This window comes from Botryllus schlosseri, chromosome 1 (assembly GCF_051294905.1).
Source record: "Botryllus schlosseri isolate E-star chromosome 1, Bs_hap1, whole genome shotgun sequence".
NCBI lineage: Eukaryota > Metazoa > Chordata > Ascidiacea > Stolidobranchia > Styelidae > Botryllus > Botryllus schlosseri.
This window is the reverse complement of record NC_137236.1, coordinates 27,278,091-27,566,448: the sequence shown is the minus strand read 5'-3', so window position 1 is coordinate 27,566,448 and position 288,358 is coordinate 27,278,091. Positions and strand designations below refer to the sequence as shown.

The 288,358-nt window shown below is 40.3% G+C and overlaps 7 protein-coding genes and 2 long non-coding RNA genes across 17 annotated transcripts; 7 read left to right on the top strand and 2 right to left on the bottom strand.

Annotated features, from left to right (window-relative positions):
* The first annotated feature begins 32,252 nt into the window (after positions 1-32,252).
* On the top strand, positions 32,253-35,523 carry LOC145446568 (uncharacterized). 4 transcript variants are annotated; one of them, XM_080324936.1, is made up of 4 exons: positions 32,253-32,474; positions 33,781-33,877; positions 33,941-34,062; positions 35,056-35,523. In XM_080324936.1, the coding sequence occupies exons 1-4, from the start codon at positions 32,357-32,359 to the stop codon at positions 35,280-35,282; spliced, it is 564 nt and encodes a 187-aa protein (XP_080181062.1). In that variant the 5' UTR covers positions 32,253-32,356; the 3' UTR covers positions 35,283-35,523. The 4 variants fall into 4 exon arrangements, with proteins under 4 accessions (XP_080181062.1, XP_080181053.1, XP_080181056.1 ...); XM_080324927.1 differs by having other exon boundaries at positions 35,047-35,523; XM_080324930.1 differs by having other exon boundaries at positions 33,781-33,889; positions 33,950-34,062.
* Positions 35,524-61,511: 25,988 nt separating this feature from the next.
* On the top strand, positions 61,512-253,330 carry LOC145441434 (uncharacterized). The gene is made up of 34 exons (XM_080319297.1): positions 61,512-61,717; positions 63,306-63,578; positions 63,689-63,877; positions 67,094-67,183; positions 68,943-69,131; positions 72,392-72,661; positions 76,933-77,052; positions 82,111-82,257; positions 83,772-83,855; positions 84,683-84,778; positions 86,135-86,275; positions 90,345-90,428; positions 93,157-93,285; positions 96,504-96,647; positions 97,085-97,198; positions 98,983-99,051; positions 100,329-100,430; positions 103,968-104,057; positions 104,991-105,086; positions 106,413-106,526; positions 108,142-108,300; positions 109,008-109,076; positions 110,362-110,463; positions 115,540-115,629; positions 235,845-235,961; positions 237,384-237,497; positions 239,671-239,829; positions 240,533-240,601; positions 241,667-241,768; positions 244,661-244,750; positions 245,935-246,036; positions 250,289-250,378; positions 251,765-251,971; positions 253,037-253,330. Exons 1-34 carry the CDS (start codon positions 61,708-61,710, stop codon positions 253,219-253,221), a joined length of 4,206 nt encoding a protein of 1,401 aa, XP_080175423.1. The 5' UTR covers positions 61,512-61,707; the 3' UTR covers positions 253,222-253,330.
* On the top strand, positions 124,871-193,938 carry LOC145446717 (uncharacterized). 5 transcript variants are annotated; one of them, XM_080325071.1, is made up of 6 exons: positions 124,871-125,438; positions 128,909-129,025; positions 191,401-191,589; positions 192,259-192,348; positions 193,337-193,603; positions 193,684-193,938. In XM_080325071.1, exons 1-6 carry the CDS (start codon positions 125,399-125,401, stop codon positions 193,911-193,913), a joined length of 933 nt encoding a protein of 310 aa, XP_080181197.1. In that variant the 5' UTR covers positions 124,871-125,398; the 3' UTR covers positions 193,914-193,938. The 5 variants fall into 5 exon arrangements, with proteins under 5 accessions (XP_080181197.1, XP_080181206.1, XP_080181215.1 ...); XM_080325080.1 differs by having other exon boundaries at positions 124,877-125,438; positions 193,729-193,937; XM_080325089.1 differs by having other exon boundaries at positions 124,880-125,438; positions 193,691-193,898.
* On the top strand, positions 137,080-150,277 carry LOC145446559 (serine/threonine-protein kinase N2-like). Its single transcript, XM_080324906.1, has 12 exons — positions 137,080-137,186; positions 138,201-138,347; positions 138,409-138,554; positions 138,620-138,796; positions 142,189-142,347; positions 142,413-142,589; positions 143,867-144,006; positions 144,074-144,216; positions 145,763-145,951; positions 147,657-147,716; positions 148,419-149,206; positions 149,242-150,277. Exons 1-11 carry the CDS (start codon positions 137,085-137,087, stop codon positions 148,569-148,571), a joined length of 1,593 nt encoding a protein of 530 aa, XP_080181032.1. The 5' UTR covers positions 137,080-137,084; the 3' UTR covers positions 148,572-149,206; positions 149,242-150,277.
* Positions 161,523-165,248, top strand: LOC145446554 (uncharacterized). Its single transcript, XR_013917305.1, has 3 exons — positions 161,523-161,709; positions 162,093-162,223; positions 165,033-165,248. It is a non-coding gene; the product is annotated as an uncharacterized LOC145446554 (long non-coding RNA).
* LOC145446548 (uncharacterized) lies at positions 221,553-223,258 on the bottom strand. The gene is made up of 2 exons (XR_013917304.1): positions 221,884-223,258; positions 221,553-221,794 (listed from the first exon to the last, which is right to left on the bottom strand). It is a non-coding gene; the product is annotated as an uncharacterized LOC145446548 (long non-coding RNA).
* On the bottom strand, positions 224,297-228,499 carry LOC145446541 (uncharacterized). The gene is made up of 2 exons (XM_080324878.1): positions 226,697-228,499; positions 224,297-226,626 (listed from the first exon to the last, which is right to left on the bottom strand). Exon 1 carries the CDS (start codon positions 228,025-228,027, stop codon positions 227,140-227,142), a length of 888 nt encoding a protein of 295 aa, XP_080181004.1. The 5' UTR covers positions 228,028-228,499; the 3' UTR covers positions 224,297-226,626; positions 226,697-227,139.
* A 5,079-nt stretch (positions 253,331-258,409) lies between the features above and the next one.
* LOC145446530 (uncharacterized) lies at positions 258,410-261,675 on the top strand. Its single transcript, XM_080324870.1, has 4 exons — positions 258,410-258,608; positions 258,851-259,048; positions 259,711-260,151; positions 261,085-261,675. Exons 1-4 carry the CDS (start codon positions 258,524-258,526, stop codon positions 261,333-261,335), a joined length of 975 nt encoding a protein of 324 aa, XP_080180996.1. The 5' UTR covers positions 258,410-258,523; the 3' UTR covers positions 261,336-261,675.
* Positions 261,676-267,653: 5,978 nt separating this feature from the next.
* Positions 267,654-280,799, top strand: LOC145446520 (uncharacterized). 2 transcript variants are annotated; one of them, XM_080324858.1, is made up of 8 exons: positions 267,654-267,837; positions 268,064-268,198; positions 269,006-269,092; positions 271,587-271,958; positions 272,576-273,031; positions 274,187-274,540; positions 274,829-275,149; positions 280,513-280,799. In XM_080324858.1, exons 1-8 carry the CDS (start codon positions 267,765-267,767, stop codon positions 280,701-280,703), a joined length of 1,989 nt encoding a protein of 662 aa, XP_080180984.1. In that variant the 5' UTR covers positions 267,654-267,764; the 3' UTR covers positions 280,704-280,799. The 2 variants fall into 2 exon arrangements, with proteins under 2 accessions (XP_080180984.1, XP_080180974.1); XM_080324848.1 differs by having other exon boundaries at positions 268,034-268,198.
* The last annotated feature ends 7,559 nt before the right edge of the window (positions 280,800-288,358 follow it).

The window sequence follows — 288,358 nt, the reverse complement described above, 5'->3', positions numbered from 1 at the left end:
TGGTGTTACATATGAATGGCTCGCTTTTTGCGTTCAATCAAGTGATTTCACGCCGAACGTTGGTAGGTGCTAACGTTATGTATGAAACACGGCAAGGTCGTGAGCCAATTTTGGCTTCTCGAGCTAATTGGCATTAGCCATGACGGTTCACCGCAGACTGAGGTGGCGTAACGTAGGCGTTGCCACTATTAGATAACAAATATGAACGAACAAAGTCCACTGCTAACCACAGATACAAACATTGCCAATCAATTGGTAAGTGTCAGAAAAAATATTATCATATCGTCTACTTGAAGACAACGCAGCGACCTGAAAACACAGAGTGCACCATATTGCTTTAGCGATTTAGTTAGGACCGAATGATTGTTGGCTGAACTGGCTTACAAAGGCTACATTGTACATGTTTCTGACATTTGTCGAATTGACTTCACGCCCACGCGGCTGCAAACGCATCGGATATGCACGCTGGAAATCATTACTTTTAAACTTCTTATTTTGTAAATTAGAATTCGGTTTTGTGATCTAACAGATCTTTTATGTGTGAACCTTTATAACAAGTTGGCGAAACAGCCCCGGGGCCTACAATATAATGCCGTAGGCCCCGCAGCCCCTATATGATGGGAATTAAAGATATTTTTTTCTAAAGTTGCACTGATTTGCAGTAGTCCTTTTGCGTTTCTCGTTAAGATATATCCTGTAAGTAGCCACTTGCCATCTACTATTAAAAGCACGTGACCTGACGTCTAGATCAAATCTACGTTTCGAAACTACTTGAGTACCGTTTTAGAACTGCACTGTCCTATTCCACATCAAGTAGTTTCACCTGTCTTTGAAATCGCCAATTCGTCATGTAGTGGTACAGAGTTACGTACGTTAGTGGAATTGCGGAAATTACATATCTGTGAAGTCGTTACCAAACCGCATACTTGTCGCCAAGTGCAATGAGATTGGCCTATTGTCGAAAAAGCACAAAATAATCTTTAATGTGACATAGAAATAGTAAAATATGCTTAGTGGTCGCATAAAAGGGGAATATTTGAATTTTACACATCATTCATACTGCTGTGAATAATCGATTCTATTCCAAGCCGTTTCAGAATCGAATATTTCACCAACGCGGTTTTGCACAGCCCTTGCTAATAGAACCAGAAGAAGCTTGGTGCACAAGCACATCAATATACCGCGTAAAGTTGTCATTTCTTGGAAAGATCAATCTGCAAAGCTTCAATGCTTTGTTAAACGATTTGGACCCGTCACAACTTTCACGGACAGTCACACATCTCCAACGCCCATTGACCTTGTGTTATCCGTGTCTGTCAATGTGATACATTCACCGCTGCATGCCAATATTATGGCGAGTAACTCATCGATCACAAACGGTTTCTTTGTAACCTTGATTTTAGCGGGACAACTTGAATACTTAACAACACATGGAATCAAGTGTTTTTCTGTGCTTGATCGCGTATACATTAGCGGGGGTATTGATCTAGTTAGCAGCTTTAACACATAGATATATCTCAAAATAATGGGTTCGATCCAGCGTATATACAGGGAGTAAAAGAATCGTACTCAAGAAGGAGAAAATCACGCACTCTTAAGGAATATCTATAGGATAGGGTGAGGATCAGGTGGAGCGCGATATCTGGTACGCAATTTCCTTTCCCATGCATTCAAATTCCTAAAAACGTATCAAACACATTATACTTTCTACGATGGAAAAGAAGTCGGTTCTGGTGTCATGAATAGCGCCCCAATTGGCGCGAAAACATGGTTCATGTGAACACGACCGCGGTTTCATTTCATACATCTGACCTGTTTGCCAAAAAGTTTGTACACTCTGAACACGCCTATAATAAACTTATGGGAGACAAATAAGCTCGCCATGATACAGATTTCGACACTATCGCGATATATATATATGATTCCCTCGTCCGTGAAAACCAAAATCATATTAAGTATGCAATTATTACTACACTAAATCAGTAAGGAAACAGGGAAGCCTCTGAAAATCGAGGGTCGACTCAACTTCTTCATTTTTGTAATGGATATAGTTATCTATATAGTCTACGCCAGTGATTCTCTACCAGGGGTCTGCGAGACCTCAAAATTTACAAAATGGTTGCAAACCTAATTTGTATTTATTTAAATTAGGGAAATCGCGAGGCAGTTTCTCTCATTACTGGTAAAACTCCAGGACTCACATCAACAGACTGGAGGTCAGAGGTGAAATATCCTACCGTGCAAATTCATTTGAATTGTTAAATTGCCAATAGCCTACTGACACAAACATTGCTATTCAGAGATGTTTTGTTGACGATTGTGGATAAGTAAGAAGTTAAAGTAGTAAAGTCAATCGCAATGACATCAAATGTTGACAGAAATTCATTTTCTCTTGTGATGTCTACACACCCATTATTCAATAATAAATGAGCTGCTAGATCAAAATGACCAGGCTGGACGTTATATGTTCAATAGAAAGTGTGTTTCTCGCTTTCGCTGCCATGTTTGTTGCGATCACTCAAATGTGTCGTCGTAAGAGGTAGAAGATATTATCACATTCACCACCACCTGTCTTTGTGGAAATGGATTTAAGGAGCTTGTTCATATCAAATCGAAGATGCGGATATTCAAGACACGGCCACGCAGTGGCGAGATAGCGTAGTGGTATAATCCGCAGCTACAACACCAATGGGTTGTGAGTTCGAGTCCGACCGAGGTCGACTCCAGAATGCCTATACCTAAGTCTTGGAGGTTTATCTAGGCTGCTCCTCGAAATCTCATCCGCGTAAGCTGTGTATTACAAAAGCCTAGACGTGGGGCCGTGCTGCAGGTCGGCAGTTACGGAATCAAAAATAAGGAATATCGGCCTGGTGTATATGACCAGTGTAGTCGACAAACACCATGAATACCTCAAACAAGAACAACAACACGACCACGTATGTTTGAAGAAATGCAGTTTCAGTGTTAATTCTAAAATATAGCCTACAAAGTCTACCCAATTTTTACATAATGACTACGATGTTATTTCCAAGAAAAGCATAATTTTGTTAGTGTTTATCGCTAGCCTCCAGTTAATATTTACAAAAGACAGATGACGATTGCACGATAATTGAGCTAAATTTGAACTAAAAGGCGAGGGGGTCCGCGGGGTCCGCGACGGTCTAAAAACGGGTCAGCGAAATCAAAAAGGTTGAGAGCCACTGGTCGACATGCTGTCATGATGCGTATATACCTGCTGTATGAATCCATTTTAGCGGTTGATTGAGAACGATTTTCGTCGTAAATATATTACTTATTAGTAGTGCCGTTTCCATATAAATCAATATAGTCGATTTTATTATTTTTACTTCATCTCCATCCACCATCACTTGCGGCATCGACAATAAAACGCAAATCACATTTTCGAAATAAAATGCGCTCCCGCGATTTCTACACCATCAAAGGAAACGATTTGTTTGTTATTGACCTCGACACGGCAGGATCAGCAATTGCAACAAAAATATCTCGAAGTACTTTCCATCAAAACTTTCAGCAATACACATACAAGTATCAATACATCTTTATTGCGGCATGGGAAATGCACCTTATATTACTTCTGGCGATACCGTTTTCTCGGTTTTTCGAACATAAACGGTGTGGTTGGAGCATGGAAAAATTTTGCATGATTCACAAGTCCGAATAGGAGCATTCTATAATAAACTTCGTATCACAATCACTGTGGCCTGAAATCGGTTTGAGTCAGCGATGTATCAAAGGCAGCTGAAACCGAAGCATTGATGTTAGTGACGCCGCTGACATTTAGCGAAAATATTAGCAACTATACGAGCCCGCAACGTAAAGTCCGATTGACTCTTTCGTATATAAAATACTGTTTCTATGCAAGGAACGCAATTGCATCATTGAATACTAAAACACTGTCAGCTGAACACTAGTGTTTTAGGCGTAATTGAGTTTCGGTCCAAATCGGTCGCTTTTGCTGCATTGTGCAAAGTGCTTATTTGCAGGATGGAATAACGAGTTCGTATTGAAAAGACGAATGTCGCCAGTTTCGTGACTCGTGACTGACACAGATTATGAACTCAGTGTATCCACTTTATTTTCGAGTTCTTTGTGCTCTGTTACTCGCGCAAAGAGTCCGAATGACTGTAGATGAAGATAATCGTTGTTAGTCGAACTAGTCAACGTTATTCAACGCTGACAAAATACATTGGTAATCTAAAGAAGATCAGCTGTTCTTATCTCGGACAATTTTAGCGCATTGAAAGCCGCGTACAAGCAATCTACCGTCTCTAGTGTATGATTTCATATCCAGAATAAACAGAAATATGTTTCAAAGTCTTGGACACATTAACATTGTTTCAACATCAATGTTTTAAAGGTTGCATACGCCATCTCTCAATCATGCTACTTCAAAGGGCAGTAGTGCGCAGTGGCATATAGTGATCATCATACGTTCCAACATTTTTTATCGCAGGGGCTCTTAAACTGGGGTGCACGGATCCCATAGGGATCGGTGAACTATTTTAGGGGATCCGCGAAAGACCACAACGTCATCAAGAAACTACAAAAACGTATTATCCTTTGATAATGATGTCGTGAGTGAGACTGTATTTACCTTATCTAGTCAATAGCTATCTTATGTTAGGCATAAAATAGCGTAGATATGGTCGAGCTTGATGTGATGACCTTCCGTTCATCGGCTTCTGAAATTTTGGGATACGCGCAACCGCTTATAAAACTTGAAGGTGTCCGTGATCAAAAAAGTTTGATAAATACTGGTTTATTGGCAAACGTGGACAAACTAGTTATTAAGGTTATCTGCAAATACTATCCGTGGCTGCTGAAACAGTACCACTTAAGGAAATAAACGGAAACGATTTCTAAAACTGTTTTGACCCGATAACATATTATTACGAGGAAAATAGCCTAGTTTGGCTTCAAAAATTAATCTGATATGATCTAAGGAACCCAACAACGGTTGATTTATTGAAATCTAAAACCTATTCTTCATTACCATGGAAAAGTAAAGAGTACACGAAAAATAGTAGTCAGCATCAGCAACTAAGTACTTATACCTTTTGGAGAAATCAAGTGGTCCAGGCTACTTACACTACTTACTCAAAGGGGTGTATTTTGAGAATACTTTCCATTCTATTGAACAGTGTATTTCGAAAAAACTGCTTTAAACGATTTGTAGTGTGCAAAGAGCAAAGTTATTTGGGGGATGTGCGCATCACTTTCACGGGTGAAATTATCATAAGAACTTGGCGAAAGGGCCCCTGTATCACTGTAACCGGATCTATTTTCGCAGATTGCACCAATTCGTAGTGTCGTTTGTAGTCATTGTGCGTCAATAACCAAGATCTATCTCACAATTACGAAAGCAGCCTATTGCACTTAACTGCTAAAATTATGCAACCCCCGGAAATCGTTCTGGAATACCTTGGGAATCTTTTTTTCCATTTATAAATGAGTGGAAATATACGGCGTTACTTCTAATTTTACTTGAGTGCCAAGTTTCAGCGCTGACTACTTCGACCATCTCGGCGTACCGACCATTGCTGCGCAAACTGCCCCATGCTATAAATCAGACGAATTTACCGTTACACTAACAATATTTTGAATAGGGATATCAACATTCGTTTTTTCACATTAGTAAACAACAAGGGGAAGCTGAAGCCTGGATGTGAACAGCACGAATCAATCTATTTTTATTTTATTTATGCGTCCCACGCTCGTTTCCAATTGATACGACAATGCTGTACCGTGAGCAGACATGCAACCAGTTGTTAGAAATGCAATCTATTCTTGTTGTACTGACTGCAATTTCAATTTCATATCCTTACCTTGCGTATGCAACTGACGTATACGAACAAAATGGAGGACAACGATAATGCTGTTCCCTATCGTTACGTTATAACCTACATTAAGCTATGTCGACATTGTGGACATGGTGACGGAGTTGAATATTACTTCGCATTCATAGCATCAGTTACGATAAGCACCCCTGAAATGATTTTATTCATATAGGCAAGCGACAGTGTATCGTCCTATATTATCAGAGTGTGAATTCAGTCTGACTTGTACATATACATAACGTACTATACATTTCTAATTATTTGGCGGTCAACTAGCTATTGTTTTTTGCATAGTTCTATGCTCGGCTAAACTAGAAAATCGATCCAAATCATATAAGATAAAAATTAATGAGTCACTTTGAAATTGAATCTCGCCTGCTGTGTTTTCATTAGTTTGTTAATTGCGGGATCCTAAATGTCGTTAATTGTAGACTTGTAGTTATAGATCCAGGCGTACCTTCAAAATCCAGGGATTTGTACAAAGTCTGGATTTTCATGAGTAAAGAAGTATTTGATGATTTTCCATGGATACCTACAGGTATCTACGATATTAATATGAAACCTGATAAAGATGTGATATCTAAAATTTGGAATTTTGTCGAATTTTACAGCAAACAAGGCTGAAGTCGCTATACGAGACACGGAGCTGTATTCAAAATAAGCATGTAACTAATATGTAGATTAGATAAACAATAAATCATTTTCTGCTGGTTTACCTGTAATTTTTTTCTGGGGTTTAATAATGTTATTAATAATTGTGAAGTGTCATCACCGGAACCATAAATTATTCGATCCCCATCGCATTCGAATAATACCGATGTAGCCTACTCTGGCGAAATAAGTGATTTCCATGGCGCCCCATTGTTGACATAAGAATGAGGCTACATCGGAACAGGTTTGCATATCAATAGCGATATCCAGACGTAATTCACGTTGAACAATACCGATCAAAGGATTTGTGACTTTCTCGACCGCGGGAGAAAGGGAAGTCAATTTATCACGCAGTTTCCCTAAAATTTAATCGTGGGTAATCATTGCCGATTTTTTCTCCGACAGCGCGAGATACCGGAAACCATTTCAAAATTGACAACCTCTGTGGTGACATAGAAAAGTGGTCGTGAAATAGCCACATGACGCTGTCAAAGTAGTCGGTGTTGCTATTCAAGTAGATGTATATATAAATCCTTGAATCGATACTCAAATACTGGTGGCGGTTATTGTTTTTTTTGTGGTATTCATGGTGTTTGTCGACTACAATGGTCATTTACAGCAAGCCGAAATGTTTATTTTTGATTCCGCAATTGCCGACCGTAGGGCCCACTTCTATGGTTTTTTGAGACACCGCTTGCGTTGATGAGATGCCGAGGAGGAACCTAGATTAACCTCCAATACTTATGTAGGAATTCTGGAGTCGACCTCGGCCGGAATCGAACCCACAACTCATTGACGTTGAAGCTCTGGATTATAACACTATATATACGCTATCTCGCCCCTTACCAATTTCAAATGTCAAAACTACATTAAGCGATGGAAGTATTAAATGAAAGCACCCAAAAGTACTCAAGTATATAGTTTCAAAAAGTATATTTGTTGGCTGAGGTGGTTAGTGACGAAGTACTTTTACCTTTCGACGTACTTCAAGAATATTTTGCCCACTCAAACTACCACCTAAAGTGATTACTTCTACTTCTACTTACTTCCACTTCTACTTGTCTATTAGTTGACTGAAATGGTAAAACCTACTTCAATACCCATTCAAGTACAAGTAATTCAGGCACAGATATATTCATCCACCAATATACAACAATGAAAGGTCTTGTAAATTGCCACTGTGTGATCTGCAGTGATATTCAAACTGATGCGTTACGGTATACTGGTCGTCAATGGAACAGGATGGCGAGATGAATCGAAAATCTGTTTCGAGAATTGACTTAATCCACTCGTAATCAGTGTATTATATGTAGTTTCGCAAAACGAATACAGTGCGCTAACTTTTATCACAATGTTGATAATCCGAGCTTTCGCTTGCGGGATGCATTAGATTTACCGTGATATCTATATTTAGCACACGTTATGCACTGGCATTATGCTGGTAAATTGAACTTGATGCATTATACTCTTGATTTAATGCGATTCATGCTGTCTGGTCGCTTGAAATAAGTACCTATAATTGAAACTATTGGCTTGCATCTATAACAAACAATTGAAGTTGGATGGTATTGTTGCGAATTCCATTAATCACAGTTATTTCAGATTAGAACACAATCCAATTCTTCGTAGCATTATCACAAAACATTGTCTCACGATTGACTGTCCCCTAAATATAGATGTGCTATCATGTTTACATATCCCTGGTTCTTTCCCTAATCGGAAAGAGAGATCTCCTTTTCCGGTTATGGTTCCTGTTTATGGGTGGCCCCAATATACATGTATTTAGCATATCGATTTCGACCAGAGAGTATATGACGACACGTGTCCGTGGACGGTAGCAAAAGGAACTTTTGACGCGGCAAACACCTTTCAACAATGACATGACATCACAGATTCACTTTGAGGTTCCAAAGGCGAAGACCATCACAATGTTCAAAACTCAAAGCTTGAGGGATGGGGTTGCCTTTCCCCCTGGCCATTTGCCACTGGGCATGTTTATTATATCACAAATACATGTTCGATGGACTATTAACCCCACTCGAATTTTTAGACGTCATTCTGAATAATCACTATTGTGTTTCGCGAAGTATGTTCGATCGATCTATTACACTCAATCCATTTAATCTGCTTCCCGTCCATTCGTTGCGTCGCACGCGTGCGACATTTAAAAACGGTCATTTATCAAACATATAACCGAGGACGAAGTAGCGCACATATCACTTTTATGTTGCTCATACAGTAGGGTCACGGAATGAAACCACAATTTATTTTCATGGCGTGATCGACTACGAAACGAATAACCCTTGGATATTGCTAACGTTAAGGCCTTTTATACACACGAATAGGGTTAGTTTGTTCAAGCGCACCTTGCTACCTTATATTTACAATAAATTCATTCTAAGGTTTCAGTGCTCGTGAAATTGAACAAATTTGTTTTCGTATTAACTCGAGGAATGAAACATTACAAATTTGAATGTATGCGAGGTAACCTTGTTGAAATAAGCAAATGATACTTTGACGATATCAACATGTGTTAGCCTACTGCATTCGTTGTAATTTATGTCTGTTGCGATACATCGTAGCCATGTTTTGAAATTGAACAATCATGTACACTTACGCATTTCGTGAATTTCGGGAGTTACACGGTGGGATGTAGCGTTGGATAATACTGGTCACAATTCCTATCCAACGAAATATTGCTTTGAGTATACGGGTACGATATCAAGTCCGCTGAAGCATTGACACGAAGAAAAAGTATGCATCAAAACACAAATCACTATGCAAATGTTCTGGCTCTCATCCGGGAGGACATTGGCGAGTACGGTATTTGGCTGCACAGTACACATATTATCACGAAAATCATACTGATTCAGCGTGAAGAGATTTATCATTGTTATTAAGTCTGTCTTGCAAAACAGAACTGCAAATAAAAACATTGGCGACTTGGCGCCAGTTGTGTAATCGATATTATAACATGCAGACTGATATCTCAAATTCCCAGACCTTCACTGCAAATCAAAATAATGTGAGTCAGCAGTCGTTACGGATGCATTCTAATCTCGCGCCTCCCATTGTAACAAATAGAACGGATGCTATTTTGGTGCAAAAACGGCGGGGCGTAGGCCGGGCATGGGCGGTAATCAATGTCGATAAAGTAGCGTACCACAAAAAGAAACCAAAATATATAATGTCCATTGATAAAGAAAATTCATAGGTATATGATTATGGATTTCGCTCGAATTAAAATAAAATCCAGAATTAGGGCGTGTTCATTGAGTAAAATTGATCTTAATGGCGAAAGGCGCATTGGAACGGCTATACTATAGCGAACTTCACTGGCTTCTACAACGTTGTATTGAAACTGGTTTGCCAAATAAGAGACCGCCACTACGCGTATACCCTACACTTCAAAACATGGGTGCAAAATAGGTGTGTTTGGCGATTTCCACCATTGCGTAGGGTACAGATCCCACCATAGGTACTTTATGGTAGCAAATTTCGCTTTTATGTCAATTCCGATGAGTTTTAACAAGCTAAATACCGTAATTCGTATGGAGCGAGATACCTCTCAGGAATGTGGTTGGTTGTGGTGGTTGTGGATCGCCATTCCTGTTATTCTTGGGATGATACAAGATACCAGAACCTACTGCACTCGCGGTATATATATGCATCGAGATATGGAGTATATGTCGCTCGTCTTCACCCATTGAATAGGTTTGAAAGGTGTGTTCATACCAGAGTGACGATAACCTGGATTGCACCTTACTACATGTCAGAAATCGGCGAAACGCACCATCTTTGATTGCAGTGTTAGCATTACACTTTTGTCAATTGTGACATCGCTTTATGTCTACGAACTGCGATCTGATACGTGCAAGGTCAGTTAACGAGAGCAGACTACGTCAATATATAATAAATGGTTGTAAACCGTTTCTGCATAATAAACCACTATTTGTGCAAAAGTGCAACTGCACTCTCGTTCACGCAATATCAACACCGCTTTACAACATCTTCAATTTCTATACCCTGTTCTTAATACCTCTTTTGATGTACAATCTTTACTATGCGACACATCAATAGTGCAATGCGTTGTTATCTTTACAATGTTGTCTGTTCGTCTTTCAGGATTTCTTAAATCCGTATTATACTCACGATATTGTTACTATGTCAACAGTATAGTTCGATGGTAAGAGATGCGATTATTAGGCAATCTGCTAAGCAGCTAATCTGCTACTTTAAGACTAGGTCCGTCGTATCGCTTTCGAGATCGGTACATTTCGCATTAGCAGTAATTTGTTTCTTCATTGAAGTCATCTTTCAGATTAAGTCGGATGCAATCGTAGTTTCAATCCAGTGTGTACCCATACAACATTAAACGCCGCAGCAACCAAACTATTATTTCGGCAATGGCCTGACTTTGCAATGATAGCTCATGTAAAGGATTCTTCTTGCAAGAGTGGATAGGATACAGTTGTATATTGTATATCGTTGATTTGACACGTTATCTTGAGTATCAGTTCGATCACACTGTAGAATCTGAGGTGAACTCGGAGTGTTAGCATGTTGATGCGAAAATCAATGGTATTGGTGCCAATGTGATCACTCCCAAATTGCAAGAATTGGTCTCTCTCTTGTATTTTTCCTTACAGTGTCATGGAATGTAGATCGGTTTCCACAATTTGTGGCAATGTTACTGCAGGGCATTTAAGTGTACGTCAACGTTCTAGACGTGTTATCATCTGGAGTATTATGTCTCGCTCAATAAACGCGTAGGTGGGAGATTTTTATCTGTTCTGCGTGGGCGTGATTTGCCATTGCTGCATAATAAACCGCAAACCAGTTTAACGTCGTTATAAACAAGTAATATAGATTGAATCCGTGAAACGACGTTGCGACCTTTGGTCGGAATTGCAATGCAATCTTAAGTATACACGCCGCAAGCGACTGAAAAGTTTGTTTCAGTGATTGTAACTCCTACGAGCATGTATCTCTCATTATCCAATACTATCCGATTTGCAAGCTGATGCTAAGCTTCGAACAGAAGCAACATTGTAATTAAAGTTATAAAATTTTGGTACACAAAATTCTGGACTTGTTGCGTATATATTATGATTCCTACATATAAATAAAAAGATCATTAAACTACAAAACACGCCACGCTACTGTTAGAACAATGAGTATAGTGGTTATACATCGGATTCTTTTGCACCGAAATATTTGAAATACACCATGGCCTATACGAAATAGTAGGCCATGATTACACCAAGGCCTATAGCCTATAGCGGTACATTATCGACCAAGCCTCACCAACCAAGACTTGGACTTTGTCGGCCAATGAAGAATCGGTGACATAGGCGTATATGATCCCACAGGCAACCACAGTAGTTACAATGTAAGCGAGAAAGAGATCACAAAAGACTAGACTATGACTTCAAAATAGACAACGTTTTAACTATACACGATACCAGGATGGCCAACCTGCGGCCGTAGGAGAAGATTTCTGCGACCGTCTAACGCAGGGGTGGGCAAACTACGGCCCGCGGGCCGCATGCGGCCCGCAGCACCGTTATGTGCGGCCCGCGAGAGTCTAAAGAAACTTATTAGAAATATAGTTAAAATGCGAACTAAATATCAAATTAATGCAGGGACTAATTAAACTTTTTTCTTAGTATATATTTCACCATGATAATTCTAAGGCAGTGGTTCTCAAACTGGGCGGCGCGTCTACCTTGAGGGCTTGAAATCGTCTGAAGGGGGCCGAAGCTGAGCTCGAATGAAAAAAAATTGCGGTCCGCGCAATTTACACTAAATTCCTAATTGTTGATCTGTATTTAGTCTGAATTTAATATATTAAAATCTCTCATCCACAATCGCAACCTTTCATGCCATCAAACTACCCGTTAGGTTTGCTAGCATCCTGGTTACGTTTTGTGATATGACGATAAGGGGGGCGCGAAATCTTTCACCATCACAAGGGGGCGAGTCTTAAAAAGTTTGAGATCCACAACTCTAAGGTAAATACTTCCTATATTATTTTATGTTTAATTTCTGGCGCGACCATCTCAAGGCCCACGCATTTTGAAATGTTTCAACTGCTAAAAATGACAGAATTCCTAAACGAGATTGACATAATTTGGATCACGAGTGTGATTTCAGATTGGCCACTCCAGTTTTACCTATTTTAGTGATGTGCTTATATATTCGTTCTGTGCGTAGACTTGGGGTAGTTATATTTTATCTACAAATAGTAGAATCGTGTTTAAATCTAACATGGTCATGGTGCTGTCAGCATTGTGTGTCCTGGAACTGAACCAAAAGTGGAATTAGTAAATCTATGAACAGATCGCTGCTCACAGATTTAAATTTCAATTCTGTTCTAAGAATCGGGACAACCGACTTTCACCTCTATAGCTTTGACAAATTGGTCATTGAGGTCGACCAGCCTATGAAATCTCGCCATTGTACGATATCGTCGTAGCAATGTTTGGTTTGTTTTAAATAAGCATATATATTATCTCCATGTCCTAACTATAATCAAATACCAATATTGCATTTTGGTTTATGATCCCAATTTGATATAGTGCGGCCCGCGAATGGATTCAGATGTTGAATGCGGCCCGCGAGCTCAAAAGTTTGCCCACCCCTGGTCTAACGTAATCCAATTCGCCTGTTGTATGTGTGTGCTGCCATCGACATGCAAATTGCATTTACGAATGGACTCCCAAATTGTCGAGAGATTTTATTCAATCTTGAAATTTTCTTCGCGCTACGCGCGATTCAATGCGGCTTCATTTTACGCTTTTAATATGGTAGCGCCCTTTCCAATGTGAGCCAATCGGTACAGATACGAACAGCGCAGAAAAATAAAATTCACCCCTTGTAGAATTGTGTGCTCCTTACGAAAGAAATTCGTTTCTGCTACATTTGAGCGATTCCGATATATTTCCACTATGCCGACAATCCTGATGGTAGGTCAAGAAATAACAGCATGCAACGACGTGACCAATAACATTCAGCCCACCCAAAGATGCATCATCATTTATAACTTGCCCTAAATATATTCGAAAACGCTCCCTCCATCAACTCTTACCGTTGAATCTGATCAGTTGGGATGAGAAGGGACAAACATTTGATAGCAATATGTGACACTGCGGCTGTAAGCCATGTAAGTAATCGAAATGGGGCGGTGAATAGCAAATTGGTTGGCAACCCCGGTAAGATACAAATGATAAAACGCCTATGCTTATACGGTAGATACACAGATGTGGTTAAAATTGTAAGCGTTCCTACTCAAGAATAAGTGTAGCACCGTGAATTCCTACTCAATAGCATGTAGAAGTACCAATCCCTACGACATGTCAGAGGTACTTGAAGTGGAAATAAAAATGGAAAGTATGTAAAGTACTTTCAAGTAAGTACTTTTAAAACATTGATTTGGTCGAAGGGTCGCATACTTTTGACTGTTGGTCAGACGTGGTTAATTCCTAAATGCAAACTGTACATTCTAGTTTTGAAAATCCGAATAGGAAAAAGTAAGCAGTTGTGCCTAAAACCTGTTCAAGCAAGACTTCGGTAGTGACCTATACTCTGGAGTAGTAACACACATATGTACTTGTATCATCGTGTATTTTGTCTTTAGCTTTGCCATTATGCTCGGTATAATCCATTGCGTCATTGTGTCAAACAGTGCGAACAGAAAGGTGACTTCAATTCAAACCGTGATTCTTATAGCTATTCAGTGTTCTTATATCTTATACCCGTGGTTCTCAAACTTTTCTCGACACGCCCCCCTTTATGACAGTGTTAAATTTCGCGCCCACTTATCGTGATATCAAAAAATATTGAAGAGAGCAATCAGTATGCTAGCAATCCCAGCGGATAGTCTGATGGCGTTGAAGGTCATGGCTGTTGATGAGAGAATTCTTAAAGACGAAATTAACAAATACAAAGCAATAGCCATAAAACGAGGGTAAATCGCGCGGTGCGCGAATTTTTCTTTAGTTAACAGCGGCTTAGCGCCCCTCTTCATTGCCTTCCAAGCCCCCAAGGCTGCATCGCGCCTTGAAACACTTTATGTATTACGACATTCTTTTGGAACACCAAACAAAACGATGTTTGACCAAATGAACAATTAAAACATAAACAATTCACACGCCCACAGTTGTATATCTCGATATCTCAATATCTCAACTTGTTTGATATGCAAGAGGGAGGGACTCAATGGGATCCGAGTTGAAAAATAAAATAGTTCAAGCTAGCATCTTTATTACTCATTCGGTGTTCGGGTTCGAAAAAAGATATTCTAGTTGTCAATTATGTCCAATTCTATTGGAACACCAACGTCCACCTTTGACTCTAATGCTGTTCGAAAATACTTTAGCTAGGACTAAATTCCACACAAGACTGTAACGATCCAATAATCTTTATTTTGCACTAATGCTGAATGGGATTTTCCACACAACTGCCAGACGAGTGCCTACTTCGTTACAAATACAGCTAGTGATTGTGTTGCTACAATTGTTAATTACTTTTGAAGTCATGAAATTGAATGCAGAGCTGTTGTTGACAAGGCCATGTCACAGGAAAAATTGCACATTGATATTTTGATGAAAGCTAGAGGGCCGGAGGTGACTTGTTGCCTTGCAAACATGCCCATCCAATCCATTACGGTCAGTAAGGCAAAATAATGTGGGCACGCTAACTTCATCTATATGTGTGCTTTTGTGGTCACGTGTCACCGCTCTTTGCCCCTTCTTGAATAGAACAGGGGTCACCAAGACACCAATACTCGAGCTGGTGTTTGTGATTATAACCATACCTCCACTGGTATTTTCGTTCGCTTACGCGGAACAGCGGTTGCAAAGCTCATGACATGCCACTTCATCACGGGGAAATCCCGCATATAATCGCTAAGAGACACTTGCAACTTGAATGCAAACATAATTCCAAACTATTATAACCCACTGAGTAAACTAGACCTATATTTGTCCTCATTCGTCCGAGGTCGAGTTGTAGACTTTACCAACGACCATATAGCAAATATGTTTGCTTGAATGTTGTTAATTATTTGCATTATATCAACGTGAAAACCCTGCTTCTTCGTCCCTACGCAGATTCCAGTGAATCTCTAAGCAAACCGCAAGCTTATTTCATATACAAGTACATTGGCAGGCATTATTTTGCGTGTATCCCCACGATGCTGTCAAGTCGGGAATGTATTTGGGAAATTATTCGCTGTGTATACAGCGTACAGACAGCAACCAGAAACTATCAGACCTTGTCTGATCAACATAAACATGACAACTATACTACAAGGTAGAGATTATCTACCGGTAATACGGCTAACCCCGGTGGAAAAAAATTGCATTTACGAGATTTCCACTATTACGTGGGTGCATATCAGGCCATTGGTGCTTTCTAGTGCAGCATTTTGCTTCCACACCTATTCTAACGAGAAGAAAGGCTCAAGTACACGAATTCTCACGGGGATATCTGTACCTGCAGGGTGTATTTTGCACTATTAGCAAATCAGTCTGTATTCAGACCCAAAAGGCGGCCACCAAAATGGAACCTGTTTGATAGCTCAGAAACGCCGTTCTCGGGTATCCATCGCATATTTCACTGGACCTATGGGTGACTGAACAGTGAACAGGGAACACCATTCCCTCATTCGCGTGTTTCAACCTAAATGAGGCGCATGGTTTAAGCCAATCATCGCGATCAATCCGCGACACTTTGTCCCCGAATATATTCGAACGCTGGTTTAATTCTTGTGGTTACTGCAGGGTTGTAATGACTCGAGTCATGACTCGACTCGAGTCAGACTCGAGTCACGATTTTCGGATGACTCGACTCGAGTCATTTTCTCAAAATACGGAAATGACTCGACTCGACTCGAGTCAATCTGTGTATTGACTCGACTTGGACTCGAGTCACTGCGCATGACTCGAAGCAAGTCATTGACTCGAGATTCAGACGACCAAGACCGACATTTCATTGTAATTTCGAAGCCAACACATTTTTGGGATTTCGTTTGTTGGTACTGGTGCTTGAAAATGCGACCAGAAACTGCTAAAAGTGAAGAAAATTGATATATTATAAATGCGAACCATTCAATATCACCAAACAGAGTTAAAAAGTGGGGTTAGGAAGACTCTAACTGGAAACTGGGCAATAAACACAATGACTTGGACTCGGACTCGAGTCATAATAACATGACTCGGACTCGATCCCCTGCTCGTTGACTTGGACTCGGACTTGACTCGGTGGGAATTGAAAATGACTCGACTTGACTCGAGTCAAAAATATAAAAGTGAGATTGACTTGTGACTAGGAGCCTTGTGACTTGGTTACAACCCTGGGTTACTGTATGAAGAAGGAGGAGAGAGAGAGGGGGAGAGAGAGAGAGAGAGAGAGAGAGAGAGAGAGAGAGAGAGAGAGAGAGAGAGAGAGAGAGAGAGAGAGAGAGAGAGAGAGAGAGAGAGAGAGAGAGAGAGAGAGAGAACACACTCCACATCTGGAACATCCATCCATAATATTAAGTGTTGTTGACCCGAATTAACAAGTTGGATTAGATATGAAAGCAAAATGTTGAACCAGGAAGTGCCGTTTACCTGATGACGCTATGCTACGGTACAATTCAGTCAATTCGTCACGTCATTCCCATTACAGTGCGCCTGTAGGAATGTTGATTGATGTTTCAGCTTTATGACTACCAAACAGAATATTTCTTCGGTATTATATCAAACTGCAGCTCGATGAAGTATTATGCTTATCTTCCGTGCACCCGCATTACCGGAACACATTCCGTTCATATTTCTTATATTCCCCTACTTTATGTTAGCATCAAAGTCACTTAACTACAAAATACGCCGATGAGACTTTCTTGTATACCGACTGGATGACGAAACCGTACAGTGTTATTACAATGCTCGAATGTTGGCTTATCAATTGACCTCGATCAAAAGGTGTATTGAGGAGACATTATCCGTGACTTCTGGCATGACGTAATTGTGATTGTAAGCATGTGTGCGCGCTTCTAAATCAAGCGTGAACGATACGTTGTTATCTCCGCGACTGATCTATAATTGATCTTCTGTGATATACGGACTAGTTTAAATCCTTTAATACCCTTTAACCCCTAATCCTTTAATATGATAAAATGTATTATTTCGACTAAATGATGATTTATATACGTATATGTGTATCACGTATCAGTGGTGGCCCTACGAAAGGGGGGGGGGGGGGGGGCTGGGCGAGACATACCAGGGGGCCCTATAAGTATCTGTCCACCCCCCAGGCCCCCCTTTCGCAGCGGTTATATTGTCTATCTTTCACCACCGCAAAGGGTTGCTCAGTTGCTGGATTCGGCCACGTCTATTCTACATGTGTGCAAGGATAGACTACGTCAAAACTTAGTAATTCTACCGCATGCAGAGACGTGATGATTATCGGGATATGGGACTATTCTAACAAATGCAGTGATTTGATGATGATTGACACATCTGTACGGAATCATATTCTTGCTTGGTACACGGATTTCCATGTTTATTCGTCATTATCCTTGAAAAAGCGCAAAATCCAAATAGGGGGGCCCTTCGACCAGGGGGGGCGGGCGACCACCCACCTCGCCCACCCCAAAAGCCACCACTGTATGTGATATTGAATGTAATCATATACACCTACAGATATTGTGGATTACCTCAACCACAGGTGCGCAAATCGTGGAAAACGGGATATCACGTGTGCTCATTGCCCATTGCTGATTAATCAATGATCATTGTTGGTGAAACAGTAGCATTTGCTCTAGTCGTGGGGTGTTGATTTTGTGGGACTTTTAGTAAGATTTTGATCGGAACAAAACACTATTTGCCGTAAATATGTTGATGGAGAATAGATGTATCCACTGAATCACAAGTTTGTGTCGTGTGCAATCAGGGTCTTGCTATTTTATGCTACCCAATGTTGCCTTCAAACCCAATCTAATCGGCGAAGACGAGTCTATGCAGTGAATCCAATAGGGATATATCCCAGGAAAAAAGCTTGCTATCATTTTGTGTACTACCACAAAAAGTAGTAAAAGTTGTTACCCGTAAAAGGAGAAAAGGAACCCACAACACCCCTATATCTCCATAAGGATTGGAGTATTTGACTCGTATTTATCCATTGGAGTGGGAGTGAAATCGACGACGATCTGATATGTATTTGCAGTTTGCACCCACGCTGTGGTAGAAATATGTAAAATAAGTATATTTTACAGATTTTCATGTTGAAGATGTACAATGGAACAATTCGGAGATGTCAGGGTTGAGGACACTTTTCAAAGCCCATGGAATATTAGACTAATGACACTTCATGCATAAATAAAGGTATCTTGGAGGTACTGATCTCCAATAAACAATCGAGTCAAATGTTGATATTGATGTAAAAACTCGACAGCTTCGGCTGACACCCGTCAGCTGACTATAACTCTCGACGAGAGTTAGCCGAACATATTCTGGTTTGTGTCAATATGACAATATTATTAGACTTTTCAAACACATATTTAATTGTATACATATACTGAAGAGTATTCATTGTTTATTTTCACCTTCTCCTTTAATTTGGGTGTGGGTTATTGTATCGCGTGGTATCTCAACCTCCAGTAACTCGAATAGAGATCGATGCGCTCGAACGATAGCAGCTGAAATTTCCCGATGAAATGGGCGGACCAAATATGGCGATAGAAGTTAATACAACTGACATACTCGTCCATAGTTGGGCGGAAACTAAATATCCGGATTCGATACAGTCGGGTAGCTCTGAACCTTATACAAAGCATTGTTATGGGTAGATTCGAACTCAAATCCGTACACTTACATCACCATAGTTTGTAACAAACTAAGAACTCCCTCGACATTGTGTTAGTTCACTTTAACTGATGCTGTCTGCAAGATATTTCTGATTATCACAAACCAATTTCTTTATCCCTCCCTGCCGACATTCGACGGACATATATTGTGGGTTTTTGTATTCATGGCTGATGTTGTTTCGGCATAGATTGTATTTCCAGTATACATTGATTATTCTACACCAGCCCCATCTGAGAATAACTAATTTCTGATTGCATACACATCACCGTTACACTATTTTGCATTCGTCAATGCTATGCGTATTGGCCCAGCATGATGTTGATGAGCATATAGCTTACTAACACCGAGTGTTCTACTTACGATGGTAGTGACAATGCCGATTCATAAATAATTCCGCGATATCCAGATTGTATTTATAAAAATGCACAGCCAGTTTAAACTATACGGGAAAAGTGAGTTCCATATAATTCTGCGCGCATGAGTTTGGCGGCGTTTGTAGTCCCACAATCAAATTTCGCATCCACACATTTGGTTAGACCCATTTTGCCGAAGTCAAATACATCTGCGTACATTGTCATATGCAGTGGTGCACGGAGAATTGATAGTGCTGACATGAAAATGACAATTTACTCTACTTTTAATTGTTATCATTCTGCATGCTTACTTTTTCACCTATATTTTGCAGACTCTCAATCAGGTTTATTTTTCTCCAAGTTGAATTTGAATTTGTAAGTTATTATCGGCTAGCAATGAATTCAAGTTACTATAGGGTTCGCTATTCCTCTTGAATCCACCTACTCAAGTACCTCAGTAACATGGAGTGAAGTAGGCTACTTTCGGCTTGTTTAGGAAATCTGTCGCTGCGTTACCTCGAATAGTATTTTACGAAATTGATGTTATTTCTGGATCCACAAGAATATGGTACTATACTATTACCGAGAAAAGCATTACCGAGAATGAACATTACCGAGAATGATCATTACCGAGAATGGACACCACCGAGAATGGACATTACCGAGAATGGCCAATGTCAAGAATATAGCTTACTGGGACTGACGAAGTCGAGAAATTTATACCTGAGCATCGATACCGAATGTGGCAACGCCGTGGTGCACACACACACACCTGTTCATAGTGTTCATGTGCATAACATGCCTGCATTGCATCTATTGCATTCTCGGTAATGTCCATTCTCGGTGGTGTCCATTCTCGGTAATGTCCATTCTCGGTGGTGTCCATTCTCGGTAATGTCCATTCTCGGTGGTGTCCATTCTCGGTAAAGGCATTCTCGGTAATGGTTTTCTCGGTATTGACCGGACACCCAAGAATATATGTGGCACTTAATCCTAATTTAATGAAGGTAAATACTGCGTCTACGCTACTACGCCTTTGTTGAGACGTACTTAGATTGGATCATCGTGACATATTGCCTTGCGGAACGAAGTCTGCACGGATCAATGAAGACTGTAGGTAGGTAGAGGCGTGCTGGTGGCGTGCCTTTGTCTAACTACATTAGCCTGACTAATGAGCAGATATCGCCACCAAGCGAAAGTCACACATGTCGCTTTGTAATGACTAGGCAAGTTTTTGCAACTTTGTAACGTATTTTTTTACAACCTCGCGCAGCATTCTAAATCCTCTAATTGTATGCAGTACGATGTTTTAGTATGTTTGTAGGAATTTTATATTGCGACTTTTTGCAACATTTACCTTTTTTTCATCCAAGTTATATTGCAACTTTTAGAAGGTATTGCTCGAAAGGTAACGTAGTAATTTAAATAAACATACCATAAAGCGATTATAACTACGGTTCTATTTCATTTAATTTGCACAAAAAAGAGATTTGTGATTGATTAGCAGTATCTTAATGTAATCACTTGATATCTGTAAATTGACAGTCTAGCGCGGGGATGTTAAGCCTGCTGCCCGCCTAAGATTTTTTTGCGGCCCGCTATTCATTTTCACTCCAAGTAATATTTTGAACTTGGAATCTTAACCTAATTAAAATGTACTAGTTTCCTTTTCAGGGTCGAGTATCAATATGGTATTGGAGTTGTTTGGTTATACAACAGAATATTTCTAGTATCTCATAGCCTAACTTGCACATAAATGCAATATTTTATGGCAACTTTTGTTAAAATTAAGTACAACGTTCCCACGATTTAGCACAACAAATACAAATACTACCTGATTTATTACATTGTCAATCTCCAGGCTGCAGACCTGGATGCAGACCAGAAGAACTATCCTGATGTGCCGATTGGACTGCTCAAATTATCCTCGAGAAAATTAGGCAGAGGATTGCCGTCGACATATAACTATAAGCATCTAAATTCTGAGTAGCATTTGGAATGCTATGAAATAATGTAATCGGTGTGGAAGCGGAAGTACCAATTCCCACGATGTGTCAGAGCTCCTTCAAGTGGAAGTAGAAAGGCAAAGTCTGTAAAGTACTCCAGTAACTACTTTGAAAACATTGATTTGATCGAGGGGTCGCATACTTACAAGTGTTGGTCGGACGTGGTTACTTTCGAAATGCAAACTCATTCCCAAACTATATATTCTGGTTTTGAAAATCCGAATAGGTAAAAGTAAGCAGTTTTGCCTAAAATCTGTTCAAGCAAGACGTCGTTAGTGACCTACACTCTTGAGTAGTAACACACATATATAGTTGTATCACCATGTAATTTATCTTTTGCTTTGTCACTACGCTGGGTAACATCCATTGTGTCATTGTGTCAAATAGTGCGAATAGAAAGGTTACTTCAATTCAAACCGTGATTCTTATCGCTAGTCAGTGTTCTTATACCTTATACCCGTGGTTCCCAAACTTTTTTCGACACGCCCCCCTTTATGACAGTCAAAGATTTCGCGCCCCCTCTTATCGTGATATCAAAAATAGTCAAGAGAGAAATCAATATGCTAGTAATCCCCACGGATAGTTTGATGGCGTTGAAGGTCATGGCTGTTGATGAGAAAATTCTGAAAGACGAAATTAAGACAATATACAAAGTAATAGCCATAAAACGAGGGTAAATCGCTCGGAACGCGAATTTTTATTTAGTTAACTGCGGCTTCGCGCCGCTCATCAGAGCCTTACACGCCCCCAAGGGGTGCACTTTGAGAACCACCGCCTTATATCGCGCCTTGATACACTTTATGCATTACGACATTCTTGTGGAACACCAAACAAAGCGAGGTTTGAATAAATAAACAATGAACACACAAACAATTTACACGCCCACAGTTGTATATCTCGATATCTCAATATTTCGACTTGTTTTATATGCAAGCGGGAGGGACTCTATTGGCTCCACTATAAAAAATGCTTCAAGCCATCATCTTATTACTCATACGGTGTTCGGGTTCGGGAAATATATTTCGACACAAGTCTTAGTTGTACAATTCTATTGAAACGCCCACGATCACGTTTGACTTTATTGCATTTCGAAAATACGTTAGCTAGTACTAAATTTCAAACGAGAATGTAACGATCCAATAATCATCACTTTGCACTAACGTTGCATGGGATTTTTCACACTACGGCCATACAGTCGAGTGGCCACTTCGTTACAATCCAGCTAGTGATTGGTATCACGCACAAGTGTTAATTACTTCGGAAGTCACGATGATGGACAGCTGTTGATGATTGAAATTTTGATGAAATGCTCTTTACATCTACGAAAGAAAACTATAGGACTGGAGGTGAGTTTTTGCCTTGCAAACATGCCTATCCAATCCATTACTGTCAGTGAAGCAAAATGTGGCCACGCCAACTCCATCTTTATGGGTGCCTTAGAGGCCACGTGTCACATATCGTTACCCCTTTTTGTCTAGAACAGGGCTCACCAACTCACTGATATTCCAGCCGGCGTTAGCAAATGTAACAACTCCTCTACAGATATTTAAGTTTGCTTCCTTGGAACACCAGTTGAAAAGATCATATAATGGCACGTGATCATGGGAAAATCCCTCATGTAATCGCTAACAGTCCCTTGCATCGGAATGCAAACATAATTCCGAACTACTACTCAACTAAGCAAACCGCATTTATGCATACGGTCAGTCGTTCGATGTCCACTTGTAAACTTTACCAACGACCTTATAGCGTAAATGTTTGTTTAATTTTCGTTAGCTGTTTACATGATATCAGCGTGTAAATCCAGCTTCGTCGTCCCTATTTATATTCCAGTTAATCATCAAGCAAACTTTCGTAATAGACGCACGCTTTTCGACTACGTTTTAGGACTCTTACGCTATTTACTCAATCAGCTTAAGCGAGATGGGGCGTTTCTTATACAAGCACATCGGCAGACTTTATTTGGCGTGTATCCCCGCGATGTTTCGAAGTCGAGTATTTATTTGGCAATCATCCGTTGTGTATACAGCGTATCGATAGCATCCAGGATCTATATCAGACCTTGTCTGACCAACATACATAAACATGATTACTGCACTATAGGATAGAGATATATCTAACGGTGCGGCAATGCGGCAAACCCTGGTGAAAAATAGGTGAATTTACGACATTTCCGCTATTACTTGGGCGCCCATCAGGTCAGAGGCACTTCCTAGTGCAACATTTTGCTTTCACACCTACTCCAATGAGAGGAAAGGCTCAAATACACCTATTCTCACGGAGATATATGTCCCAGGGGTGTGTATTGCACTATTAGTAGCAACAGTCCGTATTCACACGATCACACCCAAAAGGCGGCGCACTAAGATTCTGCTTGATAATGCAGAAACGCCGTTCTCGAGTATCCATCGCATATTTCACCAGACTTATGAGTGCCTGAATAGCATTTCATTATTTGTGTATTTCAACATGAACACTGCACGCGGCCACTCATCATGATCATTGATCAATCGTCGTTATTCCACCCGGTATATATTCAATCGCTGGCAGGGAAGGGCAACACACCGCAGAGAGTTTTTACCAGGGAAGTGAAATTCTATTCTGAAAGTATTGACGAATTTTATGCGTCACAGAATAAATCCATGTTTGCCAACCTGAGAAAGATGGAGATGTTCTGGTGTAGAAGTACATATATTTTCGACCATGAACAATGTTCATTGAACATTACCAAGACGAAGATGTGTTCCAATCTGACTGATGTTCGCGTGCAGTTTTTATTAAGGGTTTCTACATACGACAGAACAGCCAGAGTGCGAAGAACTTGTTAACAACTTTGACCGACTACAGATGTCTGTCTGATTGATTCCGATGACTACTGTCAATGAATTCATTCATTACTGTTTTTAATCTATATGCTTTAATCTTAAAGTTTAGATCAAGAACGATTTATTCCTTATATAGGTGGATAAATACGCGATTAGAGTATATATTCTGTAATCAGGCCCGCCAAGTACTTCATTTTCCCATATCCGGCTCGCCGACCGAAGGAGTTGCACCTCTCTGGTTTATGGTGTTAAGCACTGTCATAAATCTTACGTGCCTACGTTCATTTGCACTTAATTTCTACTCGTTGTTATTTGTCTAGCATCACCCGGATGAAAATGTTGTGTTTGATTTATATCCGTGTTGGTAGGTTCTATCTTCGTGGGTTTGAATACACAATCTTTCCGTTAAGACGGTGGTCTTCTTTTATTCGTCACACCTTTCTGCACCTTCTTGAAATCGCACTTGAAAAGAGATCCCGCTTCAATTCTGGCGCATATATCCATAAGACAATGGATAGTTGACCCGGTTTCACGAATCGGATTAGATATGAAGGCAAAATGTTGGACCAGAAAGTGCCGTTTACTTGATTTGCACCCTATGCTACGGTACAATTCAACCAAATACACCAATTCCGTTACAGTGGGCTTCTGGGATTGTCGATTGATGTGTTGACATTCGTGACTACTAAACAGAATATTTCTTCGGTATTACACCAAACTGGAGGTCGATGCAGAGTTTTGCATATCACATATCTCGTGCGCCCGCATTCGCAGAACACATTCCAGTCATATTTCTTATATTCCCCTACTCTATTTTCGCGTTGAAGACACTTGACTATAAAATACGCCAATGAGACTTTCTTGTATACCGACTGCATGACGAAACCGTAAAAATCCGGCTAAGAAAAGTGTTCACGGAGTCGGTTATAATGTTATTACAACACTCGCTTTTGAGCCTGTCTGTTGACCTGGATCAAAAGGTGTATCCAGGAGAAATGATCCGTGACTTCTGACATGACGTAATTGTGATTGTGTGCAGGTGTGTCCCCGTCTATGTCAAGCGTGACCGATAAGAGGTTAACTTTACGACTGATCTACATTTTTTCTTTTTTGATGTACCGACTCGCTTAATTCCGTAAATAACCTAAGAAAATGAAAATGATTCATATACCATTCGGATATTGAATGTAATCAATCATATACACCTGCATAGATTGTGGATTACCTCAACCATGGGTGCACAAATCGTAGGAACGGGATATCACATATGCTCAATTGCTAATTGTTCATTGCTGATTGATCATTGTTGCTGAAACAGTAGTTTTTGCTCTAGGTGCGGGGTGCTGATTTTGTTGCAATTTTATTAACATTTCGATCGATTCAAACAACCATATGCATTAAATATGTTCAATTCTTTTCTACTGGATTTATTGCTACAATTTTCATCATTTGAATACACCACAAGACCGCAATACAATGAAAGATAGCAAGGTGTCGAAACGACTTCGAGTAGTCTTCCAAATCAGACACCCACCTGGCCTAAGCGATGTAAAAAAGGAGGCATGCACATTGAATGAAAAGTAAACAAAGATAATGTAAAAGGACAGGTGACAAAAAGGTGGGATATGTCGGAAGACGAGATCGATATATCAGGTCGTTGTCCCGCGAACTAGATGATTAATTTGTATCTAATTAGTATGTGGGTGGACAATAGAGGAATTAACTGGACCAAGAGTGTTTAGTGTGCAAGTCAGATCCTTGCTATTTCCTGCTACCCAATGTTGCCTTCAAACACAATCTAATGGGTGGAAACGAGTATATGCACTGATTACAATGGGGATATATCACAGGAATAAAACTTGCTCTCTTTATGTCTACTACCACAAGAAGTAGTAAAAGTGAAAAGGAACCCACAACACCCCTATATCTTCATAAGGATTGGAGTATTTGACTCGTATTTACCCATTGGAGTGGGAGTGAAAGCGACGACGAACTGATTTGTATTTGCACCCACGCTACTGTAGAAATATGGAAAATAAGTAACTTTGCCACCCAGGTTTTTCCAGATTTTCATGTTGAAGATGTACAATGGAAGAATATGGAGATGCCATGGTGGAGGACACTTTTAAAAGCCCATGGAATATTAGACTAATAACACTTCATGCATAAATAAAATAATAAATGAAATTGATTTGTTTTCAAAGCGACAGATGCTATATTGACACCATCAAAATCAAATTACGCCATGACTTTTTATGAACATCTTGGAGGTTCAGAACTTCAATGTACAATTGAATAATATTTTCATCTTGATATAAACCCAATTAGTTTCGGCTGACGATCACCCCTAGCCCGTGTCAGCCGAAAATATCTTGGTTTATTTCAATACGAATATATTATTAGTTGTTCTAGGCATATATATAGAATTGTCGATATATGATAAAGAGTATTCATTGCTTCTTGTCACCTTCTCCTTTAATTTGGGTGTGGAGTATTGTATCGCGTGGTATCTCAACCTCCAGTAACTCGATTAGAGTTCGATACGCTCTAACGATACTAGCCAAAATTTCCCGATGAGATTAGCGGACCAAATATGGCGGTATAAGTTAATACAACTGACATACCCGTCCTTAGCTGGGCGGAAACTAAATATCTGGAAACGATACAGTCGGGCAGCTCTAAACCGTATACTTCACAAAGCATTGTTATAGGTAGATTTGACCTCAAATCCGCATACTTACATCACCGTAGTGTGTAACAAACCAAGAAGTTCATCAACATTGAGTTAGTTCACCGTAACTCATGCTGTATGCGAGATATTTCCGATTATTAGAAACCAATTTCTTTATCCCTTCGTACCGACATTCGACGGACATATATGGTAGGTTTTAGTATTCATGTTTTTTTTGTTGTTTCGGCATAGATTGTATTTCCAGTACATTGGTTATTTTACACCTGGCCGATCTGAAAATAACTAATTTTTAATTGCATACACATCACCGCTACACTATTTTGCATTAGGCAATGTTATGCGTATGGGTCCAGCATGATGATATTGTATGTAGCTTTCTAGGAGCGAGGGTACTACTTACGATGGTATTGACTATGCCGATTCACAAATAATTCCGCGATATCCAAATAGCATTTGTAGAAACGAACCGCTAGTTTAAACTATACGAAAACAATGAGTTCCATTTTTTTCTGAGCACATGAATTTGGCGGCGTTTGTAGTCCCACAATTAAATTTTGCATCCACAGATTAGGTTAGACCAGGGGCGGGCAACTTCTACAGTCGGCGGGCCGGATATAGGAAAATTAAGTACTTGGCGGGCCGGATTGCTGAATCGATGCATTATTCGCCCATATATCTACATATACAAGGAATAAATCGTACTTAATGTATTTTACCGAGAGCAATGTCACTGCTAGGGCTGGGCAAAGTCGAGTACCTGAGTGATTCGATTCTGAATCACGTGTAATGCTCCGAGTCGAGTCGAGTATTCGAGTATCACACATTATGACGTCATAACAGAATGTAATATGTCAAAGTTCAAATATGTACCTTATATGCCACAGCAAAGCATATAATGCCTGTTATCCATCACATCAAAGATGCTTTGATATTTTTTCGACCATACCGATTTCATTGCACTTCGTGACAAGGTTATGGGATGATTATGACTTCGAAAATGTGATATTTAACGTAAGCTTTGTAGTTTTGTACTATGTTTCGTATGCTTCAATGCAGCCAATTAGCGTTTTAAGCCTTCCACATTGGAAACTAGCATCAAAACTATAATTCTCGTTGATAAATTAACTTTCAGTAGCGAGGAGCTTGCAATTTCAGTACTCGAAAATATCGTCTTTTACTACTCGACTCGAATCAATAAAATTAATACTCGATTCAGATTCGAGTACTCGAATCATTGTGCCCAGCCCTAGTCACTGCAAAGCCGTATATCGCCGATAATGACGAAGACAATGTAGATTTGAGAACAGCATTGTTATGCAGGCGCCGTCTGTTTCTCTCTAATTAATTAACACAAGGTGCAATCCTTAAATAAGATTTCAATGCGTTCTATAAGCCCGGTACCCACAATTTACCGAGATATCAATTCATTAGGGTTGAGTACATGGTAAATGCCGATACTGCAAGTCTTCTCGCTTCGATAAACTTACGCGTGAGCTCTACTCTCGCACGGTGCGTACACAAGTATATAATAACATACAGTCACTATAATTTGACGCTTACGCAAGTAGTGGGGTATCTCGGCGGAGTGGCGCTGCGGGCCACATTATCATGTAAGACGGGAAACTGTCCGCGGGCCGGATCCGGCCCGCGGGCCGTATGTTGCCCACCCCTGGGTTAGACCCATTTTGCCGAAGTCAAATACATCCGCGTACGCCGTACATTGTCATATGCAGTGATGCGCGGAGAGTTGAAAGTGCCAACATGAAAATCTACTACGACAACAATTTACACTACTTTTAATTGTTATCATTCTGTATGTTTACTTTTTCACCTATATTTTCCAGACTGTCAATCAGGTTTATTTTTTCTCCAACTCATCACGTATTTGGTATTTGTGTACATATTCTTTGAATTGGTAAGTTATTATCGGCTTACAATGAATAAAAGTTACTATAGTGTTCGTTCTTCCTCTCGAAGCCACTTACTCAAGTACCTCGGTAATATCCAGTGAAGTAGGCTACTTTCGGCTTGTTTAGGAAATATGTTGCTGCGTTACCTCGAATAAGATTGTACGACATTGATTCTATTCCTGGATCCACAAGATTATTTGTTGCACTAAATCCTAATTGAATGAAGGTGAATACTTCGTCTACACTACCTCGCGTTTGTTGAGACGTACTTAGATTGGATCATCGGGACATGCTGCCTTGCGGAACGTAGTCAGCAGGGTTTCGTGCAGACTGTAAGTAGGTAGAGGCGTGCTGGAGGTATGCCTTTGTCTAACAACGTGAGCTAGAGTGATGTGCAGATATCGCCACCAAGCGAAAGTTGCACGTGTCAGTTTGTTATGATTAGGGCAAGTTTTTGCAACTTTGCAACGTTTTTTACAGCTTCGTGCAGCTTTCTAAATCTTCAAAATTCCTGTAGTACGATGTTTTAGTATGTTTGTAGGAATTTTATATTGCATTTTTTCACAACATGTTCCTATTTTTCATGCAAGTTATACCGCAACTTTTAGAAAGTATTGCTCGAAACATAACGTAGAAATTTACATAAACATACTATAAAGCTGTTGTTAATGCGGTTCTATTCCATTTAATTTGCATCAAAAGAGTTATGTGATTGATTAGCAGCATCTTAATGTCATCACTTAATATCTGTAAATTTACAGTCTAGGGCGGGAATGTTAAGCCTGCGGCCCGCCTAAAATTTTTGTGCGGCCCGCTATTCATTTTCACTCCAAGTAATATTTTGAACTTGGAATCTTAACCTAATTAAAATGCACCAGATATCTTTTTAGGGTGCAGTATTATTATAGTATTGGAGTTGTTTGGTTGAACAACGGAATCTTTCAAATATCGCATACCCTAACTTGTGCATAAATGCAATACTTTATGGCAACTGTTGTTAAAATTAAGTGCAACTTTCCCGCGATGTAGAGCAGCAAATACTTGCCCGAGTTATGACTTACTAAATAGTCAGGCTGTAGACCAGGCTGTAGACTAGTGGGGTTATCCTGATGAGCCGTTTGAACTGCTCAAGGATGCGTCAAGAAAATTAGACAAATAGGATTGCTGTCGACGTATAACTAAGCATCTAAATTCTGAGTTAGCATTTGGAATGTTCATAAATAATATATTCGGTATGATCGGCGATTCTACTATTTTTATCCACTCAAGACTACACTGTTGGCCTACAATGTGATATAAAGACACAATGGAATGCAATGAGCAGACAGGAAGATGCTGCAATGACCAAGAAAGGTATAATAAGCTAACATAGGGTTACTATGCGTCCGGAATTTCATTAAAATTGCGTCCAGGAGGAAATTCTAAAATTTGTCTAAATGTCCGGAATTTTGAAGGCTTCAAGTACGCTCAAAATTTTCCGTAAATCAACACTGACAATATCATATTAAAGCAGATTCATGCTACTTGAAGCTCTTCTTCGCGCTGCGCGGCATTTAGTGTAGCATATATTTATTTTATTATGGGGACTACCACCCTTGCAAAAATGCAATAAAAAAGAAAAAAATCATTTACTGAAATAACTCTGATTGTAATCGCAATGGCCGTTTGGGTGCTTTAATCGAAAACAGTGATTCTTAACCTGGGCGTCGTTTGCCCTTTTTTTTATGTGGATCGTAAATAGGCCGTGAGTAAGTGTGGGCAAGCTGAAATCTTTTAATAATCAGCTTATCAATTTAATTTTCGAGCTGGTCTGGGAACGTATTCAAATTAGAAATGCGGTCGCGACCATAAAAGGTTGGAAGCCAACGGAGATACATCCTTCTCATGCGTTTTATAGTAATATATGGTAACCAATATTAATAGCAGAATTCATTCACGAAATGCAACACCCAGACGCATATAGTAAGCCCCCAAGAAGTCGCATTAATTACCCTACGGTGGGCCCAAGAACAGTGTTTTTTTCGGGTGGACGGGGGCTGAAAATAAATGTCGTCTCGGACTTGGTTCCAACACAAAAGCAAATTACCGCACCGACCTAACAGTATAACAGAGCTGTCAAGCACGCGACTGGCGGTCCACCGAAGGATCTACCAAACGATGACATCCACCCGTGAAAAAATCTGTTGCAGACCATAGCAATCACCAGAGCTTCATTAAAGACAAACCTTCCAATCCCCTATTGTATACATTCGATAGGCAAAGCTTTGCTCGTATGATGACTTATTGACAGACAATGTGTTCACTGTTCAAACTTCATTGTAAAACCCGCTAGTAGGCACTAAAGAGTGTCCGGAATTAGAGCCTCAAAAATACGGCAACCCAATTAACATCCCCCCAGGTGTAATGCCCGACGTAGCAGTCTCCCTCTTGATATATTCGGTAGTATTTTGGCCACTTTTTCATTCGCCTGCCTTGTGTTCGTCATTAATTGGTGTTTTTCTTGTAAAGACACGGCAAGAACAGCGATATACAGTGAACCTACGACACTTTTACACTATATTGAACACGCTACTGCCGCAAACCAAGTCTTGAATTCGGATTTACCACTATGCCAAATCCCACTGCGGTGATGTGAAAAGGTGACTACCGGCGGTGAGGCAATGGTATTGAGTCATGGCATAAAATGATAACTTTTTTTACTCAACGCTATCATAATCTGGGGCTGAACTGATAACACGAATGTTGAAGTTGATGATCTTTTATAGTCATTGTCTTCCTAATTGTTGCACTCAGGGATACGAAGTGCTAGGGTACCAGAAAGTATCCTACAGTTTCGGAGGTCAGGAATTCCGAGAGCCACTGCTGCAGTCGGTCGTGCTTACAGCAAGGTAGATTTTACCCTGTTTCACTTTTCACTGTTTCGCATGACGCTATGTAGATTGGTAACACACACAGTCTGCAGAAGATACATAGATAAACGTCCCAGCTGTTAAGAGCAATCAGGTCTACATTAACAACCTAATCATTGCCCGAGATTATAGTAATCAGAGCAACAATACCTGTGCGGATGCATTTACCCCGTCAGTATAGGTATTCGATCTAAGTATTTCACATCACAACGCTCAGAGCGAGACGATCGTAAGATATTTGCTGATACTCATTTGATTTGTCAGCTTTGGGTCGTGCTGCCTTTTGAGTCGGCGTGTTGTGATGTCTCGGAGCGTGGTTAATGTCGAGGACGAGATCGTGCCGCTTGTTGAGATAGGGGCACGCAACGAATGTAGAACTATAGCGACTCGGGCGACTACCAGCTTCATCACCAGCAGAGGTAAGTGTATCGACTGGTCCTCTTTTGCTTGCGTACGAACTCAAACACAGTTGCTTCGTAAGTTGCCCATGTCGAATATCCGCTGTGAATGCAACGGCGGTATTTACCAGATTTCTACCGTATATAGGTATAGCGTTAGAGTGTAAGTCAGACTATCGGTGGTTTCTGAAACCAAAATCCATCGCGACCAAAGCAATGGGTGGAACGAGGCTATATAATACGCTAGTAAGCATGAAATTCATGCATATGTATGATTTTATTCCCTGCGCAATACGTGCGGAGATATGGGCTTTTTGAATGCGGTCACGTATATAGGTTCAAATATACTTCGAAAACATTCATGGGAATCGAATGTATGACGTGTATATGAAATACCGAATAGCATATTATGCCTAGGATGAGAGGTCGTCAGTAACGAAGTAATAACAAATTTTTCGGAGTAGTCAAGATGCTTATGCCTACTTTCATCACTAGCGCAATTGGTTACGGCTCAGAATACCCACACTTGTACTATAACAGTTTTAAATGAACAACTAATTCCATTGCAAACTCGAGCTTTTTGTAAGGTACAAAGTAGTCTTTGCATCGGTTTGTATCACCTTTGTGAGTGAAACTATCGTAATACACAAACGGAATGACTCCCGCATCATGGTAACGTAGGGTTATTCCTATTAAAAATGCCAACTCTCTCGCTCAGTGCCCAAAATACAGTTTTTCTCTATCAGTTGACTAAAAAAGGTTAACTTTCCGGCTCAGCTCCCGAAATAGCCACCGGAGCGTTACTTCAGTGCTGATTTACTGTATCTCAGTCTAATTTGCCCCACATTTAACAAAAATCTTCCAAAAAGAGGACAAAATCTCAAAGGAAGACATTTAGGCGTCCTCGGAACATATGTTCAAAAACCTGAAAAAGGACGACAAATCCCCTAATAGTAGGACATATGTTAACCCTATGGTAGCGGAATATACTTTCGAATATTAAACTCATAATGCAGTGCCGGCAGGAATTTCGCGTTCTTGCGAACAACCTAGTATTGTATTTCGGAAATGGCACCCTTCACATTTGCTACTGAACGTACGCGAGTGCACGAACATGACGCTTTCAATAACTATATAAGTGGGTACTTTTCATTCCCTTTAATTTACGCTACTACAGCAAGAGTAAGCGTTAGCATGGATTGGGTTCCTTACTTTTTCTTGTATTGTGTGCCATCACTTCTACTAATCGAGCATCAATGCTGACTATTTTACCAACCATCACGATGCGGCATAATGAATATCAATTCAATTCATGAACGCCTTCAAGATGACGAACTGGAAAACCCGATGGAGCGTGACTCGTCTCGTCTTACTGAACCTGTCCCAATCGATGACAATCCGATAATTCCAGTTGATGATGCAAGGTACGGTATTCTGTAGAAGGGTATAGACAACTGAAGACAGTAATAGGTAACTAATTTTCGCAGCACAGCAAGCGGTGACGTACGGGGTTGTGACAGCCCGAAGACCTACGACATCGAGGCTCTGGATTCCTCGACAGATTCTATTTCTGAACTACTGGACAGCACTGGGGTGCCTATGAGATGCGGTAAGGCATTGCTTAATGTTTGTATGGCGTTCAAACAAAATGCACCAAGTATCCGAATGAGTGATTGCAGTTGTGAATGCAGTTGCAGTTGTGGTAAGTCGGTCACGAAGGAGTATACTTCAGTAGGTTACACCTTCTTGTACTAATTTCGAGGTTTTGTTTTGGGACAACATCTGATTTTACTTTACTACCTTAATAGTTTTTAGGCAAGTTCAACTTTCGGTTTACCACTTTAGTGTTGATAGGTAGGAAGTAGTTATAAAATAACCTTACATCAGTTTTGCGAGTGTAATGGTCATAGGAATCGCGTGTAACAGACACCGTGTCAAGCCAATTCAATGCCTCCGCTCAACTATTACACGTATGCGACTGTGCGAACGAATAAAAACAATTAGGACTAACTCATTAGATGCTTTCAGGCCATTCATTTTATTCTTCCACTTTGAGTAGTTTTGACGCGCCTTGAACACTGCTACTTCTGTACTGTTTGTACTCGAAATAATATAAAAGAGTAACGGCGCAGAATGCTGCTACTCAAGTAGGGTACACGTACAAGCGGTGATTTCAAAGTACAAAAATATTGGTTTCGCCTGAAAACCTGATGACTGGGGTAAGAGGTAGTTAAAATCAATACCGTTTGAGGAACTAGTGCATGTATTGGTAAAACCTGGGAAATATTGACGACCTCAGTTTCTGAATCACGAAATCCACATTCCATCAAGTGGGTAGTTTTACCTATACACTGCTAGACTTCCTCACAGTTTCTTGTTCATGAAATCCTCACTGCATCGAGTAGGTACTTTTCGCCTAAAAACTGTTTTAGATGGAAGTGGAACTAGTTGGCCTAATAAGGAGCAGACAAAACGTATTTGCGTAATCGGAAAACGTAAAAGTATCTCTGTATACTGACCACACTTGATTTAAGGCGATTATGTGGTAAATGTCAAGTGTTGAATGATACTAGGCTACCGTATACACTTGCAGGACCCAAAGGACGGATCGCCGCACTTGTGGCGGGAAATATTTTGGGCATCTTAGTTGGTGGTTTCGGCTTGTTTCTGTCAACGCTTGAATTCGACCATTTACCAGCTGAAACTTGGCACGTAATGAGGACGAATCTGAAGCTTGTGGCGTGCCTCATTTTTGCTTTGTCTGAAGCTTGCCTCGCAGGATCGTTTCGGTTGGTGGTAGCTTGCTGTCGGAAGCGCGACCATCAGTGAATCTTTATGAAAGGAATGGTTCGTTTTACCCAGAAAGTTATGTGCGGCGATTTTATGTCTGTAAAATGATTGATTTGCTTTACTCCACAAAGTTATTTATGCAGATTTTATGTCTGTGAAATGATTCATGGAAAAGTTTTTATGCGTTTTTGTGTTGAAGAAAATAAGTGCGCGCATATCGAATATCACGAGCTTTTAAACCGGGTATATTTTATCAAATACAACATTACGGTCAACGCAAGTCTCGAGTCGTGTTAGTGTCTGGAATCGGTTAGTCCAGGAGTGTCATACGGCCCGCAAAGTAATCCTGAGTAGATCGAATGTGCTGGTGTTATCCAGCACGTCCTCAAGTGTCGAAACTTGTAGGAAGAGAAACTCACGTCAAATGAATCCCAAGACGATGGTTACCATATTTTGGAATTGGGAAAGGAGGACATTTTGAAATTTTAAGACTTGCAATACTGGAGTAAGATCCGGAGAAAATGGTAAATTTGTGAAATATGTGGTTGGTTGACTAGAAATCAAAGAAGGTCAACGTTCCGGTTCAGCTCTCGAAATACAGTATTTTTAACATTTTACGTTGGTCAAAAAAGGAAGAAAGGTCGTCGCTTACGTTCGTACCATGAATTCCCTATTTAGCGTTATTTATGCTCATTTTTGCTCGTATTTATTCATCTTAGCTCTAAAAGCTGTGGAGCAGTATAATTGCCGACATTTAGGCGTCTTTGGAGGGCATTTTCAAAAATCTCATAGGACGTATGGTAATGCTGTACAATACAGCAAGTGCGATCATGCCCATAGGCTACATTAGCTACCTGGAAGCCGAGTTCTGGTTTTACTCAAGTCACAATTAGGAACTAGTATAGCTTACAGCAGGGGTGGGCAAACTTTTGAGCTCGGGGGCCGCATTCAACATCTGAATCCATTCGCGGGCCGCACTATATAAAATTTGGATTATAAACCAAAACGCAATATTGGTATTTGATTACATAGTGAGGACATAGAGATAATATATGTGCTTATTGAAAACAAACCAAACATTGCGTTGATGATATCGTACACCCGTCAGAAACACAGTGGCGAGATTTCATAGGCTGGTCGACCTCAATAACCAATTAGTCAAAACTATAGGGATGAAAGTCGGTTGTCTCGATTTTTAGAACAGGATTGAAATTTAAATCTGTGAGCAGCGATCTGTTCATAGATTTAATAATTCCAGTTTGGGTTCAGTTCCATGACCCACGATGCTGTCAGCATCATAACCATGTTAGCTTCAAAAACGCTTGTACTATGTGTAGATATAATATATTATTACCCCAATTCTACGCATACAGAGAACGAATCTACCTAAAACACGCGCGAATCGTTTTTATAAGCACATCACTGAAATAATTAAACTGGAGTGGCCAATCTAAAATCACACTCGTGATCCGAATTATGTCAATCTCGTTTAGGATTTCTGTGATATTTAGCAGTTGAAACCTTTCAAACTGCGTGAGCCTTGAGATCGGGATGTCGCGCCAGAAATTAAACATAAAAACGAATATAGGGAGTATTTACCTTAGAACAGTGGTTCTCAATTTTTAAAGACACGCCTCCCCCCTTATGATTGTGAAAGATTTTGTGCTAGCAGACCTAACGGATAGTTTAATGACATGGAAGGTTACGACTGTGGATGAGATATTTTGAAATATGAAATCCCGGCTAAATACGGAGCAAGAATAATGAATCGGATGTAAATCGCGCGAAGCGCGAAAATTTTTTTCAGTTTAGCTCAGCTACGTGCCCCCCTTCAGATGCTTCCACGCCCCCCCCAGTTTGAGAACCACTGTCTTAGGATTATCATGGTGAAATATACTAAGGAAAAGTTTAATCAAGTCCCTGCATGATTTCGATTTTCAGTACGTATTTTATCAATATTTGAAAAAAGTTTCTTTTGACTCTCGCGGGCCGCACAGAACGGTGTTACGGGCCGCATGCGGCCCGCGGGCCGTAGTTTGCCCACCCCTGGCTTACAGTGATTCGCAAATCCGAGAAGCCACTCGAGTTTAAACTTCTATGGGAAAATGGACCGAGAAGTAGTCGTGCCGAGAAACGAAAACCCCATTTTATGCGATTTTTGTAGTACAACGTAAGATACTTTCCTACATTCTCTGGTATAGAAAGTGTCTGTCTTACTAAGTAGCTTGCCAAGAATGAAAAACAACGTTCAACGGCAAAAGTTGTTTGCTGACAACACTGAAGCTGTGCGTACCCTGCTGGTGACTAACCGTGCTGCTTCATTCTAGCAATAGTGTCTACATCACCATGTTTCATCATGTGCTTCTTGATATAAGAATTATCCAATCCCCACGCTGTCTTGCTTCAGTTGGGACATTGCGGTACATTGAGCGTAACACCATTCACTATCACAAGGAGGCGTGCCTAAAGAAAGTTTGAAAACCACTGTTATAGTGTCTTAATAGAAGGACGTTGATTGTGGTTTAAAGAGAGTAAAAATGCTTCATGTTTAACATTGTTTCGAATCATGACGGCAAATATATATATTGTTAATTAATCACCACTTTCCCATTACCTAAGATCAACGCATTCGCTAACCAGCTTTTATTATCAATTTAATTTAGAAATAAAATTAAAATACGGTGGAGAAGTAAGGTCAAATTTTTCATACGGCCCGCCAACGTATTTTCTACTTCTCATTTTCCCGGCGGAGGAGAATAATTGACAACCCCTGCTATACTGCATGCATATAATGTAAGCCTGCTACAGAAATCAATAGTGGGAATGGGCAGTTACGTAGGGCAGGTGTGTCTAACTCAAATTGCATCGCAGGCTGGATTCAAACCATCAAATCGCTCGCGGGCCGGACTGGTGAACTGGTTCCAAAATGTTACCATATGCTCTTTCTCTTCAATTGAATACTTAATTATCAAGAATTTGCACATATAGTTTATTACATTTATCACCATGTATAACGTATCGTAAGGATTTTATTCTAGCTAGTAGCAACATCTTCATTCGCGAATAATGGACTTTTACCAAAATACTATGATTGGCTAGTTGAATAAAGTTATAAACCACTCAAACGGTAGCGTTAACGATGATATAAGTTGGCATGTATGCTCCTTCAGTCGTAATCTGGTGTTTGCCCTGCGTATGTGTTGTGATTAATACAAGATGTTTAACTGTAAACGCGGACGTTGGAATTAGGTAGATTAATATTAAATCTCGATTCCGAGTTTTCTGGAAGCTGGTAACGTTTTGAGTCGGAAGTGACGGAGCAATGCAACCACAGATATTTGAATGGAAATTTTGTGTAACTGAGATATTCTCCATGTAAGCTGCATATAAAGGCTGTAGTCATCGTCATATTCGCTTCTGCGAATAACTACGTATTGTTCAATTTTTCATAAAACTCTGAACTCGGTGTACACTTTTTGCCTTCTCGAAATTGGGTGTCAATATCAACGTCTTGCTCCTATAGTGTTGACTAGAGTGAAACCACAACACCGCATTCAGCTAGTTATAATGTGGCCCAATAAAAATGCTCGACACTTGCTGTCTTGAGGGATTATTTGATAGTAATTCATACAAAAAGATCTCAACATTTAATACAAGTCTGCTTGATAATATAAGGATTTTTCAATCTACTTAGAATTGCTTCGCATGTCAAGTGAAATCGTTTTGCGAGCCGTATGTTTGACACCCCTGGCCGTATGTTTGACACCCCTGACTTAGGGTTACCATATTTTGGAAATCGGAAAAGAAGACCCTTTTTCGAAATTTTCGGACTTACAATACTGGAGTGAAATCCGGAAAAATGGTAAGTTTTGCCCGACTTTGTGGTCAACTCCCAAAATACCTGCCGGAACGTGATATTCTATATCTCAGTCGAATTTTAGCCTGCATCTAACCTAAATTTTAAAAAGGGAACTAATTCTCGAAAAAGAGGACATTCGGGCGTCCTCCGAGGAAACTTTCAAAAAATTCAAAAAAAAGAAGACAAATCCTCTTAAAAGAGGACGTATGGTAACTATAGGACTGGGCACAATGTTTCGAGTACTCGAATCTGAATCGAGTATTAATTTTCATGATTCGAGTCGAATAGTAAATGACGATTTTTTCGAGTACTGAAATTTTACGCTCCTCGCCACAGAGCGTTAATTTATCAACGTGGATTGAAGTTACGATACTATTTTCCACAGTCGTAGCCTTGACACGTTGACAGGCCGTATCGCAGCATACAAAACATAGTAAAAGCTAAGAACGCCACTAGAAATAACACATTTACTTAGTCTTGATCATTCCACAACACCGTCACACAGTGCTTTGAAATCGGTATGGTCGAAAATACCAAAGTATCTTTATTGTGACGGATCACAGGCATGGTATTTTTTGTGGTAATTAAGAAGTACATATTTGAACCTTGTCTCATTAAATTCTGTTATCGCGTCATAATGAGTGGTACTCAAATATTCGACTCGAATCGAAGCATAATATGTGATTCAGAATCGAATCACTCCGGTACTCGATTTTGCCAAGCCCTATGGTAAACCTACAGTTACGGATCATCCATCAACGTATTGGCTCAACTCCGAAATACCCTCCGGAACGTGATTTCCTATATCTCAGTCGAATTTCAACCTGTATACAACCGAATTTTCAAAAAAGAGGACGTATGGTAACCCTATATAGGTACGGATCAACCATCAAGCGTATGCAACATTCATCATATCACAACGAAAAGAGAATCGACATGAGATCACAGCCATACCTGCATCATCCGCGTACTAATGTGTTCGGTTCGAGCTGCTATTTATAATCAGGGGTGGCCAAAGTGATGAGTGTTCATACACATGTACGCACATAGTATACGTACAAGCAAATTTAGCAACTCTACTTCAACTATAACTATAAAATGAAGACAGGAGTTGTCCACTTTCGAAATTACAGGATGCGGCTTCGTGACTAATGCAAAAGGTCCCAATGACACTACATATAATTGCAATTTTGTAAAATATTTTCATAACGGAGATAAAGATTCTCTCTCGCCTTGCTGCCAATGCGATTTCGCTGATAAAAGCGATGCAGGCATATCCAGAACTGCTGTCTACTTAAACTAGGGTTGCCATACGTCCGGAATTTCCCGGACATGTCCGGAATTTCACTGTTCAAACTAGCGTCCGGGACGAATTTCTAAAATATGCTATATGTCCGGAATTTTGAAGACGTAACGTAAGCTCATAATTTTTTCGTAAATCAGCATAAAAACAATATTTTAAAGGAATATTTATGCTGATGCATGATGTTTTTCTTCGCGTAGCGCGCGATTCACTGTCACATTTATTGATTTTAATATGGAGACTACTAGCGATGGTGTGAACGTGAGGTTCACGTTCACGTTCTGTGTGTGAACCTCGGAAAATTTGAGGTTCGCGTTCACAACAGAACCTTGCTAGGTTCGGCACTGTGAAACTTTTTCATATATACTCTATTGCAATTTTCACTTCACTATAGCATCTTTGGTTCAAATTTATTGACTTTCAACTGCGGGCCACTCTATGCATGGAGCTGGCAGCATAAACATTCAACACTAAACGAGCATGCCCTTGACAATCTCAAATATTTACTTGTATTGTAACCAAAGTTTGCTCGAAATATCCAGCTTTCCGTTGGTGCATATTTAGTGTCTCTGTGCTGTGAGCTTGATCCGTAATCACATGATATCAGGAGCGAAATACACGGTATTTTGTCAGCAAATGGTCCTTATTCAACCAATCAATGAGATTGATATCGTCTTCTGATGTAAAAATCTAGCAGGCGTACGGGGTCAATCTTGACTACATATGCATACTGTATCATAAAAACCAAATCCGTGCGACTGGGGTGTTGGCTATACTGCTGTATAACTTGTTAATCGGTAGCAAGTATAGAAACCGATTTTACACTCTGCTCAATATCCATGTGGCAATACTCAGACGCCGAATACATTGTCCGATCAGGTCGAAATTGTTGGCAAAGCGACGCAAGATACTGATCTTATGGGATTATTATATCATTTGATTGCCCCAGTTGATACATTTGGCGATGTTTCAGATGCAATATGTACTTAAGTACTGAGCTATTATGTGGCCCCGAGTCGTCGCTCGGTGGTATCGTATACAGTAGATTAATATGGGCATTGGTCAATCACCTAATTGAAATATGGGGTTGAAATTAGCAATATGACGTGCCGTGACGTCATGAGGTTCACGTTCGTGTTCACACAGAACCTTTCAAAAAGGTTCACGTTCACACGAACCTGAACCTTTCAGAGGTTCACACCATCCCCAGAGACTACCACCCTCGCAAAAACTGCAATAAAATATAAATTAAAACAACCTTCATTTACTGGAATGAGCCTAATTGTAATCGCAGTTATAGGAGAACGGTATATCACTAGAGATCGTTAAGGCGGTGTAAATGCATCTTCCAAAGATAGTGGTTCCAAATGGGATTGGGGGGGGGGGGGGGTCGTTTGCCTTTATTCTGGAGTTTGCGAATATGTTGAACGTAATCAGCACCCAAATTAGCCCGTGAGTAAATCTCAGCAAAGGTGCTGACTTCTTTTAGTAATGAGCTCGTCAAATTTTGATCTGGGCCATGGAATATTTTCAAATTGGATATGGAGTCGCGACCATAAAAAGTTGGAAACCACCCGATGTGGGGTGTTTATAAAGCTCCGTGCTGCACACCGGCATAAGGCTGATAAACAATCTTATCGGTAGGACATGAACATGACTTAACGATGTGCAATTACGCTCCCTGTATTTTCGAACTCATTATCCTCCACCAGCTCTACCGCTAACTCTGATCATGTGGGCGGAGAGATGTATCTATATAGTAATATATGGAACGACCAATATTATTGACAGAATTCATTCAAATAGTTTAACGACCAGATGCTTATAGAAACCAAATTCATATAGCAAGCACCCCCCTTCCCCCAGAAGTGGCATCGATTACCCTGTAGCAGGGGTTCTCAACCCGCGGCCCGCAGAGGTTCATTTGGCGGCCCGTGGCCTCTTTCATTACGAACGCAATAACTATTGGCCCAGCATTGTTGCATAATAATTTAGCTACTTAGCTCTCTTATCGCACCGACGCTGTTTCGTTTGAATACCCATTATTTGACGTGTTCTGGTCTCTTGATATGTTCTCGAGTTTATATTGTTATCGTTCTGAATCAGTATTGGTATGGACCTTTAATTTTTCAATAGTTTGCGCGGACTCACCAACTCATCGCGTGCTCCCTTGGACAACGGTGCTTAACGACTAAAAGAAAGGTCATCACATCGGCTTTTTTTGTGTGCGGCACAGATTTTCTCTGCGTGGCGACTTTGTCAGCAGTGTGCGGCTGCATATAATTGTCATATTTGTCAAAGAACAGTTGTCGTAACGAAGCGTAGAAGCTTAAAACGATACCACTAAAGTTTATTCTAGGTTACCTATCACCTGATCTTAGAAAAAACGTAACTACCCATGCGTCAAGCCCAGTAATCCATAGTTCGAGGAATTAATAAAATTGCCGACGACGTTACAGACGCTTTGTAATATCGCTAAACCCAAGAAATCTGCTAGAGATAGTGTGATTTCACTAATACTTTAACATACTGTGCTGTACTAATACTTTAACATACTGAGTATTCGCTGTTTCCAGGACTTAGCAGCAATGTGTCCTCCAAGCTGGGCACGTGCGCAAATGCGCAGTGCTGACACGATCCGTGCGCACAGAAAATCTTAACCTGAAATGATGTCCTTTTTCATAGTCTTTACGCACGGTTGTCCAAGGGTCTGCGCAGTAATTTGGCGAGTGTGCGCAGACTCGTCAAAAATTAGAGGGAAAACTGCTTAGCAGCAAGGACAACATTGCCTGACAAATTTTGCAGCTAAAGTTGTCCGATTCAACCGTGACCAGAAGAGTAGCCAGTCGACATTTTATCGCATGTTCTCAAACACGTTGCTGCATATACTACCTTAGCCTAGCATTGGACGAATCCACCGACTTCACAGGCATTGCAAAGCTAATTTTCTTGGTGCATTTTATCAGAGTGGACATATTTGCAGAAGAAATGCTGGCATGGCAAACGAGGGGAGGTGGCCAGCGAAAAACATCAACTTGACAAAGCTGACTTCTGTAACTATCGGTGGAGGGTTCCAGCCATGGAAGGAAAAGACATGGGTTAATTGGTTTGCTCTGAAATGACCCCGAAACGCCAGACTTCTTCTCATCTCACCGAAAGCTCAAAGTGATAGTGGCCTCTGTTGTAGCAAAAAAAGTGCATGTGTTGTGACGCACAAGGCCTAAACGGCGATAAGCGTCACAGCAATACCGTGTGTAATAATAATAATAAGGTACATATACCGACTTGGAAATGAATGCAGTGCACGCTCCATGTAGTGATTTACTTGCAACGCCGGAAGATACATATTCTCACAAAAAACAGCGATTGAAAACTTACGAACGCTGTCCATTAATGATTTGAAATGCATAAAAATGGACTAGACGCCCGTATACGACTAATAAATAGGCTCCCGTACCCTAAATTTGATAGAAGCTCACAAATACTTGATAATAATGTTTTGCGGCCCGCAGCGTCTTTTGCGGGTAAAATGCGGCCCGTTGTACATGCGAAGTTGAGAACCCCTGCCCTATAGTGTGGGCTCAAAATCATTGCTTATTTGGGTGGGAGGAGGCTGAAAACATGAGCTTTCGGTCCCGATTATAAAACACACACAGCCACATACTCCTGAACCGGATCGTGACCACCTCTGGTCTATGAGCAAAGCTTTGCTAGTGTGACGTCATAACTCATTTTGAAATCCACCAGTGGGCGCTAAAGAGTGTCCGGAATTTGGGTTGCTGAATTATGGTAACCCTAACTTAAACAAATTCCAAAGTGTAAAAAGTATATAGTTTGTTTAGAAATATTAGACGTTAGTAAGAAGTATTCTAAAAACGGAAACACGCAGTAGATAGTATATGTAGGCGAAATATAACTCGTAAAAATCAGATCTACTCCGTTATGGAAAACCTTCACTCAGGGAAAGAGAGAGAGAGAGAGAGAGATTTATTTCTTCGTCAACCGGAATAAACAATACTCATAACAAAACAACAACAAAAAAACACACAGTAATAGCAGCAACACATACACAGTGATAATAGTGTGTAACTGGCACTATAACGGTATAGACGGGTGCCGGCGATATGATCCTCACGATCTTCATGTCAAGCCGGAACCTAGGAGATTAGAAACAAGTTTATAGAATAGATAGATACATACACCCATGCTTACTAGTTATGGTGGTGTGTAAAAAAAAATGAAAATAGAAAAGCAACAACGAAGTACACAGTGGATGCCTTAATGCAATAGTACATGGGGAATACATCCGATGGCGATTAGTACTTACTGAGAAGTAAGTCAAGGAATTCCGCCTTGAATGACGGAAAACTCATACTTTTCAGTCGCGGGGGCAATTTATTCCACACATCGATTCCAGCACGCTTCAAGGGAGGAAAAGCATTGTCAGAACCAGACATAAATAGGTTGGAAGAGCTCTTAGATCGAGTACCGTAGTTGTGTATATGCATGCAGTATTCAAAGTAGTTTACAAGGGAATTTGGAACTTCTTGTTTGTTAAACTTATACATGAACTTGCTAATTCAAAAATATATATGTCTTCAACAGGGGTGTTAAACATACAGCCCACCGAGCAATTCTGAGTAGATTGGAGTGTCGTGTATAATTCAGTACATTTTTACCAAATTTTGAAATATTATAGTAAGAAATACTTCCCACAAAGCAGCAAATTTCAAGATCATAGGCCACGTTATATTTATTCGACAAAGGTGTTATGGTTTCACTCTAGTCTCCATCAGGAACAAGTTGGTGACACTGACGTCCAATTCCTAAAACTCAAAGACACACACACTGAGTTCAGTAACAATGCGCACAAAAGTAGTTATTCGCGAGGCAAAAAAAATAGAACGAAACTGTTATACGCAGGTCTCTTGAAGAACATACTAGTTACAAAATAGTGTAATTCAAATCTATTTAGTCACACTGCTGTATCAATTTCTAATTCAAAAGGTCCCATAGTTAGACAGAGAAATCCGAATCACGATGAATGATAATGGGCCAAATTCTAAAGTCCTCGTTTACAGTTAAATCTCTTGTATTATTCACAACGCTTACCCAGAGTTAAAACCAGATTAACACTAAAACAAAGGGAGCATATATGTCTGCTAACTTATTCCGTCGTTATAGTCAGTGTTTTAGGGGTTAAATTCAAATTACGAATCTTCGAATTTCTGCCAAAAACTTCCGTTGTTTGCTAATAAAATTGTTGCTAGAATACGTAATGTAATTAAATATATTATTAGCCTATGTATACAGGAGTGATAATAAAGTAATCAAGCGAAAAGCTGGGGCGTGCATTTTTAAGAAACATATTGGAACCATTTGATTGGTGCGGCCATCGAGCGGTTTGAAGGTTTGAATCAGGCCCGCGACGCAAGTTGAGTTTGACACCCCTGCTTAACTGATAATAAGGTTAACGTTGACGATCCACAATTCCGAATACATTCTTAAGATTGTAGGCAGCTTGGATTTCAATGAAAGAAACGTCAAGCAGACAAATCAGGCGTAAGAAAAGTTATTTCTTTGTCATCCCCGCGAGTATAGGTTAATTTAGATATCGAACCGTTTGGTCATTTACATCCCGGTTAACATATGCGGAGCATACTCGACAGTCGCATTGAGATATGCAATAAGATACACACTGCAAACGAAGATCCTTTTATATCGTCGATTTCCGCCATAGCTTAGAGTGCAAATCAGACAGACGCTGCTTTGTGTTACGCAGTCTTGCCTTTACGCTCACCCCAGTGGGTGAACAAGAGTAAGGTACACCCATTGTTATTGAGATATGCCTCCGGGGTAGAATGGATACCGTTTTCGCGGTACAGCTCATGAAAATGCGAAAAATTAGTGGACATAAGTATAGCCGACTTCACGCCCTGGGATATATCTCCACAAGATTTGGTTTATTTTACTCGTTTTCATATATTGAAGTAGATGCGAAAGCAATCGTTGGTACCATTTGGTAGTCTACCTATGGTGGAGATTTGGTAAATCACCCTGTCTCCCGCCCACGTATTAACAGTGCATGACCCTCTTGCTCACACAAGACTGCGGTTGACAGGATCTGACTTCGTATCTTATACCTTCGTCCATTCCTTGACCTAATGCCCCGTTCATTCACGATCGCTAAAGGTGTTAAATACCGTGTAGCTGTGTCATCACTCGCAGACGGCATTGGCTAATTATTATTTTCCGTTTATAGCATCACTGATCGTGTGCCTGCCGTTTTGTCCAGACAAGCCGATCGGTGCACCTCAACGTGCGTTGTTATTCTATGCAGGTGGCTTGATACTAATATGTTGCTACATAAATGAGGCTTAGTTTACCTTCGTGACAGAGGGAAAATTTCTAAATTATCGTTAGTTGAGTGAGGACAATTCCATGGAAGGATCACAACTAGACACTAGACAGACATCAGGTATACACAAACATTTGTATAACTGACGAAGGAAGTTATCGACTGTCGAACTCACAGACCAACTCTCTATCGATGTTTTTATGTCCCCTGAACTATGTGAGATGTCACGGAGTTGAGAGTTGACGGTTATTCTTTTGCTGAAAGAGGCATTAACTTATTTTATTTAACGTACTGCGTGCTTTCGTGAGAATTTGTGGGGGCATTGACGACGCCATGGCAGAATATCCAATGTCTGACGATACTTACTCGTCAGGTAAGTACACGTATTCTATTTGAAGCGAATATCCCTGTCCCTTTCTCAATATCCATGTATATGTATGCACAGAGCAATATTTTATGTCATTCACTGCGGGTTTTTCCGCGGCGGAAGACCCGTTATCATCAATAATCCGTTGTGATATCAACTTTCATGAGGTATATCAAGCTTATATTGCGTGTACCGCACGTTTCAGTTTGCTATGATGGTAGCCGTTGACGCGGTTATGTATACGGTGGATATGTGTCAGATGTCGTCACCCGTTGAAAACGTTCAAACTTTCGCAAGAAGTCCCAATGGCAAAGAGTCTGCGGCTATGGGTTTCTCATGTAGCTAGATTGGTTATGTTACGAGCCCATACGGCACTAACTTCACACGAATTAACATATGGCGAATTTCCACATGAACCTTTTGCTAAAATATATTCGATGACTTGGAATTATTTTCGCGCTACCCGGTATTTGCTATTGCTTTGGCGATTCCGATATCGCATTCGAATGAATTGAGTTTCGCCATCGCCATTTCCAATGCGATTGTAGGGTTTCGACTACTAGAATGTCTAGTGGACCCTCCACCAACTATACAGAAAGCCGTAGTTTCATGGCATTTGTGATATATCTGTCCCCATTGTAGAAAGGTTTGCGCACCCCTGTGCTAAGATATGACATCGTTGCACATCATACACGAGATATAACATAGCACAGTGGTTCACAACGATTTTGAGAAACTGGATGGCAAACATAATGAAGGATGGGGGGTGCAATAGGCGAAAAAGTGTACGAAGGGGATGAAGGGATGTTACCATTTACCAGATTTATATATAACTAATCGGCACGTTAAACAGATTGTTCTGGATCTGCCTCAAAAGCTGACTAAAAAGGGCAAACTTCCACCGATTATACGTGGAGACAGATCTTTTGGAAGCCATGCCGAAACAATGACTTTTTTAGTCAATTCACCAGCGATCAAAGTTTAGTTGTAGAAAATTTCATGTTTATATGTCCTCATATCATCAAGTCACTGCAGTGCATACGTTAGAGGTAGGCCTACTTGATTTTGATGTGTTCTATCTTTGCAATCATGCAATAATAGATATGGCTCAATCCAGCGCTTCGGTTCAAACCTTGACGTGGTGTACTGGTTTGTTACTAATGTGTTACTAATATGAGCCGATATAGCGTTTCCAACTAATGTGGTCTATTTAGCATGCAGTAGTTGTATCGCTATATTATTTTTTCATGCTGCATGCCATATGAGAACATGAGCTATAGATAACTAGGTAACTTCTTTAATAATTTGATAATGTAGGATAAGAGAAGGCTCAGGAGCTAAAAAAATCAACATTAAAGCATGCTTCAAAGCCGTGTTAGTGTCATATATACACATCACGTAATTCCATTGCATATGGCCCACTGCTATTAAATTGGAAATAATAGATGTGAGAGGGGGTGGGGGAAGCCCCCATAAGCTATTACATACCTATAGGGCCCCCAATCGTGGTATCGACTGATTCTATTCCGAAGTTAGTCAATTATGGTCTAGTAGTACCACTCGTTATCACTTCATAAGAGTAAGGTGTCCTGTACAGGGAGGTACTTTTAACGCGGCATCGAGGTCAACAATGCCAGTTACAGACGGTCTGCATACAAATGATGTCAAATTATAGAGTATGTCATTGCGATTTGAGATAATACTGTAGGTCGGTAACTGTCTGACCGAGATGTCGCTGTGGTGATGGATATAGCCCAGGGTTGTAACCAAGTCATAACGCTCAGAGTAACAAGTAAAACTCACTTTTATAGTTTTCACTGGAGTCGAGTCGAGTCATTTTCAATTCAGCATCGATCCAAGTCCAAGTCACCGAGTAAAAGGTCGAGTCCGAGTCTTGGTATTATGACTTAAGTCCGAGTCCCAGTCATTGTGGTCACTGCTCAGTTTCAACTCTTGAAGTCTTGTTAAAATCATATTTTCTAACTGTGTTGGGTGTAATCGAATGGTTCTCATTTAAAATATACTAATTTTTCTCGTATCCAACAGTGTCTGGTCGCCTTTTCGAGTACCAGTACCGATGGGCGAAATACCAACATGGCGGTTACAGTGAAATGTCGGTCTTGACCGCCTGAGACGCGAGCCATCATATGAGTTGTTCCGAGTCATCGGCAATGACTCGAGTCCAAGTCTAGTCCATACACAGATTGACTCGAGTCGAGTCATTACGACCCTGGTACAGCCTTGTTCTGCATTTATCGAATTATATGCTACCTTATTGAGATTCAAACCAACTGCACTGGCTACACAGCATAGCAACATTGGTTTACGTTATAAAATAATAAAGAGCGTACTGGAACACATCGGCTCTCACTATGGACGAATAGAAACATCAGAAATCGACACTCCATTAGGGTTCGACTCAACTCTAATCGTGATGCCCACCTCTACCCACCAATGATTCCGGAAATATACATTTTAATTGTACAGATGAATTCATCTATTACCGCCCAAGAACAAGATCGCTGCCACCTACGCGTGATATGCTCCCATACTTACCTCCTTGTTTTGAATTGATTGGTGACGAAACTGCAATAAATGCTGCTGCAAGTAAGTTGTGATGCGAGTATATTTTGAGATAGGCCTAGCCAGTGTGTTTTAAGGTTTCAATCCCCCAGAATTCTTCCGCGGTTTTCGAAAATGTGGACTTGAAATGCAGTACAAAAGTAATTATTGTGTCTCGCTATGTCTAATCGGTAATAAGAATATCGCCAACGATCAATAGTTCACATCCGGAAAAAAGAAAAAGTGGAGGTACAGCTAACAGCTGAATCAAAGAGTTATTCAGAAAAAAATGCACCTTCAATACTTGTCCATATTTATTTCCGATTTATGGTGCATACTGACCAGTTTTAACGTGTAGAAACATAAGAAGCAGAAGCTGGCGGATGGGACGGGATTTTGAATATGTTTTGTTGCGTGAGATATAGACCCTGGAAAATTTGTTCTGTGATTGTGCACTCCCAGTAACCTAATAAATAATTTGTTTCAGCAAATATGGCTATTTTGGTATTTAAATGAAACACTAACACTATTCAGCGGTCATCCAAACCAAACCTTAAAAAACCCTGGGTCTACCTGAATCGGGTAGCATATGTGCCTTGACAACGACTGTCACTTTAACAAGTCTTGCCAGTCTTGTTCAGAGCTGGTTCGAGTTGTCATCGTTGATTCTCTAGTAGAATTTTTGAGTGAAAGTACTAACAAAAATATTTTGTAAAGTAGCAATGACCCGGGAAAAACATACCGTTAGCAGTTGACCGTGGGGACTTCCTTTGAAACGATAGGGGGCATCTTCGCCGATAACGCGAATTGATTGATTCCAGACGGGTAATAATTTGGAGATTTAATTCCGTCATCTTGTCATAGGGGTTATGTTTCCCCGGTGGTGTGATGATTTCACTCATCCTGTGGATATAAAATAGGGTCTGGCAACTTCTCCAATTCTCGATAGTACTTCATGAATCAATGTATTAATCGCGGATTTATCGACCTATACAAAGAATGAATCGTATTTACATTCCACTTTAAGTTTTAAAGGATAGAGTCCATAAACGGTGTTAAATTAATTTATTAACGTACTGTATAGCTTACTTCAATAGATTTTGCATTTAAGCCTGCTTCAAAGCCGTGTTAGTGTCCTTAACGCATCACGTAATTCCGTTGCATATGGCCCACTGATATTAAATTGGAAATAATAGATGTGAGAGGGGGTGGGGGAAGGCCCCATAAGCTATTACATACCTGTAGGGCCCCAAATGGTGTTATCGACTGATTTTATTCCGAAGTTAGTCAACTATAGTCTAGTACAGAGGTCTCAAACTCAAATGTGCTCGCGGGCCATTTTCAGGTTTTTGATGACGCCGCGGGCTGCAGCATCAATAATAGGGATATTCAATGTATAATTTCCAAGTAGGTCTTATTTGACGGGACCTTGCAGACAGGCATTCCACAAACAAATCGTGGAAATTTAATTTACGATTGCATTATTCATGCTTGACACGGAAAAAATCACAGTTTCAAATATTTGAATAAAATTGCTTCTGTGCCGGGCATAATTTTTTAATTAATGAGTTATATAGACATCATACGAGAGTTCGCATCATGACATCGTAAAACTGTCGGGTTATAAATTGTAATTAGTGAACCTTTGACGTGCCACAATTTTATGTAGAATATTTTAAAATCTACTGAAGAATGATCTGATATCAGACATTTGAGCGGTGTAGCCTAATCCTGGTTTTGATAAAGTTGTGATAAGTATAGGCTATTGGTATTGTCATTGCCAACTTCAAATTAAATCAGCGTTAGATTTTGCCTTCGATTATTATTGGAACATATCAATAACAACTTAAATATAATCATTATTGAGCATTGTTTCTTAATTTTATTAGTAGGGCAAGTTTTTGTTGCACTAAAAACCGGAGAAAGTTGCATTTATTTTTTAAATTTTAACAAAAGTTGCAGACGTTGCATTTATAAAATTTTTTGAAATCATGAGGGTATGAGATACTCGAAAGGTTCCAGCATTTTAAAATTTGCATGGTGTCTGCTTGTTCCGTTTCTTCCTTCGCTATTCAATCGATCATGGTTACATTTTTATTTACACAGGGTTCACACAATATGCCAGTTAGTTCAGGGAGTTTCATGACTAACGGAATAGTAGGTATGCCGCATACCCGAAATAATTGCTAGGTAAACACGGCATACCCAGTATACCTGCGTCCGGCGTCTATGGTGGGCCGCACTGTCACTTGAAATCCATTAATTTAATCTTTATTATAGTTTTATAGCATATTTTGCGCAATACTTGATAAAAGTTGCAGAAAAAAGTTGCATGAAAAATATAGACAAAAGTTGCAAAAAGTTGCAACATTAAACTCCTCCAAACAGATTAAAACACCATACTACATACATTATGAGTATTTACGAAGCTTCCAGAAGCTGTAAAAAAAGTTGCAAAATCTGCAAAAACTTGCCCTACTTATTAGCGATCGTACCCCTTGTACTTATAATGAAATTTATCGTAGCCCCTGTCCATTTTCAACACAATTTCTGATGGTAACTATATTAAAATCAGAAAGCGCATTGACATAAAATCGCGCGTAGAGCGAATACTATTTTCAAGTTGAATTAATTTACCAAGAACATATTGCGCAGCATATAGGCCTAATTCCACAATTCATCTCGCACACCCTGATGTGGTGCTTCGTACCCTGATGGGGTCTACGAACTCTGGTTAAGAACCCCTGGAATAGAAATGTCCAATCGGCGAATACTTCATTGGTTTTTACAGCTGTAGAGCGTACTACTAGACCTACCCTACTCGCCACCGATAATAAAATCGATAAAGAGAAAAAACAACACCCAGCATGTAATCAACTATACGTCACGGGGGCCATAGAATACCAATGGTTGGTTGCCATACCGACCTGATTAGATAGCTATATATACCCTACGCAACGCAAGCTACGACCTTTTGATATATTAATATTCTCATGGCAGTTTCATAGATTGTTGCGTCCGTAGGATTACCAAGTCACCGTTCCGAGTCGAAAGTCCTCTGATTTTAACGTTTGACCCGACTCAACTATAGAGTCAATTACCCAATCAATCCGAAATCGAGTAATTTTACAAGAAGGTCGCTCCAAACTAAATCAAAATTCAGTCACGAATCATCAACCGGTCATGTTTTATCGTCATGAACTATAGTTATGTGACGTAATAGCTGATCTTCTACCACATGGTAGCATTTAAAAGTGATGTGATATAGTAAAGTTTGTGAGATGTCAGTGATTTTCATAATAGTTTTAGGGTGAAATGTAAGTTCTCCTACTTACAAAAGATATATCGCACTTGAATATATTGTTGAATACTTGAAATTCCAAAATGTCGTCACGGGCCGCACATAATGCTCTGGCGGGCCGCATGCGGCCCGCGGGCCGCGTGTTTGAGACCTCTGGTCTAGTACCACTCGTTATAACTCAATAAGAGTCAACTGTAGTCTAGTACCACTCGCTATAACTCAATAACAGTAAACTATAGTCTAGTAGGGGAGATGTGGTACCGATGGATCACTGGGACCGAAAATACTTTGAGAATTCTCTATGATAATTCCATGATTGCACTCCGTGAACTTGTCTACAATTGCATGCTGGCAAAATCTTTCCTCACATACAAAAAAATTCGACGTGCGCGAGCAATGGGGTCTCTCACAGATGATTTTTGTTTTAGGGGGTGTAAACTAAATTTAGATCGACATATACATTTTTCTTTGTAACCTTCAACACGAACAAACCAGCAATCATTTTTATTGTGAAGTGTAGGGCTTGTATCAGGCTATATAATGGCACCTATTATTTTTTCCAGTACTTTCCTTGAGTGGACTTTTTTCGATTTATGTGTAAAATTCGTAGCGTGGGGACCGATGATACAATAGCCAAATCAAGCAAATTAATCAAGCATACTAGTCACGAAATAAATGAAACATACCTACGTATAGAAAATCTTTATGTAATAATTGCATATGATGTTTTATCGCTATAACGAGGTATTTGGAAGTCACACTCTCAATTTTCAGGCAATATGTATGCACCCTCAAATTTATAAGTCCGAGCCTAAATGGAAACGTGATTTTATGACAACATTTGAGTTAATATTTATTCTATTTTTTGACAGTTGCGACCAAACATTCTTCTTTGGCTTGCTGTAGCTTAGATTATAATACTGAGAAAGAAAAGCAGTCCCGTTTGAGTTTTTTAGGGTATATGTGTCATAGGTCCCCGGGTCGTGTGTCATTGGACCCACCGGGTGGGGACCGATGACACGTTCGAGCAACAAATTTTGAACGTCCATTAATATTTTTTGAGAAGACGGATATTCATGTATATGTGCGCGATAGGTAGAGCTTGTATCAAAGTGCTGAGCCAGCAAAAGATCTGCTGTTTTCGGCTGAACATTTTAGGGTCAGCGATCATTTTCCGATTTTTGATCCATCGGTACCACATCTCCCCTACCACTCGTTATTACTTCATAAGAGTAGGGTGTCCAGGAACGCACTTTTAATGCGGCATCGAGATCAATAATGCCCGTTACAGACAGTGCGCATACAAATGATATCAAATTAGAGAGTATGTCATTGCGATTTGAGATAATAATGTAGGTCGTTAACTGTTTTACCGAGATGTAGCTGCCGTGGTGGTGGATATAGCCCAGGGTTGTAACCAAGTCATAACGCTCAGAGTAACAAGTAAATCTCAATTTTATAGTTTTGACTGGAGTCGAGTCGAGTCATTTTCAATTCAGCATCGATTCAAGTCCAAGTCACCGAGCAAAATGTCGAGTCCGAGTCTTGGTGTTATGGCTTGAGTTCGAGTCCAAGTCATTGTGGTCACTGCTCAGTTTCGACATGAAGTCTTGTTGAAATCGTATTTTCTAACTGTGTTGGGTGTAATCGAATGGTTCGCATTTAAAATATACAAATTTTCCTCGCTTCCAACAGTGTCTGGTCGTCTTTTCGAGTACCAGTACCGATAGGCGAAATACCAACATGGTGGTTACAGCGAAATGCCGGTCTTGACGGTCTGAGACGCGGGCTATATGAGTTGTTCAAAGTCATCAAGTCTAGTCCATACACAGATTGACTCGAGTCGAGTCATTACGACCCTGGTACAGCCTTGTTCTGCATTTATCGAGTTATATGCTATCTTATTGAGATTTCAAACTAACTGCACTGGCTACACAGCCTATCAACATTGGTTTTCATTATAAAATACAAAGAGCGTACCTACTGGGTCTCACTATGGACGAATCAAACCATCAGAAATCGACTCTCCATTAGGGTTCGGCTCAACTCTAATCGTGATGCCCACCTCTACCCACCAGTAATTCCGGAAATATACATTTTAATTTTACAGATGAATTCATCTCTTACTCCCCAAGAACGAGATCGCTGCCACCTACGCGTGATATGCCCCCATACTTGCGTTCCAATTTTGAATTGATTGGCGACGAAACTGCAATAGATTCTGCTGCAAGTAAGTTGTGAAGCGAGTATATTTTGAGATAGGCCTAGCCAGTGTGTTTTAGGGTTTCAATCCCCCAGAATTCTTCAGCGGTTTTTAAAAATTTGGAGTTGAACTACAGTACAAAAGTAATCATGAACTACAGTACAAAAGTAATCATTGCGCCTCGCTATGTCTTGTCGACAATAAGAATATAGCCGACGAGCAATAGTTCACGTCCGGCAAAAAGAATAGGTGGAGGTACAGCTAAAAGCTGAATCAAAGAGTTATTCAGAATAAAATGCACCTTCGATACTTGTCGATGTTTATTTCCGATTTATGGCGCATAATGACCAGTTTTAATGTGTAGAAATATAAAAAGCAGAAGCTGGCGGATGGGACGGGATTTTGAACCTGTTTTGTCGCGTGAGATAGACCCTGGAAAATTTGTTCTGTGATTGTGCACTTCCAGTAACCTAATAAATAATTCTTTTGAGCAAATATCGCTATTTCGGTATTTAAATGAAACACTTGCGGTCCCTTAACACTATTTAGCGGTCATCCAAACCAAACCTTAAAAAACCCTCGGCCTACCTGAATCGGATATCGTATGTGCCTTGACGACGACTGTCACTGTAACCAGTCTTGCCACTCTTGTTCAGAGCTGGTCCGAGTTGTCATCGTTGATTCTCTAATAGAATTTTTTAGTGAAAGTACTTACAAAAATATTTTCAAAAGTAGCAATGACCCGGGGCAAGCGTACCGTTAGCAGCTAACCGAGGGGGACTTCCTTTGAAACGATAGGGAGTATCTTCGCCGATACCGCGAATTGATTGATTCCAAACGGATGCAAATTTGGAGATTTAATTACGTCATCTTGTCATAGGGGTTATGTTTCCCCGGTGGTGTGATGATTTCACTCAACATGTGGATATAAAATAGGGGCTGGCAACTTCTCCAGTTCGCGATTGTACTTCATGAATCGATATATTAATCGCGGATTTATCCACCTATACAATGAATGAATCGTATTTCCATTCCACTTTAAGTTTAAAGGATAGAGTCCAAAAACCGTGTTAAATTAATTTAATAACCTACTGTATAGCTTACTTCAACAGATTTTGCATTTAAGCCTGCTTCAAAGCCGAGTTAGTGTCATATACACATCACGTAATTCCGTTGCATATGGCCCACTGATATAAGATTGGAAATAATCTATGTGAGAGGGGTTGGGGGGAAGCTCCCATAAGCTATACATAGCTGTGGGTCCCAAATCGTGGTATCGACTGATTCTATTCCGAAGTTGACCAACTATAGTCTATAGTACCACTCGTTATCACTTCATAAGAGTAAGGTGTCCTGTCCAGGGACGTACTTTTAACGCGGCATCGAGATCAATAATGCCAGTTACAGACAGTGTGCATACAAATGATGTCAAATTAGAGAGTATGTCAAGTCGATTTGAGATAATACTGTAGGTCGGTAACTGTTTGACTGAGATGTCGCTGCCGTGGTGGTGGATAGTTAGCCCATGGTTGTAACCAAATCATAACGCTCAGAGTAACAAGTAAATCTCAATTTTATAGTTTTGACCGGAGTCGAGTCGAGTCATTTTCAATTCAGCATCGATTCAAGTCCAAGTCACCGAGCAAAATGTCTAGTCCGAGTCTTGGTGTTATGACTTGAGTCCGAGTCCAAGTCATTGTGGTCACTGCTCAGTTTCGACTTGAAGTCTTGTTGAAATCATATTTTCCAACTGTGTTGGGTGTAATCGATGTTTCGCATTCAAAATATACAAATTTTCCTCGCTTCCAACAGTGTCTGGTCGTCTTTTCGAGTACCAGTACCGATAAGCGAAATAGCAACATGGTGGTTACAGCGAAATGCCGGTCTTGGCCGCCTGAGACGCGAGCCATATGAGTTGCTCCGAGTCATCCGCAATGACTAGAGTTCAGATCAAGTCCATACACAGATTGACTCGAGTCGAGTCATTACGACCCTGGTACAGCCTTGTTCTGCATTTATCGAATTATATGCTACCTTGAGATTTCAAACCAACTGCACTGGCTACACAGCATAGCAACATTGGTTTTCGTTATAAAATAACAAAGAGCGTACTGGAACACATCGGCTCTCACTATGGACGAATCGAACCATCAGTAACCGACACTCAATTAGGGTTCGGCTCAACTCTAATCGTGATGCCCACCTCTACCCACCAGTAATTCCGGAAATATACATTTTAATTTTACAGATGAATTCATCTCTTACTCCCCAAGAACGAGATCGCTGCCAGCTACGCGTGATATGCCCTCATACTTGCCTTCCAGTTTTGAATTGATTCGCGACGAAACTGCAATAAATGCTGCTGCAAGTAAGTTGTGGAGCGAGTATATTTTGAAATAGTACTAGCCAGTGTGTTTTAGGGTTTCAATCCCCCAGAATTCTTCACCGGTTTTTGAAAATTTGGAGTTGAACTACAGTACAAAAGTAATCATTGCGCCTCGCTATGTCTTGTCAATAATAAGAATATAACCGACGATCAATAGTTCACGTCCGGCAAAAAGAATAAGTTGAGGTACAGCTAACAGCTGAATCAAAGAGTTATTCAGAAAAAAATGCACCTTCGATACTTGTCAATGTTTATTTCCGATTTATGGCGCATACTGGCCAGTTTTAACATGTAGAAACATAAGAAGCAGAAGCTCACGGATGGGACGGGATTTTGAATCTGTTTTGTTGCGTGAGATAGACCCTGTAAAATTTGTTCTGTGATTGTGCACTCCCAGTAACCTAATAAATAATTATTTTAAGCAAATATCGCTATTTTGGTATTTAAATGAAACACTTGCGGTCCCTTAACACTATTCAGCGGTCATCCAAACCAAACTTCGAAAAACCCTGGGCCTACCTGAATCGGGAAGCGTATGTGCCTTGACGACGACTGTCACTGTAACCAGTCTTGCCAGTCTTGTTCAGAGCTGGTCCTAGTTGTCATCGTAGAAGTTTGGAGTGAAAGTACTCACAAAAATATTTTGAAAAGTAGAAATGACCCAGGGCAAACATGCCGTTAGCAGTTGACCGTGGGGACTTCCGTGGGGACTTCCGTGGGGGCATCTTCGCCGATAACGCGAATTGATTGATTCCAGACGGGTGCAAATTTCGAGATTTAATTACGTCATCTTGTCATAGGGGTTATGTTTCTCCGGTGGTGTGAGGATTTCCCTCATGTAGATATAAAATAGGGGCTGGCAACTTCTGCAGTTCGCGATAGTACTTTATGAATCGATATATTAATCGCGGATTTATCCACCTGTATACAAAGAATGAATCGTATTTGCATTCCACTTTAAGTTTAATCGATAGAGTCCAAAAACTGTCTTAAATTAATTTATTAACGTAGCTTACTTCAATAGATTTTGAATTATTGAGACATCCGTGGTCGACATTGTCAACAAGTTTATTGAACAATGGCTCCATGTCCAACAGAAACCCTTAGTAAAGACTACTGCACGTGAACATAAGTTAGATTGGAACGCAGCTTTGTCTTGTTAATGCACATGATCGTAGACGTTTCCTCGCAGAGCTATGTAGACCCGCGGCCCACATTAAGTAAGACAGGAAAGTATAAGCGGGCCGCAGGAAATCCTTCTGGCGCTATGTTGCCCACCCTGATATGAACGCACTCCCAAATTAGTCTATACATCACAGCATCTAAAGTCTAAAGCAGATTTGCCTACAAAACTACCAAGTAGAAGTAGAAGTAGGATCTAGTCTGAAACTATATTCCTACCAGTATAGAACGAGTACGTAGTACGAGGAATATTGGTACTCTTCGAGTCGGGTATAACTTTAGGTCCAGTAACGGATAAATAAACTGGCTTAATATGATGCTCCATTGCGCGAGCGGTTCGACGTGGCACAATTATAACTGCTAGAAATGTTGGGTAGGAAGGCCTCGTTTTGTTAGACAAAATGGTTGAGGGGATACTTTCCTGATTGAAGCTGCACTATCGGCACTGAATGTCGCGCAATACTTTGCCGAATTCTGTCGGTAACATGAAAGAATGGTACCGATGCATGTGTAATGACCTTGCCAATTCAACAGAACTGGCAACACTAACCTTAGAAGCCGGGAATCATGAGGCAGCCAATCGAAATATCAATACGGGTCGAACTGATCAAAAGGCCGATAAGGACAGCCTGGATTCGATCCCATCGACTGTTCACGACGTGCCTCATCATGTTCTGTCCGAAAGACGGGACTCAAGAAATATACAGTCGGGTAAGCACTGTTTACGAGTTGCACGATGTGTTCCATCAGCATAGAGACGAGGAAAGTAGTCAGAATTGATACTGCAATAGCCGTCTATTCAACGATACACATTTCTACTTCATAACACGTAGGAACAGTTTCTAACACATGTCAGAACTTCAAGAGGGGGTACAAGAAGAATCCGTCCGATTGACCAAAAATGATTAATGACAATGCAAAGAAGTAGCATATTTATTATTTCTTCAGTTACCGCGAGAGGACGATTTACCGGCCATCATTTGCCGGAACTACTTGATATGGGTCGGAAATGAAAGGTTGTAAAGTACTGGAGTAGTAGGGGAGACGTGGTCCCGATAGATCAAAAATTGGAATATGATCTCTGGCCCCAAAATGTTGAGCCTATAGTAGCTGATCTTTGGCTGGCTCAACACTTTGATACATGCTCTACCTATCGCTCGTCAAGCACAAATCACTGACGATACTGCAGATAAGTGCATTTGTACTCACGGAATAATTAGATATTACACCCATAAAAGGGATTCGAACCAAACGTATCTCTCAAATACAGTTTCTATTTCACAGGATCCAAAGTGTGACGCAATAGTTCTATTGCCTTAAAAAGGAGTGAAAATAGTTCGGAGCGTAACCGCGTAAGGTGTAAGTAGACAAAGTGGTGACTTTCGGCGATGAAATTACTCTTTTGTGACGGCGCATTCATAACATCGGTATCAGTCGAATAACAATAATATCCACTTTCGTATGACATCGCGCTCGCTGTGAGAAATATAGAAACACGTGTTCAATACTGTCATATTTTGAGAAATAGGGAAGATGTCGTAACTATGGATAAATAATTGGAATATGATCACTGGCCATAAAATCTTCAGCCGATAACAGCAGATCTTTTCTGGCTTAACACTTTCATACAAGCTCTATCTATGGCGCATATGCATGGATATCGGCACTTTTAAACAATATTTATGCACGTTCAAAATTTGTTGCTCGAACGTAATATCGGTCCCCACCCGGTGGGTCCAAAGGCATACGACCCGGGGACCTACGAGACATACTCTAAACAACCGAGAGATGTGGCAACTTTTCTTGCGGTGTAATATAATCTAGGCTACAGCAAGACAAAGGAGTATGTTTGGTCGCAACCGTCAAAAAACAGTTAATATTAACTCAATTATTGCCATAAAATTGCGTTTCGATTTAGGCTCGATCTTATAAATTTGAGGGTACATGCATATTGCCCGTAAATCGGCATTGTGACTTCCAAATACCTCGTTATGGCGATAAAACATGAAACACGAAATTATTACAAAGGGTTTTGGTGTGTAGGCATGTTTCAATTGTTGCATGATTAGTATGCTTGATTATTTTGCTTCATTGGGGTATTGTATCATCGGTCCCCAGCCTATGAATTTTTTACATGAATCGAAAAAAATTCAACTCAAGGAAGGTATTGAATAAAATAATATGTGCCATTATAAAGCCTGATGCGAGACCTACACTTGACAATAAAAAGGATTGCGGGTTTGTTCGTGTTGAAGAAGGTTCAAGGAAAAATGTATGCGTCGATCGCAATTTAGTGTTGACCCCCCCAAAAACAAAACATCTGTCAGAGACCCCATAACTCCCACAGGTAGTATGCGTGGAAAGAATTTGAGATCATGCAACTGTAGACAAGTTCACGGACTGTAAGCATGGAATTATCATGGATAATTTTACAAGTATTTTCGGTCCCAGTGATCCATCGGTACCACATCTCCCCTACTTAACAGTAGTCAAAACGTTGAATACTCTGAGCAGTTGATTGAAGGCGTTTTTCTTACGGAATTGTAGAATGATTTCATACGATTGCGCTAAATAACTAATGATCCTATATAGCATTTTTCAACGAGCCGATTAGTCCCGTTGATAACACAATTTCAAACATGCCAAATATCCCAAGACTACCTTCTACTTTACAGTATTAACAGTATTAAAAGTAGACAGTTTCTCCTGATAAACTATTGTGTGTGGAGGTGGGGTAATTGAAATTATATCCTATTGAGTAAGGAGAGCAAGTGGGCAAAGCATAATTAAGTATGAAAAGAAGGCATAAGTACTTCGTTACTGATCGCCTATGACGTGTTGTGAATACGAATATCTTACACAGGGCGCGCAGATCATCGCGGGAACTGGAATAGAAGCGATGACAATACGCCGGTACCGGGAGCTGGTACCCGGCGGAAGACGATGCGTTTAGGTAAGAACCATTTTATCGCTATAGCCAGAATATAAATTGCACGAATCACGTCGTCACCTTATCACACGCGATTGTAGTAATTGAAATATTCTATACATATAGTACATGGATACTTCAGTGTTCAAAACAAGCGAGTAGGGAGCGTATAAAACAAAAATAAATTTGAATCAAACATGTTTAAAACGAGGCCCTGGTTTGAAACATGTGTTTTTATTTTATTTTAAGCCATGACGTCACGAATACTCAATTGTGACGTCATAGTGGATTGACATTGACAATTGAAAATAACGGGTGAATAAAACTATTTGACGAAATATCTACATACTATAGCTTTTAAACCTGTTAATTCGTGGGTTCTATCCATCCCATATGGTATACGTAGGCTATATCGGGTGGCAATCGTCCGTAGGCTCATACAGGTTTTTTTAAAGTATTTACACAATTATGGCATATTTATGCAACTTGAAAAAAACACAATTTTTTAAGGTTTTGTTTAAACCATGTTTTAAGCAAAGCGTTTTGAACAACGATTTGGTTTGGATGCAGCCCTAGCTGTGAGCATGTATGTCATCATGCTACATGAGAAGTAATTTATCCATCCCGTCCCTATCGTACCCGTTATCGGACTACCGTAACCACAGAACAGATCATCTCTAGCAAAGTTGAGACATGTTTTTCTAACATTTACATATTCTTTCGAACCATTAAAATTTCGCAATGGATTTTGAAAGCCGTCTATCTGTTTCGAAAAGAACAACATTCAGCGATTTCAGCGACCTTCTATTCGGGAAGCCGTGAACCAGCAATAGGCATTCTGAGCCATGTCTTTACAGCAAAGTAATACCAAACGGTAGCCTGTGACATAGCCTACTATAAGTAGGGCCATTTTTTTACATGTCAAAATGAGTCAAACTTGTAACGTTAGGTCTAAAATTGTCAATTGTGTACAAAGTAAATTTTGATCCCTGCATTTCGTATGTGTCGTAGATTTTGCACTGTCCGAGGACTTATTTATCATTTAATATTTTACAGCTTGTAGCCGACATTATATGCCTACCGTTGTAGACGGTCAAATTAAATAAATATGTTGACATGGTGTTATGGTCAAGAGGTCAGCGTACCGCAATGACTATCCTAACTGAAACCAGACTACTTGGGCATTGAATGGTATTGTAGACAACATTGTCAGAACAAAGGAACACGGTGTGTCACAAGCAGTGTACACTGTACACACGACTTCAGTGTAGCCAGCCAATATTTACTGCTGTTGAACGTTCTTTCCCTATTCTCGGCAATATACTTAGCGAGGACAGACACTTTTTACCCGAGAATGTACTTTCAGGACAGACACTTTCTACCCGAGAACGTACGAAAGTATCTTTTGTTGTACCAAAACAAATTACGTATATAGGTACGCCGTTTGTACGGTGATATACGAACAATCGGTTTACCTGCTTACTGCCTTATTCTGATAAATTAACGTTTAATTACAATGAAGTACAGGACCACCATTAGAATTATTACTCGAATCATTGGGACCAGCCTTAATAACGATACACTGTAAAGATTAGTAAACCGCTATTTCTAGACCGTGACACTGGCCAATGGGTTCCCACTGTCCTGGTGCCACCATCACCATCACCTATGGTGGCTAATCCGGTAGAGACGCACAGCAGCAGAAATGATACACCGGCAGGCGCGCATGGCCACCCGGAAGCACGGATGGTTCAGTATCCGTCGATAGATTTAGAGCTGGGATTGCCAAGGCCGAGAAGCGAAGATACGGCCGCCGAGAACTTCTCACCGGAACTTAAACCTGATTTACCTGATTTGTTGGACGGCTCAACGTGCAGTGAAATAGGTATGTTCGAAAAATAGGTAGGTATTGTCATGCAACGCATAACTGGCATGGATTTCTTATCGTCGCACGCTAGTACACAAGTTCTAGTGAGGGCCTTGCCAATTCAACAGAACCAACAACCACAGCCTGCGACGACCGAAATGATGAGGACGCCAATCGAAACAACAATAGTAGTCGAGCTGATCAAAATAACAATGCAAACAGACCTACAAGTCTTCTGGTATTTTCGTCGTTTGGTCCCGACGTTCCTCGCTACCACACCCCGTACGAAGTCCATGACTCCGAAAATAGAGAGCAAAGTAAGTAATCAATGTGAGTTGCTGCATACGATCAATCATAAGAGGTACTAAAAAATTTAGAAATAGCGCCGTCAATTTCTCGGTCAAATAAATGTCAGTTATATTTCATTACATATCAAAACATATTACAAGTGGAGGGAAATATTAACACCCGAAGGTAGTCAAGTATTGGATAGGTTCACTCAGTAAATACCTTTAGCAGATGTTCGAAGTTGGCTACTAGAGACTTTGCAATTTATATATGCTAGGGTTATCACATTTCGGAAATCCGAAAATAGCTTTTTAAAACTTTTCAGACTTGCGATACCGAAGGGCAATCTTGAAAAAATATGGTGAATTGTCGGCACTTTGTGGTCGGTTGACTAGAAAAAACGTCAACTTTCCGGCTCAGCTCCCAAAAGACAGCTTTTCTTTCACATTATTAGTTGGTTGACTATAAAACTTTCCGGCTCTGCTCCCGAAATAGCCGTCGGAGCGTTACTTCAGTGCTGATTTACTGCATGTCAGTCTAATTTTCCCTATATTTAACCAAAATTCTCAAAAAGAGGACATTTGGCCATCCTCCAAAGACACTTTGTAAAAATTCGAAAAGCGGACAAATCCTCTTGAAGAGGACGCATGGTAGCCCTAGAACAGTGGATCCCAAACGGTGGGGAATTCCCCACTGGTGGGGAATTTCGAGATTTCTGGTGGGGAATAGACTCACTTTTGAAAAAGATCTTTATAGTTCTCCTTTAATAAAGTTCGTTTAGAAATGCCGAGCGATATCTCATTCACACTTCAGCAATTCATGTTATCAGTGCCTCCGATTCGCAAGAATCACGTGGATAGCAACACGTGACGTCCAGCAACTGTTTTTATTCATTTGTACACCATCGATCACGAAACGTAGTAATAGAAAATATCCTGATTTGTTGCAATAAGAGCTCGTATTCCTGAACATGTACTCGAGGGAAATCATGGACTCGCTAATTAATAGCACATCCAGGCTCGTTACAAATGAAATTAGATATTTATTTAGTTTCAAGTTCTTTTAATAGCATAGGCCAGTGGTTCCCAACCGGGGAGGAATTCCCCCCTTGTGGGGGAATTTTGCAATTTTTAGGGAGGAATACCACTTTATAATTGTAACGGATTTCTCAAATTGCTCATGTCCGAACTGTCATGTAGTCAACCAGTTATATCCAAATGTATGCTCCTTATTTCTGTTTTTTACTGAAAGTATGTTCAAATGCTATTTGAAATCTCTTTCTCGCATACGAATTCCCCCTTGTTGTTTTTTAAACTAGTTCTGATGTGCTGCAGTTTGCAAGACAATTTTGTAGGACAGCGACGGACTCTCAATCAAACATGTTCTAAGCGAGTAAATGTCTTGCCGAATCTATCACAACAAAGCCTCTAATGAAAGTATTTATCTTATATTTTCAAGTCAACATTTTCAGACAGTGACTGAATATTCCAACGTCATCGATTCAAGTCAAAGAGATCGCTAGCCTTGCTTTATTTTTAGTGAGCAGCTACCCAACGGAAAAAATACATGGTAAACTTGGTGCAATGTTGCTGAAACGGAGTGGGTGTCCTAACTTTCAATGAGCTCCAGCAGGAAATATGATCACTTATATGTTATATATCAGGGCTGTAACCAAGTCACGAGGCTCCGGGTCACAAGTCAATCTCACTTTCATAGTTTTTACTCGAGTCAAGTCGAGTCATTTTCAATTCAACATTTAGTCAAGTCCAAGTCACCTAGCAGATGGTCAAGTCCGAGTCATTGTATTATGACCCGAGTCCGAGTCTAAGTCATTGTGTTGACTGCTCAGTTTCCAGTTGTAGTCTTGTTAAACCCACTTTTTATAACTCTTTTTGGTGATATTGAATGATTTTGATTCATACTATACTAATTTTCCTCACTTCGAGCAGTTTCTTGTCGCATTTTCAAGTACCATGACCAATATACGAAATTCCAACACGAAGGCCACTTTACTGTTCTTCGAAATTACAATGGAGTGTCGGTCTAGCTAGGCCGTCTTATAGTCTCGAGTCATATGGCTTGGTTCGAGTCATGCACAATGACTCGAGCACAAGTCGAGTCAATACACAGATTGTGTCTACTCGAGTCGAATCTTTTCCCTATTTTGAAAAAAATGACTCGAGTCAAGTCGATTGTTCAGAAAATGGTGACTCGAGTCTGGTCAATCCTGCTATGTATGAAAGCACCAATATTATTGTCCAAATGCATACGCAAACTTGAGAAAAAAATCGCGAGACCAGTAAATTTATGCATACTGATTTTTCACAGCAGTTATATTAGCGATTGGTGTATGGTAAGCCGAAACACACAAATGGAAGTGTGGGGGTCTGTTGAGTCAAGCCTTCCAGAATATGTTTGATTAGGACCAAGACCATTGTTTTTGGAGGTCTGCAAAGTGTTGTTACAGCCCTGCTAGAAACAAACACTCTGTACCGCCCGTCTTATTCTTCGGTCAACAAGTGTTTGAGCGGTAAAAATGACCTTTTTTAATCATTGGCAGATTTCTCCTGAGGGGGGAATTTTGGCTCAAATTTCGGCCAAGGGAGGCAGGAGATGAAAAAGGTTGGGAACCACTGAGCTAGTTGATGTCAATCGCGACAAAACTGGAATCATCTTCTATGCCACTGGTTCTTTAACTTTCCAGAGCGCTACCCAAATTCTAGTTTTTAGTGGCATTTCGCGACCCAAGCCTGACACATTCAAAAATAAAACTGTTTTAATATTAGTACCCGGCATTTTCTCGAGCATTCATGACATGGAAAACGCAGAGGTTATTCTGGGCTCCTGGTCCGTCGTGTCGCCGTCTACTAGATAATTCGCAAATTGAATATGCCCTATTAAGTTGAACTGAACAATGACAATACAACTAAGTATACCGCATTCAGATATATAATTACTAATTAGTCACCGTAGTATGGATACTGCTTTGATATGTAAACTACTTCGTGAGGGCTAGGAAGTGAATGGCTTGGAAGTTCTACAAATAAATGGCTTGACAGCATTCTGGGCTATATCGCCCGTTGTGACAAAATCACTCACGAACGTGATGCACAGATATCCCTAAACTACCGTCTACTTTCCAAATTACAAAATAAGGAAAGGTAAGCAGCTTTTACTAATAAGATGTTCTGAATGTAAGTCGAAGTATATTTTAAAAAGAGTTTCAACACATATATTTTGCACAGAAGTCGAGAATGAGCAATGGAGCTTCACTGGCAGCGAACTCGTTACGTGGGCACCAGGACACGCTGCCCGGTGGGGGACAATGAGTATGGGTGAGATCATTTTCTAGATGTAGCTACATTGTCAAAAATTGCTCCCCGCATGTGATTCCGAGAGAACACACACACATATATATATTTAGGCCTACCTATTAGGCTACTTTGGGAGACAATCGTACTTATTTTTGTAGCAGTTGGGGGACGAAAAGAAATTGGGAGACAATTTTGTGTCCCCCTAATTCTTGGCGACATTTTCCCCTCATTTGCTATCGTCTGTTAACCAAATCCGTTTGGGACCACGCTTATCAGTCCCTCATTTGTCCCTTACAAAAGAAATCAAGCCATGAAGTAGCAGGAATTTCGAGTTACAATTATTTCCGATCAGTCGGACGGCACAAAGTGCAACGAAATATGTAGCCTATTTACGAATAAATATCAAGTTCATGACAAGCGCACCAGAATTGGCATTGCTTTCTGTGTGGCCGCATAAAAGTACATACAGTCGATTTCCCCTAATTCGGATACATAGTAATCCGGGCAACTGCTTTATACCGCCAAAATGTTCCGGAGCGGAACAAAAGCTCCTGTCGATGCGGACACAGGTTCTCAATTCCAAAATGCTCGGGAGCGGAATATAAGCTCCCGTTCATTCGGATACAGGTTCACAATTCCCTGATAGTACGTTGAGTGTGGAATCTGGTGTTGACGAACTTGTGGAACCGTTAGTTATTTAACTTTGAGCCTACCTTCAGCCACAGCCGTATCACAAACGTAAGGTCACGGAAGCATTGTGCCTTGTGGATCCAGCCTTCTGTTGCAGTGGTTCCCAACCTTTTTCGACTCATCGTCCCCTTTTTACGCTAAGCTCAACGCTAATCATCGCTCCCCAAATTTTGTGAACCGAAAAATCGGTATACAAACTGTAATCACAAGCGGGTTGACTAAAAAAAGGTCAACTTTTCGCCTCGACGTCGAATTTTACACTTTTGCAACTGAATCTTCGTGGGTTGATTAAAAAAAAGGTCATTTCTCCGACTTGACTCCAAAATAGCCGTATTAACGCGTCATCGCCCCCTTCGCTATTTTCACCCCCCGTCGCCTCCTTTGTCCATTTTCGCCCCCCTATCGCCCCCTTCGTCATTTTCGCCCCCCTAGACCGACAAATCGCGCCCTGTGGGGCGATATCGCCCACGTTGGGAAGCACTGTGCTATAGAGCATTATTAGAATTCCGTATATTATTTTCCGTCGGGTTAAATTCTTTTTTCAGTAATTCCTAGTGCTTGGTGGTGTACTTATATTAGGTGAAAATCTCGTTTCTGCCGTTGCTGCATGCGTAAGTGTGTTGAGAATTATTGTACTATTTTAATCGCGTCTGTATTGCACCGTGATATTGTTTTTGCTAAAGCATCCGTTATCGAAATACGGTACAATGTAATGCAAGAAACCCAAATGTAGTAGTCTGGAGCGGTTTTTGCGATCCTTGCCACGGTAGCGCAGTTGAGGTTCATTTATAACCGCAACATTATGGTTTTGACTGCCTTTACGCATGGCCATGAAAGGAACAATTCATTTTCTGCCAATTCGAAAAAAGCGGTTTAATTCAGCAAAAAAGAGTGGAACCAACGTGTCCTTATTCACCGGCGTCAACTGTATGTGAACCTATCACATGTTCCAGTCTCTTATAACTTCAAAATAAGCCATACCCACATGCTCCATACCGAGCTCGAAGCCTAATACTCGATATTCGGAATAAAATCACCTATAGGCACTGGATGTTGTCGATCCCTACTAATCGCCGTTGCATTTCAACAGAACCAACAACTACCGCTTGTGACAACGTCGATAATGAGGCAGTCGGCCGAAAGATCAATCGGCGTCTAGCTCGTCAAAATGCCACGGTAGACAGACCGAAATCTCTGCCTCTACCCCCATCGATTAGTCACGACGAGCCTCGCCACCATGCAGAGTCCAAAAGACCGGTGTCCGAAAACATAGACCCAAGTAAGTAAACGTAATGAGTTGCACGATGTGATCTATCAAAATAGGTGGTCAAAGTAGTCAGGATTAGAACTCAAAGTAGATACGAAGCTGTAACTTTCTACTCCATTACATGTATAAGTTGCAATTTCCAGCACATATCAAGCCTTGACCAAGTCGAAGTAGAAAATGTAGGCATGAAAAGAACTCTGGTATATAGTTTCAAAAAGTCCGTGCTCCCCAGGGTCGCAAACACGGATAGGCTACTATCGAATTTGATAAATGAATATTGACAGGCGTCTCATAATGGCTATGGCACTACAGATAAGTAGAATCTTCAAATCCATATTCAGTCACTGTGATAACGCCAGCAGTATCTGCGAGCAGGGTTGTAATGACCGAGGCATACCTCGACTCGAGTGCGACGCGATTCGCGATTCTCTGGTGACTCGACTTGACTCGTCTCAATTTTTCAAATGCGTCAAATGAATGGACTGGATCCGATTCAATTTGTGTATAGATTCGACTTGGACTCGAGACATTGTGCATGACTCGAACAAGTCTTATGACTTGATACTATGGGGTGGCAAGACCAACATTTCATTGTAACTTCTAAGAATAGTAAAGTTACCATATGATTGGTATTTCGTCTGTCAGTCCTGCTGTGACAGGGTTTCATAAATTGAAAAATCAGCAGTTGATACCGTTTCCGGAATAGTCCATGAAATCACGAACATCGCAAATGATTCAGAGCAAACTCACTACAAATATCATACAACTCACTCAAACATGGGAATGAAAACGATGCATTGGGATAGTGATAACAAAATATCATTTAGTGTCTTAAATTTTCGTGACAGGGGCATGGAATCAAATTCATAGGCTACGTCCATTAGCAGAAAATATGATCAACGCAAATCATTACAACTTATGGAAAACTATCTGATTATGGTTTGTAAATTCCAAATTTTATTATTACCAAACAAAAGTGTATCGGTACCACTAAACCAGCCACAAGTATTTGTTAGCTCTTAATGAAATTGGTCCCACTATAACCAGGCATCAAAAATATTCTAGTGCTGCATTACAAGTATTTATATCAGGGTAATGCATCAGCAACTATACCGGCGAGCCGCTAATCCGGATCGAAAAAACACTTCGTCAGCCCACCCCAAATACGTTGGTCTTGGGCCCACACTGCGCCATAAGCCAAACTTCCGGGGGCTTCGCCCCTAGACCCTACAGTCGGATGGATGTTTTCACATGTACTTATGAGCATATTCATTCTACTCGATGGAAGCAGAGAGTTTATGTAGCTTAATCGCGCCAATAGCGAAAATTATCGATCATTCATGACTGAATCGGTTTTCTCGCTGCGGAATTTTTGGCACACCTTTCGGAGTCCCATGATAGCCAAAACTTCATTATGTGTTGGTGCGTCGTGTCGCGGTAATGGCTGACGCCGAAATGCCTATTTTATATAAGTAATGCGTATTTCAAGACATTTAGTGACACTAAATCGCGCCAAGCGCGAAAAGAAATTGAAAAATGTTGAAAATATATCAAATACGCTATGATTTATGCTCATTTGCAAAATCGAAAACGAATGATCGCGCAAACTGCGCTGTCTAGCGAAGAGTCAGCTCGTATCTGTTCTGTGTTTGTCGCTCACATGTCGTCAAATGACACGTCTTGAACTATAAGTCTAATCGAACACGTTTCCAGCCTTAATGTGACCTCACGAAGTTCTGAATCAGTTTGAAATTTGATTTTTCATTTTATCAATGGACGAAGCCTTCCACATTGCATATTGAAATTAAGGTATGAAATTGTAATATACGTGGTGGACTGGCAGGAACGACGTCACGGACCGGCGGTTGAGAACCACTGCTTTGAACTACATTAAATACGACGTATTCCCTGTGTAGTTGGATACATGGGTGCTTGATGTATGTATGGCCGCCCGCCAAGTACTTCATTCTCCAATATCAGGCCCATCGACCGGAGAAGTTTCCCGCCCCTGGCATAAGACCAAGATTAGCAACGATATCAGAAAATAAATGAGGTGAATTCTATAGAATGTGTTAATTTGATGAATAGATTATGCATCTCAAGTAATATAAGAACCGTTGTCAATATGGGTTCTGATTTTCATTATAAGAATTTACCTATGCTATTCCACAGTTAATTGAAAATCTGAGATTCTGTAGCTCCTTTGAATTTACCTTATGAAAATATATCAGACAAGTGGCACATTGATCTTCACAAGAACCTTGTGACATCCAATCGAATGTGTTGAGTACTTTTACTTCATTGCCGTAATAGTTAGGAACTGTTGCCAATCCTTCCTTTTCTGAATAAATTCAATGAACGCAGTCGATGCGAATTAGCAGGTTATGGAAAATGCTCCCAAGTTGATGTTCACCTCGTCCATTATAGTCCAGTAAGCATTAGTTTAAATACGAGTTGAACGTAAATACGTTCAACTACATCTCTGTTCTGTTCAGTGTACACTGGGGTGTTCTAAAATGACTTTTTTCATAAATTGTACTGGCTACTTTATAAAATTGGTAGATTACCTAATTTAAGCCTACAAACCAAATGTGGTTCAATTCCAGCCAGTAGCCGCATTGCTACAGGAGAACAAAGTTTCAATTTATTATATAAGAATTATTATAAAAAAATCAAAATATTTTGTTCACCCCATGAAAGTGATTTGAAGGCTTGAATTTGGCCCGCGACGCCATTTGAGTTTGAGTCCCCTGCTTTACGCCATTGGGTAGCAGAAAGCCGTGAAAGCTATATCTGCACTTCTCTTTCCCGCGGCATGTGAACATCATGCACTCGTGTGGTACGCATATGCTCAGATCGTGTGTATGTATATCAAGAGTCGGTGTATATGCCGCAAAAACATCCAGGACAAAAATAAACTACGTCCTTTGCTTTCCTTAACATGATTTTTGGAAAGTATTTACACAATTATGACATAATTCTACAACTTGAAAAAACATTTTTTTTAAAAAAGATCTTTGTTTGAAACATCAAACGAAGTGTTTCGAAACAGCGTTTGTTTTAAATGCAACCCCATAAGATACAAATGAAATGCAGGTTGCAAAAATGTTTCACTTTTATTGACTTGAACGCTACAATTTGTACAGCGTGTAGTGTAGACCTTGACCAAGCCTATTCAGCTCAGGTTATTCATAATCTCATTATGTATCACCGACGGAATGGATCCGTTCGACTGTAAAGACAATAACGAATAGTAAACCGCTATTTTCCAGACAGATGGGCTCATGTTGATCAACCGACACCAGCCTCCTGGCTTGAGGCGGTTCGCGATGTGAAGGAGCGAAGAGAGAGAAACCGCGCGCTGGGTGTCGCAGCGGGAGGCGCTCATCGCCGCCGAGAAGCACAGATAGCTGACGATATGGATTTGCCCGATGCAATGACGGAATTGCTCAGTCCGAATAGCGACGTTGCGACATTCGGGGATTCGTCACCGGAACCTATTCCAGATATGTTGGACTGCTCACAGAGGCGTTCGAGATGGGGTGAGCTAATGCTTGAATATAGGCTCGCCTATTTCGCCCCGTTCGTACGATAATCAATGAAGACCCCTGACACAAACTTGTAGTGATCACTATTCATGGTCGGTTGTCATCAACTGTAGCATTTCTTACGAACGCACTTGAGTGGTGTATTTTTGATGCTTCCACTTTTAATGATCAGTTATCTGAAGCCAAACTACTTACCTTAGAGACTTTGGATTTCGAAAATAGATATAGTTTTGAGATGTTGCCAGCACGTTTATGAATCAATTTGTCATAGTCAATAGATGACCCATCCATGCCCCAAGGATCACGGTAACTGCGTGTATTTTCTAAAATCGTATCAAATTGTAGTGGTATTATGGTCATCAGACATGGGGGGATTACTTTATGAATGTAATCGATTGCGATTACGATTACTTCGGAATCACGCGATTACGATTACGATTACAGCAAAATCAGGGAGTAGTCGATTACGATTACGATTACATTGAAAAAGTAATCACGATTACTCACGATTACATTTGTTTTGCTTAGGACTATAATCTTAAATGATATATGGGAAGACAATGCAAGGATTGCGATGAAAAGGCTTAATGAGATATCAACTTTCTTCATCATGCGTCATTTGCTTATTACGTCATAATATATCAATTGCCCAACTTTATAGTGGATGATTTATCGCATCCAACGATTTGCATTATTGCCAGGTCTTTACCTGCCGCGCCCCAAATTCCTTAATAGAGTGGGGAGCGTGCTCGAAGGGGACTCAAAAGTATTTCGTAAACCAACATATATTATAGAGCATTTTCGAGAATTTAATTAATTCTTGTAAATGTTTTTCGAGCTTTGCGATTCAAATATCTCTATTACAGGGGTCACCAACGCGGACCAAATAAGTCGCCCGCGGTTGCTGTAGTAGTGGTGGCTTTTGGGGTGGGCGAGGTGGTCGGTCACCAGGGGGGGCTGGCCGAAGGGCTCCCTTATTTGGATTATGCGCTTTTTTCAAGGATAATAACGAATAAACATGGAACTCCGTGTAAGGCAAGAATAGGATTCCGTACAGATGTGTCAATCATCATCAAATCTCTGCATTTGTTAGAAAAGTACCATATCCTGATAATCATCACGTCTCTGCATGCGGTAAAATTACTTAGTTTTAAAGTCGTGTATCTTTGCACACATGAAAAAATAGACATGGCCGAATCCAGCACCTGGCCAAACCTTGATAGATAGATAATAATAACAGATGCGAAAGAGGAGTCTGGGGGGCCAAGCCCCCCATAAGTTACGGATATATACTTATAGGGGGGCCCCCGGTAAGTCTCGCCCAGGCTCCCCCGTTCGTATTGCCACCACTGCGCTGTAGCAAATATCCAAATGAGAGATTTGATAGTTGAAGCTCGTTTCATATGAGCAGCAGTTGAACATGGGTCGGCCGACGCCAAGGAACATACGAACGCAGTCGCTCGGGGCATTGCTTGTCTTCGCCCACGCGGCGGCTCAACGGGAACCTATATAGTTAATATTCCCGAGTCTAGACGCGGAGATCGGCGCTTCTGCGCGCACTGCAGCAACGCAACTGAGCTTGGAGGAGCTGGTGTGAGTCCCTGCGAGTGAGCGTTTTATTTTCTTGGTAAGGGGCGGAAACCCGGCCCAGTGCTCTGATTGTCTTACTCTAAGTGAAGAAATCCAACTGAACATGGATAAACGACGGGAGTACGAGGTAACCCGTCGGTCGTCGCAATAATCAGTACACACTACACAAGAAGTAGCTTTTTGTTTCAAAACAGTTGGTGACCCCTGCTCCAGTAGATAGCTGGGTTTGAAATGCATACCTCTTCCCATCAAGAAAAAACATACATAGGCTATATTTTATGGGAACGGGCATTTCGTAGCCGGTCATTACCGCGCCACGATCCCACAACACACCAAAACACATATGCAGTTTCGGCCAACACGCAACTCCACGGGATGTGATACCAAAGAAATACCATGGCCGAAACTTAAGGTATTCGTCCATTGTCAATAGCCGCGCTGAGTGGGCGGGACTAATAACTCCTGTCCTTCCAATCTGGGCCCACAATGCAAATGTCACCCGGCGCATCCACAAAAGAATAAAGCCATGACAATTTGTGTGTGCGTCTCACAAAAGATATTCTTTTAGTCTGCTACGTTTGGGCGAGTACAATATCTTGTGATTATACAACGGACTGGAGGTCGCGAATTAACAACATACAGTAATTATAACAACATACCAGATGCTATGAATATGAATTACGTACCCCAGCTTTACAGGTAAATCTGACACTCGGGCTCAGAGAGGTTATAATAGTAATATAATGCAATTACCAATATTATTGACGAAATTCACTTTTGAAAATTGACGAACGGTTGGACAGGGGAATTGATGTTTTGGCCGAATTGCTGATTCTAGCTACAACCCACGCTAACATGGCAGGCTATATAAGCGGATGGTTATGGCGGCAGGTCCAAATGCTAAGTAACGAACTGTGAAATAACGATTTACGCCCGTTTCAAGTAGTTATATGAGAATAAGATATGGTTAACATAAAAATTCTGCCTTCAACTTAATACATATACAGCGAGCTGCTATTACGAGAAACGGCTAAGCACGGCTCGGTTATGATATATATCAGCAGCTGTTTATTTGTAATGCTTCGTTGTGGAAACTGCAATGTCTTATTCCACGAGTACAAAATTCCGAATCTTCGTCAGGTGCACGTGCGTACGTAGGCCTCATGCTCGCCAAGCAGAAATTGTAAACTGCGTTTAACTAAGCACAACCAAACATTAATACATAAGTTACTATTTGAAACTATAGGCAGAGTGGTGATCAATATCCTGCTGCGAGGTAGCGGCTTCTGTAGTTTATTGATAACCTGATATACACCACGGGAGGTGTTCTTACAATCACATTACAATGTCCATCGCATGTCTCTTTACTATGTGTGGATACTTGTTACGCAATGACGAGCGGAGCTAATACTTCTGCCGTAATAATGAGTCAGTGGCGTTTGAAAACAGACGTTTGGGCTAACGCTAACGTGGTATATTCTCTCATTCTTGTTCACGAATATTCAGTTTATGTCATAGTCCTTGTACAAACAAAAAGTAATAGTTTTTTTACAAACAAATCGATTAGATATGAGAAGCAGTAGATTACGATTACGATTACTTCGGATTTTTATCGAATGTAATCGATTGCGATTACGATTACTTCAAAATGCTGTAATCGCCGTAATCGATTACGATTACTAATCGCGATTACCCCATGTCTGATGGTCATATTCGTAAATGGAGACCTCGGGTCGGCTATGGAACGTACGTCAATCCAGACCGAATCAAAATTCTAAAACTAAACAATTTCAGTAATTTTCAATTTCTCATTTTTACTTCTACTTGAAGTAGTTTTGACACATTTCTGGGAATCGTTACTTCTTGAAATAGAGTCGAAATATACTGCATGACTTTTACTTACTTCATTTATATACCAACGCCGACTATGTTGAGGTCACCTCTGGTTAGTAGCACTTGATCAGTACTTCTTACTTAGACCAACATGGGTATGTCAATTTATGCGGTTGTATACGCCTCTCCATGGAAATGTGTTTTTTGATATTTTATCGAGCGCGGACCCCTAAATGTTTGGGCGCTTCCGTTCATCTCATATCCGCGAATTGCATGAAGCTGATGACTATAAAGGTATCAGCACTTTCGCGCAGTCCTAATCAGGTTGCCATCCGATCTATTTGTGTCCTGAAAATCCACTCGAGGACTAGGTAACGACCTACGGTGAGATCTGTAAATAAGTCTAAATAAACGACGTATGTCAAAATAAAACGTAGGTTTTCTAGTATTATTTGGTTTAATAGTTGTGGTTTCAATAATCACCTTTCGTATACCCTGTAAACTAGTCTACTCTGCGGACTTAACTTTAAGAGCGCCTGCTCTAAAGCTTTGTTTTGACAATGCATGTATACTCGTGAACAATCCGGTGGTTTGTATTAAAAATTATTTCTACACAAGAAGTTATCAGATTCACACTCTCTTTTTCTTTATTTTGGGTTTTTGTCAAGTAGAAAGTGACGTCCCATTATTTCAACAACAGATTTTATAAAAGATGTAAGATGTTAATAACTGTGTCACGGCGGCAGAGATTTCAAATTTGAGTAGATGGATTTCTCTTGGAAATCTCGGCATTGATGAGCGATTGAATTGATCCAGCATTGACTGTTTACACATGAATACAGGTTTTCGGGGGATATCAAGGATTATGAAGAATCTGCACCGTGCAAGCAAGTCGCCGCTGAAAGTAGATGATTCACGGAAACCGAAAGACGTTGTTTGTAGGGCGTCTCGAGATGTTGCAAGTGAGTGCTCCTACGTTACATTGTATTTGTTTCCGAACGCGGAGTCATGAATGGAGGTCGATATAACTTCCACTGCTGGAAGACCGAAGTCGCGCGCTATATCTGGGGTTCTTCAACATTTTTTGTTCGCGGAGGCCTTTCTTTGAGCGATTGCTTGTGCACCCCACCCCCTGCCGAACATTCCAAAAGCCGATAACTAAAATAATGGGGAAAAGTCATCCCATCAAGCTCAACTCCATCAGTATTTTCTGGATGCAATTCAACATTTTCCATTCGTGGGCCCCTAAAACGAGTTCACGGACCCCTATAGGGATCATGGCCCAAGTCTCAGAACCCTTCATACAAGACCAACAAATGCGAGTCCGATAATGAGGTTTAGATGAATGTGACATTGGGGGATTGATTCTAAACTTGTACTCGAATTTTGCACATCCAAATTACCAAGGTTGTAACCAAGTCACATGGTTCAGAGTCACGAGTCGATCTGACTTTTTTGGTTTTGACTCGAGTCAAGTCGAGTCATTTTCAATTCATCACCGAGTCGAGTCCGAGTCCAAGTCACCGTTTACCGGGTCAAGTCCGAGTCATAGTGTTATGACTCGAGTCCGAGTCCAAGTCACAGTATTGAAGTCATGTTCATCCAATGTTTTCAATCCTGCTTGGGTGATATCGAATTCCTTGCTTGCCAAACATGCATATTTTGTCCCTACCAGAGTCTTGGCACATGTATATTTAGGTAGATTACGGACAGTTCCTGGCCTCGTTTACCGATGCTACAGATAGACGAGACAGGCCGCCAATATGATAACTTTACTAATCTTAGAACTTAAAATCAAATATATGTCTTGTCAGTCTGATACATCACAAATACAAGCATTCAGTTTCTATTACGACCACATCGACGACAGCTCACAAATAGCTGATTGAGAACCAACGAATTAAAGTCTACATACTATCTGATAGAGAACCTACGAATGCACGTCGACAAATAAGGTGATAGAGAATCAACAGATGCATGTTTATGTAGGGGTATTTTCACCAGACCAGCATGCTGTAGAAGCGTGCATGCAGCGTGCACGTGCAGTGACAAAAAACAGATACCTTTTGATATTACCAAAGGTTTTCCTAATTGATTTAAGACTTCATCGCAGTTACGGCATTTGGAAAAATAATTGGGGCTGTTAAAAGACATTTTTTCCAATTTTCCGGCTACTTCTTAGAATTGTTGGATTGCCTAAAAAAAAACTCAAATTTGGCTCAATTCCGACCGGTAGAAAGTAATGCTCTGGGTGAAAATTTTGGATTAATTACGATAGAGATTTTCGAATTTTACTGGCTACCTCACGATATTGTTAGATTGTGTAAAAATATGATTCATAGCAAATTTGGCTCAATTCCAACAAGAACAAGCGAAGTTATCAGAGTAGGATATTTTGGATATGAAAAAATTGTCGGCTTACACTAGTATGTAATATATACGAAATTTCTACTAAATTCTCAATAATCGGATTCAGTGTGTGTTTCTTCTCATATCATTGATTCTGCTTTCTTTAAAATTAACCAGATTCAGTGTTCTTTTAATGAACAACTAACAATTTTATCAAGTAGCCATCAAGTAAAAATAAAAAAAAAAAGTTATTTTTGAACAGCCCTACTGTACAAACATCACACAACATTAGCCATTCATTATTACTCAAGTGCACAATGCACATACCTAATAAAACGTCAAATGGACGGAGGGTATTGTGTGTTTTCACAGACTGCAGATCAAATCAATGATGAGTTACACTTCAAAAATACAAGATCCTCAGATATATTAAAGCGGCATGGCCTTAGAATACATCCACATTTACTGAATACACTTTCCACTGGTGCGCTGGATGCAGGAATTGACAAGCATTTTTCAACCTCACAGAAGAGCGTTGGATACTCATTCTTTCTAGTCGCCCAAAAATGCAAATAATCATCGCCTTCAAATCTACACATGAGTTTATCAGTCTCTTCCAAGTAAGTGATCATCTGAGTCATTGCATTGACTCTAATTTGAACTTTGGACTTGCGTCTTTGCTTGTATAATTGAAAAGTCTTGAGTACGGTACTTTGATTGCGGGGGATTTATTACCTCTTCATCACTGGGATGTAATGCATTGCTATAGGGTCTGGGGGTTTTGGGTATCAGTGTCTGTTGTTTTTACGGCCTATTGTATCAGACTAAGTGCAACGAAGGTGAGCAGTGGTGACAAATAGCGATGTCGGCAGAATTCGTCAGATGCGTTGATCTAGCCATTACGATTCGCGATTTTTATTCGTCTTCGAGTCATATAAAATAAGCCAAGACAATGACTTGGGTCGAGTCATGCGTAATGACTCGAGTGCAAGTCGAGTCAATCCAAATATTGACTCGAGTCGAGTCAATCCAAATATTGACTCGTGTCGAGTCGAGTCATTTTCCCATTTCAAGAAAATGACTCGAGTCAAGTCGAGTCACAAAAAAATCGCGACTCGAGTCGAGTCATGACTCGAGTCATTACAACTCTGCGAATTACTATGTCTCTGATCCTATATCTGATGCATGGATAGGTGTGACTGATTCCATTTTGTGGTTTGCGTGTTTTAAACATTCACGTATATGTTATGGCCACCTTGGTGATACTACGCCGACTGATGATACGACTTTCAACCTCTATACCAGAGGTCTCAAACACGCGGCCCGCGAGAGCATTTCGTGCAGCCCGCGACGGCATTTGGGAATTTCAAGTATTCAACAATATATTCAAGTGCCATATTTCTTTTTAGATATAAGAACTCAAAGTTCACGATAAAACTAGTATAAAAATCACAGGAAACTGAACAAACTCAACTATCACATCATTTTCAAAAGCTACCATGCGGTCGAAGATCAGCTAGTACGTCACAATTCTAGTTCATGATGATAAAACATGTTGAGGATTCGTGATTGAAAATTGTGATTTGGTTAGTTTCGACCTTCTCGTAAAATTACTTGATTTCGGGTTGACTGGATGATTAAATGAAAATGACTCGAGTTGAGTCGGGTCAAACTTTAAAATCAGAAGACTTGCGACTCGGAACGGCGACTTGGTAATCCTACAGACGCAACAATCTCTGAAACTGTCATAGGGAATAGTAGTATATCAAAATGCCGTAGCTTACGTTACCCAGGGTATATAGCGATCTAATCAGCATGTCAACCATTGGTATTCTTTGACCGTGTGACGATGGTTGGTTACATGCTGGGTGTTGTTTGTTCTCTTTATCCATGTTACTATCGGTGGCGAGTAACGTTGTAGTACGCTCTACAGCTGTAACACCTATGAATTCCTCGCCGATTGGACATTTCTATTACGGGGCCTCTTAACCAGGGTCCGTAGACCCCATCGGGGTACGAAGCACCACATCCGGGTGTACGAGATGTCTTGTGGAACTAGGCCTATGTGCCGTGGAATATTTTCTTGGTCAATTTATTCAACTAGAAAATTCGCGCTAGCCGCAATTTTGTGTTAATGGGATTTCTGATTTTAATATAGGTACAATAAGGAATCGTGTTGAAAACTGACAGGGGCTACGAGAAATCTTATTGAAAGCACAAAGGGTACGATCGCTAAAAAGGTTGAGAAGCAATGCTGGCTCAACAATGATTATATTTAAGTTGTTATTGATATGTTCCAATAATATTCGAAGGCAAACTCTAACGCTGATTTAATTTGACTTTGGCAATGACAGCAAAAATAGCCTCTACTTATCACAACTAAATGTCAACACCAGGATAAGGCTACACCGCTCAAATGCTCTGATATCAGACCAATCTTCAGTAGATTTTAAAATATTCGACATGAAATTGTGGCACGTCAAAGGTCCACGAGCTGCAATATTATAACCTCACAATGTTATAACTCCACTAGCAATATTATAACTCCACTAGCTGCAATATTATAACTCGCATGATGTCTATAACTCATTAATTAAAAAAATTATGCTCGACACAAAAGCAATTTTCTTCAAATACTTGAAAATTGGATTTCATTCCGTGTCAAGCGTGAATAGTACAATAGTAAATTACATTCCCACGATGTTTGTGGAATGCATGCCTGCAAGGTCCCGTGAAATAAGGCCTACAGGTAAATTATACACTGAATATCCCTATTATTGATGCTGTGGCCCGCGGCGTCATTAAACCTAGGAAATTGGCCCGCGAGCACATTTGAGTTTGAGACCTCTACTCTATACGCTCTACAGTCGATATAAATATGATTCCCATAAGCAGACCTATATTAGAAAACACAGTAACTGTTATATGTCGGTATGCGTATCCGATGCTTGGAACCCTGTAGACTCCTTACACTACACCGCATCGTTTCAAGAACAAAAGTAATGATCCAAATCCTTAACTGGCTTTAAGAATATTGTGAAAACATTTTGGTGCTATCGGCTAAACTTATCTTTCGGCATATGCAACATTGCGGAGACGCCTACTAAAGTCCGCGAGGATCTCGTTACTGGTCCGCTAAACGTTCGTACAGTTTTTGCACAGTGTTCAAGATCATTGATAAAAATTTATAGATGATCAAGTTAATCTTCTTAATCGCCACATGTGTATTTCTGCTCTGCTGTGAACCCCTTGATGACCTTATATTGTATGAGGTGTGATCAATTTTCAACGTAGAATATTTGTGGTTTTTGAACACCGGTGCGTTTCATTTTGAAACGGTCCTTAGATCAAAAATCGTTGCTGACTCCTACCTTTGATAATACGTATGTTCAAACTAATTGCTACAAATGTATTATACATATCCTACAAATCATCCTACAGTCTACCGAGTGAACAACTTTTTAGATTGAGGAATTTATCAAGTAATTGTGTTCGAATAGGTCCCTTCTAACCATCATCAAAGCCATTGGATGTAGCGCCTGCGTCACCGTAACTACTTATATTTTAGTAAATGGCGCCTTTATGCGACGTCATTAGTAATTTCGCGTTAGTCCCGAAGATGCGTGTGAAGTAGACCCCTTCATCATACTGAAGAATGTTGCTACATTAAGGGAATCGCGAAAAAATATTGATTTGCGAATCAATGTCATCTCGGCCTTCTACCCGGGAACGTGGTGACGGCACAGTATCGCAATCCAGCTATTCTTGCAACGTGACGTCATCCAACGAAGAGCAGAGAGTGTTGGAGAGGAACTACGGTCAGTGATCTAGAATTCAAAGCTCTAGACATAGACATCCTTGGCACTTCGCTATGCTTATAAAGCTTGAATGCAAGTGACCCTAGGCAATTAATCTATGTCGGTGTTCGACATGTTTATCTGAACTGTGGAATCGTTAACATGCCTATCTCACTGTCAGAGGTGGTTAAACTCGTAAATGCTGATACTCAAGTAAATGTAGGAGTAACGTCGTCGTAAAATACTCACGTTTTAAGAGAGGTAACGACTTTTAAGACATGTCGGAACTACTTGAAACGACAAGTTCTAACACGGGTGTCTGAGAATTGCTCACGCTAGTAATCAGAAGAAGTAGATATTGTCGAGGACTCGCATACTTCCAGCAGTTAATTGGACGTGACGACTTTTGAACCTGCAATGTGCGTCTTCGTCACTGGCGTAAAATGATTAACTGCACTACCTGTATATCTGCAATTTTCGAAAATAAATTTAGTTTCCCGTGGTGAAGCTTCCCAGATGGTGTCACCCATCACGATGATGTAACGATACTCCTGAACTACTGTATTGAGTTTAAAAAGGGAGGTGGAAAACTGCGGTAGCAGTGACCAGTTGAGTGAGTAGTACTTATAGGCAGCACCTACTTTGGGTAATGCGAATGATCAAAATAATTTCTTAACTGCTCGAGCCTGTCAAGATAGAATGGACAAAATATGATGAATTATATACGTTTCTTTGATTTGGAATATGTACGAAGGCTAGACATTTAAAATCCCATTGTAGCTGGCGTCGACGCAGAGCCTGATGTTTTTGGTAACATCACCCAAACGGCCTCGTCATCATGTCAAAATAGCAATTTAAAGTGCCTGGTGCCAACTATCGATAATGTAAATTCTTCTTGGCAAAGCGTCTCAATTTATTTCCTTTTTCTGTTCTCGAGTTGAGGTACTCGCATGTTTACGATTCGTTAAGAAAAGCATTCATTTATCACGTGAAAGTCGCACAATACCTTGCCCCATTTTTGTCGACAGTGTTACGTCTCGTCTTCTTCAATTTATAATTTTGAATGTCTCTCAAGAGTTAGCGATACCGATTGTTCGTTATAATGATTCTTGTTCTCCCGCTAAGTCAACCGATGAGAATGTATATCTCTGACTGAGAAATGTGTCGCATTTTAGGTAGAATTATCACAATTAAGTTCAGATGTTCCAGACTGGCAATACATTTCCCTTCTAATTCAAAGGTTTGACTTCCAATGATGACTGAGTCGGATTGAATTAAGTGTGCGAGACAAGAGGGCGGATTTGAAATGCATTAACCTCCATATCTACATTCAAGTTTACCCGATAAAAAGTCACATCTTATTCACTAATCGCTTCTTTTGTGCCACGAGCAAAATCCGAATTACTGGATATTAGTTCCACGTTCCTGCTATGGGATGTTTAAATAGGCTTTACGCCGCCGAATAGGTAGCAGAGTCTGGTTATCGGGAAGAGGTGATTTAGCCTATTCGGTTGACAACAGTAATCTTGATTTAGAACGGAAGAGAAAGCCTCCTGCGTTACCCGTTGCCTGCCATGACGAGACTCTTGAAAATCAAAGATCAGCGCGCAGAGAGCTCGGTAAGTGATAATAGACTATTTACGGCGTTGACAATTCACACACCTGTCCTTCCCATATCGCAGAACTAGAACAAACACTTTGTGAATTTCAAATTTCGTTTCCTCTTTGACATGAAAAATCTCACTACCTGTATGCCTGTCGTGTTCATGTGTCTGTCATGAAGAAGAGGTTCACATCTGTTTTAGCTGTAGCTTCAACATAGATTGTGAATCGATACACCGTCAGAAATCAAATCAAGTCGACAACGCCGGTAGCGAGAGAACTATGGAACTCGAAAGTATATAGAAACTTCAATATAATATTTTATATCACACATAATATATGAAATTATATTGAAGTTTCCGCATTGCGAAATTTAATCAAATAAATAACTTGGTAATGATTGTAGATTTTCATTGGGAAGAAATGATTTTTCTGTTTCATAGACATACTTGATCATTCAGTATCATTCAATCAAATGTCGAATTGCGTTGATATTAACAACGGCCTTCGTAGCTGTCCAGTCTCCATAATACTGTTTGTATGTCGATTCTAAACAGTTCTGTACAACATTTACAGTAATAACGTGAGATGAGGCCGCCAAAGCAGAGAATAAATATCACAGGACGGTAAATTACGTTCTAAAATTTTACATCAGTCGCAAATTTGACGTTTTGTGTCTTAAATGTACAAGTCTTTAGTTCCTCGCATTTCCCAAAAGAGGTTTATAATTGATATATATTTGGCAGCCAGTCAGAAGTTGACAAGGATCACTAGTTAAAAACCACCATAGTAGAAGATATAGTGTCCGCTTCAACACTACAAAACTCTTTCAAATATCTTACAGAGTGCGTTGGGGCCCGCTTGGCTGGTGCTGACTGGTGTCCAGGAGATAATTTGGCGTTCACTCCAGTGCACGTTTCACGGGAAGTGTCATGTGAGGGTGAGTTGGAGTTTTTCGCTATTTCCAAGGTTAGATGGTTGGATAAGTTGCGGAAAAGACGTGCTAAACTAGTCACGTTTACTGAGTTGCATAGTCATCAGGCGTCACCAACTCAAAATGGGCGAAGGGCCACTTTACGAACCTGATTGTCGCCGCGATCCATATTTATGCAATATCGAAACATAGCTGAGTTATTACGCGTTAAATTTATTTTTTGAGTTCGTTGAGGTGCTTGAAAGTTGACTTTGTATGATCAAATGCTTGTAATAAAACTTCACATCCCTTTTTGTTTCCCAAAGAAGCACTGTATTTCCTCATTTCTTCAAGTCTGGTCCGATCAGCTTCCATGTTTAAGAAAATGACTGGAATCAAGACACATCCACCAAGATTTCAAGACACGATTCGAGTCATTACAGCCTTGGCGTTGCTACTAAAGCTAGAGCAGGGGTATTGCTATGGATATAAAGTCAAAGACCTGTTGTATTTGCTCTTTCCAATCGATGTCGAGATGCTACTAACGTGTAAATCGCTACTGAGAGTTATGAAAAGTATTTCGTTTCAAAATGAAGATTATGTCGATGCGTCACATACTGTATAGTGTTTGGGTCGCATAGTGTTAGGAGTTGAGGGAGTGATTCACTCGTGAAATAGCAAGTAGCAAGATGCACATTTGCGAGTAATGAACACTGAATGTCAACTATTAAAAGATGCTATGCAAACTTGCTATGCAAAACTGCTATCCACTTCACTAAATCTTTATGCAGAAAGTCTTTGGATTAGGCAAAAATGCAAATAAAAATTGGATGTAGACTAAAGTATAACCACCAGAGTAAGTGCTACTAGTTAGCACAACCTACTGTGATATCCTGAAAATGTAGAATTCATTCCTTACCGACCGCATTGGTAAGTTAGCGGGCTAGATACAAGCACTCACATGTTAATTTGTAATCTTCTAATCTAGTTAATCTTCTTAATCGTAACATATGTATTTCTGCTCTACTGTGAACCCTTCAATGACCTTATATTGTATGAGTGTAATCAATTTTCATCGTGGAATATATTTTTTAACACCATCGTGTTCCATCTAATTGTCACAAATGCATTATACAGATCCTACAAATTCTCCTGAAGTTTACCAAGTGAATAACTTTTTATATTGCAGAATTTATCAAGTAAATGTGTTCAAATGGATCACGGTACTTCTAACTATCATATTAGCCGGTGGATGCAGCTCCTGCGCCACCGTAACCGCTATATATGCTCGGAAGTTGCGCCTCTATGCAACGCCATTAGCAGTCCCGAGGATGCGTTTGAAGTAGACGCGTATATCATCCTGAAGAATGTTGTTACATTAAGGCAATGGCGAGGAAGTATGGATTAAAATGTCATCTCTACCTTCTACCCGGGAACGTGGTGATAGCACAGTATCGCAATCCAGCTATTCTTGGAACGTGACGCCGTCCGAAGAAGAGCAGAACTTGTTCGACAGTAACTACGGTCAGTGATCTATAATTCAAAACACTAGCCCAGTTGTTCTTAACCTTGTCTCCGGCACCCTCCCCCCGGGGGCCGATTTGGTATTTGATGGGGGGAAAACGCTCAGGGGGCGACATGGGGGGCGCTTGGCTTAGAGGAGCGGTAATGGGGGGGGGTGATGAAAAATGGCCTCGCAGTAGATGGTGTATAAGGACATAGGATTATCATAGTAGAATAACAGCTGTACATATCCCGGAGTTCGCATGGTAAACTAACATTCGAAAAAATCTGCCAAATCTTAACGTTTTTCGATGCGCTCATCGCGAAATAATCAGCGACCACGTTTCCATGAATGCAGTGGGTTTATTTTAACTAATGTAAAATGAATTTGGCGTACTTTTGGATTGCCAATTCCCCGCTATAACACTCCCATCACGGCATCCACTCCAGGACGTTTCGACATCTTCCTATCTTTTCATCGTATCGCAGTTTTGTGCTGTTTTTAAATGATGAAAATAATAATAAACTGATACTGACACTGATAGCTTGGGTTATTTTCCACAAAATATTTTGAACTAGGTATTTTGTCCTTCAGCGGACTGCGTGTCGAAATCGAAAAGGCACTGTAGGCTACTGTACAACCTTTGAGAGTGATGCCCTTTGTACATGTTTCGAAGGTTTTTGGCCCAAATAATTAACTAAATATACTTGTATTTGAAAGCTACAAAATTAAATCGTCAGAATATTTCTTCATCGTATCATAAAGGATGATAATGCTTAGTGTTGTTATATCCCCATTCATGTTGGAGTTGAGAGCTTGGTGCAGGACTAAATTTAATGTGAGCAAATCTCTACCACATTCTCAGTAGATTTAGTAGTCACACAAAGCAATAAAACAAAACCGAATACAATTAACCTCCCCGTATTGCCAATCGCAGAGTGGAATTCGGGATTTGTATATCAATCTCGAACCAAATGCATGAGCCCGTAGGCGTTACCCGATGGTTGTTATAACAACCTGGATTTGATCCCGAGAATAGCACATACAATTATACCGTTAATTAGTCGAGTGGTATAATAGTAAAGCCCCAACCCGAAAGTGGACTTCGACCACTTGCCCATTGTTTTTACTAGAGTCCTTAAAATAGAGGGGGGCGCCAGACTCGGGCAATTTTTGAAAGGGGGTGCCACTACTCTTTACATAGCCATCCTTGGCACTTTGCTATGCTTATAAAGTTAAATGAAAGGTACAATAGGCACATAATCTAAGTCATCGACATGTATATCTGAACAAAGTAATCGATCCCGCGCCTATCTCACTGTCAGAGGGGGTTAAACTACTGAACGCTTCCACTCCAGTAAATGTAGAAGTGATGTCGGTATATTAATATATTATACTCAAGTTTTGAGAGAGGGAGCGACTTTTAAGACATGTCGAAACTACTTTAACCGACAGGTTAAAACACGAATGTCTGGAAATTGCTCAAGCTAGTAATTTGATGTAGATATTGTCGAGGACTCGCATAATTCTAGTACGTAATTTCACGTGACGGCTTTGGAAACCACAATGTGCGTCTTCGCCATCGGCGTAAAATGATGACCGACATTACCTAGATATCTGTAATTTTCGAAAGTAAAATCAGTTGCCGTGGGTTAAGTTGCCCAGTTGGCAAGACGATGTAACGATACCCCTAATCTACTTTATACCTGTTTTGAATCAAAAAAGCAAGTGGAAGGTTGCGGTAGCAGTGGACATGTCCTAACAACGTAACCAGTTAAGTAATAGGCGTCACCTACTTCGAGTAATGCCAAAGATTAAAAGGATTCCGTAAATGATAACCTCAGCTTGATCCTATAAAGATAGCATGGAACAAATATGATGAATCATGTAGGTGTAAAAGCTCTTGTCACATACGTTTTGGTGACTTGGGCATATTTACTAATGCTAGATATTTAAAATCCCGTTGTAGTTGGCGTTAATGCAAAGCCAGATGTTTTTGGTAAAATCCCACAAATGGCATCGTCATCATGTCAAAATAGCAATTTAAATTGCCTTGTACCAACTATCCATAGAGGTAAGTTCTCTCAACTGGTCAGAGGGTCTCAATTTGTTTCATTTTTCTGTTCTCGAGTTGAGAGACTTGCATGTTCGCGATTCGTCATTTCAGTCTATGTCAACAAAAGCAGTCATTTGTCACAAGAAGGTCGCGCATTAAATTCATCATTTGTGTCAACAGTGTATCCCTCTCGTATAAGTAAAGTTATAATTTTAAACGTCACGTAATAGTAAGTTATACCTGATTGTTATTTGCAATGATTTTTCTCGTTTTAAGTCCAACCATGACAATGTGTTTTATTTGTTGTCATACGTGTCGCATTATAAGTAGAATTATCACAACTAAGTTCAATTGTTCCAGCCTCATTATATATTAGCAATAAAATTCCACGTGACTTTTAATGTAGACGATGAATCTGATTAGATCCGTGGTTCCCAACCTGTGGTACGCGTACCACTAGTGGTACGCGAAGGTCTTCCAGGTGGTACGCGAGTAGATGCTGTTTTGTTTCGACCGAAGGGTGGTATTAGTCCAGGTGGGGTTGACTTTAAGTTTTTTTAAGCCGTCATCGTCGTGCGTAGGGACAATCTCACCAATGACGGCCTACGGCAGGAGTGGATACAGCTCTGCGGCCACATGCGGCCATAGAAGGTAATTTGTGCGGCTTTGGACACGTAATTTAATTAGCATGTGTTGGCGGCCGTCGACATGCAATTTGAATTTACGAATTGACTCCCGATTTCTTGATAGATTTTAATTAATCTTGAAATTTTCTTCACGCTGCGCGCGATTCAATGTGTCTTTATTTTTCGATTTTAATATAGTAGAGGGCTCTTCGGAATTAGAGCCCCACATTTCAGATTCGAAGAGTAGAGAAAAATGATGTGCTCCGTATAGAAATACCAACTCGGAATCGTGTACACCTCACTATACCAACAATCCCGATGGGAGGTCAAGGAATAACAGCATGCAGCAAAGTGCTAATAACAATTGGCCCACCCGAAGATGCATCATCATTTATAACTTGCCCTAAATTTTCGAAAACACCCCCTCCATCAACTCTACCGGTGAATCTGACCACATCCATGGGCTGAGAAAGGTTAAATGTTTGATAGTAATATGTAAGGCTAATAATATTAATCACGAAATTCAATAGTAAATCTGAAAAAAATTTCGCGCTTGGCGCAGCGACGCCTGCCGTCCCATAACATCACCAGTGACCAGGTGACCACGTGACCACTCGCGATTTCGGTGCGTATAACAAGTCTATATGATTATGTAGATCAGTCCGGAATTCATAAGAAATGGACATAGACACTCTAACGTAGGCATTTGGCGTCCGCCAATAGCTAATTACGACTATGCCCTGGAATGCGGCCGTGGGCTGTATGAGTATAGTTGAAATGCGGCCGCGAATGGCAAAAAGGTTGGCCACCCCTGGCCTACGGGGAAGAGATCTAGTCGCAAAACATTGGGATTCTTACCTAACCAAATTCCGTTTTAATGTAATTGAACACAAGAATTCCAAATGGATCCACTACAGAAATCATATACTGCACCTTAAATCGGCAGTTTATTTTCTGTTTCGCTGCCTTCGGCAGCTCAATCCGGTGGAAACGTTTTTGAACGCCTTCGGCGCGCGTAATTTCGCTAGGTGGTACACGAGCACTGCATAAAACCTCGAAATGGTACGCAGGAGGAAAAAGGTTGGGAACCACTGGATTAGATCAATCGTAAGGGACAAGACGGCACATTTGAAATTTAGTAACTTTTTCTGGAAATTTACATTCAAGTTTACCTGATGAAAAGTCACATCTTAATCACTAATTGCGTCTATGTCTTGTTTTATTGTTATATGACGGAGCCTCTGCTGGGCTTCCTTCATGCCGCGAATGAATTTCTGAATATTGGTTCCACATTCTTGATATGGGATGGTTAAAAACGCTTGTTACGGCGCCAAATATGTAGTAGAGTCTGGTTATCGGGCAGATGGGATTTAACATTTTCAGTTGATAATAGCAGTCTCGGTTCAGGACGGAGGAGAAAGCTTCCTGCGTTACCCGTTACCTGTCATGACAAGACTTTTCAAAATCTAAGATCAGCGTGCAGAAAGCTCGGTAAGTGATGATAGACCATTTCCAGCTTTGACAAATCAGACACCTGTCGTTCCCACGTAGCCGAACTAGAACAAATTCTTTGTGCATTTCATATTTCGTTTCTCTCTTTATCGTTAGGACATGGAAAATCTAACTACCCGTATGCCTGTCCTCTTCATCTGTCTGTCATGAAGAGGAGGTTCACATCTGTTTTAGCTGTAGCTTCAAAATAGTTTGTGGAACGATACACCTTCAGAAATCAAATCAACTCGACAACGCCGGTAGCGACAGAACCATGGAACTCAAAAGTATATGCAAACTTTAATATAATATTTTATATACCGCATATTATATGCAAATCTATTGAAGTTTTCGCAAGGCATAGTCTTAATTAAACCAATAACTTAATAATGACTGCAGACTTTTATTAGGAAGAAATAATGAATATTCTGTTTCATAGACACACTTGATTATTCTATCAAATGTCGAATTGCATTGATATTGTTCAATGGCCTTCGTAGCTCTTCCAGTGTCCATGATACTGTTTGTATGTACATTGTAACCAGTGCAACAGTTACAGTAATGACGTAAGATGAACATTGATATCACAGGACGGTAAATTACGTTCTAAAACACCAGGCCTGGGCCAAATGCGTCCCGCGGAGCTATTCTGTGCGGCCCGCGAAAGATTGCTTGAAATTGAAGATACTTTTTAATGTTTTTGCGTGGACTAAAACCATAGGATGTATAAACTGAATCGGAAATTCGTTTACTATCAAGCCTGTTCATTAACATGCCGCGATTACGCAGCCTATACGTACCTCACGTGCCCGATCGAGATTCAAAAGTAAAGTTAATGTAGCAAATTATGCCGTTACAATTAAAGTCACAACAAGTCATCAAACCTTCTTTGTTGCCATTGTCACATTACGAATTGCACGGTCTGTGTTCCCTTAACAAGTCGTTCACTGCCCGTGATTTCTCTTGAGTATATCACCACCCATAACGGATGTCGAAAAAGAAAGACCAAAGTTGAAATTCAAAGATGGTTCGGAGGACTAAATATTTACTACCAGTCTTTTTAAGTAGTTAATGCCAAGCAGGTCGCAGTGTTCAAAGAGTATTATTCAAGTCGGTTCCATGACAAAAACACGAATACATAGGTCCAACACTAGATCAAGGGACGGCCAATTTCGGAATAACTGCAAGCTTGGATTAATAACAAGGCCATTTCGGCAAGCTGCACACTTCTCGGAAACTAGTTACCAAGACAATAAGCTTTAAAGCATTCCCAAGACCTCCCAAGACCGTAACTGCCGCACCCCAAACCCGAGCTCGGTGGGCGAGCTTGGACGCCCAAAATTATTTAGTGAATGACCATAAATTATAGAGTATTTTTTAAAAATTTATGCAACTTCTTTCAAATTTTTCTTGCGGTATTGGGCTCGATTTCGAGATCAATGCTTATAGAATTTGTATTTTGGCGTCAGTCATTACCGCGCCACGACGTACCAAGATATATGAAGTTTAGGCCAAGACGGGATTCTGAGAAGGCAGTCCAATTTCAACTGTTGATCAAATTAACTAAATAAAAGCTCGACAGCGAGAAAGCCTTGGCCCAAAAGGACTGCTCCCATGTTGATCAAAAACCACGATGTCCAATTGTCCATAGGCAATATTTTCCAGTAAGGAAATATCCATTGGGAATCGTGTGGGTCTTTTAGTTTGGTACGCTTTGGTGATTTCAATATCTTTTCACATAGCAGACGGGAGGTCACGAAATACTAACATGCAACGTCAAAGTAATTATACCAAGAACCACTCTCGAATATTATTTCCATGACAGCACCTCACTCTGCTCTAGCGGTAAAACTTAGTACGAGGGCTGAAAGAGATTTGAAAAATATAGCTATATGTATGCAATTACCAATATTATCGACCGATTGAACCATGAAACATGGAAAAATTCCGCGCTTCGCGCGATTAGGCCGTACAACGTTGCCAATTAGTGTACATAAGAAATCTCGCTCAGGATTAGTGGTGAAAACATGCATCCTGATGGGTCTGGTCTGAGGGCAAAGCTTTCAATTAAAAAATAAAATCAATACGCTGGAGAATACAGCTAAAATTTCTCGACCCGCCAACATATTTTCTGCTTCTCATTTGGACGGCGGATGAAAATAATTGCCCACCCCTGCTGTACATGTACACAGTGTTTGGGTAGCATAGAGTCGAGGGAGCGATCTACTCGCGAAATTGCAGAAGTTGCTATGCAAACTTGTCGCAAAACTGCTTTCCACTTTACTGAATCTTGAATGTACGAAGTGTTTGGATTAGACAAAATCATATAAAAATGGGAGTAGACTAAAACATATTCACCAGAATAGGTGCTGCTAGTTAGCACAATCTACTGTCTAGGCCTAGTGTCCTGAAAATATTGAATTCATTCCTTACTGACCGCATTGGTATAAGCTAACGGGATGGATACAAGCACTCGCTTGTAAATTTGTATTCACTGCTTCTTGTTAGATGCTCGACTCTCCGGGATAGCATGGCGAGCTATAGTGACACGACTTGGTCAAGTTTATGATCACTTCGCATCCAAACACAGGGAAGGAGCCGATGAAAATAGAACTATCTTCCATGACGCAATAGCGCGATCTCTCAACGGGCAACATATATGACTACATGGCGATTGAGATATCTGCGTTTCTGATTCATTTAATCGATTTAAAGTCATATATTTCAGATACCGATATTCGCGAAATGACTCGGGTTCACATGAACCTGGTAGCTGAATACGAACTGCGGCGTATGAAATCCCGGGAAGCTATTGATCCGAAAGGCGCTGACCACGACGCACCACGAGATTTAGCATGTGAGTTTCAACTGAATACGAAGATCTATTCTTTTCCCAACGTACCCAGGATTGAGACTGAGCATAAAGGTCTGGATACTGTTTATGTAATAGTGCTGTAAGCAAGAATAATGCTTCATCAAACAGTAATATTTCAAAGCGTCTTATGATATATTTTACACAAGAGTGGTGGTGAAGGTATAGTCCAGGGGCGGGCAACTTCTCCAGTCGGCGGGCCGGATATAGGAAAATTAGGTACTTGGCGGGCCGGATTGCTGAATCGATACATTCTACGCCCATTTATCCACATATACAAGCAATAAATCGTATTTAATGAATGTCTTTTGACGACAGCAGTGTCACTTCAAAGCCATTTCTCGCCGATAATGACGAAGACAATGCAGATTGCAGATTTGAGAACAGAATTGTCATGCCGACGCCGCCTTGTCTGCTTCTCTCTGATCGATTCACACACGGTGCAATCAAATTGTCCTATCTTGACCAGCTTGCCGAACGAGAAATTTAACAAAACGGGTATCAATCGAAAGCTACCGAGGTACGGATTGCGAAAATATAAATTGTATTCGGCTCGCGGTCCTGGAACTCCTCAAAATCAGCCTCGAATGTTGCATTGTAACGGAGTTTGGTATTGTGGCGCGACGATACCATCTGGGAGCAAGTGAGAGCAGTGCAAACCTCAAGGGTATTGGCCGTTGTTGCGCAACGGATTGAGCATTCACACTCTCACTCTCGTGCGCACTTGCTCCTGAGCTGCTCAGATGGCATAGTTACGTTATCGCTGCCAAATTGCCTTTAGCCAAATGGAAAGGCTGACGTCGACCAATTTCACTGTGCCGTGAGATATGCTTGTGTCCACAGCATATATGACACTATGGTGCAATCCTTAACTAAGATTTCAAGGAGTTCGATAAGCTCGATGCCCCAGATTTACCAATATATCAATTCTTTAGGGTTTAGTACATGATAAATGCCGAACTTACGCGTAAGCTATACTCTCGCACGTTGCGCAGTGAGCACACACGTATAAAATAACACACAGTCACTACAATTTCACGTTTAAGCAAGTACTGAGGAATCTCGGCAGACTGGGCCGCGGGCCACATTATCATGTTAGACGGGAAACCGTCCGCGGGCCGGACAAAATCCCGTCGCGGGCCGTATGTTGCCCGCCCCTGGTATAGTCGGATAGTACGCTAGTAGAAGTAAAATTACAACTAGAAGTACTTATTTCCGAAACATGTCAATATTATTCGAGTGGGAATAGACGATGAAAGACATGATAGTTCCAAAGTAGTTCGAGGAAATGGATTTGGCATATATGTCGCATACTTAGCAGTTGATTGAGGGATGAGTAGTCTACACTTCGAAACTGTAGATTGCCTCTTCCCGACATACGCACAATGGTCAATGGCACTGCAATTACCGTGCCATAAGCACGGTTTCGCCCATGTGTTATCACCAAAGTGATGCAAACACATGGAAAAACTAAACTTTCCGCTTCACCAAATCCAGAACGTAAAAAGTAAGTAGTTTGCGGAAACAAAAGTGGACAAGGTCTAAAAACATTACCAGGGTAAACCCATTCAAGTACTTTTTAAAAGAAAGACGCAGGTCGGTAATAATCACGTGTGATTCCCTGCGAATAACCTAATTTACCGCTAGAAGTATGGCACATCACGACCAATTCTTATATACCGTACCTCGTTTGAGAGGATTCTTCCCTTTTTTTCTGTAATACTAAACCGTTCCCCCGAGGACATCCACATGCTATCTTTATCCGCAACCAGTCCTTTTTTGCTTTGTTTCGTGTATTAGATTAACATACGGAAATAACTAAAAAGTCCCAACTAAAAAGGTAAATTCACTCCGAAGTACACGTGCAAATCGGCTTTTTCTGTAACTGCCGCGGGAGTAAAGAAGGTCAACTGAACGGAACCCGGTTCTAAGGTACCGGCGTAGGAAGTTGACCTGTTCTTATCCTAGCCAACCTACCCGGCGATGAGCATTATCTTTATAAACTTCCCCTATATATTTCTCCTATTGAAACTTCAAAAAAGTGTCCTATTTTCGGGTTCTAAAATATGGTTACCTCCCGTTACTACTTCTACTAACTACAACCGTGATAATTTTCAAGCCCTTCATTTGATTTATACATTTGTCGGATTTTACACGGGTCTTTGAAACCCTAATATCTAGTTTCAATATAGTTTCCAATTACAGCGTAAATGCTACTTCAATGTCTGTATCGAGCAGAGTTGGGATCAAGTCACTACCTTCGAGTCACGAGTCATTTCAAGTCATTGCCCATTTTGACTCGAGTCAAGTCAAGTCAATCGATTTTCAAAAGTGACTCGAGTCAAGTCACTCGATTTTTGGAGGTGGCTCGAGTCAAGTCGAGTCAAGTCAAGTCAAGTCACGAGTCAAGTAACAATTCAAGTCCAGTTGCCTTTTCGAAGCACGAGGCATGATAACGTCATTGCATTTTAAAAGCTGTCTGAAAAACAGATTGAGAGGTCATTGATTTTGAACCGATGAACGAATATAGAGTTTAATATTCACGCAAGAAGACGCTGTATCGCTCACAGATACGTAGAACCGCTAGACCACAGTTTATAGTTACCAGCCTAAATAGAGGATAGATATGAATTGATATGATGCAATACATTACCCATTTACAAATCGATATGATACAATCCGAGCCTGTGCCAATGGTTGAGGACTATATAAACTATATTCGAATTCAATTTCAATAAAACAAGAGGTTTGGTTAAGGTAAAAAAAACAGATTAAATACTTTACTATACTAGTTTACGACAACGTAAGCTGTAAGCTTCGATCACTTCGTTTGCTGTCAGTTGATTTGTGAGGAAACAATGGAGGCTCAGTAAAACGCACGATCATCAAATGATTGGTCGCGCTCACGGCTACACCAGCGTTTCGCGAACAATCCGAACATATGCAAGATTCAGTGATCTTTATCGACACCGATTATTAGATGACTCGAAATTGACTCGTGAATTTTGCTCGGAGTCGCGAGTCAATCCATATTTCTGATACGCCGAGTCAAGTCAAGTCAAGTCATTGTAGCAAAGTGACTCGAGTCAAGTCAAGTCATTCGAAAAAGGTGACTCGAGTCTGACTCGAGTGAAGTCATGACTCGAGTCATCCCAACACTGGTATCGAGCCTGTCTGCATTAACCGCATCTGGTTATCTTCAGGGTCCCGCGATAAAGTTCTGGCTTGCGAATCCAGTCCGACAAGTCACCGGTCTACTTCGGAACGGGAGCGCGCGACACCCCTTGAACGCTGTCCCGGATACGAGACGCTGACAAAAGAGGAGCTAGCTCCTCATAATAACCACGGTCGGTGCTCAATAATTCGAACTCTAACTTAACAGTTATCGGTAACATGTGCGCTTGTTTATCGTCTCACTCGCAAAAAATAGTCCTTCCATCTGCCGCACTAAAGCTGTCCAGTGTCCAGACTCGCGTGTTGATTCATTTTAAATATATTTTGACCGGGCGAGATGGCGTGGTTATGGAAAAGATGATCGAAGTAGTTAGCGTTTTCAACTCGAATAGAATCAACAAATCCTACTTCTGTGGTAGCAGTAAATCGAATAGTTTCAGAAGTAGATTTCGTCATTGGCGGGCAATCTCCGTGCGGTCAGTTGCGCATGTCTTCTGTAGAATCAAGAGGCCGAAAAAACTACTGTTCTGATTTGCTAATTTCCCCCATGTCCTCGTATAATTTGAATCCGTGCATTACCGTGCGAACACTGAAAACAATCTCAATCCAGGCCGGAAGAAGGTTGCAGTTCAGCCGCCTCTGAAATTCTTTCCCGCGGGTCTGCAACGTGAACTGCCGTCGCGTGTGCAAACGACAGACGACGATTCCAGGAATCGAATAGCTGGTAAGTGCATAGTTTGATTCAGTAAATGCAGCGTGAACGAGGCCAATAATGAGGACAGTTATCACTATGTTGGTTTAAAAGTTTGAAGATGTCTATTCCATGTTAAGTATAAAACCAGAGATTTTCAAGCTATGTCTACACTACAAGAAGGCAAGAAAATTACTCGGTCTACTAGTTGAAGAAGGTAGATTTACAGGTCCTCGTGAGAAGCTACATACAAAGTTGGAACACTCATTTTCACGTCAAACACAAATCACTAACGATACTGCAGATACGTACATTTGTACTCACGAAATAATTAGAGATTACACTCATAAAACGGATTCAAACGTATCTCTCAACTACAGTTTATATTTCACAGCATCTAAAGTGTGGACGCAATATTAGGATTCCTTTAATAAGGAGAGAAAATAATTCGGAGCGTAACCGCTTGAGGTGTAAGTAGATAAAGTGGTGGCTTTCGGCGATGAAATCACTCTTTTGTGACGGCGCATTCGTAACATTGGTATCAGTCGAATCAAAATAATATCCACTTTCATATCGCCTCGCGCTCACTGTGATAAATATAGAAACACGGGCTCAATACTGTCATATTTTGGTGAGAAATAGGGGAGATTTCATAACTATGGATCGAAAATTGGAATATGATCTCTGGCCATAAAATTTTTCACCGATAATAGCAGATCTTTTGCTGGCTCAACACTTTCCATACAAGCTCTACCTACGGCGCATATATGCATGGATATCGGCACTTTTAAACTATATAGTTATGGACTTTACCAATTTGTTTCTCGAACATATTATAGGCCTCCACCCGGTGGGTCCCAAAGGCACACGGCCCGGATCCAATGAGACATACTTTCAAAAAACTGTATTCAAACTTTTCTTGTTGTTTAATACAACTTAAGCTGCGGCCAGCCAAAGAAGAATGTTTGGTTGCAACCGTCAAAAATAATAGAATAAATAATAACTCAAATTTTGCCATAAAAACACGTTTCAATTTAGGCTCGAACTTACAAATTTGAGGGCACATACATATTGCCCGTTAATCGATGTCTTCACTTCCAAATAGCTCGTCATTGCGATAAAACATCACAGGCAATTTTTGCATGAAGAATCTCTGCATGTAGACATGTTTCAGTTGTTGCATGATTAGTTGGTGCAACAATTTTGCTTGATTTAGCTATTGTATCATCGGTAGCCATCCTATAAATTTTATGAATGAATCGAAAAAAAGGTCACTCGAGAAGGGTATGGAATATGGGCCATTATATATTCTGATTCCAGCTCTACACTTCCATTTAAAAAATGTTTACTGCTTTGGCCGCGTTGAAGGTTAAAAAGAAAAAGATATGCGTCGATTCAAATTTATTTTACGCCCCCATAAACTGAAAACCTCTCTCAGAGACCCTGTAACTCGCGCACGTCAAAAGTTTTTTCTACGCGAGGAAAGATTCAGCCAGCATGCCGAGTAACTGCAGATATCTGCTCTTTGAAATCTCTGATCTGTGTGCTTGTACAGCTTCTTTTGAACTGCCACTTGTAGCAGCGTTAAAGCATTTGGAAACCTTTGGTCGTAATGGGATATAACTTGGTGGCGTTGTCCTGCCTCTACCTGTGTACACTGTACAAACGCTTTTTAAATATTGGTAATCCGCGTGGATATATTTCAAGACGGGAATATTTACATATACATCTCACTTCATCTCATGCATGTATATATATCGAACTAGTGAGCGATGGCTATGCATGAAATCTCACACGTTGTGCGTTTTCTTTACCAGTTGACCGGCTGAATTGGCGAGATGCAATGCTGGGAACTACACGCACCAGGCGACCGTCCGAAATGGCGGGTAGGGATATAATCCTAACTATTTATTTGTTGCGCTTTTCAGTAAATGAATACTGCATAAAGCTACGACATTAACGGTGATACCATAGAGACCTAATTTTATCAATATTTTTAATCGTTCAGTGTAAACGAAAAGCCGGTGGATTTTCCGTTTTTTTCTTCATGAAGTATGATGTGAGAATACTGTTTACAGCACTTTTCGAATTCATATTCAAAATGTACACCAGTGCGACTCAGTATAAATGGTGGCACTGAACCTTTATCGACTGCGAGGCAATTAAAAGCTGAACCGTCAATGCGTATTGCGTACTGCCAAGTGCGGAAAGATAGAAAGGGTTGAATTCACACGCCGCGGAATAGGCCGTGCCCAAAACAACCAAATTAATTTACAATGCACGGTATATTCAGACCGGTCATAATGAAAGAGATGAAACCTCTAGGAAAATATTGTGTTAGGTAGAAAATCGATCCACCAAAATATATGATAATGTTGAATCTACAGTTGGAAATTACTACAAGGGTTCGAGAAACATCATTGCACAGGATAGACTTTAAGAAGCTATTACTCAAAATCGAATATGTTACTTCAAACCGCGCGACCTTAGTATTTGAATCCAGCGTATTCAATACAGAATAATCTCCTTCTATTGTAGAGGCAGTTGATTGCTAAAGAAGAAATCCCAATAATAACACTACGGGTATGTCTTCTTTTGTCCTTTGAAGGTGCAGTGCCGAGTTAATTGATTTAAATCATTGATGGGTTGACCAAGGACAATTCGCTGACTTGACTACATGTAGCGCGCTTCTTTCTTGTTATCATGTGATTACGGGCAAAGTTCACAAAAAGTCACTGAAGACTCACGAACGAAAAGCTGAATATTCCAAGCAAAGTTTCGAGCAAATAACTTTTGAAATTGGCACGGTACATGATCGTTTCGTGCTGAATCTCTTTTCACACTGCCAGCGCTATGCGCAGTTGAAATGCGAAGTTAAAATGTAGAGAATTTCAACCCAAAGAAGGTATAATGACATGTAAAAATGTAATACATAAAAAAGCTTCACAGTGTAGAACCTGTTTGTGAACATCTTCAGTTTCGCAGGTTCACACACAGAACGCGAACATGAACCTCACGTTCACACCACCCCTATAAAAATGTTTCGCAGCCTTACATTACTGAAGTTCACCATGCCTAAATAAGCTGAAAATCTAGTATTAGTTGAAATCTAGTATATATTGCTATTGTCAAACATTTTACGATAACGTATGATCTGATTCAGTTGGTGAAAGTAGCACTCTTCGACTGTCGCGTCACCCATCCGAAGATTCAGTCTCTGATGACCTACCAAGGCAGAGGCGGATCATTGCTGAGGAGAATCTCGGTCAGTTGCATTAACACTCGGTAGTCTCGCTGAACACTGGTATGCAGGGTTGTAATGACTCAAGTCATTGTGCAGAACTCGAACCAATTTATATGACTCGGAACTAGGACGACCAAGACATACATTTCAATGCACCGTTGAAGAATAGTATACAACATTAGTGGTACATCGTCTATCAGTCCTGATACTTGGACAATAGGGACCGAAACTGTTACAACCGAGTAAAAATACTATATTATGAATTCAAGCCATTATATATCACTAGGGCTGGTTTAAAAAAGTGGGTTGAACCGGATTGAACTGAAATCTGACCAGTGAGCATAATGACTTGGACTCGTATTCGAGTCAAAACAATAGGACTCTGACTAGGTGGTGAATTGGAAATGACTTGTCTTGACTCGAGTCTAAACTAGTAGGATTGACTTGTGACTCGGAACCTTGTGACCTGGTTACATCCCTGTTGGTATGCAATAAAAATGTCACGAATTTGTGTTACAATTACAATGTGCCTGTGAGGTAAATATTTGATGTGAGAAATATCTCATGGCATCATATGGTGGGGGACGCACTTGGTACCTTCGACATATTCACTCGTGAACTGGGCTTATATTTACTCGCTTTTATAATCGTCGCGACTTTGACGCTTTGAAACTTGATCGACAACTTTTACGTTTTTTCGGTTTTCAAGGTTGCTGATCACGAATATCACATTGGTTTTACCAGATTGGCTCTAGAAAAAAAATATTTATAACCCCAAAAAGGGTAAAATCACTGTATTTACCCTTGACTATTTCACTTGGTAGGAAGTATTTTTTAGATTTTCCTACTTATATACTGCACATAAATGGATAATTGACTGTGATGGACACTCATGTCGTTCTCAGTCATTCAATCAATATTAACATGACCTGGTGCGAGAACTTTGTTTGTTAAAACGCAGTTTGTTAAGCCTAAAAAATTTACTTTTGCACAATGGAAGTATATTTTCTCCTGTACCAATTGGTCATTTTACCAAGATGAAAGAGGAGTATAAAGCTATCAAGTTCGTCCCTGGAAAGCTTAATTAAAATACTAATATGCGTCTCATCTCTTTTCATTTGTAAAATGATGATTATCCTTGACGCCAACAAAGTGGGTATACCTAGTATCCACATCAAACGAGAAGCTTGAATCTGGAATATTTGATGGATATCAGATTCGAATACGGACAACGGATTACAATTTCATAATAAGAAAGGTGATCACTGCATGGCATCCTTTCTAGCATGCATTAATTAAAACTTTTTGGAAGATCACAAAGCACTCATCTACAAACAGTTAATCCGAGAAATGGTATTTTCATCTGGAAACCTTGGAGCAAGCATGAGCATTAAATCGCACTTCCCATTCAGTCATCTTGATATATTTTCTGAACCGAATTTTTATCCGAATTATCTCCAAAAATAGAGCCAATATGACAGACTAAGGTCATATTCGGAATCATTGCCCTTCAGAACCCCCAAAAACCACTCTTACTCTGTCGGCCTAAAAATAGGTGTTGACCAGTGATAATATTGTTATTTGTACTGATTCAAGCCGAATAGGTCGAGCCGATTTCGACTGCCGTTATTATGTACTTGTACATGATACGAAAAAGACACATGTATCACTTACTGAGGTCTCAAACACGCGGCCTCCGAGAGTATTTTGTTCCGCCGGCGACGGCATTTTGGAATTTCAAGTATTTAACGATATATTCAAGTGGAATCTCAACAAACTTGTTGTTTGTTTCTATATCCATGTCATTATCGGTGGCGAGTAAGGTAGTAGTACGCTCTACAGCTGCAACGCCAATGAATTCTTCGCCGATTGGACATTTCTATATTCCAGGGGTTGTTAACCTGGGTCCGTAGACCCCATCGGAGTACGAAGCACCACATCAGGGTTTACGAGATGCATATGGAATTAGGCCTATATGCTGCGGAATATTTTCTTGGCCAATTTATTCAACTGGAATATAGTATTCGCGCTACGCGCGATTTTTTTGAATGGGCTTTCTGATTTTCAATATAGGTGCCATCGGAAATTGTGATAAAAATGGACAAGGGCTACGAGAAATCTTATTGGAAACACAAGGGGTACGATCGCTAAAAAGGTTAAAAAGCAATGCCATTACTATGGCTCAATAATCATTATATTTAGGTTGTTCCAATAATATTCGAAAGCAAAATCTAACGCTGATTTAATATGCCTTCGGCAATTACAATAACATTAGCCCAATCTTATCACGACTATATCAAAACCAGGATTAGGCTACACCGCTTAAATGCTCTGATATCAGTTCAATCTTCAGTAGATTTTAAAATATTCTATATAAAATTGTGGCACGTCAAAGGCCCACTAGCTGCAATATTATGACCCGACAGTTTTATGATGTCATGATGCATCCTCTCACATGATGTCTATAACTCATTAAGTAAAAAATTATGCCCGGTACAAAAACAATTTTATTCAAATATTTGAAATTGTGATTTTTTTTCGTGTCAAGCGTGAATAGTACAATAGGAAATTACATTTGCACGATGTTTGTGGAATACCTGTCGGCAAGGTCTCGTGAAATAAGGCCTACTTGGAAATTATGCATTGCATATCCCTATTATTGATGCTGCGGCCCGCGGCGTCACCAAAAACTGGGAAATTGACCCGCGAGCACATTTGAGTTTGAGACCTCGGTCTTAGAATGAACGTTTCGATGCATTATTTTCAAAATAAATGAAGCTTCGCACCCTTTCATATCATAGGGTTACCCTACGTCCTCCTTTAGGATAATTTGTCCTCCTTTTTATGTTTTTCAAAATGTCCTGCGAGGACGCCGAAAATCTCCTGCTTTTTGGCGAGTCGTCCTACGTTACAGATTTCACAACTAGGATACTGAACAGGTTCGACTGAAAATCTACATAAATGACGAGCAATAGCTAATATTGGAGTTCGAACGGGAAATTCGTGGTTTGAACGGAAGTGACAAATTTTTTTTAGTCAACATCTCCAAATTTAAGTAAAAAGGGCGTAAAATGGAGCCGAGCGAAATGAATGAGCCTATTTACTCAACTCCGCGAAATACGCTGTTTTCATAGTTGATCAACCCAACTTTTGTGATTTGGTAAAAATTTCCACCTTTCCCGATTCCAAAATATGGTGACCCTATCATATCAGCATTACAGTACCCAAATCATATGTCGCGCATAGATATGCAGTAAGTATATTCACGAAAATGATATTTATGGGAAGTACTTATCGAACCATACCGCTGTCATAGAAACCCGTAATGTCCTAGGATAGATAGTGTAACTGATCTTTTCATTGCGGTCGCATAGAATGAAGATACTTAACATTGCAATGCATTTCTTGAGTTATTACGTATCACTTCATAGTGCTCGATTTTACACACTAACATTTGGAGTAAATAAAACGTCGGTATGGCTACATTCGACGTCGTCCGGATATGATCTGATATCACAATATTGATATGAGCATGTATTTTGGTATGTATTTTGGCAGAGGATGAAATGATACCATTGCGGACGACCACACGTTTGTCGCCAACAGGGATAGAATCCGGTTCGTATAGGCGACCGGAGGAGAGAGAAGGTATGGGGAGGACCTGAACCGTTTTAAAAGCTACTGCACTTGGCAATTAAGGCCACTCTGAAATGTTCCGCGTTCTCTATGATCGCGGTGCGCGTACAGCAAGATGTGTAGGGAAATGTTGTGGAAGTGCCATTCTATAATTCATGGAGCATGCGATATAACCCGTCAGCATGTGTCAAGATGGTGAAGTAGTAGGCGTTGTTTTTCCAGTAGAAATTGTAGATACGCTGTAAATATCCAATCGAAGACAAGTGGAAATAATGGTTTCTAACATACTTAAGAGCTAATTCAGCGAGCAACCGATCGCATACCGTTAGCGGTTAATCGCAGGTGACTGCTTTAGTGCAAAATGACTGATTTCACAACAGATATGGCTCGAATTTCGAGAATATATATTCGGTTACAGTCATTCAGGGGCTCTTTCACCCGGTGTTAGACAATTTTACCCCTATTAGTGGTGAAAACATATTCAGTAAATTATTATGTCCTTTTGTTTTTCACAAGTGTGAGAAGTATATAATTTTTCCGAACAAACAATGTCGAGTAGGATAGGAAGCAGGCTATAGACATAGCCACTTGAATAGGTATGCAAGTATGCGAATGAAGTGCTCAAGAATAATATAGTAGAAGTACTTCGTTGCTGACCATACCTGGTTACTCCTTTCCCTATACTGCAAGAAAAAATTGTGTAAAATAACACTTGGGCTACTTGCTGAATGGGCAAGCTGGGGTGATTTTTCATAATATATCATCATCCAATTCTACTCTTAATCATTTAATTGAGTGTCGGGTCTTCATTTATACGACTTCCATTTGAAGTACTTTTCACGTTTAAAATCGCTACTTTTAATGCATGTGTGTAGGACTTTGCGGCATTGCTTCTTCTTCTACTCATTATTATCAACGCTGACTATAGCTTTACCATATGTTAAGCTTGCGAAGATTGTCCACCAATGCACCGGATTCTTTCGAGAAGGGATTACGAGACACCGGTTTGGGACTATACTAAAGGCGGGTCGTCGACGGAAGGTGAGATAACGGTAACTCTTCGACTGTACCAGCTGAGAATAGCACGAAAGATGCCTTGGTATTTTGAATAGAAACAGGGCATCTCGAAATTGTGATGGGTAATAAATCGTGCACCACATTGCGCCCAGGGCTAGTGTAGACTAATCTAATACAGAGCTCATTTCTGTGAAACGTTCACCATTCCTACGCAATCACACATCTTGGTGGCCCACACCAAAGATCACCGCATACTAGATATCTCTTTGAAAGACATCAAACATCGTCCAGATCAAATATTAGAGAAGACCCAGCTGCCTTATCGCGTCAGCATCCCTGTTAGTCTGCTAAAGATATTTCAAGTTTATTCTAGATCTAATAATGTAACGAGACTGGAGACCCGTACCTTGAGCAACAGAATTTATACGGGAAATTTCGAAGTTGCTTGGAATTAATGAACGCAGTTACCGACAGTGCTCTTCAACGCGTCTTCCGAATGGTACACCCGTCAAACTTTTCCAACAACGCTATACATCCAGTGTACGCGTTTTGTTCACTGGTAGCCGAGGCCGGAAGCCAATGGTTAATAGAACTCAACACTCTCTTCCGGTTCTACTATTTCGGTCTCGCAAGCTGGTGATGGTGATGACTGAAAAAAGTCGACACTATCGCCAGGTCCTACTATATCGCCTCCGTCTTAAAAGTTGCTTATTTCATTGTGTGCTAGTAGCGGTAACTGATATACATCACCCACACAAGTGATACACCATTGAAAATTCCGGTACACCCTAGATTGTACGATACAGCCGATTGAAAAGCACATATATACGTACACGCTATGTGCTCTTCAATCAGCGCGTTTCAACCGGAATTCTACTTATGCGGTGCGTCGTGATGCTGAAAGCTCGTGTGAATACTACGAAGACTATCTGAACAAAATTTAACGAAGTCAAACTGCAATTTCGCGAAATTCGGCAGTATGACAGAATCAAACAAACACCAGAAGTCGATTCCTTTAACGAGAAATCCGCAACAATCAAGTTATTGGTGTGATCTAGGCTTCTACTTGTAGAAATCGCAATTGACTTATGCATAAAATGTGTCATATCAATATTGGTCAAGTATATCGCTAACTGAAAACTCAATACTTAGTTCTCATTTGCATACTCTTGCCGTAATTACATACTGGGTTAGTTCTGATGTCACCGGTCCGCGAAATTTACTTATGTGATCTACCAGCCCGCAAAAGGCCGAAAAAACATTGTTTTGATTTGCTAAGTTACCCCCATGTCATAGTATAATTTGAATCCGTGCATTGTCGTGCGAACACTGGAAACAATCTCAATCCAGGCCGGAAGAAGGTTGCAGTTCAGCCGCCTCTGAAGTTCGTTCCCGCGGGTCTGCATCGTGAAGTGCCGTCGCGTGTGCAAACGACAGACGACGAATCCAGGAATCGTATAACCGGTAAGTGCATAGTTTGATTCAGTAAATGCGGCGTGAACGAGGCGAATAATGTGGACAATCATCACTATGTTGGTTTAATAGTTGGAATAAGTCTATTCCATGTAAGTATAAAACCACAGATTTTCAAGTTATGTCAACACTACAAGAAGGCAAGAAAATTACTCGGTCTATTAGTTCAAGAAGGTAGATTTACAGCACGTCGTGAGAAGCTACATACAGAGTTGTAACACTCATTTTCACGTCAAACACAAATCACTAACGATACTGCAGATAAGCGCATTTGTACTCACAGAATAATTAAAGATTACACCCATAAAAGGGATTCAAACGTATTTCTCAACGACAGTTTTTTTTTCACAGCATCAAAAGTGTGGAGCGTAACCGCTTGAGGTGTAAGTAGACAAAGTGGTGACTTTCGGCGATGAAGTCACTCTTTTGTGACAGCGCATTCATAAGATTGGTATCAGTCGAATCAAAATAATATTCCCTTTCATATCACCTCGCGTTCACTGGGAAATATAGAAACACGTACTCAATACTGTCATATTTCGGTGAGAAATAGGGGAGATGACGTAACTATGGATCAAAAATTGGAATATGATCTCTGGCCATAAAATCTTCCGCCGATAACAGCAGGTCTTTTGCTGGCTCAACACTGTCATGCAAGCTTTACCTATGGCGGAAATATGCTTGGATATCGGCACTTTTAAACAATATTTATGGACGTTAAAAATTTGTTTCTCGAACATATTATCTATCCCCACCCGGTGGGTCCCAAAGGCACACGGCCCGGGTCCAATGAGACATACCCTCAAAAAAACTGTGTTCAAATTTTTCTTGTTGTTTGATATAACCTAAGCTACAGTAAGATAAAGAAGAATGTTTGGTTGCAACCGTCAAAAATAATAGAATAAATAATAACTCAAATTTTTGCCATAAAATCACGTTTCAATTTAGGCTCGAACTTACAAATTTGAGGTACATATTGCCCGTATATCGGTATCTTCACTTCCAAATAGCTCGTTATTGCGACAAAACATCACAGGCAATTTTTGCATGAATAGTCTATGCCTGTAGGCATGTTTCAGTTGTTGCATGATTAGTTGGTGCAGCAATTTTGCTTGATTTGGCTATTGTATCATCGGTCGCCATCCTATAAATTTTATGAATGAATCGAAAAAAAGGTCACTCAGGGAGGGTATGGCATATGTGCCTTAATATATTCTGATACAAGCTGTACACTTCCATTTAAAAAATGTTTACTTTTTTGGCCGCGTTGAAGGTTACAAGGAAAAATATATGCGTCGATCAAAATTCATTTTACACCCCCATAAACTGAAACCTCTGTCAGAGACCCCGTAACTTGCGCACGTTAAAAGTTTTTTCCACGCGAGGAAAGATACAGCCAGCATGCCATTGTAGACAAATTCACGGAGTGCAATCATAGAATTATCATTGATATTGGCTTCCGCATTGAAGTAACCATACAAAGTTTAAAGTGGGTTAGTGGTGTCCAGTTTTGATGGTGTGCTCACCAAGTGTATAGTGCAATGTATCATTATTGTAGTATGTTTCTTTTAGCTGATATTAGTTAGGACGACGTCAATTTATTCAGGCCGCTGTAGAAGAACACTGACACGAGAATCAACGGCGTCTCAGTGGTCAACCGCGAAACGTGGGGGTTGCTCGGCACCGCTGAAGAGTCAATCCATGCGACCTGGACGACCGACGTCATTCGTTGTAGTGGACAGTAGTTCGTCAGAAGAAAACTCCGGTCAGTAATCAGCAATTGTTATTTCTCACGGGGGGGATTCGAGACCAGTTGTTTCCAGCGTATGTGCCACAGTTCTCACTGCTCGGTAGTTATGGCCTTACAATAAAGGAGAAAAAATAATAAAGGAGAAAAAATATTATGAGAGAGAACGCATGAATGGTTACTAGTTCAAACTCCTTCCATTTCTACCTAACCTTTTGAAGTTGCGTTTTGTTCAGTAGAAAGCAGGATTTTGGATTACCTTTACAAGTAAAATTGTCATACACCAATTACACCATATCACGGTAATTAACTGAAAGTGTTTTAAGACAATTCAGATATTTGTGGTATTTATTTCCTTTGTTCTTGAATAAGCACACCGCAATCGCGAAACCAACCACTTCCGATTAACTGCAGATATCTGCTCTTTGAAACCACTGAATTGTGTACTTGTACTTCTACTTTTGAACTGCTACTTGAAGTAGCGTTAAAGCATTTGGAACCACTACCTCTGGTCATAATGGGATAGAACTTGGTGGCGTTGTCCTGCCTCTACCTGTGTACAAACGCTTCTCAATATTGGTAATCCGCATGGATATATTTCAAGACGGGAATATTTACATATACATCTCACTTCATCTCATGCGCATGTATAATTGTATATATATCGAACTAGTGAGCGCCTGGCTATGCATGAAATCTCACACGTTGTGCGTTTTCTTTACCAGATGACTGGCTGAAGCGTCGAGATGCAATGCTGGGAATTACACGCACCAGGCGACCGTCCGAAATGGCGGGTAGGATATAGTCCTAAGTATTTATTTAGTTGTGGCGCTTTTCAGTAATTGAATACTGCATAAAGTTACGATTTTAACGGTGATACCATAGAGACCTAACTATATCAATATTTTAATCGTTCAGTGTTAACGAAAAACCTGGTGGATTTTCCGTTTTTTTTTTCTTCGTGAAGTATGATATGAGAATACTGTTTTGCAGCACTTTTTGATTCCATATTCAACATGTACCCCAGTGCCACTCGGTATAAATGGTTGCACTGAACCTTTATCTACTGCGAGACAATTAAAAACTGAACTGTCATTGCGTATTGCGTACCGCCAAGTGCGGAAAGATAAAAAGGATTGAATTCACACGCCACGAAATATAGGTCATGCCGAAAACAACCAAATGAATTTACAGTGCACGGTGTATTTAGACTGGTCATAATGAAAGAGATGAAACATCTAGGAAAATTTTGTGTTAGGTAGAAAATCGATCCATCGAAATATATGATAATATTGAATCTACACTTTGAAATTACAATAGGGTTCGAGAAATATGATTGCACAGGATAAACATTAAGAAGATATTACTCAAAATCGAATATGTTACTTCAGACATCGCGACCTTACTATTGAATCCAGCGTATCCAATACAGAATAATCTCCTTCTAACGTAGAGGCAGTTGATTGCAAAAGAATCTACCACAATAATATCACTACGGGTATGTCTTCTTTTATCCTTTGAAGGTGCGGCGCCGAGTTAATTGATTTAAATCAATGATTGGTTGACCAAGCACAATTCGCTGACTTAACTACATGTAGTGCTTCTTTCTTGTTATCATGTGATTATGGGCAAAGCTCACAAAAAGTCACTGAAGACTCGCAAATGAAAAGCTGAATATTTCGAGCAAATAAGTTTTGAAATTGGCAGGGTACATGCTCGTTTGGTGCTGAATTTCTTTTGATACTGCCAGCGCAAGGCGCAGTTGAAATGCGAAGTTAAAATGTAAAGAATTTCAATTTCAAGAAGGGGTAATGACGTGTAAAATTGTAATACATAAAAAAGTTAAGTTTCACAGTGTAGAACCTATCAATGTTCTTTTGTGAACCTCTTCAGTTTCACAGGCTCACACACAGAAAACGAACACGAACCTCACGTTCACACCATCCCTATAAAAATGTTTCGCAGCTTTACAATACTGAACTTCACCATGCCTAAATATTCTGAAAATCTAGTATTAGTTGAAAGCTAGTATATATTGCTATTGTCAAACATTTTACGTCAACGTATGATCTGATTCAGTTGGTGAAAGTAGCACTCTTCGACTGTCGCGTCATCCATCCGAGGATTCAGTCTCTGATGACCTACCAAGGCAGAGGCGGATCATTGCTGAGGAGAATCTCGGTCAGTTGCACTAACACTCGGTAGTCGCGCTGAACACTGGTATGCAGGGTTGTAATGACTCGAGTCATTTTTTAAAATGTGTTGAATGATTTCACTCGACTCGAGTCAATTTTTTTATTGACTCCACTTGAACTCGAGTCATTGTGCAGACCTCAAACCAATTTATATGACCCGAAACTAGGACGGCCAAGACATACATCTCAATGTACCTTTGATGAATAGTAAACAACATTATTGGTACATCGTCTATCAGTCCTGATACTTGGACAATAGGGACCGAAACTGTTACAACCGAGTAAAATACTACATTATGAATTCGAGCCATTATATTTCACTAGAGCTGATTGAAACAAGTGGGTTGAACCGGATTGAACTGAAATCTGATCTATGAACATAATGACTTGGACTCGTATTCGATTCAAAACAATATGACTCCGACTCGGCCCTCTACTAGCTCATTTGGATTCGGATTTGACTAGATGGTGAATTGGAAATGACTCGTCTTGACTCGAGTCAAAACTATAAAAGTATGCGGTAAAATGTCACAAATTTGTGTTACAATTACAATGTGCCTGTGAGGTAAATATTTGATGTGAGTAATATCTCATGGCGTCATATGATGGGGGACGCACTTGGTACCTTCGACATATTCACTCGTGAACTGGGCTTATATTTACTCGCTTTTATAATCGTCGCTACTTTGACGCTTTGAAACTTGATCGACAACTTTTACGTTTTTTCGGTTTTCAACGTTGCTGATCACGAATATCACATTGGTTTTACCAGATTGGCTATAGAAAAAAAAAGATTTATACCCCTAAAAAGGGTAAAATCACTGTATTTACCCTTGACTATTTCACTTGGTGAAAAGTATTTTTTAGATTCTTCTACTCTTATACTGCGCATAAATGAACACTCATGTCGTTCTCAGTTATTCAATCAATATTAACATGACCTGATGCGAGAACTTTGTTTGTTAAAACGCAGTCTGTTAAGCCTAAAAAATTTACTTTTGCACAATGCAAGCATATTTTCTCCTGTACCAATTCGTCATCCTACCAAGATGAAAGAGGAGTATAAAGCTATCAAGTTTGTCCCTGGAAAGCTTAATTAAAATACTCATATGCGTCTCATCTCTTGATACATTTTCTGATAATATTGTTGATTAGAGGGAATGGAAAGGGGAAAGGTTCCACCAATACATCAAAACAACTTGAGAAAGATATCAGTGGAGATGCGACGAACATATTATAGCAGACTATTGCTGGAACCTTTCGAAAAAATCCCCTGAATTGCTCAAAACCGAAAAGAGTACAAGAACCAATTTTGTTTCAAGATAGGTCATCAATACTATATTCCAACTGATTATTTTAAATTTAAAATAGATGGTTGACATGAAACTGATTCTATTAATGCAACGTTATTTTGAGTATTTTAGGTAAATACTTATTTACACGATTGAAGTTTATTTATGCACATGATATCCGTGAAAGTCTCTAATTATGATAAATCTTATACCCCAAAATATAATTATGTTGTTGTATTTTAATTTAAAACCGTCTTAAGCGTGTCAAAACAAAAAGTAGATTGAATTTGTGAACTTTATAGTACGACTGAACCAAATTTTTATCCAAGTTATCTCCAAAAATCGAGCCAATATGAAAGACTAAGGTCATCTTCGGAATCAGTGCCCTTCAGAACCCCCAAAACCACTCTTACTCTGTCGGCCTAAAAATAGGTGTTGACCAGTGATAATATTGTTATTTGTACTGATTCAAGCCGAATAGGTCGAGCCGAGTTCGACTACCATTATTATGTACTTGTACATGGCACGAAAAAGACACATGTATCACTTAAAACAAAGGTCTCAAACACGCGGCTCGCGGGCCGCATGTGGCCCCCGAGAGTATTTTGTGTGGCCCGCGACGGCATTTTGGAATTTCAAGTATTTAACGATATAACCAAGTGAAATCTCAAGAAACTTGTTGTTTGTTTCTTTATCCGTGTTATTATCGGTGGCGAGTAAGGTAGTAGTACGCTCTACAGCAGGGGTCGCCAACTCAAAATGGGTCGCGGGCCATTTTTCAAAATTATTAGAGGCCGCGGGCCGCATGACTTCAATATCGAGATTAACATTTCCAACGCAGCTTAACAACCACGTATGATAACTCTACGTAAGTACAATGCTGTTCTCTTTTACATGGGCGATGGACATAGTAACCACAAAATGCATAATATTTTATTGAACAAACACAAATACAACAACAAATATAATTTTCATCAATTTCATTATATTTTGAACTATGAGCTGCGCACGATACCTGACAACACCCTGTAGCATCTAAAACAAGAGTGGCCAAACTTTTTGCTATCACGACCGCATTTCGATTACTCATGTAGATCGCGGCCGCATTCTGGTGCATGGTGGTAGTAAACAAACTGGGGCCAAATATCTACGTTAAACTCACCATGTCCATTGTTGGTACATTACGGACAAATGTATTTACTCATGTTGTGAAGAGCGACAGGGATGCGCACTGTAGTCGCGCGCAGCGCGAAAATTTTATCATGTTCATGAGTGAATTTAGTCATTTGATATCAATATAGGTTCACTTCTTACTATCAAATATTCATCCTTTCTCGGCCCATGCGATCAGATTCCCCGGAATAGTTTGTTCAGGGGGTATCTTCAAAAACCTGGAGAAGTTAATAATGCTGTGTTGCATCTTTGGGTGGGCCAATTCTCATTAGTCCCCTATATGTTGCATGCAGTTATTTCTTGACCTCCCATTAGAATTGTCGTTATAGTGGAAATATATTGGATTCGCCCAAACGCAGGCTTACCAGAAAAAATCAATCCGGGATGAGGAGAACACGATTAAAAATTGGTATTTCTCTGTGGAGCGCGTCATTTTTCTCTGCTGTTCGCATCTGTACTATGGGACTCAGATTACAAAGGACACTACTGTATTAAAATCCAAAGGCAGCTCACATTGCAGCGCGCATAGCGCGAAGGAAAGTTCAAGAATAATTCAAACCTTAGCGAGTCAATTCGTAAATTCAATTTGCATAATATTAACAGCCGCCAACACATCCTAATTGAATCGAGTGTCGACGGCTGCATAATTGTTATTCCTCCATAGAATGATATTACCATGCCGAGCCGAAGGAAAAGTGATATTGGGCACAGTAAAATGGCTTGCTTTGAACAACAACAATATGTTTAAACTGAAATCAATTTCGGCATTTCGAAATGGTTTACTGAGCGGTCTTCCAAAATTTCTCCAAATCGGGCCACGTGTTGGTGACCCCTGCTCTACAGCTACAAAACCAATGAATTCTTCGCCGATTATACATTTCTATATTCCAGGGGTTCTTAACCAGGGTCCGTAGACCTAATAGGGGTACGAAGCACCACATCAGGGTTTACGAGATGCATATGGATGGAATTAGGCCTATATGCTGTGGAATATTTTCTTTGCCAATTTATTCAACTGGATTATAGTATTCGCGCTACGCGCGATTTTTGTGAATGGGCTTTCTGATTTTTAATATAGGTGCCATCAGAAATTGTGATGAAAAGGGGCAGGGGCTACGAAAAATCTTATTGGAAGCACGAGGGGTACGATCGCTAAAAAGCAATGCCATTACCATGGCTCGATAATGATTATATTTAGGTTGTTCCAATAATATTCGAAGGCAAAATCTAACGCTGATTTAATTTGCCTTCGGCAATTAAAATTACATTAGCCCATACTTATCACGACTATCAAAACCAGGATTAGGCTACACCGCTGAGATGCTCTAATATCAGTTCAATCTTCAGTAGATGTTAAAATATTCTATATAAAATTTTGGCATGTCAAACGTCCACTAGCTGCAATATTATAACCCGACAGTTTTACGATGTCATGATGCATCCTCTCGCATGATGTCTATAACTCATAAAGTAAAAAATTATGCCCGGCACAAAAACAATTTTATTCAAATATTTGAAAATGCCTTTTTTTCTTTCGTGTCAAGCGTGCATAGTACAATAGCAAATTACATTTGCACGATGTTTGTGTAATGCCTGTCGGCAAGGTCCCGTGAAATAAGGCCTAGTTGGAAATTATACATTGCATATCCCTATTATTGATGCTGCGGCCCGCGGCGAAACCAAAAACTGGGAAAAACCCGCGAGCACATTTGAGTTTGAGACCGCGGTCTTAGAATGAACGTTTCGATGCATAATTTTCGAAATAAATGAAGCTTCGCACCCTTTCATATCATAGGGTTACCTTGCGTCCTCCTTTAGGATAATTTGTCCTCCTATTTATGTATTTCAAAATGTCCTGCGAGGACGCCGAAAATCTCCTGCTTTTTGGCGAGTCGTCCTCCTTCACAGATTCTACAACTAGGATACTGAACAGGTTCGACTGAAAATCGACATAAATGACAAGAAATAGCTAATATTGCAGTTCGAACGGGAAATTCGTGGTTTCAACGGAAGTGACGACTTTTTTTTAGTGAACATCTACACATTTAAGTAAAAAGAACGTAAAATGGAGCCGAGCGAAATGAATGACCTTTTTTACTCAACTCCGCAAAAGCCGTTGTTTTGAGATTTGATCAACCCAACTTTTGTGATTTTGTAAAACTTTCCTCCTTACCCGATTCCAAAATATGGCGACCCCCGATTCCAAAATATGGCGACCCTATCATATCAGCATCGCAGTACCCAAATCATATGTCGCGCTTAGATATGCAGTATGTTGTATATTCACGAAAGTCATATTTATGAGAAGTACTTATCGAACCACACCGCTGTCATAGAAACCCGCAATGTCCTAGTATAAAGTGATAAAGAATTGAAAAATATTCTTTGATAAAGTGTAACTGATCTTTTCATTGCGGTCGCATAGAAGGAAGATACTTGATATTGCAATGCATTTCTTGAGTTATTACGTGTCACTTCATAGTGCTCGATTTCACGCACCAACATTTGGAGTAAACAAAACGTCGGTATGGCTACATTCGACGTCGTCCGGGTATATTCTTGTATAACAATATTGATATAAGTATGTATTTTGGCAGAGGATGAAATGATACCATTGCGGACGACCACAAGTTTGTCGCCAACAGGGATAGAATCTGGTTCGTATTGGCGACCGGAGGAGAGAGAAGGTATGGGGAGGACCTGAACCGTTTTAAAAGCTACTGCACTTGGCAATTAAGATCATTCTAAAATGTTCGCGTTCTCCATGATCGCGGTGCGCGTACAGCGAGATGTATAGGGCGATGTTGTGGAAATGCCATTAATTATTGGAGCGTGCGATATAGTCCGCCAGCATTTGTCAAGATGGTGAAAGGGTAGGCGTTGTTTTTTGAGTAGAAGTTGAAGATGCGCCGTATATTTCCAATCGAGGACAAGTCGAAGTAATGGTTTCTAACAGACGTCAAAGCTAATTCTGCGGGCAACCGATCGCATACCGTTAGCGGTTAATCGCAGGTGACTACTTCAGTTAAAAATGACTAATATCACTACAGATATGGCGCGAACTTCGAGAATATATATTCGATCAGTCATTCAGGGGCTCTTTCACCCGGTGTTAGACAATTTTACCCCTATTAGTGGTGAAAACATATCCAGTAAATTGTTAAGTCCTCTAGTTAAACAGAAGTGTAACAAGTATATAATATTACCGAACAAACAAAGGAAGCAGGCTATAGACATAGCCACTCGAATAGGTAATTCAAGTATGCGAATGGAGTACTCAAGAATAATGTAGTACAGTGCTTTTCAACCTGTGTGACGGTTCGCACTAGCGCGAATGAAAAAAATTGCAGTGCGAATGACGAAGGTAGTGCGAACAGTGCGAATGAAAATCCGGATCAAGTGCGAATGAAAATCGTGATTAATTGTTAAATTTTCTGACTTGGAATAATTCAAATAAACCTAAACGGAAATTTAGGATCAGTGTAACTTTTGTAGTTGCGACGCAATTGTAAAAACTTTATACGACGTAGCTCTTACAAGCCGTAGTGAATTAATATTCTCACACTATAATTATTACGTAACCAAAAGCCTGGTTTGGAAGCTGGTGTAGTGGAAACAGAGATCTCTACAATCTCTATAGTGGCAGACATACAGTATATCAGCCCTTCAGAGCCTGTGACAGGATGGAAAAATGATGTCAGATTGACTGTCTGCTTTCTTTCGCTAAACAATCATCATATTTTCGTAATAACTGTTCGATTAGCGCGAGGTACGAGGATGGTAGTAAATACCATCATTACAGACTCACCTTTGCAAGTTTACTGTGACGTAAATTTTCACCCCTTGATGGGGTAAAGTATAATTTTCGGTCGACACGGTGCAAGAGCTATCTGTTAACAATATGTATCCAATATTTATTGAATTTATTGCAAAAAATCCTGTGATCGTTTTCATATATCCAAGGTCAATGTGTTGGGTGTAGCCAATAAGCGAGACGCACATTAAATGTGGCTTTATCATGAGAATTCATGGTCAGATTTGTCCGACTTTTTTTTCTTCTGGAAAACATGGTCGAAGAGCGTTGGGATGGACTTGTGTAGGGGTGTGCAACGAGCGAGTTCAGGCCTATCAGACTCATTCATTTCGAGGCCAACCCCTCTGCGTCGGGGCACATGAAGCCGTAAAGTTTTGGCGAACAAACCGCTGATAAAATGCGGTTCCAAAAACATATGCGGCGACAAAACCTCGGTCTAAAAATGACCGATACTGGATGGCCTAACCTTTCGAGATGGGTTGGATATGCTCCGTTTTCGGCACGGAATAGTCGCGTTCTTGCAATCTGAGTAGACAATAGTACAACTGCAAAACTCATAGGAATTTAATTCGTCCTAATTTGAAATCGCGTGCGTCAGACATGTGTTGTAAGCTGTGTTGGTTAGAATTGTGATGCGCGCGTTCTGTATGTCATACATGCCCGTAACATCGTAGCATACAACTGTGATATTAAAAATAAATTCCTTTTCATGGGTGAGGCTCGGGTCGCGAGATGCCACAAAAACTCGGATTTTGGTGGTAGTCTTAAAGCTGATTTACCGTTATTAAACTGTAATGAATCCTCAAGTTAGATTGGGTTAAAGAGTAGCCTAGAACACACAGTATCATCAAGTTTTTTTGTTTTTGGGGTATTCATGGTGTTTGTCGACTAGTCCTACTATGGTCATTTACACCAGGCACATATTCTGCTTATTTTCCGTAACTGCCGGCTTATAGCACGGCCCACCTCTAGGCTTTTCTAAGACACCGCTGACGCGGATGAGGTGGCGAGGAGGAGCCTAGGTAAACCTCTAACACTGAGGTATCGGAATTCGGAAGTCGACCTCGATCGGACTCGAACCCGCAGCCATTGGTGTGGCAGACACAGTATTGTGAGTTATTTGCTCTTCTCAAAAACTAACGAGACAGTAGTTGGACCAACGTATCATCAGGTAGCGAGCTCTAATATGCCTAGGCCTACTCTCCTTGATCATTTTGCACCTTATGCTCCAATGACATAAGGCAAAAGCCTCAACACAAACATGTAGGTTTTTAATCCTTTCGACAAACTGGAGCCTCGCGGGACCTTTAATTGTGTCAGCTCTCAAAAACGATTTCTGCCAGCAAGCATTTTCACTCGCGAAAAATACGCTGTATTTTGGATAGGAGTGCAGAACAGATCTTAAGACCTGGCCATCCAAGCACTAGTAAACGTTCTTGTACAATACCCAACAACTTGTTTTGCCAAGAAGGGTTTCAATGAAATAACTTGAAGCAAAACGAGCGAGAAAAGTTGCCTTTTTAATGATACATTGATAGCTTAAGCTACATAGCTATCCAATTTGTTGCACATCTGAACAAAATGTTGTTAAGTGAGCCTATCTTCATCTTCTTTTTGTATAAAAATTTTCGATTAGTTTGTGCGGATGAAATTTATTTTACAAAAAAAGTGCGAATGGAGATCAAAGAGGTTAAAAAGCACTGATGTAGTAGTACTTCGTTGCTGACCATATCCGGTGATTCCTTTCCCTATACTGCATGAAAAAAATTGATAAATAACACTTGCTCGACTTGCTGAATGGGCAAGCTGGGGTGAATTTTCGTAATATATCATCATCATCATCAGTTACAGCGGCCGTTTTGCCAAGGTTCATTACTGGATTTTTTCTATGAGATTTTCAACCATAAAAGCAATGAGAAGATATCCACATAAGTAGACTACTACATCCTACTACAACCTACATCTCAATCGAAAGTGTAATAAGGGAATGTTGACAGAAAACCTTCTCAGAGGTGAAAGTAGAATGTAAACTTAACCACTAGAGCATGCAGTGCAGGTAGGCAAAACCAGACTCGAGATCAGGCGTTTCCAGCGTATGTGCCACAGCTCCTACTGGATACTTCTGCCTTTACAATAAAGGAGCACAGATATTCGAAGAGAGGGCTGGAGTGGTTATGTACTCCTACTCCTTCCAATTCTATCTACGTTTTACAATTTGGATATTGTACAGTAGAACGAAGGGATTGGGAATACCATTACAAATGAAATGTCATACTGTTTTTTTACCAGTGACTACCCATTTAAATTGATATTTCCCTTATATTTACTGCAAGAATGATGACATAACCGATCACTTACTGACTTGTCCAGCATGTTGACTTGTTTTGGGCAATATAATCTATTCCAAAGGTACACCGTGTAGCTATATGACCGCGTGTGTACCTTGATATCTTGTCATAGCACGACGCATGATACCGTATACAATTTGCGACTTGCAGATGTTCCCGGAATCCGAACGCGTAAACACGAAATGTCACGGTCCGAACCAAGCGATTCGTCTGTGGAAACCGAGCTTTGCCGTATAGAAGAGGGACCAAATCCAGATAACTATGCTGCTAGTCCAGATTTCCACACAAGGCCAAAAAATACCATAGGTTCTACACCTGCTGGACTACGTAGCAAAAATAAAGAATCCGACGACATTGGTGAGGCAAATTGTTGTGCGTGCTGCCAGTCGAATATGACTTTCAATAATCGATTGAATTGCATTTTTGGATATTCGTCAGGGGTGATAAAATTATGACAGCAATTTTGCTGCTCAACTAAAATTAATATACTATTTCATGTTAAAGTTACAAGTTGAAGTAGAAGTAAATAGGTCTGATAACTATACTGCTGTAATTTCAAAATGTTGATTGCAGTGGTTCCGAGCCTTTTTGGATGTCGGAGCCGCGTTTCAAACTTGTAGAGTACTTGTGAAGCCGGATGAAAACACTGGAGTACTTATAATGACAATTTGAAGGCAGCAAGCTTACCACTAAATCCCATCATGCAGCTAATTAAAAAGCATGCTCATTGCACATAGACTGCTATAGATTTTAGCATTGATAGACGCACATTTGCGTGTGCTATGCATTGAGATGAACCGAAAATGCATATCGTTACTACGGCATACCATATTTGTCGTTATATCATAGCTCTCTTCAGGCATTAAAGCACTTAAATGCACAAGTTGGAGGGGGATAATGCGCTGAGCCTATTTATAATATTGCAATTTGAACTTGACTATGAGCCATGCGTTTGACGCTAGTCTACAAATAAGCTCTTCCTCCGTTTCAGATAATCCTTGAGCGCAATTATAATTTGGATTGGATTTATCTATTTTCTGGGAGATTGAAATGTCGTGTGGCGAATGGCGACAAACTTTATTCAGATCTGTCAGAATAATGTACTTATGGTTACTAAGTTATCTTGAATCAAGTGAATCGTTGGTTGTGAAAGAAAATTTTCGAATCACGCCATTGCATAAATTGGTATTTTTTCTGAATTTCCAGTTGGAATCGGATTAGGATTGGACATGGACTTGAATATGAAAAAGTTATGGTTTAGGATTTGGATTTGGATTTGAAGGTTCGGCTTTGGATTGGATTAGGACATAGAAATTTCAAATCCGCTCATCTCTGTGCCAAATGCAACTGTGAGAGACGCGGTAGGGAATCACTGATCATTAGCCATTTCCAAGACTTACCTGAAGTTGAAATGGAAATATGAAGGTATAAAAACCACTGGAGTGAAATAGCTTCAAAAAGTAAATTTCGCATGATTTTACCAGTTGATCAGAACTACTTGTCGAATTTACAGTTCGCATCGTGTCGATACACGCATAACTACTCAGAACTAAGGTTTTCAAACATACTTTTTCAGATTTCAACGAGAAGACGTCAGTCTGGATGATCTCCTGTGCTATCGTCGTTTGCAGCATAACAATTCTATTTTATTCCGTCCTGGAGGAAGACACTGACACGTTCGATATCTGGACGTCAGTTTTATTATCTTGTTTCGCAATATCAATATCCATTTTTACGTTATTATATTCGATTACGGAGTGAAAAAGTGCAGTGCAATGAAAATTCATACGTGCCTGTTGCAATTTTATTATGAAACTAATAGTATTTTATACAGTTTTCTTAGATCGAATAAAATTGAATGCATATTGAATCACCGGATGCTTGGGTGTAGTCGGTTACCGTAGTTTGTAGTAAGATATCTTACGAGTTATAGATGTGATGAGATACAGTAGTTGCAGTACCAGAGTAGCAAATGACACATATGCATAGAACTGACACATATGCATAGAACTAAGCGTAGAATCACCTGACGCACGGAAAACAATTATTGATACAGCAGGTATACCATCGCATATGGTACGCTAACGAAGTAGGCTACTTGCTGTACCGACTCGGATGTTGGTAAAAAAAACCCATAAAACAATAGATTTCTTGCTGCTTCACTAAATAACGCTGAACTACGTCGGAGCTCCCCCAGAAGAATTTACGAAGGTTTGAGGAGCTATAATCGTACGGATCCGGGCGTACTTAAAGTTGCATTTAAAACAAATATCAATTTAAAGCAAACATGTTTAAAACAAGTTTTCCATTGTTGTTTCAAGTCATGAGTACACGAATATCCTATTGTGACGTCATAGTTAATTGACAATGACAATTGAAAATATAAGGAAAATTCTGGAATCAATGAGGGGATAGCAGATGTTTTCAAATCTTGAGTTGATTATTAAAATTAAATGGTATTGACATCAACTCTGTCTTGCTAATACATGGGCCATCTCTGACAAAACACGAGGCAGTTCAGCGAATGGTAGTGTTTATGGTAAATGAATAGTTAGTTTGCGGATGTAGCAGTAACTCAGCCTCCTGCCACTATTGAACTGTGTCTCAAACATTTTACGATGGCGTAGCACTAATTTATTTTTACTATTTAGGCTACTGCGTACCGTCTGGTTTACAAGTAACTTATTTTACGCAACGACACTTGCACTTACCGCGTATTGACGTTAATACTGTACCATAACACCACGCAGCAAGAAAACACAATGTCATTTGATAGATGAAGCGTTTAGTAAGTACAAGCTTTTCAATCCGGGTAATAGCATTTATGAATAATCGCATATTATGTCCAGGCTCAATTAGAAGATTCCAGCTCCAGAACTCAACGGTCAAGGCCGAGAACCCTTGCTTACTATCCACTGTCAATGAAGGAGTCACGGCTAGTTTTTTTCTGCATGCTTCGAATCAATATGTCATTTTATGACGCTTAGGAATTAGTCTGTTAGCCCTAATGTAGCCTTCAATCTCGATTGTTTTTTTTTATGTAGTCCAGAGGTGTCAAACATGCGGCTCGCGAAGCAATTCTGAGTAGATTGAAAAAATGCGCATTTTATCAAGCACATCGGTAACAAATGTTGAGATGTTTGAAGAAATACTTCCATTCAATAATCCTCCAGGACTGCAAATGTCGAGCATGTTCGCAGGCCACAACCATTTCCGACTGCGGTGATATGGTTTCACTCTAGTTAGGCTACCACTAGGAACAAGTCGAAGACATTGGCACCCAATTTCGAGAAGGCATAAAAGTGCACATTGAGCCAAGTTTTACGGAAAATCAACCAAAAAGTTCTTATTCACAGAAGTGAAAACGCCAAAGCGAAAACTTTATATGCGGTTTCATGAAGAATATATTATAGTCACTCAAATCATATAATTCGAGTATGTGTGGTCGAACTGCTGTGTTGCTTCCGACTCAAAAGGTTCCCCAAATCCAGAGACAAATTAATCGTGATTTAAACCAAATTCCGACGTCCCCGCTTGAATGACCAAAGCTAAGGGAGGTAAGAAGTATGCCGACTCATATCGCCGTTACCGCCACCGTTTTAGCCACTGGTTTTCAAGCTTTTTTAGACACGCCCCCTTTATCGTGACAACGCAAGATATTAAAGAGAGAAATCAGACTGCTGGCAGTCCCACCAGATAGTCTAATGCAGGGGTGGACAATTATTTTCCTCCGCGACCCAAATGAGAAAAATAAATATGTTGGCGGGTAGAGTAAAATAATTTAGCTATATATTCTTCAGCGTATCAATGTTATTTCTAAATGACATTGTTAATAAATGCTGCTCAGTGAATGTGCTGATACTAGGTAATGAGAAAGTGACGGGTAATTAAAAAACAGTGTTAAACATGATACATTTTAGCTATACACGTTCTTCTATTGAAACTCTAAAACAGTGGTTCGCAAACTTCTTTAGGCACGCCTTCCTTTATGATAGTGAACAATTTCGCGCCTATTAGGCGAAATATAACTCGTAAAAATCAGATCTACTCCGTTATGGAAAACCTTCACTCAGGGGTGTTAAACATACAGCCCGCGGAGCAAGTCAGTAGATTGGAGTGTCGTGTATAATCCAGTACATTTTTACCAAATTTTGAAATATTATAGTAAGAAATACTTCCCACAAAGCAGCAAATTTCAAGATCCTAGGCCATGTTATATTCATTCGACAGCGGTGTTATGGTTTCGCTCTAGTCACCATCTGGAACAAGTTGGTGACACTGACGTCCAATTCCTAAAACTCAAAGACATACACACTGGTAACAATGCGCACAAAAGTAGTTATTCGCGAGACAAAAACAAAACAAAACCCAACTGTTATACGCAGGTCTCTTGAAGAATATAATAGTTACAAAATAGTGTAATTCAAATCTATTTGGTCGCACTGCTGTATCAATTCCAATTCAAAAGGTCCCTGTTAGACAGAGAAATCCTAATCACGATGAATGATAATGGGCCAAATTGTAAAGTTCTCGTTTACAGTTAAATCTCTTGTTTTATCCACAACGCTTATGCAGAGTTAGCACCAGATTACCACTAAAACAAAAGGAGCATAGATGTCTGCTAACTTATTCCGTCGTTATAGTCAGTGGTTTAGCGGTTGAATTCAAATTTCTAATCTTCGAATTTTTGCCAAAAACTTCCGTTGTTTGCTAATACAAGTGTTTCAAGAATACGTAATGTATTGAAATATATTATTAGCCTATGTATACAGGAGTGATAATAAAGTAATGAAGCGAAAAGCAGGGGCGTGCATTTTTAGGAAACATCTTGGAACCATTTGATTGGTGCGGTCAGCGATCGGTTTGAAGGTTTGAATCAGGCCCGCGACGCAAGTTGAGTTTGACACCCCTGCTTAACTGATAATAAGGTTTACGTTGACGATCCACAATTCCGAATACATTCTTAAGGTTGACGGCCGATTGGATTTCAATGAAAGGAACGTCAAGCAACAAATCAGGCGTAAGAGAAGTATTTCCTTGTCATCTCCGCGAGTATAGGTTAATTTAGATATCGAACCGTTTGGTCATTTACATCCCTGTTAACATATATGCGGAGCATACTCGACAGTCGCACTGAGATATGCAATAGAATACACACTGCAAACGAAGATCCTTTTATATCGTCGATTTCCGTCATAGCGTATGGTGCTAATCAGACAGACGCTGCTTTGTGTTACGCAGTCTTTCCTTTGCGTCCACCTTAGTGGGTGAACAAGAGTGAGGTACACCCATTGTTATTGAGATATGTCTCCGGGGTAGAATGGATTCCGTTATCGTGTTACAGCTCACTAAAATGCGAAAAATTAGTGGACGTAAGTATAGCTGACTTCACGCCCTGGGATATATCTCCACAAGATTTGGTTCATTTTACTCGTTTTCATATATTGAAGTAGATGCGAAAGCAAACGTTGTTACCATTTGGTACCCTACCTATGGTGGAGATCTGGTAAATGACCCTATCTCCCGCCCACGTATTAACAGTGCATATGACCCTCTTGCACACACAAGACTGGTTGGCAGGATCTGATTTCGTAGCTTATACCTTCGTCCATTCCTTGACCTAATGACCCGTTCATTCACGATCGCTAAAGGTGTTAACTACCGTGTAGCTGTGTCATCACTCGCAGATGGGATTGGCTAATTATTATTTTCCGTTTATAGCATCACTGATCGTGTGCCTGCCGTTTTGTCCAGACAAGCCGATCGGTGCACCTCAACGTGCGTTGTTATTCTATGCAGGTGGCTTGATACTAATATCTTGCTACATAAATGAGGCTTAGTTTACCTTGGTGACAGAGGGAAAATTTCTAAATTATCGTTAGTGGAGTGAGGACAATTCCGTGGAAGGATCACAACTAGACACTGGACAGACATCAGGTATACACAAGCATTTGTATAACTGACGAAGGAAGTAATCGACTGTCGAACTCATAGACCAACTCTCTATCGATTCAGGCCTTCTGAGCAACTAATCCTGTTAGTGCCGCATGTTAACCATCCGGTATATAACATAGAGTAATTTGGAACGTACACGCATCGATGGACAATGGTTGGTAATTACGTAATGTAGAGCTGAATATCCATTTGGCAGTATTTTTATGTCCCCTGAACTATGTGAGATGTCACAGAGTTGAGAGCTGACTGTTATTCTTTTGCTTGAAGAGGTATTAACTTATTTTATTTACCGTACTGCGTACTTTCGTGAGAATTTGTGGAGGCATTGACGTTAACGTCATGGCAGAAGATCCAATGTCTGACGAGACTTACTCGTCAGGTAAGTACACGTTTTCTATTTGAAATGAATGTCCCTATCCCTCTCTCGTATATATCGATGCACAGAGCAATATTTTGTTTTATCCATTGAGGGTTTTCTGCTGGGGAATACCCGTTATCGCCAATAATGTGTTGTGATTTCAATTTCATGAAATATCTCAAGCTTACATTGCGTGTGTATAGCGCACGTTTCAGTTTGCTATGATGGCAGTCGTTGGCGCGGTCGTGTGTACGGTGGATATGTGTCAGATGCCACCCGTTGAAAAAGTTCAGGCTGCCGCGAAAAAGTGCCCAATGTCAAATAGTCTGGGGGTAGGTTTTTTATGTAGCTAGATTGGTTACGTTTCGAGCCCATACGGCACTAACTACACACGAATGAACGTATGGCGAATTTCCACATAAATGTTTTGAAAAAATATCTTCGATAACTTATATTATTTTCGCGCTACCCGCAATTTGCCGTGTGGTATTTGCTATTGCTTTGTGAATTCCGATACCGCATTCGTATGAATTGAGTTTCGCCAACGCCATTTCTAATGTGAATGAAGGGTTTGCGACTACTATAAAGAGTAGTGGACCCTCCACCAACTATACAGAAACCCGTAGTGTTGGGGATATTAGAAGATCTATATTCAACTAATCGGCACGTGAAAACAGATTGTTCTGGATCTGCCTCCAAAGGTCAAACTTCCACCGACTATACGTGGAGACGGATCTTCTGGGAGCCATGTCGAAACATTGACCCGTTTTAGTGAATTCACCAGCGATCAGAGTTTAGTTGTAGAAAATTTCATGTTGATATGTCCTCTTTTTTCGGTTCCTAAAATATGGGGGTGTTAACCGGCGCTGAGCTGGAGAAGAGGGCGACGAGTCGAATAAGATTGGGAACCACTGACATAGCATGAGCTCTTGTATCAGAATCATTAAAATATTTCACTAAATTCAATTTCAATGTCAACTTCGTAGTCATGCCATGTGGTGGCTTTTGGAATGGGCGAGGTGGGCGGTCTCCCAGAACCCCTTTGGTTTAAGCGCATTTTCTTAGGTTTATAGCCAATAAATGTGGAAATCCGTGTACGAATCAAGAAGATGAGTCTGTACGGACGGGTCAATCATCAAATTCCTGCGTTTGTTAAAAAAGTACCACATCGCGATAATCACCAAGGCACTGCACACGGTAGAGCAGGGGTGTTTAACTCAAATTGCCTCGCGGGCCGGATTCAAACCTTCTTATTGCTCGCGGGCTGGATTATTCAAATGATTGAAATTCCATATCCTTGTTTTTTTCTCGATCCCTCAATTATCAGGCCTACACAATAAGATATTAAATTATAACGGATCATAGGGTTCTACTCTAGAAACAGCTTTTATTAGCGAACAATGGAATTAGCAAAATTAAGATTATAGCTGGTTAAATATGGCAATAAAAACAGCTATAAAAGTAGCTATAAGGACGATATAGGCCTACCGCATCAGTATGCGCTTTATGAGGAATACGAAGGATATATTGAAGCTGGTTCATTACTATTATTACTCGATTCGGGTTTCTCCGTATGCAGAGGTTCTGGTAAGACATAAGCGAAATTGGGAGTGCGTCCACAGATATTTGATATATGTTTTTGTGTAACAAATCTCCATGTAATCTGCATATACCGGTTTCTCACTATGGCGGTTTCACTTCTGTGAATAACTACTGTTTGGTCCATTTTCCCGTAAAACTCGTGATTGAGTGTGCATATTTGCCTTCTCGGAATTGAACGTAAATGAAGGCTCTTCCTTGCTGATGGAGACTAGAGTGAAACCACAACACCACTGTCGGATGGTTATGTGACCTATAAACAATTGAACATACTCGACATTTGCTATATTTAGGGATTATTTGATGATAAATCTCAACATTTAAAAGAAATGTGCTGAATAATACAGCCATTTTCCAAAATAGCTTCGCGGGCCGGATGAAATGGGCTGGCGGGTCGGATGCGACCCGCGGGCAGTATGTTTGACACCCCTGCGGTAGAGGTAGGCCTACTTGGTTTTGATGTAGTCTATCTTTGCAATCATGCAATAATAGATATGGCCCAATCCATAGTTTGGTTTAAACCTTGACGTGGTGTGCTGGCTTGTTACTAATGTCAGCCGATATAGCGTTTCCAACTGATGTGGTATATTTAGCCTGAAGTAGTTGTATCCCTATTTTATTATTTCGCGCTGCCTGCGATATGAAGACACGAGCTATAGTTAACTAGGTCACTTCTTTTATAATTTGACAAAGTAAGATAAAAGAAGACTCGGGAGCTCCAGAAATTTAACATTCAAGCCCGCTTTAAAGCCGTGTGAGAGTCATTTACACATCACGCAATTCTGTTACATATAACGCCCTAATATTAGGTTGGAAAGAATAGATGTTAGAAGGAAGTGGAGGCGGAGCCCCCAAAAGCTATGTTTACATACCTATAGGACCCCCAATCGTGGTATCGACGGATTCTATTCCGAAGTTAGTCAACTATTGTATAGTACCACTCGTTCGACTTCATAACGGTGATGTGTCCAAAGACATGCTTTTCAACGCGGCATCGAGGTCAATAATGCCAGTTACAAATAGTGTGCATATTAATGATGTCGAATTGGAGAGTATGTCATTGCGATTTGAGATAATACTGCAGGTCAGGAACTACTTGACCGAGATGTCGCTGGCGTGATGTTGGATACATCCCAGGGTTGTTACCAAGTCATAAGGCTCCAAGTAACAAGTAAATCCCCCTTCTATAGGTTTGACTGGAATCAGTCGAGTCATATTCAATTCACTACCGATTCAAGCCCAAGTCAGCGAGCAAAAGGTCGAGTCCGATTCACGGTAATATGACTCGAGTCCGAGTCCAAGTCATTGCGGTCTCTGCTCAGTTTCGAATTGAAGCTTTGTTAACACCACATTTTCTAAATGCGTTAGGTAAAATCGAAAGGTTCGGTAATAAAATGTACTAATTACCCCCGCTTTCAACAGTGTCTGGTCGCATTTTCAAGTACCAATACCAGTAGGAAAAATACCAACATGGCGGTTACAACGAAATATCGGTCTTGGCCGCCTGAGAATCGGGTCATGTGACTGGGTCCGAGTCATCCGCAATGACTCGAGTTCAAGTTGAGTCCATGCACAGATTGACTCGAGCTGAGTCATTTCCGCATTTTGAAAATATAGTCGAGTCATTACTATCCTGGTACAGCCTTGTTCTACATTTATCGAATTACATGCTACCTTATTGAGATTTCAAAGCAACTGCACTGGCTACAAAGCACATCAACATTGGTTTTCGTTTTAAAATAATAAAGGGCGTACTCGAACACACTGGCTCGAACCATAGTCGAGTTGAACCATCAGAAATCGACACTCCATTAGGGTTCGACTTTACTCTAATCGTGATACCCACTTCTACTCAGCAGCACTTCCGGAAAATAGACATTTTAATTTTACAGATGAAATCATCAATGACCCCCCAAGACGGAGATTGCTGCCACCTACGCCTGATGTGCCTCCATACGTGCCTTCCAATTTTAAATTAATTGGCGACGAAACCGTAAAAAATGCTGCAAGTAAGTTATTAAGCGAGTATAATCTGACATAGTCCTACCGAGTGATTTACAAGGTTTTGGTCCCCCAAATTTCTCCCGCAGTTTCTTGAAATTTGGACGTGCACCTACAGAACAAAAGTTATGATTGTTTCTCGCCGTGTCCTGCCGATTATACGGGAAAAAAGAATAAGTGGAGGTATAGCTAACAGCTAAATCGAAGAGTTGATCACAGAAGAAGCGCACCTCCTGTACTCGTCATTGTTTATTTCTGATTTATGGCGCATAATGATCACTTGTTACGTGTGAAAACATAAGCAGAAGCTGGCGGATAGAACGGGATTGCGAATCTGTTTTGTTGCATGAGATAGAACCTGAAAAACTTGTTGTGATTGTGCACTTCCAGCAGTCTGATAAATAATTCGTTTAAGCAAATATGGCTATTTTTGTATTTGAACGAAACACTTGTGGTCTCTTAACACTACTTAGCGGTCACCCAAACTAATCCTTGAAAAACCCTGGGCTTAACTGAATAAGGTAACGTATGTGCCTTGAAAACGACTTATGTCACTGTATTCAGTCTTGTTCAGAGCTGGTCCGAGTTGTCATCGTTGATTTTAGAGTAGAATTTTTGAGTGAAAGTACTCACCAAACTATTTTAAAAAGGAGCATTCATTGACCGAGGGCAGCATGCCGCTAGCAGTTAACCGTGGGGGACTTCCTTTGAAACGATAGGGGGCATCTTCGTCTATAACACGAATTGATAGATTTCAGACGGGTGCAAATTCCGAGATTCAAGTACGTCATCTTTTCATAGGTGTTATGTTTCCCCGGTGGTGTGACGATTTCACTCATCTTGTGGATACAAACCAGGGGCGGGCAACTTCTCCACTCGGCGAAAGTACTTCCTGAGTGGACACATTTTTCGCGAATTTATCCACCTATACAAGGAATGAATCGCATTTACTGTAAACTTCAAGTTCGAAGCATATAGAGACTAAAAACGGTGCCTGAATTCATTAACGTCATGTAGCTTACTTCAATAGCTGTTGAAGTCGTTGAGACATCCGTGGTCGATCAAAGTTTTCAATAAGTTTATTAAACTCTGTCTGTATGTCGGACGTAGAAACCCTCAGTATATACCGTCTATATACTATAAACGGTGCATGAACGAAAAATATGCGAACCAAGTGACGCATATGAAAGAAAATGCCAACAAAACATACTTCCATAAAGGAAGATCCCAAAGATCCCAAAAACACATGGAAAACCATTGGAGAAATTATCAACCTAACTAAAGGTAATGCTCCCAAGAGTGCTGCTGACATCGAGCTACTCGAGAATGGCAGCATGATCAAAGACCAGCTTGTAGTAGCAGAAAAGATCAATCAATATTTTTGCAACATTGGTCCGGATCTTGCAGCTTCAATACCAAACTCCTCCGATGACTTTCTCGAGTACTTGAGTCCTGGCCCTCAGAAATCCATTTTTCTTGAGCCGACAAGTGAAGGAGAAGTTGCGATCATATTATTTGAAATGAAAAATAACAAAGCAGTAGGACCCGATCTCATCCCAACTCACTTTCTGAAGCTAGTCTTTAATATTATTGGTGATGTTATATGCATTTTCTTTAATGAGTCGATACGTCTAGGCATTTTCCCAGATGCACTGAAAACTGCCAGAGTAATGCCAGTGCTTAAGAAAAGCTGTAAAAAGCTAATTTCCAACTACCGACCAATATCTGTTTTGCCAAATCTTGCCACGGTTTTTGAGAAACTGATTGACTGCCGACTCATGATTTTTTTGAATTGAATGCAGTACTGTCTCCGACTCGGCATGGATTCAGATGAAACCACAACACCAACCATGCAATACTATCAATTGTAACGGACTATTACAAAACCATCGAGCAGAAAAAAAGTGGCTGCAGCATTTTTATCGACCTCCGCAAAGCTTTCGACACAGTTAACCACAGAATCTTAAGATACAAGCTAGAACACTATGTAATCAGGGGTATTGCAGCAACTCTACTTGAAAGCTACTGGCAAACCGCAAACAATTTTGTTAAACTGGGGACATTATGAACGACTACCAGAGATATAACTTGTGGAGTGCCACAAGGCTCAGTCCTTGGACCGACTTTTTTCCTCGTTTATATTAACGACATTGTTAATGCATCTTTATTCCGCACAACCCTTTTTGGTGAGGATACTCACCTCTTCATAACCTCCAACACTGTCGATGATTTGCATGCATCTGTGAATAGGGAACTCCCAAAAGTGTCGAGATGGCTGCAAGCAATCAAACTAAGTTTAAATACAGATAACACCGAGATGCTCCTTTTAAGTAATGCCAATCATAGTTTCACTGTGAATATCAATCATAAACAAATCTACATATGTGACTCGGCAAAATATCTCGGCGTCGCCATTGATGCCAAAATGTCTTGGAAGCAGTATATTGAATGCACATCATCAAAACTAGCTCGGTGTGTTGGAATAATGACCCGTCTGCAATCTTTGGTTTCCAGATCAATACTACGAACCATCTATTTCTCTCTTTTCCACTCTCACCTGCAATATGGAATCGTAGTATGGGGAAGTGCATGCACAACATTTTTGTGCAGAATTCGAACCCTGCAAAACCGTGCGATACGGCTGATCTCACCTTTACCTTTACGTACCAAACTGTCGCCTTGCTACCGTAAGCACCGAATTTTGCAAGTTGACAAACCATATCGCTTCGAAGTATCAAAAGTCATTCACAAATATTTTTCCAATAGTTTGCCTCCTGTGTTTGATGACTTTTTCATGCCTGCCAAAAATGTCCACTCCCACTACACGAGATCCTCGTCTAGATGAAATATCTACTTACCCCAACCCAATAGCAACCTAACTAAGAGATCTATCGACTACTCGGGACCTATCATCTGGAATGCATTACCACCACATATCCGTGAATTGCCTTATAATAGATTCAAAAAGCCCTACTTGATCACCTCTTGTCGTGACACTAACACTGTTGCCCTACCTCGCCCAGACATTGCTTCATTGATCATTTGCTACCATCGTTTAATTTTCTTCTATTTTATTTTTTTAACTACTGCAACCTTTTTACAGCCAGACTGTTTAGAGTCAAGTGTACCTGTTTGATGCTGGTGTGATCAGACTAGATGACCTTCACGGTCTTATCGATCATTCCTATCTAATACCGAATACTGTGCAAGCATATTTTTTGTACCACCACCACTGCCGTGTGTTATGTATTTTGGTTGGATGAAAATGAAGACTCTCTCTCTCTCTCTCTCTCATCAGTTAGACTGGAACGCGGCATTGTCTTGTTAATGTCCATGATCGGTAATGTTTTCTTACAGATGTATCTAAACCCCCGAGCCACGGTAATGAGTAGGACAGGATAGTATCTGCGAGCCGGTGGAAATCTCGTCGCGGACCAGATCTGGCCCGCGGACGGTATGTTGCCCGCCCCTGATATAAACGCACTCCAAAATGAGTCTCAACACCACTGCGTCCAAAGTCTAAACAAGTAGAACTAGAATTAGTCTGATAACTTAACCACTATATTACTACCCCGCAGTTGGCAAATCACACTTGAGTGCGAGGAAGAGTGGGACTACGACAGTCAGGAATACCTTCACGTCCAGTTATACAGATAAATAAACTGGCTTATTACGATGCTCCATTGCTTCTATTACGCGAGCGGTGAGAGGTGGCGTCATTATAACTGCTAGAAATGCTCGCTTGGAAGGTCTAATTTCGTTGAAAAAAATCTTTGAAGAGATACTTTAGCTGGTTGCAGCTGCACGAGTCTCATTAGGTGTTGCACAATCGGGCCAAATCATTCGGTAAAATGAAAGGGTTTCAACCATCCCATATCGATAACGTCAGCTGTATCGCGTGACAGTTGCCCGTAGACTCATACGGGGGGGAAAGTATTTACACAATTATGGCATGATTTTATTATGGCATGATTTTGCAGCAGATTGCAGCCAAACTGTTGCTTATGACGTACTATACGCATTGTGGTGAAGCATCTGTCCGGAATAATAGCTACCAACTTATATAGATTGTAGATGTAGTGAAGTTTTCTTTTGCTGACTAAATGTATTGATTGTTTTTTTTTACGGGCGCTGTGGGTGCGTTGTTTGATGTGATGTGCGAACAGGTTTACAGATTTACAGCCTTCGACAATGGAGAATAGTACCAAACTATAATTGTAGTTGATAAATTACCTTTTACTTAACAAAGATGATTTAGCTTCATCATACTTGAGATAAAAAAAACGCTGTTGGTGGGTTGTTTGTAAAGTGGTATACGAACAGATTTACAGATTCCCATCCTTCTACAGTGGAAAATAGCGCCCAGACTATGAATTTTCGTTGATAAATAACTTTTACTTATGATGAAGATTTAGTTTCACTATACTTGAAATCAATCATTTCTTACCACAGGACTAGCACTACTAGAATTATTACTTGGATCAGTGCGACCAGCCCTAATAACGATACACGGTAACGAATAGTACACCTCTATTTCTAGACCGTGGCACTGGACAATGGATTCCTGTTGTCTTCACGCCACTATCCTCACGGCTTGAGGCGGCTAGTCCGGTAGAGGCTCACAGCAGCAGAAATGATATACCGGCAGGTGCGCATGGCCACCCAGAAGCACAGATTGCTGAGTATCCGGCGTTAAGCAATGTCGAGCTGAAATTGCTCCGATCAAGAAGCGACGATACGACCGCCGAGGACTTTTCACCGCTGCTTGACCCTAATTTGTTGGAGGGCTCAACGTGCAATGAAATAGGTATGTTCGAAAATAGCAAAGTATTGTCATGCGGGGCATAACTGGCATGGATTTCATTATCGTCGCATGATAGTACACGGGTTCTAGTAAGGACCATGCCAATTCAACAGAACCGACAACTACAGCATATGACGACGGGAATGATGGGGAAGCCAATTTAAACAACAGCAATAGTAGTCGAACTGATCAAAATAACAATGCAGACGGACCTGGAAGTCTGCCGTTGTTTTCATCGATTGGTCCCGGTGTGCCTCGCCACCGCACACTGTCCGAAATCCATGACTCCGAAAGTAGAGAGCAAGGCAAGTTATCATTGAGAGTGGCACCATAAGATCAATCGGAAGAGGTAAAAGTAGTCATTAGAACTAACGCCGTCTATTTCTAATCGGTTAAATGTCCGTTATATTTCATTACATATCGAAGCGTCTTTCAATTTGAGGTAAAAATTAACACCTGAAGGTAGTCAACTGAAGGACAGTTTTCAATTAGTAAATACCTTCAGCATATATTCTGAGTTGTCTACTAGAGACTTTTCGAATATACCCTATTATGTTTAAATGACATGCCCCAGGGACGGGCAACATATGGCCCGCGACGTGATTTTGAGCGGCCCGCATAGAGTTTCCGGTGGTACATGATGATGTGGCCCACAGCCAGTCTGCTGCAATCCCCCACAATTTGCTTATCCCGTCAAATGATAGTGACTGTAATTTATTCTTAAACGCGCGCGTGTGTGTGTGTGATTAGAGTACGAGAGTAGAGCCTACCCGTAAGTTGTGAGTTCGCAGGCTGTCGCAATTCTTCAAAACCTGCACACTACGTCAAATTATAGCGACGGTAGACCACGGGCGGGCCTTCTGCATTCCGCGGGCCGGAAATGGGAAAATGAAGGTCTTGGTGGGCCGGATCCCTAAATCGATACATCAAACGCGTATTAATCCACCTATGGCAGGGGTTCTCAACCTGGGGGGCGCGGGAGGCTCTCAGGGGGGCGCGAAAAATTGACGAAGTCAGTATAGGGGGGGCGCGAGAAATTGACAAAGTCAGTATAAATTGTACGTGTCTGAACATGTGTTTCACATCCATCATGAGAAGACGATTATTGAAGATGAAATTTATTCCATATTCAAGAAAGTTTGCAAAATACAAACTCTAGCAACCGCGCTCAACGGAGTATAGTCTGATTTCAACTTCATTTAAGCAAGTTTTTGAAATTCTTTGGAGATATAGAGAGCAATTCCCACGTGTAAGTCATTTATTGCTTCATAGCTTTGACAGTAGCCTAAAGCTTGTCGCGCCGGGCAGCTCTTGTTAGTAGCTTGCGAACTGCACTGCCTAAGAGAGACTTAGATGCAACATAGGTTGCCCGGTTTCGCCCTCAATTAGGCTACTCTAAATCGATACAATTTAATTAATTTTCAAAACTGATCAAATTTAGCCTGGCAGGACGGAACGACGCCTTGCTCTCTGTACTCACTACCAGCATCAGGATTAGTCTCGGGGTGACCTACCATGAAATTAATTGATGGATGTCTTGTTCAATGTTTTTTTGTTATTTTCAAACAAGTTTGGAGAAATTTGTCAGCAATGTAAAAGACTCAACAACTGGAATGCAGATTCAAAATTGGCGTAAGATAGACCTTATGTATACTATTAGATCAGGGGTGGGCAGCCTGCGGCCGTAGAAGGGAATTGGAGCGGCCGTCGGCGCCTATTTTAATTAGTATGTGTTGACGGCCGTAGACATGCAAATTGCAATTACGAATTGACTCCCGCATTTCCGAGAGATTTTAATTAATCTTGAAATTTTCTTCGCCCTCTGCGCAATTCAACAAGACTTCATTTTTCGATTTTAATGCAGTAGCGCCCTTCTTAATCTGAGCCGGAATGGGAACTGGCAAGAAATAACAATTCGTTCGCGGCCCTGAAAAATTTTCGCGCTCCGCGCGACAATATGCAGCTCCCGGCAACTATTCATAACATTGCCACTCGCGATTTCGGTGCGTACAATAGGCCATTGTGAAAAGTAGATGTCCGGAGTTCACCGGGAATGGATATGGACAGTTTACCATAGGTATTTTGGGTCCAGATCGTTCATTGCGGCTATGCCCTGGAATGCGGCCTTACGCTACATAAGCAATCGAAATGCAGCCATGATTATCAAAAACGTTGTCCACCTCTGTATTAGATGATGTGCTCTTTTTGACATGACGATAAATGCAAGGGGGTAAGGGGGGGCGCGAATTTTTTGACCATCTCCAAGGGGGGCGCGTGTCAAAAAAGGTTGAGAACCACTGTCCCAAATCGATGCAAATACACAATCCGTGTTATGCGAATAGTTCCACTCTGTGTGTCGGATGATCAAATACTTCTAATCAACAGCATCCATTTGGCTCATTGATTTTTTTGTTTGAATTATCGATTGTGAGTAATTTTGTTTCGTTTCATCACACGTTAGAATACTCAGAAGGCTTCTGCCATCTGGTATTGCTAATACTTTGTGATTGGTTGCAATATGTATGTATGACCGTATAAATGATTGAGATTGAGAGTGATTGTAAAATATGATGTAGCCTGCACACAAATGTTATTTTCCGAATTTATGACATCATTACAGCTTAACTACCGTTTAAGATATCCATCCAGCAGTACGTGATTTTTTTCCATAACTTTGTAGACTCACCAAAAAGCGATCTGTTCTGATAAACTGTCTGCGATATGACGAGACACAATATTGTGATATATAGTTTGTCAAGGTTACTGATTATATGTTGCGTATACGTATTTCACGATTTTATGGGATATAACGCACCTGGCTTCACCGATTTCACGATGACAATATCAAGTCATGGCCTTACGAAATAACACTTGCACAAAGACTTGTAGTCTTATATATTGTTCTTTATTCAATTGCAACACTGTCTGTCATGATATGCATCGGCCTTGTGCCACTACAGCCGCTAATATTGTGATTGATTTTATTTTTGTAATGCACCGCGGTTGTGTTGTGGATTATTCGCAGATATGAATACTCTTGTTATTTTTATTCCTACCGGTAAAGATTTTGAGCGTTTTACTGGGATTTTACGCATCCGTCATAATGCGATGATTGATAGCTAGGTATGAATGATTACTGATCACACTTCGAGACATTGTTCAGCCCCTACGTGAACTCATTGTGTAGTGACAATTTCGTTTCAGGCAATATTTGCTTTTGTCCATTGTTGGGAAACACTGGTTCTTTTCTTCCAGATGAAGTCATGGCAGTCCTGAAGCTGGACAATCAATTGTTTTGCGAAACCATGTACAGACCGATCAATCAGCAATGCTGGGACGCGCGTTTCGTTAAAGACCTGGACAGGGTGATTTACTTGTTATTCAACAAATTTCGTGATATGGTAGTCGCGGTTATGCCTTCAACCTTACTAGATTTTAGGTTGCCACAAATATCATCTTGTAGCCATACGTTGTCATGCCGGGCATCAATTGTCAGTGGCATGCATTTCGATAAATTGGCACTGGCATTCAAAGTGACTGAAGATAGCATCAGTTGCATTGCTGGCAAATGCTTGACCGGTATCATGTTGTATTTTCTAAATCTCATGCCGAAATATTGACGGGTATCTTGATATTTTACCTGATGTTTCTTGATGAAATTTCAAGTGCGTGATTAAAATGAAATGGGTTCAGTAGGCGACAAGACTGAATGTTTGCTTTCGAGTTTAAATATATACGGTCTGGTAGACTGCAAATAGACAACAGAAGCAGGCTTAGTCGCTGTCTGTGCCTATTGAGCATAATAAAGCAGAATAAGCTTGGTGTTGAGGACGCTTTTCTGACTGGGTCGGGTTACAGCCTCCAAATCGATTTTCAGCGTAGTCCAATTACATTAAACATGACTGAACTAATTCAAACTGAATTATGATACGGGTTGCACCTGCATAGCCTATGCGTTAAACACCGTAGATGAAGCCTGGCCCAAATTCTGGCACATTTGTGGGATCTCAGATACGGAATGCTATGCTTACTGAAATGTGTAAACACGCAAGAGCTCTACCTTGTTTACAAGCCAGGGGCTCTTAAACCTTTTTATCGTGGACCCCTTTTGGTTTATTACCATCCCATGTGTAATACGCTCTTTAATACTACTATGGTACTATCTTATGATTTTAACTCCACTTTGTAATATAATATTAGGGGCATGACCCCGAAATACAAAAATATCCATTGTGTTATTGTGATAGTATTGCAATTTCGAAAGCATGAGCTATGCACGTCCTGACAGTAACCGATAAGTATTATTGCTGGTTGTATGATGCCCTTTAACACATGATCATGCATTTCGCCCTTTCATCACTCTCGTCTCAACACCGCAGGCTAGAGAAATGGAGATCATCTGTGTCTACTGGAAGGATTGGAGAGCGATGGCCGCCGTCAAGTTCCTGAGGTTGGAAGACTTTCTGGACAACGAGCGGCACGGGATGGCCCTGCATCTCGAACCGCAAGGAATACTTTTCGCAGAGGTAACGTGTTTTGTTGCGCTCGATAGATTCGATAGGACATGCTACTTTCTGACAAAATCAGTTGTTGTATTACTTCCGGTCGATCGCGGTTTTGGGACGTGGACACTTCGGTAAAGTGCTGCTGACGCAACATCGGAAGTCAAACGAAATGTACGCCATCAAAGCGCTCAAGAAAGGCGACATCATCGCCAGAGACGAAATCGACTGGTCAGTCGGTTGTGTTTTTCAATGAGTCCTTCTTTTTTTCAAATGTGATGTATTGCCTGCTGCAGCTTGATGTGTGAAAGGCGTATATTCGAGTGCGCGTCCAAGGTGCGCCATCCGTTTCTCGTCAACCTGTTTGCCTGCTTTCAAACCGTGGAGCACGTCTGCTTTGTGATGGAGTACGCGAGTGGCGGCGATCTCATGTTACACATTCACACGGACGTCTTCTCGGAGAGTCGGACCGTGTAAGTAAAATCTATAATGGTATTAGTGTGGTGCTTTTGATGCGTGGGTCTTTATAGGATTTTACTCGTGTATTTTGTAGGGGTGGTCAGTAAAGAAGTACTTCTAATTTTGTGAGTGCTCGGTAGGTTTCGCATATTTGAGCTACTTACTAGCGTTGTAATGATTTTAGTATATTTATGCTTCAAGGTTTTTATTATTTAAGCAAAATTAGCTGTAGAATACTAGAAATTGCTACCTGATTAGTTTTAGTATGTCACTTTTTGTTTTCCAAAGTATCTGAGTATGATTAATCTCGTTACGTTTTGTCATTAGCGTTTGTGGTTTTCGTGCTCTGATTTCTCCATCAATGTTATCATTTTTTGTTAATATTCTCTGTTATTGTTATTTTTGAACGTCGTTATTAATATTTTTTGTTTGTTTTGTTATTATATGTTATACTATCGTATCTCTTTCTGCTGCGAAGCCTTTGCTATGAAGCATGATTGTTCCTTGTGCTGTTGGGATTAAGCCTAAGGTTATGTAAATAATCCCAGACTTTCATGCCCTTAACTCACCTAGCACGAACCAGACTGTGAGATCTTTATCAAGGCCATGTTAATCCCAGTTATTGAGATTATAATCACTTCTACCATGCTTCACTAAGTGCAATGTATCTGGTATCATTCATCAGACAATGGACTAATCGGAGATTAGATAAGGTGGATTGATCATTGACCAGGTTAACATAACTGGAGATGCGCCAAACACGTGCAATGTTAGCGGAGAGTTCGTGTGCGGGTATTGTTAAATTGCAGAGTTCAAAACTGTTTCTGATACGAATTCCGTATTGTTTCTTGAATTATGCATGCGAAGTGATCGATGTTTTGCGAATTTACTAATATAGCGTCAATTCATTAGGGTTAGTACATGTCGCCAACAATTAAATACCTGCGCTTATCAAAGCGTCGAGCAATTAAATATGCGCGCTCATCAACGCGTCTTACGCAGCCTCGTCGACTATTTGCACAAGTCGAAATGTCCGAGTTTTTAGGGAATATGTGCCATAATGACGCCGATTTCAGGTGCTTCAAACCTGTCCTCTTTTATAACTCAAACTGATACACATATTCTAATGGTTATGTTCAAGTATTAGCGGAAATATATTACGCACGCGACGCACATGTTTGCGGACATTCGATGTCTTTCAGTTTCGCGATGTCACTCTTTAATCACAATCGCTAATCAGCATACAATCAACGGCATGATCTCCAAGCCATTGAGGGATAGGAGCCAAACCATGCTAGGCCCGAGACGCGATGGTTAGGCTAGCGATGATCTATCGATATATCTTTCGTATTAGGCCTATTGCAGATGCGATTGTGTAGGCCAGGGCCGGCCAACCCGTGGCCCGCGAGAAGGTTTTGAGTGGCCCGTGAGGTAATTTCCGAAATATCTAATATCATCAACAAAAAATGGATTGCACAGATTTTGAGCTTGCAAGGCCAACCAAAAATTTGATTAGTCTGGCCCCAATACTTAAGATGTGATGACTAGACTATCAGTTCCAACGCATTGACAGATCCATCAGCCATTCACATATTGATACATCTTCGTACACTACAATAAAGCAGAATAATTTGCGATAGACTTATCAAAGGTAAAAACTTTCTACAAGCTTAGCGCAATAGGTTGTCACTCGATTTCTTGTTTTTAATATTGTTGCCAATTTGTGAAAATGGAAGAACACCTAATGTATCAGATTTAGTGTAACTATATTCGCGATTACGAGACAAAGTGTCGTTCAACATATGCGACCTTGCGTTTGCGCTCGCAGTAAGACCGTCCACCGTGAAACCTAGGCACGAAATGATTGACGCATGTTGGTCACAGCTTTCGATAGCGATATGTCCATGCGCCGAATAGCCCAGTCCTCGCAAACTTAGCCCAGCGCTATACAGCAGGCCCGCAATATAGTCAATAGACAATATTATTGACCTATGAACTTCAAAAAATTTTCGCGCTCCGCGCGGATAGTGGCCCGCGCATAATTTCGTCAATCGAATGTGGCCCTTTGGCCGAAAAGGTTGGCCAGCCCTGGTGTAGGCCAACAGATGATATCGTGCGCTTATCAATGCGTCGAACAATTTAATACGCGCGTTTAGCAATGCGTCTAACGTCTTAAATAGCCTCTGCGACTATTTGCGCTAGTCAAAATGTACGAGTTTTTATGGAATACGTGCTATAATGACGCCGATTTCAGGTGGTTCAAACCTTACCTCTTTTTAGCCTTGACACACAGCTTTTGATGGTTATGTTCAAGTATTAGCGGAAATCAATAACGTATGTACAATGTACATTGTACGTACGCACGTTGCATATGTTTGCGCACATTCGATGTAATTCAGTTTCGAGATGTCACTCTTTAATCACAATCGCTAATCAGCATATACTTGGCAACCATTTTATCCGAGCCATCGGGAAATAGGAGCCAAAGCATGGTAGGCCCGAGGCGCGGTAGTTAGGCTAGCGATATCTTTCGTATACTAGGCCGCTTGCAGATGCGATTGTGTAGGTCAGCGATGATATCGTGCACACCGGGCCTATTGCAGATGAGAATATTCAAGCCAGCGGAACTAGGCTTGTTAGAGACGCGATAAATCAGGCTAGCAACGATTGCCAAGCACGCGGCAATGAATGACCTAATTTCGCAAACATCTCAGCGGATGATCGTGTTTCGTTACACTGTGCAGTACATCGCGCACGGACGAATCTCGCTAATTGGCAACACGCCTTTCGTTAATTGGCCGCACGCAACACTGATAATACGACTTATTGAATTGCAACAGACCATTAGCGTCAGAACGGTCATTTCGAAAGAAAGGGGTTTCGCGTTTAGGAAGGGGGTTTCACGCTTCTAAAGGAGATGGTACCGACCCCCGAAACCCTCCCTGGCTACGCGCCTGCTGATTCCTAATAGTAGTGAAACTGCCTGCGCAGTATTCTATCAGACACATGTTTATAGAATATATCTTATATTTAAAGAACGGAGAAATTTTGTGCTGAATTATTAATGAAGCACTGGTATGACTATTCGAATCAATTTTAATCAACATAGTTTGTATTTCTAAGAAACCTGATTTCTTGTGCTGAATCTCCTTTTGCCTATAAGTGACAGTTAAACTAACCAGTATTGCTACCTGCCACCCCATGAAGTGGGGGAAAAGGTATTAAGAGAAATTATGCTTGCAAAAAGAAATTGGGTTTGTGAGGAACTACCCTACGTTACAAGCTTCTGTACCTGCAACGTCACTGTCTAGTAACATTTGGTATGGTTTTAGAATGGTTGGAGACGCATCATTTTACTGAACCACTGTTGTAAACACCCCCCCCCCCCCCTGTTACCGTTTTACAGTTCGACTCAAATCGGAATGAAAGACTTCCGGTCGATCGCGGTTTTGGGACGTGGAAGCTTCGGTAAAGTGCTGCTGACGCAACATCGGAAGTCAAACGAAATGTACGCCATCAAAGCGCTCAAGAAAGGCGACATCATCGCCAGAGACGAAATCGACTGGTCAGTCGGTTGTGTTTTTCAATGAGTCCTTCTTTTTTTCAAATGTGATGTATTGCCTGCTGCAGCTTGATGTGTGAAAGGCGTATATTCGAGTGCGCGTCCAAGGTGCGCCATCCGTTTCTCGTCAACCTGTTTGCCTGCTTTCAAACCGTGGAGCACGTTTGCTTTGTGATGGAGTTCGCGAGTGGCGGCGATCTCATGTCGCACATTCACACGGACGTCTTCTCGGAGAGTCGGACCGTGTAAGTAAAATCTATAATGGTATTAGTGCGGTGCTTTTGATGCGTGGGTCTTTATAGGATTTTACTAGTGTATTTTGTAGAGGTGGTCAGTAAAGAAGTACTTCTAATTTTGTGAGTGCTCGGTAGGTTTCGCATATTTGAGCTACTTACTAGCGTTGTAATGATTTTAGTATATTTATGCTTCAAGGTTTTTATTATTTAAGCAAAATTAGCTGTAGAATACTAGAAATTGCTACCTGATTGGTTTTAATATGTCACTTTTTGTTTTCCAAAGTATCTGAGTATGATTAATCTCGTTACGTTTTGTCATTAGCGTTTGTGGTTTTCGCGCTCTGATTTCTCCATTAATGTTATAATTTTTTGTTAATATTCTCTGTTATTGTTATTTTTGAACGTCGTTATTAATACTTTTTGTTTGTTTTGTTATGATATGTTATACTATCGTATCTCTTTCTGCTGCGAAGCCTTCGCTATGAAGCATGATTGCTCCTTGTGCTGTCGGGATTCAGCCTAAGGTTATGTAAATAATCCCAGACTTTCATGCCCTCAACCCACCTAGCACGAACCAGACTGTGAGATCTTTATCAAGGCCATGTTAATCCCAGTTATTGAGATTATAATCACTTCTACCATGCTGCACTAAGTGCAATGTATCTGGTATCATTCATCAGACAATTGACTAATCGGAGATTAGATAAGGTGGATTGATCATAGACCAGGTTAACATAACTGGAGATGCGCCAAACACGTGCAATGTTAGCGGAGGGTTCGTGTGCGGGTATTGTTAAATTGCAGAGTTCAAAACTGTTTCTGATACGAATTCCGTATTGTTTATTGAATTATGCATGCGAAGTGATCGATCCATGGTGTGAAATGTACATTAGGAATGACTTTTCAGTGGCATAATGCCGTAAACGCAACACACTTACCCGTGTTTTGTTGAAAATATCGAATTCGTGGACAGTTATGAGCATCACATGGTAGTCCCTGGTCCTATCTGGTATGAAATTAGATACCGAATGGCAGAGTAATACCAGAAATTCTACGAGTATTAAAGTGAAGCATACAAACATTTAACAAATTAGATTAGAAGTATATTACTTACATTTCACTCTGATTAGTGAAATTGGACAGTTAGAATAATGCTAGATTGTGCTGTCCAAGTATGCGATACTATGTATATATATCCTGGAATAAGACGCTTTTATATGTGTCTGGATCTTGTGGTGCCAAATATTTTTCTTCTTTCGGAAAGCTGAAAAATTTCGTCTGCGCAGATTTTACACGGGCTGCGTGGTGCTGGGTCTTCAGTACTTGCACGACAATAAGATCGTCTATCGGGATCTGAAGCTGGACAATCTGCTTCTGGACAAAGACGGATTTGTCAAAATCGCGGATTTCGGCCTCTGTAAAGAGGGTGAGTGAAACATTTCCGGCGGCTATTTCCGTTGCAATTGATTTGACCGTTTGATTTGCGTTTCGAGGAATGGGTCACGGTGACCGCACCGACACTTTCTGCGGTACTCCGGAATTTATTGCGCCCGAAGTGTTAACCGATACCTCGTACACTCGGGCCGTGGACTGGTGGGGTCTCGGCGTGCTCATCTTTAAGATGCTGGTCCGGAAGGTATGCCGTGAATTTGTATGTCTTGAGAATTTTTGTCTCACGTCCATACGCCGCAAAATTCCCGGTGTCTGCCGAAATCACCTCGGCCGTTTGTAAGTCCAGTTTTGTAGAGTCTGCATTGTTTCAAAGCAGAGGTGGCTTGTCACTTGTAAATTTCTAAATACTTTGAATTGAATGGCATATTCTCATTGAAATGAACCGTAATATTTTCGGCTGACACTCATCAGGGGTAATCGTCAGCAACTAGTAGAGAGTTGGAAAGAACATTGTATATCAACAATCGTATCACAAAATATGATGTCACCGGCGGAGAGATTATACAAAACTTAATTCCGGTGACGTCATATTTTGTGATACTATTGTTGATATGCAATGTCCTTTCCAACTCCCTGCTTGTTGCTGACATTTACCCCTGACGAATGTCAGCCGAAAATATTCGGGTTCATTTCAATATGAATATACTATACAATTGTATATTGAAGTTCTGTACCTGCAAGAAGCTCTTCAAAGTAGTAGAAATTGACATTTCTCATTAAGTAACAAAGTATTATATACCAATTTCTGCCGAATAACCATAAACTGTTAATTAGAAGTAGGAGAGATCTAAAATCATGACCACTTATCTCAAAACTTTGGCACTTTTAGAAATGAAAAACGGTGAGAAGTAAATAGTTTTGCCTAGGTACAAGTAGAAGTGGAAGGAGTCTTAGGGCGGATATAATAAAGTAGGGTTAGCATTGAAGTCGACGATCGCGGTCGTCAGGATTTACCAACCCAGGATTAACGAAACCGGTTGATTGCAGCGCATAAAGTTGGTTTGAATCTCATGATTTAACAAGCCGCAACAAACTATCGATAACTAAATATAAAAACTGTGTACCATTCCTACGCATTCCTACCATTGCTAGGTAATGGCTTCACTAAACAATCAACAAATTATGTACCCACCATTGTAGAGGGGTATCAATATTCTATAATCCATTTCTTAGCTGCACCGTACAAATTGGACACGACTTTCATTTCTAAATGATGATAATTCTACCTATTACAGTGACAGTATCGTTTTCAGCAGGCTGCTGTTTCATTCAACAAATTGACAATTGTCTGCCTATAACGTGTTTTCGCATTATGATGCAACAGATAACGCCGCTTGATTGAAAACTTGAGACACCTCGACTCGAGCGTAACTTTTCCAACTTTACTCGTCAAGATTAGCGGTATTTAATCAGAGATTTAGCGTTCTCCCGGTTCAGCTAACTTTATTATCTCCGCCCTAACCCCTGAATAAATAGTGCAAGTTAGGAAAACCTACACTAGCGAAAAGCACACACACTAGCGAAAAGCAGTGTGCAATTACCTTTTTACTGACCACATCTGATATCGCGTACGTGCGGATCACGAATTTGCAAATCTATATACAAAGTCGATGTTTGGATTTGGAATTCTGAAGTCCGCTTAGAGATAAGCGATTCAATTGAATTTCCGGTTTTTCACGTCCTAACTTGAATCGCCGCCCGTTTGCTAAAGGAAAATTTCTCCTTCCCAGTCGCCCTTCCCCGGGGACGACGAAGAAGAGGTTTTCGACTCTATCGTCAATGACGACGTACGATATCCGCGGTTTCTCTCCAGCGAAGCGATCGGCCTGATGCGACGGCTGCTGAGACTCAATCCCGAAAGAAGGCTGGGCGCCAGCGAACGGGACGCGGAAGACGTGAAGAAGCAGCCTTTCTTTAGGGTTAGTTTTTGTTATTGTGGTAGCGCCGGATGCTAAACTGAACTCTCATTTTTACAGTATGGTACAAAGTTCGAAATTTTAGAATTCAGTGGTTGTCAACCTTTTTGGCTTCGCGGACCCCTTTTGACCGTCACGTACTCCCGCGGACCCCCTCAAGTTTTAGTTGTGTGTTAGCTCTATTATGGTGCAAACTTCATCTGTCTTGTGCAAACATGATCTGTAGGTTTGTGATAAACAGCAAAATATTGATTTTCATGAAGATAACATCATACTATTTATGTAAAAATTGTCGGAATTTTATTATTTCAAAGCTAATTTTGCTGCTGTATTTCTTGAAGTAGGTTACATGGTATTGTCTTGAAAATCCGCGTCTTCGTTTTAATATGAACGACGAGTGCCGGAAACTATTTCCGCAAAGATAGATGGAGGCTAATGCAATATTAACGCATAACGCTTCCGACGATACTTTTGATGTGATCGCAACATTTATGACACCAAAATGAAGAAACACATATTTTATGAACATATCACGCCCAGCCTCTAGCGCAGTGACGGGCAACATACGGACCTCGGGCCGGATTCAGCCCGCAGAGAGTTTCTACCGTCAAAGTGAAATCCTAATCTAAAAGTATTGAAAAATTTTATGCTCCAAAAATGAATCCACGTTTTCCAACCAGAGAAAGACTGTCATGAAACGACTTGTTCTATTCGAGTTTACATATATATTTACGAGCAAATACTTTCGATCATGAACAATTGAACATTAACAAGACAAGGTTGCATACCAATTGCATGGTGATATGAACTTCAGGGTTGGATCGTAATGCTTTGATAGCAACGAAACACTCCTTGTTCATAAAAAATCAGCCTTGTCGATAGGGCATCCGGCCATCCGCAATAAGAATGCGCCAAATCTGATAGCCGAACTATAAGAGCAGGTATATCATTATCCGATTTATGACGAGTTTTAGCCGAAAATATTCTGGCTCATTTCAATATGAATATACTATTCAATTGTATATTAAAGTTCTGTACCTCCAAGAAGCTGTTCCTCGTATTGGGACAAATTATGGAAATACTTCGGAAATTTTATTTTCAAACAACTGTTCACTAATTTGATAAGACTGACAACTTCAAATCGAGGTTTCGCAGACATTACAAAGTCACCCTGATTGACGTTACTATCTCCATATTTTAATTTTTTCCCACAAACCCCAACAAAACGTCTCTAAACAGAACTTTGTTTGTATCAGCAGGTTGTTGGGAAATAGGCAATGAAAATGAGGTACCACACTACGATAGTCCATGTCAGACGATTATTATGATGATATTAGTCATGGGGATTTAGCAGTTGTGGTGCGAAACTGCCTCATGCTTTCTCAAAGTAAAAAAATAGAAAAATTAGGTGATAATCCATTTTAAAAATTTAAAGGTCTCGCTGACCCCCTGAAATTGTCTCGCGGACCCCCTGAAATTGCCTCGCGGACCCCCGGTTGAGAACGGCTGTTTTAGATAATTATACAGCGGAGGTTCCCAACCATGAGAATATTTATCATCTGAGTCCATTGTACTACCTCAATAAGTACTAACTAATCAATGTTATGTCATAATTATTGTGTGTTTTCTTTGTAATTATCGGTTACTGTACAGTGTACATAGTGTACAAACCAGATTGATTGATTGCTTACTAAATATTTTCTTGCAGAAGCTGGATTGGATGGCCCTTTTGGAAAAGAAAATCATTCCGCCGTTTGTTCCAACTATTGTGAGTTCTACTTTATTCTAGAATTGTTACGTATCAACGAGTGACTGGCAGGATCTCGCGGTAACCGTAACTAAGGCAGGAGGGTCTGTAATAGGTAGTTGATACATTTCTGGCACAACAATCTGAGTGTGGTATCGGGAATATATACTTTTCAGTACCGGTAAGGAAAATGTATGGTTTATGTCACCGTGAAATATTGTTTCAATAATTTTCACCACCGAGTCCGAGTCATTGTATTTTGACTCGAGTTCAAGTCCAAGTCATTCTGTTCATGGATGAGTTTTCAGTTCAATCCGGTCCGACCCACTTTTTCAACTCTGCTCGAGTGATAGAGAACGGCTCGCATTCATAATACCGTAATTTTTCTCAGTCAACAATTTCGGCCCTATTTTCCAAGTATTAGGACTGAAAGACGAAATGCAAATACAGTGGTGACTTTACTATTATTCGAATCACAAGGAAATGTCTGTCTTGGCCGTCCTAGTCTCGAGTCCTATGACTTGGTTCGAGTCGTACATTATGACTCAACTCCAAGTCGATTCGATACAAAAATTGACTCGAGTTGAGTTAAGTCATTTTACGCATTTGAAAAAATGACTCTTGTCAAGACGAGTCACAAAAAAATCGCGACTGGAGTCATTACAACCCTGCCTGTAATGCAGTATCGACATTGATGTCGCAATGGCTATTTTTTGTTTACAGCGTTCCGCGACCGATGTCAGTAACTTCGACGAGGAATTCACGAACGAAGACCCGGTCTTAACGCCCCCGCACGAAAACAACAAGACGCTGAGCCGGGCCGAGCAAGCGCAATTCCTGGAATTCGATTATGTCGCCGAATGCTCCACGAAATGAATCATGCCGACTCCGCAACGATAAGGCCACGATACGACCAACTGACGACCGACTTTGTGGACAATCGCAGTTACGTCTGAAACCAGGCCGCGTACGGAAACGGTGCGGTGTTTGACGCCCGTTTGGGCCGATTGTCGACAGATGCACAGTACGCTTGTAGGTTGTTTTTTAAGATTTTCGTACCTACTACCGATTTCACGGTTTGACGCAATACCTGTATTCTGTATCTGTTGTTTTCTATATAATGCTGTTTGCGGCGGGTGACACTGCGGTGACATTCTCGAAAAACTTTTAGTAGTATTTACTTGCAATCGGGCATTGCGATGATAATATATACGGGAATTAACGTTTTCTAGTGGAATTTGTAGAATCGTGCATTTTTGTATGCCGTCGTATTCTAAGCCTATACCGAGAATCTTAAGTAGATATGTGCTCAGGATGATATACCTTAACACGCTTTTTTCCAACGACTATAAATATTTTCAATATCGCAGGCTCTAATGTTACTTTTCGTGCTAACGCTTTTCGTAGCCGGCAGTCGGCTGGGATTTGACACTATGTTTTAGTAATGTGCTGCCTCCAAATTGGAAGGCGATAACCTAACCTTGCACTACGTACTGGAGGTGTTATGGAAAGTTCCAGAGTTTCAAAAAGTTTGGTATCTTGGCAGTTTCGGTCCGCTTGAGAAAATAAGCTTGTTATAATGAACCAATTTGAAGATTATTTGCCACAATATGCTCTACTTTTCACTGCCAGCATTGCGAACTTGTTTTCCGTATGCTCGTTTAATGGTAGGGTGGTTTGTGGCTCTGCCGTAGCGCGTCCTTGCATGAGACAGTACGGAATTGCTGGTTACTGCTGTCTGTGACAATGAGCTAATAGAACGTACGACTTTTTTCTTGAAATTAGGTAATCCTGATGCATACAACCCAGCATAGTACTGTTGTATTGTATACCAGGTACTATGATTTGTGGGTCTCATGATTCAAAATCAGTGCAGACTGCGGCAATCACAGCCAAGAACTGCACATTACCCTGCGTGCCGTGTTTTTGGCAATTTACATTATCATCAACTTGCTCTGTAGTACCTTATTTGTGAACTAGTCGTTAATACAGGGTTAATAATCTGGTGAAATTGTTTGTGGGCGTTTTTGTGCCTGTCGGCCTTCATGTCGGAATATCAGTGCTGATATCTGTAGAGCAATGCCTCTTTGTATTGCAAGCCATTTTGCATTCTGTCTTGCCCTTATAGTTGCTATGGAAAAAATGGAGCATTCCCCCTTGGATCTACTATGTAGCATTTGCTATGCCGGAGTAGACACATTATGTTTCATTGTGTAAGCTTAGTAACTACAGTATCATAATCATGAATCCTGTTTGCTATTTGAATCGGTGTGATATTGGGATCGGACTTTTTCGTTGTAATGTGAATTTTGCGTACTCGCATCTACTGAATTGTGTCGTTATGAAGTGATCGATTGAATTTCTGAAATGTGCCAAATTTGTGAGGCGTTGTAAGCATAGGAACAGACTCGTCTGCCCGCGAGTTGGCGACCAATTGCTCTGTTTTGGCTGGCGTAATATTCAAGTGTACAGTTTTTACTTCCAAGTACATCGCTACGTTCTGCTATTTGCGTGATGTCTATTGCAGGTTTCTTATGTTCGATGCATATGAAATATGATCTGCTACCGTTATAGATTACGAACTCATTTGCAATATTGCGTATTGGAAAGACGTTGACAGCGATGTTAAGTATAGAAAGTGTTTGAAAGGGGGTGGTGATGTCTGGAGCCTAATATATCATCAAGAGCTGTCAGCCTCAGAACTCATACCAGTAGTGTCGTATTAGTAGGAAAATCCTTGCTGCTGCCTAGTTAACCATCGTTGCTGTGATTGTAGGTTGTATTTTGAAAACGGATGGTAGTGTAAGGTGTTTCTGCAAGAAACAGAGATGAAGATTTAGCTAGTGTTGTGAGTTATCATTTGGCGGGTACGGCATTGGTTTGGTTTTATCCAAGAGCTCCCCTTGTGTCTTAATTTCAGGTTCTGTGACTTATCTGGATGTCTTTGATACTGCTTCAACAGGGTGACATTTCGAAAATGTTATCGCACACCCATCAGGCCCTCGCAACAAGTGAAATATTGTCAAGAACTCTCAAGTAAGGATCGGCAACGCAAAAATAAAAACAGTGAATGCACCAATTTATTTTCATTGGTGAAGTGGTTATGGTTGACAGCTGAAGATGCAAGAGAACGCATTGCTGTATCAAGCATGCCGGACCCCAATTGCGGAACAGCATCTGGCCGGCCATCCGACATGAAAAATACAAGCAATTTCTTATAAATGAATACTAGTCAGCCTTTATGATTACCGGACCACCACCTAACATATCGATCTCGCCTTCCACCACATGCCACCTAATTTTGTCGCTTGCCTTTTATATTATCTGCTTTACTTTTCATCAAGTGTGGATGCCTTCGATTTCACCAAGAGTTTCACTATAGATAACAGTAGGTTAGTTATCTATAGCTTCACATAGTGACTTGGACTCGACCTGTTGATCCGTGACTTGAGTTAGGTATGACAAGACTTGACCCGAGTCAAAACTAAAAAAGTCAAATTTTGTGAATTGGTTGCAAACTTTTTGTCGATGGCATGAACCTCCTTGTTGTCAGTTATCGGCATAGCAGTACGGTTTTCCAATATTTTCTGGTATGATTGATAAAGAAATTTGAATCCCGAGAGGAATCTAAATTGTATCGATGAGGCTCCTACTTCAACTGAAACTCGTAGATATTTATTGACAAAACACTGTAAATGATAGCGTGTAAGAAATGAACGAAATAAACACCGGGATTACGATACGTCCAGTTTTTTTAACTTCTTCTTCAAGCTCGGCTCTTGCAACATCGCGAGAAACGTTCTCTTCAAAATTATTCTCGTCTTCCGGCTCGTCATCCAGCTCATTTTCATATGGCGTTTCCACAATCGGCATATGGTCTGGGGTGTACGAAGCTGTGGCGCCCCTCGACAAACTCGGCCTCGTGCTCCTGACGCTGCTAACGACAGGCGTGGGCGTAGTCCCGATACAGAATAAGCTCCTTCTATTGTAGAGGCAGTTGAATGCAAAAGAATGTACCGCAATAATGACACTGCGTATGGGTCAGCGGTGTCTTACAAAAGCCTAGAGGTGGGCCGTGCTATAAGTCGGCAGCTACGGAAAATAAGAAGAATATCGGCCTGGTGTAAACGACCACAGTAGTCGACAAACACCATGAATACCCCAAAACAAACAAACAAACGGGCAAAGTTCACAAAAAGTCACCGAAGACTAACAAACGAAAAGCTGAATATTACGAGCAAAGTTTCGAGCAAATAAGTTTTGAAATTGGCACGGTACATGCTCGTTTCGTGATGAATTTCATTCCATGCTACCAGCCTCATGCGCAGTTAAAATGCAAGTTAAAATGTAAATAATTTCAACCCAAAGAAGGTATAATGACGTGTAAAATTGTAATACACAATAAAACTTCACATACCAAGGTTCGTTTGTGAACCTCGTCAGTTTCACAGGTTCACACACAGAATGCGAACATGAACCTCACGTTCACACCATCCCTATAAAAATGTTTCGCAGCTTTACACTACTGAACTTCGCCACGCTTAAATAAGCTGAAAATCCAGTATTTGTTGAAAGCTAGTATATATTGCTATTGTCAAACATTTAACGTCAACGTACGATCTGATTCAGCTGGTGAAAGTAACACTCTTCGACTGTCGCGTCACCCATCCGAAGTTTCGCTCTCTGATGACCTACCAAGGCGGAGGTGGATCAATGCTGAGGAGAATCTCGGTCAGATGCACTAAGACTCGGTAGTCGCGCTGAACACTGGTATGCACGGTTGTATTGACTCGGGTCATTTTTTAAAATGTGTTGAATGATTTGACTCGACTCGAGTCAATTTTTTTTATTGACTCTACCTGTACACGAGTCATTGTGCAGGACTCGAACCAAGTTATATGACTCGATACTAGGACGGCCAAGACGTACATTTCAATGTACCTTTCAAGAATAGTATACAACATTATTGGTACATCGCCTCTCAGTCCTGATACTTGTACAATAGGGACCGAAACTGTTACAAACGAGTATAAATGCTATATTATGAAGCCATTATATATATCACTAGAGCTGATTGAAAAAAGTGGGTTGAACCGGATTGAACTGAAATCCGATCAGTGAACATAATGTCTTGGACTGGTATTCGATTCAAAACAATATGACTCTGACTCAGCCCTCTACTAGCTGATTTGGATTCGGACTTGACTAGGTGGTGAATTAGAAATTACTCTTCTTGACTCGAGTCAAAACTATAAAAGTATGCGTTAAAAATGTCACAAATTTGTGTTAAAGTTATAATGTACCTGTGAGGTAAGTATTTGATGTGAGAAATATCTCGTGGTATCATATAATTGGTGACCCACGTGGTACATTTAACATATTCACTCGTGAACTGGGCTTATATTGACTCGCCTTCATAATCGTCGCGACTTTGACGCTTTGGAAGTTAATGGACTAGCTTTACGTTTTTGGGGTTTTCAAGGTTGCTGATCACGAATATCAAGTTATAGTTTTACGAGCTTGGTTTTAGAAAAGAAGAGCTTTATACTCCTAAAAGGGTAAAGTCACCGTATTTACCCATAACTTGGTAGAAAGTATTTTTGAGATTTTTCCACTTTTATACTGCGCATAAGTGGATAATTGACTGTGATGAGCACTCGTGTCGTTCTCAGTTATTCAATCAATATTAACATGACCTGATGGGAGAACTTTGTTTGTTAAAAGGCAGTCTGTCAAGCCTGAAAATTGTACCTTTTTCTCCTGTGTCAATTGGTCATCCTACCAAGATGAAAGAGGAGTATAAAACTATCAAGTTTGTCCCTGGAAAGCTCACTTAAAATACTCGTATGCGTCTCATCTCTTTTCATCTGTAAAATGATGATTTTCTGTGACGCTAACAAAGTGGGTATAGCTAGTATCCACTTCAAACGAGACGATTGAATCTGGAATCTTCGATGGATCTTAGATTCGAATACGGACAAAGGATTACGATTTCATAAGAAAGGTGCTTACTGCATTGCATTCTTTCTAGCATGTAGTAATTAAAACTTTTTTGGAATATAAAAAAGAACCCAACTACAAACAGTTGCTCCGAGAATTGGTATCTCCATATGGAGACCTTGGGATCGAGCATGAGCATTACATCGTATTCAGTCGTCTTGATATATTTTCTGATAATATTGTTGATTAGAGGGAATAGAAAGGGGATAGGTTCCACCAATACATCAAAACAACTTGACAAAGATATCAGTGGAGATGCGACGAACATATTATAGCACACTATTGCTAGAACCTTTAAAAAAACTCCCCTGAATTGCTCAAAACCAAAAATAGTGCAAGAACCAATTTTGTTTCAAGATAGTTCATCAATACCATATTCCAACTGGTTATTTTAAATTCAAAATAGGTGGTTGACATGAAACTGATTCTATTAATGCAAAGTTATTTTGAGTATTTGGGTAAATACTTATATACATGATTGAAGTTTATTTATGCACATGATATCCGTGAAAGTCTCCAATTATGATAAATTTTATACCCCAAAATATAATTATGTTGTTGTATTTTAATTTAAAACCGTCTTAAGCGTGTCAAAATAACAATTAGATTGAATTTGCGAACTTTATAGTACGACTGAACCAAATTTTTATCCGAATTATATCCAAAAATGGAGCCAATTTGAAAGACTTAAGGTCATATTCGGAATCAGTGCCCTTCAGAACCCCCAAAACCACTCTTACTCTGCCGGCCTAAAAATATGTGTTGACCAGTGGCAATATTGTTATTTGTACCGATCCAAGCCGAATAGTTCGAGCCGATTTCGGTCGTCGTTATTATGTACATCAGTGGTTCTTAACCTTGCCTCCAGCGCCCCCCTAATGGGCGCTGGCGATATTGAAGGGGGCGATATGGGGGCGCTGGGCTCATGGGGGCGGTATGGGGGGCACTGGAGAAAAATGGTTTCGCAGTAGATGATGTGGTGGTAGGACATATCCTTAATGAGTATTCAGAGCAAATTAACACCGAAAACTTGGTTTTATATAGCCTACAAAAGACATAGGTTTAATTGTCCATGGGCGCCTAAATGACTGGCACCGAATGTTGCTGTCTTGGCAATCTGAACCCCAGAAGACGAATTACATTTGGCGGGTAAAAATTTTTTGACAGTGAAGAAATACCAACTTGAAATCGTGTGCGTCTTGATTGGGCGACAGGAATATCTAAAGATTCCTGTTGGGCGACATCCCTGTTGAGCGATTCTATATTTTTTGATATAGCAGACAGGAGGTCACGAAATAACATTATGCAACGACGTCATACCAGCAGGTTCGCCCGCCCGAATATGTTTAATTTTTAGTTACGGAACCTACAGTTTTCAAGACACCACAGAATGTTCGCTCCACATTTTGATGAGTCTGCGCACACTCAACAAGAGTCTGCGCACACTCAACAAGAGTCTGCGCACACTCAAACAACTCGCTGCGCAGACCCTTGGACAACAGTGCGTAACGACTAAAAAAAGGTCGTAACTGCGGTTTTGTTGTGCGCAACGTAGATTTCAATTCCACCTCACTCAGCTCTACCGGTAAATCTGGTAACGTGAGCAGAGAGTACAAGAAATTGATAGCAATATATATGCAATTCCCTATCTTACTGACCGATTTTATCATGAATTATCGAAAGTTTTCGCGCTTCGCACTGGCTCGCTAAACAGTACAGCTGATTTCGTGGCAAAAGCGAACAACGTGATGGGGAGGCGGTCGGTTTATCACCCTATGGGAGCCCAACACCCAAGTTTTTTCGGCAGGCCTGACGAAGTGCCGTTTCGTTCCTGCCAACGGGTATACGCCCGAAGATGTATAATTATTATTGGTGGTCCTGCCTTTTCAATCACACATCACTCAGCTCTACCGGTAAATCTGTTCAAGTGAGCAGAGAGAGCATAAAAATTGATATCAATATACATGCAATTCCCGATTATATTGACCAATTCAATCATTTATTATTGAAACTTTTCACGCTTCGCACGTCTAGATGAGAATAGCTGGCTCAGTAAATGGACACCGATGTAGATGACTAGTATCAGCAAATAGCGGATAGCCGAAGGGGGGTGCCGGCGGGCAAATCCCCCCGGAAGTTTGGTTTATCACCCGATGGGGGGCCCAAGACCAACGGTTTTTTTAGGGGGGGCTGACGAAGTGCTGTTACGTCCCTGGTAACGAATTAATTGTACCTACGGGCACGCCCGAATTTAATTATTATCAATTACGTGCCCTTTATTTACCCATACAACAGCTCACTCAGCGCTACTGGTAATTCTGATTTCGTGGGCTGAGAGGATAAAAAGTTTTTAGCGACTTATATATGTAACTACCACCTATTCATTCATGCATTATAGAAAATTTTGGTACCTTGGGCGACCAGGCCACACAAACTTTGCTGACCATCGAAATCACGCTACGGGGTTCTTGGGGGCGAAGCCCTCAGAAGTTTGGTATATCAACGCTATGGGTACGCAAGGTAATCGTTGCTAGGAGGTTGACAAAGTGCTGTTACGGCCCTCCCTCTGACTCATTGTCTGTATTACATTCCTTACAATATGAGGTTGGGGGCGCTGGAGCACGATAATTTTTTAAAGGGGGCGCTGGGGGGAAAAGGTTAAGAACCACTGATGTACATGGTACGAAAAAGACACATGTATCACTTATAATGAATGTTTCGATGCATTATTTTCAATATAAATGAAGCTTCGCACCCTTCCATATCATAGGGTTACCCTACGTCCTCCTTTATGATAATTTGTCCTTCTTTTTAGTTATTTCAAAATGTCCTGCGAGGACGCCTTCAATCTCCTTCTTTTTGGCGAGTCGTCCTCCGTTACAGATTTTACAGCTAAGATAATGAACAGGTTCGATTGAAAATCGACATAAATGACGGGCAATAGCTAATATTGCAGTTCAAACGGGAAATTCGTGGTTTGAACGGAAGTGACGACTATCTTTTAGTCAACATCTCCAATTTTGAGGAAAAAAGTGCGTAAAATGGAGCCGCGCGAAATGGATGACCTTTTTTTACTTAACTGTACAAGAGCCGCTCTTTTCAGATTTGATGAACTAACTTTTGTGATTTGGTAAAAATTTCCTCCTTTCCCGATTCCAAAATATGGTGGCCCTACCATATCAGCATTACAGTACCCAAATATTATGTCGCGCATAGATATGAAGTAGGTATATTCACGAAAATGATATTTATGGGAAGTACTTATCGAACCACACCGCTGTCATAAAAACCCGTAATGTCCTAGTATAAAGTGATGAAGAATTGAAAAATATTCTTTGATAAAGTTTAACTGATCTTTTCATTGCGGTCGCATAAAATGAAGATACTTAATATTGCAATGCATTTCTTGAGTTATCACGTATCACTTCATAGTGCTCGATTTTACGCACCAACAGTTGGAGTAAACAAATCGTCGGTATGGCTACATTCGACGTCGTCCGGATATATTCTGATAAAACAATATTGATATAAGTATGTATTTTGGCAGAGGATGAAATGATACCATTGCGGACGACCACACGTTTGTCACCAACAGGGATAGAATTCGGTTCGTATAGGCGACCGGAGGAGAGAGAAGGTATGGGGAGGACCTGGACCGTTTTAAAAGCTACTGCACTTGGCAATTAAGATCACTCTGAAATTTTCCGCGTTCTCTATGATCGCGGTGCGCGTACAGCGAGATGTGTAGGGCAATGTTGTGGAAGTGTCATTCTATAATTCACGGAGCATGCGATATAGCCCGTCACCATGTGTCAAGATGGTGAAATAGTAGTCGTTGTTTTCGAGTAGAAATTGATGATACGCCGTAAATATCCAATTGAGGACAAGTGGAAGTAATGGTTCCTAACATACGTCAAAACTAATTCAGCGAGCAACCGATCGCCTACCGTTAGCGGTTAATCGCAGGTGACTACTTTAGTGCAAAGGAACTGATTTCACTACAGACATGGCTCGAAGTTCGAGAATACATATTCGATTACAGTCATTCAGGGGCTCTTTCACCCGATGTTAGACAATTTTACCCCTATTAGCTGTGAAAACATATCCAGTAAATTATTATGTCCTTTAGTTTATCAGAAGTGTAACAAGTATATAATTTTGCCGAACAAACAATGCCGAGTAGGTAGGATAGGAAGCAGGCTATAGACATAGCCACTTGAATACGTAATGCAAGTATGCGAATGGAGTGCTCAAGAATAATATAGTAGAAGTACTTCATTGCTGACCATACCTGGTGATTCTTTTCCATATACTGCAAGAAAAAATTGTGAAAAAGAACACTTGCGCAACTTGCTGAATGGACAAGTTTGAGGGGGATAATGCGCTGAGTCTATTTGCAATATTGCAATTTGCACTTGCCTATGAGACATGCGTTTGACGCTAGTCTACAAATAAGCTCTTCCTCCGTTTATGATACGGCCTTGAGCGTAATTAAACATAAAAATATCCCCTATTTTGACATTCATATACAGAAATTTACTACAACTATTCATAGAAACAAATAACAACTGTTTGATATATTTTTGTGGCATATTCCGAAGTCATTCAGAGCCGCAAGAAGTCTATAGCTTGGTGCCAAATGCAACTGTGCGAGACGCGGTAGGGAATCACTGATCATTAGCCATTTCCAAGACCTACCTGAAGTTGAAATGGAAATAGGAAGGTCTAAAAACCACTGGAGTGAAATAGCTTCGAAAAGTACATTTCGCATGATTTTATCAGTTAATCAGAACTACTTGTCAAATTTACAGGGCGCATCGTGGCGATAAACGCATAACTACTCAGAACTAAGGTTTTCAAACATACTTTTCAGATTTCAACGAGAAGACGTCAGTCTGGATGATCTCCTGTGCTATCGTCATTTGCAGCATAACAATTCTATTTTATTCCGTCCTGGAGGAAGACACTGACGCGTTCGATATCTGGACGTCAGTTTTATTATCTTGTTTCGCGATATCAATATCCATTTTTACGTTATTATATTCGATTACGGAGTGAAAAAGTGCAGTGCAATGAAAGTTTATATGTGCCTGTTGCAATTTTATTATGAAACTAATAGTATTTCATACAGTTTCCTTAGATCGAATAAAATTGAATGCATATTTGATCACCGGAGGCTTGGGTGTAGTCGGTTTCCGTAGTTTGTAGGAAGATATCTTACGAGTTATAGATGTGATGAGATACAGTAGTTGCAGTACCAGAGTAGCAAATGACACGTATGCATAGAACTGACACATATACATAGAACTAATCGTAGAATCACTTGACTCACGGGAAACAATCATTGATACAGCAGGTATACCATCGCATATCGTACGCTAACGAACTAGGCTACTTGCTGTACCTACTCAGATGTTGGTAAAAAAAACATGAAACAATAAATTTCTTGCTGCTTCACTAAATAACGCTGAACCGGAGCTCCCCCAGAAGAATTTATGAAGGTTTGAGGTGCTATAATCGTACGGATCCGGGCGTAGGGGAGATGTGGTTCCGATGGATCACTGGGACCGAAAATACTTTGAAAATTCTCTATGATAATTCCATGATTACACTCCGTGAACTTTTCTACAATTGCATGCTGGCAACATCTTTCCTCACATACAAAAAAATTCGACGTGCGCAAACTATGGGGTCTCTCACAGATGTTTTTTGTTTTGGGGTGTGTAAACTAAATTTAGATCGACATATACATTTTCCTTTGTAACCTTCAACACGAACAAACCAACAATCATTTTTATTGTGAAGTCTAGGGCTTGTATCAGGCTATATAATGGAACCTATTATTTTTTTCAGTTCTTTCCTTGAGTGGAATTTTTTCGATTCATGTACAAAATTAGTAGGGAGGATACAACACCCAAATCAAGCAAAATAATCAAGCATACTAATCATGAAACAAATGAAACTTGACTACGTACAGAAAATCTTTATGTAATAATTGAATATGATGTTTTATCGCTATAACGAGGTCTTTGGAAGTCACATTGTCGATTTTTGGGCAATATGTATGTACCCTCAAATTTATAAGTCCGAGCCTAAATCGAAACGTGATTTTATGACAACATTTGAGTCAATATTTAATCTATTTTTTGACGGTTGCGACCGAAAATTCTTCTTTCGCTTGCTGTAGCTTAGATTATAATATTGAGCAAGAAAAGTTGTCACATCTGAGTTTTTTAGGGTATATGTGTCATAGGTCAGTAGTTATGTAGATCGGTCGCATGACGCCATTGGTTCTTATGGGCGGGGTGGTGACTCGCCTGAAAACCGGGGGTGGTGACTCGCCTTTTTTGACCCCTCTCTCGGCGATGAGTCGCCATGTGTTCTTATGGGTGCGGCCGTGATTCGCCATTTCGGGTATAGGCTGCGTCGGTGATTCGCCGTGAAAACTCGGGGTCGTGATTCGCCTTTTTTGCTATAGGCGGTGGCGGTGATTCGCCTGTCATGTATTCTTACGGTATCTGTGGTGACTCGCCATGTGTTCTTATGGGTGCGGCCGTGAATCGCCGTTTCGGGTATAGTCAACTCTCTCGACCGATGTTGAAGAAGTATCAGGAATAGTAAATAGTCACGTGATTGATTCTTAGTTAATGTGTGTATTACAAATTATTAAATATGACCGATTCGAGTTAATCCCAACGTTTACGGTGAGTACGACAATGATATATCGTTATTCTTATGGCGGGGGTGGCATGCGGCTATTATGTCTTATGGCGGGGGTCGCAAGCGGCTGGGAAACCCGGGGTGGCAAGCGGCTTTTTTGTCTTATGGCGGGGGTGGCGAGCGGCTATTGCGTCTTATGGCGGGGGTGGCAAGCGGCTCTTATTTCTTATGGCGGGGGTCGCAAGCGGCTGGGAAACCCGGGATGGCAAGCGGCTCTTTTGTCTTATGGCGGGGGTGGCAAGCGGCTATTGTGTCTTGTGGTCGCACACTGTAAAAAATCTGGTAGATTTACTGGGAAATCTCCGTAAATTTTGCAACGAATTACCGGTAGCTGCCAATAACTGTGCGTAGCTTGAAATTTTACATTTTGATATGTAATATTACCTCAATTTAGCTCTAAAGTCAAGTTACCAGAATTTCTTCGCAAAATTACAGACAGTTAGGCTACTCGTTTCTGAAGTTTACCAGGATATTGGAAAAATTGATTAGCTTGAAAATCTCTGCAGCCAATGTATACGTGGAACTGAATGTTACTGATATCATTCTCGTGGTGATTTGACCTGATTCAACCTCGTTCGCGAGACTGGGGTCTGTCATAAGGAAATTGTTGGCCCTAGTACCAATTTCAGTATAGTACATAGTAGGGTAAAAGAAACAACTGGCAATCGTAGATATAGCCACTATATTATAAGGCTGTGGCTATCGGCCGGTCTCGCTGGTTACATTCGTTGTCACGGATAGGACTGATGAGTTGGAATATCAGTTTAGGATGTATAATATTGTTCGGGAAACTAGAAATATCAGCGCCGCATGCTAAGTTGACCACAATGACCAGTTGTTAATGGCGAACAAGGCGACCGCGACCTGTAATAGCTTACATTAGGTTACCGTTACGCGTTACTGATTTTTCTGAGATTCGTAGTAAACAACCAATGCATCACTGTGACATCACAAGCAGCGTCTGGTTACGTCAGTACGGTAAGTAGTGACATCACATGGAATAAATATCAATTTATACGCAATTAGATGGGAAAGAAAGGGACTGGATGTAATGATAAATGTTTCTGTAAAAAAAACGACCTAAATCAAACATTATAACGCATTGGCCAGTAAATATTATTGGTGGCATGTCAGCGGATGAATACCACTTATTTTGAAATCGTTAGAGTGGCGTATCGTCGTCTGGCCATTACAGAGATTTGAGCAAAGGGTGGAGCGAAGCTTGTGCTTGAAGAAAGTGGACACGATCGTTGAAGATTCCTAGGAATGCTGATTGGGATACGCATCGTAAAAGGTACAGTACTATACATAGTATTCGTTACCTTGAATATCTACGACTGTGCACACCACCGGGATGACTTTGATTTCATGATTGAAATATTTCATTCGCCGCATTCTCTGTTCTATTTTGGGATGTTAGTCGACCTATATACTGACCTGTGACACCACATACTCTGCCGCGGAGTAGTTGAAACTGTTGGTATGTTTATGTCATTTTGAGCCATAGCATAGACATGTTTCCATCCACTGCTAGATTTGTTTGGTACACATGCCACCTATAATGAGGAATCTTTTGCTTCAATACATAAGATCAGTGGTTCTCAACTTGGGGAACGCGAGAAATTGACAAAGTCTGTATGAATTCTGACTAAACATGTGTTTCACAACCATTTTCAGAAGACGATTGTTGAAGATGAAACTTATTTCGTATTCAAGAAAGCTCGCCAAATTCAAACTCCAGCAGTCGCGCTCAACTTCATTTAAGCAAATTTGTGATATTATTTGAAGATTTAGAGGAATTCCCACGTGTAAGTCATTCATTACTTCATAGCTTTGGCAGCAGCCTAAAGCTCTTTGCGCTGGATAGCTGTTGTTAATAGCTGGCGAACTGCACTGCGTAAGACAGACTTCGATGCAATATAGGTTGCTCGGTTTCGCCCTCAGTTAAGCTACCCTATATCAACACAATTTGATTCAATTCCAAAACTGATCAAATTGGGCATGGCAGTACAGAACGACGCCTTGTTCTCTGTAGACACTACCAGCATTAGGGTTAGTCTCAGTGCAACCTACCTTGAAACAAATTGATGTCCTGTCCAATGTTTTTTTGCTATTTTCAAACAAGTTTGGGGAAATTTGTCAAAAATGTTAAAGACTGGAATACGGATTCAATGGCATACATTTTAATAATATATTCATAGTGAAAATATATTAAAACCCGAAGCTTTTCGAGCTGACACTTTTCAAGGGCAATCGTCAGCAAATGTACGTAAATGTATGTACGGAATGTATGTAAATGTACGTAAATGTATGTACGGACTGCCGAAAACTCATAAAACCAACGTGTCCGTTCGACCAATTCTTTCTATGATTGGATCGGCGCAGCACAAGCTCGCGAAGTGGCTTATCGGTGTTTTGGAGCCAGTGCGCTCCATGTATGATTCGCATTGCGTCGCTGATTCGTTTACATTTGCGCACGAGATGAAAACAACCGACCTTCCAAACTCGAATATGTTTCTCGGTTCATATGATATCGTTAGCCTCTTCACGAACGTGCCGCTGAAGGAGACCATCGATATCTGTGCGGACGCGCTCTATGGCGGTGGTGATTTAGCACCACCTTCCTTCTCGCGTAAAGTGTTCGTTGAACTTCTTAATACGGCTACTTGCTCTGTTGAGTTTAGTTTTAACGATACCATCTACATGCAAACCGACGGTGTAGCTATGGGTAGCCCTCTTGGCCCGATTTTTGCCAATATATTTGTGGGATTCCATGAAAACAGACTTTTCGCGACAGATTAAACCAAGCCTCCATTCATGTACCGTCGCTATGTCGACGACACTTTCGTTATCTGTCAAAATGAGACGGAGTTCGATGACTTTTTTGATAACTTGAATTCTCTACACTCGTCTTTAAAATTCACATTTGAAAAAGAGCGTGCTAACTCGTTACCATTCTTAGACGTTCTAGTGGAAAAACGGGGTATTAGCTTTGTCACTTCGATTTACTGGAAGCCAACGTTTACAGGGCATTATATACGCTGGAATTCTTTTAGCCCGAATCGCCGTAAACTAAATTTGATTGGCACGTTGGTGCACAGAGCCTTGATGATTTGTTCGGAGGAAAAATTAAACGCGGAGCTAGAATATATCCGCAAAATTCTAATCGATAACGGGTACCCCGAACACATCATCAAGAGTTCTGTTGACAGAAAACTCAGGAATTTCAATCCCAACAAGTCACAAAACACGAACACACGGTCTGAGGAAAATGTATATATACATTTACCGTGGTTGGGCCCCATCTCTTCCCGGTTTGAAAAGCAATTGATTTCTGCTGTAAATCGTTGTTACGATAACGTAAAAACTAATGTTGTGTTTACCACCAAACAATTGCTTCCTGCAACGCACAAAGATGTTCTTCCTGCTTCTCAACAAAGCAATATAGTCTATGATTTCAAGTGCCACTGTGACTGTCGGTACGTGGGAAGAACAACTCAGCGCTTGCAGGAACGCATCAAACAACATGTTCCGAGCGTTATCAGATCATGCACACTGGACTCTCGCGAAGACGCAGCCGTAACTGATCTGCGATTACTAAAACGTAATCAGGCCATGGCTATGAACTCTGCCATCGGCAAGCATTTGGCTGAGAATGCAACTTGCGCTAAAAACTATTGCGATGAAAGATTTTCTATATTAGGCAGAGGCCGCACTAATTTCCATCTGTCTGCACTGGAATCGACTTATATTAAAATCCACCGACCGCGCTTGTGTCAGCAGAAGGAATTTTTAGTGAATCTGAAAATTGGCCACTAGCTGCGCTCGTGGTTTGCCTGTATTTCATGTTGTTTGTTTCTATGACGTCATAATTGGTTGTATGCAATGTAGCTAGATGCATGTTTTTGAAATTCTTCATTTGCTGACGATTGCCCTTGAAAAGTGTCAGCTCGAAAAGCTTCGGGTTTTAATATATTTTCACTATGAATATATTATTAAAATGTATATTAAAGTTCTGTACCCCAAAGAGTCTCTTCGGATTCAATGGCGTAAGACATAAGATCAGGGATGGGCAACCTGCTGCCGTAGATGGGAATTTGTGCGGCCGCCAACACCTAATTCAATTAGTATGTGTTAGCATCCGTTGACATGCAAATTGAAATTACTAATTCACTCCCAATTTTTTTAGAGATTTTGATTATTCTTGAAATTTTCTTCGCGCTCCACGCAATTCAACATAACTTAATTTTTCGATTTTAATATAGTAGCGCCCTTCTAAATCTGACCAGGAATTAGAATCGTGTGCTCCTCACGAAAGAATTTTTTTATGGTACATTTGGGCGATTTCAATATATTTCCACTACCGATACGCTGGACAATCCTGATCGGGGGTCAAGAAATACCAGCATGCAATAAAGTGCATGGTGAAGTAGGTCATGAATCTCTGCTATATCATGTAAAAGGCGGAGCCGTCACCACACAATGTATCAGTACCGGTACCGTACTTCAAAAATTGTTATATTTTTGTTACCCTCTTTGTCTTAGTAGTCTTTATAATGTCATGTCTAGGTTAGGAACTTTGCTTATTATAGCGACTTAAGCATGAATTCTTTTTAGGGGAGCTGCAAGATACTAGCTACACAGAAGGAATGAGGACGAGAAAAAGAAACAATTGGAAGTTTGGCCGATGGTGGGAGACCACTCGTGTTACTGCATGTCTCCTAAAGAAGAATTAGACCTCTAGCAGCAATACTTTTCCATCGATAATCTTATCATCGTGAATCATGAATGAATATACAGTTTGTTCCAATCTCGTTTTGGGGCTGTGAAGAAGCTTTTGCGATATTTTAGCATCAGGTTGTTTTGCGATAGGTATGGGATGTGCGTGAATTTACAAGCTGGTATGTAATCCTGATTTACACAGACAGCATGTATTGTATGTTGGTAGGCGGTAAAATTACAGTCTGAGTGGCAAATATACAGGATAAAATGTAGATTAGATATACCGGAGGTGACTGTAACATTACAGTCTGGCGTGTAAAGTGAGATTACCGGAAGAATGTTAGTTTCAATTTACATTGACTAACGGTAAGGTTAAATTACCACGAAATGTCTGGCTACCGTGCTTCCAAACATTTCGCGGTAAATCGAGGTTTTTATTTTTTACAGTGCACGGTAACCCTTTTCAGCATAGGGATCGGTCGCACGCGGCTTCGTTGTTGACATGTCGTACTTCGTGTTGAATATGTATCAAGTAAATAGTCATGTGATTGGTCCTTAGTTAATGTGTATATTCCAAATTACGGCGAGTACGACAATGATATATCGTTATTCTTATGGACGCGGTGATGATTCGTACTTTCGGGTATAGACTGCGGGCGGAATGTCGTACTTTCAAAAAAAAGGCGTGAAAATAGTTTGCAAAATCTAGGAATTACTCGCATGGTAATGTTTGAGTAATTAGATTACCCCAGAGCCGGCGTAGACGGCGATTCGAATATCAACAATAGCCGCATTCACAAACTAACACTTCAAATAGGTGTGAAATAGTTTGCAAAACCCCGCGATCGCTGACAAGATAATATCTCGGACATAACCATCTTTCGCGACTTGGTGCTACAGACATCGATCACTCACGCGGTGAAATTTTCGTAAGCAGTTTGGCACAGAGCTTGATTTCACTCGTAAGATTTAATAAGTAACGAACAACAGACCGCCAGCGTCGGTAACTTGAATAGCGACAAATTGTCACTTATTTCCGCTCTAACCCTAATCCTTTGTGAAGTGAACGCTTATTCAAAAGGGTGTGATATCATTTTAAAATCCAACGACCACTCGCCGGATAATGCTTCAGACATAGCAATCCCTGATACCCGCTCACAAGGTAATATTTTGGTAATTAGTTTGTCACAGAACCGGCGTAGACGGTGATTCGAAAACCAACAATTTGACGCTTTCTGGTGGTCGCTATATGTTTTGACACCTCGAACAGTGGCTGACTTTAGTTGCACGCTAAGAATTATGAGAATATTCAATCAATGTGTCAATTTGTCAACTTGAAATGAAACTCACTACACAAACCAAGTTGATTCGTATTTGAATGTGTTGATCCGGCACAACTCTAAGCCTTTGAGAAATCCATTTACCGCGATCAGTTGATTCGAACGTAACCTGAATATTGCTAACTCCAACTTCAGTCGCATCGAATTATTCACACATTCCATTCCGCTGTTTCACGCCTATAGAATCAATACCAAGTAACTAAACAAGAATCAAGCAATCGCAAGTATACACATACAATAATTGTATTTATTACTGAGAAATCAAACGCCTAACAAAAACACGCAACTTATCATTTGGCCAACTCTAGCATTACCAAAAAATCTAGGTATTGTTGATTGAAAACCCGTGAGTCCTTCATATCAAAAATGTTATAGTGTGGCGTCGGAATCCATTCGCGAGATGTTCTATGGGTCAATCGAGGTAATCCAAAATGAAATATCTCGACTTTGACATAGTCTAAATTGAAATAGATTGACAAACATGACTACCGACTTTCCCGCAGTCTCATTTCAATATTATACGCACATTGATTTGAAACAGGTAATGATCCGGCTTTTCGTTTGTCAAAGCGACATTTTAACATCTCACCATACTCAAAAGAATTATTCACAACATCACCAAGTGTTAAAAATCTAGTTTTCACTTACTTGATTATATCACTGCAACTCACAAATTTGAATTAATTCATCCTGGTTGTATTCATATGACCGATAATTTTTATTCAATTGTAAAGGTCGTTACTATTCTGAAGACAAAGTAAGCTATTTACTAATCGACACATATACGACTTGACATAAACATATTATATTTTGAGTATACGAGATTTGAATGTCTGAATAATAACCGAGAAATAATTTATCACAATAAAACCCGTACATTACAGCGTAAAAGATGTTGGAATGTCAGCAACTCTGTACGGTCAACCCGATCAACTCGTCATGATCATTCCTGAAATCGACACAAACATGACCACTGACTTGAGTTAACCACAAAACAGCATCAAGTTTTAAATCCACTTGTAGCTTACGGCTTATTCGAATGCTGGTTATGTTTTGTTGTAATTGAGTATACGAGGTTTGAAAGTTTGACCAACGTAGTTGAGAATTCATTTCTTACAATCGAACGCGGGCGTTATATTAAAAATTATAATGATGTAAACATAAGGTTCGACACATTGATTTGACATATGAGATTTTGTAATGCTCGACCACGACTTGATTATTAAATTATTTTGAATCGCCTGAAATAATTGTCGTCATCTAACCAGACTACTGAAAGTCGTTGCCATCACAAAAACAATTTGCATGACGTTTATTAAATGTGTCCTATAGTTAGAATTATTTGTAAAACACACACACAATCAGAGAAATTGAAAATCTTCCTAATGTCATTCGTCAAAGTAAATGTCATCACAATACTCAGTCACTAAAAGACCTTACTTGTACGGGATTGAAGCACCGATAATTAACTAGCTAAACCGAACTCCCAAGAAATTTTACTCACTCGACGGATATGAAACAACATCGCTTAATCGGTCTATATCGTTTTTCTAAATGCAAATCATATCCACCCAGCAGAAAACAATTTTCACTCGCTTGGTAATGAAACCGAAGTCTCCATTTGATATTTTATTTTTGGTCAAATACTATGCAATGAACACATTTGAGTGGCTGAGCTTTACATCATCAAGCTGCCATCTGTAAATCAAGATTACATCCAACTTGTAACTGTATCGTTTAACTACCGGGTTGCATCAGTTTGCTATTTTTTTCATTTAGTGACTGCTGAACATACCAAACGATGCACATTCACTTACGAAATACTGTGTTGATCGTAATTTCCACCTTCGTGATAATCGAATTACATTTGTTTCGAGTTCATAACAACCGACTACTTCTCTATGACATGGCGAATTTTTTTGAAAAGTTATGCTTAGAAGATTGGTGCATCTCGCGAAAAAATAATATACCAATCATATTGATACTGTTACTCCATTGACCGGTATTTTCAAACGAGTCGATTTTCAACCGAGCAAAATTTATTACTTGAGTTGTCCCGCTTACTATATTTAAATGTAAACTCACCCGTCTTTCAACAACAAACAATCATAAAAAAGTACACAAGCAAACACAACAAGTTTTACTTTTATAGGACACTAATTATTATTCCACGCATCTCATTTCATACTAAGCGTATATGAAAGATATTCATGATACACGAATATATTCGCTCATGCTACGAACATACGCAATGATTGGTGACGCTTTCACACTATTTCGATTTAGTGTAACAAAAACAACAACAACAATTTTCACTCTCTTGACTTATGAAAACAACAGACGAACCTTCATTCAATATTTTGTTTTTGTCAACTAGTTACTTTTTCATGAGACCCCCACTACTCTTACAAAAGTACGAAAGATATTTACATCACACAAAGTAATCAACTTTACTCGATATTCTCACATTACGAAACTAAAGAATGGTTGGTTTGACTCTACAAACTGTTTCGTTACCTCAAGACCTTTATTGTCTGAATGGTTGTTCATGTGTCTTAAGAACCGAATAGTTCAACACAGCACTAGTACCAACAGAAACATCGGAGTTGTTTACACAAAAGTTTGTATGTGTACAGTATGCGAATACCATGTGTAAGTCCAGCACAATTGCGGTATCCATCCGAGTTTAGTTAACACAAATTTATTACAACGGAACCACGTAAACTTTCGTGAAAGAAAAGCATACTCACTCCCAGAGGGTTATGTCAATGCCATAGCAGTACTCCAACAACAAAGTACATATGTTTTCTAGTCACGATCCTTACATCTTACACACAAATCAATCTACTTTGCTAACGAAAAGTGCTGAGTCACCACATGATTACCCTCACAACAAAACAGCTAGAAGATATTATCATACAAAAATATTCCTAACCCTTTGCGCGCCAGTGACAAATCATACAACAAACATTTTTGTGAGGTGAATTGTTGTTCAGTGTCAAGTCTACCTGTTGAAACGTACATTAAAACAACACAGTCACAATTCAATTAAAACCACGAATCTATTTTCATTTCGTCACATACAGAAAAATAAATTTTAATTTCCCAAAACATACTTGTAGTCAAGAAATATTTTTATTAATCAAAATCATCGACTTCTGTTTACGGTGTTAGTGTGTGCATGTCATACACGTGGGGCCCGTATTAAAATGGACACGACACGACTGAATGTAAGGAGATAGAAGTCTATCGCATAGATTTACATGTGGTCTTCGCTACGGTTTCAAAAAACGAATCATCTCTTTTGCATTGATCTAGACCGAGCAAGTTAGTTAATGGCCATGATTGAGTTTGTCATATGCGAATGATAGGGTTACTGTCAAATCTACATACAACAACCTTCTGGCACTCAAAATAGCAATTTCATTCTCTCCCTTCGTAGTCATATACCGCCAACTCGGCTTTTTTGTTCATCGACAGCGGCGTTTAACAAGACCAACGACACTGAACCCACGACGTTTACCTATGTAAAATTACCACTTTCACTTGACAGTCCGTCGTTTACCTGGCTAAACATATCATTTTCCTTTGGAGATCTGATGTTTACCCAGAGTAAGAAACCTTTTTCACTTGGAAATCTATTTTTTCCCTGGGTAACAAACCTTTTTCACTTGGAAATATATTTTTTTCTCTGGTTAACAAACCTTTTTCACTTGGAAATATATTTTTTCTCTGGGCAACAAACCTTTTTCCCCGGGTAACAAACCTTTTTCCCTGAGCAACAAGCCATTTTCACTTGGTGGTCCGTCGTTTACCTGAGTAAAAATATCATTTTCCTTTGGGGATCTGGCGTTTACCCAGTGTAACAATACATTTTCTCTTGGTCATCTAGCTTTTCCTAGAGTAACAAAACCATTTTCATTTTGAAATCTGACAAACACACCTGACAATTTGATATTTTTGTATATTGTTACAACGCTAGCGACAAAATATACACCAACAACAACTCCAATACATTTGTGTAATCGCATATTCACTTGTGCTGATGCAGCCCATCAAAATCATCGGTTATCCACATACAATGTGCTGTTGTACATCGACGTGTATGTTTTTGAAATTGGGCAATAGGCTTCGATAGTTCTGTGATGTCCGGGTTCGTGCTTTGGATTTTCCAGAGACAAAATGTCTGAATAAAACACCTCCTTGACGATGGTTGGTATGTGGATAACGGTGTTCGGAAAACGGTTGGATTTATGTCACCCATCGCGATAACAACTCCAGGTCGAGTTTTCCTCCCGCATGTTTACTATATTGTGTCTTTATTGGTCAATGTATGTCTCGACATTCAGTTTGAAATCGGAAACCCTGATAAAGTATGTAACCGGATCCGGATATCAACTGTGAATCGATAAACCAATGGACAATATTCAAAGTAAACATGTTACACCCTGTGTTTCCACGACAAAATACCATCCAGACATACGTCGCGCTTGTTTGCCCACACCAGTATACGCGTAAATGGAGGTGTGTGACATTGCATGCAATGTGTTGGTATACAAACATCGATCCACAGACATTATCATAGCCGGTAGTTTTGATGTAGATCGAATGTCACCCGATAACAATATCATACCAATAAGCCACATTGCAATGACTCTGAGTCCGCGCTATTACATCGATATTTCGACACCGTTTACTGATTTACTCGATGGTTTTATCGCGTTGTAACATTACAAGATAGTCATGACCCTATCTCCGGACAGACCACCCAGACCAATTGGAAACATCGGTCGATATCCATTGTGTTGTCGACACCGAAGTTTTCTGCTGCAGCGTTTGATCTAGGTGAACTATCGAATCACGGGTGCTCGAAATGATTGCGATCAGTCTTTCAGTCACGATGCATGGATGTCGCTACTCCCACATAACGACTCCAGATAAATATCGTGAACAACGATTCTGTAAATCTCGGACTGATACTGTGATCCAATAAGGTGTGTTTCTGTGGACTGAAGACTGCAATCATACACCACAATAGAACACTACCTCTCGTGATATCACATGCAATCATAAAACACACCATCGTAAGGGTTTGTCCAGTTTCGAAACGGTCATCACCGCAATAGATCGGGGTTGGTCTCGTCATATCGGTAGCATTTTGACACTGTCATCACCGCGAGATTATTGACATCGATTCAGTTGGTCATGTCAATCCGTCTCACAATCTGTCGTTTTTCAAGTCCCAGCACAATAGTGTTACGACACAGACAAGATGCGATGGTGGAAATGACAAAACACGGAAGGCGCACTTTGGTGTTATTTGACATGGATTTTACACCCGACGAACCTCACATTCGAGCGATGCATTGGAATGACGCTTGTATTATTGACACCGAAGGGAAAGAAATGTATCGATTTATCGGTTTCGTACATATCCAACAAAAACCAGGGTATATGATTGTGCACGGTTCGCATATTCGACTGTGATCACAATATTGGTATGTACTGTACAGTTCGCTTTCCCTGTCAAAAGTAGTCGTGCGAATACCCATGTTACGGTTTCTATGTTTGTGTGTCTGTATGTCATGCTTCAGATTGACTCAGAGTCATTGCAATGTGGCTTATTGGTATGACATTGTTATCGGGTGACATTCGATCTACATCAAAACTACCGGCTATGATAATGTCTGTGGATCGATGTTTGTATACCAACACATTGCATGCAATGTCACACACCTCCATTTACGCGTATGGCTAATTCCATTATAATTTAACAGGGGCTGTAATGCATACCCTCAGAATTGTCCAATATTTACAAATGTTATTCTTTTTTGAATTCCAAGTTTATTAAAAAAAAAAATTGAAAAATGTTCAGCGGTTCAAAAGATATTGCGATTTAAAATCCTCTCGTCACTAGGTGGCGCTACTTTCAAAAATCTTTGAAATCGATATTTTTCGCTCAAATGATGGTAGAGAACCAATTAAAATGTCCAATTAACCAATTCTGGGGCCAAGGAATTCAATAAAACCAACTGTTTCGCCCTAAACTCAATGAAAAAAAAGTTACGGATGAAAAAAAAAATGGGGGGGACGGGCTTGAAAATGTCTGTAGGATACGGCCTACACAAAAAAAATTCTTGTGAAATGTGCTTCTAAGGAGTATGGTTGATAAAAAGCTTGATTTTAAATTTCACATTTATTCCAACGTGAAATATGCATTACATAAAAATTTCATGGTCCCAACCCATATCCCTGCTCACCGTAAATACTATTATCACCAGTCAGATATATCAATAAATTTATTCGATTTAGTTTCCGAAATTTTTGAAGTAGAATCCGTGCGGAACCACCGCTTCAACAATAATAGAAGCAAGTAAGACATATTTACAATTGGCAAGTCGACGATCCATAATGCATGCCAAACACGAAACAAGAAAATCATTTTTCAATTTTTTTTTTTAATAAACTTGGAATTCAAAAAAGAACAACATATGTAAATATTGGACAATTCTGAGAGTATGCATTACAAATCTCAAAAAATTTGCTAAATTATAATGGAATTAGCCGTATACTGGTGTGGGCACACAAGCGCGACGTATGTCTGGATGGTATTTTGTCGTGGAAACACAGGGTGTAACATGTTTACTTTGAATATTGTCCATTGGTTTATCGATTCACAGTTGATATCCGGATCCGGTTACATACTTTATCAGGGTTTCCGATTTCAAACTGAATGTCGAGACATACATTGACCAATAAAGACACAATATAGTAAACATGCGGGAGGAAAACTCGACCTGGAGTTGTTATCGCGATGGGTGACATAAATCCAACCGTTTTCCGAACACCGTTATCCACATACCAACCATCGTCAAGGAGGTGTTTTATTCAGACATTTTGTCTCTGGAAAATCCAAAGCACGAACCCGGACATCACAGAACTATCGAAGCCTATTGCCCAATTTCAAAAACATACACGTCGATGTACAACAGCACATTGTATGTGGATAACCGATGATTTTGATGGGCTGCATCAGCACAAGTGAATATGCGATTACACAAATGTATTGGAGTTGTTGTTGGTGTATATTTTGTCGCTAGCGTTGTAACAATATACAAAAATATCAAATTGTCAGGTGTGTTTGTCAGATTTCAAAATGAAAATGGTTTTGTTACTCTAGGAAAAGCTAGATGACCAAGAGAAAATGTATTGTTACACTGGGTAAACGCCAGATCCCCAAAGGAAAATGATATTTTTACTCAGGTAAACGACGGACCACCAAGTGAAAATGGCTTGTTGCTCAGGGAAAAAGGTTTGTTACCCGGGGAAAAAATATATTTCCAAGTGAAAAAGGTTTGTTAACCAGAGAAAAAAATATATTTCCAAGTGAAAAAGGTTTGTTACCCAGGGAAAAAATAGATTTCCAAGTGAAAAAGGTTTCTTACTCTGGGTAAACATCAGATCTCCAAAGGAAAATGATATGTTTAGCCAGGTAAACGACGGACTGTCAAGTGAAAGTGGTAATTTTACATAGGTAAACGTCGTGGGTTCAGTGTCGTTGGTCTTGTTAAACGCCGTTGTCGATGAACAAAAAAGCCGAGTTGGCGGTATATGACTACGAAGGGAGAGAATGAAATTGCTATTTTGAGTGCCAGAAGATTGTTGTATGTAGATTTGACAGTAACCCTATCATTCGCATATGACAAACTCAATCATGGCCATTAACTAACTTGCTCGGTCTAGATCAATGCAAAAGAGATGATTCGTTTTTTGAAACCGTAGCGAAGACCATATGTAAATCTATGCGATAGACCTCTATCTCATTACATTCAGTCGTGTCGTGTCCATTTTAATACGGGCCCCACGTGTATGACATGCACACACTAACACCGTAAACAGAAGTCGATGATTTTGATTAATAAAAATATTTCTTGACTACAAGTATGTTTTGGGAAATTAAAATTTATTTTTCTGTATGTGACGAAATGAAAATAGATTCGTGGTTTTAATTGAATTGTGACTGTGTTGTTTTAATGTACGTTTCAACAGGTAGACTTGACACTGAACAACAATTCACCTCACAAAAATGTTTGTTGTATGATTTGTCACTGGCGCGCAAAGGGTTAGGAATATTTTTGTATGATAATATCTTCTAGCTGTTTTGTTGTGAGGGTAATCATGTGGTGACTCAGCACTTTTCGTTAGCAAAGTAGATTGATTTGTGTGTAAGATGTAAGGATCGTGACTAGAAAACATATGTACTTTGTTGTTGGAGTACTGCTATGGCATTGACATAACCCTCTGGGAGTGAGTATGCTTTTCTTTCACGAAAGTTTACGTGGTTCCGTTGTAATAAATTTGTGTTAACTAAACTCGGATGGATACCGCAATTGTGCTGGACTTACACATGGTATTCGCATACTGTACACATACAAACTTTTGTGTAAACAACTCCGATGTTTCTGTTGGTACTAGTGCTGTGTTGAACTATTCGGTTCTTAAGACACATGAACAACCATTCAGACAATAAAGGTCTTGAGGTAACGAAACAGTTTGTAGAGTCAAACCAACCATTCTTTAGTTTCGTAATGTGAGAATATCGAGTAAAGTTGATTACTTTGTGTGATGTAAATATCTTTCGTACTTTCGTAAGAGTAGTGGGGGTCTCATGAAAAAGTAACTAGTTGACAAAAACAAAATATTGAATGAAGGTTCGTCTGTTGTTTTCATAAGTCAAGAGAGTGAAAATTGTTGTTGTTGTTTTTGTTACACTAAATCGAAATAGTGTGAAAGCGTCACCAATCATTGCGTATGTTCGTAGCATGAGCGAATATATTCGTGTATCATGAATATCTTTCATATACGCTTAGTATGAAATGAGATGCGTGGAATAATAATTAGTGTCCTACAAAAGTAAAACTTGTTGTGTTTGCTTGTGTACTTTTTTATGATTGTTTGTTGTTGAAAGACGGGTGAGTTTACATTTAAATATAGTAAGCGGGACAACTCAAGTAATAAATTTTGCTCGGTTGAAAATCGACTCGTTTGAAAATACCGGTCAATGGAGTAACAGTATCAATATGAGTGGTATATTATTTTTTCGCGAGATGCACCAATCTTCTAAGCATAACTTTTCAAAAAAATTCGCCATGTCATAGAGAAGTAGTCGGTTGTTATGAACTCGAAACAAATGTAATTCGATTATCACGAAGGTGGAAATTACGATCAACACAGTATTTCGTAAGTGAATGTGCATCGTTTGGTATGTTCAGCAGTCACTAAATGAAAAAAATAGCAAACTGATGCAACCCGGTAGTTAAACGATACAGTTACAAGTTGGATGTAATCTTGATTTACAGATGGCAGCTTGATGATGTAAAGCTCAGCCACTCAAATGTGTTCATTGCATAGTATTTGACCAAAAATAAAATATCGAATGGAGACTTCGGTTTCATTACCAAGCGAGTGAAAATTGTTTTCTGCTGGGTGGATATGATTTGCATTTAGAAAAACGATATAGACCGATTAAGCGATGTTGTTTCATATCCGTCGAGTGAGTAAAATTTCTTTGGAGTTCGGTTTAGCTAGTTAATTATCGGTGCTTCAATCCCGTACAAGTAAGGTCTTTTAGTGACTGAGTATTGTGATGACATTTACTTTGACGAATGACATTAGGAAGATTTTCAATTTCTCTGATTGTGTGTGTGTTTTACAAATAATTCTAACTATAGGACACATTTAATAAACGTCATGCAAATTGTTTTTGTGATGGCAACGACTTTCAGTAGTCTGGTTAGATGACGACAATTATTTCAGGCGATTCAAAATAATTTAATAATCAAGTCGTGGTCGAGCATTACAAAATCTCATATGTCAAATCAATGTGTCGAACCTTATGTTTACATCATTATAATTTTTAATATAACGCCCGCGTTCGATTGTAAGAAATGAATTCTCAACTACGTTGGTCAAACTTTCAAACCTCGTATACTCAATTACAACAAAACATAACCAGCATTCGAATAAGCCGTAAGCTACAAGTGGATTTAAAACTTGATGCTGTTTTGTGGTTAACTCAAGTCAGTGGTCATGTTTGTGTCGATTTCAGGAATGATCATGACGAGTTGATCGGGTTGACCGTACAGAGTTGCTGACATTCCGACATCTTTTACGCTGTAATGTACGGATTTTATTGTGATAAATTATTTCTCGGTTATTATTCAGACATTCAAATCTCGTATACTCAAAATATAATATGTTTATGTCAAGTCGTATATGTGTCGATTAGTAAATAGCTTACTTTGTCTTCAGAATAGTAACGACCTTTACAATTGAATAAAAATTATCGGTCATATGAATACAACCAGGATGAATTAATTCAAATTTGTGAGTTGCAGTGATATAATCAAGTAAGTGAAAACTAGATTTTTAACACTTGGTGATGTTGTGAATAATTCTTTTGAGTATGGTGAGATGTTAAAATGTCGCTTTGACAAACGAAAAGCCGGATCATTACTTGTTTCAAATCAATGTGCGTATAATATTGAAATGAGACTGCGGGAAAGTTGGTAGTCATGTTTGTCAATCTATTTCAATTTAGACTATATCAAAGTCGAGATATTTCATTTTGGATTACCTCGATTGACCCATAGAACATCTCGCGAATGGATTCCGACGCCACACTATAACATTTTTGATATGAAGGACTCACGGGTTTTCAATCAACAATACCTAGATTTTTTGGTAATGCTAGAGTTGGCCAAATGATAAGTTGCGTGTTTTTGTTAGGCGTTTGATTTCTCAGTAATAAATACAATTATTGTATGTGTATACTTGCGATTGCTTGATTCTTGTTTAGTTACTTGGTATTGATTCTATAGGCGTGAAACAGCGGAATGGAATGTGTGAATAATTCGATGCGACTGAAGTTGGAGTTAGCAATATTCAGGTTACGTTCGAATCAACTGATCGCGGTAAATGGATTTCTCAAAGGCTTAGAGTTGTACCGGATCAACACATTCAAATACGAATCAACTTGGTTTGTGTAGTGAGTTTCATTTCAAGTTGACAAATAGACACATTGATTGAATATTCTCATAATTCTTAGCGTGCAACTAAAGTCAGCCACTGTTCGAGGTGTCAAAACATATAGCGACCACCAGAAAGCGTCAAATTGTTGGTTTTCGAACCACCGTCTACGCCGGTTCTGTGACAAACTAATTACCAAAATATTACCTTGTGAGCGGGTATCAGGGATTGCTATGTCTGAAGCATTATCCGGCGAGTGGTCGTTGGATTTTAAAATGATATCACACCCTTTTGAATAAGCGTTCACTTCACAAAGGATTAGGGTTAGAGCGGAAATAAGTGACAATTTGTCGCTATTCAAGTTACCGACGCTGGCGGTCTGTTGTTCGTTACTTATTAAATCTTACGAGTGAAATCAAGCTCTGTGCCAAACTGCTTACGAAAATTTCACCGCGTGAGTGATCGATGTCTGTAGCACCAAGTCGCGAAAGATGGTTATGTCCGAGATATTATCTTGTCAGCGATCGCGGGGTTTTGCAAACTATTTCACACCTATTTGAAGTGTTAGTTTGTGAATGCGGCTATTGTTGATATTCGAATCGCCGTCTACGCCGGCTCTGGGGTAATCTAATTACTCAAACATTACCATGCGAGTAATTCCTAGATTTTGCAAACTATTTTCACGCCTTTTTGTTGAAAGTGCGACATTCCGCCCGCAGTCTATACCCGAAAGTACGAATCATCACCGCGTCCATAAGAATAACGATATATCATTGTCGTACTCGCCGTAATTTGGAATATACACATTAACTAAGGACCAATCACATGACTATTTACTTGATACATATTCAACACGAAGTACGACATGTCAACAACGAAGCCGTGTGCGACCGATCCCTATACTGAAAAGGGTTACCGTGCGACCACAAGACGCAATAGCCGCTCGCCACCCCCGCCATAAGACAAAAAAGCCGCTTGCCACCCCGGGTTTCCCAGCCGCTTGCGACCCCCGCCATAAGACATAAGAGCCGCATGCCACCCCCGCCATAAGAATAACGATATATTATTGTCGTACTCACCGTAAACGTTGGGATTAACTCGAATCGGTCATATTTAATAATTTGTAATACACACATTAACTAAGAATCAATCACGTGACTATTTACTATTCCTGATACTTCTTCAACATCGGTCGAGAGAGTTGACTATACCCGAAACAGCGATTCACGGCCGCACCCATAAGAACACATGGCGAGTCACCACAGATCCCGTAAGAATACATGACAGGCGAATCACCGCCACCGCCTATAGCAAAAAAGGCGAGTCACGACCCCGAGTTTTCAGGGCGAATCACCGACGCAGCCTATACCCGAAATGGCGAATCACGGCCGCACCCATAAGAACACATGGCGACTCACCGCCGAGAGGGGGGTCTAAAAAGGCGAGTCACCACCCCCGGTTTTCAGGCGAGTCACCACCCCGCCCATAAGAACCAATGGCGTCATGCGACCGATCTACATAACTACTTAGGTCCCCGGGTCGTGTGCCATTGGACCCACCGGGTGGGGACCGATGACACGTTCGAGCAACAAATTTTAAACGTCCATAAATATTTTTGGAAAAGACGGATATTCATGTATATGTGCGCGATAGGTAGAGCTTGTATCAAAGTGCTGAGCCAGCAAAAGATCTGCTGTTTTCGGCTGAACATTTTGGGGCCAGCGAACATTTTCCAATTTTTGATCCATCGGTACCACATCTCCCCTACTTAAAGTTGCATTTAAAACAAAAATCAATTTAATGCGAACATGTTTAAAACAAGTTTTCCATTGGTTTTTCAAGTCATGAGTACACGAATATCCTATTGTGACGTCATAGTTAATTGACAATTGAATATATAAGGAAAATTCGGGAATCAATGAGGGGATAGCAGATGTTTTCAAATCTTGCGTTGATTATTAAAATTAAATGGTATTGACATCAACTCTGTCTTGCTAATACATGGGCCATCTCTGGCAAAACACGAGGCTGTTTAGCGAATGGTAGTGTTCATGGTAAATGAATAGTTAGTTTGCGGATGTAGCAGTAACTCAGCCTCGTGCCCCTATTGAACTGTGCCTCAAACATTTTACGATCGCGTAGCACTAATTTATTTTTACTATTTAGGCTACTGCGTACCGTCTGGTTTACAAGTGACATATTTTACGCAACGACACTTGGATTTACCTCGTATTGACGATAATACTGTACCATAACACCACGAAGCAAGAAGACACAATTTCATTAGATAGATGAAGCGTTTAGTAAGTACAAGCTTTTCCATCCGCGTGATAACATTACTCACAGTACATCGCATTTCATGTCCAGGCTCAATTAGAAGATTCCGGCTCCAGAACTTAACGAGAGAGAGAGAGAGAGATTTATTTCTTCGTCAACCGGAATAAACAGAATGAGTATGCAAACAAAAAACAATACTCAAAACAAAAGCAAAAAAACACATACACAATAATAATAGCGTGTAACTGGCTCTATAACGGTATAGACGGGTGCCGGCGATATGATCCTTACGATCTTCATGTCAAGGCCGAGAACCCTTGCTTACTATCCACTGTCAATGCAGGAATCACGATTACTTTTTTCTGCATGCTTCGATTCGTGATGTCATTTTATGAGGAATTATGAGGAATTTTATGAGGAATTAGTCTGTTAGCCCTAGAATAGCCTTCAATCGCAATTGTTTTTTCTTAGTCCAGAGGTGTCAAACATACGACCCGCGAAGCAATTCTGAGTAGATTGAAAAAATGCGCATTTTATCAAGCACATCGGTAACAAATGTTGAGATGTTTGAAGAAATACTTCCATTCAATAATCCTCCAGGACTGCAAATGTCGAGTATGTTAGCAGGCCACAACCACCCGACTGCGGTGATGTGGTTTCACTCTAGTTACCACTAGGAACAAGTCGAATGCATTGGCACCTAATTTGGAGAAGGCAAAAAAGTGCACATTGAGCGAAGTTTTATGGAAAATCAACCAAAAAGTTCTTATTCACAGAAGTGAAAACGCCCAAGCGAAAACTTTATATGCAGGTTTCATGAAGAATATATTATAGTCACTCAAATCATATAATTCGAGTATGTGTGGTCGAACTGCTGTGTCGCTTCCTACTCAAAAGGTTCCCGAAATCCAGAGACAAATTAATCATGATTTCAACCAAATTCCGACGTCCCCGCTTGAATGACCAAAGCTAAGGCAGCTAAGAAGTATGCCGACTCATATCGCCGTTACCGCCACTGTTTTAGCCAGTGGTTTTCAAGATTTTTTAGACACGCCCCCTTTATCGTGACAATACACGATAATAAAGAGAGAAATCAGGCTGCTGGCAGTCCCACCAGATAGTCTACTGCAGGGGTGGACAATTATTTTCCTCCGCGACCCAAATGAGAAAAAGAAATATGTTGGCGGGTCGAGTAAAATAATTTAGCTATATTCTTCAGCGTATTAATTGTATTTCTAAATGACATTGTTAATAAATGCTGCTCAGTGAATGTGCTGATACTAGGTAATGTGAAAGTGATGGTTAATTAAAAAAATATCTATTTGCTGTCATGATTCGAAACAGTGTTAAACATGTAACATTTTAGCTATCCACGTTCTTCTATTGAAACTATAAAACAGTGGTTCGCAAACTTCTTTAGGCGCGCCTTCGTTTATGATAGTGAACAATTTAGCGCCTATTAGGCGAAATATAACTTGTAAAAATCAGATCTACTCCGTTATGAAAAACCTTCACTCAGGGGTGTTAAACATACAGCCCACGGAGCAAGTCTGAGTAAATTGGAGTGTCGTGTATAATCCAGTACATTTTTAACAAATTTTGAAATATTATAGTAAGAAATACTTCCCACAAATCAGCAAATTTCAAGATCATAGGCCACGTTATATTCATTTGACAGCGGTGTGATGTTTTCACTTTAGTCTCCATCAGGGACAAGTTTGTGAAAGTGACATCCAATTCCGAAAACTCAAAAACATACACACTGACTTCTGGAACAATAAGTACAAAAGTAGTTATTCGCGAGGCTAAAAAACTAAAACGAAACTGTTATAGGCAGGTATCTTGGACAATATAATAGTTGCAAATAGTGTAATTCAAATCTATTGGGTCGCACTGCTGTATAACTTCTGACTGAAAAGTTCCGATAGTTAGACAGAGAAAACCCAATCACGATGAATGATAATGGGCCAAATTCTAAAGTCCTCGTTTACAGTTAAATCTCTTGTATTATTCACAACGCTTATGCAGAGTTAACACCAGATTACCACTCAAACAAAGGGAGCATAGATGTCTGCTAACTTATTCCGTCGTTATAGTCAGTGTTTTAGCGGTTGAATTCGAATTTTTGTCAAAAACTTCCGTTGTTTGCTAATACAAGTGTTTCTAGAATACGTAATGTAATGAAATATATTATTAGCCTATGTATACAGGAGTGATAATAAAGTAATCAAGCGAAAAGCAGGGGCGTTCATTTTTAGGAAACATATTGGAACCATTTGATTGGTGCGGCCAGCGAGCGGTTTGAAGGTTTGAATCAGGCCCGCGACGCAAGTTAAGTTTGACACCCCTGCTTAACTGATAATAAGGTTTACATTGACGATCCACAATTCCGAATACATTCTTGAGGTTGAAGGCTGCTTGGATTTCAACGAAAGAAACGTCACGCAGACAAATCAGGCGTAAGAAAAGTACTTTGTCATCCCCGCGAGTATAGGTTAATTTAGATATCGAGCCGTTCGGTCATTTACATCCCGGTTAACATATGCGGAGCATACTCGACGGTCGCACTGAGATATGCAATAAGATACACACTGCAAACGAAGATACTTTTATATCGTCGATTTTCGCCATAGCGTAGAGTGCAAATCAGACAGACGCTGCTTTGTGTTACGCAGTCTTGCCTTCACGCCCACCCGAGTGGGTGAACAAGAGTAAGGTACACTTTTTGTTTTTGAGATATGCCTTCGGGGTGGAATGGATTCCGTTATCGTGTTACAGCTCATGAAAATGCGAAAAATTAGCGGACGTAAGTATACCCGACTTCACGCGCTGGGCTATATCTCCACAAGATTTGGTTCATTTTACTCGTTTTCATATATTGAAGTAGAGGCGAAAGCAAACGTTGGTACCATTTGGTACTCTACCTATGGTGCAGATTTGGTAAATAACCCTATCTCCCGCCCACGTATTAACGGTGCATGACCCTCTTGCACACACAAGACTGGTTGACGGCATCTGATTTCGTATCTTATACCTTCTTCCATTCCTTGACCTAATGACCCGTTCATTCACGATCGCTAAAGGTGTTAACTACCGTGTAGCTGTGTCATCACTCGCAGACGGGATTGGCTAATTATTATTTTCCGTTTATAGCATCACTGATCGTGTGCCTGCCGTTTTGTCCAGACAAGCCGATCGGTGCACCTAAACGTGCGTTGTTATTCTATGCAGGTGGCTTGATACTAATATGTTGCTACATAAATGAGGCTTAGTTTACCTTGGTTTCAGAGGGAAAATTTCTAAATTATCGTTAGTGAAGTGAGGACAATTCCGTGGAAGGATCACAACTAGACACTGGACAGACATCAGGTATACACGAGCATTTGTATAACTGACGAAGGAAGTAGTCGACTGTCGAACTCATAGACCAACTCTCTATCGATTCACGCCTTCTGAGCAACTAATCCTGTTAGTGCCGCATGTTAACCATCCGGTTTATAATATAGAGTAATTTGGAACGTACACGCATCGATGGACAATGGTTGGTAGTTACGTAATGTAGAGCTGAATATCCACTTGCGGTGTTTTTATGTCCCCTGAACTATGTGAGATGTCACGGAGTTGAGAGCTGACGGTTATTCTTTTGCTTAAAGAGGAATATTAACTTATTTTATTTAACGTACTGCGTACTTTCGTGAGAATTTATTGAGGCATTGACGTTAACGTCATAGCAGAAGATCCAATGTCTGACGAGACTTACTCGTCAGGTAAGTACACGTTTTCTATTTGAAACGAATGTCCCTATACCTCTCTCATATATATGTATGCACAGAGCAATATTTTATTTTATCCATTAAGGTTTTTTCTGCTGCGGAATACCCGTTATCATCAATAATGCGTTGTGATTTCAATTTTCATGAAATATCTCAAGTTTACATTTCGTGTGTATAGCGCACGTTTCAGTTTGCGAAGATGGCGGTCGTTGGCGCGGTTGTGTATACGGTGGAAATGTGTCAGATGCCACCCGTTGATAAAGTTCGGGCTGCCGCAAAAAAGTGCCCAATGTGAAATAGTCTGGGGGTAGGTTTTTTATGCAGCTAGATTGGTTACGTTTCGAGCCCATACGGCACTAACTACACACGAATGAACATATGGCGAATTTCCACATTAATGTTTTGAAAAAATATATTCGATAACTTATATTATTTTCGCGCTACCCGCAATTTGCCGTGTGGTATTTGCTATTGCGTTGTGAATTCCGATACCGCATTCGAATGAAATGAGTTTCGCCAACGCCATTTCTAATGTGAATGTAGGGTTTGCGACTACTAGAAAGTCTAGTGGACCCTCCACCAACTATACAGACACCTGTAGTTTCATGACATTTGTGATATATCTGTCCCCATTGTAGAAAGGTTTGCGCACCCCGGTGCTAACAAATGACATCGTTGCACATGATGCACAGTGCACAGTAGTTCACAACGATTTTGATAACTGGATGGCTAAAATGATGAGAGGGGAGGGGGAGATAGGCGGAGAAGCGTACGGAGGGGCTGAGGGGAATATTAGAAGATCTATATTCAACTAATCGGCACGTGAAAACAGGTTGTTCTGGATCTGCCTCCAAAGGGCAAACTTCCACCGATTATACGTGGAGACGGATCTTTTGGGAGCCATGTCGAAACATTGACCCTTTTTAGTGAATTCACCAGCGGTCAGAGTTTAGTTGCAGAAAATCTCATGTTGATATGTCCTCTTTTTTCGGTTCTGAAAATATGGGAGTGTTAACCGGCGCTGAGCTGGAGTCGAAAAAGATTGGGAACCACTGACATAGCATGAGCTCTTGTATCAGAATCATTAAAATATTTCACTAAATTCAATTTCAATGTCAACTTCGTAGTCATGCCATGTGGTGGCTTTTGGAGTGGGCGAGGTGGGCGGTCGCCCAGAACCCCTTTGGTTTAAGCGCTTTTTCCAAGGATCATAGCTAATCAACGTGGAAATCCGTGTACGAATCAAGAAGACGAGTCTGTACGGACGGGTCAATCATCAAATTCCCGCGTTTGTTAAAAAAGTACCATATCGCGATAATCATCAAGTCACTGCACACGGTAGAGCAGGGGTGTTAAATTCAAATTGCCTCGCGGGCCGGATTCAAATCATCTTATCGCTCGCGGGCCGGATCATTCAAATGATTGAAATTCCATACCCTTTTTTTTCTCGAATACTCAATTATTAGGCCTACACAATAAGATATTACATTATAACGGATCATAGGGTTCTACTCAAGAAACAGCTTTTATTAGCGAACAATGGAATTAGCAAAATTAAGATTATGGCTGGGTAAATATGGCAATATAAACTGCTAAAAAAGTAGCTATAACAACGACATACCGCATCTGTATGCGTTTTATGAGGAATACGAGGGGTATATTGAAGCTGGTTAATTACTATTATATCACGGTTCGGGTTTCTCCGTATGCAGAGGTTCCGTTAAGACATAAGCGAAATTGGGAGTGCGTCCACAGATATTTGAATTATATTTTTGTGTAACAAATATATTCTCCATGTAATCTGCATATACCGGCTTCTCACTATGGCGGTTTCACTTCTGTGAATAACTACTTTTTGGTCCATTTTTCCCGTAAAACTCGGGATTGAGTGTGCATATTTGCCTTCTCGGAATTGAACGTAAATGAAGGCTCTTCCTTGCTGATGGAGACTAGAGTGAAACCACAACACCACTGTCGGATGGTTATGTGACCTATAAACAATTGAACATACTCGACATTTGTTATCTTTAGGGATTATTTGATGATAAATCTCAACATCGGAAAGAAATGTGCTGAATAATATAGCCATTTTTGAAAATAGCTTCGCGGGCCGGATGAAATGGGGTGGCGGGTCGGATGCAGCCCGCGGGCCGTATGTTTGACACCCCTGCGGCAGAGGTAGGCCTACTTGGTTTTGATGTAGTCTATCTTTGCAATCATGCAATAATAGATATGGCCCAATCCAGCGCTTGGTTTAAACCTTGACGTGGTGTGCTGGCTTGTTACTAATGTCAGCCGATATAGCGTTTCCAACTGATGTGGTATATTTAGCCTGAACTAGTTGTATCCCTATTTTATTATTTCGCGCTGCCTGCCATATGAAGACACGTGCTATAGTTAACTAGGTCACTTCTTTTATAATTTGACAATGTAAGATAAAAGAAGACTCGAGAGCTCCAGAAATTTAACATTCAAGCCCGCTTCAAAGCCGTGTGAGTGTCATTTACACATCACGCAATTCTGTTGCATATAACGCCCTAATATTAGGTTGGAAATAATAGATGTTAGAAGGAAGTGGAGGCGGAGGCCCCAAAAGCTATGTTTACATACCTATAGGACCCACAATCGTGACATCGACGAATTCTATTCCGAAGTTAGTCAACTATTGTATAGTACCACTCGTTATGACTTCATAACGGTGATGTGTCCAAAGACGTGCTATTCAACGCGGCATCGAGGTCAATAATGCCAGTTACAAATAGTGTGCATATTAATGATGTCGAATTGGAGAGTATGTCATTGCGATTTGAGATAATACTGCAGGTCAGGAACTACTTGAACGAGATGTCGCTGGCGTGATGTTGGATACATCCCAGGGTTGTTACCAAGTCATAAGGCTCCAAGTAACAAGTAAATCCCCCTTCTATAGGTCTGACTGGAATCAGTCGAGTCATATTCAATTCACCACGGATTCAAGCCCAAGTCAGCGAGCAAAAGGTCGAGTCCGATTCACGGTAATATGACTCGAGTCCGAGTCCAAGTCATTGCGGTCTCTGCTCAGTTTCGAGTTGAAGCCTTGTTAACACCACATTTTCTAAATGCGTTAGGTAAAATCGAAAGGTTCGGTATTAAAATGTACTTATTACCCCCGCTTTCAACAGTGTCTGGTCGCATTTTCAAGTACCCCAATACCAGTAGGAAAATACCAACATGGCGATTACAACGAAATATCGGTCTTGGCCGCCTGAGAATCGGGTCATGTGACTGGGTCCGAGTCATCCGCAATGACTCGAGTTGAAATTGAGTCCATACACAGATTGACTCGAGCTGAGTTATTTACGCATTTTGAAAATATAGTCGAGTCATTACTATCCTGGTACAGCCTTGTTCTACATTTATCGAATTACATGGTACCTTATTGAGATTTCAAAGCAACTGCACTGGCTACAAAGCACAGCAACATTGGTTTTCGTTTTAAAATAATAAAGGGCGTACTCGAACACACTGGCTCGAACCATAGTCGAGTTGAACCATCAGAAATCGACACTCCATTGAGGTTCGACTTTACTCTAAATCGTGATACCCACCTCTACTCACCAGCACTTCCGGAAAATAGACATTTTAATTTTACAGATGAAATCATCAATGACCCTCCAAGAAGGAGATTGCTGCCACCTACGCCCGATGTGCCTCCATACGTGCCTTCCAATTTTAAATTAATTGGCGACGAAACTGTAAAAAATGCTGCAAGTAAGTTATTAAAGGAGTATAATCTGACATAGTCCTACTGAGGGTTTTACAAGGTTTTAGTCCCCCAATTTTCTCCAGCGGTTTCTTAAAATTTGGACTTGCACCTACAGCACAAAAGTTATGATTGTTTCTCGCTGTGTCTTGTCGATAATACGGGGAAAAAGAATAAGTGGAGGTACAGCTAACAGCTAAATCGAAGAGTTGATCACAGAAGAAGCGCACCTCCTGTACTCGTCATTGTATATCACTGATTTATGGCGCATAATGATCACTTTTTACGAGTAAAAACATAAGCAGAAGGTGGCGGATAGAACAGGATTGCGAATCTGTTTTGTTGCATGAGATAGAACCTGAAAAACTTGTGATTGTGCACTTCCAGCAGTCTGATAAATAATTTGCTTAAGCAAATATGGCTATTTTGGTATTTAAACGAAACAATTGCGGTCTCTTAACACTACTTAGCGGTCACCCAAACTAATCCTTGAAAAACCCCGGGCCTAACTGAATAGGGTAACGTATGTGCCTTGACAACGACTTATGCCAGTATTGTTCAGAGCTGGTCCGAGTTGTCATCGTTGATTTTGGAGTAGAATTTTTGAGTGAAAGTACTCACCAAACTATTTTAAAAAGGAGCATTGACCGAGGGCAACATGTCGCTAGCAGTTAACCGAGGGGACTTCATTTGAAACGATAGGGGGCATCTTCGCCGATAACGCGAATTGATAGATTTCAGACGGGTGCAAATTTCGAGATTCAATTACGTCATCTTTTCATAGGTGTTATGTTTCCCCGGTGGTGTGACGATTTCACTCATCTTATGGATACAAACCAGGGGCGGGCAACTTCTCCACTCGGCCAAAGTACTTCCTGAGTGGACACATTATTCGCGAATTTATCCACCTATACAAGGAATGAATCGCATTTACTGTAAACTTCAAGTTTGAAGCATATAGAGACTAAAAACGGTGTCAAATGAATTCATTAACGTCATGTGGCTTACTTCAATAACTGTTGAAGTCGATGAGACGTCCGTGGTCGATCAAAGTTTTCAATAAGTTTATTAAACTCTTGTCTGTATGTCGGACGTAGAAACCCTTAGTATATACCGTCTATACTATAGATGGTACATGAACAAAAAATATGCAAACCAAGTGACGCATATGAAAGAAAATGCCAAAAAATTCATGCTTCCAAAAAAGGAAGATCCCAAAGATCCCGAGAACACATGGAAAACCATTGGAGAAATTATCAACCTAACTAAAGGTAATGCTCCCAAGAGTGCTGCTGACATCGAACTACTCAAAAATTGCATCATGATCAAAGACCAGCTTGCAGTCTCAGAAAAGTTCACTCAGTATTTTTGCAACATTGGTCCGGATCTTGCAGCTTCAATACCAAACTCCTCCGATGACTTTCTCTCGTACTTGAGTCCTGGCCCTCGGAAATCCATTTTTCTTGAGCCGACAAGTGAAGGAGAAGTTGCGATCATATTATTTGAAATGAAAAGTAACAAAGCGCGATCTCATCCCAACTCACTTTCTGAAACTAGTCTTTAATATTATTGGTGATGTTATATGTATTTTCTTTAATGAGTCTATACGTCTAGGCATTTTCCCAGATGCACTGAAAACTGCCAGAGTAATGCCAGTGTTTAAGAAAAGCTGTAAAAAGCTAATTTCTAACTACCGATCAATATCTGTCTCGCCAAATGTTGCCACGGTTTTTGACAAACTGATTGACTGCCGACTCAAGATTTTTTTGAATTGAATGCAGTACTGTCTCCGACTCAGCATGGATTCAGATCAAACCACAACACTAACCATGCAATACTATCAATTGTAACGGGCTATTACAAAACCATCAAGCAAAAAAAGTGGCTGCAGCATTTTTATCGACCTCCGCAAAGGTTTCGACACAGTTAACCACAGAGTCTTAAGATAGAAGCTAGAACACTATGGAATCAGGGGTATTGCAGCAACTCTACTTAAAAGCTACCACGCAAACCGCAAACAATTTGTTAAACTAGGGACATTAAGAACGACTACCAGAGATATAACTTGTGGTGTGCCACATGGCTCAGTCCTTGGACCTACTTTTTCCTCATTTATATTAACGACATTGTTAATGCATCTTTACTCCGCAAGACCCTATTTGCTGATGGTTCTCACCTCTTCATAACCTCCAACACTGTCGATCATTTGCATGCATCTGTGAATAGGGAACTCCCAAAAGTGTCGAGATGGCTGCAAGCAAACAAACTAAGTTTGAATGCAGATAAGACCGAGATGCTCCTTTTAAATAATGCCAATCATAGTTTCACTGTGAACATCAATCATAAACAAATCTCCATATGTGACTCAGCAAAATATCTCGGCGTCACCGTTGATGCCAAAATGTCTTGGAAGCAGTATATTGAATGCACAATATCAAAACTAGCTCGGTGTGTGGGAATAATGACCCGTCCGCAATCTTTGGTTTCCAGATCAATACTACGAACCATCTATCTCTCTCTTTTCCACTCTCACCTGCTATATGGAATCGTAGTATCGGGAAGTGCATGCACAACATTTTTGTGCAGAATTCTAACCCTGCAAAACCGTGCGATACGGCTGATCTCATCTGTACCTTTACGTACCAAACTATCGCCTTACTACCGCAAGCACCGAATTTTGCAAGTTGACAAATCATATCGCTTCGAAGTAACGAAGTCATTCACAAATACTTTTCCAATAGTTTGCCTCCTGCGTGTGACTTTTTCATTCCTGCCAAAAATGTCCACTCCCACTACACGAGATCCTCGTCTAAAGGAAATATATACTTACCCCCACCCAATAGCAACCTAACTAGGAGATCCATCGACTACTCGGGACCTATCATCTGCAATGCATTACCACCGCATATCCGTGAATTGCCTTATAATAGCTTCAAAAAAGCCCTACTTGATCACCTCTTGTCGTTACACTAACATTGTTGCCCTACCTCGCCCAGACATTGCTTCATTGATCATTTGCTGCCATTTTTAATTTTCTGCTATTTTTTTTTAACTATAACCTTTTTACAGCCAGACTGTTTAGAGTCAAGTGTACCTGTTTGATGCTGGTGTGATCAGACTAGATGACCTTCACGGTCTTACCGATCATTCCTATCTAATACCGAATACTGTGCAAGCATATTTTCTGTACCACCACCACTGCCGTGTGCTATGTATTTTGGTTGGATGAAAATAAAGACTCTCTTTCTCTCTCTCTCTCATCAGTTAGATTGGAACGCGGCTTTGTCTTGTCAATATCCATGATCGTTAATGCTTTCTTACAGATGAATGTAGACCCCCGAGCCACGGTAATGAATAAGACAGGATAGTATCTGCGAGCCGGTGGAAATCACGTCGCGGACCGGATCTGGCCCGCGGACGGTATGTTGCCTGCCCCTGGTATAACCGCACTCCAAAATGAGTCTCAACATCACTGCGTCCAAAGTCTAACGCCGATTCGCATACTAAGCCATCAAGTAGAACTAGAATTAGTCTGAAAACTTGACCACTATATCACTACCCCGCAGTTGGCAAATCATACTTGAACGCGAGGAAGAGTGGGACTACGACGAGTCCGGAATACCTTCACGTCCAGTTAAACGGATAAATAAACTGGCTTATTACGATGCTTCATTGCTTCTATTACACGAGCGGTTAGAGGTGGCGTCATAACTGCTAGAAATGCTCGCTTGGAAGGTCTCATTTCGTTGAAAAAAATCTTTGAAGAGATACTTTCGCTGGTTAAAGCTGCACGAGTCGCATTAAGTGTTGCACAATACCGGGCCAAATCATTCGGTAAAATGAAAGGGTTTCAACCATCCCATATCGATAACGTCAGCTGTATCGCGTGACAGTTGTCCGTAGGCTCATACAATATGTATTGGGAAAGTATTTACACAATTATGGCATAATTTTAGACCTTGAAAAAACACATTTTTTTGCAAAAAGGCCATTGTTTAAAACACTGTTTAAAACATGTTTTGAACAAAGTGTTTAGAAACACCGTTTGTTTTGAATGCAACCCTAGTACTGATGCATGTGTAATGACCGTGTCAATTCAACAGAATTAGCAACACTAGCCTTAGACGCCTGGAATCATGAGGTTGCCAATCGAATTACCAATTTGAGTGGAATTGATCAAAAAGCCAATGCGGACAGCCAGACAAGTCCGGATTCGATACCATCGACTGCTCACGACGTGTCTCATCACCATGTTCTGCCCGAAAGGCAGGAGTCAGAAAATATACAGTCGGGTAAGCACTCTTTACGCGTTGAACGATGTGTTCTATCAGCGTAGAGATGGTTGAAGTAGTCGGCATTGATACTGAAATAGACGTCGGTGTGACGCTACGAATGTCTACTCCATTACACGTAGGAGAAGTTTTTAACACACGTAGGAACTTCAAGTGGAAGTAGAAGAAGGTGGTAGGGTACTGGAGTAGATAACTTTCGAAAAGTATATATGACCAGGGTTCGTCTACTTATCATCCGATCGGACGCGGCTACCTTCGAATTTGCAAGACGAATCCATCCGAATACCTCAAAATGACTTATGACTTACAGGACATCAAAACTACCTAATCTGGATAGTAAATGAAAGGTTTTGAAGTATACTCGACTAGTTTTTGAACAGTAGGTTGAATACTTTTAGCAGTTAATTAAAGGTGGTTTCTTGCAGGATTAAGGGATGTATTACTGCGACTGCGCAAAATAATCAATGATCCAATATAGGTTTTCGACGCGAGCCAATTTGCGCCTTTAAGATAATATAATGTTGTAGGCCCTATATAAGTGGGGTAGTCAAAATTATATACAATTTAAGGAAAGCAAGGGGGCAAAACGTAATTGAATGTGACAAGAAGGTATAAATATTTCGTTATTGTTCGCCTATGACATGTTGTGAATGCGAATATCTTGAACAGAGTGCGCGGATCATCAGGGGAACTTGAATGGAAGCGGTCACATGACATCGGTGCCGGCAAGGGGTGCCAGACGGAAAACAGTGCGTTTGGGTAAGAGCATATTTTCGCTATAGTCATGTTGTCATATAATTGCACACATCACGTCGCCTTACGTCACCTAGTCCCATGTTACTGGATAACAGAAATATTCTATACATATGGCACACGGAATCTTCGCTGTTCCAGACTAGCCCTGTGAGCAATGAGCTGAGCAGTTAGCATGTATGTCATCATGATACGTAAAACTAATTGACGCATTCCGTATCCCTCGTATGCGTTATCTCGGTACAGTAATCACAGAATAGCCCTTCGTTAACAAAGTCCCGATATGATGTTTTTTTGACATTTACGTTCTTTTTCAAACCCTTGAAATTTTGCAATGGATTTTGAATATCGTCGAATTATTTTTTAAATGTTCAATTTTCATTTCAGCGACCTTGCTATTCAGGAAGCTGTAAACCAGCAGTAGGCCCTCAGAGCCATGTCTTTGCAGCAGATTGCAGCCAAACTGTTGCTTATGACGTACTATACGCATTGTGGTGACGTATCTGTCCGGAATATTAGCTACCAACTTACATAGATTGTAGATGTAGTGAAGTTTTCTTTTGCTGACTAAATGTATTGATTGTTTGTTTTTTACGGGCGCTGTAGGTGCGTTGTTTGATGTGATGTGCGAACAGGTTTACAGATTCACAGCCTTCGACAGTGGAAAATAGTACCTAACTATAATTGTAGTTGATAAATTAACTTTTACTTAACAACTTACTTAACAACTATACTTGAAAAACAAAAAACGTTATAGGTGGGTTGTTTGTAAAGTGATATACGAACAGGTTAACAGATACGCAGCCTTCTACAGTGGGTACTATGAATTTTCGTTGATAAATCAACTTTTACTTATAATGAAGATTTTTTTCACTATACTTGAAAAAAAATCATTTTTTACCACAGGACTAGCACTACTAGAATTATTACTCGGATCATTGTGACCAGCCCTAATAACGATACACGGTAACAAATAGTACACCTCTATTTCTAGACCGTGGTACTGGGCAATGGATTCCTGTTGTCTTCACGCCACCATCCTCACTGCCTGAGGCGGCTAGTCCGGTAGAGGCTCACAGCAGCAGAAATGATATACCGGCAGGTACGCATGGTCCCCCAGAAGCACAGATGGCTGAGTATCCGGCGTTAAGCAATGCCGAGCTGAAATTGCTCAGATCGAGAAGCGACGATACGACCGCCGTGGACTTCTCACCGCAGCTTGGCCCTAATTTGTTGGACGGCTCAACGTGCAATGAAATAGGTATGTTCGAAAATAGCAAGGTATTGTCATGCGGGGCATAACTGGCATGGATTTCTTTATCGTCGCATGATAGTACACAGGTTCTAGTAAGGACCATGCTAATTCAACAGAACCGACAACTACAGCCTATGACGACGGAAATGATGGGGAAGCCAATCTAAACAACAACAATAGTAGTCGAACTGATCAAAATAACAATGCAGACAGACCTGGAAGTCTGCCGTTGTTTTCATCGATTGGTCCCGGCGTGCCTCGCCACCGTACACTGTCCGAAATCCATGACTCCGAAAATAGAGAGCAAGGCATGTAATCATCGAGAGTTGCACCATAAGATCAATCGGAAGAGGTAAAAGTAGTCATTAGAACTAGCGCCGTCTATTTCTTATCGGTTAAATGTCAGTTATATTTCATTACATATCAAAGCGCCTTTCAAGTGGAGGTAAAAATTAGCAACTGAAGGTAGTCAAGTGAAGGACAGTTTCAATTAGTAAATACCTTCAGCATATATTCGGAGTTGTCTACTAGAGATTTTTTGAATATACTCTATCATGTTTGAATGACATGCGCCAGGGACGGGCAACATACGGCCGCGACGTGATTTTGAGCGGCCCGCAGAGAGTTTCCGGTGGTACATGATAATGTGGCCCACAGCCAGCCTGCTGCAATCCCCCACAACTTGCTTATTCCGTCAAATGATAGTGACTGTAATTTATTTTTAAGCGCGCGCGTGTGTGTGTGATTAGAGTACGAGAGTTGAGCCTACGCGAAAGTTCTGAGTTCACAGGCTGTCGCAATTCTTCAAAACTTGCACACTACGTCAAATTATAGTGACTGTAGAGCACGGGCGGGCAACTTCTGCATTCCGCGGGCCAGATATGGGCGAATGAAGGTCTTGGTGGGCCGCATCCCTAAATCGATACATCAAACGCGTATTTATCCACCTATGGGATTAACCGTATTTAATGTAAACTCTAAGTTTGAAGCATAGAGACCAAAACAGTATTCAATGAATTTATTAACGCAATATAGCTGTGGTCGATAGAAGTTGTGAACAGGTCAAAAACTGTTGGCGGGCCGCTCAAACTCCTTCGCGAACCGTATGTTGCGCTCCTCTGGTAAAATATATAATGTATATGAACGAGGGGTTTGAATTTTTTTCAAATTTGCCAAGATATCAATTTATTAGGGTAGGGAAGTATACTTCGTTAGTGATTACCACTACTCGTCTGGCATTGCTAACTATGCCACTGCACGGAATATAAGCCTAGGCTTAGCCGACACAGTTCAGTTTGTTATGAATGTCACCACATAACACCGACGGAACTGATTAATTTTACTATTACAACGATGAAACTGGTCGATGGGCTCGTTACGAATTTCCTACGCTTACAGCTTAATGGCTTAACGCGGCTCGCCTGCTAGAGGCGCAGAGCAAACAGAATTGCACATCCGGAGATGCGCGTCGCCACCACGCAACACAGATAGTTAAAGATCGGGATATTCGCGATGCCGTGAAGGAATTGCTCAGCCCGAGAAGCGACGAAGCGACACTCGGGGACGCGTCACCGGATCCTACTTCCGATCTGTCGGACGGCACAAAGCGCAATGAAATAGGTGTTTACGACTAAACACCAAGTTCGTGACAAGCGCACCAGAATTGGCATTACTTTATGCGTGACCGCGTATAACTACATAAAGTCGAATTCTTTTGATTCGGGTACTCGGTAATGCGGGCTACTGCTTTATTCGGCCAAAATTTTCGGGAGCGGAACAAAAGCTCCTGTTGATTAGGACACAGGTTCTCAATTCTCTGAGAGTACGTAGAGTGTGGGAGTCTGGACTATGGTGTTGACGGACTTGTGGAGTCGTCAGTTATTTAACCTGAAGCCATCCTTCAGCCACAGCCATAGCACAAACGTACAGGCCACGGAAGCATTGTGTCTTGTGGATCCAGCCTTCTGCTAGCGTTGTTAGAATTCCATTTGTTATTTTCTGTCCGGTAAAATCTTTTTTGCTTGCCATTCCTAGTGCTTTGTGGTGTACTTCTATAAAGTGAAAATTTCGTTTCTGCCGTTGCTGCATGGATAAGTACTGTGTGGAGAATTACTGTACTATTTTAACCCCGTCTGTATTGCACAGTGATATTGTTTTGCTAAAGCATTCGTTATCGAAATTCGGTACAATGCGATGCCAGTAACTCAAAGGTTTAAGTCTTGAGCGTTTTGTGCGATCCTTGCCACAGTAGCGCAGCTGAGGTTCATTTATACCCGCAGCAGTACGGTTTTGACTGCCTTTGCCAATGTTCATGAAATGAACAATTTATTTTCTGCTAATTCGGAATTTCCTACGCTTACAGCTTACTGGCTTAACGCGGCTCGCCTGCTAGAGGCGCAGAACAAACAGAATTGCACATCCGGAGATGCGCGTCGCCACCACGCTACACAGAAAAAAGATCGGGATATTCGCGCTGCCGTGATGGAATTGCTCAGCCCGAGAAACGACGAAGCGACACTCGGGGACCCATCTCCGGATCCTACTTCCGATCTGTCGCACGGCACAAAGGGCAATGAAATAGGTATTTACGAATAAATACCAAGTTTGTGACAAGTGCACCAAAATTGGCATTACTTTATGCGTGGCCGCATATAGCTAGATACAGTCGAATTCTTTTAATTCGGGTACTCGGTAATCCGGGCTACTGCTTTATTCGGTCAAAATTTTCGGGAGCGGAAGAAAAGCTCCTGTTGATTAGGACAGTGCTCTTCAACCTTTTTCGACGTGGTACACCCTTTTAACGTTTGCTCAAAACTCGTACACCCCTGTTCATTAGGGGTCTTCAAAAATGACTTTTTTTCTTAAATCGTACTGGCTAGTGGCTACTTGATAAAATTGTTAGGTTACCTAACTTGAGCCTACACACCAAATTTGGTTCAATTCCAACCAGTAGCCGCATTGCTACGGGCGAAGAAAGTTTCTATTTATTATATAAAAATAAATAACGAAAAATTTCAAATCTTTCTGTTCACCCCATGGAAGTATTAGGTTGTCATAAAAACGATGTTCCTCAAATTTGCTTCAATTCCAACCAGTAGAAGCGGAGTTATTGCCGTCAAAAATTTAGATTTAGAATAAAATATAGTATTTGGTCACAGAGTCTATTCGCAGCTAGGTAGGCCGCCCGCCACGCAAATTGGAATTTATTTCGTGTCAGCCCAAAAAAACAGCATGACATTACGAACGATAATCAACCTAAATGTAACAGTATTGGGGAGAGAGTTGGTAAAGCGACTGCTGCAGAAGCAGTAATTCAGATCAGCGATGATAGCAGGCGCACCAGCCTACTGCGTATCAGGCCTGCCCCACACCACACGCAGTCGATAGTAGCACATTGGCTGCAGGAGATGTCAGTAACCTCAGATCGTATGCCGCTATACAGTCTATTGTCGCTAATATGCATCACTAATAACAAAATACTAAATTGCAAATGTATGGCGAAATATTGGACATAAAATCGGCATTTTAAAACGAAAGGGTTTCGATTTCAACATGGTAGCTGTTTCAACCCTGGCTGGCTACGTCACTTCATTTATGTGCATTCCGGTATTTATTGACGTCGGGTACCGATTCAAGAAGTCAGCTATCCCGGTGGTTTCCTCAAAAATCATTAAAAGCCGCACCCCAAACCCCCCCAATTGGGGGGGCCGAGCTCGAAGGGGGCCCTAAACTTTTTCGTGAATTAGCATAAATCAGAGTATTTTTTGAAAATTGATGCAATTTTTTCCAAAATTATAAGTATAACCATATATATTTATTATTGGTTATTGGGCCATTACCGCGCCATGACCCACCAAGACATACAATCAAGTTTTAGGCCATATAACATACGACTCCAAGAAGTGTGCCAGACCGATCGGTAGCGAGAAAACCTTGGCCGAAAGGTCTATGCCCTTATGTTGACCAAAGACTTCGTTATATATACAAAATACATATAGGTTTAATTGTCCATAGGTGCCTAAAATGACTGGCGCCGAATGTTTCTGTCTTTGCAATCTGAATCTCACCTGACAAATATCATCCCGGTGGGAAAAATGTTATGCCAGTGAAGAAATATCAATTTGAAATCGTGTGCGTTTCTTAGTTTAGAAGCCTACGTTTGGTCGATTCTATATTTTGCCCAGACTGGAAGTTACGAAATAATATCTTGTAATGAAGTCATATCAACGGGTCCGCCCGCCCGAAGATGTTTAATTATTATTTACGGGCCCTCCCGTTTTCAAGACACTTCACTCAGCTCTACCGTTAAGTCTAATTACGTGAGTAGAGAGGATGATAAATTGATAGCATATGCAATCGCCGATCTGATTGACCGATTTTATCATAAATTATCGAAAATTTTCGCGCTTCGCGCTGGCTCACAATAAAGTACAGATGATTTCTTGACATGCGCGAACAACGTGATGGAGGGGTCGTTTCATCACTATATGGGAGCCCAAGACCCACGTTTTTTGGGGCATGACGAGGTGCTGTTTCGTTCCTACCAACGAGTATACTCCCGAAGATGTTTAATTATTATTGAGTGGTCCTACCTTTTCAAACACACCTCACTCAGCTCTACCGGCAAATCTGATTACGTGAACAGAGAGAAGATAAAAATTGATGACAATATATCAGGGTTGTAACCAAGTCACGAGGTTCCGAGTCACAAGTCAATCTCATTTTTATATTTTTGACTCGAGTCAAGTCGAGTCATTTTCAATTCCCACCGAGTCAAGTCCGAGTCCAAGTCAGCGAACAGAGGATCGAGTCCGAGTCATGGTATTATGACTCGAGTCCGAGTCCAAGTCATTGTGTTGACTGCTCTGTTTCCAGTTAAAGTCTTCCTAAACCCACTTTTTTAACTCTGTTTGGTGATATTGAATGGTTCGCATTTATAATATATCAATTTTCCTCACTTTTAGCAGTTTCTGGTCGCATTTTCAAGCACCAGTACCAACAAACGAAATCCCAATAGTGTGTTGGCTTCGAAATTACAATGAAATGTCGGTCTTGGCCGTCTGAATCTCGAGTCAATGACTTGCTTCGAGTCATGCGCAATGACTCGAGTCCAAGTCGAGTCAATACACAGATTGACTCGAGTCGAGTCATTTCCGTATTTTGAGAAAATGACTCGAGTCGAGTCGAGTCATCCGAAAATTGTGACTCGAGTCTGACTCGAGTCGAGTCATGACTCGAGTCATTACAACCCTGCAATATATATGCAATTTCCGATCATACTGACGGATTCAGTCATTAAATCTAGAAATTTCCCGCGCTTCGCGCGCTTAGGCAACAAAAGCTGATACACTACACAAACTCCCAACGCATATCATAAATAGCGGTAAACAGGGCATCGCCGGAGGGGGTCTGGTGGGCGAAGCCCCCCAGAAGTTTGGTCTATAACCCTACGGGGGGCCCACGACCAAAGTTTTAGGGGGGCAGGCGAAGTGCTGTTACGGCCCTGAAGACAAATGACTAGCTGAACGCATGTTTGGTAACTGCATACTTTCCAACACCAAACGGAACCTGATTTGAGATCTTCTGATTTGAGATCTCTTTTCCGTTTATAATTCCAAGTATGCTACTCTTCTTGAAAACCTACATTTCTTGCTTATTTCTTGCTATTGCCGACGGCTAAATGAATAGGAGATATATTTGCTTATGACATCACAATCAAGCGGTGTACAGTATTACACTTGAGATAACATCGTACCATATTGCTCATTAACCTGTGCGTCAACCTGTACTGACCCATAAACCTGCCTTTGTGATGGCTAGCCATCGGCTCATTGTAATTCAGATCTGGTACACCCCTGTACACCCCATCCGAGTGGTACACCCTTTGCAAATTCTGGTACACCCTAGGGTGTACGACAACCCCGGTTGAAGAGCACTGGATTAGGACACAGGTTCTCAATTCTCTGAGAGTACGTAGAGTGTGGAGTCTGGACTATGGTGTTGACGGACTTGTGGAGTCGTCAGTTATTTAACCTGAAGCCATCCTTCAGCCACAGCCATAACACAAACGCACAGGCCACGGAAGCATTGTGTCTTGTGGATCCAGCCTTCTGCTAGCGTTGTTAGAATTCCATTTTTTATTTTCTGTCCGGTAAAATCTTTTTTGCTTGCAATTCCTAGTGCTTTGTGGTGTACTTCTATAAAGTGAAAATTTCGTTTCTGCCGTTGCTGCATGGATAAGTACTGTGTGGAGAATTACTGTACTATTTTAACCCCGTCTGTATTGCACAGTGATATTGTTTTGCTAAAGCATTCGTTATCGAAATTCGGTACAATGCGATGCCAGTAACTCAAAGGTTTAAGTCTTGAGCGTTTTGTGCGATCCTTGCCACAGTAGCGCAGCTGAGGTTCATTTATACCCGCAGCAGTACGGTTTTGACTGCCTTTGCCAATGTTCATGAAATGAACAATTTATTTTGTGCTAATTCGGAATTTCCTACGCTTACAGCTTACTGGCTTAACGCTGCTCGCCTGCTAGAGGCGCAAAACAAACAGAATTGCACATCCGGAGATGCGCGTCGCCACCACGCTACACAGATAAAAGATCGGGATATTCGCGCTGCCGTGATGGAATTGCTCAGCCCGAGAAACGACGAAGCGACACTCGGGGACCCGTCTCCGGATCCTACTTCCGATCTGTCGGACGGCACAAAGTGCAATGAAATAGGTATTTACGAATAAATACCAAGTTTGTGACAAGCGCACCAGAATTGGCATTACTTTATGCGTGGCCGCATATAGCTACATACATGTTCATGAAAGGAACAATTTATTTTCTGCTAATTCGGTCAAAGCGGTTTAATTCAGCAAAAAAGAGCGGAACCGTCGTGTCTGAATTGAGCAGCATCAACTGTATCTGAGCCGATCATATTATCCAGTCTCTTATGACGTCATATTCGGTCATATACCCACACACTCTACTGGGCTCGGAGCCTAATACTCGATCCGGAATGATATCACCTAGGTACTGGATTTTGTCGATCCCTACTAATTGCCGTTGCATTTCAACAGAACCAACAACTACCGCTTGTGACAACGTCGATAATGAGTCGGTCAGCCGAAATATCAATAGGCGTCTAACTCGTCAAAATGCCACGGTAGACAGACCGACATCCCCGCCTCTACGCCCATCGATTAGTCACGGGCCTCGCCACCATGCAGAGTCCAAAAGACCGGTGCCCGAAAACATAGACCCAAGTAAGTAAACGTTACGAGTTGCACCATGTGATCTATCAAAATAGATGGTCAAAGTAGTTAGGATTGGAACTCAAAGTAGATACGAAGCTGTAACTTTCTACTACATTACATGTATAAGTTGCAATTTCCAACACATATCAAGCTTTTATCAAGTCGAAGTAGAGAATGTAGGCATGAAAATAACTCTTGTATATTGTTTCAAAAAGCATGTTCCCCAGGGTCGCAAACACGGACACTATCGAATTTGCTAAATGAATATTGACAGGCGTCTCAAAATAGCTATGGCACTACAGTTAAGTAGAATCTTCAAATCCATATTCAGTCACCGTGATAACGGCACCAGTATCTGCGAGCAGGGTTGTAATGACCGAGACATACCTCGAGTCGAGTGCGACTCGATTCGCGGTTCTCTGGTGACTCGACTTGACTCGTCTCAATTTTTCAAATGCGTCAAATGAATAGACTGGATCCGATTCAATTTGTGTATAGATTCGACTTGGACTCGAGACATTGTGTATGACTCGAAACAAGTCTTATGACTCGACACTATGGGGTGGCAAGACCAACATTTCATTGTAACTTCTAAGAATAGTAAAGTTACCATATGATTGGTATTTCGTCTGTCAGTCCTGATACTTCAAATATAGGACCGGAAACGGCTAGGAAAATTACCATATTATGAATGCTAGCCATTCTATATCACTCGTGAAGAGTTTAAAAAAAAGGTTGAATCGGATTGTACTGAGAACTGAATAGTGAACATAATATGACTTGGATTCGGCCTATAGTCAAAACACTAACGAGTTGGAATCAATCATCTACTAGCAGACTAGGACTCGGACCTGACTCTGTGGTGAATTGAAAATTACTCCGAGTTGACTCGAGTCAAAACTATAAAAGTGAGGTGCTGAGTGAATCGTGACTCGGAACTTGTAACTTGGTGCAACCCTGTCCGCGACCTCATCAAAACTACGGCACCCGGAGTCAATGAATAAAAGGCTTGAAAGTAGGCAACTTAGTTTCGAGAAGTAATCGACACGTGACACACAGGAGCGGTTGTTTGTAATTGACTTCTTTCGAGATTGCAGGGTGCATTTTGCGACTGCCGTCAGAAGACATCCAATGAATCTACAAACATAGGTCTAATTTTCCACATTTTAGTAAGTTACCGTTCCGCAGGTTCCAATTCGCCCCTTGTTATGACAATTTCACGCATAATCGAGATGCAAAGGTACCACAAAAATTGCTCTGTACTCTGTAAAATACAAAGAGCGATAAATAAGCAGCTATGCCAAACTAACTTCGTTGTAAACGAGGAAGTAGTCGAAAACATTCATAAGTGAGTAAGTAACACAAGTAGGCAATATCTAATTGTGTATATGGCGAGAAAGTAGGACTGACTGACTGACTGACTGACTGACTGGCTGTTTTTGTACGCAACTATCTTGCAGAGTACACGGCTGCTCAATGGAACACGACTGGAAGTGACCAGATTACGTTGGTGACGGGACCCGGTGCCCGGCGGAAGACGATGCGTTCGGGTGAGATCACGCCGTAAATGTCTAATAGATTATTACTAGAAGTAGTGATTTCTCACACACGTAAAAACACAAAAGGAACGAGTTTATTTAGATCCGGGATAAAGGTACTCAATAAGAATAGTTTAAGAAGGTGAATATGGACAGGGGTTAGCACACTTTTAGCAATTTACCCAATGTGGACCAGAGTTGGATCAATTGTAATTTGTAATTAAGCTGAATGTAATAATTACATTTTTTCATGTAATAGTAATTCTAATTGAAGCATTTCTATTTTGTGTAATTGCAATTGTAATTTGATAAAAATTTCACTAAATTACAATTTCATTACATTGTTATGGAAACCTGACAATCACAACCACAACATAAAATAATCAATCAATCACTTATTCGTCACACCAGTGAAAATCCGGTACGGACCAGGATGACGACGAGGGGCCGCAACCCGCAAGGCCTTAAGGCCTTAGTACACAGTCGCCACCTGTAAGAATTAGCCTATTTACAACGGTGTTCTATGCGTGCCGCGTTATAACTAGATAATTCAGCCGTGCTAAACTGTTTCCCATACTTCAGTAGCAACAGAAAACTTTGTGAAATACTATTATAGGCTTAATCAGTGGCTCTCAAACTGGGGGACGTGCCCCCCTTGGCGGCGTGAAAAGCACTCGAAGGGGAGCGCGAAACTCCGGTAAACTGAAATTTATTCCGCCCTTGGCGCGGTTCACCTACATTTCATAGTTATTACTCTGTGTATAGTCCGAATTTCCTATTGGAGAATTCTCTCATCTCATCATCGAATGGAACAAATTAAGTTGACGTGGCGTGATGATTACAACATCTAAAAATGAGTTCGGTTTTGTTTTTCGGTTCGGCTTTATTAGCAATTTTCATCAGCTCAATACATCACAAAATTGCGATACAATGATATAAGATACGAAGGTGTCGAGGCGTCTTGGAATAGTCTTTTAGTAGTTCCCGAGTTTTTCCTAGTTCACCGATATCTCAAATCTAAATCTGGAACTTGACGGCGGGTTGAACATCAATTTTATATCAGTGCTTTTAAATGTATGGTTCGATTGCAAGATTTTAACAAAACTCAGAAATGCGTTGCGTTCTACCAAGCGCGATGTTGACGACATCGGTAAGAAGCGACATGTGTGTAACCAGCACTCTAGCATTTCACCCTGAATTTCAACGCTGCCAACAAACAACTGCTTCTGTCGAACATTTTTCTTTATCGTTCACAAGATACTTCGTAAGGACAGACAGCTCCAACCAAAATGTAGAAATTAATACTATACAATTCCAACATTATGTGCAGCAATGCTAAACTTTAATAAAGATGTTTATTGTTAGAAAATGTCAAAATTGTCGTTATTAGTGCAAAATATTCCGTTTTCAAGGTCAAAATGATCACCCTTCTGACGAAACTAGAAATAGGCACGATTTTCAAATACAAATTCGGTTACCGCGAGACGGAGCTATTCCGTCCGTTGCTATGCGATATCACTCGTAACAATGATGCAAACTTACCCTAAAACGACGTCTTACTTGACTGAATCCAGAGTCTACGATGTAAGTGGACAGAATCCAGAGAGTAAAATGTAGTTCGGTTTGCCAAAAACTTATATCGAACAGAATCGGGCCAAAAACTTATCGAATAGAATCGGAAGTTGTCGGGTATAGTTGATTACCCTGAATAAGTGGAAGTACTTCGTTGATGACCGCCTTTCCTCATCGGAAGGGCGATTCTTTTAGCTAAAAAATAAATATTTTGACCTGAAAAATCAAATTTTGACATTTTGTGATCTTGAGAAACGTACTTTTGACCTAATGTATGCAAATTAGGTGTTTTCTCACATAATGTTAGAATTGTACTACTTATCTTCATTTCTGGTTGGAACTGTGTCTGTCTTTACGAAGTAATTTATCCTGAAAAAACTTTTTGACTTGAAAACTGACAAATACTCGATGAAAAAACTTTATTCAACAAAATCTGAACCTATGAAGAATTCTTCAGTTACATCACGTCTTATGGTAGAAATAATTTAATTTGTTGTAGTAGAACGAAAGATACTTTCCTATATTCTCGGGTAGAAAGTGTCCGTCTTTACGAAGTAGCTTGTCATGAATGGAGAAGGAGCGTTCAACAGCAGCAGTTGTTGGCTGGCAACACTGAAGTTGTGCATACACTTCTGGTGACACACAATGCAGCTTCATTCTGACAATGTTGTCTATCTATATCCCAATTTTTCATCGTACGTTTCTTGTTATAAGAACCAGTGTCCACGCAGTCTCTCTTCAGTTATGATATTGAGGTACGTTGAGCATAACACCATGTCACCAATTTGTTTCATTTGATCGTTTCTGATTCACAATCAGCAGACAATGGGCGTCTACAACGGTAGGCCGGTAAAGTAGGCTACAAGCTGTGAATTTCAAATGATAAGTTCATGCATAGCTTTTATATATTATAGGCTATGATACATCGACAGTGCAAACATATATTGTACTAGGGTTGAATTTAAAACAAAAATCAAATTGAAACAAACATGTTTGAAACGAGGCCCTAATTCAAAACATGTTTTTTTACGCCATGACTTCACGAATATTCAACTGTAACGTCTTGGTGGATTGACATTGACATTTGAAAATATAGGGTAAATAGAGCTCCCTTGAAGAAATATCAGTACTATTAATGTTGGACCGAATATTTTGAGAGTGTCAACCATCCCATATCGGTATAGCCTACGTCTGCTATATCGGGTGGTATTAGTCCGTAGGCTCATAAAACAAGTTTTTTAGAAAGTATCCAAACAATTATGGCATAATTCCACAACTTGAAAAAACATTTTTTTTGAAAAGCCCTTTGCTTAAAACACTGTTTGAAACATGCTTTAAACAAAGTGTTTTGAAACTCCGTTTGTTTTAAATGTAACCCTATACGATACAAACGGAATGCAGGTTGCAAATTTTTTTTTCACTTTTTTTTGGGCAAACGCTACAATTTTGACAAAATTTCGACTTATCTTGACATGTCAAAAAATCGCTTTACTCGTCAGACATTAATAACCCGCCCAACGTACAGCGTGAAGTATAGACCTTGACCAAGCCAATTCAGCTCAGTTTATTCATAATCTCACGGTGTATCACCGACGGAATAGATTCATTCTACTTGTAACACAATAACCCATAGTAAACCGCTATTTTTCAGACGGCGACACGGGTCGAGGGGTTCATGTTGATCAACCGACACCAGCATCCTGGCTCGAGGCGGTTCGCCGCGTAGAGGCGCGTAGCGGGATAAATAGAGCCCCGGGAGGCGCACATCGTAATCGAGCAGCAAAGATAGTTGATGATCTGGAGTTGATGGAATTGCTCACGCCGAAAAGCGACGAAGCGACATTTGGGGATTCGTCACTGGATCCTATTCCTGATATATCGGAAGGCTCTCGGAGGCGATCGGGATCGGGTAAGCTCATGCTTGATTTAGGCTGGCATATTCCGCCCTATCCGCACGATAAAGAACCCTGGCGCGAACTTGTAGTGTTCACTATTCATAGTCGGTTGCCTTAAATTAGTATCATTTCGCAAGTTCTGCAGTAGTGCCGGATTGGGTCAGGAACGAAGTACTGGTTTTTACGGAGCACCAAAGTATGTTTTGCATGCTTGTATCCCGAGGTGGCTCGTAAGGAAGCAATCCAACTTTTTCCGAGTAGGCCTACTCGAGTAGATTTTTCTTGCACTAGATCTAGGGTGACGCGCTACGTCAGTGGAACGTTTTTCATGCCTCCACCTCTACTGATCAGTTTCATCCGCCGAACTGCTTAGTTTTGAGACTTTGGATTTCGTAAAAATAAGAAATGAGCAGATGATGTCATCACGTTTATGAATCAACTTGTCATAGTCACTAGATGACCCATCCATGCCCCACGGATCACGGTAACTGCACGCATTTTTAAAAATGGTATCAAATTGTAGTTGTATTGGTCATATTCGAAAATGGCGACCTTGGGTCGGCTATGAAGCGTACGTCACAATCTCGACCGAATGAAAATTTTAAAACTTGCCTATTGCAGTAATTTTCAATTTCACATTTTTTATTTTACTTGAAGTAGTTTTGACACGTCTCGAGTATCGTTACTTCATCTTGAAATAGAGTTGAAATTTATTACGTGACTTTTAATTCCACCTATATACCAAACCCTTACCTCTGCTTGCATGGTAGCACTTGAGCAGCACTTCTTACTTAGACCAACATGGGTATGATCATTTCTGTGGTTGGGTGCTTACGTTCATCTCATATCCGCGAATTAATTGTATGAAGCTGATGACTAAAGGTATCAGCACTTCCGCGCAGTCCTAATCATGGTGTCTCAGATTGCCATCCGATCTATTTGTGTGTGAGTGCTGTAAATAAGACTAGATAGAAGACGCATGTCAAAATAAAACGTAGGTTTTCAAGTATTATTTGGTGCAATAGTTGTAGTTTCAATACTGGCCTTTGATATACCCCGTAAACTAGTCTACTCTGCGGACTCAAGTTTAAAAGCGCCTGCAGTAAAGCTTGGTTTTGACAATGTATGTATTGTATACTCGTGAACAATCCGGAGCTTTGTATTAAAATTTATTCCACACAAGAAGTTTTTAGATCCAAATTATCTTCTTCTGTATTTTCGGATTTTGCCAAGTAGCAACAGATTTTATAAAAGATGTAACATGTTAGAAGCCGTATCACGGCGGCAGGGATTTCAAAAACTGCATAGCCATTATTAGCCAGTCTGCGTTAGTGACATCTTGCAAGTTCGAAAGTTGTCGCGCGATCGATTCAATTTTCAATATTTAGCTATATGCAAACGGGTGATTTCAGGACACAGATCTAAGTAGATGCATACTTCTTGGGAATCTCAGCATCGATGAGTGATTGAATTATTGAATCAATCCCGCATTGACTGTTTACACGTGAATACAGGTTTTCGCAGGATACCAAGGATTTTGAAGAATCTATTCTGTGCAAACAAGTCGCCGCCGAAAGCAGATTATTCACGGAAACCGAAATACGTTATTTGCAGGGCGTCTCGAGATGTTGCAAGTGAGTGGTGCTATGTTACATAGCATTTGTTTTCCGAATGCAGAGTCATGAACGGAGATCGATATAAGTTTCGATGCTGGAAGAACGAATTCGCTCTATATCTAGGTTTTTTCAACATTTTTTATTCGCGAAGGCTTTTAAATTCTTTTGAACGATTGCGTGTGCACCCCCCAGTATTTCAGAAGCCGATAACAAAAATAATGGGAAAAAGTCATCGCATCATGCCGAAATCCATCAGTATTTTCTTGATGCAATTCAAAATTGTGAATTCGTGGACACCCTAAAACGAGTTCACGAACCCATGTAGGGATCATGGACCCAAGTCTTAGAACCCCTGCATACAAAGCCAAATATGCAAGTCCGATAATGAGGTTTAAATGATCATAATATTACCTGACGGATTTTCAACTTATAATCGAATTACGTACATCCGAATTACTATGTCTGATCCTTTATCTGATGGATCGGTGTGGATGATTCCATTTTGATTTCCGGGTTTTAAATATTGAAGTAGGTTCTGGCCACCTTGGTGATACTACGCAGACTGCTGACACAACTTTCACCTTCAATACGCTCTACAGTCGAGATGAATATGATTTCCATTACCAGAACTATATCATCCTTTATCTGATGGATCGGTGTGGATGATTCCATTTTGATTTCCGGGTTTTAAATATTGAAGTAGGTTCTGGCCACCTTGGTGATACTACGCAGACTGCTGACACAACTTTCACCTTCAATACGCTCTACAGTCGAGATGAATATGATTTCCATTATCAGAACTGTATCAGAAAGCACTGTAACAGCTATATGACGGTATGCATATCCGATCCTCGGCACCCTGAGGACGAATAACACTATACGGCATCGTTTCAAAAACCGAAGTAATGATCCAAATCCTTCACAGGCTTTAAGAATATTCTGAAGACTTTTTGGTCCTATCGGCTAAACTTATCTTTCGGCAATTGTAACATTGCAGAGACGCCTACTAGAGTCCGCGAGGAGCTCGTTACCTGTCCGCTAAACGTTCGTACAGTTTTGCGTAGTGTTCATGATGATTCATAAAAATTTATAGAAGATAAAGTTAATCTTCTTAATCGCAACTTGTGTATTTCTGGTCTACTGTGAACCCTTTAAAGACCTTCTACTGTATGAGGTGTGATCAATTTTCAACGTTGAATATTTGTGGTTTTTGTACACCGGTGCGTTTCATTTTGAAACTGTCCGTACATCAAAAATCGTTGCCGACCCCTGCCTTAGATAATACGTATGTTCCAACAAATTGCTTCAAATGCATGATGCAGATCGTACAAATTATCGTACAGTTTGCCAAGTGAATGACGTTTCAAATTGCAGAATTTATCAAGTAAATGTGTTTAAATAGATCTCGGTACTTCTAACTATCGTAAAAGCCGGTGGATGTAGCGCCTGCGTCACCGTAACTGCTTATATTATCGGAAATTGCGCCTGCGTCACCGTAACTACCGATATTTTGGTAAATTGCGCCTATATGCGACGCCATTAGTAATTCCGCGACAGTCCCGAATATGTGTGTGAATTAGACCCCTATATCATACTGAAGAATTGTTACATTCAGGGAATCGCGAAAAAGCATTGATTTGCGAATCAATGCCTTCTAACCGGGAACGTGGTGAAAGAACAGTATCGCAGTCCAGCTATTCTCGCAACGTGACGTCATCCAACGAAGAGCAGAGAGTGTTGGACAGGAACTACGGTCAGCGATCTATAATTCGAAGCTCTAGAAATAGACATCCATCGCACTTTGCTATGCTTATAAAGCTTGAATGAAAGTGACAATAGGCACATAATCTACGTCGGTGTTCGTCATGTTTATCCGAACACAGGAATGGTTACCATGCCTAGCTCACTGTCAGCGAGGGTTAAACTACTCAACGCTGATACTCGAGTAGATGTAGAAGTAACGTCGTTCTATAATAATCCAGTTTTAAGAGAGGTAACGACTTTTAAGACATGTCGAAACTACTTGAAGCGACAGGTTAAGAGACGGATGTCTGAAATTTGATCAAGCTAGTAATTTGAAGAAGTAGATATTTTCGAGGACTCTCATACTTCTGGTATAGTTAATTGGAGGTGACGACTTTTGAAACTGCAATGTCGTCTTCGCATTGCCGTAAAATGATTAACTGCACTACCTATATATCTGCAATTTTAGTAAATATATTCAGTTCCCGTGATGAAGCTTCCCAGATAGCGACACCCATCACGTTGATGTAACGAGACCCCTGAACTACGTTATGCTGTATTGAGTCTAAAAAGTAAGTGTAAAGATGCAGTAGCAGTGGACCATGGACATGTACTAACAACGTGGCCAGTTGAATGAGTAGTACATATAGGCAGCACCTACTTTAAATAATGCGAAAGATCAAAAGGATTTCGTAACTGCTTGAGCCTATCAAGATAGCGTGAACAAAATATGATGAATCATATTCGTTTCTGTGACTCGAAGTATTTACGAATGCTAGATATTTAAAATCCCATTGTAGTTGGCGTCGACGCAAACCCTGATGTTTTTGGTAACATCACCAAAACGGCATCGTCATCATGTCAAAATAGGAATTTGAAGTGCCTTGTGCCAACTATCGATAGGGTAAGTTCTCTTGACTTGGCAGAGCGTCTCAATTTATTTCCTTTTTCTGTTCTCGAGTTGTGGTACTCGCATGTAAAAGCATTCATTTATCACGTGAAAGTCGCACAATACTTTGCACCATTTGTGTCGACAGTGTATACCTTTTGCATACGTGAATTCATAATTTTAAATGTCTCGCAATAGTTAGCGATACCGATTGTTCGTTATAATGATTCCTGTTCTCCCGCTAAGTCAACCCATGACAATGTGTATCTTTGGCTGAGACACGTGTCGCACTTTAGGTAGAATTACCACAATTAAAGTTCAGATGTTTCAGACTGGCAATATATTTCCCTTCAAATTCAAAGGAGTGACTTTCAATGATGGTTGTGAATCGCTTTTGAATTAAGCGTGCGAGACAAGATGGCTAATTTGAAATGCATTAACTTCTTCTTCATATCCAGAGGTGGTCAGTAACGAAGTACTTCTACTTTTTCGAAGTACTCAAGTAGTTTTCCTCTACTTCTGGTACTTACTCAAGTAGATCTGATTTTCGCTACTTCTACTTCTACTTCTTAATATTTTGTGATCTACTTACTTACTTTTCGCTATTTTCAGTTTGTCAAGTAGAAGTAGTTCAATCTTTCAATCAGGAAGATAGCCTGAGGAATTTCGGATCTGTTTTCACGGAGTATTAACATTTAATTTTTTTAAAAGTTTAGTAAAGTACAGAATTTTCGTCGCGCTTCGCGCGCGGCGAAACGGAGTGACCAGTATGATTTCACGAAAGTATCGGTGAATATAATTTATGTGGAAGGTTGGCGTGGTTCCGTTCACACCACATAGTCACCCTTCGCCCATATGAAATAATTAATCAGAGTATATGGCTCATCATAACGTTTGAAACTGATGTTTCGCAATCTAGCATTTTCTTGTCATATCGTATAGCATATATGTCCATTAGGGCTGTTCAAAAATAACTTTTTTTCCTGAATCTTGCGGGTTACGTGATTAAATCGTTATGTTGCCTTAAAAAACGACGCACACCAAATTTGAATTCATTCCAACCAATATTCGCGGATTTCGTAGAGTTTGAAAATTTCGAATTTGCCTATGAATGCAAAAAAAAAATTTTTCCAATTATTCTTCCAACCCCATAAAATTGTTGCGCTGTCTTCTAAGATGATGCAAAACAAATTTGACTCAATTCCAAGCCGTAGAAGCGAAGCGGAGTTATTTGACCTATTCGATGATAATTCTTGGATTATCCTTGATTGGGAGATAATCCCAGAATTGTCATCGAAAAACTCAAATAACTCCGCTTCTACGGCTTGGAATTGAGTCAAATTTGTTTTGCATCGTTGTTGAAGACAGCGCACCAATTTTATGGGGTTGGAAGAAAAATTTGAAAAATTTTTTTTTTTTTGCATTCATAGGCAAATTTGAAATTTTCAAACTCTACGAAATCCGCGAATATTGGTTGGAATGAATTCAAATTTGGTGTGCGTCGTTTTTTAAGGCAACCTAACGATTTAATCACGTAACCCGCAAGATTCAGGAAAAAAAGTTCTTTTTGAACAGCCCTAATGTCCATGGTGTTTCCTAATCTGGAAGAGTGGAATTTTACTTTCTTTTTTAGTTTTAGAGCTGTTTTAGCATACTACCTTTGAAACTCTCTGGACTAAAAACATGAAATACATATTCTGCTTTTAGAAGTAGTATTTATATATTTCACTTTCAATTCCCAGTATCATATACTTTGAGGTATAATTAATATCAGTTTTTTTGTCCGGATAGCATACATGTTGAAGTATAAAAGCAAGTGCAGTAATGCCTTTAATTTCTGGAAATAAAGCTACACAATATGGCATTTTTACGGTCCACCATATTTTTTATTAACGTTTACTAATAGCGCAAAGTGTTTACACCGTATCCTATACAACTTCTCCGTATTGCTCTTCGACTAAACTACGAGCCTTATAATCTGGGGGATGGCGCCATACCATGCTATTTTCCAAAACGTGCTGTTCGGGAAAACAGAGGATTAGCATCGCATTTCATTATCAATACTGTCATTTTCATCCCATGATGTGGACGAATGCTTATGCTACCGAACATTAGATACCTGCGGGTATGCATCAATATGAATCAACCACGTCACCTATCACATAGCTCAATTTGCACCTTTTTATAATCCATCCAATCAGAATCGCTTTCACAACTACTTACTTACTTGAGTACTTTTAAAGTCAGTCAATTCTACTTCTACTTCAAGTAGTTTTAGGTTGCTTGTTGAAGAAGTACTTCTACTTGTACTTGAGTAGATTTTTTCGTCGCTACTTCTACTTCTACTTCTACTTGAGTAGCTTTCTTGACTACTTTGACCACCTCTGTTCATATCTGCGTTCAAGTTTACCTGATAAAAAGTCACATCCTAATCACTAGGGCAATTTTTTGTTGCACTAAAAACCTGAGAAAGTTGCATTTATTTTTTTAATTTTAACAAAAGTTGCAGAAGTTGCATTTATACAATTTTTTGAAATCATGAGGGTATGAGATACTCGGAAGGTTCCAGCAGTTTAAAATTTGCATGGTATCTGCTTGTTCCGTTTTTTCCTTCGCTATTCAATCGATCATGGTTACATTTTTATTTACATAGGGTTCGCAAAATTTACCAGTTAAGGGAGTTTCATGACTAACGGAATAATGGGTATGCCGCATACCTGAAAAAATTGCTAGGTAAACACGGCATGCCCAGTATACCTGCGTCCGGCGCCTATGGTGGGCCGCATTGTCACTTGAAATCCATTAATTTAGTCTTTATTATAGTTTTATAGCATATTTTGCGCAATACTTGATAAAAATTGCAGAAAAAAGTTGCTTGAAAAATATAGACAAAAATTGCAAAATGTTGCAACATAAAACTCCTTCAAACAGATTAAAACACCATACTGCATACATTATGAGTATTTACGAAGCTTCCAGAAGCTGTAAAAAAAGTTGCATAAGTTGCAAAAACTTGCCCTGCTAATCACTAATTCCTTCTTTTATTCCGCGATTATAATCCGAATTTCTGAATATTGGTTCCACGTTCCTGCTATGGTATGTTCAAGTACGCTTTCCGCCGCCGAATAGGTAGCAGAGTCTGGTTATCTGGAAGAGGGGATTTAGCATGGTCAGTTGACAATAGCAATCTTGATTCAGGACGGAAGAGACAGCTTCCTGCGCTACCCGTTGCCTGCCATGACGAGTCTCTTCAAAATCGAAGATCAGCATTTAGAGAGCCCGGTAAGTGATATTAGACTTTTTCCAGCTTTGACAAATCGGACACCTTTCATTCCGATGTCGCCGAACTGGAACGAATACTTTGTGAAATTCAAATTTCATTCATCTCTTTATCGTTATGACATGAAAAATCTAACTCTCCGTATGCCGGTCCTATTCATTTGTTTGTTTCTTTATCGTTAAACTCCGGCTTTGCGCCAACCTTCTGATGCTTTAACGCCCCCAGTTCGAGAACCACTGCACTGAAATGTATATGTAATAGTACAAAGCTCGTTTTCTTGTTCGCTACCTTTCGAGCAGTGTGCACTGTGTAGCTTAAAAGTCTTTATGTTGCGCGAAGCTTGCAGTTTCTCTGAACTGCGCCCTCCCCTGACCACGTGTTTCGTGTTTTTGTCATAAGACCAACGTTAATTAATATCCTTAATCATGCTCGACATGCTCGGCAAAAACAAAACGGCTAGTTTACCGCTAAATCCAGTATACAAATAAGTAGTGCTCTAGTCTAAACCTAAACATTCTCGGCTTTTTTTGGCATTCCCTGTTAATGATTTTTGGGTGATAGATATGATAAGTCATGTAGCAATCGCAAGCACTGATTGACTTGTTTTACGGATTGGGGATGTGGAAACGTATTACGTATCAATTTGAAACTCATGCCCTATATGCGTAATGTGACATTGTCACAGTATTAATGGCAACGATGGATATTTGAACTAAATTATATGAAAATAGTGATTTCTTGTGACTTCAATTGCTACTATTACTTTGCCACATCGCCTTGATTTTGAATCAATCCGGATAACGCATGCGAGGTGCGTATTATTAAACAGGCTTCAAATTAAACGAATTTCCTGTTCATTTGATACATCCTATGGTTTTAGTCATTCAAAAAGCAAGTTTTATGTTTTGAATTCCAAGCAACCTGTCGCGGGCCGCACAAAATAGCTTCGCGGACCGCACTTTGGCCAGGTCTGTTCTAAAATGTCAACCGAAACAGAGTTGTGAAAAGTATTTGATTTCAAAATTAAGATTCTGTCGAGGCGTCACATACTGTACACCAGGGGTTCTCAACCCGCGGCCCGCGACATCTTTCATTATGAACGCATATACTACTGACACAATATTTTGTATAATAATTTAGCTACTTAGCTCTCTTATCGTACCGTCAGTAGTGTAATTGTGGTCCCGTGATTCGTAAAATACCGGAAACAAGAATGTTGCATTTCGGAAGTCAGAAACGGTGCATTTTGAGCTAGCTAGTGGTCGAAAATCGGCCTATGGAGCTTCGAAAAAGCGTCATTGTGCGCTTCCCGCGATCGATTTTGAAAACAGGTGTTTTGATGCGAAGTGACCTACATATTCTGCGGAGACAAATGACTATGGTATCCTGTTGACTGAATCACTACGCGAATTGCTTCCTGTCGAACAGGTTGGTCTAGAAACAATCGTGAGCGTACACAATACCAAATACAATCGCTCAGCGCAAAACTGACTCACTGTGTTAAGTATATCACGAATCACGAATGTATACATTGAATGTGTTATTATCCTCCTGTAATCAAGCTCTTTACAAAAACGCGAACAATTTTATCATTCTCATATTTTTTATCACCGAAATAATTCAGATACTGTTCAGTTGAAAAACCTTGAGCTCTTTTAATCAAATATGAAATACAATGATCAGCGCACATATCAGATTTTTTACTTTGAAGCTGTTGTCTGGTAACGGTGAAGTCCTCTGGACCTAGAAACTCGACTATCTGAGGTTTTAGGGGTGGGAAACCAAGTGAATCATGAAAATGAGTGGAGTTATCGCTATATACACACACCCAGTGAGAACCTGGTAACGTTGATTCGTCGTAATTGATGACAACAGCAAATTTCTGGTTATTTGGCTTTTTCGGCAGCTGATCCACAGCGTAAGTCCCTATGAATAGATTTTTCGTGTCAGGATGATTGAAGAGAATATTATTAATCTCATCCGTGTTCATATTTCCACGACCTGTCTTTTCTGGTTCAGTTGTAAGAGGTGTTGGTACTCTTTTAAGCACAGCAATGTCACAGACGTTGGTAGGGGCTTGGAGGTTGTCAAAACCAGGTGTACGGTTCCGGTTTTGTGTAGTTGGTAACACCCTAAGCTATTGTCTGGGGTCAAATCAAACACGAACAGAGTATAACCATTCATATAGTCGGTAGGTGATATATTTAAAGGTGCCTCACCTTCCCACCTCCCTGTCTCAGAAAAGAGCATCATATAACCTTCTAAACCCCCTGATTTTTCGAAATCGAAATGAAATTCTCTGCCTCGTAATTGATTGCCACAAACAGCCAATGACATATTCTGAATGTCATAATGTTTAAAGTTGAATGGATTTTTGTTTCTAGCCCCGTTAAACGCGGTGGTTTCAACCAAACCAATTACAATTTTTTTCGGCAAAGTCCCGTTAACTAACTCACGATCAAGCTTCGTCAGTCCCCCTGCGAATGTATGAGTTGACATTTGAAGACGAGACCACGGATATTTAGCATTCGATTTCTGTAATATCGACTTGTGAGCTAAGCTGACACTCTCTGCAATTTTCATTTGTTTGACATATAGTTCCATATCCGTGATTACAATTTTCACGTCTTCGGTGGTTCCAATAAGGCAGAATTTGTCGTCGTTACATGTGAATCGTAATTTCAAATCGACATTATCCAGCATACATCTTGATTGCTCGAAAAGTCCCATTCGAATTTTACCAATCAACTCCAATGCTTTACTACTTTTCGTAAGACCTTTTCGCGTTACGTACCCTGTGTTTTCAGTGCCTATAGTATCCATAAATTTTGCGGTGTCTTTGTGGAAGCCCTGGCCACGAATAAAACTGTTAGATCCAGCGGGTGTGTCATTCAACAGTCGATAGATATACGCTTTGTATGCGTGGCAATTGTCCGAATTGGTGATTACTTCATTTCCGATAGTTACATCAATTTGTTTGAAAAGAGAATCTAATATATTGTTGACAAATGCTACTTCCGCGGCATCTGCTAAATCTGTTCCATCGTGTTTAGTAAGCTTTAGGCATAATCGTAAGAATGAGTTTTGCAGGTCGATGTATCTGTCTGTTTTAGGTAATGAAATTTCCATTACATTTCCCAGACTGTGTGGTTTAACGATGACATATTGTGAATTCTCTATCGAGGTTTGGGTATGAGGAACACTAAATATATTTAATCCGTTATTATGACATTCATGGGAATCTTCATGCATCATCATGTTAATCGAAGATGTCCTTCTCTTTGCGGTGTCGCTTCTTAGAAATGTTTGATTTAGTATTTTTCTTTCTTTTTATACCATTGTTTGGTTTCAAAATTCGATCAATAACGCGAGTCCCAGCTTGCTTACTTCTTTTGAGGGCACTGGACTTGATGGAGTGTCCATTCAAAAGATCTCTGGCTATCTCACCCCCGGTACGTAACAATTGTCCGCCAGCGTATTTCACAACAGGGGTCACGAAACGACCAAGAGTTTTAAACAAGCTACCAATACCAGACCCTGTTTGGTGGCCACCAGCGAAATATCCAAATCCATTCCCTGTTTGATTATAATGGTTGTATACCGAGTGATGGTCGCAGGTGTAGGCAACTTTCATAATTGTTTCCTAATGTTAAATGTGACTTGCAATGATTGGTTGTCTATATTTATAGGGTCACCAAATTCATTTCTCAATGAAATACAAACGGAGTGTATTACATCTTGCGATATCGGAAAATAATATGGATTCGTCGATATCCAATTTTGTGACATGGTGTTATTTTGTAACGGGATGACACGGAGTAAATTAACAAATGTGTCCCCGACCATTCGTGGATTGATAATATTACAATAGACAAACAAATATCGTCCCGGTATAGGTTTGGTCAATGTCATATTCATCTCCATAAGCGCTATCTCACGGTATCTCGTAGAGATTTCGTTAACAGTGGACAGCCAGTGTTCGAAACCTATACCATTCCTAGAATTGGTCAGTGTTAAAATCATCGTAAATGAAGTGTCAACGTAGTGTGTATACCCTCGATCAACTGACCAAATTGGTCTCTAATGGAGATTTTTATATTCTGGATGTGATTTGTTGATACTGGAAAATATATCGGTTTCTCATAAATGATCTCTTCGTGGTAACGTGGAGTGGTTTTGATTTGAATAACGCGAAGCAGTTGACTCATATAATCACCCACGTGACGATGCTTGACTGAGTCACAATAAACAAAAAGATATCTTATCTCAGTGGGTACCGGTTTACACCTGATTAATGTGGAATTACATAACCGTGGTGTTAGGTCGCGTGTGACATTGAAATATTTTTCTAGAATACTACCGGGGTGGATTGTAATATATATCGGGGTTAGAATTCGGAATAGTTCTCCACTGATTTTCTCTATGTTATAAACAGTATTATACGGAAATCTTTCAGATAAAATCCTATGCATCAACTGTTTCGGGGTAGCATAATTTCCAATAGGGGCAAGGTATGTATCTAGTAATTGTTGTGGATTACGATACTCCCAAAGTTTTTCATCGCGTTCAATTATAATTTGATTGTTCAACTCAACATTAAAGCTTATGTCCATAAGTGAGATTTCATTGCAAATGATAGTTTTGGCAAGATCGACTGAGAATTCCGCGTGATCTCCAGAAATTGTGACGTATGTCATATCGAGTCCACAGCTTTTCGGCGGAATAAAAGACTGACAGTGACAGGTCCTTTTTGAAATTTAATTGGATTGCCAAATTTATCATGTAAATATATTCTTATTCGACGAAATTTGTTTTTCGCCAATGGGAAATAGTATGGTTTATGAAAGACACTAGTTTGATTCTGGTTTGGTTTACATGTTACTGTGATGACTCGTAAGAGTGGTTGTAACTGATTACCATGGGGTCGTGGTTGAATCAAATCAGAATATACATAAATTTGATCGATGGGATCTAATTTCACAGCAGGGGAAAATATGAATTCTATCGGCATAGTGGAATGCGGGGCATATACGCGCTTAAAAGCTAATTTACTCAACACGGGCCCAATAGGTGACAATCCGTAAGTCTCTATTGATTTCTCGGTGTTAAGGTCTTTCGGTCTTGTAATCATACCCCCGATGTTATTATTTGTCGATATACTTCGCGTGTGTCTAACTCTGTGTGATGGTAAATATCGAAAAGCGATTCTAAACTCGTCATATCCTTGAATGATGAATATTTCACCCATGTAGTATTTTTCAAAAGCTTCTAACATTTCCGCGACATTGTGATAGGAACCTTCTGGAATATAATATTGCTTGACGCCTGATTTTTCATCACCAAATCTGAACCCCATAGTATTTCTTGCCACTTCAATCCGGGGTTGAAAATTGTTTTCAAAACTTATTTCAGAAAGACCGACAAGGTGTTGTGGCATTTCTAGTTCACTGTAGAGTTCTGTTTCAAAATTCGATGGTGTATTTTCAAAAATTGACATACTAGCATTGGATGGTAAGGTTAACAGCATTTTATTGTATTTTCAGCGCACACGATGAGGAGACGGTTGTGGGAGTAAATATCCTAGACAGCTCGATAACAGCGTTAAATATATTTCGCGATCGGGTTTCACAGAAATTTGATATAACGAGAAAATGATTATTCCGACTAGCATAAAAATTTGTACGACAAATACACACTGATTTTTTATTTCCAGTTTGAATTCAGTAACGCGGCTTGACGTGGACTGCGAATCCATATTTTCAATATAAAAACATTACTCAAGGCTTTATATAGTAATCCGAAACCCACGAATTAAATTTTTCGGGGTATCCAGACCATTTGACCAGATACTCGGTTTTCCCGGCCTTCTTACGTGTAGACAGAATCTTTTCGACGTTGAAAATGTCATTATCAATAATCACAGGTTGAATTTCCTCGCGTTGAAAGCGGCCGGATATAATTTCGTTTGCATAATCTTTCAGTTGGTAACTAACCGGGTCCCCAGAAAAACATTTCGAAATGAAAAATATTTCTTCGCTCCAACCAGCCAATGCTGATTTTACGAATCGTTGTCGTGTTTTTGAAATCCGCACAGGGGTACCAACGGATAGTGTTGGTTGCTTTGGTGTGATATCACCGTATAATCGATGAAAGACATCTTCTTGATTTGAAAAATTAACATCAACCGGAGCGCGGCCTAAACTGGTATGGTAAGTTGAGTTAAATCCTAGGCATATTTCCGATAAAACATTGACGTAATTTAACGTTTTATTATGTGTAACGTACCGAAATAGTATCTGCTTCACACTTCTGATCGCACGCTCGGCTATAGAGGCCTTCAAATCGCTATGTGTGAAAAAGTGTTTTACGCCGTTCTGTTTTAAAAAACTCTGGAAGGAGCGGTTTGTAAACTCAGTTCCCTGGTCGCTCTGAATGATGTGGGGTTTAATTTGGGTAAAGATTTCTTTGAAACATCGAATAACACCCTTTGCAGATTTATCTCGAAGCGGGAAAAGATATAGAAATTTACTGAATATGTCCACAACCAATAAGATGTATTTGAAACCATCATTTTCCACTGCTAGGTTTTCCATGTGCATGAGGTCAGCTTGATATTGGACACCTAAACCTGATGTAATTACTTTTGGACGTTGAAACTTTTGTCGGACAGGGAAATGTCTGGTATAGGTCTCGTGTCGCCTGAGAAAGTCTTTTACCGCGGCTCTATTGCGCCCCCTGCCGAACACATACGCTCCACGATAGCTACCAGGTCGATCCGGAGCGAAATATTCAGTAAACGTTCCATTTGAATCGCGCCGGTGTCTTGATAGACCGCCCCCTTTTCGTTGTGACATGGGGCGAAGGGATTTTAGTTCTGGGTCTAGCAGGTGACTGGTTCGGCACGGGGATCTTTGAAGATTCAGGTTTAATTTTTATCATATGTCGTAACGCCTCCAATTCAGCATTAGAAAACAGGTTAGGTTGAACTGGAACATCAATTTTCATTGGTTGATTCAAAACATCGTGTCTGTTCTGGAACCGATTCAACGCGTCGTTATATAACGCCAATTTTTTACCCCGTGGAATATCCATTTGTAATATTTCATATATACGTTTATCGATGTCCGAATTCAGTTTTTGAATGTCGACATGGTTCAGTGGATTCGGCGTGACGTAGATTTTCTTAAAATGGGTCATTTCTTAAATAAATTCCCGAGTAATCCTGTAACTACTGGGAGTATACTTGATATTAGAGACATAAACATCCCACCATTTTGAGTTACAAGAGTCCTTTTACGGCGCAATGAAACGTCTTTACTGGTAAGCTTCCTCAAGATGTTCCTATGGCAACACAAGCGTTTTCTCTGGGACGCTGATAGCGGTATATTTCCGTGTAATAAATTTTTCGCACACTCACAAATACAACGTATTAGACCTTCACTAGCCCCAGATAAAATCTCCTTGCGTATCGAAGGTTTAGCTTGATGCAAGAATGCTAATGTTGGCAAATGGTCTCTTGTTCTGCGCGGAATCGGAGTCATTTTGAACCAGAACAGCGTACACTCCGGTATTTATACCGGTTGAGTGTAAATAGTCAATGTTTCGCCTGGAAATATATTGGTCATGACCCGTCTATCGTCGGGGCACTCTTGGGTGAGATCCAGGCACAAATACGAATGAGGTCTCTTGACAGCGTCTCTATAACATTCTGTTAGAAACTTAGACTTTGGGTACATCTGACGCCCCAAGACGGATATTTGGTTCTGATCTCTGGGATTTTTAAACAGGCAGACATACATAGCTGATAGACTAAGGTCGCGAGCCCCTTTACCCTGATGATGGAAATTCTGCGTGCATAAAATTATTGACTTTCGATTATGATGCGATATACGTATAAAATATTCTACCAATTTTTCTGTCTGAGTCATAAAATCGTCTACTATTATCAATACATCCTCATTACTTGATTTAAGATCTTCCAAAATCTCCAATCCATTGTAAAATTCAACCTGGGGCATGGTCTCAAAAATACTCTGATAATTATTATAACAGTACACGATTCTAGAAATATTAGGTTTGATCATCGAGGCTGCATTCTTGATAAGTTTAGTGATGAAAGTAGTTTTACCACTACGAGATGGTCCAGATAGGATGAATGAGAAAGGATGCTTGAATTCCATGTTGCTGTTTATTCAAACTCGAAAAACGAATGTATTTATATATATATATCACGAGTCTGCGGACTGGGAAAACCCACTGTTGTATTCATCCTCAAGTGGGATGTATAACCCCAGTAAAGTTCGATTCAGTAGTTTGCCGCGTGTCACAAAGTCCTCATCACTGGCTTGTAATTTCGTCAGGGGTAGCTGCAAGGTCACAAAGGCTTTTTGAAGGTCGTCGAGCAGTTGTTCCCAGTCTAGATATGAAATGGTATTAGAGTTGTGTCAGAAAGTTATTTGTGAAAATGTCTACCATGAGAACACAAAATCATACATGCTATCTCACCATGGGAGCATTGTTCTAAATCATCGCGTTGGCTTGAAATGCATTGATTGTAGAATTCATTCGACATATCATGTCTCAAATACATGTCGACGACTTGAATGCGATCGTGATAACGGCGCAGTGTCTTGTTGTGTAGTTGATCCAGGTTGGAATGTTGCAGTATAGATTTTAAGTAGTTAGTAGCCATCTGTAAAACAAAACACAAATACATTAACCATCCGAGCACAAAACTGGTCTTTAACCCGATCAGATATTACATTTGAACACTTAAAATTGATAAGCATTATCACTAAACAGCAAAATATCACAAATTGGGATCGGCACAGTTATAGTTATCGGGGAAGCCATCATTTCTCAATTCAGAAGGTTGTGTTCCAGCATCACTGCTTTCCGAATCTGAATGAGATCGTTTTCGAGAGTTGGCGGCACGATGGTCGTCGAGAAAGAACTGCAACGAACGTCCACGCATACAATTCTTGAAGTTGGCTCTTTTTTCCTCCCTATCGAAAAGTGGGATCCAAGTCCTGGTTTTACCCAAAACGACATAATTCGTCAGCTTGGCTCGATTGAAAATGTCTTGGTGATCACTCGGTAGCTTGCGGTCTGGGAATCGGAGTTGTAGTAGTGCTTCCATGCATATTTCACGAATAGAGTTCCATCTTTGCTCGAGCTGATTCAGGCGCTCTCTGTAATGACGGTCGGATATCGTACCGGTGAGTGGTTCGTCCTGGGTCCCGACAATAGAGTGTTGCGTTAAATCCTGTTCCAAGCCAATGGTTTGCTTATGCAAAGTATCCAGATCTAACTCTATTAAAACAGATTTGATGAAAGAACTTGCACTATTCATCTGAGAAAACAAGAAAAAACATGATCAGAAATATACAAAAGCAACCACATTACACATTCAACGGAATAGTGGTGACGCCATCGTCCAGAACATGACGCTTGGCGTAAAAATAAGACAAGGTATCGCGATGCTGCTGGTACGTGTAAATACCATTATTATGAACTCTGAAACCTCTATTATGACCCCCCATAGGTTTTTGAGATGTCAATACTTCAAGGAATGCTTCAAAATTTACTTGACCAGATTTCTGAAGACCTTTCGAGGCATACTTTTGTTTTGGACCATCACAAAAGTAATTTTTCGACTGGAGACCACAAAATGCAGTGCCATCCTCGTATTCGACCTTGAACAAACCTGGTTCCCGTAGAAAGTATGCATAGACATCTTTACAACATTGTCTCGTTCGATCGAATGAGGTTGGGTTGGACAGGAACTCATTTCTATGTTGGTCACAAAAATAGCGTGGGAACCATTTTTCGTAATTCAGATAAAATTCAGATCTTTTTTCTGGGATTAGCATATCATCGAAAGAAGCTGAATGCCCGACGTAGATCGAGTCAGTATCGCACATTAAGGAAGTCCATTTCCTGTCATCAAAGTACGCACAGAGACAGTCGTAAAAAAACGATAGTAATTGCTCCTTCGCGTATTGATAGACGAACCATCCGACGTGAATGCAAGTATTCCATTTTATTTTTTTAGGCCTTTTGGTTACTTCGTATAAATTGGAGCTCAAGTCTTCTACATTCACAAAAAACGGATCATTGACATTTCTCCGCAATTGACTTTTATCACAAAAACTGGTTCGTTTAAATTTGAGGGGGTTCATTATCATCTTCCCATATATCACATTCCCAGAAAGCTTATGAGTCAAGGCAATAATTTCCTTGTCTTGGTCGCGGTCCCCTAGGCGTCTCGCGTCAGAGACAGTTTTTGCGAAACCGTCAAAACAAGTTGATTTTGTAAACTCAATTGCCTCGTATACCCGTGAAACAATTAGACCATGTTCTATATACCATTTTATCAATGTCGATGACAAAAGAATTCTCTGGCCATAGTACGATGCAACCAACATACGTGTTGGTGTTGGTAATAGGTTGTGATCAATAGCAAATTGCTTCATGTGACCTTTCAAGTCGTTACGTGAGACAAGGGTGTTTTTGAATATTGGACACAGTTCAGAAAAATATCTTTTCAAATGGGAAGGAGTGTAAATATCAACCAGTAAAGCCCCAAAGAACGTTCCATCTAACACCATTTCAATCAACTTATGAGCTGTTAGTGACTTGTTGCGAATCAATCGAGGTCGAACACTGTTTATAAATTGAGTGATTTCGGAGTTTTCACGTTTAGAGATATCCCAGTGACATTCCCACATCGTGATAACACGATGCCCTAGGCTTCTGTAATATGAATGTACACGTTCTGTTCGTTCTCGACGCGTCGGGTCGTCATACGAAAAGCGGCATTTACTGTGAGAATGGTAGAAACATCCCAGAAATGATAACACAACGCCTCGACCTGATGAGTCACGGTAGAAGCCATCTGCAGGGTACCCCTTGGATCCTATTCTTACTTCAGACCCGTTGAAAGCATGGTGGACATGTACACCATGAACATGAGAATAGTACTGTATCCATTCATGTGCTTTATGACCAAAGGTAGGAGCAGTCTTAACCGGTTTAAATTTAGAACACTCGTTATCAAGGCTTTTCCAATGAATGGGATAGCCTGCGGGTGACGCAATCGATACTGCTTTCAAGTACATCGAATTGCAGTCCATACCTGTTATATACTGTGTTATTTCCGCATCTTTACCATAGAAAAGTTGTTTTATGCGAGTTTCCCCCCTTTTTTGATACCGATTAAAGATGATTGAGGGGCCACCGACAAGATTTTCACGAAAAAGTAAAGCTAGATCTTTATGCTTTTCACTGAACAAGGTAAAGTACCTTGGAATGGAATTGAATATATGCCTCGAAACCACACCCGGCAGCGAGACAGCTTCTTTAAATATATCCACATTAAATTGAGACTTGAAAGAGTCGAATTGCTTTTCTAGGCCTTCAATGAAGTAGTGTGTGTCAATTGCATTGTACCATTTTAGATAGTCACGAAGCGATGTCATATTATGATCATTCCAAACCTTGAGGCAGTTTTCATAATCAGCTTTCGATATATTACAACGTTTTATCGAGCTATAAAATGACTGATGATTCGGGAGCATAGGGTAATCTAACAGTTCAATACTAGTCAGAAATTCATATGGAAAATGACCCTTTCCACCACTACATTTGAACGCTTTCAGATATTTTTCATAAGAAAAACCAGGTGCCAAGTAATTGACGATATCGAGGAAACGAAGCCTGTTCGTAGTTAGCGAGAGAAATGTGTTACCACGCTTCAAAACATTCAAGTTTTCATCAACGAAAAAACGCAGCAAGTATACCTTAAGACAGTTCAAATCGTATCTACCACCATTAAAAGATATAACTGGTATTTGCCTTAGATAGCACATGAATTCATCTTGTAAACGTTCCAATGGTAAAGGCTTGTCCGAGGGGTCTAATACTTTCATCTCTGTGATTTTAGATTCAAACAAATCGAGATATTGACGGTATTCAACTAGCAACAGACTGAAGGATCGACTCTGAATTGTATGAAAAATCTCTACCATCTCTTCACACAACTGAATTGGGTCACCATTCGAAACAATTACTTGTGGTTCCAAATACCCGTCTACATTTGATGATATACTAACGGAAATTGGAATATGCTTCCACTCGTAAGTCGTTTTAGCTGAGGGATCAAAATCACATTGTTGAAACATACTCTCGATATCGAAGGCAATCCGATATTTGAAAAAACGTAAATGATTTGGGACAATTATGCCTTCAATCTCCATTCGTTCAAATACCGTCAAAGGTGGTCTATATATCCCGCCGGGAAATATCTCGACAGGTTCAGTGATGCAGTTGTGCCTGGTCAGATGGGTTGCAATATCGAAAAATTTTCCACAAGATTCACAATGATAGCTTTCGAGGTATCGATTGATCTGAGTTATCAAGCAAGCATGAGAATTTTCGAGGTGTAAATAAACAGGAGTGGCTACATAAGTACTACGTCGGACAGCAATAGCTTTACCATCGGTCTTACGATAGACAGATATAGCTACATCAAACAATGTCTCGATGTCAGGTAACATCTCAAAAGTTACACCACCAACAACGTTCACACCATAAACCTGGGTATACTGTTGAGCCAGTGATTTCGCATCACGATCGAGTGAGTGTCCAATGCAACGAAATACACACAGATTATCATTATACCGATTACGATTTTTATCGTAAAGTAGTGTCAAGACACATTTCGATTTTGTAAGCCACAGAGGAAGTTTAACATCAGCACACCCTATCAATAACCGATCACTAGGGAATATGTAAAACTGTATATTTGTTAGACAAACAGGTTGTGATTTAGTATCAGGTCGGGCTTTACGCAATACATCAAATGCAGTTTCCAATTTAATGGATTCTACAAATTTTTCAAACTGTATCAATGACGAAATAGCCAATGGCATATCCAGAACACGATCGATATTTGACGATGCATGAAAATAACGATATCTCAGAGTCTCGGTGTGGTATAGGATACAGCCATATGAATAGTTGACTTTAAATCTATATGATTCAGAGAAGAATATCGCTTCAATGTCCTCGCGAACAGCCAAGAGTTGACGATTTATAATCCGAATATTGTACACCACTCGAGATCTGCCTATGTTTGCTACATACGATTTTATGGCTTGCCAGTTCTGTGTTAAAATTTCTTGACGTTCATCACCAATATCTGGTGGAAATTCATCTTCCTCACGGATACGGTGTCTTCTGCGACGGCTCATCTGTAACATTGAATTCGATTTCAATTTCACACTCTGTATTCTAGTAATCAACGAGATAGTAATACTTACTTATATTTTTTCTCTTGAAATCTTGAGTTCTTTTTCACCTGGTAAGCAAAGAAACAACCTTCCTCAAAATTATGTTCACCAACTTAAGGTAGTAAAAACAGAGAACTCACCGATGCAATAAGTTCGATGATTGGGGTTGATTCTTCTCTTTCTCTGTTTCGATGAAGCAAGAAAACATCACGTTAACACAAACTTTTGGTTTATTGAATAAGATCAGTGTATACTTACACGTGGATTGGTAATATATTCACGAGCGCAGATTTCACATCCTCTCGCTGCGGCGTCCAGGTGGAAAAGACCGATTTGGCTGCGTCGAGATTAATCTAGTGCGAGCACCATCTAGTGTTCACGATTTAAGATCGTTTGTAAGCCTATTATCTGTAATTTCATACACATCACATGAACATTCACATTCACACAATAAATACATTACACTGAATCACAAATTATATTTCAAGGTGGTTCTAATTGTTAAGAGCTGGTTCAGGAATTGGTTGGTTGCATCGTTCAGTTGGTTTTGAATCTGATCAAGATCACTGCGTTCAATAGCCGAAGCCAATAGCTTTTTTATTTCAAGAATGATTTTCTGTAGGGAAGGTTTCTTCTTTTCTGTAAGGGAATCAATTAAACCTAGAATCACGCCTAGGTGTGGTCTGACCACTTCAAGAGTCTTGAGATGGTCTCGAATTTTGTTGGCGGTGTACAGACATATCTTCTCCTCTTGTCGTCTCCCTCGCGATGTCTTCGGCCGATCTTCACCCTCGCTGAGTTTCTCCTGGTTAAGAACCAAAGTTTTTTGTTTCGATTTAGAGAGACATATCTTTTTACACGGAGGTGCACTGGTTTGTTGCGAGGTTGTGGGTACATCTCGCTTTCTAGAACTTGATGGTTTCTCGATTGGGATCTGTGGTTTTGGTAGGCCAGAAAATAACCTTCGAGAGGTCGTCGGTTTGTCAGATGGTACCGCGGATCGAACTCTAGATTTTGGAAAAATCTTACGAGGAGTTGACGGTTTCTCAACTGGTAACACAGCTGAAGTTGTCGGTTCATCTGGAAGGGGTAAGTTCGAACCCGAGGTTGTCGGGTTGTCAACCGCAACTTGGTTCGAACCACGCGATTCCAGCCATGCCTGTAATGTGATGTCACGGTGAGGCGGTTGGTTTTCGATAGGGGTCGTGGAATCACACTCAACGACCTCTGTCGTTGAAGCAACGAGGTCTTCGGGTAGGAGGGCCTCCAAAATATCTGCATCCTCTTCAAATTGTAGTTCAAAAGAATTAGGTTCATACCCGAGGGTATTAAATCTGTTCAACTGAGCCTGGGCCATGATTAACACAAATTAAAATCGAGGTATACTGATCAACGGATGATATTCGGTATGAGCGAGTGGGATTTACCAGTTTACTGAGGACCTATTTATTCAGAACTACTTCCTCTTTCCCGCCACGCGCACCTTCTTCCTATTTCATATCGTGTTACTCTGTTTATTATAACAACCTTTTATTCATTCTAATTTCCGATGTACGATCACTTAATTACCGGAATTTTCACAGTTTTTATTGTCAGTAACTACACAATATGGACTCAACTTATACCCGAGTGATTATAGAAAATTATCTACTTCACCATCACCATTTACCTGTCCCTGATTTGAGCGAAACAGAACAGTTGGTTCACGATATCGTTGATTTATACATATCTGATCAAATTGTTGAGAGCATCGAAAAATGTGATTTCACATCATTAACCAACGCGATTCTGGGGTACGGTGTGGACTGGAATGGTGTTATGTGCATTGTAGCGATCGCAGCTATGAAAAGTGATGTTCATACTATCTCATTGTACACAGATGTATCATCGAAATTCTTGAATACACACTTTATCTCACTGACAAATGATTGGGTATGCTGAATTTCAGACTACACAATCATAAAACTATCACTATGATTTTATTTACAGAATTCCTGCAAGGATTATTTCAAACCAAGTCTGTTCAGGCGATTCATCAAACTTCTAAACCGAGTAACTACGCGTTTATGGTCACGTGACTAGGTCTATAAAATACGAGTAACCCGCGACAATGATCATTATCTGGACATCATAGCAATGGAGAGTATACAAGGATTGGCCATTGGAAAATCATCGGACCTGCGGCTTGCAGTAAAGTTTGTTTCCTCCCCGAAAAAGGGGCTCGTTAGTAGTTACCTGAAAGGTGTATTTATAGACAACGAGAACAATACTATACCCTTCACTTGTTTCAACCAAGAACTGTTCAAAGCCATCGAAAAAGCTTTTAGGAAACGGAAGCGAGTACTCATCAAAACAGCCTGGGCTCGACTCGATAAGTTTTCAGGGGAACCTACTTTGCTACTCGGTCGCAGTTCGTCTGTTACTATTCATGGCAGATCAAAACACACCCCAGACGAATACGCCGTTGTAAGCTGTAACAATATAGGCAGCGAAAAATATATTTCAATCAATGCGATATGTACCGACCATGAGGAAAAATCCATCCCCGTCAATGGCGAAGACCTCAAACTACATAGTTTTACGTTAAGCGATGACACCGGAACTGTCAAACTCGATCAATGGACCTCGCCTGGTTTAAAAAAAGGGAGAAAGTATGCACTAACGCGCGTCAAAAATCAGGATGGAAGATTAAAGATTGACCAGTTAACTCGAATTCTAGAGTTACAAGAATGATATGTATGTGTGTCTACTGTTTCACAATACACAATGGTTGATGCATATTTTCGTGTCATATGTGATTCGTGATATACTTAACACAGTGAGCCAGTTTTGCCCTGAGCGGTTGTATTTGCTACGGATTGTGTACGCTCACGATTGCTTTTCGACAACCTGTTCCACGGGGAGCAATTCGCGTAGTGATTTCAGTGGACAGGATACCATAGTCATTTGTCTCCGCAGAATATGTAGGTCACTTCGCATTAAAACACCTGTTTTACGCTCACGGATTGCTTCTAGTCCAACCTGTTCCACGGGAAGCAATTCGCGTAGTGATTTCAGTGGACAGGATACCATAGTCATTTGTCTCCGCAGAATATGTAGGTCACTTCGCATTAAAACACCTGTTTTCAAAATCGATCGCGGGAAGCGCACAATGACGCTTTTTCGAAGCTCCATAGGCCGATTTTCGACCACTAGCTAGCTCAAAATGCACCGTTTCTGACTTCCGAAATGCAACATTCTTGTTTCCGGTATTTTACGAATCACGGGACCACAATTACACTACTACCGTCTCTATTGTCGTTTGAATACTCATTCTTTGATGTGTTATGGTTTCTTGAGATATTCTCGAGTTTATATTTTTTTAAATTGGCATTCTTCTTTGGACTCGGGTTGAGAATCCCGCTGCGTTTCCAGTACACTTTTGAAGAGTGTTTCACTCACTGAGAATGGTTTGAACAGAAGCAAGAAAAAGGAACGGGAAATTAAACGGCGACAACTGTGTTTGTAACACACTGCGTGAAAAAATTATTTTACTTTCTCCGATACAAATGGAAATCCGATTTGTCATATTTGTCGAAGAACAATTGTCGTAACAAAGGGTAGAAGCTTAAAATGATGTACCGAATGTTTCTTTCGGAGTTATGCATATCGCCTGATCTTGAAAAACGTTGCTAGCTATGTCTCAAGCCGAACAATCCATATTTCGAGGCATTGTTAAAATTGCCGACGACGTTACAGACTCGTTGTAATATCGCTAAACCAAGGCAATCTGCTAGAGAAGGCGTAATTCCAAAAAAAAAATATAACATACTGTGCGAATATTCGCCGTTTCCACAACTTAGCATCAATGATACCATCACATGACAAATTTCAAAGCTACGGTTGTATGAGGCAACCGTGATCAAAAGAGTAGCAGCAATGTCAGTCGATCTCTTATTACACGTCGCCGCGTAGACCATATTAGCCTAGCATTGGACGAATCCATCGATTCCACAGACGTTGCATAGCTAATTATCTGGGTGCATTTTATCAGAGTGGACATGTTTACAGAGGAAATGTTGGCAAGGCAAACGTGGGGATGGGTTTCCTCTAAGCTTCGCACGTGCGCAATTGCGCAGTGCTGACACAGTCGCTGCGCACAGAAAATTTGAGCTGCGCACAAAAATCCGAAGTGATGACCTTTTTGTATTTAGTCCTTATGCACTGCTGTGCAACAGACCGTGCAGTGAGTTGGTGAGTGCGCGCAGACTCGTGAAAAATTATAGGGAATATTGACCAGCGAAAAACATCGACTTGACAAAGCTGACTTCAGTAACTATTGCTGACCCTGAAACGCCAGACTTCTCTTATCACTGAGAGCTCAAAGTGATATTGGCCTCTAAGTAACGAAGAAGTTACCATAATGCGCCGCTGGGAGAAACACATTCTCACATAAAACAGCAACTGCGAACTTACGAAAGCTGTCCATTATTGCCATAGAATTCATAACAATATACTAAACGCCCGTATACGACTAGCAAATATAGGCTACAGTAGCTTAAATTTAATAGTAGCCAACAAATACATGGTAATAAAAATCTGCGGCCCGCGGCGTCTTTTGCTGCTAAAATGCGGTCTGTTATACATGGGAAGTTGAGAACCCCTGCGTACATAATGTTTGGGTCGCATAGTGTTACACTATGACACTATACACTATGACTACATGGCGATTGAGATCTCTGCGTTTCTGATCACTTTAATCCATTAAAAGCCATATATTCCAGATACCGATACTCGCGAAATGACTCGGCTTCACAGGAACCTGGTAACTAAAGAAGAACTGCGGCGTATGAAAGCCGGGGAATGTATTGAGCCGAAAGGCGCTGATAACGACGCACCACGAGATTTAGCATGTGAGTTTCAACTGAATAACAATATCTATTCTCTTCCCAATGTACCCAGGATTGATACTGAGCATAAAGGTCTGGATACTGTTTATGTGATAGTGCTGTAAGCAATAATTATGCTTCATCAAACAATAATATTTCAAAGCGTTTTATGATATATTTTACGCTATAATGGTGGTGAAGGTATAGTCAGGATAGTATGCTAGTAGAAGTAAAATTCAACTCGTTAACTTCCCTCAATTACAACTAGAAGTAGTTATTTTCGAAACATGTCAATATTAATCAAGTGTGAGTAGACGATTAAAGACTTGATAGTTCCGAAGTGGTTAGAGGAAATAGATTTGGTATATATGTCCCATACTTAGCAGTTGATTGGGGGATGAGTAGTCTACACTGTAGATTGCCTCTTCCCGACTTAGGCACAATGATCAATGACACTGCAAATATGTGTGCATTGAATTACCGTGTCCTAAGCACGGTTTCGCCCATATGTTATCCCCAAGGTGATGCAAACACATAGAAAAAACTAAACTTTCCGCTTCACCAAATCCAGAACGTAAAAGGTAAGTAGTTTTCGGAAACAAAAGTGGACATGGTCTAAAAACACTACCAGGGTAAACCCATTCAAGTACTCATTAAAAGAAAGAGGCACTTCGTTACTAATCGTCTCTGATTCCCTGCGAATAACCGAATTTGTTGCTAGAATTATGGTAGGCTACATCACGACCGATTCCCACATACCATACCTCTTTCGAGAGGATTCTTCTTTTTTCTCTATAATACTAAAATGTTCCCCGAGGACATCCACATGATATCTTTATCCGCACTCCGTCCTTTTTTGCTTTGTGTCGAGTGTTAAGTTAACATACGAAGACAACTAAAAAAAGTAAATTCGCTCCGAAGTACACGTGTAAATCGGATTTTTATGGATTATGGAAGAAGGTTAACTGAACGGAACCCGGTTCAAAGCTACCGGCGTAGGAAGTTCACCTGTTCTTATCCTAGCCAACATACCAGATGCCAAGCATTATCTGAATAAACTTCCCATATATATTTCTCTTATTGAAACTTTAAAAAAAGTGTCCTCTTTAGGGCTCTAAAATATGATTACCTCCCGTGACTACTTCTACTAACTACAAACGTGATAATTTTCAAGCCCTTCATTTGATTTATTAATTTTTCGGAGTTTACACGGGTCTTTGAAACCCTTGTATCTAGTTTCAATATAGTTTGCCATTCAAGCGTAAATGCTACTTCCATGACTGTATCGAGCCTGCCTGCATTAACCGCATCTGGTTACCTTCAGGGTATCGCGAGAAAGTTCTGGCTTGCGAATCCAGTCCGCCAAGTCACCGGTCTACTTCGGAACGGGAGCGCGCGACACCACTTGAACGCTGTCCCGGATACGACACGCTGACAAAAGAGGAGATAGCTCCTCATAAAAACCACGGTCGGTGCTCAATAATTCGAACTCTAACTTAACAGTTATCGGTAACATGTGCGTTTGTATATCGTCTTACTCCCCAAAAATAGTTCTTCCATCTGCCGGAGTAAGCTGTCCAGTGTCCAGACTCGCGTCTTGATTCTTTTAAAATATATTTTGCCTGGGCGAGATTGCGTGGTTATGGAAAAGATGATCGAAGTAGTCAGCGTTCTCAACTCAAATAGAATTAACAAATACAACTTCTGTGGTAGCAGTATATCGAATAGTTTCTGAAGTAGATTTCGTCATTGGCGTGCAATTTCCGTGCGTTCAGGTGCGCATGTCTTCGATCGAATCAACTAGACCCCTTTTGCCAAACTCTCAAACGGACGCCGTCTACGAATACAAGTGCGACTGCGATAATAAGTAACGCCGTCTACGAATACAAGTGCGACTGCGATAATAGGTATGTAGGACGTAAATCCGAACGATTGTTTGAGCGTATAAAGTAACACATCGCAAAATTGATTCGATCGAAAACATGCGTAGCTGACCGCGCGTAGCTTGCATGCCTATGTAAGTTAGCTAGACTCTTATGACGATTTTATCAGGCATAGGCCTATACTCGTCGCCCGGTCAGCAGTCAAGTGAAAACCTTTCCTGCGCGCAAAATTACTACGATAAATGTTCACTGTCAATGCCCGAGGCAGATTGTTTCATTTAAAAGTACTAAAGTCAACAATTATTACGTTGACCTAGCCAATTTTATGTAAACAAAAGGGAATTTTGAACGACTTGCTCATTTGACGTTAGCTTGATTTGTTTCTTGGTGTAGTCGTGGTAGTTACATTGTGTGCATTATATTACATTATAATTCAAATTTTGTTGTCATTGTTACAATGCGAATTTCATGATGTGTTATTATGATTGTTACGTCAAACTCCACTTTATTGATAGAGGCGACCAACCTTTTCGGCCAGAGGGCCACATTAGATTTTCGAACCATTGCGCGGGCCGCTTCAGTTTTGATCGCCTTTTTAAGTCTTCCGTGAGCAATGAACCGGATTAGGTTTTGAAAACAAGACTTATCTCTCTACGAATCAAAATCAATAACAACTACGTCCTGAAAATTGCCCGAAATTTGTTCAGAGATGATGAATGTATTCGCTCAATAATGTTGTTACTCGCATATATTGCGGGATGCATCTGTATACCGCTGAGCTCATTTTGCAAGGACAGGGTTATTCAGGGCGTGTACATATCAATATCGAAGATTTGGGAGAACATGCATCTGTCGATCTGTGCAAAAGATCTATCGCCGACGATCGTTCTGCGAGTGCAGGCGCGAAGTTATATATTGGACGACACATTCTCTAATAATTGCGGATATAGTTAGACTCGTTTGTGTAGTATTTTTAATTATCCGGAGGGGGTAGCAGCCTACGGTACAGGCTACCAATAATAAAAGCATGAATTCTAGTGACAATAAATTGCGCGGAGTACGAGAAAGATTTCTAAGTCAAATAAATCTGCATAAACTATTCTACTTTATGGTCATATGCGAAGATCTACGAAAAATGTGTCGGGCCGCTGGCTACGCCAATTCGTCGGAACTGATATATCAGTCATCAAAAACCCGAATTTCGCAGTCAGACTAATCAAATTTTTTGTTTGGCTTGCAAGTTTGTAATAAATTAGCTGAGAAATTTTTTTTAATAATATAACTAATTTATAATATAACCTAATCTATGGAATTACGTCGCGGGTCACTTGAAACCTTCTTGCGGGACACATTTGGTTCGCAGGCCACGGTTTGGCGGCCCCAGGTTTAGCTGATGAATCTGTTTCCATCCCATTAGTGTGCAGTTAAATCTTGGAGAGAGGCACCGGAAAAGTCGGAGAGTTTTAATAAATGTTCTACTGCAATTGATGTTGTATTGAAAGCTATCAACTGTATTGTTTAAAAGTGGTACATTATCAGATACTGGTCCTCGCGAAATGACTCGGATTCACAGGAACCTGGTGTCTGAAGATGAACTACGAAGCATGAGAGCTGGGGAACCTATTTCAATGAAAAGCCCCGACTCTCTTGCACCAAGAGACCAAACATGTGAGTGTCAACTGGCCATGAAGATTTTCATTCATCCCAGCTCCATTATTAATGAGACGCAGAGTGACGCAGGTCGGGAAACTGGTTTAGGTGATGATATTGTAAGTGGGAATTACACTTTATTCGACTACCAATACAAGTCAGAGTCCAATGGTATATTTACGGTTAAAGTTGATCGCGGGGTCGAATACTTCAAACAGTAAATTAGGGTCGGGTATATTTTCGAAAATTCAAAGTTAATCGTCCCACTTACGACGAAAAATGACCACTTATATTGTAAATAAGTGCGTTCTATAAAAATATATTTAGTTACAGTGCATCGCTTAACTATTTCGCAAATGTAATATAACAATTTCACCCCAGAAACGTTTGGCAGACATACACTAAAACTAAGTACTGCGGTAAAAAGTCTCAAAGTGCCTGAAGTATGATTTTTGATTCAAATGAAGTGGATTCTATTTGAAACATTACCGAATACGGCAAGTGGGAAAACCTATCTCAGTGCGCTCTAAAAGTATACCGACACGCACTTTTTTTCTGTGACCACCTCTGATTCCCTGATAGGTCACTCAATTCTACTCTTAAATCATTTAATAGAGTGTCGTGACTTTATTTATGCGACTTCCATTTCAAGGTCTTTTCACATTTAAAATCGCTACTTCTAATGTAGGTGGGTAGGACTTTGCGGCATTGCATCTCCTTCTACTTCTTATTATCAACGCCGACTATAGCTTAACCATCTCTGTCATCCTAAGGGTATCGCGGGAAAGTGTTGGCTTGCGAAGATTGTCCGCCAATGCACCAGATTCTTTCGAGAAGGAATTACGAGACACCGGTTGGGAACTATACTAAAGGTGGGTCATCGATGGAAGGTGAGATAACGGTAACTCTTCGACTGTACCAGCTGAGAATAGTACGAAAAATGCCTTGGTGTTTTGAATAGAAACAGGGCATCTCGAATTTATGATGGATAATAAATCTTTCACCACATTGCGCCCATGGCTAGTGTATATTTTTGAGTTATGATTGCGATCTGATCCGACTTCTCCTCGTCAAAGGTAGCGGAATCCAAGCAGGCTTATCACATATAGACTAATCTACAACAGAACTGTTTTCTGTGAAGCGTTCACCACTCCTACGCAATCACGGATCTTGGTGGCCCACACCAATGATCACCGCATACCTGATGTCTCTTTGAAAGACATCAAACATCGTCCAGATCAAATATTAGAGAAGACCCAGATGCCTTATCGCGTCAGCTTTCCTGTTGGTCTGCCAAATATATTTCAAGGTTGTTCTACATCGAATAATGTTAACGAGGTTGGAGACCCGTACCTTGATTAACATAATTTATGCGGGAAATTTCGAAGTTGCTTGGAATTAATGAACGCAGTTACCGACAGTGTTCTCTTCAACGCGTCTTCCGAATGGTGCACCCATCAAACTTTTCTACCAACGCTACACATCCAGTGTACGCGTTTTGTTCACTGGTAGCCGGGGCCGGAAGCCAATGGTTATTAGAACTCAAACACTCTCTTCCGGTTCTACCATTCGGTCTTGCAAGCATGGTGATGACTGACAGAAGTCGACACTATATCGCCAGGTCCTGCTATATCGCCTCCGTCTTGAAAGTTTGTTATTTCATTGTGTGCTAGTCGCGGTAACTGATACATCACCCACACCAGTGGTACACCATTGAAAATTCCGGTGCACCCTAGATTGTACGATACAGCCGGTTGAAGAGCACATATATACGTACACGCTTTCAGCGAGTTTCAACTCGAATTCTACATATGCGGTGCGTCGCCATGCTGAAAGCTCGTGTGAATACTACGAAGACTATCTGAACAAAATGTAACGAAATTAAACTGCAATTTTGCGAAATTCGGCCGTATGACAGAATCAAACAAACACGAGAAATCGATTCCTTTAACGAGAAATTCGCAACAATCAAGTTATTGGTTTGATCTAGGCTTCTACTTGTAGAAATCGCAATTGACTTATGCATAGCATGTGTCATATCAATAATATACCATATCAATGATAGACAAATAGGCTATACCGCTAACTTGAAACTTAATACTTAGTTTTCATTTGCATACTTTTGCCGTAATTACATTCTGGTTTATTTCTGAAGTCTGAGATTTCACCGGTCCGAGACATTTACTTTTGTGATTTACCAGCCCGCAAAACGCCGAAAAAACTACCGTTCTGATTTGCTAATTTCCCCCATGTCCTCGTATAATTTGAATCCGTGCATTATCATGCGAACACCGGAAACAATCTTAATCCAGGCCGGAAGAAGGTTGCAGTTCAGCCGCCTCTGAAATTCGTTCCCGCGGTTCTGCATCGTGAACTGCCGTCGCGTGTGCAAACGACAGACGACGATTCCAGGAATCGAATAACCGGTAAGTGCATAGTTTGATTCAGTAAATGCGGCGTGAACGAGGCGAATAATGTGGACAATCATCACTATGTTGGTTTAATAGTTTTAAGAAGGCTATTCTATGTAAGCATAAAACAAGAGATTTTCAAGTTCTGTCAACACTACAAGAAGGCAAGAAAATTACTCGGACATTAGTTCAAGAAGGCAGATTTTCAGCTCGTCGTGAGAAGCTACATACAGAGTTGTAACACTCATTTTCACGTCAAACACAAATCCCTAACGATACTGCAGATAAGCGCATTTGTACTCGCGGGAGAATTGAAGATCACACCCATAAAAGGGATTCAAACGTATTTCTCAACGACAGTTCTTATTTCACAGCATCAAAAGTGTGGACGCAGTATTACGATCGCCTTAATAAGGAGTGAAAATAGTTCGGAGCGTAACCGCTTAAGGTGTAAGTAGACAAAGTGGTGACTTTCGGCGATGAAGTCACTCTTTTGTGACAGCGCATTCATAACATTGGTATCAGTCGAATCAAAATAATATCCCCTTTCATATCACCTCGTACTCACTGAGAAATATAGATACACGTGCTCAATACAGTTATATTTCGGTGCGAAATAGGGGAGATGTCGTAACTATGGATCAAAAATTGGGATATGATCTCTGGCCATAAAATCCAGGGTTGTAACCAAGTCACAAGGTTCCGAGTCACAAGTCAATCTCACTTTTATATTTTTGACTCGAGTCAAGTCGAGTCATTTTCAATTCCCACCGAGTCAAGTCCGAGTCCAAGTCAGCGAACAGAGGATCGAGTCCGAGTCATGGTATTATGACTCGAGTCCGGGTCCAAGTCATTGTGTTGACTGCTCAGTTTCCAGTTAAAGTCTTCCTAAACCCACTTTTTTGACTCTGTTTGGTGATATTGCATGGTTCGCATTTATAATATATCAATTTTCCTCACTTTTAGCAGTTTCTGGTCGCATTTTCAACCACCAGTACCAACAAATGAAATCCCAATAGTGTGTTGGCTTCGAAATTACAATGAAATGTCGATCTTCGCCGTCTGAATCTCGAGTCAATGACTTGCTTCGAGTCATGCGCAATGACTCGAGTCCAAGTCGAGTCAATACACAGATTGACTCGAGTCGAGTCGAGTCATTTCCATATTTTGAGAAAATGACTCGAGTCGAGTCGAGTCATCCGAAAATCGTGACTCGAGTCTGACTCGAGTCGAGTCATGACTCGAGTCATTACAACCCTGATAAAATCTTTCGCCGATAACAGCAGGTCTTTTGCTTGCTCAACACTTCCATACAAGCTCTACCTATGGTGCATATATGCATGGATATCGGCACTTTTAAACTATATAGTTAAGGACTTCAAAAATTAGTTTCTCGAACATATTATCGGTCCCTACCCTGTGGGTCCCAAAGGCACACGGCCCGGGTCCAATGAGACATACCCTCAAAAAAACTGTGTTCAAACTTTTCTTTTTGTTTGATATAACCTAAGCTACAGTAAGATAAAGAAGAATGTTTGGTTGCAACCGTCAAAAATAAAAGAATAATTATTAACTCAAAATTTTGCCATAAAATCACGTTTCAATTTAGGCTCGAAATTACAAATTCGAGGGTACATACATATTGCCCGTGAATCGATATCTTCACTTCCAAATAGCTCGTTATTGCGATAAAACATCACAGGCGATTTTTGCATGAGGAGTCTCTGCATGTAGGCATGTTTCAGTTGTTGCATGATTATTTGGTGCAACAATTTTGCTTGATTTGGCTATTGTATCATCAGTCGCCATCCTATAAATTTTATGAATGAATCGAAAAAAAGGTCACTCAAGAAGGGTATGGAATATGTGCCATTATATGTTCTGATACAATTCTGATACCCCTATAAACTGAAAACCTCTGTCAGAGACCCCGTAACTTGCGCACGTTGAAAGTTTTTTCTACGCGAGGAAAGATTCAGCCAGCATGCCATTGTAACAAATTCACGGAGTGCAATCATGGAATTATCATTGATATTGGCTTCCGCATTAAAGTAACCACACAAAGTTAAAAGTGGGTTAGTGGTGTCCAGTTTCGATGGTGTGCTCACCAAGTGTATAGTGCAATGTATCATAATTGTAGTGTGATTCTTTTAGCTGATATTAGTTAGGACGACGTCAATTTATTCAGGCCGCTGTAGAAGAACACTGACACGAGAATCAACGGCGTCTCAGTGGTCAACAGCGATACGTGGGGGTTGCTCGGCACCGCTGGAGATTCAATCCATGCAACATGGACGACCGACGTCATTCATTGTATTGGACAGTAGTTCGTCAGACGAAAACTCCGGTCAGTGATCAACAATTGGTATTTCTCACGGGGGGAGTCGAGACCAGACCAGTTGTTTCCAGCGTATGTGCCACAGTAATCACTGCTCGGTAGTTATGGCTTTACAATAAACGAGAAAAAATATTCTGAGAGAACGCATGAATGGTTACTAGTTCAAACTCCCTCCATTTCTACCTACCCTTTTGAAGTTGCGTTTTGTTCAGTAGAAAGCAGGACTTGGGATCACCTTTATAAGTAAGATTGTCATACACCAATTACACCATATCACGGTAATTAACTGAAAGTGTTTTAAGACAATTAGATATTTGTGGTTATTATTTCCTTTGTTCTTGAATAAGCACACCGCAATCGCGAAACTAACCACTTCCGATTAGCTGCAGATATCTGCTCTTTGAAACCACTGAATTGTGTACTTGTACAACTTCTTTTGAACTGCCACTTGAAGTAGCGTTAAAGCATTTGGAAACACAACCTCTGGTCATAATGGGATAGAACTTGGTGGCGTTGTCCTGCCTCTACCTGTGTAGTGTAGTGTAGTGTAGTGTACACACACTTTCTCAATATTGGTAATCCGCATGGATATATTTCAAGACGGGAATATTTACATATACATCTCCCTTCATCTCATGCGCATGTATATATATCGAACTAGTGAACGCTGGCTATGCATGGAATCTCACACGTTGTGCGTTTTCTTCACCAGATGACTGGCTGGAGCGGCGATATGCAATGCTGGGAATTACACGCACCAGGCGACCGTACGAAATGGCGGGTAGGAGTATAATCCTAACTATATATTTGTGGCGTTTTTCAGTAAATGAATACTGTATAAAGCTACGATATTAACGGTGATACCATGGAGACCTAACTATATCAATATTTTTATTCGCCACGAAATATAGGTCATGCCGAAAACAACCAAATTAATTTACAGTGTACGGTATATTTGGACTGGTCATAATGAAAGAGATGAAACCTCTAGGTAGGGAAATATTGTGTTAGGTTTAGGTAGAAAATCGATCCATCAAAATATATGATCATATTGAATCTACACTTGGAAATTGCTACAAGGGTTCGAGAAACACCATTGCACAGGGTATACATCAAGAAGCTGTTACTCAAAATCGAATATGTTATTTCAGACAGCGCGATCTTAATTGAATCCAGCGTAGCCAATACACAATAATCTCCTTCTATTGTAGAGGCAGTTGAATGCAAAAGAATGTACCGCCATAATAACACTACGTATGGGTATGTCTTCTTTTGTCCTTTGAGGGTGCGATGTCAAGTTAATTGATTTGAATCATTGATTGGTTGACCAAGCACCATTCGCTGACTTGATTTCATGTAGCGCTTCTTTCTTGTTATCGTGTGATTACGGGCAAAGTTCACAAAATGTCACTGAAGACTCACAAACGAAAAGCTGAATATTCCGAGCAATGTTTCGAGCAATTAAGTTTTGAAATTGGCACGGTACATGTTCGCTTCGTGCTGAATTTCATTCGACGCTGCCAGCGCCATGCGCAGTTAAAATCCGAAGTTAAAATGTAAAGAATTTCAACCCAAAGAAGGTATAATGACTTGTAAAATATTAATACATAAAAAAGCTTCACATATAAAGGTTCGTTTTTGAACCTCTTCACTTTCACAGGTTCACACACAGAACACGAACAGTCGAACATAAACCTCACGTTCACACCATCACTATAAAAATGTTTCGCAGCTTTACAATAATGAACTTCACCATGCCTAAAAAAGCTGAAAATCTAGTATTGGTTGAAAGCTGGTATACATTGCTATTGTCAAAAATTTAACGTCAAGATATGATCTGATTCAGTTGGTGAAAGTAGCACTCTTCGACTGTCGCGTCACCCATCCGAAGATTCAGTCTCGGATGACCTACCAAGGCAGAGGCGGATCATCGCTGAAGAGAATCTCGGTCAGTTGCACTAACACTCGGTAGTCTCGCTGAACACTGGTATGCAGGGTTGTAATGACTCGAGTCGTGACTCGACTCGGTCCTTTTTTAATATGTGTTGAAGGATTTGATTTGATTTGACTCGACTCGAGTCAATTTTTTTATTGACTCCACTTGTACTAGTAATTGTGCAGGACTGGAACCAAGTTATATGACTCGAAAATAGGACGGTCAGACATACATTTCAATGCACCTTTGAAGAATAGTATACAACATTATTGCTACATCGTCTATCAGTCCTGATACTTGGACAATAAGGACCGAAATTTTACAACCAACTATAAAAGTAGGATTGAGTTGTGACTCGAAACCTTGTGACTTGGTTACAACCCTGCTGGTATGCAGTAAAAATGTCACAAATTTGTGTTACAATTACAATGTGCCTGTGAGGTAAGTATTTGACTGCTTGTGAGGTAAGTATTTTACGTGAGAAATATCTCGTGGTATCATATAATTGGTGACGAACGTGGTACCTTTGACATATTCACTCGTGAACTGATCTTATGTTGACTCGCTTTTATAATCGTCGCGACTTTGACGCTTTGAAACTTAATGGACTAGCTTTTACGTTTTTGGGGTTTTCAAGGTTGCTGATCACGGATATCACATTAGTTTTACTAGATTGGCTCTAGAAATGAAGAGATTTATACCCCTCAAAAGGGTTAAATCACTGTATTTACCCTTGACTATTTCACTTGGTAGGAAGTATTTTTTTCAGATTTTTCTACTTTTATACTGCGCATAAATGGTTAATTGACTGCGATAAACACTCATGTCGTTCTCAGTTATTCAATCAATATTAACATGACCTGATGCGAGAACTTCGTTTGTTAAAATTGCAGTCTGTCAAGCCTAAAAATTGTACAATTGCACAATGGAAGTATATTTTCTCCTGTACCAATTGGTCATTCTACCAAGATGAAAGAGGAGTATAAAACTATGAAGTTTGTCCCTGGAAAGCTTATTTAAAATACTCATATGCGTCTCATCTCTTCTCATTTGTAAAATGATGATTTTCCGTGACGCCAACAAAGCCGGTATACCTAATATCCACATCAAACGAGAAGCATGAATCTTGAATCTTTGATGGATCTCAGATTCGAATACGGACAATGGATTACAAATTCATAATAAGAAAGGTGCTCACTGCATGGCATCCTTTCTAGCATGTAGTAATCAAAACTTTTTTGGAAGATCACAAAGCACCCAACTACCCACAGTTGATCCGAGAATTGGTATCTGCATATGGAAACCTTGGAGCAAGCATGAGCATTAAATCGCACTTCCTATTCACTCATCTTGATGTATTTTCCGATAATATTGTTGATTAGAGGGAATGGAAAGGGGAAAGGTTCCACCGATAGATCAAAACAACTTGAGAAAGATATCAGTGGAGATGCGATGAACATATTATAGCAGACTATTGCTGGAACCTTTCGAAAAACTACCCTGAATTGCTCAAAACCGAAAATAGTACAAGAACCGATTTTGTTTCAATATAGGTTATCAATACTATATAGTATATTCCAACTGGTTATTTTAAATTTTAAATAGGTGGTTGACATGAAACTGATTCTATTAATGCAAAGTTCTTTTGAGTATTTGGGTAAATACTTATATACATGATTGAAGTTTATTTATGCACATGATATCCGTGAAAGTCTCCAATTATGATGAATCTTATATCCCAAAATATAATTATGTTGTTGTATTTTGATTTAAAACCCTCTTAAGCGTGTCAAAATACCAGGTAGATTGAATTTGTGAACTTTATAGTACGACTGAACCGAGTTTTTATCCGAATTATCTTCAAAAATAGAGCCAATTTGAAAGAATAAGGTCATATTCCGAATCAGTGCCCTATCAGAACCCCCAAAACCACTCTTACTCTGTCGGCCAGAAAATATGTGTTGACCAGTGATAATATTGTTATTTGTACTGATTCAAGCCGAATAGGTCGAGCCGATTTCGACTGTCGTTATTATGTACATGGTACAAAAAAGACACATGTATCACTTTAGAATGAACGTTTCGATGCATTATTTTCAAACTAAATGAAGCTTCGCACCCTTTGATATCATAGGGTTACCCTACGTCCTCCTTTAGGATAATTTGTCCTCCTATTTTATGTTTTTTTAAATGTCCTGCGAGGACGCCGAAAATCTCCTGCATTTTGGCGAGTCGTCCTCCGTTACTGATTCTACAACTAGGATACTGAACAGGTACGACTGAAAATCGACATAAATGACGAACAATAGCTAATATTGCAGTTCGAACGGGAAATTCGTGGTTTGAACGGAAGTGACGATTTTTTTTTAGTCAACATCTGCAAATTTAAGTAAAAAGGGCGGAAAATGGAGCCGAAATGAATGATCTTTTTTACTCAACTCCGCAAAAAGCCGCTGTTTTGAGTTTAGATCAACTAACTTTTGTTATTTGGTAAAAATTTCCTCCTTTCCCGATTCCAAAATATGGTGACCCTATCGTATCAGCATTACAGTACCCAAATCATATGTCGCGCATAGATATGCACTAAGTATATTCACGAAAATGATATTTATGGGAAGTACTTATCGAACCACACCGCTGTCATAGAAACCCGTAATGTCCTAGTATAGAGTGATAAAGAATTGAAAAAAAATTGATAAAGTGTAACTGATCTTTTCATTGCGGTCGCATAGAATGAAGATACTTAACATTGCAATGCATTTCTTGAGTTGTTACGTATCACTTCATAGTGCTCGATTTTACGCACCAACATTTGGAGTAAACAAAACGTCGGTATGGATACATTCGACGTCGTCCGGATATATTCTGATATCACAAAATTGATACGAGTATGTATTTTGGCAGAGGATGAAATGATACCATTGCGGACGACCACACGTTTGTCGCCAACAGGGATAGAATCCGGTTCGTATAGGCGACCGGAGAAGAGAGAAGGTATGGGGAGGGCCTGAACCGTTTAAAAGCTACTGCACTTGGCAATTAAGACCACTCTGAAATGTTCCGCGTTCAGTGTTAACGATAAACCTGGTGGATTTTCCGTTTTTTTTCTTCGTGAAGTATGATATGAGAATACTGTTTTGCAGCACTTTTTGATTCCATATTCAACATGTACAACAGTGCCACTCGGTATAAATGGTGGCACTGAACCTTTATCGACTGCGAGACAATTAAAAACTGTACTGTCGTTGCGTATTGCGCACCGCCAAGTGCTGAAAGATAGAAAGGGTAGAATTCACATGCCGCGAAATATAGACCATGCCGAAAACAACCAAATTAATTTACAGTGCACGGTATATTTAGACCGGTCATAATGAAAGAGATAAAATCTCTAGGATAATATTGTGTTAGGTAGAAAATCGATCCATCAAAACATACGATAATATTGAGTCTACGCTTGGAAATTACAATAGGGTTCGAGAAACATCATTGCACAGGATAGCATTAAGAAGCTATTACTCAAAATCGAATATGTTACTTCGAACAGCGCGACCTTACTATTTGAATCCAGCGTATTCAATGCAGAATAATGTTCTTCTATTGTAGAGGCAGTTGATTGCAAAAGAATCCATCGCAATAATAACACTACGGGTATGTCTTCTTTTGTCCTTTGAAGGTGCAGTGCCGAGTTACTTGATTTAAATCATTGATGGGTTGACCAAGCACAATTCGCTGACTTAACTACATGTAGCGCTTCTTTCTTGTTATCATGTGATTACGGGCAAAGTCCACAAAAAGTCACTGAAGACTCACAAATGAAAAGCTGAATATTTCGAGCAAATAAGTTTTGAAATTGGCACGGTACATGCTCGTTTGGTGCTGAATTTCTTTTGATACTGCCAGCGCCAGGCGCAGTTGAAATGCGAAGGTAAAATGTAGAGAATTTCAACCCAAAGAAGGTATATTGACGTGTAAAATTGTAATACATAAAAAAATTTCACAGGTTCACACACGGAACGCGAACACGAACCTCACGTTCACACCATCCCTATAAAAATGTTTCGCAGCTTTACAATACTGAACTTCACCATGCCTAAATAAGCTGAAAATCTAGTATTAGTTGAAAGCTAGTATATATTGCTATTGTCAAACATTTTAAGTCAACGTATGATCTGATTCAGTTGGTGAAAGTAGCACTCTTCGACTGTCGCGCCACCCATCCGAAGTTTCACTCTCTGATGACCTACCAAGGCAGAGGCGGATCCATGCTGCGGAGAATCTCGGTCAGTTGCACTAACACTCGGTAGTCGCGCTGAATACTGGTATGCAGGGTTATAATGACTCGAGTCATGACTTGAAAATGTGTTGAATGATTTGACTCAACTCGAGTCAATTTTTTTATTGACTCTACTTGTACACGAGTCATTGTGCAGGACTCGAACCAAGTTATATGACTCGAAACTAGTACGGCCAAGACATACATTTCAATGTACCTTTGAAGAATAGTATACAACATTATTGGCACATCGTCTATCAGTCCTGATACTTGGACAATAGGGACCGATACTGTTACAACCGAGTAAAAATACTATATTATGAAGCCATTATATATCACTAGAGCTGATTGAAAAAAGTGGGTTGAACCAGATTGAACTGAAATCTGATCAGTGAACATAATGACTTAAAACAATATGACTCTGATTAGGTGGTGAATTGGAAATGACTCGTCTTGACTCGAGTCACAACTATAAAAGTAGGATTGACTTGTGACTCGGAACCTTGTGACTCGGTTACAACCCTGCTGGTATGCATTAAAAATGTCACAAATTTGTGTTACAATTACAATGTGCCTGTGAGGTAAGTATTTGACGTGAGAAATATCTCTTGGTATCATATAATTGGTGACGCACGTGGTACCTTTGACATATTCACTCATGAACTGGGCTTATACTGACTCGCTTTTATAATCGTCGCGACTTTGACGCTTTGAAACTTGATGGACTAGACTTTACGTTTTTTCGGTTTTCGAGGTTGTTGATCACGAATATCACATTAGTTTTACTAGATTGGCTCTAGAAAAGAAGAGATTTATACCCCTAAAAAGGGTAAAATCACTGTATTTACCCTTGACTATTTCATTTGGTAGGAAAGATTTTTTAGATTTTTCTACTTTTATACTGCGCATAAATTGATAATTGACTGCGATGAACACTCATGTCGTTCTCAGTTATTCAATCAATATCAACATGACCTGATGCGAGAACTTTGTTTGTTAAAAACGCAGTCTGTTTAAGCCTAAAAATTGTACTTTTGCACAATGGAAGTATATTTTCTCCTTGTACCAATTGGTCATTCTACCAAGATGACAGAGGAGTATAAAACTATCAAGTTTGTCCCTGGAAAGCTTAATTAGATTAGCCTACTCATGCGTCTCATCTCTTTTCATTTGTAAAATGATGGTTTTCCGTGACACCAACAAAGTGGGTATACCTTGTATCCACATCAAGAGAGAAGCTTGAATCTGGAATCTTTGATGGATCTCAGATTCGAATACGGAAAAAGGATTACAATCTCATAATAAGAAAGGTGCTCTCTGTATCGCCTCCTTTCTAGCATGTAGTGATTAAAACTTTTTTGGAATGTCACAAAGAACCCAACTATAAACAGTTGATCCGAGAATTGTTATCTGCATACGGAAACCTTGGAGCAAGCATGAGCAATAAATCGCACTTCCTATCAAGTCGTCTTGATATATTTTCTGATAATATTGTTGATTAGTGGGAATAGAAAGGGGAAAGGTTCCACCAATACATCAAAACAACTTTAGAAAGATATCGGTGGAGCAACGAACATATTATAGCAGACTATTGCTGGAACCTTTCGAAAAACTTCCCTGACTTGCTCAAAACCGAAAATAGTACAAAAACCAATTTTGTTCCAAGATTGGTCATCAATACTATATTCCAACTAAATAATTTAAATTTTAAATAGGTGGTTGACATGAAACTAATTCTATTAATGCAACGTTATTTTGAGTATTTAGGTAAATACTTATGTACATGATTGAAGTTTATTTATGCACATGATATCCGTGAAAGTCTCCAATTATGATAAATCTGATTCCCCGAAATATAATTATGTTGTTGTATTTTGCTTTAAAACCGTCTTAAGCGTGTCAAAATAACAAGTAGATTGAATTTGTGAATTTTATAGTACGATCGAACCGATTTATTATCAACCCATACCGCGAAAACGAGATTTTAGTCAAAATATACGCCCATGGATTATCTCAAAACATAGAGTCAATTTGAAAAACTAAGGTCATATTCGGAATCAGTGCCCTTCAGAACCCCCAAAACCACTCTTACTTTGTCGGCCTAAAAATATGTGTTGACCAGTGGTAATATTGTTATTTGTACTGATTCAAGTCGAATCGGTGGAGCCGATTTCGACTGCCGTTATTATGAACAATTGAACATGGTACCAAAAAAGACACATGTATTACTTAGAATGAACGTTTCGATGCACTATTTTCAAAATGATTGAAGCTTCGCACCCTTTCATATCATAGGGTTACCCTATGTCCTCCTTTATGATAATTTGGCCTCCTTTTTAAGTTTTTCAAAATTTCCTGCGAGGCCCCTGAAATCTCCTGCTTTTTGGCGAGTCGTTCTCCGTTACAGATTTTACAGCTAGGATAATGAACAGGTTCGACTGAAAATCGACATGAATGACGGCCAATAGCTAATATTGCCTTTCGAACGGGAAATTCGTGGTTTGAACGGAAGTGACAACTTTGATTAAACGGATGTGACGATCTTAGTAAAATGGGCGTAAAATGGAGCCGAGCGAAATGACCTTTTTTACTCAACTCCGCAAAAGCCGCTGTTTTCAGATTTGATCGACTAACTTTTGTGATTTGGTAAAAAATTCCTCCTTTCCCGATTCCAAAATATGTTGACCCTATCATATCAGCATTGCAGTACCCAAATCATATGTCGCGCATAGATATGCAGTAAGTATATTCACGAAAATGATATTTATGGGAAGTACTTATCGAACCACGCCGCTGTCATAGAAACCCGTAATGTCCTAGTACAGGGGTTCTCGGCCCTTTCTGGGCCGTTGCCCATTTTCCGATTTGAAAATGTGCTGTGGCCCACCTCTCATCTTGTAGTCATAATACTGTCAATGCGTGGTTATCAACAGCGGAGATATGCCTATTTCTCTAAAATATGCGCATTTTTCACCTAATTTGGTGATGATATTTAAATCTACACATCCCGGGACACTAAATCGCGCCATCCGCGACGAAATTTTCAAGTTAAATAAATATGCGCCTAACGAAATAATATTGGGCCACTTCTAGCTCCCCAGTCGGGAGTCTGGGTGCAACAGTTACAGCCTGGTAGATCATAGGCTAAAACTCCTGGGTATATTATGATCGTCCACTGCTCCATTCGGGTCGCGAAACACAATGATCAAATCCCTGCAACCACTGTGTGTCTGGGATTTTAGTTCCACTATTGTGGGGAATATTATAATCATTCTGGGCCAGCTTCAAATATTTCATTGGCGAATGGGTTCGTACAGAGAAGTGGAAAAAGTTTTTTTTTTAATATGCATGCTGTACAATGTACAATATAATATATTATGAAGTTGCGATATCAGAATATTCAATCCAATAATACAATCAATTCATGTGACTCTTACGTCACAGCAGGCAGGCCATTTTAAACCGACTCCAAAGAATAATGCTCTCCGTTAAATCCTTAATCCATTACGATGCGTCGCGGTGGTGCAGTATACCTCCACCAGAATTTGCAATTATGGAGATTTTTATCTTAAAATAATACGAACTGCCTAATTACAGTAAATCTATACATCGATTACACCTCATTGCATACCCCTTTCAACGGCATACGACATATGAACCTGCCAAAATACTTGTTTACTTCAGCATTACCTCCCAGTTATTATATACTCAAAATTATTTTAGTTGTGGTTAGTAGTAGGTTGTCATAGCCAGTGGTAAAAGCCGCCGTTTCTTTTTAACGTTTTCGACTTGTACATGCTGACTCCATACGTGCCACTACATCTAATTAGAGTCGGATGAACAGTTATAGGTAGCCTACGTATAATTAGATAATATATTTTTTAGCGATTAACATAACAAATGTAACTTGTCTTACATTAACTCTTCGATCTTCTAAATACCTCTGTGGCCCACCTCTAATGCTCCTGTTGCCCACCAGTGGGCCATGGCCCACCTTTTGAGAACCCCTGTCCTAGCATAAAGTGATGAAAAATTGAAAACTATTCTTTGATAAAGTGTAACTGATCTTTTCATTGCGGTCGCATAGAATGAAGATACTTGATATTGCAATGCATTTCTTGGATTATTACGTATCACTTCATAGTGCTCGATTTTACGCACCAACATTTGGAGAAAACAAAACGTCGGTATGGCTACATTCGACGTCGTCCGGATATATTCTGATATAACAATATTGATGTAAGTATGTATTTTGGCAGAGGATGAAATGATACCATTGCGGACGACCACACGTTTGTCGCCAACAGGGATAGAATCCGGTTCGTATTGGCGACCGGAGAAGAGAGAAGGTATGGGTAGGACCTGAATCGTTGTAAAAGCTATTGAACTTGGCAATTAAGATCACTCTAAAATTTTCCGCGTTCTCTATGATCACGGTGCGCGTACATCAAGATGTGTAGGGCAATGTTGTGGAAGTGCCATTCTATAATTCACGGAGCATGCGATATAGCCCGCCAGCATGTGTCAAGATGGCGAAGTAGTAGGCGTTGTTTTTCGAGTAGAAGTTGAAGATAAGCCGTAAATTTCCAATCGAGGACAAGTGGAAGTAATGGTTTCTAACATACGTCAAAGCTAATTCAGCGAGCAACCGATCGCATACCGTTAGCGGTTAATCGCAGGTGACTACTTTAGTTCAAAATGACTGATTTCACTACAGATATGGCTCGAAGTTCGAGAATACATATTCGATTACAGTCATTAAGGGGCTCTTCCACCCGGTGTTAGACAATTTTACCCCTATTAGTACTGAAAACATATCCAGTAAATTATTATGTCCTGTAGTTTATCAGAAGTGTAAGAGGTATATAATTTTGCCTAACAAACAATGCCGAGTGGGATAGGAAGCAGGCTATAGACATAGCCACTTGTATAGGTAATGCAAGTATGCGAATGGAGTAGTCTACTCCAATAATATAGTAGAAGTACTTCGTTGCTGACCATACCTGGTTTTCCTTTCCCTATACTGCAAGAAGAAATTGTGAAAAATAACACTTGGGGCCACTTGCTGAATGGGCAAACTGGGGTGATTTTTCATAATATATCATCATCATCATCATCCTCATCAGTTACAGCGACCGTTTCGCCAAAGTTCATTACTGGATTTTTTCTTCAGGTTTTATGAGATTTTCAACCATAAAAGCAATAAGAAGATATCCACATAAGTAGCCTACTTTCAAAATCTCAATATCGAAAGTGTAATAAGTGAATGTTGACAGAAAGCAGTGCATCCAGTACAAGTAGGCAAAACCAGACTTAAGACCAGGCGTTTCCAGCGTATGTGCCACAGCTCCCACTCTTGCTTTACAATAAAGGATCACAAATATTCGAAGAGAGGGTTGAAGTGGTTAGGTACTTCAACTCCTTTCAATTTCATCTACGTTTTACAATTTGTATATTGTACAGTACGAACGAAGGAATTGGGAGTACCTTTACAAATAAAATGTCATAGACTGTTTTTTTTTACCAGTGACTACCCATTTCGATTCATATTTCCCTTTATTTACTGCAAGAATGATGACATAAGCGATCACTTACTGACTTGTCCAGCATGTTGACTTGTTTTGGGCAATATGATATATTCCAAAGGTACACCGTGTCGCAATTTGACCGCGTGTGCACCTTGATATCTTTTCATAGCAAGACGCATGATACCGTACACAATTTGCGACTTGCAGATGTTCCCGGAATCCGAACGCGTAACCACGAAATATCACAGTCCGAACCAAGCGATTCGTCTGTGGAAACCGAACTTTGCCGTATAGAAGAGGGACCAAATCCAGATAACTATGCTGCTAGTCCAGATTTCCACAGAAGGCCAAAAAGTACGATAGGTTCTACACCCGCTGGACTACGTAGTAAAAATGAAGAAACCGACGACATTGGTGAGGCAAATTGTTGTGTGTGATGACAGTCGAATATGACTTTCAATAATCGATTGAATTGCATTTTTGATATTCGTCAGGGGTGATAAGATTATGACAGTTTTGCTGCTTAACTAAAATTAATATACTGTTTCATGTTCAAGCTACAAGTTGAAGTAGAAGTTGATAGGTCTGATAACTATACTGCTGTAATTTCAAAATGTTGATTGCGAGTAGATACAAGTATCATTAGCAGTGGTTTCGAACCTTTTTTGATGTCGGAGCCGCATTTCAAACTTTTAGAGTACTTGTGAGGCCGGATGAAAACACTGGAGTACTTATAATGAAAATTTGAAGGCAGCAAGCTTACACCACTACATCCCATCATCCAGCTAATTGAAAAGCATGCTCATTGCACATAGACTGCTATAGATTTTAAATCGGTTATTTTAGCATTGATGACGAACATTTGCGTGTGCTATGCATTGTAATGAACCGAAAATGCATATCATTACTACGGCTTACCATATTTGTCGTTATATCATAGCTCTCTTCATGCATTCCAGCACTTAGATGCACAAGTTTGAAGGGGATAATGCGCTGAGTCTATTAGTAATATTGCAATTTGAACTTGACTATGAGCCATGCGTTTGACGCTAGTCTGCAAATAATCTCTTCCTCCGTTTCAGATGCGGCCTTGAGCGTAATTGAACATTAAAATATCCCTTATTTTGACATTCATATACAGAAATTTACTACAACTATTCATAGAAACAAACAAAAACTGTCTATTATATTTTTGTGGAATATTCCGAATATACAGAGCCGCGAGAAGTCTAGCTTGGTAACACATGCAACTGTGAGAGACGCGGTAGGAAATCACTGATCATTAGCCATTTCCAAGACTTACTTGAAGAGGAAATGAAAATATGAAGGTCTAAAAACCACTGAATTGAAATAGCTTCAAAAAGTAAATTTCGCATGATTTTACCAGTTAATCAGAACTACTTATCGAATTTACAGGGCGCATCGTGACGATAAACGCATAACTACTCAGAACTAAGGTTTCCAAACATACTTTTTCAGATTTCAACGAGAAGACGTCAGTCTGGATGATCTCCTGTGCTATCGTCATTTGCGGCATGACAATTCTATTTTATTCCGTCTTGGAGGAAGACACTGACACGTTCGATAGCTGGACGTCAGTTTTATTATCTTGTTTCGCAATATCAATATCTATTTTAACATTATTATATCCGATTACGGAGTGAAAAAGTGCAGTGCAATGAAAATTTATACGTGCCTGTTGCAATTTTATTACGAAACTAATAGTATTTTATACAGTTTTCTTAGATCGAATAAAGTGGAATGCATATTGGATCACCGGATGCTTGGGTGTAGTCGGTTACCGTAGTTTGTAGCAAGATATCTTACGAGTTAGATGTGATGAGATAGAGTAGTTGCAGTACCAGAGTAGCAAATAACACATATGGATAGAACTGACACATATACATAGAACTAAGCGTAGAATCACTTGACACACGGGAAACAATTTTAGTAGGTATAGTAGGTAAGTAGGTATACCATCGCAGATGGTAGGCTAACGAAGTAGGCTACTTGCTGTACCTACTCAGATGTTGGTAAATAAAATTGAAGAAATCTCCCATAAAACACTAAATTTCTTGCTGCGTCAGTAAATAACGCTGAACTACGTCGAAGTTCCCCCAGAAAAATTTCAAGTTTTGAGGTGCTATAATTGTACGGATCCGGGCGTACTTAAAGTTGCATTTACCGGTAAAACAAAAATCAAGTCAAAACAAACATGTTTAAAACAAGTTTTCCATTGTTTTTCTTAAGTCATGAGTACACAAATATCCGAATATGACGTCATAGTTAATTGACATTGACAATTAAAAATATATGGTAAATATAGCTCCTTTGGCGGAATATCTACGTGAAGCTATAGCTGTTAACCAGCAATTTTCATGGATCCAACCATCCCATATCATATAAATCGGCTATATCAGGGGGTAATTGTCTGTAGGCTCCAACTACATGTTTTTGGTAGCTATTTACACGATTATTTCATCACTATACAACTTTGAAAAACACACATTTTTGTTGAAAAGGCCTTGTTTAAAACACTGTTAAAAACATGTTTCAAACGTAGTGTTTCAAACTACAATTTGTTTTAAATGTAAGACAGACGTACTACTTACCAGCTAACCCTACCGAACATCACGACGCACTCGTGTTAGTTATTTTTAAAGATCGCACTTGAATATCTTCAAAATATTAGGGCGAGAAAAAGTATTTTCCATGCTTTTGCCGAATCACCGGTCTCACTCACTTACACAGCGTTTAGAATATGGCCACAGGTGAATTGTGCGACTAATACTTAAATACGACATCGAGTTTTAGAACGGTAAGATTTAGGGTCAGTACTGTGACATATGTAGGTTTTATTCTAGATAGGAAAATTCTGGACTCAATGAGGGGATAGCAGATGTTTTCAAATCTTGTGTTGATGATTAAAATTAAAGTGTATTGACATCAACTCTGTCGTGCTGTATGCATGGGCCATCTCTGACGAAACACCATTAACGACGCAGTTGGTAGTGTTTATGGTAAATGAATAGTTAGTTTGGGAAGTAGCAGTAATTCAGCCTCCTGCCACTAGTGCACTCTGCCTCAAACTTTTTACGATCGCGTAATTTATTTTTACTATTAAGGCTACTGCGTACCGTCTGGTTCACTAATGACTTATGTTACTCAATGGCACTTTCATTTACCACGTATATAGACGAAAATACTGTACCATATCACCAGGCAGCAAGAAAACACAATTTCTTTGGATAAGAAGCTTTTAGTAAGTACAAGCTTTTCCAGGGTTGTAACCAAGTCACAAGGTTCCGAGTCACAAGTCAATCTCACTTTTATATTTTTGACTCGAGTCAAGTCGAGTCATTTTCAATTCCCACCGAGTCAAGTCCGAGTCCAAGTCAGCGAACAGAGGATCGAGTCCGAGTCATGGTATTATGACTCGAGTCCGGGTCCAAGTCATTGTGTTGACTGCTCAGTTTCCAGTTAAAGTCTTCCTAAACCCACTTTTTTGACTCTGTTTGGTGATATTGCATGGTTCGCATTTATAATATATCAATTTTCCTCACTTTTAGCAGTTTCTGGTCGCATTTTCAACCACCAGTACCAACAAATGAAATCCCAATAGTGTGTTGGCTTCGAAATTACAATGAAATGTCGATCTTCGCCGTCTGAATCTCGAGTCAATGACTTGCTTCGAGTCATGCGCAATGACTCGAGTCCAAGTCGAGTCAATACACAGATTGACTCGAGTCGAGTCGAGTCATTTCCATATTTTGAGAAAATGACTCGAGTCGAGTCGAGTCATCCGAAAATCGTGACTCGAGTCTGACTCGAGTCGAGTCATGACTCGAGTCATTACAACCCTGAGCTTTTCCATCCGGGTAATAACTAGGGCCATTTTTATATGACCTTAAAAAATCAATTATATGACTTTATTTTATGGAAAATATGACTTTGTATGACTTTATGTGAAAATAGTGTATTTTTACATGTAACCGACGTCACTCATGGAACTGGCGAGTAAAACATATACAACAACAGTAATACGCATCCATTTTTATTTTAAACCACAATTGTAGTACAGTTTCACGTAGTGTTGAATGTTGGAGTCTTTAAAGTGACAATTTGGACGTAAAAATGACTTTAGTAAGGAAAATGAGCGCTCCACAGACGCTGATATGGGTTGACACTTCTGCAGGTTTGCATACAGCGCTGATGAAATGTCTTGCCTTTGTAGCTCCATAATTTGTTTCACATCGTTTTTGTCCAATCGCTTCTTAATGTAATTTTTGAGCTCAAGCGGATATTTTCTGAAATCAAGGGCATTTAGATCAGCATTAGCCTCTCCGATGATGTACGTACATTCCGTACAACTTTCCATTTTCAGTATCAAGTTTGAAATATTGTTGTAGTGGAGGCATATTTCGGTGACCAATTCTTCAATTATTTATTATAGTGGTGCTCACCGTAAATACTATTTTATTCAAATCCTAATGTATTAGTATATAAGTTGACCAATAGAGCGCTCTTTAGCCTGCCTACCCGCTGACTGAACTTCAAATGACGGCCTACTTCAGTCCTACTCATAATGAAATGTGTGACCTCATAGGCCTGTTACTGCAATGTTATGTAGGCTAACCTTACAGCTTGCCTTCGTTCAATCAGAAATTGCCTTCGTCAATCAGAAATTGCCTTACTTTCTTAGTGCTTAATTGCTTCACCGCTTAAATTGGCACTTTTTATTTAAAGTATACAACAATATGACTTTATAACTCAAATATGACCTAACCAGGAAAATATGACTTTATATGACTTTATAACTTTCTTAATCTACCCCCTACGGGCGTGGTTTTCGCGTTAAAATTGATTTCACGACTTACTGATGCATAAAAAAAATATGACTTTAATGACTTTAAATGGCCCTAGTAATAACATTACTCACAGTACATCGCATATTATGTCCAGGCTCAATTGGAAGATTCCAGCTCTAGAACTTAGCGGTCAAGGCTGATAACCCTTGCTTAGAATCCAATGACAATGAAGTGATCCCGATTATTTTTTTCTGCATGCTTCGAATCAGGAGGTCATTTTATGAGACCGCGGAATTACTCTGTTAGCCCTAGTATAGCCTTCAATCTCGATTGATTTTTCTTGATGTAGTCCAGAGGTGTCAAACATACGGCCCGCGAAGGAATTCTGAGTAGATTTAAAAAAAATGCTGATCTTATCAAGCACATACGTAAAAAAATGTTGAGATGTTTGAAGAAATACCTCCATTCAATAATCCTCCAGGACAGCGAATGTCGAGTATGTTCGCAGGCCACAACCACCCGACAGCGGTGATGTGGTTTCACTCTAGTTACCACTGAGAACAAGTCGAAGACATTGACACCCAATTTCGAGAAGGTCAAAAAGTGCACATTTAGTTTAGTTTTATGGAAAATTACCGAAAAGGTTTTTACTCACAGAATTGAAAACGCCACAGCGGAAACTTTATATGCAGGTTACATGAAGAATATGTTATTGATACTCAAGTCATATAATTCGAGTATGTGTGGCCGAACTGCTGTGTCGCTTCCGACTCAAAAGGTTCCCGAAATCCAGAGACAAATTTATCGTGATTTCAACCAAATTCCAAACGTCCCCGTTTACAGTTGAATGACGAAAGATAAGGGAGCTAAGAAGAATGCCGACTCATATCGTCGTTACCGCCACTGTTTTAGCCAGCGGTTTTCAAGCTTCTTTAGACATGCCCACTTTATCCTGACAACACAAGATATTAAAGAGAGCAATCAGAATGCTAGCAGTCCCACCGGATAGTCTAATAGAATAGGTTATGGCTGTTGATGAGATAATTCTCAAGCATGAAATTCGGACAATAAACAGAGTATTACCATGAGCTGGCTGGAGGTAAGTCGCGCCCCCATTCAGATGCTTTCACGCCGCCAAGGGGGGCGCACCACCCAGTTTGAGAACCTCTGGTTTTAGCGGTTCATAACTGCACTCGACATGCTAATCATCGTATTTCGACCAATTCCATCGTTCGCGAATAGAGGTGTTGCTATTTGCTGGAGTAAAACCCCTACGAACCGTGATGCAATGTCATATGTATTATTGCAATAGCATATTACGTCGTATCGCGGCTCATGATTATAATTATCGATGTATGCCTAATAATACAGTATTCATGTGATAAGCAAAAACTTGAGGTAACTTTTGGAATGAGTGGACTGGTGCGGCCCGCGAGCGATTTGAAGGTTTTAATCCGAACCGAGAAGTAATTTAAGTTTGACACCCACGATGTAATCACTGTAGTGTGGATCTCATGCGACTCAATAGTATCAACGTGAAATGTTTGTACAACTGCAGATATTGTTACATCAAATTGTTACAGCAAATTGAAGACTAAATACAACGATCACCGAACTAATCGCGTACCACATAAAAACGCCTGGCGTACCACTAGTGACCACACGTATCACAGTTTGAAAACAACCGCACTAGTGGCTCTACAATTTGAGAACCACTGGGCTGGACTAAATTGATTTCGACAGTTATATCTGTATTTCCGAGACTCCATTGGTTTAGCCCTCAATCGAATTAAACAATACCTTTCGGTATGTAACAATGTCAGGTTTCAATGCGTCACGAAAGTGGAGTTTATTCCTGTAACTTGAGGTACACAGCTAAACGAAGCACCACTATATGTTCAAACTAACAAAAAAGGATACAGCCAATAGAAAAATTCTAAGCCTTACTTACAGCAATCGTGCCTTGGTTATCTTGGAAACGTCATTATTAGCAAGGCGAGCTACTTATTAGCCGTGGCCCGCAATAGCTGTTGCGAAGGTATAGTTGTCTGCGTGCTGGTGTTCAGTTGTTCGTTTGCAGTCAAGGCTTTTGGTTGTCCAAGTGATTTTAAAGTATCCCATACGGTAGCAGTAATTCGACTTCGTGCACGCTGAAGAAATGGAAAAAGGACGAGATAAATCTCCGAAGGAGCGACCGTCTGCATCTAGCGCACAGCTTGGGACCACGGAATGTGTTGTAACAGGTACTAAGACGCCATGCGAAGTTGAGTTCTCTGTCCTGAAATTCCTATACGTACGGTGAAACTATGGGTAGTCAATTTTACGCATAATGTGATAACTGGTTTTCGCGTTCCCGTAGGAGTATTTGGTTTTATCAAGTTGTGGCTTCGGTGCTCAGCGAATGTAAAACATGAATTCAACAATATTCTTCGATTACGACCATAACATGCGAGGGATTCAACGCTGCTACCTATACTTTATATAGGTACCACTGTCGTATTTCGTAAGAGAAGACAGCTGCCAAAGATACCCACAGCTGCTGAACCCATTAAAGAAGAACCCACTCCCGCTGTATGTAAAAAAGCTGATGATGGGGTTGAGATCTTGTCGATTCACGACGAGTTGGAAACGTCTACAGCTAGAGCTGCGGAAAAGAGAATGCAGACAAGTGGCCAAACCCCTCGTAAGTATGGCTGTTGGGTGTATTGTCTGTCGAGGTTGATAGTTAGCAGAATTAGATCTGCCAAATAAGGTGTACTTGTACAGGTTGGTATAGCATATGCTCGTTTCTATGCTTGTCCGCGCATTAGCTTTCCCCGTAGATATACCGCAAACTACTATATTGTTATATTGCGGATATGCATCGCTTCTGTTGATATCGTAGAGAACAGCATACCTATCTGAATGTTGAGTGTTGCTTGTTCTGCGGCTTTTCAAGGTTAAGTGCGTTAGTGAAGTACCGGAATCACATTCAATATGCATATAGGCCTAGTGACACCGCACTTGAATGGTCGATAAAATAATTATTTGTAAACCTGGTTAAGCTACTATATGTATCGATGTCGCAAGTTGATTGATGATCCGATAGTTAATTCCTGATGAGTGGGCGGGCCTTGAAATTAACAGAATATCGATGTGCGTTCCGCGATTTCAGGGCGTGATTTGTATCTGCGAACCCGTAGTGTAATTTGTCGAGTTGCTAACTTCGAAATGATTATATTCGCGTGATGATAGGCACCACTGCTTTGTCATATTGGGATATACTCGCACTCTTACATTTGCGTTGTGATTATCAACTTGAATTACAGCCTACTCTGTGACATGCATTCTAATATATTGATACAGCCTTGGTACTGCGCCAGGCAGGCGGAAGAAGCACCGAAGGGCCGGAACGATCGGTTCCGTTGCCAGGACTCAAGCGAGCCAGAGAAGGCGGAAACGAAGGCGGCGACTCCGCGGAAACCCAGGGCTACGAGCACGAAACCAGCGGATTGTACCGCCTCAATGTACCGGGAACGCTGCAGGTCATATCCGATTCGAGTGACAACCCCGAGGTCAGCGATGATAGTTCGAGACCTTTACGGCGCGTCTTGCCAGCAGTACCATCAATGTCCTCGCCAACAATTCCATCTGTGCCACCAACATCTGATCGATTGACTGGCGCGGCGCAAAACCCCGAAAGACAGACGGCTGCAATAGGTCAACAGCTGCCGTTCGGGATGCAATTTTCAGGACATATTCCTGTAAATGAAACGGATAATCAGCGGCTCTTTGGAACTAAATATGGTGAGCTACGTTTTACATGTTGTTTCCGTCTATGTAATGATTCAATTTATGGAATTTGGCGGCTAGGAAAAATGGAATTTAAGGTAAACAGATCATGCTCACAGCGGCACTTGTACTGAATCATACTGCACGGTGCCACTAATAGTAATGTTTAGCCGTTGCTACTTCAGTATGGCAGATTTGATAAATTAATGAGTAGTTCATATCCGTCTCGCTACCTCGGTACGGTAAATTTGGTCATGTATGAAACGAGATCAGAAGAAGCAGCAAATGGGATCAATGTGTTAATGATTTCGTAGAGTGATTTTCAAATCACTCCAGAACCACGCGATGTACGTTTTATTCCCAATAACCTCATCTGGATTATGCCAGATGTGACAATTCAAAGTATATGTACTGCTGTATGTATAGGCTACGCGTCCCTTTGTGAATTCGCGCAATCCCAAGCGGTCTAACGAACATGTATCCCCAGGGTTGCATGTAAAATAAATCAATTTAAAACAAACACGTTCAAAACAAGGCCCTAATTTGAAATATGTACTGGCTACTTGATAAAATTGTTAGATTACCTAATTTAAGCCTACTCACAAAATTTGGTTCAACTCCAGCCAGTAACCGCTTTGCTACAGGAGAAGAAAGTTTCTATTTTATTATATGAAAATAAATAATAAAAAATTTGAAAATTTTCTGTTCACCCCATCTAAGTGTTAGGCTGTCTATAGAAACGATCCTCACCAAATTTGGTTCAATTCCAACCAGTGGAAGCGGAGTTATTGGCGTCGAAAAATTTGGATTTGAATGAAATAGTATTTACGGTGAGCACAACTATAATAAATAAACAAAGAATCGGTAATTGGTCCCCACGCTTCACGACTGCTAATGACGGAGTCTGACATCGCAACCTTGGAGCTGACGAATTCAATTACATTCCAGGTCGTCACATTGTGGTCTGCTTATTTTTCGCGCTCGGAATAGGCGGGATTGCGGCTGCGGTATACAAAATTCACACCGATGTTCGTCACAATGACAACGTCGACTCCCAGAAGAATTGGGTGACAACGCCAGCCAGCATACCGGAAAAAGTTCCTCCGCACAGAATGACCGGGTACTATGTCATGCTCTTTACCGGCATATCGCTTATCGTATTGGGTTTTTGCTTACTGCGTGATCTCGTAAAAAAATGATTTTATGCGCGGTTCATGCGTGCAACGTGGATTGAATTGACTTTCACATATACGTGATTTTAATTGTATCATTGAACCATTTTATGGCGGTGGAATAATAGTAATATTAGAAATTCTAATGTGTGTTCTATTAACACTATTTCGTGATTCCTTGGTGCAGTAATATAAGTAACATATGGCCTCGCTGTGATTTTAGAGTAATTGTAGCCTATTATTGTGATGAATGAATTTTACTGATCTGAATTTGAGAATGAAATTCCACTACGAGCAGAATGCCTACCTGGGAATAGGTTCCCGTTTTACCAATAGCGATGAATAAACGCCGTAATTGATTTGTTGACCGATAGTTGTTTTCAATGTGGGTTGTCATATTGGGCTCGACCGCCGCGGCGCTGGTCTATTTTAGTGGACGCGGGTGAAAGCTAATATAAGAATAGCCAGGACGTGAACTACTTTATGTAATGACGTAATGCAAAGGGTACTTCCTTGTCATCTAGTGGAAGAATGAAGTAGGTACTCCAAACTGGATATTTAGAAGGTATTTTGCGGGATTCGACCCTGGTGGATCGCATTTGGTCGCTCACAAGGGTAGTTCAAAAAGATTCGGTGATGCAGGGACACACGAAGTAGAAGGAACGAGGTGGAGAAAAATTGCGAAGATATGTCAGGTAACTCTAATTCATGTAAACAATATCGGGGGCATGTCCGATGCTCGGCATTCGGAAGCGTTAGAAGCCAGAGCTACTAGTGCCCGTGAGGCTCTTGCCTGCCGTTGCCATTTGGGTAATATACCTTTGATTCACAAGCGGCACGCTGTGTGACGTTTAAACGGTACTGAGAGGAAGATGAACGTTGAATAGGTTAATCATAGAACGGAAATATTCCCTTGGATACAATAACACATGTTTTAAGATACAGTCACAAGTTCAACTCAACGTAAGGACAACTAATACACATTGTTACCAAAATAATGGGATGAAAAAGATAGAATTTAATGTATATAAGGTTTCTTCAGTTTATGGCAAATGTAATGAGGCACCGTGACCGGTGCCAATACAGCCAAGCAAAATCTAATTTAATGAGCAAATGTCAAGAACCAGTGGAACACGATATATAGATGTCGCTCTCACGCAATGATTCTTGCAAATGGAGTATATATTTTCAAAACAATTGTTCACGTTTCGTGCGGTCTCAGCTACCGCTAGGAGTCCTGCGTTGGCGTCAACTTAGAAGGATTTTGTGTTTCGTGAACTTGTAAATTTTCTGCAAGTAGTAAGCGGGAATTGTTTAGGTTAGGCGAAACTTTTGCATTCGCTCACTAAAATATACCTGCTGACACTGCACTAGTGGTTGCCTATTGCCTTCTCTATTTCGGACATTAACGAACAACATAACATGTCAACAATAAACATTGTATTCCGATGCTCGAAGCTTGGGTCATCAGACGCGTGTAAATCTCGATTTTGGGTCGAAATTAAAAGGATTAGGAATCAGTAGCTCAAGTTAATGATACCTAGGCAATCTTACGGCTATCATCATCATCCGGGTGAGGTAATTACGCCATAGCTCAGACATCTCGCCTGGCTGAAAGCGAGGGATCATAACGTGAATCTACCGTGCTCTAAACGGTGAAGTTGCGCATATAGGTATTTCTCTGCCTTTTAAGGTCAATTTTACGTTTAAAGTCGATAATGCAAGACATGTATATTCTTTCTAAAGTTTCCGTTCGTTAACGATAGTTAGGCAATACTTACGGCATTCGAAAAAGCAATGGAAGCCTGTCAGTGTAAATCTCGAAAGCAGCAGAGTTTTCACTCCAGGGGGGTTCATGTGAGCCCAGGTTGCGCCATAGAAGGTAACACGAAAAGAAATTCGGAATTGCCTTCTCATAAAGGAGACAATAAATGCCATTTCGTGACCCGGTTTCAAATAAACGATACTTGTAAACTCAACGCGTAACACAAATCGATAGCCGTGTACGGACTCAATTATAGGAAATATTGGTAAAATGCGACCTCGCAAAGTGTTACATAGGGGCGCCCAAATTCTTCCCAGCTGGGCCGTATTATTCATTTCGTAAGCTTTCGCGGACTGCACCATTACTGGATACGCTAATATTCGAATGGTACGTACTACGGTTTGTATTTCAGCGTGATATTGGGACATGTTAAAGTTGTAAGTGGCCTGTTGTAATGGAGTATTGTATTCCTCAAGTTATTGGAGAATATGGAGACAAGTGGCCGGATAAGGAAAGAACTTTTGGGCACCACTGTGTCGTAGGTTTGACCGTACAGAGCCCGTCGCTATAATCACATGGGTGGAAAATATAACTTTATCTCAGATTTCCACCACTTTTATGAGTGATATAGTCATGTCACGCGTAAAAAAGAGCCCCTCTACCACGGTAATGGTGTTGATTCTAAAACATTCACCTATTTGTAGTGTCATCAATCATAGCAAATCATTATCAATTGCTCATATAGGGTTACCATATTTTAAGATCCAAAAAGGAGGAAGCTTTTTCAAAAACTGAGAAAGTCCTAGTACCGGAAAAGAATACTGGTGATTTTGAAAATATTTCGGCCAATGTGTTGGCTAAAAAATGTCATCACTTCGCCTCGACTCCCGAATTACCTGAATTTTACGATACTTCCTTGGTGTTGACTATAATAAAAAAGGGAATCTTTCTCATCATGTATTCCCGATATACCCGTCGCGCCGTATTGTCGATGATTGTCATGCCAAAAATGGCGTTCACTGAGTCGGAGTCGAGTTTTTAATCGTATTTTAATGCATTTTTCAGAAAAAAGAGGACGATACCGTCAAAAAGAGGACATTCAGGAGTCCTCTGAGGACACTTTCAATGAATTGAAAAATTAGGACAAATACGGTTAGTAGGGGGCGTATGGTAACCCTAGCTAATAGACTCGGCAATATAAAAAGCAGTCGGCCCTGATGTCCATCTCTTCAAGTAATTTTTAAATTTCCTAAAAGTTGGTGGACATCAAATTTTCACAATGCAGAACCTTCCAAGGTTCGTTTCAGAACGTGAACCTCTAAATTTCTGAGGTTCACGCACAGAACGCGAACGTGAACCTCGCGTTCACACCATCCTTAATTGCTACGTTGACATTGAGCAGAATGTAAAACGGGTTTTTATACTTGCCTCCGATATTACCCCAGTTAGTTATACAGTTATACGGTGGTTATACAGTGGTAGCGAACACCCCAACCGCATGGATTTTGTTTTTATGATACAATAAACATATGAAATCACGATTCAACCATTTCGCCTTCTAGATTTTTTACATCAGACAACGATATCAATTTCATTGGTTGGTTTAATAAGCATCATTCGCATATGGTGTATTGCGCTCTTGATGCCGTGTGATTGCAGTTCAAGCTGGCAGCAGAGTCACTAAATATTCCCAAAAGTTAAGTTGATATTTCCAGCAAACTTTTGTAACAAAAAAAGTAAAATTGTTGAAATTTTCAAGGTGCATGCTCGTTTAGTGTTGATTATCTTATGCTGCAATGGGCCATGCATAGAGTCGCCCGCAGTTGAAATGCGATAAGTAAAAATTGTAATATATGAAAAAGCTTTACCGTGCAGAACTTACGAAGGTTCGTTTGTGAACGTGAACCTCTAAATTTCCGAGGTTCACACACAGAACGCGAACGTGAACATCGTGTTCATACCATCCCTACTAAGTATAGATTTATATATCATTCGAGTTGAAACCTGACTGCCACTAGTCACTAAATCGGACTATGGCAACGATGAATTTGCTAACGTATCTCATTTTTCAGCTCAACACGCCGTTGTCCTCCTGTTAGCTATGTTCGGAGCTGTTGGCGTGGGGTATTCGATTTCAAAACTCGCCACCGCTCGTCGTGAAAATAGTTTCAACCACACTCGATGCACGGTGTCCTGCTCTGCGTTTCCCTCGTCGTGGTGGCATTATCCTATTGCGTGTTGCTCATGGAGTCCGATAGAATTATTGATATCATACTGTCGCGTTTGTGCAGTTCCCGGTCTACAGATTCGGTATGAAAACATCGCGTGAAGCTCACATATGAAGAAATACGCCGCGATCGGAATAATTTGCCGTTATTTTGACGCATAACAATATATTTGAAATCGTTTTGCTCGCATAATTATGGTCAAACTGTTCGTAGATGTAATATCAAATCAGAACATTTGCTTACAAGCGTATGAATAAAGTGTACCAAATGGTTGCGTGTTGTCGTAACGGCTAGATCTGAATTTCGAAAGGGTGAAGTTAGAACCTTTATGGTGTGGCGCATTTGACGAAAATGAATGTTTGTAAAAGATCTTACGTTAGGCGTGTACCTAGCTATTTGGACTGATTTCGGAAGACTGGATATCAATGAAGATACGACGAAAAGGTATGGTGCGAACGTTAGGTTCATCAGGTGTTCATGCTATGAATCTTGATAAAGCTGATGTTGGATTTTTTAAAATAGCCTTCGTAGTAGGTTCCACCAACATTGTGAACATTTTTGTGAAATGGCGCAATGTTACAGTAATATTATAATTTATGATCAATAATCCTAGGAGTAACATATTGGCTAGGGTTACCATATTTTGGAAATGTGAAAATAGGACACTTTTCAAAATTTTCAGACTTGCAATACCGAAGGAAAATCCTGAAAAAATGGTAAAATTTTGGCACTTCGCGGTCGGTTAACTAAAAATAATAAAAAAACGTCATCTTTCTGGCTCAGCTCCGAAAATACAGTTTTTCTTTTACATTATCAGTTGGTTGACTAAAAATAAAAAAAAAGTGAACTTTCCGGCCCAGCTCCCGAAATAGCCGCCGAGCGTTCCTTCAGTGCTGTTTTATTGTATTTTGATGTATATTTAACCAGAATTCTCTCAAAAACGAGGACATTTGGGTGTCCTAAGAGGACACTTTCAAAAAAGTAAAAAAAGAGGACAAATCCTTTTAAAAGAGGACGTATGGTAACCCCAATATTGGCTCGCTCCTGACACTATGTAGAGCAGTGTTCTCAAACCCGCGGCGCTATAGCTAACGCTGTTTGGATTTGACAAGCACATGATTAATAGCCTTAATCGGGAGTATACTTGGATTACCGGGGTTATTGTACAGTGCCCTAATGCTGTGATATCACCATATCAATCAATGTTCATTGTTCAATTCTAGAATATTTTAACTGTAGCTGTGGCAAGTCAAATGCCCGCTAGAGGCATCATCATAACGCGACAGATTTTATGATGACATAATGCATTTGTCACCTCGCATGGTGTCTATAGCTCATAGTTTTGATAAGTTATGCTCCCTCTGTACGAAGTACGAAAAATTTTCAAATACTTATAAATGTGATGTTTTAGTGCCCAGAGTAAATTGCTATAGTGGAATGCGCGTGGAATGTCAGTCGGTTGTGCCTTCGGATAATTTTATCCCGGCAAATAAGGCCTACTTGGAAAGACATTTAGTAGGCCTACCCTTATTGCTGATGCTGCGGCCCGCGGCGTCATCAAAAACTGTGAAATTGGCCCACGAGCACATATGAGTTTGAAACCTCTGATTTATAGCCTAGCACGGAAATCTACCTCTTGCCACTTATCTGAGAGATACATATGCTTGGTGCAACCGCAAGTGAAATTTGGATTCAAAAGTGAAGAAATGTTGCGTCGCCTGAGCATCCGACAATGTCGGGGGTGATAAGGGTCGCCTCCGGATCCGGTTGGGATTTCCAAGCCCAATTTTAAAACATCAAATCTTGAAATATCACTACCAAATATCTCTGATCCCGGCAGGGTATACGAGACGATATGGTTTGGTTGTTGTTGACAGGTTTTTATGCATTTTCAATACGCTAGTGATGCATGATGCCTCTGCACCAGAAGATCAAAGTCATTGGTTAATCTGGATACACCGATAAATAGGTCAATTTCGCTGCGCGTTTTATGCCACTGCATGAATTATCCATTTTTTCCGACATGTTGGTTGATCAAAAGGTGTAACGGAATGTTAAATAGTACATCGCAATTGTTCGCTGTCAATCGGCCATTAGTTTGTACATGAAAGAATCGAGACCCTTTGGGAAATTTGTACAAACGAGCTGTATTGCTGTAACTTTTATATCAACGCGTTGTACACACAGTTTCGTCATGTCAGACACTGCTGTAGACAGTGTTGAGGCGATGGTCAGTAATCAAACCAATCAACGGTTGATTAACGGGATAACAGCATCGAATCATTAGGATAAATTCACGTGCTTGGTATTCTAGTTTGTCTGAGTGCTGTTTTAAGTCGCGGTGCTGCAAGTTATATTGCTTGTTGGGGCTGACATGACAAGGCTTTTTCTTGTTGGCAGCGTTCAGTGACTTTTATTTCCTTAAACACTAAGTTCTCGAGTAACAATTACAAGACTATCGGCATGGATGAAAGAGAATTTGACAGAAGAAGAAATTCATCGCCCTCGTCTCGTAACAACGAAAGATCTGGAGCAGGTAGAAGCGATAAACCCATTTGCGTTTGGAAATTTGTATACGCCCTCACATACTTGTCACCATATGCGATAATCATGTCACGCGGTTTGTCGGATACTATTCCGCACGTTGTTAATACGTGTCGTCAACTACATAGTCGACAGATGCCGGCACGTAATGTGATGTCTATCTACAATGGTGTACATATTATATTCAGCGCGAGATCAGCCTTCCGAGTTTCCTTCAGCTGAAGTGGGCGCGTCTGCAGCGTATCCCGGTGTGCTGGTGCCTATCTCCCGCGGAAGTGGCGTTGGACCTCACTCTGACCCTACAGCTCGTTTTCAGTGTTGGCGTCCTGTGGATGAGCCTATTTCGCACTCTGGTAAGGACATTTCCAAGCTGGTTCGTAGATACTGGTCAGTAGTGATATGAGAATCCGATGTAATAGCATTTGACAGTACAGCATGCGACACTTAAAGTCATTTGTCATTTTTTTATTGTAGGATAGTTGATGTTCAATGTTCGCTTCAAGTCTACACCAGTTGCAGACAAATACCGCCGATGCAAATAAGCCAGTAATAAAAAGGCTTGGAGTTTCTGTCAGCACTAGTGTACGAGATTCTATAAATAATTTCTCTACCTCGAAGGAAAGTTGATAGTTTGGGTTATATCGTGTGCCATTTCGCTCGCTCAAGCGTCGGCCGGATTGGATCAGATAATTTTGATTTTCACTATATTCATGCCAAGTGTACACTGTACAGCTTGCCTGATACGGCGGTCAAAACGCGTTTGTTGGCACTTGGTACGAGCAATTGAGCGGGTAGGTCTTTAGCAGAGGTTCGCGAAGTAATTCCTGGGGGTCCGCGATGCCTTGAACCTGCAAAATGATTGATACCCTAATTTGTAATCTTTTTTTAATTAGTTATAGCATGAGGCAGTTTTCCACCACAACTGCTAAAACCTCATTACTCGAATCATCAGAATAATCGTATGACACGAAATATCCTACTGTTCAAATTAATTTTATTGCAAAATTGCCAATAACCTACCGATAAAAACATATTGCGGTTTAGAGACGTTTTGTTGGAGTTTGTGGAAAAATATTAATATAGAGATGGTAAGATCAATCAGGTTACCACTGGTCTATACGTTCCAAGCAAAAATTTGACTCGCTTAGTTCTCGTTTCAGGCCGAAGAGTTCCGTTCGATTACGCTGTTGCTGAAAACCCGACAGACATCGTGAGGTACGGTCAACATGCGAGGGATGGAATGAGAGGTTGGTATTAGGGATGGTGTGAACCTCTGAAAGGTTCAGGTTCGTGTGAACGCGAACCTTTTTGAAAGGTTCTGTGTGAACACGAACGTGAACCTCATGACGTCACGTGACGTCATATTGCTAATCCCAACCCTATCTTTCAATGAAGTGATAGCGTATATTAATGTATACGATACCTAGCGAAGACCCGGGCCACATAATGTCACAATGCTGAAGTGCATATTGGCGTTTTAAACGTCGCTTAATGTATCAACTGAGGCAATCAAATGATATAATACTTCCATAAAATCAATAAGCCAACAATTACAATGAAAACTTGCCATGGAATATATGCTTATGCCTTAACAGTCTTGGCCAGACCGGACAATGTATTCAGCGTCTGAGTATTGCTACATTGATTTTGAGCAGAGTGTAAAACAGGATGTCTATACTTGCTACCGATATTATCCCACTAATAAGTTATACAGCAGTAGCCAACACCCCAATCGCACGTTTTTTATGATACAATAAAATAATAAAGTCAAGATTGATTGGTTGAATAAGCATCATTCGCTGACTACATGTAGTGTATTTCGCTCATGACGTTGTGTGATTGCGAGTCTAGCTCTTAGCAGAGAGTCGCTAAGTATTCACAAACGGAAATCTGGGTATTTTGAGCAAATTTTTGTAACAAAGCAAGTAAAATTTTTGAGATTGTCAAGGTGCACATTCGTTTATTTGTGTTGATTGTTTCTGCTGCCAGCGGCATGCACAGAGTGGCCTGCAGTTGAAGTGCAATAAATTTGCACTAAAGATGTCATAATGAAGTGAACATTGAAAGTATATATGAAAAAGGTTCACAGTGCAGAACCTATCAAGGTTCTGTTGTGAACGCGAACCTCTGAATTTCCGAGGTTCACACACAGAACGCGAACGTGAACCTCACGTTCACACCATCCCTAGTTGGTATTGTTTATATATGGTTGCGGGTAGTTAAGTTGTATCTGGGTTATTCGGAAGTATGAGGTCAGCTCGCAGCTAACGCAGGAGCTCCGTTTTCGCGTGGAAAACTGTCTGTGTATTGGGATAAGTGAAAGCATTACGTTAAATTACAAATTATCTATCGGGACATTATACTTGTCATTAGTTGAAACTTGAAAGTGTTTATACTACATTTACTTGCTAAGAGTCGAAGTATGTCAAATGCGACCTTTATAGATAGAGCTTGGATTAAACGGCAATGACTCCGACCCTATAGCTTTGACCAATCAGGTAAACGCGTAACTGACACATGGTACTAATGGATATTCATACGCCCATTCCATTGGTTGTGTACCGCTAAAGGGTTGAAATAGGTTGTGATTTCTTGACTACCCTTGAAAGGCCATGAGCTTAGAACAGTTGATCGGGTCCCATTGCACGCCTCGGAAATACCTCCATGAAGATCGGTATATTTTACACGTTTCTACCCATGCAAGTGTGTGTTGAAGCGTAATTCGGAAAATGCTGATTACATTGTTGGCAACATACGCTCTAGTGAAAATTCTACTAACAACTAGGGCTTGTCACAATGATTCGAGTACTCGAATCTGAATCGAGTATTAAATTTAATGATTCGAGTCGAGTAGTAAAATACGATTTTTTCGAGTACTGAAATTATACGCTCCTCGCCACTGAAAGTTGATTTGATCACGAGAATTGTAGTTTCGCTACAAATATTCCATGTTGAAGCCTTGAAACCTTGATTGGCCGTATCGTAGCATACGAAAGCTTCGAGAAGAGACATGAATGTATTATTCACATGTGTTATAATACGAAACATGTAGTACGAAGCTACGAACGTAACTGGAAATAGCACATTTCCGAAGTCATGATCATCCCACAACATTGTCACCAAGTGCAATGAAATCGATATGGTCGAAGAAATACCGAAGTATCTTGAATGTGATGGATAACAAGCATTATATTCTTTCTTGACGCATAAAAGGTACATATTTGAACTTTGACTCGTTACATTTTGTTATGACGTCATAATGAGTGATACTCGATTACTCGACTCAAGAGCATATTACGTGATTCAGAATCGAATCACTCAGGTAGTCGATTTTGCCCAACCCTATTAATAAGCTATTTACCACTCACTGTATTTACAGTGAGTGCATGGTAATGGTCGGTAATGGTGAAGGTACTCGTCGTTGTTGCTCTAGTAACAGTAGAGTCAAAAAATTCGATTCAAGTGCAAGAAGTATTGGCAGTGATCTCCAAGAAAGTAAGCGTTCTAGGTCTAGTTATGAATGATAATTGTTTAAGTAGAAATAGAAAATAGTGTAAAATCATGAGCACCTGAGCAACTGGTGTAAGTATAGGCGTTACTTATCGAGTTATCACCGCTAATAATTTGAATAGGAGTAAATTTGAGCGAATTTCCGTTGCTTCGATGTCATGCCTATATAGGGTGGATGCGAGATCATCTAAGACTGAGTAATATCGTAATGCGATCTCTCATTTCGGACAGCATCCAGTCACCACTCGAATCCGGAATATGAACACGTCTCCGAACGCAGCGGAAGAGAACACAGGCTGCGATCTCTGCCTGATATCGGTCTCTTACGGCGGATCTTCAAAAAGCGCACTGTCACTACCACTGTGGACGAGTACGAGCCGGACATCGGCGAGTATCCTGGCCCGCGCGCCACCACTCCCGACTATAGAGAGTCGTCATCGCCGCGATACGACCCGGAGGACCAAATCCTGGATCGATACAGTGACGGGCGAAGGCGACTGAGCATTCAGCAGACCGGCGACGCTGCGGTGTACAGAGTTGACGAGAGACCTGTGCGGCCTGCGTCAAGACGTGGGGCAGGTGTCAGAAAGTACAGCCAACCAAGTGAGGTTTTCAAATGTTGTAGGAAGGTTTGAGTTTCTTTTATATCCAGTAGTGGTGACTGACAAAGTACTTCTATACTCTTTTGAGTAGTAAATTGGTATTTGCGTACATTACTTGCTCTCTGAATAGATGGTTTACAGACTACTTGAAATTTACAATCTGTCTCAGTAACTCCACTCAGTTTTTAATTGTAGTACTGCATAAAGTAAAACGTAGTTTTGTGATGTTTTCATCCCTTTTTAAGTAAAATTGTCATAACAGCTTAGTGAAATAGCCCATGTCTCGCGGTAACCAGATTTGTTTACCTCTATTGTAACTGCTTTAGGCGTCTTAGGTGTTTTGGGACAGCCTCGAAATGGCAACCGGTGATATAAAAAGTAGCCACTTTCCAGCAAACGCTAAAATTATTTGATCCCATTTGAAACTACTTATTTGCATACATTATAGATATTTCCTTGTCTAATTCAACTTGCACTGGTTTTCCTATGTGTCCTAAAACTACTTTTGCATACAACCTAGACGGAATTTGCTATGATTCTACTATTTTAATTTCGAATTAAGTGCCCACTCTATTAACTCTGGCAATCTCTGTGTGCAACGCCTTTGCTTTTGCTCAGATGTTGATTATGGGATAGCCAGGGAAGAGACGCAAATCCCAACTAGGGAATGGAGGCTGCAATCCGAACCGAACACTGGCACACTTCAACGCACAACCCATAATAGGAACTTCGACACGGAAGCGAGGTATTATTCGGAAGGGGCTGACTTTTCTCACGCGTCTCGCTGGCGAATCACGGATATGCGGCACGCTCTTTCCCCACACCAGATAGTCGGACACGAAGCCGTATTTGATGCAGAGAGAAACACCATCTTGATTCCTGCGAGGGACACGTTGCGAAACGATACCCTGGCGGATGACCGGCAAGGCAATATAACGATGCACCAATTGCCAGCCCATGGTGTTGTCGTGGATGGCGGTAGCAGATGGAGAGACGGGGAAACTGGTTTTGAGCGATTAGAACGGCGACCAAGTGCTGTTGAATTCAAAGATGTTCGGAAACATAGTGAACCAAGTGAGTCTCGATTGCTCTTTATAGTCTCCTTAGTGTTTCTGCTACGAAGGAGTGTAGCACTGAAGTAGCTTGGGCATCCTTTCTCCACTTATTCAAGGGGTTATGAGTTCTGGCGAGTTCGCGTCATTTTTATGAATGAAATCGTCACTGGAGCTCTTGAGACAGACATCGTAAATATACAATCGAGGAAGGCACATATTTGTAGCGTTTCTAGCAATATTTCGTTAGTAGTGAAGATACCGTCTTACAATTTCGAAAGTAGAAAGTTTCGATTGGTTGTCAAGACTATGCGACGCATCCTCAAATCCATACCTTTTTAACTACTTCGAGTGCTTTTCCGTCCCTACAATCCTACTTCCACTTGAAACTAGATATGACCCGGGGAGATCGCTAGTTTCACTTGAACTGGTGATTTCTATTTCAGTAGCACGCTTTCAGTGTTGGAACCCCAGTGCAGTCAGCTTGTGAAAAAGTGACACTGGCCAATATATAAGTGGCTGTCATGTCGTATGCTGGAAAAGTTGTATCCGACTTACGTAATGATAACTGTTAGATTTTCGACGTTTCTTGGTCTCTTCATCAATAACGTGACACAAAATCTTTAATCATTGTCGTATGCTTACTATATCTATTGGACCCAATTCATGGTCTACGTATGAGAGTAAGTTGCGAGAATACTTGGATGTCTCTTCCGCGTAGCTGGGGTCGGTTATAGAATACTTTTTTCTTTTTAGCAGCACGCAGTAGGTTTTATCTACTTGCAATAGCCAAGTGTTCATAATCTTTCCCACTATCTCTGCTACTTTCGTTTTGTTGCCTAGAATGCTTACTCTTTAGTCTTTACATACTAGGAAGCCAAGGTCAAAAATCCTCTCTCGTCACTACGTCTTGCACAAGCGAAGGTAGTCAGTAACTATGTACCTCTACTCTATTATGAGTACTAAAGTGTTATTTAGTCAACTCGATTGTCATGATTGCAAACTGCTACCACCAATGCCACCAATACATTTTTATTTTGTTGAGACGAGGCTTCAACATCTACTTTTACTTGTAATTTTGAGACGTGACTTGTATACCAACTATAAATACATTGAAAACCTCCGCTCGCAGGAGTATGTCAGCTTGACGTATTCATTATCCCAATTATTTCAGCAGTTGCGCTCTATCGTGGCGAGGCACCGGATATTTCCAGGAGTGAGCAAAGGTCGCAATCTCTAGGTATTGAATCACTTCGGCTCGTGCGTGACACCTTCGCTCAGAGGCGTCATGCCTCCCAAAACCATAGCGTCGATGCCGAAAAGCAGCCGATAAGCCAGGATTCGCATCAACGCGAGCGAAACCGCGAAACGTCCGACGCTGCTGGGGATTTACGCCAAAGTACCGCAGGTGAATTGGGACCAACATCGACGAGTCTCTCGGACGGCGCCAGGCCACCGAAGATAACTGGTGCTACCGGGACCGATCACACGAAGGAGGGTATCTTGAGGAACCGTAAAAGCAATAAAGCCGGTGGGTCAGCGATTTGGTTTAGTACTGTTTCATTTCCGCGCTTTTCCTCTTTGATATTAAAAAAGGGCCGAAGCCTCATTGCTGCTTGACTGCAGATAAATTTTTTCTTCGGAAACAGAACCACTGGATCAAGTTAAAGATGTCGTAAATCTGAGTAGTGTGCATCGAAGTAGCGAAGTAGAAGTACGTCGTTGTTGTATACAAGCAATGCGTAATGGAGTTGAGGACTATTTCGGCGCTCGATTTTTTCGTGGCCGGTGACTGAATCGATCTCCATGTATTTCTCAGGTCTATCCAAATCGAAATCGCTGGATCAAGGCGATCCCATCCAGGAGACACGGCGAGTCCGTTGGTCGTCCCTCCCACAACTTGATAAACCAGACGGTGGCGATCCCCGTGATTCGGGTCTCGGGCGCAGGACGAGAAGCGCTTCGACCACAGGAGAGTTGGGAGATTTCTGGAACGTCGACGACGTAGGAGAGAGCTTTGGTCCTGAAGCTTCCGACAAGCAAGGCGAAGGCGATGACGTGGAGAAGCAGTTGAAGCGCGCGCCTAAGCCAGGCAGACGGAAAAGCATCTTGGAGGAATTGAGATTAGTGGGAATTCCAGGTGAATTGAAGTCATTGAGTTATACGACAGTGGATTCCAGTATTCGAGTCTTGAAATATGTGAATACGCACAGCGTGTTTACGAAAAATAAATATAGGATATTTCAATTATAGGATATTTCAATTGAATGATAAATTCGCTGATGTCTGGTTTATACCATACCTGTTATGTGGGATTCTATTTATGTTTCTGCAAGATATCACGTTAAAAATCACAACTCAATTTGGTTTATTCAGTTTGTAATGAAAGAACTGTGACGTCTTCGTTCGTTAGCTTCGAATATACTAAAAAATATCGTTATATTGTTCAGTCGAAGATTACCTACCTAATATTATGTAGAAAACCGTCTTAGCTTTTCACATAACTCCTAAGTAGAAGTTATCCTGCAATTTCCTGTTCAATAAAAAGCAAAATCAGCGTGATTTACAGGACGGTGCCAAGTATTCCAATAGGCCAAGCTCATAGTGTTGAAATTTACTGAATTAATTTGAAGAATGTACACGAGTCTATGCACCGTAGATTTATTTTTCAATTAAAGCGACATGTCCTTCAAGATTTCGAAACTGTCCCCAGTGAGTTCGCGCGTTTCCAGATTACGACCATACCTGCATACCTGCATACCGTAGTTGTAATTGAGTTCACTGAAGCGAAATAACAGTTAAACCATCAGACGTCGATCGAGGTTTGACTTCAGAAATGTTTGGGTTGAATTAGGCATACCATCTAACGATATGTATTTCGAACCTAACGTAACCGAATGACATAGTTTAAAATTTCTCGCCCGTGTCAGGATTAGAATGTGTTTAGAATTGATTGCCCGTGCCAGGATTAGAATGTATACCAACGGTGGGCAGAATTCAAACAAGGAATTAGTTATTCATAATCCAGTTGAATCAGTGGTTCCCAACCTTCTTCATCTCGTGGACCCCTTGGCAGAAATTTGAGCCAATATTCTCCCTTAGGAGGAATCAGCCCGGTTATTAAAAACATTGTTTTTTCTCGCGCACCACCTGTTGACTGAAGAATAAGACGGGCGCTATAGAGTATTTGTGTCAAGGAGGGCCGCAACAACTCATTGGTCGACCTCCAAAAAACAATGGTATTTGTCCCAATCAACACAACTTCTGGAAGGCTTCGCTAACGAGGGGGAAAATCAGCCCGGTGATCCAAAAATATCATTTTTCTTGCGCACCACCTTTTGACTGAAGAATAAGACAGGCGCTACAGAGTGTTTGTGTCGAGGGCCGCAACAATACCTTGTCGACCTCCCAAAACAATGCTACTTGTGCCAATCAACACAACTTTTGGAAAACTTCGCTAACAATTCAGAATAACTGCTGTGAAAAATCAGTATGCTTAAATTTACTAATCGCGTGAATGTTTTTTTAAAATTCATGCATGAATTAGGTCAATAATATGTAACTTTCATAATCCATATGTAGCAAAAATGATCAGATGTCCTGTAGTAGCGGATGGATATGGCGTCGTCTTCGGAAATTTAGGACACCCATGCCACAGAGTTGAGACTGTTACTGAAGTTACGGATGGGTCCACACCAGAGTTGGATCAATTGTAATTTGTAATGTAATTGAATGTAATTAATTACATATTTCAATGTAATTGTAATGTAATTGTAATTGAAGCATTTTTATTTTGTGTAATTGTAATTGTAATTGTAATTTGACAAAAATTTTGCTCAATTACAATTTCAATTACATTAAATTGCTATTGAGACCTGACAAGCACAACATGAAATAATTGATTTATAATGTATTCTCTTTAAATGTCGACAAGGAATTTGGTGGATCCATTCACGGCAGAGATGAGCGGATTTGAAATTTCTATGTCCTAATCCAGTCCAAATCCGAACCTTCAAATCCAAATCCTAATCCTAATCCATACCTTTTCATATTCAAGTCCATGTCCAATCCTAATCCGATTCCAACTGGACATTCAGAAAAAATACCAATTTATGCAATGGAGGGATTCGAAAATTTTCTTTCACAACCAACGATTCACTTGATTCAAGATAATCTAGTAACCATAAGTACATTAATAACTGATTTGAATAAAGTTTGTCGCCATTCGCCACACGACATTTCAATCTCCAAGAAAATAGTTCAATCCAATCCAAATCCTTATCCGTTCTGAAAAAAATGTCTAATCCAAATCCAATCCAAATCCGACAAAATTTCACAAATCCTGTTTTTTCAAAACCTAATCCTAATCCATGCTCATCTCTGATTCACGGAAGCCCTTGACTGCGCCCTTGCGGGCGAAGTTTTTTATTTTTACCGCTATGCTGGCCTCGGCTGCCATTGTATACAATTATTAGATTACTAACCAACGGATGGATTCGCAACACGTGACTCACGATTGAATACGCCGAGAAGCGAACTGCTGAGGCGGCTAAAAGCAGCAGAATTGATAGTCCCATAGCTAACGATCCAAGCGTCGAAATTTGATATGTATGGTCCTAATCGAAAGCTAGTGTCGCACTGATTCCGCAATAAAAGTATATTTCCAGGCAATGGTACCATCCCAAAATAGTCGTGAAAGTCTGGGAATCGGCATTGTTCTGAACAATCGCTGGGAGTAATTGGTCATTGTTGTGGTCATGCTGCTGCGGCGCTCTCACTTTTCAGAACAGTCGGCCTTAAATGGCTATTTTGGAGCAGTTACATTGCCCTGACGAGATTTTATTTGTATTTTCGGAATTAGTGCATCAATAGCTTACGATAAAGATCAGATGCATCAAATTTGGACGCCTGAATCGCCAGCTCTAGGACTACAAAGTTTGCTGCTTTTAGCCGGCTCTGCAGTACGTTTGTCGGTGCATTCATCCGTGACTCACATCTTGCGCATCTATCCGTGGGTTGGCAATCTACAATACGATTTCAGATCACGATGCTGCATCGTTACTTCGTCTGGCTAACTAACCAGACCACTGGATATTATATAACGTCTTATCTGACAAAGCACGGTTTTGTTTTCACCCCTCATCCTAATTCCTACGTCCCTCGATAAAAATAATATTATTTCTTTAATTATATACTATATACGCAAATCCAACCCGTGCATGATTATAATACTTTTTTCAACGACATACTGCATACTGGAATAGTTCGAAAACGTTTTTCTTTTATTAATTACCGGGTATTTGCGTATCATGAATGAAACATGAATACTTGAATTGTTGTTAATTACGACGCCACGGTTGTCAAGGAGCACGGTTGAATTTATCATTATTTAATTAAATGTTCAACAGCAGCAATTGTAATTGTAATTGTAATGTAATTGAAGCATGCAAGGAGTAATTGTAATTGTAATTGTAATTTGATATTTTTAGCATGGAGTAATTGTAATTGTAATGTAATTGAAACATGCATGAAAGTAATTGTAATTGTAATTGTAATTGAACTGAAATAATGTAATTGATCCAACTCTGGTCCACACTCCACATTGCTTTGTTGAAGCATGTTGTTAGTTTGTGACCTACGGTAAAGATTGTCGATAGGCTACTCGAAAGATTCCTAATTCTTATTTCTTGACTGGGAGATGTATTTTCCACTTCGGGTCGCATTTGTATCGCTGGGCTCAGGTTTCAAGTGCAGGACTATTCGTAGCCGCGCAGTCATATCAATATCGCCGGTTTCGGTAAACTTGTGTCGGTCATTTTGGATTCTAAGTGTTGTCATCGTCGATCTGTCTCGGAGCACACTTTGCGGAATCGCAGATTTTGCGAAACGATTATACGTCGTGACGTGTCCTAGTGCGGATATACACGTGCCTAATGGTCCTGCACAAGCCTACTGCGCAATTCTAGACTGATCCATCCCTACGGCAGCAGGCGAGAATAAAAAATACCGTGATTTCATAATTACGAAGACAGTTTTACTCAATTCTGTAAATCAAGCGTATTTAATGCGTTATTTTATTCAATTTTAGTCTTTTTCATTAATTTTTAGTCTTCTAGTGACACTTAATCTCGCGAAACGTGCAAAGAAATATTACAGGTTAAATGAATTTGCCCAAAATAGTGTATTTGTTGCTCATTACACAAGACTACTAAAGAATTGGAAGGCATGGTTCCTTTTGCCCCGTGGCTAATAAATATAGTACAAGAAATTATTACTCGTCACTTCACGTTTTTGCAGCATTGCACCAGGTTTAGAATGATATTATCGCTCGGTTAGCAGTTCACTAAAAATAAAGCAAGTTCACTTGCGATCTCTTTGACTTGAATCGATGTCGTTGTAATGTTTTGTCACCGGAGATTTCAAATAGCATCTGAACATACTTCCAGCAAATAAAAATCAGCCTATAGGAACATACGCTAGGACATAACTAGTTGACTACTTGACAGTTCGCAAACGACAGGTTTAGTAAATCGTTTATCATTCTAAAGTATAATTTCCCCCCTAAACAATACTAAACTCCCCCAAGGGGTGAAATCCCCTCAGGTTGGGAACCACCGGGTTGAATGAACACCTTGTAAATCATTACATTAGCTTACCTCAATTGATTTAGAATGCATGAAGTCTGATGGTAGCCAGTTCATTCAGGCATGTAATGCATGTCTCTTCAACTACTATGATCATGTGCCTCCATCCTAGGCCTGTTCAACAATAGTTTTTTTTTCCCGAATGTTGCTGGTTACATGATTAAATCGTTAGGTTGCCTTAAAAAACGACGCACACCAAATTTTAATTCATTCCAACCAATAATCGCTGATTTCATACAGTTTGAAAATTTTGAATTTACCAAAAAAATGCAAAAAAAATTTTTTGTCAGATATTTCTGTTAACCCCATGAAATCGTTGCGCTGTCTTCAAAGACGATGCAAAACAAATTTGACTCAATTCCAACCAGTAGAAGCGGAGTTATTTGAGTTTTTCGATGATAATTCTTGGATTATCCACCGATCTAGGATAATCACCGAATTATCGAAGAACAACTCAAATAGCTCCGCTTCTACTGGTTGGAATTGAGTCAAATTTGTTTTGCATCGTCTTTGAAGACAGCGCAACGATTTCATGGGGTTAACAGAAATATCTGACTAAACATTTTTTTTGCATCTTCAAGTAAATTCAAAATTTTCAAACTGTATAAAATCAGCGATTATTGGTTGGAATGAATTAAAATTTTGTGTCCGACGTTTTTTTTTAAGGCAACCTAACGATTTAATCACGTAACCAGCAAGATTCAGGAAAAAAAAAATTTTTGAACAGTCCTACTCCATCCTATCCTACTCGCTAAGAGAATTAAGAAAATTTCAAACGGACAAAATAATCTCCCAACAAACACACATTTGATCTCGGCACTTATACGTAATCATAATTATGTCAATTCTCGATTTTCAGTGTACGTCTACAAAGGACTCTTCAGTGCTGCCGTTGGCATTATCCTGTGCTTTATAACCGCATACTTGTTTTTTCCCGACCAAGCCGATTCCGAAACTGCGCGCGTGGCGCGGGTATTCACGACGCCAGGTATCCTCGTTGCGTTTGCTTACACTTTCTACGCTGTGAAATACCGCGATTCTGCGTGGTAATGTGTTGTGACCGTTTTCTCTTTTCCAGTATTTTAATAATTTTATGATAATTTTTACGTGTTGGAATATGTCTGAATAAACGAGGTAGAAAACTGACGCGTTCTTCGGTTGTGGTGAGATGGAGGTTTTCGCCGGCCAGGTAACGGATGCAGCAACGCCGTGTAGATAAATGGTTCATGGAGTATACAGGAGTATTCCTCGCGTGTGGGACGTATTACATCTTAGCGATCATCGATTATCAGGTTGTGCAACGACCTCCACTTTGTAATCGTTGTAAATCTGCCGAGTACTGCAGATAGGGGTCCATTTTCATAGCTCGAGTTCGAAGTGTTTCTCGCAGGTTAAATGGCCAATAACCTATGGGTAAACACTAAACGGTCACAGTAACTACTTTCTTATAGCTAGGTCGCACTATTGTACACATGTAACACGGCATCTCCGACCTTGTAAATCATTACATTAGCTTGCCTGAATTGATTTAGGATGCATGAAGTCTGATGGTAACCAGTTCATTCAGGCATGTGCGCTGTAACTGAAATGAATGCTGGTTAGGACGCTTGGTCGTGGGATGTGCTGTTCGACAGGTGAAATGTGTTACGGACGCAATGGTAGGTTTATCACACGTCCACGACCGTAACAGCACTCGATCAGCTCCCTCCTCCAAAAAACGTTGATCTTGGCCCTTCCATATAGGATGATAAACAGAACTTCTTCGATCTTCGCTTCGCTCCCCACACCACCTCAGGGTTTACTCTTTTTTCCCATGCATATCGGCTACGTTGGGTGTGCTGTTTAGTGACCAAGGTGACATCGCTAGACGCGCAAAGCGCGCAAAAATTACTTTAATTCCTGAATGAATCGGTCAATCTGATCGGGAATTGCGTATATATTGATATCAACTTTTTATCCTCTCTCTGTTCACGTAATTAAATTTACCGGTAATAGAGCTGAGGGATGTGTCTTGGAAAATGCAGGGCCCCTAAATAATAATTAAGCATCTTCGGTCGTACCCGTGCTGTAAAGAAATACCAATTTGTGCGTCTTTTAGTTCAGTACGTTTCGACGATTTCAATATCTTTTGACATAGCAGATAGTATAATGACTTCGTTTTCCTGACCAGCAGATAGTATAATGACTTCGTTTTCCTGACCTATCTGCTATGTCAAAAGATATTGAAATCGTCGAAACGTACTAAACTGAAAGGCCCACAAATTGGTATTTCTTTACTGGCAAATAATGTTACCTTCGCGATGGCAGTTGTCTTGTGGGGTTCAGAGCGACAGGACAGTAACATTCGGTGCCAGTCATTCAGGCGCCAATGGACACTTAAACATATATGTATAGATAATATTTATATCGAAGTTCTCGGTCGCACAAGGACAGTCCTTTTCGGCCAAGGTCTTCTCGCTGCTGATCGTTCTGGCACGCTTCTCGCAGTCGCATGTCAAAGCATGGCCGATAACTTGGTGCGTCGTGGCACGGTAATGGCCGACGCCCAAGCGTCAATTTCTGTCAATCATGCGTATTTTCGTTGGGGGAAAGGCACCCAATATTGAAGGTATTTGTCAACATCGGTTCGCGCGCCGCGCCAACAACTTTTGGTAAAAAGTTGCATAAATTCCTAACGAAGTAGCCTACTTCATTATTTATGTAAATTCGCGAAATCATCTTGGGTCCTCTTCGAGCCCCCTCCCCCACAATTGGGGGGTTTGGGGTGCGGCAGTTACGGTTCTGCATATATCCTCTCCAAAGAGAATTCGTCCTATTTTTTCATAATTTTGGGTAAATTAGGGTTTAAATTAGGTTAAATAAAAAGTCAGGTTCAGATTTCTAAAATATGGTAACCCTTGTGATCGCAGGCGTACACGGGACGAGACAGGAGATCGATTTAGAACGTTTCGAATAATACACATGGATTATTATTCGAATGTTCCTCTCACCACCAGCCTTCCACATGTCAGTGAAATCGAGAGATATTCACAGATGAAGTCAGCAGCGACAGACTATCACTTGTTCGTAGTGGTCATGCAGGTTTTGCTTTTTTACTGGGTTAGGTTTTAAGGCCACTCCCGCTCTTACTACGGTTATCGAGTCAAAACCGCCTATTTTTTACTCTGATTATGTAAAGTAGGAAATACGTTTGGTGTGTTAGCTTGGATCACCATTATGAGTGAATTTGTCCCCGCAACTGAGTAAAGTACCCCCTGTACAACGATAAATGATTTTATATTAGTAACTTGCAGCTATATAGCCTACATATGTAATGCCATTCATCATTTTGGGTCAGTTCTGGCCTAGAAGGTATATAGTCACACGCCATTCCGGATATGTTTCAAGCACATCGCACTTTCCGTCTTAAGTTCTCTTCTCTAAGCACTAGGGCAGGGGCGGGCAACTTCTCCAGTCGTCGTGCCGGATATAGGAAAATTAAGTACTTGGCGGGCCGGATTGCTGAATCGACACATTATTCGCCCATTTATCCACAAATACAAGGAATAAATCGTATTTATTGAATGTATTTTAACGACAGCAATGCAACTTCAAAGCCATTTCTCGCCAATAATGACGAAGACAGTGTGGATTTAAGAACAGCATGGTCATACAGCAGGGGTTGCCAACCTTTTTGCCAGTCAAGGCCGCATTTCAACAACTCATATAGCCTACAGCCGCATTCCAGGGCATAGTTGTAATGAACTAGACTGGCAGGACGCCAAATACTCGTGTTAAAGTGTCTATGTCTATTTCCAGTGAACTCCGTACAAATCCATTACATAATGTAAGCTGTTCATAGTCGCGCCAAGCGCGATAACTTTTTCAGATTCATTCATGAATTTCGTCATTAAAATTAGTAGTTTTACATATTATTTCTCATCCCATGTGATCAGACTCACCTGTAGAGTAGAGGGAGAGCTATTTTCGAAAATATAGGGCAGGTTATGAATGATGATGCATCTTCGGGCTGGCCAATTATTATGAGTCACTTTGTTGCATGCTGTTCATTGCATTTCTTGACCTCCCGTCAGGATTTTCAGTATAGTGAGGAGCACGCGATTCCGAGTTGGTATTTCTATATGAGGTGCATCATTTTTCTCTTCTGTTCGCAACTGTGTTGTGGGGCTCTGATTGCAAAGTGCGCAACTATATTTAAATCGAAAAATGAAGTCGAATTTAAACGCTCGCGGCGCAAAGAAAATTTCAATAATAATTAAAATCTTCCAAGATACCGGGAGTAAATTCGTAAATTCAAATTCCATGTCGACGGATTTCAACACATACTAATCGAATTACGTGTCCATGGCCCCACAAATTTGCTTCTACGGCCGCAGGTTCGCCACCCCTGTCATACAGGCACCACCATGTCTGCTTCTCTCTGATCAATCAACACACGGTGCAATCCTTCATTAAGATTTCAAGGCGTTCGATAAACCAGGTACCCAAAATTTACCAAGATATCAAGGCATTAGGGTTTAGTAGGTGACGAGATAGACAGGTCACACAGTTTAACAACCACGCTATCTCGATATTGAATTCATGCGGACCGCGGCCTCGAAATTTGAAAGTAGTCCGCGACCCGTTTGCACTTGGCGATACCTGGCATAAGCGGTGTCTTGCAAAAGCCTAGAAGTGTGCGCCGTGCTACAAGTCGACGGTTACGGAATCAAAAATAAGAAATATCGGCCTGGTGTAAATGACGATTGTCGTCGACAAACACCATGATTACCACAAATGACATTAGGGTTCAGTACATCATGAATGCCGATCATGCAAGTCTTCTCGCCTCGACGAACTTACGCGTAAGCTCGATACCCTCGCTCGCTGCGCAGCGCGCATTCATGAGTATAATAACATACAGTCACTAAAATTTGATGTATGTATTGTAAGCAAGTAGCGGGGAATCTCGGAAACTGGGGCCGGCGGGCCACATTATCATGTGAGACGAAAAACTGCCCGCGGGCCGTATGTTGCCCGCTCCTACACTAGGGCGATTTTTTGACATGTCAAAATATTGTCAAAATTGTAGCGTTAGGTCAAAAAGTGTCAAAATTGTTTATAAAGTCAAATTATTTTCCAGCCTGCATTTCGTTTTATTGTAGATGTTTGCACTGTCATTTAACTTATCATCTGACATTTCACCGCTTGTAGCCTACCTTACAGGCCTACCGTTATAGACGGCTCATTGTCTGCTCATTGTGAATCATAAACGATCAGATGAAAGAAAAAGGTCGACCTTGTGATATGCGCAACGTATATACCGCAATATCCTAACCGAAGCAAGGCTGCGTGGGTATTGCTTCTTATACCAAGAAGCGCATGATGAAAAATTGTGATGTAGACCCGTGCTCTTCAACCTTTTTCGTCGTGGTGCACGCTTTTAACGTTTACTCAAAACTCGTACACCCCTAATCACATAACACAGCGATTACAAAGTAAGCCTTATCCAAGGGTGCTCACTATTCAACTTTGATGCAATACACGGCCGTATTTCGATTACATGAATAGCGTAGGGCCACATTCAGACGGATAGTCCTCATGACCCACCTAGACGACAAATACTCAAGTTAAACTGGCTACCGGGAACTCTCGATGCCATCATTGATTTCTTGAGAGATAACTTGCGTACAAAGGCTTATTATCGTGGAAGCAGAACGTCCCCGCTGACATATATGCACCAAAATCGCGAGAATACTGACAAGATAGCGAAATGGTGAAGCGTCCGGCTTCTTGATCGGTAGGTTGTGGGTTCGATCCCCGGCCGGGTCAGACCAAAGACGTGATTAGTAACACTGGTATCTATATGTCTTCCCCACTTGGCGCTCATGCATTATTGGGATAGCATGGAGGGGTGGCGCAAGACTTAGAAAGCAGTCAAAGGCTATATCTGCGCCTGTCGTGTCCGGAGGCATATTCACACCATTCAGTCATGGTATGCAATATGCACAATGCATATGCACAGGTCGTCTGTGTGCGTGTGTGTATCATGAGTCGGTGTTATATGCCGCAAAACATCAAGAACAAAAATAAACTACGTACTTTTCTTTCCTTTCCTAGGAAAAGTTGTTGGGATTCAGTTTCTAGTCGCGAGGTGCGCGAAAATTTTCTTAACCTCGTTAAGAAATTTCGTCGTTATTATTGGTAGTGTCACATATTACTGTCATATGTTTATCCATTCTCAGCTCACGTGATCATATCAACCGGTATAGCTAATGAACGGGGAGTTTTAGAAAAAAATTGGCGCAAAATTATATTGATGATTCATCTTTCGGTTTCAAGTACTCACTTTGTTGCATATTGTTACTGCCTGACGTCCCATCAGGATTGTCGGTATAGTCAAAATATATCACAAATCGCCCAATTGTTCCGAGAAAACCTTCATTCGAGAGATAAGCACGATTCTAACTTGGTATTTCTTCATGAGGAGTATCGTTTCCCTCTGCGGTTCGCATTTGTATGGTGAGGCTCAGATTGAGAGGAAACTATATTATATTAAAAACGAAAATCAAAGTCACCGTGAAACGCGCTAAGCGTGAAGAAAAATCTCTCAAATAGTTTCAAACCAATTCATTCATTCAAATTCCATATTGACGGCCGCCAGCACACGCTAATTTAATAATGTAGTTATTGTTTTGAGGCTGCATGCGACTGTTTGAAGGTTGTCCACCCCTGGCCTAATCGGAATAAGGATGAGCGAGGCTGCAGCGTATAGGAAATGAATGCTAAATCCTAAACATCAATCATGGCTCGAGGTTGGTTTAGGCTTAAGGTTGCGGGACCACAATCTAAATAAGTATATGGTTCGCAAACTCGACCCCCTAAACCTGGCGTCTACACGCCATGCAATTATATGTGCACTGGGCTATTTATAAGCTTAAGTCGAATACCAATGGTTACATGATATGGATAAACATTTGCTTATGACACTACAAAAGAAATGTAATTTACTAACTGCGTACAGCTGATATGAACATTGTACGGCATTGCGATCCAGTGTTGGGATGACTCGAGTCAGACTCGAGTCACCTTTTTCGCATGACTTGACTTGACTCGAGTCACTTTGCTAAAATGACTTGACTTGACTTGACTCGGCGTATCAGAAATGTGGATTGACTCGTGACTCGGAGCAAAATTCACGAGTCAATTTCAAGTCATCAAGTAATTGTTGTCGATAAAAATCACTGTATCTTACATATGTTCAGATTGTTCTCGAAACGCTTGCGTAACCCGTGAGAGCGACCAATCATTTAATGACCGTGTGTTTCATTGAGCCTCGACTGTTTTCTCACAAATAAATTGACCGCACACGAAGCTTACAGCTTACGTTGTCGTAACTCTAAAAGTAAAGTAATAGAACAGCAAAATGTATATTTCTGTTCTCTGTTCGTGCCTTTACCAAACCTCTTGTTTTATTGAAATTGAAGTAAAATATAATTTATAAAGTCCTCAATCATTGGCGCAGGCTCGAATGGTATCATATCTATTTGAAAATGGGTAATGTATTGTATCTTATCAATTCGTTTCTATATTTTGGCTGGTAACTATAAACTGAGGCTGAAGCTATGCAATTACGTAGCTTGACAGTTCTGCGTATATGTGAGCAATACAGCGCCTTCTTGCGTGTATATTTAGCTCTATTTTCGTTCATCGTTTCGGAATCAATGACCGTTCAGACTGTATTTCGGACAGCTAGCAAATTGCAATGACGTAATCATGCATCATACATACTTCGAAAGGGCAAATTGACTTGAAATGTGACTTGACTCGTGACTTGACTTGACTTGACTCAAGTCACCTCCAAAAATAGAGTGACTTGACTTGACTCGAGTCACCTTTGAAAATCGATTGACTTGACTTGACTCGAGTCAAAATGTGCAATGACTCGAAATGACTCGTGACTTGAAGGTAGTGACTTGATCCCTACACTGTTGCAATCCCGATGCACAGTTGCACACCCATCGCACACAACCTGTTCTAACAACAGCATAACAAAATATTGTCATCGCTACACATTGGTATCGCTGGGCGAAATTAAATATCTGAGTGATTCGATTTTGAATCACGCACTATGCTTCGAGTCGAGTCGAGTATTCGAGTATCACACATTATGACGTCATAACAGAATAAAATATGTCACAGTTCAAATATGTATCTTTTATGACACCACAAAGAATATAATGCATGTTATCCATCCCATTAGAGATGCTTTGTTATTTTTTCGACCACACCGACTTTATTGCACCTCGTGACAAGGTTATGGGATGATTATGACTTCGGAAATATGTTATTTCCCCAAACGTTGGCAGCTTTGTACTATGTTTCGTACTTTTCGAAACAGCCAATCAGGGTTTTAAGCCTTCCAAATTGGAAATTAGTATCAAAACTATAATTCTCGTGGATAAATTAACTTTCAGTGGCGAGGAGGTCAAAATTTCAGTACTCGGAAAAATCTTATTTTACCACTCAACTCGAAGCATTAAAATTAATACTAGATTCGGATCCGAGTACCCGTGTCATTGTGCCCAGGCCTAATTATTGGCATGGTTGGTGAAGTGATTTTGATTGACAGTTCGATGCGATCTCGCTCTCGGACATCACTTTTCAATTCACGCTTTGGAGATCCAGTGGCAGTGGTTGAGCCGCGTGTTCGCATCGAACATGTT

Coding starts and splice junctions, on each gene's coding strand:
- LOC145446568 (XM_080324918.1), top strand. CDS start 32,357: ATGTCTCGGAGCGTGGTTAATGTCGAGGACGAGATCGTGCCGCTTGTT. Junction 33,890..33,949: donor GATGCAAGGTACGGTATTCT/GTAGAAGGGTAT, acceptor CAGCACAGCAAG/CGGTGACGTACGGGGTTGTG. Junction 34,063..35,046: donor TGGGGTGCCTATGAGATGCG/GTAAGGCATTGC, acceptor ATACACTTGCAG/GACCCAAAGGACGGATCGCC.
- LOC145441434 (XM_080319297.1), top strand. Junction 241,769..244,660: donor CATCGCTGAAGAGAATCTCG/GTCAGTTGCACT, acceptor GTATTTTGGCAG/AGGATGAAATGATACCATTG. Junction 251,972..253,036: donor TGAAGAAACCGACGACATTG/GTGAGGCAAATT, acceptor ATACTTTTTCAG/ATTTCAACGAGAAGACGTCA.
- LOC145446717 (XM_080325071.1), top strand. CDS start 125,399: ATGGCAGAAGATCCAATGTCTGACGAGACTTACTCGTCAG. Junction 125,439..128,908: donor TGACGAGACTTACTCGTCAG/GTAAGTACACGT, acceptor TTAATTTTACAG/ATGAAATCATCAATGACCCC. Junction 191,590..192,258: donor GTCAGAAAATATACAGTCGG/GTAAGCACTCTT, acceptor TATCTTGAACAG/AGTGCGCGGATCATCAGGGG.
- LOC145446559 (XM_080324906.1), top strand. CDS start 137,085: ATGGCAGTCCTGAAGCTGGACAATCAATTGTTTTGCGAAACCATGTAC. Junction 145,952..147,656: donor AGAAGCAGCCTTTCTTTAGG/GTTAGTTTTTGT, acceptor ATTTTCTTGCAG/AAGCTGGATTGGATGGCCCT. Junction 147,717..148,418: donor CGCCGTTTGTTCCAACTATT/GTGAGTTCTACT, acceptor TTTTGTTTACAG/CGTTCCGCGACCGATGTCAG.
- LOC145446541 (XM_080324878.1), bottom strand. CDS start 228,027: ATGGCCCAGGCTCAGTTGAACAGATTTAATACCCTCGGGTATGAACCT.
- LOC145446530 (XM_080324870.1), top strand. CDS start 258,524: ATGGAAAAAGGACGAGATAAATCTCCGAAGGAGCGACCGTCTGCATCT. Junction 258,609..258,850: donor CACGGAATGTGTTGTAACAG/GTACTAAGACGC, acceptor TACTTTATATAG/GTACCACTGTCGTATTTCGT. Junction 260,152..261,084: donor GCTCTTTGGAACTAAATATG/GTGAGCTACGTT, acceptor ATTACATTCCAG/GTCGTCACATTGTGGTCTGC.
- LOC145446520 (XM_080324848.1), top strand. CDS start 267,765: ATGGATGAAAGAGAATTTGACAGAAGAAGAAATTCATCGCCCTCGTCT. Junction 268,199..269,005: donor TGAGCCTATTTCGCACTCTG/GTAAGGACATTT, acceptor TTCTCGTTTCAG/GCCGAAGAGTTCCGTTCGAT. Junction 275,150..280,512: donor GAGATTAGTGGGAATTCCAG/GTGAATTGAAGT, acceptor CTCGATTTTCAG/TGTACGTCTACAAAGGACTC.